This window comes from Battus philenor, unplaced genomic scaffold, assembly GCF_028537555.1.
Source record: "Battus philenor isolate CCGP_79_NKW_IND1 unplaced genomic scaffold, ilBatPhil1.0.hap1 SCAF_21, whole genome shotgun sequence".
Classification (NCBI taxonomy): domain Eukaryota; kingdom Metazoa; phylum Arthropoda; class Insecta; order Lepidoptera; family Papilionidae; genus Battus; species Battus philenor.
Window position 1 is genome coordinate 4,167,492 of NW_027181684.1, and position 283,699 is coordinate 4,451,190.

General features: G+C 33.3%; 11 protein-coding genes and 2 pseudogenes across 15 annotated transcripts; 5 read left to right on the top strand and 8 right to left on the bottom strand.

The window, feature by feature from the left end:
• Positions 1-20,959: 20,959 nt before the first annotated feature.
• On the bottom strand, positions 20,960-22,295 carry LOC137923185 (beta-ureidopropionase pseudogene; annotated as a pseudogene).
• Positions 22,296-23,162: 867 nt separating this feature from the next.
• Positions 23,163-24,371, top strand: LOC137923347 (beta-ureidopropionase pseudogene; annotated as a pseudogene).
• A 1,571-nt stretch (positions 24,372-25,942) lies between these two features.
• On the top strand, positions 25,943-28,760 carry Prosbeta3 (proteasome subunit beta type-3). The gene is made up of 5 exons (XM_068766552.1): positions 25,943-26,056; positions 26,307-26,512; positions 26,619-26,787; positions 27,261-27,389; positions 28,614-28,760. The coding sequence occupies exons 1-5, from the start codon at positions 26,054-26,056 to the stop codon at positions 28,722-28,724; spliced, it is 618 nt and encodes a 205-aa protein (XP_068622653.1). The 5' UTR covers positions 25,943-26,053; the 3' UTR covers positions 28,725-28,760.
• Positions 28,761-32,262: 3,502 nt separating this feature from the next.
• Positions 32,263-52,605, bottom strand: PIP4K (phosphatidylinositol 5-phosphate 4-kinase). 2 transcript variants are annotated; one of them, XM_068766374.1, is made up of 10 exons: positions 52,309-52,605; positions 51,871-51,968; positions 49,211-49,321; positions 41,971-42,109; positions 38,142-38,272; positions 37,830-37,998; positions 36,342-36,508; positions 35,480-35,565; positions 35,031-35,101; positions 32,263-34,389 (listed from the first exon to the last, which is right to left on the bottom strand). In XM_068766374.1, the coding sequence occupies exons 1-10, from the start codon at positions 52,435-52,437 to the stop codon at positions 34,267-34,269; spliced, it is 1,224 nt and encodes a 407-aa protein (XP_068622475.1). In that variant the 5' UTR covers positions 52,438-52,605; the 3' UTR covers positions 32,263-34,266. The 2 variants fall into 2 exon arrangements, with proteins under 2 accessions (XP_068622475.1, XP_068622474.1); XM_068766373.1 differs by having other exon boundaries at positions 35,480-35,592.
• A 971-nt stretch (positions 52,606-53,576) lies between these two features.
• Positions 53,577-60,084, top strand: Hacd2 (3-hydroxyacyl-CoA dehydratase 2). Of its 2 annotated transcripts, none has more exons than XM_068766427.1 (6): positions 53,577-53,864; positions 54,083-54,205; positions 55,800-55,923; positions 56,587-56,789; positions 57,400-57,539; positions 59,408-60,084. In XM_068766427.1, exons 1-6 carry the CDS (start codon positions 53,670-53,672, stop codon positions 59,730-59,732), a joined length of 1,110 nt encoding a protein of 369 aa, XP_068622528.1. In that variant the 5' UTR covers positions 53,577-53,669; the 3' UTR covers positions 59,733-60,084. The 2 variants fall into 2 exon arrangements, with proteins under 2 accessions (XP_068622528.1, XP_068622527.1); XM_068766426.1 differs by having other exon boundaries at positions 53,578-53,864; positions 56,584-56,789.
• Positions 60,085-62,796: 2,712 nt separating this feature from the next.
• Positions 62,797-65,421, bottom strand: ND-B16.6 (NADH dehydrogenase (ubiquinone) B16.6 subunit). The gene is made up of 3 exons (XM_068766486.1): positions 65,264-65,421; positions 64,856-65,076; positions 62,797-63,112 (listed from the first exon to the last, which is right to left on the bottom strand). The coding sequence occupies exons 1-3, from the start codon at positions 65,364-65,366 to the stop codon at positions 62,975-62,977; spliced, it is 462 nt and encodes a 153-aa protein (XP_068622587.1). The 5' UTR covers positions 65,367-65,421; the 3' UTR covers positions 62,797-62,974.
• Positions 65,422-65,499: 78 nt separating this feature from the next.
• Positions 65,500-67,033, top strand: LOC137923283 (uncharacterized). The gene is made up of 4 exons (XM_068766485.1): positions 65,500-65,905; positions 66,099-66,268; positions 66,789-66,869; positions 66,940-67,033. Exons 1-4 carry the CDS (start codon positions 65,653-65,655, stop codon positions 67,021-67,023), a joined length of 588 nt encoding a protein of 195 aa, XP_068622586.1. The 5' UTR covers positions 65,500-65,652; the 3' UTR covers positions 67,024-67,033.
• A 1,050-nt stretch (positions 67,034-68,083) lies between these two features.
• LOC137923464 (V-type proton ATPase subunit D 1-like) lies at positions 68,084-71,419 on the bottom strand. The gene is made up of 5 exons (XM_068766723.1): positions 71,153-71,419; positions 70,182-70,420; positions 68,677-68,758; positions 68,505-68,610; positions 68,084-68,232 (listed from the first exon to the last, which is right to left on the bottom strand). The coding sequence occupies exons 1-5, from the start codon at positions 71,417-71,419 to the stop codon at positions 68,084-68,086; spliced, it is 843 nt and encodes a 280-aa protein (XP_068622824.1).
• A 1,709-nt stretch (positions 71,420-73,128) lies between these two features.
• LOC137923192 (uncharacterized) lies at positions 73,129-84,015 on the bottom strand. Of its 2 annotated transcripts, XM_068766367.1 has the most exons (8): positions 83,850-84,015; positions 82,831-83,766; positions 80,985-81,086; positions 79,961-80,032; positions 78,495-78,601; positions 77,678-77,739; positions 74,955-75,042; positions 73,129-74,880 (listed from the first exon to the last, which is right to left on the bottom strand). In XM_068766367.1, the coding sequence occupies exons 1-8, from the start codon at positions 83,934-83,936 to the stop codon at positions 73,449-73,451; spliced, it is 2,886 nt and encodes a 961-aa protein (XP_068622468.1). In that variant the 5' UTR covers positions 83,937-84,015; the 3' UTR covers positions 73,129-73,448. The 2 variants fall into 2 exon arrangements, with proteins under 2 accessions (XP_068622468.1, XP_068622469.1); XM_068766368.1 differs by lacking the exon at positions 79,961-80,032.
• Positions 84,016-87,553: 3,538 nt separating this feature from the next.
• On the bottom strand, positions 87,554-130,256 carry LOC137923198 (OTU domain-containing protein 7B-like). Its single transcript, XM_068766376.1, has 9 exons — positions 130,109-130,256; positions 108,542-108,598; positions 99,285-99,404; positions 96,234-96,384; positions 94,107-94,357; positions 93,191-93,435; positions 90,307-90,512; positions 89,365-89,811; positions 87,554-88,799 (listed from the first exon to the last, which is right to left on the bottom strand). Exons 2-9 carry the CDS (start codon positions 108,582-108,584, stop codon positions 88,514-88,516), a joined length of 1,749 nt encoding a protein of 582 aa, XP_068622477.1. The 5' UTR covers positions 108,585-108,598; positions 130,109-130,256; the 3' UTR covers positions 87,554-88,513.
• A 595-nt stretch (positions 130,257-130,851) lies between these two features.
• On the top strand, positions 130,852-217,733 carry sigmar (Tumor necrosis factor alpha-induced protein 8-like protein sigmar). Its single transcript, XM_068766375.1, has 7 exons — positions 130,852-131,130; positions 168,872-168,934; positions 198,183-198,247; positions 213,973-214,106; positions 214,813-214,971; positions 216,398-216,495; positions 217,163-217,733. Exons 3-7 carry the CDS (start codon positions 198,235-198,237, stop codon positions 217,332-217,334), a joined length of 576 nt encoding a protein of 191 aa, XP_068622476.1. The 5' UTR covers positions 130,852-131,130; positions 168,872-168,934; positions 198,183-198,234; the 3' UTR covers positions 217,335-217,733.
• A 9,568-nt stretch (positions 217,734-227,301) lies between these two features.
• Positions 227,302-266,053, bottom strand: Syt4 (Synaptotagmin 4). Its single transcript, XM_068766724.1, has 10 exons — positions 266,002-266,053; positions 249,994-250,119; positions 249,110-249,285; positions 247,097-247,251; positions 232,082-232,216; positions 231,554-231,667; positions 230,434-230,545; positions 229,362-229,489; positions 228,347-228,539; positions 227,302-227,418 (listed from the first exon to the last, which is right to left on the bottom strand). Exons 1-10 carry the CDS (start codon positions 266,051-266,053, stop codon positions 227,302-227,304), a joined length of 1,308 nt encoding a protein of 435 aa, XP_068622825.1.
• Positions 266,054-267,575: 1,522 nt separating this feature from the next.
• Positions 267,576-281,307, bottom strand: Tm2 (tropomyosin 2). 2 transcript variants are annotated; one of them, XM_068766688.1, is made up of 7 exons: positions 281,199-281,306; positions 273,755-273,924; positions 272,682-272,941; positions 271,211-271,328; positions 270,411-270,512; positions 269,247-269,424; positions 267,576-267,832 (listed from the first exon to the last, which is right to left on the bottom strand). In XM_068766688.1, the coding sequence occupies exons 2-7, from the start codon at positions 273,866-273,868 to the stop codon at positions 267,750-267,752; spliced, it is 855 nt and encodes a 284-aa protein (XP_068622789.1). In that variant the 5' UTR covers positions 273,869-273,924; positions 281,199-281,306; the 3' UTR covers positions 267,576-267,749. The 2 variants fall into 2 exon arrangements, with proteins under 2 accessions (XP_068622789.1, XP_068622790.1); XM_068766689.1 differs by lacking the exon at positions 267,576-267,832 and adding an exon at positions 268,410-268,815 and having other exon boundaries at positions 281,199-281,307.
• Between the last annotated feature and the right edge of the window lie 2,392 nt (positions 281,308-283,699).

Below are 283,699 nucleotides of genomic sequence, written 5' to 3' on the forward strand. Positions count from 1 at the left end.
GTTAGCATAATGAGTTTTCTTCATGAGAAAAAGAAACAGTCGTACTCTGCATAAGTCGTCAGTAGGCTCGGCGCGAGCACCGTGAATGTCACGTAAAACAACGACGCATCACAATCTAGTCTATTATGCATTACACGTAATTCTATAAACTGTTGCCTTGTGCAGATTTAATTGTAGTGCAACTGAAGGTAAGTGTCCACGGCTAGACATTGGCTTCCCTCAAAGATTTGCAGTAAGACCAGTTGGATGCGGCCTGTATACAGCGTGTTCTGATAACCATAACAACGTCGTCTGTTCATCTTGCGGATGGACACCCTACGTTGACAATACTTGGTGTCCAATTAAGAAACTTAAAACCCCCAAGTCTTTAAAGTTGTGATTATTTTCAATTAAAACCTTTTTTTAATTAATAATAATGCAGCAAATTAAGGAAATATTTATTATTATAAAATTAAAAGACTCAAAACTGCGTTTCGCTAAAATCTTATGTTTAAGGTTAGGTACCTACTTGCCCACAAATAGCTGTAATTTTTCGACTCTCTCTCATTGACACTGTTCGATTTATCCGATATAAAAGTGGTTTCCATAATAAGATTACACCCGCTACTTTACGTATAAATGCACCCGAATATCGCTTCTCTAAATAATTAAATTGATACAATTCAAGTTTTAATTTATTAATAAATATAATGTAAAAAAAGAAAAATTAAAACGTACAAATCAATAATAAAAAATATTGCCTTCAGTTTTATCAAAGTTATATATAATTTTATCATTCAATTATTACATATAATAAAACCGTACTTATTTTCTTAGAACGTCTTAATCATTAAAAAGATAAACTTTAAAGCTTTTATGCCTATTTCCAATAACCATATATAAAGTGATCACTCCAATATATGTCACATTCATTTTTTTCTCCTGGAATGCGGCAGACGTATTATTTCTGGCAGTACAATATCTGCAGGACAGTAAATAATAATTATTTTAATATGTATATAACGTAATCTTGAAAACTGTATTTCTTATTTTTGCGCCTATTGTTTTTGGATAGTGTTTACAATATATTAGGTGACAGCAAGTGAGCTATACGTTCTCACCTTTAAAACTTTTACACGTATAAGCCATCTCCCTGTATTTACTTAAATTTTATCACTCAAAAGACATTTAATCACGTTATATGTCTATGGTATTATATATATTTTAGTCGAGTAGTCAATGATACTATGTATTATCAGAAAAACTCCAATTCACAGCACAGTAAATACTTTTATTCCACTTTTAATGCTCTTATATGCCAACTAGCATAGTTTCCATTAAACAACTTATCACTTCGATGGTTATCGAACTAGTGACCAACAATAATCAAAACGCTGTTTCAACCCTACCACTCTCAACCCTTTTACTGGAAGTTGTCACAAAAGAGTGACGAGGTCGAGTAGTGTTGCCATTTAAGAAAAATAAAACTACCTTTTATAACATTTTTACAATATAAACACATATTTATTAAAGAATACGTTATGATCAAGGCAACATCTTACAATGTTTATGCGTTAAATAACTGGTAACATTTAAGTATACGCTTAATCAAATCTACAATGACATTTTGAAAATGGATCTCGTGTAATTCGAAATTTAAAATGTCCGACGCCGGCCCCTCGCGTGATGATGTATGGCACCCGCGGGTGTGATCAACCTCATATATTATTACCAACTTCTTACACAATGATGTCGTACAATTTAAACTTTATCACGATGTAAATAAATAGCTTTTATTGTGCGTTTAATAATTTTGTATCTATACACCGTGACGAATATTGGTTGTCAAAAGAAATTATTATACTTAAACCAATATATCTATGACGGTACAGATCTAAACGTATTCCACTTGTAACAATTATTTCATTAATTTATAATTATTATTCAATCGTTATGCGTCCTAACATTTAACTATCAGATTTTTTAACGACTTGAAGTCGTAAAAACTGCCTTTAAAATTTAATTTTCTTTTAAAGTTATATATAAAACTGTTTTTAAATTATAATACACTCCAAGTTAAATGGTGTTTTTGTCCGAGCGTATCTAACGCAATTTGTTTTTTTATTTGGAAACGGTCTTTAAATTGGATAAAGTTTATTTAGAAGAATGTAGGACTCTACTAAATGTAGGTATCTCCTGATAAGAAGGGGAATCCCCAAGCTGTAAAAGAAAAAAATGTACATTGCAGACTTTGTAGTGTCAAAAGAAATGAATTAACAGATAGATAATCAATCATACGTCTAGTAAATCGTTCTTAACCAGTTTCTTTTTTTTTTAAATTTTCGGCATCTTCTGAAACAAGATGTCGCGTGTATGATGTTATTCAAGTATCCGCATTACACAAATTGCATATAGCATGTATGCTCAAACCTAATTTCGGGAAGTTTCTGCTCTGCGATCCATCATGGCGTATTATTGAGTTACGACCCCGGCGCTCCTTTCTAATCGACTCATCCAATTGCCGCCAGTTTTATTATAATTATATTCTGTGTGTAATACAGTCTAGCGATGTTGCCAGTGTTTATCCTGCAATACATTTTTAATTTTTACAAAAATAATTAACAAATATAACACTTACATATCTCGACAGTATTTTGAGAAATCGTTTAACTTATAATTCGGTTAGGTAGCAAAATAAATAAACAGGTAGATTGGTTATTGATGTAAAAGATTTAAAGGCGTGAACATATAACTCCTTTCTCGTCAGTTATTGTGAGACGTTTTCTACATTCAAATGACTAAATATTTAAATTAGTTACTGTTTACTTTGTACTACTAGAATTACTGGTCTGTCGTATTCCAACAGAAAAAAACATAATAATTTATCAGATTTCGGAGTAATCACTTTATACAGAGCAGCTGAGCAGCTTTATACAAAGCATGTGTAAAACCTTAAGGCTTTTTGCTGATAAATGAGCTACACATTAACCCTTCTGGAGTTTCTTCCTGTTTCTTCTCCACAACTGTAATACCTTGCAAAGCAGAGTAGAGTCAATTATAAAATCGATCAAAAATAGCGTTAACGATCAATAAGAGTTCTCTTAAATGTTCCAGAGTTGGATAAATGGATTTTACCTTTAAATCTTTAGCACCTGTATCCAATTAATGTGTATAGTTATATAACTTCAAGTTATAATAAATAATAACAATTAAAAATACAATAGAATTAAACGTAGTGTTATTCAATTTCTACAATAAAAATAAATAGACGTTTATTCTTTTTGTAAAAATAATCATCATTCCTTTCCAAATAAATTGTACGTGTGAAAGATAATATATTCTAATTTCGAAAACTCTATAGTTTTTAATTTAGTCGAATGTGAAATGTCATTGTATGCTAAGAACAAGTATAATGTTTCACAGTATAACTAATAATGTCTTACATAACTGGTTTGTTTAAAAATATTGCAGATATTTCAGTAACTACGTCTCATTTAATGCGGCGAAAAGCATTCGCTGCGAATTTCCAATTGCATCTGTCTTGGATTTCTAGATACGAATCATCCCTACCAGTTCATCAAAGTAGCTCCATTTTTTACATTTCAATTGAGATTTCTAGTAAATAGCTTCCTGTGGTTCAAAAATCCTCAGTAATGGGTGGTCAATGTAATTTAATTTATAGAATCTTGGACACTACAACATAATCTGTGTCATGAGTTCTATCTTTACTTTTCACGTCTTACAATCCGATGACACACAATATATGTCAATCGTACGAAATTCACTGCTAGTCATACACGTTTCTTAGATTTTCTTTAAGTTCAATTGAAAGCGGCTAGCATCCATCAAATGTGTGGAGTCTGGTTTGATGACTCATTTAGATGAAAATGTACACACATTTTTTCATGAAAAAAAATTATTGAGTTTCTAGCCGGCTCAGCTCAGACAGATCAGCATTCCGAACCGGTGATAAATTACTGCTTATAATGATGAAATAAATTATTCAAAAACGCTACTAAATGCCTAGCTGAATAAAAATATTTTGAATTTAGAATAACAAAAATACAAAAGAAGAAATTCAGTCAAAAGAAGAAAAATAAACTACGCAAAAGCAACATTAGGAAAAAAACTGTTTATTATTATAAAAATTGTATTGTATTATTTATTACACTATTTATGTATTTTAAGATTACCAAAATAACTATACAAAGCACATACAAAGAAATTTAAAAAATACAAGACTGTTTGCAATTTTATTGACTGGCAATCCTAACATGCACTAGATTATTGAAAAAAAATTTGAACCTAAGTAAACTATGAATCTAGCTACTAACATAACATATATAACTAATTTAATAAGTATCTGATTATAATTTACTTTACTCATTATTATAGTTGTGAATTATAATAATGGAAACATTTCCCTCTTGACAACTACATATAACTGTTTAGTTTGTGTAAACATCTAGTTACATCTTTGACACGATAGTACATCACGTGGCTGCATCCGGTGTGCTTCCGTCTGTCAAATTTTTAAAACGATAACCGAGTTGCGGTACTCGTGGAGGGTGTAGGTGCTCTATTGTGGTGACTTCACGTCGCACTAAAGGGGTTTTCGAGTGCGCTTTTCAATTTGCGGCAGCCGGCACGGAACTGAAACTTGCGTGGAGACGCATTCATATTTTTAATTACTTTAATATAAATTAAAATCAATTTTTTTAAAAAAAATTACGACGTGTCATATTAAAAAAACATTATTAAACTGTTTAACCTATATATATTGTTACGTACTGTGGGTTCTCACTCTAAAATCTCTAAAATGAAACACCACTAGTCCACAAGGTGTCCTTTATTCAGAAATCTTTATACTATCTACTTTCACTTTATACTATATAATCACTTTGTATCACTGATCGTAGATCTTAATCACATAACTCGAAAAACAACACTGAACTGTCGTACTTATTCTCTGTTGATGTGAGTGCTGTTAGCCTGAAGGCTTTAACAGCTTCATCTTAGCTGATTTCACGGAGCGGAAGGGTTCGTGAACTTAAAGGAACTGTCGTCATAGGGAGTACACTTATTTATACTACGGATAAGGTTCTAGAAAGTTCGAGATAGTACTCGGTTAGAATTTCCGAGACCGTACACAAAAAATTATAAATAACTTCGAGGTCACACGTGTTCTTGGTCCTAGGGTTCAGTGTTTATTGTTTAGAGGGTTCTGCAACTCGTGTTTTTTAACAATACGATATTTCTCTGAAGGCAGCTAGATGAAACCTTTGCTACAGAACAGAATTGTAAAATATATATTTAAATTATTAGTTAGGTATTGCAAAAAAGGAGATAATTTGGAATTTCAAATGTTTTTTGTTTTCATTCATCATACTTAATTTTCAGAAAAAATTATCAAAGTATTTTGTAAATTTTCTTGTTTCTTATATTTATAATAGAAATTTATATCTAGAGGTGAGTTTCCATAAAATCAGTTATATCCTACTCGTGCAAAAGTTTTTCTGTTTAAGAACAAAGCTAGAATTAAAATCGCTGGACGTAAACATATGTCATGTATATGACTGTACTCGTAGTGATATGGAGAAAAATGTTGTACAACAAACTCGAAACTAAACTGATAATATATGTACTTCTTTCCACAGCGCTTAAACTTTTCGGAGTAATAATAATGTAAACTTTAGAAGTGTTAGTTCAGTCTGATAACAAATACCGATTCTACTATCAAATAGGAACATCAAATATAATTCCAGTGAGAGCCCAAGGCGAGGTCCACTTTCAGAGAGCTTTACACCCAGGAATTTTCATTAAGCGTCCTGTTCAGCGACCTTAAAGCTTGGTGGTCGCCTAAAGATGTAGAATAAATAATGAAAAAGCTCGAGTTGTTCCTGAAACTAACTTAGTTATTATAACGAGGATTACGGTAAGCGCTTTTAGCGCTTTGCCAAACTCTGTCAAGCTATACAATGAATAAAGAACATTTATCCATAAAAATGTCTTTACACGTTATGTGGGTGGCAGAAAGAAATCGTTCGTGCGAGTGTTCGTTCTTCGACGAAGAAGAAAATAAAAACCATGTGTCCATCGATGTGGCATATTTACATATTTATAGAGAATACTTACATTTACAAAATATTACTGACCGGAACGCAAAGGCAAAGACTACCGTTTTCAAATCGGCGTTCGAATTTCAATTCAAACGGGCTGTAGTAATTTTAATCTAAAAAGTATTGTGGTCGTAATGGCCAATAATACATATTTCATATTATAATTTTCTGTGAAAATTTTCTTTGCCTAACTTAAGTAATAGACCTTTTTGTACTGTCGTAACTTAAGTAATAGTGTATTTATAACATCTATATTAATCAGATTTACCTACTCATTCTAAGTAGTTCGAAAGGCATACAGACTAAAGGTTCGCTCTCAAACTGTGCTGAACCAATGCCAGAGAGTGCGCTTGTTTGCATATAATCACGTACTTATTTGTTTTTTATTCAAATAAATTTAAAAAAGTTGTTCTACACAGGTTAAACTTTGATTAAAAAATTTAGTCTGCCTTTAAATACTTACAAAATTTCTTTGTTATTTAACAACCGCTCTGTTGTTTCTTTCTCTAAAAATATTTATTGTATAATGGTGCCAGTTGTTATTATTAAGATTTTTACTATTGTTATTAACCGATCGTTAATAAAATAAATAAAATAAACACGTATAGCGTTCTTATGATAACGTTACAAATCATTAACTCCGGCAAGTGTTGGCAATAGAGCTAAGAACATATAAAAACCGAAGCGTATCCATTACTCTATCTGTTCTCAGCCAAATCAAGTTTGTGTAATAGTGAAACATTTTTTCAATGGTCCGTCCGAAAGCCTTCCGCCGTGGACAGGGCGCGGCGGAAATGAAAGGGAGCATGTGGCGATGGAAATGTTCGCCATTCTGCCAAATATTTGTGCGAAAAATAAAATTTAAAAAAAGATACTCTACTAAATAGCTAACTCCATTTAAAAATTTCTTTTATAATAAATTTCATAATAAAATTCCATATTTATATATATTTACCATATTATTAAAAAAAAATATTTAGCTTAATTTTTTTTTCTTAAATTGTATAGTTTTACAATCATTAAATGTCACTAACAAACAACAGATTATAAATACGAAATGTCGATCGATATTATTAAGGCATAATTTTAAATAGAAGTTTAAAAGTGTATCATTAATTAAATTTTATTATAGCGCTCAATAGTTTTTATTTGAACGAAATGTATAGAACTTAGTTTGTTGATTAATTTGCCGGTTTGATATCTTAATATATACAGTTTCTAGCTGGTCATCTCAGCAGATCCGCATTGCGAGCTATTACCATACTCACCGATTTACATTGACATTGTCTTTTCATAATGTTAAAAATAAAGGGCGATTCATAAATAAGATAAATGCCCACTGTTTCAATAAATCTTCTTTCTTATATCTTCGATTTCAGTTTATAGATGCCCGAATATATGGATATAGGACGCTGCTACCCATCCTCTTGAAAATTGCTTGCAAGCAGATGTAATGCTATGTAGTTATTATGAAAGATGTGAATTATGTAAGATTGTATCCCGGGAATCGAAGCCGCACCCTGCGATCACAAGTCTTTGACCGCTACTATCTCGTATTAACAAATACATTGAAAATTGATTTTTTTTATAACAAAATTAATTACAACATTTGTCAAACAAATTTTAAAACCTAAACTAGAAATATTACACAGATAATAATAAAAATAATCAAATGAAACGGGAATAGACGTTTTTCCCCATTTCATGTTTTTTTCTTCCTTATAAAGAACGTAAATCAACGTGCTAATTGCCTAAAGCATATTTTTTGCTAATTTACATTATAAAAATATCGTCCCCGGGGGCAAAGCGTGCGGCTAAGTTTAATGAGAAATTAGAGAAAAAATTGAAATCGCTGGCCGTAAATGAAAAATTAAAAAGTCTCGCCGGAAGCGGTAGTGCGGCCATGTTTCTTTTGAGATCGTAACGGCCTTAATTACCCGCGCTAAGAAACAAACCGGCACAATGTTTATAGAATTAATCAAATTACTTTCTTTTGAATTTGTTGAAATTTATGAAGCACAAGAAATATTCCGACTTATTAGAAATAAATTGTATTTCTAATTAGTTCTATTTACTATATGTAGTCGTATGTTATCACTTGGAGTAGGTAGTAATGGTGAACAGGTAAATATAATCGAAGAACATAGTTTCCTGCGAGATACCACTTAAAACGCTTCTTTATTAATTCTACATTAAAATAATTTTAATATGTCCCTATAATTAGCGATGTTATGTTAAAAACATGCAAAAAACTTCGAAGAGTTCAAAGGAGATTAAAAAACAAAAAAAGAGCTGATATACCAACTTTAACAGACGAAGTCCTTTGTGAGTTCGCCGGTAAATATAGCAAAAACCAAAATATATATATAACGATAATAACATTCTCTCACTCAGCGTTAAAAACAGTTACTATGTTAATATACATACTTAACATTAATAACCTATACTTAAAAGCATTAAGCAAACAATTTTCTTGTGACTATTTATTGTAAAACAAATTACAATTAAACAAATTTATACGGTTAGTAATGAAACTGTCCAGTTCGAAGTTTGAATATGGAATGCAGTCTTAATTTCTATTCTTCACAATGTTGCCTTGCATTCTCGTGGCTTGTATCTTTGAAATAGAGTTGCATGAACGTTAAAATTACGAACGCTGAATTTTTACATGGCATGTATGTAATAAATATCATCCTTTCGCTTTTCCCAAGATCGCCACGTTCACCGGACTTGCGCTGCCCGCACCTGACGACTTCCTACGTCATTCCGGTGCCCACCCACGTCGAATCTATCGGTTCGTGGTCTTCACTCGAGAACTTTCGGCTGCAACGGCCATCGGTTAAACAAGCGATGTGCCCCGCCCTCTGCAACTTCTTCACTCTTCTTTTGTAATAAAAAAGAATATAAGATAATAATAGTTTATTAGTAATTACTCTGTTAGCAGACAGTTAAAATAGAAATAAAATGAAAATCTGCAATTTAACTTAAATACAGTTAATTTATCTTTGAATTTTCATGGCGGAATTTTCTAAACCCTTTAGTTGAGTAGGCCCCTGCTACGTGGAGCGACGATATAAAAATATCGTAACGAAAAGACGAGTCGACTCAGTCTTAAAGAATTTTGAATCTACAAGCTCAAACCTAAAAGGAATCGTGTTTGATACGTGTTTGCTACCTTCCAGTCTATTGTTACCAAACGTGGACTTTACCGATAAAGTTCAACGCAGGATAATGATCACGAAAAGATCAATAGATAGCATGTTTATTTTTTTAACTAAATGGGTGCCTTTAAATACTCTTTGATATCTAAACTACTATTGAATTTTGGTTTAATTTTTTTTACGTTAATTTTACTTTTATTATTTACGATGATTGGCAAGTCTACTTTAGTGGAATTTTTGTAAAGATATATAGATAACGCGTTTGTACATTTATGGTATCTTACATTTCCATGCATTGTTTCGTTATATAATATATAAATTAAACTTTTAAATTATCTTCTTATTTACCTTAACTATTATTATTAAATATATATACAAGTTTACCGAAACCTATAAATAAATTAATAAATACTTGAGGTAAAAGAACCTTAAAAATCAGATGGTTTATGATACACATAACTAACTTTCACGAGGCTGTCATACCTTTTTTTTTAGCTTCTTGTCTCGTGTATCATTCTTAATAACGAGAACCTTTATATCAATAATTTTTCACTTACCCATTTTATTTGCACTCTCCCTTCATTCTACGCTATTTCTTTCATTCCTTTCCTTCTTACTACTCTTACATATTTTCTCAAGTCAATAAAATACTTCTACATACAGGCTCTTATATAAAAGACGATGGGTTGGACACATCGCGCTGTAAAATAAAAGGTGTATAATACTGCCAACGAAAAGGAAAGATCCATAGTTGGAAGGCAATACAAAAGTAGACAGATCATGTTTCTAAAATCTCAGGAAAAGGGTGAACGAGGCAGGGATAAAGAATAATGGAGAAGGCTTACACCCAGTCTGAAAATTATTATCAATACTACCAACATTAAGAAACTACTAAATATTACTAACATTATTTGAAAAATAAAGATTAGGAAAAAAATAGCTTTTTCATTCAAGCTATAACTGTTTTTGTAGAATATTGCAACAATAGACTACGTATAGAGTCATAGTATTGAGTGTGGCGTATATTTGCATACAATTTTCAGTGATCCAGTATCAAATGCGACTGAATAATCAAGGTGCTCTGACTTCCGTCGCTGTCGACTCTGCGCTTGTCGTACGACCTAGTTGCGTCTAGGGTTGTCACAAACATGTCATTTATATATATACACTCGAAAAAAATGTTATGGCGTTATATACATGGACAGGAAAACCAAGGTCACCAAATTAGTTATAAGAATTGCTAGTCTTTACTAGAGGACTATAAGTCGCTACACGGGCGGTGAATAGAGTCCCACTAGATGGACCTACTGTTCGCGGTCACAGGAAGTAACAGAAAGCTGGTAGCGCAAAAGCGTTCATTATGGCGACTTTCATAAGAGGCCAATTTTATACAAAGGGTGTCAGTCTTCTGAGTTGATAATAATTATTGGTTATGAACATATGAATTATTATAATAATAATTAAACAAAAAATTTACAAAAAATGAGACATATAATGCTTGTCGTGACATACAGCACTGAAACGCGATGTATCACTTCTGTCTTTACTGAAATAATCACGTTCGCTCAACGAGCCGTGGAGAGTGATATTCTCAGGATTTCTCTACGCGATCGGAAAAGGAATGAAGAAATCCATAGACGAACGAATGTAACCGATAAACTATTATCGATTGGTGCTGGACGCTGTTAGCTTTTCTGTCTTTGAAAGCTTCTTCGGACTCGTTGATCCAAAATTCGCGAACTGATAAATTAAAAAAAAATCAACGTCAGATGCTTCGCCTGACGTTTATATTGACGAATTACTTTTACCAACAAAGCCAAGCGGATTGGAAATTAAAGTAGAAAAGGAGCAGGCCAAATAACACGCATAACAGATAACCGTTAATGTTTTAATGTTCTATAGCGGATACCACGGAACGGCAAGCGTCTTGGTTGTTACGTGAACAAGCGACCTTGTAAACGCTGTAGGAAGACGCTGAATTGGATACAGGTCGTTTCCAAGCAGTCCTATTAGAAATCTATGGAGGAGGCTTTTATCCAAGAGTAGTCACCTTCCGACTGAAACTATTATGATGATGATGACTTTAGAGTTCCTATTCCATGACGCTAAGAGGTTATTCAAGACTGTGGGGTTTCGGGGTAGTGTCTTAAAATTTTTTCTCTCAAAATTATCCTTTATTTAGCATAAAATTAATATTACAATTAGATTTAATTCATCTTACAATATATAACAAATCCCAATTAGAGATTGTCATATTTATTAATCAGTAACTTAACTAATTAAAAAGCTCTTGATCCGATTCAAAATGCAGAAATTGACACCTCTATTTTATACTAGCTTGAGCAGTTGTAGCCCAGCGATAGGCCCAGCGATCTTAGGTAGTAGGTTCGATTCTCGGAATACAATCTTTTATAATTCACACTTGCATATTAATTATATAGGATTACCGCTGCACACAAATGAATTTCCAGAGGATGGGCAACTGCATCCGCTGCGTACCCTAATATCACATTGCGATTGTCAAACCGCCATACTTAGCAATTACAGTATGTCCCGATAAAGATTTACCTTTGGGAGAGGATTTTGATTTACAATCAACTATGTTATATCTATGGGGTGAACGTAAAGTGAGGTAACGATGTGATACTACGTGAAATGACCAGTATGTAAATAATCTGAGCGAAGAAGGCTGAAGGACTTTTATAATTACCAACACAAACATAAATAATTTATTACAGAGCTCATAGATAACTTCTGCAATATGTTTGTTACTTTTAGCTAGTATATCTTCGATTCGCAAGCCTTATGACCGAAGAAGCTGTAACAGGATCTACTTTAAATGGAAATCAGGTGTTCGTTACTATTTCTAATAATTTAACTACATGCTCAAAGACACAAAAGCAAGCAACAACTGATTACTTTAAAACTTAAAACTAAACGAGTAAATCTAATTGCATCTAATAATTGCGAAAATATATTTTATTTTTAAAACCTTGTAACTGAAGTAATAAAAGCGCCACCTATCGAAATATTATAAAACTTTGTGAGACAATTAATTGATAGTAAAACTATAACTGTTTATACGAATGTACATGGCAACATTACTAAAATACATACATACCTTAAACTTTTAAGTTTTATGCGTCGTGTTATATGCCAATCTTTCGCGATTTTAATATAAATATTTATTGAAAAATAATTAAAAGTTCTCCTTATATCCAAAAGAGGACAGTGTTTAAAATTTTATAATAATAGGAATAAGTAATCCAGTGGCAGAGCACTTGCGATCGTAGGTCGCGGGTTCAATTTTCAGAATGAAATCTTATATAATTACCTCTGTGCGTTAATTATATAAAATTGCTACTGTTCACAATCAGGTTTCCAAAGGATGTGTCCTCTGCGTACAATAATACGAAACTACAATCGCCAACCCACTGGCTAAGCATGGCGATTATGGTATAGCCCTCCATAGATATTTTTGTTGGAGGCCTTGCAGTGAATGTCTATGGACTGAAATGAAAATATTATATTATCATTTCTATACTCACGTAAAAATGTAATCAAGTTATTATTTTAATGGACAACTGGAATCTTTAAATATCTGATTTATTATTTTAAGAGTTCTACATACGACTTTACTGTTAAAATCAATCATAACCATCTAATACCATAATATATGAAAGCTGTTCTCTAGTGCTTCCTACGTTCCAACCCAATTAAAGAGGTTTTACACATATTTAAAATTAGAAACAAGCGATAAAACGCTGAAAGAATTAAACACAGCCCTACACCGAGCACATCATTATTGTAATGGAATGTCACGGACTGCAACTGCGAGTACTCTTGAAAGCAATGGCTTACAACGCTACAAATACCGCCGATGCAAACAATTATACATCTTAATGTACTGTGTTAAGGGATATTTTTATTTTTTAAATAACTTTGTCGCGGTACAGACTAGATGTTGAGACCATAGCAAGAGAGCAACACATTAGCGACATCTCTCGCCGCAAGTGAGAAAATTGCACCGAAATTATCATTTTATGTCGCGCCGTGGCTTTCAGCTTGCTTCTTTTTAGTTGTCGCTTCGGATAGCTCTCGAGTTTTAAAAAGATTTCGCACTCGTTATTTCGAAACGAGTGTTATGTAAATGCTTTAAAGTTGTAATTATATTCTTAAGCTTCTATGTATTAATTGGAGAAATTAGATTACTTTAATTAACAATGTATAATTATCATAGTCAACACAAGATAAGTACTGTGACAACACGAATCGAACATAAAAATATTATATGTACCTAAAATACAACATAATATAGATTATTAATAATAAACAATTTGTTTTTATTTAGATTTATCCTTCGATTTAATATATGTTATCGAAGGAACGGCGTGGAACATGGTTACTACAAAAACATTTTGACTAAAAACTCTCACTGAGGGCGTAGTTTTAGTACCTCATAACTGGCTAAATTGAACAGTAATAGCCAATGTCTCGGGTTCGGTTTTTTTTTAATTTAAGGTCGGTGCTTTATTTATATAGAATTGACATAGATTACAAACAAGTTTTCAAATGATGTCCTCAGCGTACCATAATACCACACAGCGATCGACAACCCGCTTGCTAAACGTGACCACCAGAGATATCCCCGGAGGAGGCTTACGTCTTACATTAGGCTTCTCTAGGCTGAAAGGACGACGAACCGGCTAAATTGCAAACGCCAATGCTATGTATGTACCACGTTACACGTCCTACCTGGAAAGCTGATCCTTAAACAATAACTTGTAAGGTTAAGTACGCGTACTTAAAATCATCGAGTTTCAAGTACGTGTTGTCGTAAGTCTATCAACCGATCAGCGATTCCCAACTACTACGTACTTTGAGTACCTTTTGTGATATTTGAAGATAGTACTGGCCAAGGCAGAATCATATCATAACCTTAATTACTTATTAATTATTATTTTTTTAAATATAACCTTATTACTTATTTATTTAATCAACATCATCGTCATAATTTCAGCCGCAAGCAGTCCACTGTTGGACATTAGTTTCTCCCATAGATTCCCATTAAGACTGATTACAAGTGGCTTGCAATGTTTATTTATTCATCATGGTAGACCTGCGGTAGAGGACAGAGACTTACGAACGCACGTCGCGGGTTCGATGCCCAGAGTGAAATCTTATATGATCCACACTTTGTGCATTAATTATTTATGACTGCCACTACTCAGCAATGAACTTCCAGAGGATGGGCAGCAGCGTCCTCTACGTACCATAATACCATACTGCGATCGCTAACCCGCTTGCCAAGCGTGGGAATTATGAAAATGAAAACGGTTTGAAAATGGGTACACCTTAAAAAAATATTATAAATGAAAAATTGTATAAAGGTGCACGGGAACTAAACATGGTAAGGAAACGTGGACGTAAAATATACGTCATAAACCCAATCATTTAAGTAGCCTTGATGCTATTAAACCGAAGTGATAATACACACTTCTGCTTTGGCGACATATGTAGAAGCCGTAGTGGTTGATCTAGACAGCTTCTACGAATGAAAAACTTCCCCAAAACCACTCTAAACAATAAGAGGTAAAGGATACTTCACTTGTTTTATTAATTTCATAAAATCCATTGTTAGTAATTTTTTAAATGACTAAAAAATATTCTGACCAAGTTTAAAACCTATAAGATCTATTAGAAAATAAGCATTTTTTATGTAGGCTTTTTCAACTCTTTTACGTGTCGTCGTTTCAGCCCATAGATGCCCATTGCTATAGGCCTCCCTCAAATATATCTATGGGATTTATACCATCATAAATACTTGGCTTGATAGCGATCGCAGTATGGTATTATGTAATGAAGAGAACGCTGCTGCCCGTCCTCTGGAAACTTGTAAGAACTGTCAATGCTATATAATGAATGCACAGAGTGTGAATTATACACAGGATTGTAACCCGAGAATCGAATCCGCGGCCTACGATGACGCAAGTTTCAGTCCACTACCGCTGAACTACCACTGCTCATTAGACTCCTTTGTGGATTTATGTACATCACCGCTCTCGCCGAATACATCCGAAAATGAAACTTTTTAGAAGAGATGAAAAACTAAATATTGGTTATATCTCAAAAAGCTAATGAAAATATCTATAGGAACATAATTTTATTTATTCTTAACAAGCCGAATAGGAGTAAAGTTCTTTTTTTTCTTGTTTGAACTTTACCTTGTTTTTATATAGGAAAAAAGATAACTTTACCTGTCTCCGCCATTTTAGTCCGGAAATTATGAAAAAAATTTACAAGGTGTACAGAAACTCGTAGATTATAAATCTTTAAAAACTCGATAAAAATGATAAAGGCTATTTCTATTTTTCTGTAGGGACAACAATATATACATGCCGAGGTAAGGCATAGCGAGAGAGTCACGCACTGTCTTCATGGGAAAATTATTATTTATTTAATTTAACACAAAATAAAGATCGTTACTCACATTTCTATTTTACAAGTGAGACTGCTATTTCGAAATTTAACGTCCTTATTATGACGAAGCAGGCTTAAAAGGCCACCTCTCCATTCTTGTTAATATTCTTTTTTTTAATAATGTCATTGTTTACTTTGCATTTAATTTTTGATAGAAAAATAAAAAGCTGTGTAAAACCGACTTAATATTTTTAATTCATTTACATATATTTCCCTATCCGGGTTTGCAACTGAATGTAAAAATAAATCTTTAATATACTGCGCAGATACATGGTCCGCTGCAAGCAATTATAATGCCTTGCATGTTCAAGGACAACTTATTATCCTGCATATTGCTGGTGCTATTATCTATGCTCTTGCATTATAATTGACACTTCCAACACCGCGCTAAGATAAAACATTTCACACTTTTAAAGTAGATACTTAAATCCTTTGGAACTGTGCGAGGTCTCCCCATAAATATTTGTAAAATATTCTTCAGTTAAATTTCGGCGTTGATATCTTTGAGACCGAAGTTATTATTTCTTACAAGATCATTGAAGGTTGTAGTGTTAATAGAACTTTTCTTGGTAAACTAATACCAAAGTGCGGACAACTAAAACGAAAAAGTACTACGACCTAGTAAATAATTAGGAGTAAATTCATCGTAAATTTTGTATGTAAAGTTAGAATTGGATGACAACAAGAAATTTACAATTAAAAATTTCGAAAATCATTATAAAAGAAATATATATTATTTAAAATAACAAAATTATTTTAAATTACATAGATTTTTTTATTTTTATTTCTTTGCTCTTTTCTTACATTTACACTTCCTTAAAATTTAATTTTTACTCCGCTTTTGAATTTTTACAATTGAAGGATTTAAGCCTGTAAGTAAACATCAGATAATTTCTGGAACGGTTTCCAAAGCAGCATTGGTAGGATTATTTATAATGGTAAGTATTTAGATTTTGATCGGTGCGCTCTTTGAACGAAGGCTTCCTTAAACCATCTATAATCACTGGTCGATAATTCCCGAGCACCGTACTCGGCCCCCTCTCTTCCTGGCACCGTACTCCCTTCAAGGGAAGAAATTACGTGTCTACCAGAGACTGAGGAGCTGTAACGTCACTACAACGATTACTCCTTGAATGTCAAAATTATCATAGTTCAAACAGATGTTATTATGATGTTACATCAAATGTCTGTCTATCTAAAAGTGGGGAAACCTTTTATGAAAAATCATATTACAAAACTTTCTTATACTGTATCGTAATAGACGAACACATGATGTTTGCTCCATCCATCAGTATTCTTTTTTTTCTTCGTTACTTCCTCATGACTGAGGGTCGTTGTCAAGCACTTCAGTTACCGCTGCCACCTTATTCCAGGCTATCCTAACCTGTGAAAGTTTTAGGGCTCGCTTTAAGCCCTATTGCCCTACGCATTATCGACAATTATCAGTCAGTTACAACAAACAAAAATTGTTGAAAAAAACATATGAAAAGGTCATAAAACTATTCTCCGACTAATCGTATATTGACTTGTTTCAAATTGAATATTTGTTTACATTGTCACATTTAATTTTTTTTCCATTAATATATAGATAAGTTTGACAAATATTTACCAAAATGTATAATAATATCTCTATGTTTATATTAAACGTTTCGACGAACTCTTATAATGGTAATGATAATGTATCATGGATAAGCTTGTATATTACTTTTATAATTAATTTTCGTCATATTACTGCTTTGCATAAACACAAACAATCACATACAGGGTGATTGGTTATAGATGTATAAACTTAAAAGGAGTAAAATTGTAGCTCATATTCTTTGTAAAATAAAATGCTGTAATGTACATAAAATTTGCGAAACTACGCCTGAAATTATGAAGATTATGATGAAGATATTACTATAAAATAATAAAATCAAATTTAATTTTCAACAGACGGCAGATGATATGGCTTATTTAATAAGCGTAGCTGTCAGCTGCTGAGCTCCATAGATTTAAAATAAAATAACGTAACGTACTTCAGAGAGATCATTTTGTGGACAACCTCATATATGTCGTCTGAATAACTCGATGAGAAAAAAACTCAATGTGACATAATAAAACATATAAACCGCACCTACCTGTGTAGGTATATTACTGTTAACATCGGTCGAATTGGTTAAATAAGCACTCTATACAGCATTCTATACTCTGCTATAACTAATCACCTTGTATGTACCTTATAAAATATAAGCATGTCCACATGTTCAACAGATTTAATCGGAGAGCCGTGTCAGTATAACGGAGTTACCCGTTAACATTCTAGATTCACTTGCATGATTTAAGTTACAAAGGCGAGACTGCTTAAGGACTAATAACATACATAGTCATAAGAAATAGCGCCTGCACAGACTTAAGAGATTAAGGAGTTGAGATCTTCAGGAATAAAGAGGTTATCTAACCTAACTATAACACTGTTGCATGAAGTAAACCTCATGGCTGTTCCATATAGAATGCTTTTGTCCTCTGATTTTCTTTGTGTTTATTTTTATACTGCTTTATGCAATATGCGTGTAATTTCATCAAGACTTTGTTTTAAAATCAACACATAGATATAACCGGCCTTTTTGGAAAAATTAATTCCAAAATTTCCAATTTTTTTTTCGATATCTGTACTCAATTTCATCATTCCGTTTTATATATTTCCAGCCAAAAATTATTTCCAAAAAATATTAATTTTATTTTAATATAAATAGAGTTTTTGTATAAAATATTATAATTAAACTATTTTAATCAACAACTACTGAAACTTCTAGTTGTTCACAAAAGGTACTTCCGCATAAACATTGCATTACTATCAATTTCACAGAATCATAAAGGATGCACATTTTATACCGACATTATTTATAACTTATCTTGAAACAGATAAAATATGGCATCATTTAAATATTAATTATAACCTAAAATAAGTTGTATAATTTATGCAACGAATGTGATTTCAAATATTGTATTGCACAATATTTTCGATTTTTGATTTGGTTTATTTCCTTTAATTTTTTGCTGCACTTTGTTAAACAGTCTAAATATACAGGGTGATTTGCTGCTTGCTACTCATTTGCTGTAAATTAATATATGTACACCTTAATCAAAAATCAAAGGTTTTAGATATAATAAATAACGTAATTATTTAGAAAAAGCGTTTTTAAAATCTGGATTACTACATGCTGCAGACTATGGGGCAAAAGTTATTGGCGTGTTGCATTCTAAATAAAAAAAAAATTTAACATATTTCAGTGATCGAGATGAGAGTGAGGAAGGAGGGACTAAACGAATTGGCACGAGATATATGTTCTGTTTTTAAATTTGTTGATTTATTTGTAACATTTTTTACATATATATATATATATATATATATATAATTTAAATTTCGACTTAATGACGTAGACATTATCTACAAGGTTCCAAGGTTAACAAAGATAGATTGTGAAAGGTGTACTTTATGACTTGAACTCTAGATATAAAAGCCATAATCATAAAATCGTTATAATTATCGCTAATTCATTAATATCTAACATTAATGGATAATTAATCTATGACCATTGGAAGCTTAGCGGTTAAGGATTGTTACAATTATCGTCTGTAATGTCGATACCAGATAATTATAAATCTTTTTTTAATTACTAGCTATCTCGGTATACCTTGTACTGTCTGAAGTTACAGGCCTGTCGTATTTTAATAGAAAAAAAATTTAAGAGTGGTCACATAATTTTTTTAGGTGGACACACGTTGTTGAGATGGTCGGAAGATGCTAGAAGCAGACCGCTTCCTACCAGTCCTATTGGAAATCTACTACTGAGGATGTCCAACAGTTTGGACTTCGACAGTGATGAAATGGCCATACTGTATAAAATATCCTGGGCGCTGGAATCAAATCATGAAGCAAATAAAATCCTGTTGAGTTAATTACCTGAAGCTTTAAATAGAAAGATACATCGAAATTGTAAGTTGTAAGTTGACGGGAGGCATTATTTAACTAAAATTTTATTTGGGTACCAAGGGTACCAAGTACCAAGGCGTCCTGATCTATGACAAAAAAATTTGAATGATTTTTTTTTTGTTCGCGATCCTATTCGATAGGTGAGCTCAATCTCTATCGACTTGAGCTATATAAAATATATAGGGATAATTATATGAAAGAGAAAAAAACAGTACAGTGTTCTAATAACTTTTGCAATAGCTTCCAGGTTTTTGACACCGCGCATTTCTATTACCTAGTAATAAAAAGTAATAAGAGTTATGTGTAGATATAATATAGCTAGTGCAATGAATAAACAGCCTAAGTAAACGCTGACAAAGCCACCAGTTAAGTTACTATGTAGTCCACCCCATTGGGTCCAAATCGATTAATTAGGTGTTGTAATAGATAAAGACTTATGTTAGACTCGATCTTAAAATCGAACCCTTTTAATTAACAATTATTAATAAATATATATTATTATTTTAAATAAATCAACACAAATTATTTAAAACGTTCAACATATATATAGCAATGTGTTACGTATACTAATTTCTGATACTTTAGACTAATATAGATAAAAACGATTAATATATTAGTATAAATTATTATTCTTGTACTTTTAAAATACTTTTGAAAGTTGATAAGACCGAATAACTTCATTCTCAATTAAAAATATACACTGAATTGTAATAATTGTTAATTACACTCGACGTTTGTTGTTGTTAATTTTTCTATTTATGTTGTAAATTTCAATAAAAAAATATTATAATAAATTTACAATTAACCAACCGAAAAATTTAAAAATCAATTAGTATTTTGTATGACAAGGATAACAATTGAGAAAGCGTTTTAAAGCAATTTGGCTATGGTGGTCCGAGGTATCAGAATCATTCTCGAAAAGCAGTCTCTTGCCCTTGGTAAAACGTTCAACGCCCACCTCACACACGGGTTTGGAGTAAATTGTTAATGACAAATAAAACACTAAAAGATATTAGCTGTTTCTTTCATCGCATCTGAAGGTGATTAACGCAATGATCTTTACAGGTTATAGTACCCAATACAAAACCTTGTACAAATCACACTCGACCCGACCTTGTGGAGTACTAAGTACTATCAGTTTTATTATCTATTCAAAATATTTTCAATAATTGTTATGTAACTACAAATATTGTTTATGTATAAATGGGTAAGCTTTATTAGAGAAGGCAAATAAAAACGCAATATAATTATAAAATGTTTATATTAAAGCACGTTCGTTTGGTTATGAATGTAAATAAAAAAATGTATATCGCTTAAAACTCTAATTAGCCTTTCTTTCCCTCACTTGTCATTCTCGGTCACGACCTGGGGCTTGTAGTCCAAGTCTAGAACCTTCCTAAGGCTGTCCGCGTACATGTCCAACCGCTGGGTCATGTAGTAGCAGCGACGATCGCGTATCTGTCGGTTCATGTTCAAGTCCATGACGCTGATGAGGAGACCGTCCTTTGTACGAGACAGCCCTGGGCATCTAACGCCGTCGGGCCCACAGAAGTAGCTGGATCCGTAGAAAAGACCCAAGTCCTTGTGCGCCGGCTTACCATCAGCCGACGTGAACTCGTTGGGGAACTCTTCATATCCTACTCTGTTGATAGCGGCCGTGAAGTAACAGTTGGTTATGGCTGCGTTCCTTGCCTCCACGTTCCACATATACTCGCTGCCTGCTTCTCCAGCCACGGTGGCAGATGGGTTGAAGACGATCTCAGCGCCGTTAAGACCGAACATCATCCAGTTGAGAACATGGTGACGACCGAAACAAATGTTCACCGCTATCTTACCATACCGGGTTGCAAATACCGGGTGCCCTGTGTTACCTTCCATGTAATAGTTGGATTCATTAAAGTCACCTACCCTTGGGATGTGGTTCTTGCGGTGCTTGCCGATGACGTTACCGGAGTCGCTGATAACGACGGTTGTGTTCCACAGGATGTCGCTGTGGTTCTCGTCGCGTTCCAAGATTGAGGATACGATGACCATGGCGTATTTGATTGCCAGCTCGCGTAGGAAACGAGTAGTGGGCCCTTCTTCGGCGGACTCGGCGAATTCGCACCAAGGTTGCTTTTCGCGAGTGCAGAACGCAAAAGGCATGTTCCATAGCTCTTGGAAGCATAGTATGTTAACTCCTTCTTGACCTGCTACGTCGATGATCTTCTTAACTTTAGCGAAAATTGCGTTTTTCTGTTCGTTTACTGGACGGTCGGTTGGAATTGCGATGGAATGTTGAATGATGCCCACCTTAACTAACCGCGGGGGCCTTGTGTGCTCCTTCTTCGCTGGGAAACTATATGCGGCAATCTCGAAGTCCGCATCCTTGGCTGCAGCGATGGACGAATCCTTCAGCTTGAGCTCATTGTGGTCTCTCCTGCCATAGTAAATTCTATTAAACTCCTGTAGATCGCGTCCGGTTAGGTTGTTATTAATGATAGCTTCTAGACTGACAGTTTCGCCGTCCATCGCGGTGTGAGTCCGGGCCGTCCGTCTAACAAGTGAGGTCGATAGCGACTAATGCATCTCGATCTTTCGCACCATTTAAATAGGCGATCAGTTGCTTCATCAATGCACTCAGTATCGTATCTATTTAGCTGTGTGGTCCATCCATATCCGAATGAACTTAGACCTCAATGATAGTAAAACAGTAGAGGGGCAAAAAATGTCGAGTTTATCAAGAGAATATTAACTTGGGATAATAAACGAACGGTTCTTAAAATAATATATTAAGCAAACAAATCATATGAATTAAATCTAGCCTATAGTAAAGCATACTTGATACATATAGATATTACATTTTGATTAATTTTTCAACCAAGTAACCATTTATAGTTAAAATTATAGGTTATAGTATGTCACACGAAGTAGCAAGAAACATGTCTCCTTACTATTGATAGACGCGCCTAGCTGCTTCTTGATGAAATCATTCAGTAAAATTGAAAATAATTAATAGAAAATACAACTAAAATGACCTAAGTATCGATGATAAATCATGCATACATGCAACTTCGTTTCGTAATTTTTTATAACATCATTTTTTATTTGCTACAAATGTATTTTTCTCTGAAAAAATCATATACGAATATCCGACAGATAAGCCCAATAAAAATAACTAAAACTCTATTTAGCTTAAATATACAAAATAATATCCCAATACTTATATTTAATTTATTTTTTAACTGCGAAAACTATCATAAACAAATAGTGCAATCAATATAGACGGGCCCTTTAACCAGTTGCAACTAATTACTTAGTCAATACATGCAGAACCAGTCTTAAAGCTACGTTGAAGAATTTAGCATACACACATACATACAAATCGTAGAGCGATATATCTACATAAATGACCGTTATGTAACACGAACTCAACGTATCATAATCTTGTTTACTTCATATAACAAAATGGCGTCCCATACTAACCTAACTCTCGATACAATTGTCAAAGAAAATTTAAATTTGGAACAACTTAGACATTTCAATAGATTATACTATGGACGTGAAGATCATTGTGAAATAAATTTAAAATCGGATAGTTTGACCGCGAGTGAAAAGAGTAATTTCGAAATTGCAGGTTATTCATTCCCGGCGGCAGTCGAACAGAACAGAAGACCGAGATTAGTAAAATTGGGGTTAGTACAGCATTCGATAGTTTTACCTACTAATGAATCGCCTTTATTGCAAAGAACAGCAATCTTTCGTAAAATCGAGAACATAATAAAGGTCGCAGCGTCTGAAGGAGTAAATATATTATGTTTACAAGAAACCTGGTCTATGCCATTTTTTCTTTGCACGGGAGAAAAGGAAAGATGGACAGAATTCGCAGAGTCCGCTGAGAATGGTATAACTACTAAATTTATTAGCGATCTTGCTAAGAAATTTTCCATGGTCATTATTTCGCCAATTCTTGAAGCGGATGATAATGTCTGGTGGAATACAGCAGTGGTTATAGACGAAAACGGGAATTATGTTGGTAAACATCGAAAAAACCACCTACCAAGTGTAGGCAGCTTCAGCGAAACCGCATACTATGCACCTGGCAACACTGGTCATCCTGTTTTTATCACGAAGTATGGCAACATCGCTGTAAACATATGTTACGGTCGCCATCATGCATTAAATTGGTTAATGTTTGCATTAAATGGTGCGGAAATTGTCTTCAATCCAGCTGCAACTATTTCAGAATTTGGTGAATCTTTTTGGGGAATCGAAGCTCGCAATGCTGCGATCGCTAATGGGTACTACACGTGCAGCATTAACAGAGTTGGATGCGAAGAGTTTGTTAAAACAAACAACGGACAAAAGATATCACGCACTTATTATGGATCCAGCTATGTATCAGCTCCTAATGGATGCAGAACGCCTGGTCTGTCTAAAATTAATGATGGTCTACTAATAGTGGAAGTAGACCTTAACTTATGTAGACAAGTCAAGGATCATTGGGGATTTTCGATGACTTCTCGACTAAATATGTACGCAGAAGAAATAAGTAAAAATCAGTAAATTACTTACAGTAAGCTTCTGAAATTATGATTTTAAATTTATATCACATCGTAACGTTATAGTGAATATGTATGATTTTACTTTTGCTATTATTTTTTAACAGGCGCTCTATAAGCCAATTATAATTGTTACTTTTATTATACTTATCTTTTATTTTTATCCATCAATGGAAGTTCTTGCTTGGTCTTTTAGTATGCTTAACTATACGAAGATGATGCTATGGTACGCTTATTTTGTGAGACTATAAAAGACGGATTACCTTTGCAAATATGCTGTGAATATACTGAAGATTGATATCTCAATATGGGATGTCGGAACTGAAGCGAATCTCACACTAAAGTAAGATTTTCCCTATATTAATAATATAATAACAAAATTGTGATGATCATGATGGAACCTTTTTTTTTTACTCTAAAGCACGACCTAAGATGACTTAGCTTATTTGCGTCATAAATTAATCATAAGTTTACAATGATTAAGCATTAATGGAACATGAATTTTATACAGGTTAATATCCAACTTGTACTTCAAAAAACCGGATTTCAATTGTTAATATAGGCATAGCACAAATAATAAATGTCTATAAATGGCTAATGTATCTCCATCCACAATTACGTTTAAAGTTTTAACTCGCATACCTATTTGGTTTATTCATTACGGCTGTGATGGTGTTTAATGTATTGTCCTTTTATCATAAATTTAAAATGGTTATATTTTTATTTTGCCGAGCAATTTAGCTAATTTACGAGTTGCTAATATTATGGTTTGCGATTATATGTCTGATCTACCTTTTAGTTCCAAGTTACATTTGCGTAAACAGAGTTCTAATTTTAATTCTTATCTTTTTTATTAACTTGATTTAAGATTATCTTTAGCGGTGATGATTTAGGGTACAGAAACGAGGTATCTCTTTCTGAATTTCATTGGGAGTTACACCTCAAATGGCCATAGAGAAGCCAAAATGTCGAAGTTACCTTCTTAACACTTAATTCTAAATGATTTCTTTTGCTGTAGTATATTTGATTATATTGTTCTAGATGATAACCGTTAAGGTTATTGTTAACGATCGCTTCAAAGCTGTGTGTTTCTCCGTCCATTTTTAAGTCAATCCAAGTCTTGTCTCGTTCAGATTTGGATTAACACTGAGCTTGTATCAAACATATGGCCCTATCATAACATTATAACAAGATTAGATTGAAACATGTTAAAATGTCTATTCTAAAAATATTATCTATTATTAAAATAATAATGGATATGATTAAAATATATTCGTTAATTAGTAATAATGAGTTAAATAAATATTGTTTACGTGACTTTATGTTCAAAGGGATTATGTTCAAATCTATTTACGCATTATTTTTTACTTAAATTTAGTCAAACTTAGGTACTTAGCCCATATTCCTAGTTTAGAGTACAGTCTATATTTCTTATTTAGATTATATTTTTAGTTTTCAACACAATCATATTTTAGTCAAGGCGCAAGGAAAAATAAATTAGGTATATTGGTTTGTAAAAACGACATTTAATTTCAACTCAGTACTCAAATTCATTTTTCTATTACAAATTTGATAAAAAGGAACTTTTTTTGTCATAAAAAATCAAAACTTTTTTTATAAAATAACTATAGTCTGTTATTCTGTTATTATCTGTATTTATTATCTGTGTAAGAATCCATGATATGTCATATTTCGATTTCATTTTCAACAAATCAGATTGTGTCCTGTTGCTATTTTGTGTTTATAGCACCGAACATATTATTATTTTATATAAGTAAATCAACAATTTAAGCTAAAATGGTACGTTTATTTAATTTTCACCAATCTTCATTATTTTTCTTTATTTTTAATTTGATTACAGAAATTGCCGGTCATGCATTTTCTGTTTCCTTTCTAAATGGTTTTAATTTTTCTTATAAGCTTAAAATACCTAAAATGATTTATATGTTAATTCGTTAATCACTGTATAATTAAATGTATTGAAGCTATAAGGCGTAAAAACTTTCGTATTTTGTGACAAATCAATATTTAATAACCTTTGGTTTTTTAGTCTATTTTAGCCTACAATGGTGGTGCTGTGGTCGCCATGAAAGGCCAAGACTGTGTAGCAATAGCCACTGACAAGCGGTTTGGTATACAAGCACAAACCATATCTACAAACTTTCCAAAAGTCTATCAGATGGGGCCGACATTGTATGTAGGCCTTCCTGGGCTAGCCACCGACACACAGACTGTTTTCCAAAGACTTAAGTTCAGGTAATTAATGTAACTGTAAGCACCCCGGATTGTTTTAATTAACTATTGAAATTCATGTATACTCACAATTCAAAGATTTGTTATAGTAGATGTTAATGACTTTCAGGATGAACCTTTATGAACTGAAAGAGAACAGAGTAATGAGACCGAAAACTTTCTCTGCTATGCTCTCCAACTTGTTGTATGAGAAGCGTTTTGGTCCATACTTCATTGAGCCTGTCATTGCTGGTCTAGACCCTATTGATAATCAGCCTTATGTTTGCAACATGGACCTGGTAAGAACATACTTATTACGTTAACATAGTAAATAAAGATCTAAAAGGCCTAACTTAAATCCTGCTAGACTTAAATGCGTCTATAAAATTAATATCCATCTTATCTTAAAATAAATTTCAATTCTGTATGCCTCTTAGTATAAATCTTCTCTGATGTGCATTGGTTTCTATCCCTTGGTATTCTTCAGGTGTATGCTGTTTTGAGCTATTTTTTTTTGTTTTTCTTGGATCATGTGACCAGTCCATCACCAATTTGATTGATTAATTTGTCATTGAGCTAATAAAAATTAATTTTAAGCTACCTTTCTTCTACTTAATATTTTATAAAAAAACACAGATTGTGCTCAACTTAAACTTTTTTTTATAAGTATCAAAGCTAGAGTTCTCCTATGGAAGCCTTGCCTCGGACCAGACATTCTACTATATTAGAGGAATTTGTTTAATGCTATTACTAACATATTAAAATTTTTCAGATTGGTTGCCCAAATGAGCCAGAAGACTTTGTAGTCTCAGGCACATGTTCTGAACAGCTGTATGGTATGTGTGAGGCATTGTGGGAACCTAATCTCAAACCTGATGAGCTGTTTGAAACTATCTCACAGGTAACTTGTAGTTAAATTACAGCAACCTACAATCTAAATATGCATCACAGATTTTATTTATATATTTATTTGTTTTGTGATCATGTATGTATTATATATACATAAACATACATAGCAAAATACTCAGCACAGTATTTATTAGAAATAAAACAGACTAAAAATACTGGACATAATATTTATAATCTTAGATTAGTGAACTATTTAGAAAAATAAATAACTCAATTTTTTTAAGACAGAATCTCTATGATCTAAAATGTAATTTTAAGGATCTTTAGAACTAAACCATGTTGACATTGCCCAAGGATTACATTATCTTGTTATACCGAAGTAAATAAAAGCCAATTATGAATTACATATAAATTTTATTACTTGTCTTAAACTGTATGACTGCTAAGCAATTCTTGTAAGAACACATGAAAACTGCAAGAGATATTTTGACTTGATGTTTGACAAATGAAACACCTTCATTTAGACAAACATCTATCAATTTTTTTCATGATAATTTCAAAGTGATGTGATAAAAATTTTTATTAATATATGTTAGTGGGGAGGCATGCATTTAGCAACCACCAAGACACTGAAACTTGACGTTGTGATTTTCGAGACAAAATAATGCAGTGCTTTTGCATTGCCTAGCAATCAAACCATTGCACATAATACAGGTGAAATAAACAAATAAGATGTAACTTCTTAGCACTCCATGTGCCAGTTAATGGTTGAGAGTTGCAGTTCAGTGCTTAGAGGTGACAACTGCCTAGTGTATTCAGGGAGGTCTCAGGTCAATGCATTGTTGTTTACCTTCACTGACCAGATTCCTCTCCGACCTAACCTAGCTTTAAATGTTACTTCCAATGATGCTGAGGAAACCCTTTATAAATATAAGCTGATATTTACTCTTGGTGACCCTAAATCTTTTAACACAATGTAGACCTGCACTGAATACAAATTCAGTTTGAATTTATTACTGGTTATTTTGTTGGCAAGGTAGGTTCACCCCATATGGTCTTTAGGTAGAATTTTTTTTTAGAACACTAGGTTCTATTAGTACATGTTTCAATGTTCTTAAAAAAAGAAATGTCTGTTTTAAAAGATTTCACTGCCATATCCACAGGGTCTTCAAATGGTTTCTTACATGTCAATCAAAAATATTCAATCACCTGCTTCCAGTAAGGAATATATGAATAATTTTATATTATAAAATGCTATAATTTTATTACCCAACAGGCTCTTGTCAACGCCGCCGACCGTGACGCCATCTCTGGTTGGGGTGCGGTCGTTTATATCATCGAAAAGGATAAAATCACAGAGAAACATGTCAAAACAAGAATGGATTAATTTTTGTTCAATCTTAATAATAAATATTTTTAAATATGACTTCTTTTTAATTCCCTTAATGACGTCATTGTTACAGTAAAGATTTAATATTTCTTTTAAATCTTTGCTATATATAGATTTGCAAACATCTGCTGAAAAGAAAGAGTTATAACTCCTTCCTTTCATTTTTGCATTAAGATTAATTACGCCTGTTGTACGCTTTTTTGGCCGTGAGAATCCTAGATTAATTTGGCTTATGCATGGTTATTTGTTACATGGATCAATGTGGTAGCTTGTTAATATAAATGGTTACGACATTTAATGGAACTGCCAAAAAGTCTGTGCCATGATAATATTTTTCTTATAAGGATTCATAGTAAGCATGTTTGCAGCTCAGCGCTGAAAAATTCACATTCACTAACGATATTTATAAAAGGTAAACCACAGACAGACAAGCTCACAAGATATTCACTCGGGTGGACAGACGACTTTGTTAAGGCCGTCGAGAGACGCCGGAAGCAAGCTGCTTCTGTTAGTTTTATGTCGAATTGTGGGCGCTACTGAAATGGTGATAAAATAATAGGGATAAGGGGGAAATAAATAAAAACATTGTGCTTCAGAAACTTTATAAACCGAATATTACAAAATTAAATGTTTTAATTTTTTCGATACACATTGTCTTTACAAGAGCGGGAGACTAGAGAAATAACATTTTAATTTCAACCATCGCGCTTCTCGCATGCCGATTGGGTTCAAAGCGAAACTATTGTTAATAAATACACGGCGCACGAACTCCGCCACCGTTAACAAAAATATCAATAATAAAAACTTACAAGTAATATAACTACTAATTAAAAATACAACTATCGACCTAAACAATGGCAACACATATGACATATTTGAATCATTTCATGACTAACACATTGTTCAGGAATCTTATTTTGGAGCAGGCTTTCTGTGTTTGCGTGCGTTCAATACGTCGTTGGTTAAAAAGAAAAACTTATAATGTCAAAATTATCTGCCTCAGTCGTCCCGGTCCGACACTCATCATCAGAGATCGAATATTCTGATGCATATTTTCCTGAAGTTCAAGTGTTAGTTTATTGTGGAAAGAACTTCGAAGCGAAAAGATTCTTGCATGTAAGTACCTTTTCTACCTATCAGTTAGTCAATAAATTCACCTCCATCTTATGATATTGCTAAAAGGAAATATGCATTAGAATATCAAATTCTCGATTCAGAATTTCATTCAATAAATGTACATCGACATAAACCATCCATGGGATATACATAAAATAAAACTCCCTAATCTCTATAAAGTATAGATAAAACTTTTTAATAATGCATTGGAAAATTTATCATTTAAAAAGTAAATATAAAAGATAGTCTTTAAAGACATTAAAAAAATTGTCACCGAAAATATTCCATAAAGTAATAATATCAAAACAATTTTATTGATTGAATTTTTTATAAAAAATGCATAAACTTTTTTAATTAAACAGCACAGATTATCAATACAGCTATTTATGAAAGAGATAAATTTTCATGTGCAGTAATAATAAAATAATATAGAAAACGCTCCGTGATAAATAGCATATAGCAGATAGTCTGTCGAAATTTTAACTTAGATTTTCATATCATAAAAAATCACCTTTAATGTTTTATTTTATTTATAACAATGTCAGGTTATAAGTTGTCAGATGGATGCCGGATGACCGGCGCTCGTAATCGAAAGACAGATAAAAAATAAGCCGCTACGTCAGAACACAGATAAAACACAAGAAAACCCCCATAACATTTAAAGTCTTAATCAATATTAGAATAAATAACAAAATCTTATACCGTAATAACTTCAAGCGCTACCCTAGACAGAAACTAAGCGAACTATGCATTATATCGGCAGAGTGATGTCAAAATTACAAATAGCAAGACTTCATTTGATAAAGTACGAAATGTTATAGAATACAGTATATGAGTTAATCTTAAGAGTAGAACAGCCGTAAATCGTCTATAAAACATTATACCGAATTTCTTATCGTGAGGTAAACAATTTAGCCAATTTCAACACTCCAAAGTTTATATATTTAATATAATTTTTTTTTAATATTTGTCAATAACACTAAGCTACCCGATAGCAGAACGTTATAAAAGCTAATAACGAGTTATATTATTGCAACGTGCTCTTAACGACTTAATATCAGTTCGTGAGAGTTGAGGATCAAAGGCAGCGGAGCAACGGTGTGTTTTTATATTTATTAAAAAAAAACAATAGATTATTTATTAAATGTCATCGAAATTGTAATTATAATTCATTCTAAATGATTAATGGCAGTTGTCAAAAGACTTTTTGAATGTTTACATTTTAGCATGTACAGCTTCATCAAGACCTCGAGGGTTTTTCGGGAGTCTCATCTCGGGCTTGAATATTTGGGAGCCGCCTGGCTCTTAGATCGCTTAGGCGGAACATTCATAGAATAATCAGGCGTAAAGTCTTCATAATTGGAACCACAGCTATACAAATTATTGACATATGTCATTGTGACAGCTGTCAACAAAAGTTAATATAAGTGCCGTTTACCTTTACGGACTCTTTAAAATAAGGTAAGTTTTTATTGTGCAATTTTAAGAATTCTCCTCAAATATACAACAACACTCAGTATATGAATATTGATGAACGTAATATGAAAATGTGGCAGTAATAATCAGACCAAAGTCATTACTAAGCACAAACTAAAGTTGTAAACGTCCGTTAATTTTTTGAACTGTCATAAAAATTGTAAATTACGTAATAAATTTTCCAATTTGATCTTTACTGATAACAATTAACTTTTGAATGAAACAGATTGTCCCATATATCAACGTCAAGCCGAAAAAGAAAATAAATTCAAAAAAAAATTATGCAATTTATTTTTCCTGTCACTGATAACGTTTACTTTTCTATTTATTTTCACTTTCACGGTACAGTGAGTAAACCTTTCGTAAACAACAAAAACTAATACATCCAACTTTAACAGACTGTTGAAAATAAAAATAGATATTTCAATAAATTTTCTAGGGTATAATCACTAGTTGCCTCATCAACAGCCTGACCTTGATTTATGGGTTATCCTGTTTAAACACCAATAATTTAAAAAAGACACCGTCCTGCGCTGCGTAAGAACATTTGAACGTGAGTGCGACAAATCGTAATGATTGCATCTCGCATTTACGTCGCTTAGTCCAGAGGTCGGCAAATCATTTCTTTTTTTTTTCTATCACCATACGACTTTAAAGCGGGCTAAAAATAATTTAGAAATTTAAAAATGAGTATCAATTTCAAACTATCTCAACATTCCAAGCAAATTGAAACTGTCATGACGATTTCCTTGATATTTTTCAAAAGGAGTCATTTGAATATTTTTAAATCTGTGGGTAAGTGGTTTCTATTGCTATAACCAGAAAGTCACTGCAATATTTATAGAATAGAAAAATATAGAAGGCATGTTCGATTTTTACAAAAATGTTTTCATATGATTAATAACTTTCTAATAGTTTATTGTGTCTATTATATCTACATGAAAGGGGATTCCCAGAAAGTTTTTCCCATACATTTGTTGATTTTTTTTTTGGAAAATACTGTTTCAAATTATCTATATAGTAGTATGTAGTCTACATCCACATGATACAAGTTTTATTGAAAGTATCCTTAAGCAATATCAAACAGTTTTACCAAAGGCAAGCTGGAGGTAATAGAACCCCTCGTTGCTTCAAGTTAAATGATGCCATTACACGGAAACTCAATCTGATTCTAGTTTCTATCAAATTAAACTCTTATATTCTTCTCATGACGTACACAACATACATAGTATTTTAAAGAAATAATTTGTATTATTTCTATGAAAATGTCTTTTAAAAAGCTATTTCTCATTTAAAAAAATGTCTCAGAATCTTTTTCTATTATGAATTTTTTTTAGGCTCTATTGTATGTAAAGTTTGCCGACCACTAAACTAATCATCTCTTAATACGTTGTACTGTTCCAACTCGTAAACTACGAGAGGATAAAACATTTTAAAATATTCAATTCAACCAAATTGTTGAAATGAGTACAAGTTGAAACGAAAACTCAAGAGATCCTGACCACTAGACCATATGCTTGGCAGTGGGTACACCTAGCTCTTACCCAGGAATTTCAGGTTCATATCATGACTTCTGGTAACCACTCACTCTTGAGTGTTAAATCTGTACACATTTCAACATGATTATTAGCCTGTTAGACACAAGAAAAGCGAACATCACGTATGATACGCGTAATACATTTTACATTCGCTTATTCGACTTCAGACTAATAGAAAGAGGTAGATTGACCGTACTCTTAAAAATACGATTTTCTGTGAAAAATAACCGTTTATAAACAACAGAACATCTAAACCTCGTTCTTTTAGCTGAATACAGTCACAGTCGTTCCCTGGATAAGTCGACGCTTCTTTTAGTGTTGATATCAAGTAAATCATAACTACAGATGTCTACAACGGTATCCCTACAACACCCTGTTAAATCCATTATTGTATAGAAATACTTTTAATACGAAATTAAAATTAATACTAAATAATATACTTTAAAACAAAAGTTATACATTCTTGTATAAATGATAATGTAACATTTCAACAGATATAAATCTGTTGTCATTGAAAATGATTTGAGGATTGAACTCGAGACCTTCAGTCATACATTGTTTTATTTAAACATTCAAACTTCCTAAAGTTTTTCTTTATTATCTAAGTCCAATTATTTTAATTAACACATTGTGCGTCTGCCAGGAAATAAACCTGAGAGCTCCAATTATAAGTCACAATGTCTAATGACTTCTATGATACACCAACTTTCTCACAATATTTTAATTCAGTTATTTAGAAATTGTATTTATAAAGGGTGAGCTATAATATATTTCACTTTTGTTTTTAAATAACTTGTTTCAACCAAAGCTTGTCACACATGTACCGCCAGTATAGATGTAACATGACAAAGGACCATGAAAACTCATCAGAGTTGCCAACACTAAGTCCAGATATGTCGTAATATGATTTTTTATGGAGATATCTTAATCAAGTTTAAATAAGTTTTTTTGGAGAATTACAGAGGCTGTCAAGCCTTCGTTTGATATTTGAGAAGAAATTGCGACAGTTCAAATAGCTTACACTTGCAGGCGTGATTTTTATAACCTTTTTTACTTTGTAACAAAATTCTCGAAGATCTCATCACTGTGATGATATAATTTTCATAAAATGTACTCACCTCATCACACCACTTATACTTTTTTTTATTTTAAAAAGTGAACCTATATATTGAAAGTATTTATGGCCCACCCTATTTTTCACACAATGTGCTATCAGGATCGAACCTGCGACCTACGATCTTAAACCGCTGCACCTATCCACTAAGTCAGCAATGATTTTATAACATTTTAAATAATCCATACAAAATTTTCAAATCTGTATCGTGTTGATACAATTTCAAATAACATATAAACGTAATAATAAAGGGATACCACACACTAAAAGAAGCCGAGCTTTCGTCTGTCCACGTTTAGTTGCCCTCAATGGCCTTCGCTACGAACTCGATGAACCTCTTGCCGTATTGCTCGGGATCACAGGTAGATATGCCGTCCACGTTGCTGCCATACTTCACTGTTTTCGCTGCTTTTGCCGCCTGGAAAATAAAATTAACATTTTTTTTTATATTAGCTATAGCCTGACACCAGTTGAAACAATTAAAAAAACTATCAAAGTCTAAAAAGTATCAAAGTATCTAAAAAAATGTCCCTGTGACACCATACTGTCACAAAGAAATTTATTAAAAATAGAATAATGAACAAACAAAATGTATTTTCTACCTGTTTTATTAACCTACAAGAAATGTAAAAAAAAATTGTAATAAGATAAACTAGGTAAACCGACAACATAATGAATGTTACAATTCGTTGAATGCTGGTACTGCAAGACCAATCACCATAGCTAGTTTTTGGGGGGAGGCCTTTACCTTCCAGTGGACGTCTTTCGATATAATTCATTAGATTAGCCCAGCAATATTGCTCTACTAAGATATAAGCCTCTTAAAAACCGTCCGTGATGGTTACAGAAATTTAACTTTTCTAAACCCTCTCATCACACCATGCTACATGGTCTGAGCACTTTCCCCTTTTTATGTTAGAGACCAGTGAGTCAATGGAATCTTAGATAATTACTAATAATTTTTACTTAAAGGTGATTGTATCGTAAAACGAAAATATTCAAATAGAAACTCGAGAGATGTTTAAACTTAATAATAATGTGTATTCAAACATAATTCACCTGTTTTTTAACTCCGTAATGTGTAAGAACATCGATCAAGGCAACAAAGTATATTTCTTTCTTGGGTGCACCTGAAAGTAACATGAAAACATTTTAAAAGATAACCATTCATTTTATAGTTATAAAAATCTTTAAAAATTTGAAATATGTTACATTCATTTTTTCGATTAAAATGGAACTAATGACTTCTGGCAGTATAAAATCTGAGGGGACTGATAGTAAACAATAATTAATTTAAATAATCATTTTTTTTATTATTTCTGATACCATTTTCGATAAAATGTACCACACATTAATTTACTGTTATTGAGCTAAACATTCACCCCTTTAAAATTCGCCCAAAACAAATCAACTGTATTGTTTACTTTTATATGGTGATTTTTCTAAAACACGTAAACATTTAGTAAAAGAATTTAATATTCTTGAATGACATAGAAACAAGCATTTACCGTCCTGGCTCGGTATTGCGTAAATATCAAGCTCCGGTATAATTCCCTCGTAGCGGAGTGATGACTGGCGGGCGAAGCCCCGCGGGCTGTCGGGGGGTGTGTTGTAACCCCACCTGTTGGCAACACGCACCGCTCAAACATAACGCTAACCTTTCGTAGAGCCATCTACCGCATATGTCAGATTTCAACCGTTACCATGACATCGATGGTAAATATATTTACCCAAATGACTATAAAAAAAAAAACACCTGGATACAGTAATTTCGGAAAAAGAAGATGAAGAACAATGCGTTACACTGCTTAAGATTTAAGATCTTTACAAAGCAACAATGAACTATCATTCGCGCTGAATGAATGATTGTACGTTAATTTTAAGTTTAGGGAGATAAGACTTAGAGTTCGGCGACTTTGGGGGTAGTGTCATCATCGACAAAAGCAATCTGTGCATGGACAGCAGCATGAAGTGATTGTGTGTCTCTGTAGCTAAGGGTGGTCCTGTCTCCTCCCGGGAAATACAAAGTTCAGGACTATGAATGCGTCCTACAAGAGATCCCGAGACGACTTCAACTTCGAATGCCTTCAACCCTAACTAAATAAATAGGAATCCCCTAACCCCTAAGTGGAACTCCACTTACTATGGTTTGAAATATTTTGTATAACCTTGCTCTCTGGCTTAAGAACAGGTTATGTTGGATTCCTACTCTTTAAAATCCCCTTGGTGATCCTTTTCACGTATCTCCAACCTGCCCTGGCATTTTGAGACCACTTTGCGTTGATGCCCTACTCGGGATCGTCTTCTTTATTGAAAAGGTCGTACCTTGTGGACGGACGTCCAATGCAGATTGATGTATCCTAGCATTACCTGTCTCCATGGTGTCGGTTGTCGGTGTCGCTATCCGTGTCGGAGTCGGGCTCACTGTCTGCCTCAGCCTCCCGTTGTCGAGCCGCCTCTGCTTCGGCCTCCCCGCGGCCGCACTCGTGCACACCGAGCAGCAGGGAGTAATCCATTAGATGAAGTTTTGTCAGGAACTAAAATTTAATACATAAAACTTTATTCAGGAATTGGAAGAGACTCATAGACAAAAGTAACCATAGCCCAGCGGATTGGCAAGTTCAAGTGGCATCGGGCAGGACACAAAGGTGAATGTTCTAGAACGTAGATCAAGGACTGACAAGCGCAGCGCAGGACGTCTACCTATAAGTTGGGTAGACTTGGTTAAGGTCGTCAGAAAACGTTGGATGTAAGCCGCTTCTAACCGATACTATTGGACATCTATGTGAAAACCTATGTCCAGTGGTGAATGTTCTACGGTCCTAAGTAACATCATAAATATAATATTAGTGATATACATTATGCAAGTAATAATGTTATTGCTCATATAAGAAAAACCATTTTGTAAAATTTGTACAATTTACTGTTCAATTAATTGGCGTTCAGGATTTTAGTGAAACAGAGCATCAGCAATTAGAAAAACCTACCATACATTTTTGTCTCCATGTTCAGAACTATTCTTTTTCTTTTCAACCTATAGACGCTCACTGCAAGGCATAGGCCTCCCTCAAAAATCTCCATGATGACCAGTCTTACGCTACTCGCACCCAGCTATTTTCTACCTGGACTATATTGTACCTAGCAGTGTATATCTACCAACTTGTGGTCACAACTTTGGAACTTCGACCCCAACGGCCACTAGATGCACGAGCGATGTGCCCCGCCCACTGCTACATCACACGAGCAACTCTTCGGCTACATCGGTGACCTTGGTGGTTGGTTTTAAATAATTCAGTTCATAGATATATCCCATGTATACTTATCTATATGCAGTTGATAACCATAACAACAAAATCATTATAGTATTCATATTGAGTGATATTTCCTAAAACAATGCGGCTGTCTAGATAAAACCTCAAAGATATACCAAAATTGTATTTTCTGGTGATACTTTATTCATTTCATGACTTGCTATATCAGAAAGAGATGGATATTTTGTCATTGCCTCGTTAACCTGATCACCGATTCTTTCCATGCAAATAAATGTTCTTAACTTACAGCTCTAGCTCTCTGTTATACTTTGGATTGAGTTTTTTTTCTTTTATATTCACTAAGTTTTGAGCACATAGTTGTACAGGAAAGAACTGTTTTGTCTTAATTTACATATAGTTCACGGACCCTTCCGCTCCGTGAACTCAGTACCGATGAAGCTGTAAAAGCCTTAGGGCTAAGAGCATTAACATCTTCAGAAACAATGCATCTTAATTTACAAGTTTTTTTTTCGGTATAGAAGGCAGGATTGTAACAAGTTTGTGTGTATTAAAAATTAACATTTGATATGTAAGAACAAAAACCCACCTCGACATCGGCAGTGAGCGTCTCCAGCAACTTCTCCTTGGCCGCATCCCCAATGTCGATCCTGACTCCTTGCTTAATAAAATCGTTATCCTTGAGCGTGGGCAGTTCTTTCTCCAGTTCCTTCTCCGATGCCTCTCGGTCAACCGTCGATCCTTTTAGATCGTATTTCCTAAAACAAAATGCATACACAGGTTTAGATTTATTTAAAAACAATAATTATTTTGTACAAAATTTTAGTTTTTATGATATTTGATATAAATTTTATTTGAATTTTTGATTAAATTATCTGAAAAAAAAAACAAGAAGTAATACCTGTGTATGTTGAGGTGGTTGGAGAAGACGTTCCTGGTCGCCACCAAGTAGTGCTCGATGCCATCCACCGTGAGCCGGTACATGCCGAGGTACTGTGGCAGCAGGGTCTTGCCGTGTCGCTCCACTATGTACTGCGGGTAAATCATTCACTTCCATCAACACTTACAAACAGTCAATATTTAAACTGTAACAAGCTACTGTGATATGGCTCCGTTCCTTTTCTTTGCAAACGGTATATTCTTTTATATGTCTTAGAGATATACTTGGTCCTCTTCTGAAACCAAAGACTTACACGCTTACTTCCCAAAATGGTCTAGGATACCCAAGCCCTGACAAAAAAACAGGGATTCACAATTTGTTAGCGACAATATCCTCTTTTTTACCTTTTTTTATAATAATGAACTAAAATGTAGGTTTGATTTCATATCACAATGTCGGCAGAGGAATAAAAATAAACCAGAGAACCAATTCCCCCTTTTTTTTTGGAAACTGCTAATTCGTGATCAGAGTTTAACAGCTACTCAAATTTCCATAATTAATTTTCGCATTTTTGGTCGAGTTTTAGAAAAATAGTAGATAAAATCTGCGGGGGGTCCACCAGCACCATCTAAATTTTTAAAGTGGTCTATGAGGAAAATCCAGAAACTTCTCTTTTATGGTAAACTATATCTTATGACTATTGCCATCCCAGCATTGAGAAGACGGACTGAGGAGGAGGCTTCTTTGGGAGAGGCCTATATGGGGGCGTCATTAGCTTTAACGAAGTCAACGAAAAATTCTCATACATTCAATGCAGTTATATAACTTTCAAGATATACTTGAGAATATTAACTTATCGATATATATTTCAAATACTATACTACTACAATACTACAATATATATTAACATTTTTGCTTATATTTCTTAATATCTAGACAGTTCTGGTAAACCGCGAGATTAGATAAGTGTAGATAGACAAGACTTGTAAGGCCTGCATTGAATAATACTAAGAAATTCTTATTAAATTCGTCAATCCAAACAATTCGTCATACGCAATGGAACTTTAAATAAATCTAAATAAATATTAATATGATATGATGTTATGTAAATAAATGATGTTGATAAAGTTATGTTATATCTGGAACACGAGAACGGAAGAAAACTCCACCGGGTCGGAAAACAACAGTATCTGAACTGTACGTTGATCGGAAGTCGATTCCCGGAAAGGGACTCTTTGTGAATTATACAGGGAGATTGGTTTTAGATGTAAAACCTTTAAAGCGATGTATTTCATATTCTGTTCATTTGTTCTCAGTTAAAGTATAGTACAATCTTTTTTTATTTATTTATTTATTTAACGTCTAAAGGCAAAGCAACTCTGTCGCGGCTGATGTTAAGTGATAACGTGGTATACGATGCTACATGCTTGCCTAAAATAGACCTATTCACTATTGACGTGAAGATTTCCAAGTTATAGTTAGCTGGAAACAACGTGATAGGTTGATCCATACCTATCTAAAAATCAATGATTTCAAAAATAATAAATTTCGTGATGACAATATAGTAAGAAAAAGCGACTGTGTAGTTAGAAAATGCGACAATAAAGTAAGAAAGAGCGACAATAAAGTGCGAAAGAGACAATTTACAGATTAGACAATTTAGTAAAAACCGACAATACAGTAAGACAAAGCGACAATGTAGTATAAAAAGCGAGAATATAGTAAGAAAAAGCGTTTACTATCTGTCCCTGCAAACTTAGTACTGCCAAATTATTTGCCAATCGCAATTCAATAGAAAAAAATAAATTAATATTTTAGTGTTTTATTTTTGTTTTTGACTTTACACGAGTCGATTGGAAATAGATGTAAAAGCTTTAATCTTATTTTCTGACAAATGAACTATATATTCACCCCTTGAAAACTTATAAAATCAACCAGTTTAAAAAAATTACTTCCTATTTAATGTTATTATTAATATTTTTTTTTAATTTAATTCCAATATTGTACTTTACAGCATTTGTTAATTATAATAGAGAATAATAATAACACGTGATTAACGAATGACGAAGAATTAAAAAAACTAGTTCGCCGTACGTAAGCAAATGACCGAAACGTTGAATTGGATGAAGTCATTAACAAGTTTCCTAGACGATTAAAATTCATTCGCGGTGCTTTAGCATTGCACGAACTCCTCCGTGGACCTGCGGCATACGCGCTGAATACTAAAATTTCAATAAAATACATTATTTTATATGTTCAAATCTAATTTATTCAAATGGACCGGGAAATGTTGGTTTTAACACAAAATATATGAAAAAACTGTTCACTCGATTGTAACATGAAATCGAACTTTAAAATACAAAATCTAATACGTCAGTTCTCGATAACACGATATGATATGGTCTCGACTTAGTAATTTTCTTTTTAAATCAAAACCAAATTACATTTCCAAACTAATTTACAAATTTATGAAAATATCCGAAGAAACACTCTTGTAATTTAATGAGACCAACCATTACTAAAGAATATTCGAGCAAACAATATTATAGACACTTCTTATTCACTTCTGGGGTACATTGCCACCGAAACCGCTGTACCGCGCCTTAGGTACGCGTGAGAAACGAGGGGGAATTTTCCTCAGCTCGGCTGTTTTCTACGGCCCCTACTTATTACTATAGTAATGCTAGTAATCTTTAGACGTTTTCTCCATTTCCGATAATAGAGACTGTTTTATCGAAAGTTTAACCTTCCTAGACCTATTCAATAGCAATATACATAATGCGATTCGAGTGATAGCCCAAGCATTATCTTCTCTCTGATGCCCTTGGATACACATAAGCCCACATTACAAGTTTCAAATTTCAATTTATTTTATTAAAATCAATCCATATTTCTAGCTGACCTAACATGAGAGATTTTTTGTCATCCGCGGCAGTTTAGTCCAGAATACACCCGACTAGGTTGTTACACGAAGCTGCTATAATAATCTAGTGATGTATATAATACACGCAAACAATTGCCGCACACGAACAAGTAATTTAATTTGATTCGAAGGTCGGACCGTTTAAAACAGATTACGGGGCATCTTAATGTCTTCTTGTTCCTACGTAACGTATGTAGATATGTCATATACTACGTGAGAGCTAGGGCTTTATTAACACACCAACATTCTTTTATAACAACTGTCTCACGCAAGCTTCTCTCTTAAATCCATTGCGGGTATAATATTGTCGTAAAATCAGTTTTTAATCGATTTCTACTCGGTAAAAAATTATTTGATGTACGCATAAAACATAAAAGGAATGAACGCATGTCTTACTGTCAATCAATGTACGGTACAACCTATCTAAATATCAATGATTTCACAAATAACGTAATGATAATATTCCTAAATTTAAGATTACTACTGGGGACCGGAAAGTAATGTCGTTTCTCACGACATACCTTATAGAAAAACCGATTGACTTTTACCGCTCCGGCATTGAAAATTAGTATACTAGATGGCAAAAGGCTGTTAACAACGAAGGAATATATTGTTGATTAGAAGTAAAAGTTTGATAAAAAAATTTTCGTGTGAATTTAACTTAAGAAAGCGACATTATTTTCCGGTTCCCCTAATACATATTCAAATGAATTATTGTTTACTATCTGACCCTGTAGACTTTGTATGGAGAGATTTGTCGCATTCCAATAGAAAAATAAATGTATTTCAGGGATCACTTTATACATGTTGATTAGAAATAGGTGTATACATTCACTCCTTTAAAGTTTTTACACCATAATTAATCCCCTGTAGATAAAGAAATAAATTAACAATCATGACTTTTATACACACTACAAAAATACATACCGGATGATAATGCTTGAGAAACGAATGCATCCGTTCCACCTCCTCCGATGTCAAAGTCTTGAGGATGAACAGGCGATCATAACTCTGGTAGAACTTCGCGCCAGACTTGCCCGACGATTCGTCCGGAATTGGCTGAGATCTGTCGACAAATTTTTATTTTATTATCTGTGAATATTTTAAATGTCACCTTTACCGGCAACATTCGCAATACCGAAAAAAAATTCGTACAAAAACACGAATGTGCATTGTGCATTGTCAAAGCTTGAGCAGTTTTAAAAAAAAAACTTTTTTTTTCCTTAACGGCATCGCAACTGTATATATACAGACTGTAGTTTTTTTTCCTAATTGATTTTAATTGCTTTGTTATCAGTAATGAAGGCAGATTAAACCGTGATCCAAATACTTAATAAAACTACAAATTAATATTACATTAGTAATCATAATATTTTTATAATATATACTTGTAATGGTAAAAAGCTAAATATTTTCGAAACAAAATATTTCTTGAAAGGAGGGTAAAATATACAAATTAAGACTTTATATTATAACGATATAGATTAGTAAGGATACCACTCCACATCTCAAACACATTCCAGATTAAAAATGAGCGTCGATTGATATTCTGTTATGTTACCACCCATGTACACCTGATTAAAAAGATTGCAGTTTCATTTTGTATTGTACATAACGATTCCAAAATACATTAATTTAGACTGTGTAATTTTTTTGATTAGATATGCATGTATGAAACATTTATCGCCGATTTCGAAATCCATTTATGCTAACCGGTATTTTTAAAACAAGTTATACTCTACAGGACCTATCGGTAGCGCCCTGCATCCGCTGATCGAACTGGTCCTATTGGAAATGTGTGTATGAGACCTATGTCTAAAAGTAGAAATTCTACGGCTAAAAGTTGACTCATGAATATATATATATACACATGTTCATGAGTATTTCCATGTAAAATTTGTCAATCCTCTGGCAATGTCGGTTATTTTGGTTTTTTTTTTCGATTCCCCACGTTTGAAATTAAACTAAATTACACTAAGGGTAGGCGGCACCCTTAGACCACTTTTAAAGCAGCGAATCTCCAGCGCTCCCAAGGAAGCCTCGGCTCGGGCCCCTACATATACATAGCATTCCGACAAGCGCCCTTGTGCCCGAGAGAGCCGAAGCTTGACCCAGCAAGGCAATTGCAGGGATAATATCACTACTGTCGCTTCGAAAAGCGTTAGCGCTGTAAGTGACAAGAAACTTCAGCAACCCTTTCATCTATAGTATGACCGAAAGCTTGGCGTCTCTTGTGATCTACGGTCCGACATCGTTTCCCACGATAAGCAGTGTACGCGGCTTGACTTATTGTCGTCGTTTTGTCCGGAAATTCGAATACGTATCTCCGTCATGACGGTGCGGTGGTTAGGTAGATGGTAGCACCTCAATGAATTGGTGTCTTGAAGTAAACTAATGAACTGTTGTCAGTTTTACTTTAGTTCGTCTACGGACCTTTTCATCAGATCTCGTAGGACAATCCAATAAATCCAAAGATGTCAACATGGCTCGTTAAGCAACCGTGAACTTGATAATGTCGTTCCGAGTTAGATTTCGAAGTCTTGAAACAAGCTTTTCTTTATATTCCATGTTATATTTAAATATAAACACCGAAGCTCCGTCCGCAGATGATTATCGATCGTGCGCCAGAAAAAGACGCACTCTAGCTCATTACAATTTCGCAATGCGAATAATAACAACCCACAGATTAAATAAACAGCAACGAGCGGTTACAAATTGCTTCAAAAATCCGACGCATTGCGTTATTAAATTATTTTATGTTTGCTTTCTTTATATAGGAATATTTTGAAAGAGACAATTTATGTCTCTAAACATTTTCAAATTATATATTTGATGTTATTAGTTATAAATATAAAAGGTTTAATACTAGGTTGCCCAAAGAAGTCATTTTGGCAGCTTTTTAATTTCGTTTCGAATAAAATTATGTTTATAATGACTACAATCTATAAAAATTTTGTGACTCTTTACATCTGATATACAGTACCCGGCGATAAATATTGCACATAAACATACTCAATAAAAATTAAAAACAAGTAATATTCCAATCTAAATAACAAATGAACATAACATATTTCATAGTGATCACATTATACGCGGTAAGTGAAATTAGCGTAACACTTTTAAAGCTTCTTGCTGATAAATGTACTGTATTTTTACGCCTTTAAAGCTTTTACACCTATTACCTATACATATAATTTTATTAGTCGCTTAAAAATTTTAACTAATAAAAAAATCGACATTAAGATTCTTATAGTAATAAAGTCAAGTAAATAGTCAAGAAAAATTTTGAGGATGAACCTTACATATCTCCGACAAGAGACAACCAGAAGGATACAGGCCAGTTGATTCTCAGAGTTTAAAAAGGAACCAAAAACCACCATCGTTTCAACCGCAGGGTTCAACTGCTGAACATAGGCCTCCCCTATATTTTCAATAGTACCTGTTGGAAGCGTGCGACGTACTTACGCTATGCCCGCTGATTCATGGATTCACTCCAAGATCAAAAACATTAAACACTGCGGCGAATAAAGCGTAGGTAATTTTAAACCATTTCTACTCATTTATATCTGTTTAACGAATCGCGTATTAGTATTGAAGTTTCTCAATATCGATATAGACATAAAACAAAATCAAATCAATAAAAACTTGGAATTAATCTCGTCGGACCGAAATAGCCGGCACGGGCGGCGGTCGCTGAGGACGAAATCGGTTACAAGTTCAACGGCGTTTGCCCAAAATTTAATTATAAAAGCTGCTTGTACATTAGTTGTCATTATTTTATAAAACCTTACCTTATGCGAATTATACAAGGGGATTGATTATAAATGTAAAAGTTTTAAAGCTATTGAGATATACATAAATTGCTGTCATTTAAGGTACGGTATACCCTATCCAAAAATAAATAAATGTTTTCAGAAATACTAAATAATGTTCTGATAATATAATAAGAAAAAAGGTTGTTAAATTTCGAAATACCACATATAAAAATTAATTACTATTTACCGTCTTTCCCTGCAGATTTTTTACTGCCAGACATTATTGGTCTGTCGCAATTCAATAAAGTCACAGAACGATAACACGTATAAAAGCTTTAAAAATTATTGCTGACAAATAAGTTATACCTACTCAGTTTCGGTACAAAAACAGAAATACTTTTTTACTAATACTTTATGTGACAAATGGTTTCGACTATTGTCTTTTATACAGGTTGGGCTATAACAAATTTTAATTTTGTTATTATATCGCTTCTTGCAACCAAAGCTCAATCTCAATCAGTACAACTCCGTGACTTGGTTTAAGACAACGACACCTGTCACGCATCTAATGTCAGCACGGAAGTCGAATGAAAAATCTGCCCAAGAGAAGTCATATCGGAGAGTGACATTAGGCCACTCTGAAGTTCAGGTTTGTGCCCTTGTGATTTTTTTAAAGGCACATCTCAAGAGCAGTCTTGTCTTCTTTTCTTTAGGAAGATAGACGTCCACTGTAAAGAATGGGCCTCCGCCAGAGATCACGACGATGACCGATATTGCGCTGCCTACATCCAGCAACTTCCTGACCTTCGTCGTCAGTACACCAACAGCGTGGCTTACCTACGCAGCGTCTGCTGGTTCGTGGTCGCCACTAAAAAACCTTTCGACCTAAACGGCCAACGATGGGCCCCGCCTACTACCACTTAAGGTTAGTAAATGTTCAAGCTACGTCGATTCTCTTGTGAATCTCATTTCTGATTCAAACTTGCAGCGAAAATCCAACATACCTCTCTCCGATGATCTCTGAGTAACCTTGAGCCTTATGAGTAACTAGATTTTACATAACTCTTACATAAAAAATTGCTGAAATTATTTTGATATATTCCATAAAGACCTATATGAAAAAAGTTTCATATTTTCTTCGAAGCGAGTTATACGAAATGCTTGAAGTCCATACACTACCCCGCTAAACGGGTGACGCAAAGCGTTTCATAACTTCCAGTAATGAGACCCGTGCCCTACTTGCGAACAATTCAATTACATTTATGAAATGAAATTATAAAAAAATTAGAGCCGCTGTGTACACTTTTAATCATGTTAAATCAAGGAGCTGAATAAACAAGCAGTACCTGGCCACTAAGACAGCAAAAAAAAGTACCGAGAAGTTCAATTATTTAAAAGTAAAGATATTTCTGGTTCAAAATTTAAATTTACAACATATTATTTACAACATTAAGAAACCATAGGTGTCATAGAAAAATAAATTGCGCCGAGAAAATTTTTTGTACAATATTTGAAACTTCGATTCTGTCAACCCTTACGAATCGTACAAGCTATTTCAAGTTATTCAAGTCGCCTGTCTACAGGAATAATGAGTTTAAACATAGTTGCTTAAATTTGAATAATAATGAAAGACTGCTTTTTGACGATTGTTACTGAAGAAAATTGCAAACCAGATCGTTACAAGCTATAGACGCCGTAAAAAATTAACTGCATTGGACAATACCGAATTTAATGTGGAAAAGAGCGTTCGTGTGTTACTCTTAAATTACGTCTTTGAAAAAAAAAAACGTTTCGATAGCCAAAGAAATCGATTTCCTTTTTGTTAACCCTTAAATTTATATCATCGCTAATTTTCAACATTTAGTTTCGATTAATTAAAAAAAAAATAGTTCTTTTCTCTCGCAAACCACGGCTCGGGCTATATATATATATTAAATACCGTCATCCTCCATATAAAAAAACCGAACCACAACTTGATAGATTAATATTATCGGATTATACATTTTTATTAAAAAAAAAACTCAAATATTATGCCTGTAATATTTTTATAATACAAAACTAATCGAAGCCAAAACTTTAAACGGCTCTAATGTATGGCTAATTTGTCGGTAAAAGATTTTACACCAATTTTTTTATCACAGTGTAAATTGATTACTCTGAAATATGTTACATTTATTTTATTTAAATTCGACCCAACATCATTTTGCAGTACAGTCTCAATATTGCAAACTATTTTTTTCACTATATTATCATTTTAACGTAATCATTATTTCTGCAACCATTGATTTCTGAATTAGATGTGCCATAAATTAATTGACAGCAAAGGAACTTTAATATTTACCCCTTTTAAAGCCTTTACACCTATCATCCTATAAAATAACTAATTAACTAGAGACGTAACTTCTCAGTATTTCAAGGATTCACCATGCGGGTGCAGGATCCATCGAGTTATAGGTAGATGTCTGGTACAATTCTCGGGACTGACGACCCACATACCAAGGTTAGGGAGGCTTCTAATAGTGTATAGGCGTTTACCTTAACCGAGCAGACTCCTCTTCCTATCTAACCAAATTCCTATTAAACAATTCTATTAATGCTGCTTTAAAATCCCGTTTCGGATAATCCTAAATCTTTCTAATGTTAAAATTGTATTATGATTTTATTTTCGTGAAATTAAACCTATTGTATTGTATTGTAAAATATTAAGGAAACGAATTACACATCCAAAAATACATTTTGAATTATGTATCGAAATAAAATTGAACCTGGAACCCAAGTGTGCCTGCACTGGCACTGGGTTCCACTGATTTTATTACGTCTTTAAAGTAATAGTAGCCTAGTGGCTAAAGAAAAGACCGTCGAAGACTTAAGTTTGATTCCGCGCGCGTTTTTTTTTCTAAATGGCGAAATAAAGCATAGTAACTGGTTAAAGTGGCAGTAGGAGGTCAATAGCATGTATAAGAGAAAGCCGCTTGTGCCTGAAGGTCCTGTAGTAGAGACTACACACCGTCAAACACAGTCTAGAACCTCCCACTTGCAATGTGTCAAAAAAAAACGTCAAAAAACGCTCGACACAGGCCGCTTCCTACTGCTCTTAATGAAAATGTATAGAAAAGACTTATGGTCGGCAGTGAACGTCCTTCGGCTGAAATTAAAAAAAAACTCCGATGACAAACTGAGCCTGTGTAATGCCTAGCAATATTTACCCTATTTCGGACTGTCACGATGTACAACATTATAGATAACATAGACAAATAGATTGTTTTTCATAATAAACAAAAATCAGCATTACAAAGTTGTTTTTGTGTTACATTTAATTTAACGTATATATGTCACTTTTATTAACCTTTTAAATCATTGTTATTTTTCGTAAGAACTATTTTATGATCTGTGCAGGGCATGTATGGTAAGAGAAAGAGATTGCTGCTCACGTACTACACCAGTGTGCTCACGTCGGTTTACCGGAGGACCTCTACGAGATCGGCAAAGACATTCACAGTCTACTGGATATACTTTAGTCAACACGAGTTCAAAACGAGTGTAGTGTCGTAATATCGCAAAGCAGTCCGTTGAGACAAGACAAACACTATTTGAATAAATAATAATTATTCACATGAAAAACGATTATTTATTCTAATAGTTGATTCATGTATTTCAACGATTTATAAAAGATTGCCATTTGTGGTTTAAGGTGCTAGCCGAGTGATTATGAATTGCAGTGTAGTGACAGTACAGTAGTATACAACTTAAAAAAACCGAGGAAGGTAAAGGAAGAGTTCATTCACATAACGCGTATAGGGGACAATGAAGGACAACAAATGAAAGGATTCACATTGTTATTGATAAATTAAGAAAAGGACAATTTTTGACCCCGTGTCAAAAATTCATAAAATAATTAATTTCACTCTGAATGTGATTTTTTTTGTGTTAAAAACAATGGCCAACCAGCCAGTGACATCGTGGGATATGCAAATGATGCTTTTTGCTGTGTCAGTTCGAAAGGCACACTACATACGGTTATTTAAAAAAAAAGGTAAAAATTCGTACAGCTGCTAAAAACTCCGCTGACCTCAGGCGTTTAATCGTCAAGCCACGTTTGACGAATGCACTCGCATCGTGGAATAATCCCTCTTGGTGAGTTTCATTTTTCATGTTGGCAACACTTGATGGTGCGGTTTCAGACCGCCGAAGTTTATTGGTAACCCTCTTCATTGCCCGGGAGCACAAGTAGTTATCTGGCTTTCTAAACCTAAGGACCATAGGATGGGGTAGGAAAAGGGATACCAGTCCGAAATAATGATGGAAATAAAAATAGATATGATAAATACACAATATTGTAAGATCTAGAATTACGATAATAGCTTATTTAAAAACATCCCGAGTATTTTAATATTTTCTTTAACCTATCTTACCTTGTGAGCGACTCCTTGTAGTCGAGGTCATCAATTCCAAATCTCTCACGGAGGTTCCTGAATACCAACGGGCAGTATTCTTTTACTTTAAAATGAGATGGCATATTTTCCCTGTAATTTATTATATAGTGAGACACATTGACATAGCTTTCATTAAAAAGTTAAACAAACATCTAATAACAAATTAACTTGTTATTGGCATTTCACTCATTTGTGATTTATTATTTATTTATTTATTGTTTTATTGACTAGGGAACAACTGTAAACTTATTTAATTATGTAATGTAAGTAGTCAGTCAATACACACATTTACATAAATTCAACAATCTCTTAAAGACATGTCCACATTCACGGAATAGAAATAGAATGCTGTAATAGAACAATGGAACCAATAATAGAAAATTCATAAGACACAAATAATTACATTAATAACACTAAAAATAATAGAAGTAACCAAATTACAAAGACAAAAGAAAAAAACAAACCTTATTTAGTCAAAATTTAAATTATTCTTCAGATATAATTATAAAAAATCTAATTATCCAATAACATGAATGCATACAGAGTTTGAGACTTAATTATTTTACATCTATAATCGTAAATAAAGATATTTATACATAGCAATAAGTGATTGTACTAATCCTTTTTTTAATTGTTATATACCATTTTTTATTAAAATTACAAATAAACAAAATACAAAAATGTATGATTGGAGTCATTATTTCTTAATCTGTGCTTCACATGCATTCATAACACAATGCATAGGAAACTTCCTTATAAAGATAAGAAGCAAACATTTATTCTAGATTTTTCCTATATGTTATTACATTTCTGTTGATCAATTTGCTTGGGTTTTATTGTTATCATGTAACATAGCAATATTTCCAAATTAAGTTGTGCCTTTGGACATTAAAAAGTGTAAAACCATAATGAACTAATAAATTCTGACTTTGCAAACAAGTATATAATAAATTTACTATGTTAAATTATAAATGATAATTAAATTATTGGGGCATTGTAAGTCTGAGACTTGCTCTCGGCAGTGAAAAGCAACTCTGTATTTTGTAGTAAAAAATAATATACCACACCCTCATTTAAAAATTGCAAATACAAATGATAATTATATAAATAAATAACAAATGATAAATAAATAAATATGAATGAGCAGTGATGGCTCAGCAGTAGAGGACTGAGACTTTCAATTGAAAGTCGCCTGTTCAATCCTCAGGATACAATCTTATATATTGGGTTGCTACTCCTTACAAATAAATTTCCATCGATGGCAAGCAGTATCCTATGCATACCATAATACCACACTGCAATCGCCAACATACCTGACATGGCAATTATAGTATATTCCCTTATGAATATCTTAAGGAGATGCCTATACTTTGCAGTAGATATCTATAGACTGAAATGACTATAATGAATTACAAATGTTTCATTTCATTAGCTATATTTTGTCATAGTTAATTTATGATATGTACTTAGAAAACAACATTAATTAAAACATAACATTTAATTAATATTAATTGAATATTTCTTCAATACAAATATTCCAACCTAATATGAATATGTTGTTAATCATAATTTAATTGGAAAAATTAAATTGTTACAAATCCATTACAGGAATATTGTGGAGGACATTTAAATACACATTATGAATCATAAGTTTAATTAAGTCATGATAAATAACAATTTTATTTGTTGCACCTCCTATATACCAGAGATTCAATATTCAGAATCATGTTTACCTAAAGCTAAGTAATTATAAGCTATGCTTTTATGTGTTCCTCATCAATACACTTAAGCTATAAGATGTCCATGTGTGGGAGCTGCCTGCATCAAGTGTATTCCTACAACCTTTACAAGGTTACCTATCTACTGAGTGGATGGAAGTTCTATGCTACACTTGCAAGTCCATTTTCCCTACTCCAAAAGGCTCCAGCTATCAAGTTCACACAAAATGGTGGTTGCAGAAACCAGCTGGCAAAGACTACTAATAGATAATTGCCTGAGTAAAGATTGTTGTTAATCTCTAACAAGCAGATATATTTCCAGATCCTATGAATTTTGAAAAACATTTTCTTACTATATTATAATTGCTTTATTATTTTGGAAACCATTATTTTTGCATAGGATCTACCTTACATTAATTGACAGCAAACAAGCTGTACATTTGGCTCCATCAAGCTTTTACACCTATAACCGTGTATATCTCTCTCACCTAAATATGTCCAACTCTAATGTTAAAAGCAAAATATAGCATTACAAGTATATGACAATACTAAAAATGTCATGAAAAATGATTAAATGTAATTACTGTCTAGGATAACAATAACATTATTATAACAACGAGATCTCATAATCTACTTCAATATTTGCTGTGTTTAGTCTATAAATAAAATATATGTATTTTCACATGTTATCAGTTTGAAGTTGTGATAGGAAGAAATGAAGATAAGAATTGTAATTCTGCATTGTAATATAAGTTTAAAGGCCTTCAGAATTTATTCTTATAATACATGTCAGATAAATTTATGTAAAAAAATCACCAGTTTTTATGTCATCTAACAAGTTGTTAATAATAAATGACTCATCCACATATATAGTACGAAAGTTTACAAATGCATATATAAAAAATAAATAAATTCTCTTACTTGTTAAACAAATGATTGTCCACTTTGAGCTTAGAATATGCCCTGAAGTCATCTGGTAAAAGCATAACTGGTATGGTAACATGACTCAGTTCATTAATCTGAAACAAAAAAAAACTGTTTTAGACTCTGCAAAGCAAAAGTTTATTGGTAAATAAATATTTTCCCAATGTAGACAACTTTGGCAAAACAAACTAATATATCATACGCGACAATAAAGATAGACTATTAATACCACTACAGGGATCAAGAGTTAGGAATTGAATAAGTGCCAGACACAGAAAATACAATACACAATAAAATTATACAACACAATCCAGTTTTGAGTAAAAAGAAACAAAATCTTCGGACGCGGGATTTAGTAACGAGCAATTTAACTTTATTAAACAAATTGTTACTCTTTAAGCATATGTAAATTAATATAAATCATAAGGCAATTACCGTGTGATTGACACCCCACATGAAAACGGACAGTAACGGTTCATTAGCACGAAACAATTTCACTTTTTGATGTTTTACACGAATATGTTTCTTCTTTAACTTGCTCAATCCTGTGCTGGGTACGGACATTTTGAATTTGTTTACAGCAGATAATATGAAATCTCTAGATATTATTTAAGTCGCGTAACGTTTTTAAACCATCTTTATGCAGCAACACAACGAAGTAGCGCAAAATTAAGGCAATAAATATTTAATCTAACACAGAATTAAGAGACCTATCAATAGAGCGAACGGCTTTTTGACAGCAAAAATTCTAATTTGAATTGTGTTACAAGTAGAAAATATTAGCATTAGAAGCAGATTGTCAGTATTTTCAAAATCCTAAATATTTTATACAATATCATAAAATAATGCTTTGTTTTATTTTATAGTTTGGACATTGTGTTCAATTATCACACATAATTAAAATTTTGTAAAACAAATACATTTTACATATAAACACATCTTTCTTAAACATTAATCTAATTTATTGGTAGCATTTATTGGTATTATTAAAAATTGTTGGATATCTATAAACTTATTTATTTTTTGTTATCTGATTATTTGTAATTTTAATGTCAGTAATTATATTCTAAATTAAAAATAATCGTTTTAAAAATAATTTTAGATTAATATTTATACTTTGTTGTGTATAAAAACATAGTTATTGAAGATTTTAAACTTTTAGACGTTTAATATATAAAACTATGGTCTTTAAACACTGAAGTTCCTTATATAACACTAACCCAAATTGAAATTCGGCGTCTATAAGTAACTTTTATTCAATCAAATATAGATTTTTTTTTATTCATAAGTTGGATTGATGTTTAAAAATTTTATTTATTATTAATAAATTCTTGCCGAACGCACATTCGGTCTTTTTTCTTTCAGTCCAGTATTAATCGGCATAATTTCGGAGTTACAAAGATTTCATATATCAAAAGCATTTAAGAATTTCAAATTAGTAAAAATAACTTATGATGATCATTAACAATGATAATATTGAAATTATATACTGCTGCTTCTTTACAATTATTAATTTCAAAATCGTAAAAAATTTAGCTTTATAATGAAATATGTTTTCATATTAGTAGTAATATTTTATGATGAAAATATTTGTTATAAAATATAACTTTATTATAAAACTGTATAACTACGTCTGGCAAGATTTCTAATGTCGTTCATTACCAAAATATTTTTTCGTATATACTTTAAACTCTATGACAAGAATGTTATTCTATGGAATGTATCCAATATTATAGTTAGCAAATTGTGATTTTTATTCTGTTTGTACTTCAGTCGGATTATTACCATTCTTAATAATGGTTGTACCTAGTCCATTTGTATATTGGGCTCAAACTGACAAATGTATCTCATTAAAGATTGACTTGAAAAATGTGGTTAAACCGGCTGTGGATGTTATTGATAATAAAGTAAAATTTTCCGGGCAAGGTATTGGAGCTCATGGTGAAACACAATATGAATTTAGTTTAGACCTATATTCGCCTCTACAATCTGTAAGTAAGAATAAAATTATTTAACGTAAAATATTACAAACGAGTTATTTACCATTATAAATTGCTTATAATTTTAACAGAAATTAATAAATTTACCGGCCGACCAATTGCGATTAGTTATTTTAAAAAAAAAACACCTGTTTTTTTTTAATTTATGTCTTTTATAACTATGAATCTAGATACAGTACAAAGTCCGTGATAAATAAATTATGTTATAGAACAATGATGAAGCTACAACTGTACAATTATTTGAAAATCGAGTGGAGCTGATATTAAAGAAACAGAAAGTGGGATGGTGGCCGCGTCTTACAGCGCAGCCACAGAAGCCAGCATGGTTAAAGGTCAGCCATGAATTGTTTTGGACTTTCGCATTTCGCAAGGAAAACATATTTTTTAAAATCTTAGCTTGGTAAAATACTTACCTATGTTATTAAAAAGTTATGTAGTTATCAAATCTCCTATTGTATATTTTTAATCATATTTTCTTATTGTTTTTGTATATTTAATACAAAATTTATTCTTGAGAGTGTACTTTAAAATTCTGCAGAAATCATATCAATCAAAAAATTTGACTCAATAATAATAATAATATTTTATGAATTACTTGCTTATTACCAAATACTTTGCATATCTCTATATATTAAGCTTCTAGCCTGTTCTTTGATCTCTTCTTATAAAGATATATATAGTTTGCGGGACATTAAGCTTTGCTGATATGGTGTTAGGTAACAGTTCTAATGATGCTAACAAAATAAAAGCAAATTTTTTGGATCTTCTATAGCTCAGCCCTGTTATAGATAGGACTTCTTTGGGTTGTTGTTATAAACTTGCGCTTGTGTATGTATGTGCTACCTAATGTAGTGTTATCCTTGTGTCACCTAGTTTTTTTTTAAATTTTTAGAGTAAGCTCTCCCTTGTCCACTATATTTTAGTGTAAAAACTGACTCTGCACTGGTGCTCTTAACAAAGTATGGGATTTTTCCGCCATAATATTCATCTTCTGTTAGTGGTCAATAAGATCCATTTTAGATTTTGACATTTTTATATAAACCTTGGTACTTGGTACTTACTGCTGCTACTGGTTTTTAAATGTGGTTAAGATTTTTTTAATATTGGCTCTCTTCAAAATCATCATTGGATATTCTTTTATGCCATTAGCAGGAGGATATGAGTTATGAAAGGAGCACAAAAACTTGGAGTCACCAATATATATGATTAGTGGGTAAAGGAGAGTTATCAGCTATTATATATATATATAAAGAATACTTCGAATATTATGGCCCAATAAAGCGTAGCATTCAAACTCCCTATTGCTGGCCATTACAGCTACAATACTTTTTAATGTTGAATTCTTTTTGCATTATTGATCTGATCCGAATGCTGATTTGAATTCATCCCCATCATACAGGAACAGACACTTGCTCAGCTGATAACTCTCCTTTACCCACTAATCATATATATTGGTGACTCCAAGTTTTTGTGCTTTCTGTATATATCTAAACATTTGCTGATAGTTTTAGTAAGAGTCTAACTCTGCATAAGAAATAAAACTGAGAATAAAATGCATTGTTTTGATTATAACCTGATAGAGATTTGAAAAGCATGATTAAAGAACTTGTTTTATATTTATTTTTAGTATCAATGTGTGTTGGTTGCCTTATTGTAATTAATTATATCAAATGTTTAAAAAATAATCATTTTTTAAACAGCTACTATTCCCATTTTAAATGTGTACAAATAATTGTCATTGTTTGCTCACATATATTAGTGGATATCTAGGACTACTGATAATTACTAAAATATTTTCTTATCTAAAATAGTGTATGTAATATCTTTGTGAAAATATGAATGTGATTGCAAGAAAGATAAGCCATTATTTGGATTATTAACGGCTAAATAACTTAAATATGAATGTTATTTACCACACTGTTGTAGATTAATTTTGACCTTTGGAAATCTGAAGATGGATTGGACAGTGATGAAGAAGCAAGGGATGTCATGAGAGACTATCCAGGAATGTATGACAAACTTCATAAAGAGGAAATGGGGTATAGAAAAGGTGATAATTATTTTATAATCCAAATCTTCAAAATTTAATATAAAACATATAAGACACAAAAACTTACTTTGCTCAATGGACCATGGAGAGGGCTATATTTAGGATTTCTATATGATATTGAATCGGAAATGGGGAGTCCCATAGGCAAGCAAAAGTAGCCAACATAGTCCTGTAGTATAGCATGCTGAATTTGGAGTAGGCAGGCAATGTAGTATTCTGAACATATGGCTGCTAGAGATTTGAGGTTCTGGAGAGGATTCTTCAGAATGGCAAGTGCAATGTAGGACACTGCTGCATTTTGTTAAAGTAATCTAAAGAAGCTGGTTGCAACTACTTCTTTATTAAAAGTATGTAGATGTCCAGCTATGGACATGTTATGGATAAAATGATGTTGAAAATATACATTGTTTAGTTTCTAATTTAAAAAGATAACTTGTGATGACTGTAAATTTTACTTGAAAAATATAAAAGGAAAATAGCATATTATATTTTAAATAAGCTAGGTTTTATGGAGAAATAAATTGACTGATTAATAAGTAATGGAAAATTGGCTTTGTTTGGTTCTTAGTAATTTAGAAAAATAATCCTTATTATGTGAACTGATAATTTGTAATCAAATGTTACATTTATGTGTATATATATATAATTTAATCTTTTCAGAAGACTTTAAGAAAGTTTACCTTATTATCTACAATCTTTTCCAATTCATTGGATTCATGTATGTGATGTCGGTGATGGTAGTGCGTTATGCAAAATTAGAGTATGAATCAGTTACGGATACATATGAGCATGTTGGCCCGGCAATGAAGTTCCTTCAACTTATGCAGTATCTTGAAGTTATGCATCCCATGTTTGGGTATACTAAGGTATGTTAATATCTAGAATATCAAAATAACATTTAATTTTGTCTGTGATTCTATGAATCAAAATAAGAGGGAGAATTACTTATTTTATTTACATTAATTACATCCAATTCTTTTTAAATGATTTTACATTGATTAAAAACATTTTAAATTCTATGTGGCGTCCTTGGAAATTTTAATATGATCTTAATAAGTTTTGTGTAACTGGGTAAAAAAATAAATAAGCAACTTAACAACTTATATATATATATATATATAAGCTTCATTTTTGTATCAATTGTTTGAGGCTACTATGATTTATTATGAAATATTCCATTTTTCCTTACACACTGGCTTAGTGCAGATAAGATGATATCACATATTCTTCAAGGGTCTGGGTATAGGCTACTTATTTTACATTGTTACTTGTGAGTGGTGATTATGTTTTCTCCAAGTAAACTACTTATGGTATTTGAATAGGTGATCTGTGATAATAAGTTAACATTTACTATTTATCTGCCACCAATATAGCCATATCTTTAAAATTGTCTGTTCATACTAGGATACACATAGCTATTGTAATTTATTAAAAATTTTACCGCTGAAATTTGTTAACAATTTTTTTTTATTTTAGGGAGGAGTGTTGGTACCATTTTTGCAAGTAAGCGGTCGTGCATTCGTCCTGTTTGTGATGATTGAGGCAGAGCCACGAATGCAAACAAAACCGGTCGTCTTTTATCTCTTTGTTATATGGACGCTCATTGAAATTGTCAGGTAACATCAATACATATGCAATCATTTATTATTAAAAGTAAATATATATTTACACACACACATATATGTGTATATATATATATATATGTGAATATGTGGATATATATAGATATATATATATGTATATTTATTTATATATATATGATAAAATGATGCTAGAAACAGAAAGCTATGAGTCGGTTCTATTCAAAATATGTAGAGAAGGCTATATGTCCAATATTAGATGTCCTACCACTTACGAAATTATGATATATGTATTAGGAGGAAAGTAATGCGGTTTCTGCACATGTCAATATTTTTGATTGTAATTAAGTTGATAATAAAGGTGAAAATATTGTTGATTAGAAATAAAACTTGTTAAAAATGTAGTTGTGTGAATTTAACTAAAGAAAGCGACATTACGGTCCCCCTAATAATTTTTTGCATAGCTAATTTCAATTTTTTTATATTCATATATTTATATACAAACTGGTAAGCTTAGTATAAGACATCCGCCCATTAGTTGGACAGATGACATTTTACAAGTTTGTTGGAAAACGCTGGATGCAAGCTATACCCATCGTCCTATAGAGGAGGCTCATGTCCACCAATGGACTTTCAATGATGATAATCGGGAACAATGGCACTGTATTAAGAAAGGTTTTGTAAATGCTAATTTTAACTTAGTAAATTAAATGTCATCATTTAAATAGAAGTGAAATTGTAATAAGAAATGTTGACAAAAACTATATAATACATTCTTTCTTTACATAGTGACATTAAAATATCTGAATAAACATTGTTACACAAACTCGAATATTTAACGAAACAATGAACGGTAATAAATAAATCAAATTAGCCCTATTTATGACAATAGAAAAGAGTTACGAAATTGTATGTTTTGTCTTACTAATTTAATTAGTGTACTTGGTATTGCAATAGGTCGCTGGTTCGAAATACGACCATACCACGAAGACATGTCATGTTGAATAGTCACAAAATACACATGATCCACAAATAGATATCATTCTAATTATTTTGATTAAACCTTAGACCTGTATGTTGATTATTATTTGTATCCTCTCTTACATTAAGTTTGTTCCATCTATAAAAGTCCAAGGTGAAGATACCAAAAATGCCTATTTACCAAGACTGAGCGTTAATTAGTTGTACTCTGGATACTCATTAGAAATTCCTTATGTATTACTTATTTCAGTATATATATATATATATATATATATATATATATATATAAAAATATATAAAACAGTGATTGTTTCTGAAATTATGGTTTAAGTTCGTTAATACTGTACAGCATACAAATTTAGATGAGTTGAGAGAAGCGACATTCAAAGGATTTAACTCCTATTAATTAGTTTTAACATTCCTTGTCGTGGTTTGGATGCATTTAAAGTAACTGAAAATTACACAGTTCAGAAGTGTAATCTTTTTATACTGATTTCTGTTTACTCTTTGTTTTGACCCTTAATCAAATTATGTTTACAAGTGTATCGAAGAATTCGGCTAGAAATGGTTACGGCCAAACGAAAAGATAAATATTAAATACGTAAATAATTACTTGTTTTCTTTTTATTTAGGTGGACGGATAAATATAACTTTAATATAATTACATTATTATTATAATATAATTTCATACCTCAAAAACACCCACAATAACTGAATGTGTTGAATACAAAAAAGCTGTCCTATAACAAAATATGATAAAATGCTAATAGTTAATTAATTACTAGTCATATGTATACACATTTTTATAAATTGATAAAACTGTCCATTGCAATTGGTTTCTAAATACGGAGGTGTTATTGTAATTTATATCCATATTAAACCTAATTAAGAACAATGTAATAATTGACATAAATTAATTACAGATATCCATTCTACATATCGCAGATATACAAGAAAGAGGTTTACTTATTAACATGGCTTCGTTACACAATGTGGATTCCGCTGTATCCCCTTGGCATACTCTGCGAGTCTATAGTGATCCTGCGGAACATTCCTTACTTTGAAGAGACACAGAGGTTCACAGTTTCAATGCCTAACGAGTGGAACTTTGCTTTTCACTTACCCACATTCCTCCGGTTATATTTGTTGGTGCTTACTTTCCCCGGCATGTTCTTTGTAATGAGCCACATGCACAAGCTTAGGACTGTAAAACTAAAACCGAAGGTAATAATTAAGAAGTCAAAATAAATATGGCAACTAATATGTATATTGACTGCTAAAATTTTGTAAAATAATTTTGCTACCGGTAATTTGTTTTGAATTAATAGATATAAAGAGTTAATGTTAAAGGTACTTTATTTACAAACAATTTGTGGTGTTATGTGTTGATTTTATAACTAGAATCAGTGATTCCTAGTGATGGATTACCTCTATGGATTCAGGCAGGTGGAAAAAGGGAATTTTTTGTGAGTTTATAAATAATATTGAAGCAAAGCTTAATTTGATAGAAAAAAATAGTAATGCATTTCTTTATTATCTATGGAAATTGATTTAATTAGCCAGTATTGCTATTATTTTTATACAGCCAAAACCGAGGTCGCGTAGTTTTACCTTAGCTTCTACCTGCCCATCTTATACCAAGCATTTCTAAAATTTATTATTTTCAATAAGAAATACAAGGTTCCATAAATTATTTTTTAATAAAGAATATGTTGACATATGTTTCAATACTTAAATAATTCAAATAATATATGACAGCTAAATGTATAGTTTAAAGATAAGTTGTTTCATCTGATTTTTTTATTTTTTTTTAATTAATATATATAAATATACATAAACCGTCACAACCTTTGATCGTAATGTTAACATTGAGAATCAAGTCTTTTTTATTTTAATCGATTATGGAAAATTTACATCTGGTACATACACTTTACAGCCAATTAAAAAAATAAATTCGTTGAAAAATGTTTTATTTAAAAATTACCTTATTTGTCGTATGCGTTTGCTTACATTTAAATTTTGGTGGCAGTCTTTTTGTGTTTAACACGACATTGTTTTATAATTGAGCGACCGAAGGTGTACCGCCTTTTGAAAGAGCAGCGAGGTATGGGTTGAGGAAATAGGCATGAGCGTCGCCACTGCGAGCATTAACTTATTGCGATATACAGGGCTGTGTTAGGCTTGTATAGATACAGTCACTATGTCTGCGTTTCAAAAGGTAGTGTGCCCATGATATACGGATTAGAGGGACCCTCAAGAGAAAGATGAGCCTTAATTCAGTGTTTATTTGAAACAAATTTAATTTTACTGAATACATAAATAACCTAACTAAACTAATATTTGTGCAAAAACCGCCCTATTATTGCTATGAACTTACTAGTTCCACTAGATGGCGCTAATAAAATGGGCAAGTTGTCAATAGATGGCGCCTGTCGTTGAGTAAATTACATTTTCTTAAACTAGGATGGAGTAGTTATTATAGTCATATAACTGCCATTACAACACGTTCAAACGACTGCCAAATAATGTGTAAACACATAGATCCATTCTAAAAGCTCAGGGGCCCTCCATTTCGGTAAAATAATGATATGTAGCAGCCTGAGCGGAAGTTCTACCGGGTACCCACTAGAGATGGGCAAATTGTATCCCTGACAAGAAGAGTGATTTATATCTTTTTGATCTTGGGATATATATCACTCTTAATCTTTAGCCTAGTATGGCTCAGAGAGAGAATAAAGCAGCTAAGCCTAAAATATATTCATTATAATATGTTTGGCTATTTTAGCTGACTTAGGAATCAGTAAGGCGGAATAAAACGTACGAATTTAAACACTTTGTCTCTCGGCTTCGAGTGCCGGTCTGGGGTTCAAATCAGGGAGGAGACAATACCCTCCCTGATTGGTGGCGAAAACAAAACGACATTTATATCCCTATGCAGAGAAATCGCCAAAAAAGCGATTGAAAGAAACAAAACAAACAATTTATAAAAAAGATAAAACAAAATAAAAGGCTAAGAGAACAAATATGTGATAATTATAGTATAAGTTACAATGATAAGAAAATGTTAATCAAAATTACAAATTAAATGTCAAAAGAAAAAAAAGGGAAGAATGTCAGACGAACAGAGCGAACGAGAAAGAAAGTAGAAATGTAGCACGAAAGACAGACAAGACCGAAAGAGTATGTGATGAACGACAGAAGAGTATGAAAATAAAAATAACTGTGAAAAAATAAATTGAAAAATAAGTCCCTGTCCCACCTAAGATAGGGGAACGAGAGGCCCCCAATAGCGGGGGTCATTTAAACAAAAAAAAAAAACACTTTGTCTGTCATAAAGCATAAAATAGTTAAAGCCCGCGCGCGTGATGACGTTTTGAAAATCCATAATTTACATTTTTTATATAAAAATGCAGTAGATATCTGTCTCTCTCTTTTTACGTGTAAATTGCTATATAAGCCTATCTCTTTCTCTCTAATTCTGAATGAACCGTAGCTCGTCACGAAAATTGACTTTAGTATAAAAATATAGATGTATAATTGGACCACATGCGAGCTAAAGAGTGATTATATCTTTTGAAAAGATATATATCTTTCTTGTCATTAGCTCGCGAGCTACCCATCTCTAGTACCCACAAACTGCTATTTCCGTCTCTGCAATTACAGTTTATTATAATTACATTAGGTGACCGTAATGTGTCGTATCAGGATGTGTTTTGTGTGGAATCAAAAAATAACATTTACTGTATTACTTTAAAACTGGCGATATATTGAATAAACCAATTACTTTAAGTTAAATTTAACGAATAAATTTGAACATACTGAAATAACAAATACTACCTTAATTACGTTAAAAGTAATATCCGCTTGTAATGTAAAACACTCATCACAATTGCATTTATTAGCAAGACTGGCTCGTTGCCGGAGCCGTTGACTATAGTCAACGCTCGTACCGAAAAAGTTAAAAGATGTCTTAGGCTAGGCGCCATCTTTGTTCGTTACACTACGTTACCTTTGCTACCTCATACCCGCGGGAATCATTAAATGCCATTTCGGCAGCAGTGACAGTTCAGTAAAAAAATGACGCCAAGATAGAATTTATGTTGAATACAGAATATACAATATCGTCATGTTTAGATGTACATTATATTGATCAAGGTGAAAGTGAATACATTTAAATTTACTATTAAAATTAGTTTTACTTTATTTACACATTTACAATGTGTGATTATTGAATGAAATTAAATAATAATCTGATGATACTTGTTAATTTTATTGAATTTGTACTGGGTTTTCTTTGTAATAAAACAATATGTTTGTAACACTGAATTTATTTGAAGCTACATAAATTATCATTGCCTACTGCTTCTCAGCCTTGGCCCATTTCCCATTTTGTTGATAGAAAACACATATATCCATTTTCACTGTGTGCATTTTAAGTAAACTTCTGTTAATTTTAAATTGTTTATTGAAAAATAGGCCCCTGAAGCTGTTTAAGAGCGAAGTTTAATGCAAACCCTCCTGAACCAATCTGATGGATTAGAATGAGCGTAGTATTCATGGAAGATAGGCTCTACTAGAGCATCAGGAGGTACAAGCTTGTAAATGGGCTCCCCGTAATAGGTGCCAACCTAAAACAAAATAAAAAAGTTAATCAGGAAATAAAAACCTAATGCGTATTACACATAAAATAAATACAAGTGGTATTAAGACTTTTACCATTGCAGATAAATACAAACATTATAGTGTAATAAATTAATTAGCAATTTCATTATAGTTCTTTTCTCTTCAAAGAAAACCTAACCATGTAGTAACTGATGTCCCATTAGTGTTTTAATAACCATTAAAATATTGGTACACCGCAGGTATTAATGAATGTATTAAAAAAAGTATAAAACAATATCACAAAAGGTAAACTGAATAAAATTAGTAGACTAGTTTCTGAATGATCAAGCTTTAGAAAAACGAAGAACCAAAATTTATGATTTGTACAAAATGTCCTTTTTCAGTTTGTTTACCTTTACCTTGCAACAATCAAGATAAAACAGGAATTATGAAAAAACAGACTTTTCAGTGTAAAAAACATGGCCATCAAGTTGAGAATAGAACCACCTTGTCGCACCAACTATTATTCAATATAAAATTTTAACATACTTTGGCCACTTTTGTAAAAAGAAGGCAACTGATATCTAGGGTAGAATGAATGGCTCTAAATCCAAAGGTCACTTTTCTGCTAACATTCCTTAAGGTTCTTCTTATATCATTTCTAATGCCTTATTAAATAAGATTAGGGCCAATGAAGGTGAGGATGAGAGAATGCACTGCCACAAGCTATTACAGTGGACATATTGAATGGAGTAACCCAAATCCAACCCTCTTGATAGAGGGTTTGATTTGGGTGCAGTGATCTACACAAGCATGCCTAGGGCATGGTAAAAATGTTTCTGTAGCATCATAAAAGTGGTGTAAAGGTGTATGGATCTAATGTCTGCAGGTAACCAAGAAATCCTTTGGAAAATAATAACATCTAGTCAAGGAAATGTCCTATCATTCACAAATAATGATGTTATCATATTCTCGTATTAACTTTTAAAGATAATGGTCCTAAAATAGTCTCATCTTGGCCAGAACATATTAAAGATAATTAAATTCAAACTTATTCACAAAAATGGTAAGAATAAATTGATAGAGATATGCCCAGAAAATTTTAGGCAACATATTTAAGTATTTAGGATGGGGGCTAACTTTAGTTCTACAGTAGCAACTGCTCAAGCCAGGGCTAAAGCTGAAGTCTTTTTAAGTTAGCTACCTTCAATCTGCAATTGAATGTCATTAAGACAAATCTTGATTTTACACACAGAAAATATGAATGGGTACTTTTTCTTTAAGACACTTACATAATTCTTAAAAAAATCTGATTAAATAATATTAATCAATCTTCAGTTTTTGGTTGACTATTTATTAAAAAAAACTATACATTTTTGTACAACAGTGAACTTAATGGTAAAGGCATTCCCAGCCAGTTAACTGTTTGGGTAGTAAGTAAAGTAAGTATATTAATATACTAATGGCTACTATATAATGTAATTATATATAAATATACCATAATATATATATTTAAAAATCTACATAAACTGCCTATAAATATATAATAAATAATAAAATCCAGCTATCATGATGATTCACCCTAATATAGTGGGGAAGCGCATTCCAGAGAAGTATAGCTTGCATTGAAAAGGAGAAGTGAGTAAAGTCTTTACTATGGGAGGGGACATCTAAGTGGACATTAGCTCAAGGAGTGAAGTGTTATTTTTGTATGTATTGGCAGGTGAAGTGGAAGAAAAGAGCAAAGAGAAAATGAAGTAACTATTTACCTCCCATCCGGGGACATCTTTCATAAGTTCAGCCTCAGCATCACGGTTCCTTCTGAGCTGCTTCAAGTACTCCCTGTCCCTCTCAGCCAGTAGCATTGGATAAATCGCCATTTTGGCTGAACGCATCTCGATCTCATGTTTCTTAATTCTCTTTGCAGTCAGGTGATATAAATAAATTGAACCAATGGTTATACCAATGTAGCCAGCGAATAAAGTGTACCCTTAAAAGCGACAATAACGAAGTATCAAATATATTGACTAACAAAACATAGTTTTTATTAATTTTTCTATCACTAAAATTAATATTGTTTAGTTTATCTTAAATTTTATATCAAGTAACTTAACCTATAAACCAGATTACATAATATGCCTAGAAACTATAAACTTATATAAATCTTCACTACTTACCGCTAAACAATGTTTTAGCAGGTACTCTTTTATAAGGAATCGGTTTATAGCCTCCTGGAGGAGGCAAGTCTTGTTTTCGGACAAACTGACAAGCCTCAGCCATTTTCGACTGATATTGACAGCAGTTGTATCGATGACAGACCTTACTTTGCCAAAAGACAATCGCAAAGAGTATTGCATAGCTTAGTATAGTATATTACATTTTATTTTTATTACAAATATACATGAATTAGTGCTTCTACAGGTCAAAAACTGGTGTGCAATTAAAAAACATAGTAAATAATGAAGTATATAACATAGTCTACATTGTCGGATGCTATAGCAACGTAAATAATACGAGAATTAATCGTGTCATTAAATTTGCTCTAATATTTTAAAATAAATTAAAAATGGACATCACAGAAAACAGTAAGGAAATTCAAGCTGATTTACCGGATGATGAGCTGGATGAAACTCAAATGAAAATAAGACCAGCTGAAAGAATTAAACTGCATCCTAAGGTACCCATAGAACCATCAGCGTATGGAAAGGGTAAAGGGTATAGTCGGCCTTGGATTCTGCAAGATGGTCGAGTGGTTCCAAAGCAAGGAAGTGAAATGCGCGATTGTTATACCGTTCCAAAGAAAACACATTTTGGGGAAGGTAAAAAACTATTGCATCATTAGAAATAGAATTCTCTTTTATAACAATTCAATTACTCAAATTTTAGTTGGTATATTCCAGGATACATGTTGTCTTTAAATCTTAATAGCATACTTTCGACAATTTTTTGCCAGGAAACTTTTTTCAGAATATAGACTTCTTTAAAATGAATAATTATATTTTGAAATTGAAGGTATACGGAAGCGAATGCTAACAAACTTTTACTGGGAACAAATACTTGAGGAAGTTATTGAAGAAATGTCAACAGCAAATACTTCTAACGAACAGTGTACGGAATATAACACTCATTATATAAAAGATCAATTTATACCTCGTAATTTAGAAGTGACTGCTGATAAAACGGTAAGAGAGAATGTAGTTGGTAAGAATAGAATGTTCGTATTTAGTTTTCAGTTTAAAATTATGTTTAGCATGTTTTTAAGAATTTGTTTAACACTTACTGTATTTACCTATGCAATATTCTAATTTATCAATTTTTTGATGAAATTGAGGGGGGTAACCTTAACGATCGAATAATCGATTTTATTCATCGTGCAATTTGATCGTAATTTTTTTTTATTTCTGTTTTGATGTTTTCAATAATAATATTTTACCATTTTTTTTAGTTGATTCAATTTATATTTTACGATGTACCAGCGTGGTAATTGTATTTTTATTATGTACTTGTGAATTATTTTACTTTTAATTTGAAGCTTTTTCTACTTTTGGCGAATATTACCACATACCTTATGGGTATATCGGTAAAAAATGCTGCACAAAAGTATCGTTAATATTGAAAATATATTTAAAATTATAGAAAATGTAGTGCAGACTGTTTGTAATATAATCGAACTTAATTAAAAAAAAATACAAATTTTTGTAGATGCATCTAAAGTACCCGCTTTATGGAACAGGTTCTAGCGCCGTCACATTTTACAGCGAGACGATCAAAAAGACGGGTCCCGTATGTATTATAGTGAAATAAATTCATATTCGTACTCTGTGCATGTTTGTCATTTGCCATTTTGTTTTAGGGCGAAATATTAGAGAAATTTAGAAGATGTCAATTCTTTACGAAGCCCATGGAAGAACGACTGGACAATGGCTGGGTCTTATGAATCACGAAATATTAAAACAATCTGTTTAATAAAGGATTTTATTTATATTGACTTTTGTTATGAAAAAATCTCTGTTATTTATTTGTATGTATGTTCAAAACATTTTTTTAGAAGTACTTTAATACAAAAATAAACTTGTGTGTGACGACTTCGAAATTCTTTATTTTACGATATTTGCGAGCTCATAACCTTATGAATAGAAGAGAGTTTGTCTATTCTAAATAATTAGAAAAACGTACGGAATGAAAATGAATTTGGACTGTACCGCCAATGTTGCCTAAATGGAATTTGCAAATTCAGGGGGCGCAGAGGGCGCTTAGGTACGCCTAAGACCTCTTTTTAAAGTAGCGAAGTTTGAGGGTACCCGGGGGAGCCTTGGCTTGGGCTGCCACTTTCTAATACATATACTATTGCACGGGATTGGGAGGTTGCCGCCGAGCTCATGCTCATGCTGGTGGATGCTCCTTGGAATAACTAGGCTGAAGAGAATTCTGCTTTTGCTGTCACTCGTTGATAATGTCCGCTCCTGACAAAGGCGCCCTAGAGGGCCGAATCTCGACTTCAACGGTTACCAATTTTCCTGGCTAACATCACTTCTAGCACTTCGAAATGTGTTATCGCTGGAAGAAGGAGAAGAAACTCCTGCAACGCTTCTATCTAGTATGATTTAGTATTTATACGCTTGCGGAAATAATAATATAAAGTATTCCCGTAGTCGTGTGGTGTGAGTGGCTTTTTCTGGAAACGTGTGTCAACGCGGTGCACTTTAGGCGTTGTTTGAAGTGCATCTTCTGTTAACAAGACAACCAACCGTTCTCTCTTTGATTAGTGTGTCGTAGGTTAAGCCTTGCGGTTTAACGTTTAAGCGGTAACATATGTAGCTACAAGTATGGCAGCCACAACCTATATCTACGAATTTACGAATAAATAAAAAGGCAACATATTTAAAATTTTACAATTTGAAACAGACATCTATAATTACAAATAAATTTAAATATAACATTTTAACGGACGAAAATAAAGGTAGAACAATAAAAAATCATAATTATTGAAATGCTTTTTAAAACAATAAGTCATCGTCATCCCAATTATGTGGGTAACAGATAAGGTTGCCGTCTCCTGCGGAGTCGGACTGCGATAAAACAGGCCCCATGTTCTGGAAGAGAACCATGGTCAAGCAGTCCGCGCTGGTCGATCGGTTGGAGCCATCTGAAAATAAACGTCTGGGATAGGTCTTTATCGTCGATTAGGGTGTGGACACTATGACCACGCGATTCATTTATAGCAGGGTTTTCGGCATTTTTAGCAAAGTGGTTTGAGGTCCCTCTCTCGGTGGACCAACAACTTATTAATTCACTAGATGTGGCCAAAGCAAGATCGGTAATTGGGAAAATTTTAGAGGGAGACCTATGCCTTGCAGCGGGCGTCTATCGGATGATATCGATATTACATATAGTACAAATATTACAAAAAAGTTTTACCACGGGACAAATTATCTTCGTAAGGATCGTGTCTCAGGTTCGACATGATCTTTCTTCGATTCTTCTTCGCTTTCACCATTTTCAGACGATGAAACTCCTCCCTTTCCTAAAGGATAAAAAAATTATTACAAACCTGCTCATCACACAGTAAATATTAAAAATATTTACGCACCTGTTCTCCCATTTCTGTTAAAATGTAACTCTCAGTATTTCTTAGTTTTGGCATTATTACCTTCTCTATACCGTTCACTTTACTGTAATAAAATACATAAAATACTGTAAAAAAAAGAGAAGGAAAAAGAATTTTAGGAGTAGAAAACCTCAGGAGCAGACAGAGGTTTTTTGTCCCAATTAAAATAAAAGACCATCCGACATCCGACGACTGGCGTCGGTCGGAACTCGCGGATTAGCAAGCGGGCAATAAAATATGAAGGTTCAATTTGCAGCTACAGAATTAAGCGTGTAGGGGCAACATTACGTCATCTTTAGCGGCGCATCGAAAAGGGGAATTCCATAGAAATCATTGTTCATTTACATCGTTATAAATACGGGCGAAGCTGTAATGAATATACACGCTTCTACTTCGGACTTCGTGTTGTTACTACCTAAAGATGAAAACGCCCTAGGAAGAATCCCACGAGTATATAAAGTGACAGTAGTTTCATCAAAACTGATAATACAAAATAGTCGCAATGCACAGCGACCCTAGATGACCTGGCGATCGGGCGAGTGCAAGTTATGGGACTTCCCAGCGAAACGGCCGATAACGCAAACGTTATGCGAATATCAATAATTATGGAATTCAATACTTCTAGAAATTAAATATAATTATCAATATAACCTACAAAAGTTTTATTTTCATTTCAGCCATGAAAGGTCCATTGCTTGTCACAGAGCTCCCCATAGGTTTCCAAAAGGAACAGTTGGAAGAGGCTTGCATCCAACTTGACAAGGCTGTCTGTTCACTTTATGCATGAACTCTGTTGGCTGCTTTAGTCGGTCTAAATTCTAGAAAGTAGAGGTCCCGGCGACTGGCGATTTGCTTTCCGCGGTACCGCTGCCTGCCTACTGCCACTTCAACTTGCTAATCAGTGGCGTACCTAGGGGGGGGCGGTGGGTGCGGTCCGCACCGGGCGGCACTTACCTTGGGGCGGCATTTTTTATATTTACTTATAGTTGTAAAAAGCAACTTTTTCATTTCAAATTTATTTTCTTTCTTGAATAATAAATGATTATTATAAGTTTAATATTTGATTTATATAAATTATGATTAACTTTATGATTTCGAATATTATTCCTCGGTGTATATAAATGCATTTTAGTGTAAATTTTGGATTCTAATTCAAGAACAAGATAATAATTTTATTTTATTGTATTCATTAAAATTCGTTGAATTCGTAAAAGGATCTTTACGACTTTGTTCGGCAATTTTTCCTAACTAAAATTTTTTGATGTCAGTTTATAAATGTCATTTCTTTTGAAAAGTTTATATGATTACTTTGAAGTGATATATCAATATTTTTTTTAAATCAAAAACCACTATTTGATTGACATATAATAGAAAGGGCGGCAAACTGGAGATCGCCCCGGGCGGCAAAAGTTCTAGGTACGCCACTGGGTCTATGCTATTTTCAGATTTTAAAATGTATAGCAATAAATAATACAATGTAACCGTACCGAAGTGTTGATTTGATTGCCTCGTCCAGTAGCAAGCAAGTGTTTCTTAAGGAAGCGAATTTCACCAAAATACTAACAGCCTCTCTAAAGGCTTTCTTAGCTTCGCTCGTACGGTGGCCGCCGGCACCTAAACCCGCGTATTGCAATGAGTCGCAGGCGGTTAAGTCTTCAACCGCTTGAAGAGATACCGTTGGGACGCCAGAAATGTTTTCCGGAGTCCTTAATACTCTTATCTGTGCCTAAAAGTATGAAGTGAGTAACTAACAAATACAATCAATGAATTATTTTTAATTTAAAACATTCAAGCGAATGGGCCGGTCTCATGTCTAAACTCTTTAAGGAGTAGACGATGTTGATGTTATCGTAACTGAAATGCAAATGAAATCGCATGGTTTCAATTGTTGCAAAAACTCGAAATTGTTTATATTCATATACGTCAAAGTGAACCGCTGATCAAAGTGCGCCGACAGTTGTTCAAAGCTCGTAACAATCACAGCCTTCTACCTTCAGATTTCCATGTTTTGGTATCTTCAGAAGTTTGTAGGCAGTGTCAGGGTAACATTAAAACAGCACTGCCAAAACTACATGTCTTTTTTTAAATCAGAGGTACCAAAACCTCTCTAGCGACTGCCGAATGTACTACTTAAATGATGGCAAAAGTCATTGAACCAAATAAGCGAAAAGAAAAACAACGATTATTTCTTTTTTAACACTTTCGATTGATATTTACCTCAAAGTAATTTATTTTGTTCCACACGACTGACAATATAACTAAGGTCGTGGGGTCGAGGAACTGGATATGGGCAGCACAAGACAGATCGTCGTGGCGATCTTTGGGGGAAGCCTATGTCTTGCAATGGCTAGAATAATTAATTTTCATACCAATATTTTAATCTACTCTGGTTCCAAAGGATTTGGTCGAGCATATTCAAATCCTAAAGTAATGATGACAATAAGAGAAACAGTATTACCTGCCCGACATTTTCTAAAACCATCGCGTTAGACTCTCCGTTAGTGAACTTAATTGCGGCCAAAGATATGTACGCCTCTCGCAAAGTATGTCCTAGAACTGCTTGAGTCGCTGACAGCTCTACGGCAGCCTGGCGCCCCCTTATGCGAAGCGCTTCGGTTTTTCTTTTTAACAGCTGGTATCCACGGGTAACCTTTTCCTGGCGTTGCTTAATCTCTCGCAACATGAACAGTGACGCTGTTACGGGATAACGGTTTTCGGTATTCATTATATTTTTTCGCGATTTTTGACTAATAATTCGAAATGACGTCTGCTAAACTTTTTAAATGGAAATAGAGTAAAAAAGTTTTTGGCTTCTTAAAAAAATTATGTCATTTTACATACGTTTTTCTGGATTAGTATAATGTTATTTATTTATAGTGTTAATCATATAGGAGCTACAATACATCAGCGTCACTCTTTATTTACATCGAGCGAAAGAGACAGTGCTCTACAATATTTCTCGCTTTGTGATTGACTGTTAATTTTATGTTATTTTATTGGTTAAATACTGTTTGCATAATAAAAAATAAGTATAACTAAAGACTAAAATTGATCAGTATACACATCTCTACTTTGGACTTCGTGTTGTCATATCTTCCTAAACCTACCGGCCCTAGAAAGAGTGCCACAACCACATATCTTATATGTAAGAGTGACCACTCGTGTGCACCATTAAAAGAATGCCAGAAAAGCCAAATTTGATAGAAACTAGAATCAGATTAAGCTCCTCTACAACGGCGTCGTGAAAAATAAGTTACGAAGGTACCGAAAGCGCTCTGGTACGAGATAAGCGCCTAATAAAGTCAGACGGGGTATCTTTGTGGTCACTTTTCATTGTTTCCATTGCCACCTGCAAGGCATGGGCTCCCCGAAAGACATCTCCTGGCAGGCGGGTTGGCTTTTGTATTGTGGTACGCAGAGGACGCTGCTGCCCATCCTTGGGGAACTTGTGAGCAGTGACAATCCTGTATAATTAATGCACATAGTGTGAATCATATCAGATTATATCCCGGGAATCGAACCCTGAACCTACAGTTGCTGCTCACAACACTGGGATAGTACTACTAAAAGTAATAAAATATATACCCAAGCTTTACCATTGCTTTAAAAATATTTCATCTCCAGAGAATGATCGCTGCAAAAATCAAAATGTTCAGGAGAAATAAAAAACCGACTTTGTCTAATAGCTCCTTTGAGATGCTGTCCTGACGAACGATGCATCAAATGAAAAATATTTTTTTGCGTAATGATATGAATTATATTTCGTGAAAGCACTGACAAGGAATCGAAACATTAATATGCTATGCTTATAGTCGATATGGACGTTATTCAGGATGATTTTTAAAAATGTCCAGGGGCTAAGATTGGAAAAATGGAATAACAATAAAAACATGGAGATCGTTTTTATAATATTATTATTCGGAGGGGGCGATTTGTCAAACGAACTTCTTAAACGTTATGTTAAATGATAATTCAGAGACATTATCATAATCATTAAAATGTATTGAAATACCGTATACACTGAAGCCAAAAAAGAATAACTAGCTAACAAGCTTTATTTCTAGTGCTAATCTCTTTTGTAAATATATTGTCAGACTAGACCGTGTTTTTTCTTTCATTTTTTTACTTAACTTTTCCTTTCTTGAAAAAAATCTTTTCATACCTAAATTACTTTGTAAATTTTGCAGGTTTGAGTCGATTTAGTTGCACGCGAGTGTATTTTGATTTTAAGACATGAGCTAATGTCTTAAAAAATTTCAGCCACACGTCGCCAATTAACGGACATGATTCCTACCCCTCATAGATTTCCCATAAGACGGATTGGAAGCGACTTGCTAATTATGCTTCGCGATTATGTAAACAGCAGAGCAGTATTATTTACATTACATTGCGTAATATTTAAAGATGGGGTAAAATAAAAGACGGACATCCTTAAGGTATGACATTTTATAAACATTTCTTTATACATTTTGTAAATGTAATATATCTGTATTTATTAGCAGTCCCCACACGTTATCCTTACGTAACGCTAACTATACTTACGGAAATATAATAATTGCAACGATGCAGACGTCGATCGGTTGTCCCGTTTTAAAATGTAATTTATGAAGATCACACATCAAAAAACTGAACAACTATTGTCCAACTCTACATCACGTTTGAGAACCATTTTCCTCGCGCAAGTATTCCAAGCTGTAGCTTGGAAATAAATACAAATATCATTCGATGTCGGTGTCAAGGAAGCTGTCCAAATCTCAACTGTCCTGCCAGTAGTTATAATTTCCCGAAGGTGGGGGAACTGGCATTGGAAGACCATTAGGAGCCACGGCGCCTGTGTATGGCGAGCTTTGGGGCGAACCGTACCGTGGTCTGAACCAGGGCCTACTGTTGAACTGATACTGATTGTTTGCGTACGCAGCTAAATTTTGTCCGGTGGCATTGGGATAAGGATTTGAGCTTTGGTTCTGTGGAAAAGGTACGCTAGATAGATTGGGTAAGTTTGTATTCGGGTACGACTGGTTAGGCGCAGGTGTTGTTGACGGCGAGAAGTTTGTTTGTGGGGTATTCTGAGTGCTCGACCCGTTGCTTCCGTAACTTTGGTTGGATTGAGCGCTTGTTCCGTTTCCAGTGTTATAAGTTGTCGGTTGGGTTGTGGTGGCTTGGCTTACGTAACTAGCAGTCTGTGTGTTGTTCCCATTGGTGGTGTAACTTTGAGCGTTGACGGGTTGATTCCCAGGTGTATACGCGGTGGTCTGCGTGGCCGTGCCGTCGGAAAATGTTTGTTGCCCCGCATTTTGAACTGTTGCGTTTGATAAAGCGTAGCTACTGTCTTGCGATGAAGAGATGTAGCTGGTTTGATTTGATGCTCCGTTTGAATTGTCGCTGTCAACCGCAGCGCTGACTTGTCCGTTCCCATTTGTAGGCGTACTGGGGTTGGACTGGTTAGTAGAGAGGGAGTACTGCACGCTTGAGTTGTTGGGTGGGACGGAAAGAGTGCCAGAATTTGTTTGCAACATATATTGTGGTGGCATCGCCGTGTACTGTGACGTGAAAGTGGAGTTTTGCGGTAAAACTTGATGTATGGGCGGTGGTTGAGAAACTGGAATGGTTTGAGCTGGATTCATTGGTGATGAGGGCGGGGCTTGAACAATAGGAATAGTGCCGGAGACAGTTAAATTGGGATTCGCAAGTTGTTGTCCAGCGAGGGCTGCATTTAGTTGCTGAGCTGATAACTGTGTGTTTAAATTGATGCCTGCTGGCATGTACTGCGAGTTTGGTGGCATATTCATTGGCATAAGGGGAACGTTGTACTGTACGCCAGGCATTCCGAGTTGGTTGGGTTGCATAACGGTTACATTTTGTCCGGGCTGCAGCATCTGTTGGCCGATTAAACTTGGAGGCAATGTTCCTTGCACCAGATTGGGATGGTTAGCAGGGATCATGTACACCTGACTATTTGGCTGACCGATCACTGTCGACATCTGGCTAATATTCAACGGGTTTTGCAACACGGTCATGCCTTGAGGCACCGTTATCATTTGCACGTTCTGCGCCGTGCTTTGGATTTTATTCGTCGTTAAATCTTGCTTTTGTCCATCTTTTGACGTCTGAATTTGTATTGCGTTACGATCCACTTGTTTTAAATACATGCCGGTACCATCTTGAGAGATACCCGAGGCGGAGACGCTAAAAACAAAATTAAATTATCTCGTCACAGTTACATACATTTTTTTAAATTCTTAAATAATAGATAAACTCACTTGGTTTGCTGTCCAGAGGAGACGTGTATAATGGTGCCATGCGCTGGATTAATTTTCATTCCCATGCTGACAACAGTGCTGTCCCTAGCTGTGAAATTCAAAACCAATTGTAATCAACGAGAGAGCATAATATAAGAATGCATGTTTTGAGAAAGTACGCTCTAAGACTTAAAATAAAATTTAAATACCGGTCACACATAATAACTAAATAATTAATCTTTTATAATGTAATTTCTAATACAACTGCTGGAATCTGGAACAAAATGATTATATACTGATATACTAGTAAATATATTAAAATTATATAAAGGAACATATAAAAATAAATTAAAAATTATGGCAGATAATCAAAAAAGGTTTCCGCTACTATTGTGAGTTAAAAGCTGAAAAATACATAATACATTAAATATACGTCATGTTTTTGTTGATTTTATTAATTAATTAATTTGGATAAAACCGAGCGGTGCCCTTTTGTGCGACTACCCGCATTCAACAATAGCGTGATGCAATCTGCTACTAGCGCCTTCTTTCGCAGCGTCCGAAGTAACAGCTTTCCAACATGTAAATAAAACTCATCCTCCAGGATAACGCTTCTAAAACATGAGCTTAAATGAGGCAACAATCAACACTGGAACTGAAAGATTTAATAAAGATATATACATATATATTAATACATACATATATAAATATATAATTTACGCAATACGCAATTTGCACGGTATAAAAAATCTACGCATTTGTTTTTTATTTTACGCACTTTATTTACGCTCAATTCATTTTTTAACACACAAATTCGCAATTCGGCCAGACACTAAAATTACTTGCGTTTTTTCATCAAAAGTCATAAAATGTCTAAAGCATCGGTATCACGTCAATCTACAAGATGGCAAAAGTCACCGAACAAAATGGCACCTACATACTATAGTTAAATATAGGTAAACTAAAAATTTTTTTTTAGAATGTAAAATGCAAAGGAACTCTTTCCCAACCAATTATTTATGTAACATAAAATCTAGTTTACTTATGAAATAGGTGGCGCTCTATGGTATAAACCATTTGCCAATGCAGCTAGCAACATTATAATTATTGTCATTATTTAATATTATAATATTTAAAGTTACCGTTAATAATGTAGCAAGAATATTATGTTTTCATACGCGTTACATTTTACGCATTTGCTATAAGGTTAACAATATGCAATATCAACAGCAAAATTAGTCATAAGCCACATTATTATAGCTAAACCGGAAGCTCTGTGTCTATATCTGTGAAAAAAAATATTTAGGAAGCTTATTTATAATCTGTTCAGCCGGTCCCAAGGTTATTTATAAATCTCGTGGGCGTACGTCCTCTGCGCAGCGCTTGCCGATTCGTGGCCTTCACTCCAGAACCTGAGACTCCAGAGGCATGCGGCATACCATCCGATGATCTGGATTTCTGGATCGAATTAGGAATGAGGAGATCCGTAGACGAAAAAGTACTCTACGTATTGTGGCATTATAATAAAATTAAAAAAAAAATCAAAATCAATTATAAATAAAATTGAATAAAAAACAGTGCACCAATAATGCACCTTAATTACAATGTAATTACTCGTCGTGACCTTAATTATGCAGCGATTTGAAGATGTTCCTCCATCTGTTCCAATGCATCCATGTTGAAATTGGTGCGAAATTTTTAAAACTAACGCTTAGGACTAAGCCCTCTTGATTTTTTGCTACCGATGTTGCTGGTAACAACGAGGTTTTGGAGATCTTCACCAGGTTTTCAGATAACTTGGTTCTTTAAGTATACATATTGGATTTATCAGTCATGTGCACTGTACATGAGGTGCGTTGTAGTTAAATGAAGTACACCAATACCTCACTTAGCGCCATGGTTTCGTTCTAAATAAACACCAAACTGAAACGCCGCAAAGTGAATTAAGATTTTATATAGCAAACTATGTGAAGATCGAAGATAGGTTCTAGGGTCACGAAAATACTATTTTAAAAAAAATTAACAAAGTAAACATTTAAAAAACAAAAATAATGTAACTCGGCCAATAAATAAATTTAAAAGATGAGACCTTTTTTGTAACCAGAAACAACACGTAAAAATTTAAATAAATTTATTATTCTCTTTTAAAAAAAGCACAACACACTACGTAATTGAAACTAAACAAACTAAAATTATCAAAATAAAGTAAAAATAAAACTGTATTCAAATTGCGTTGTTTTTAGTTAGAAAGAGAATCCCTAAGTTTTGATGGCATGGCGTAATTAGAAACAAGTGTTGCCATCTTTTGGAAAAAAAAGAAAATGCAACCACGAAAATCTAACGACGCATAGTGAAAATTAGTATTAATTAAGCAGCGACGCAACTTCCAAAAAAACGCAAAACGAAACGACGCAATGTGAGGTATTAGTGTATTCTATTTGAAAGATCTAGAATATTCTCTAGTTAAAATGGTTTCATACCATCAAATTGGTCCTGAAGCTAATAGCACCATTCACAACAAAAAGATAACCAAAAAGATATAATGGAAAGAACTATGCACACATCAAAATAAATAAATAACGCTGTATATAATAAGCCCTAAAAGTATAACAAGCAAATGAGACAACAGTATAGCGAATCCAGCACTTTAGCCAAACTATAGCTGGGGTTTGTTTAAGTATATGTCCTCTATGGATCCTCTCCGATACAAAGTGAAACATACTAGCACTATATCATCTATATACCTGTTGAGTTGGTCCAGGAACGGGAATCTTTGGTCGAACTCTTGTCCTGGCTTATATGTGACCTGCGGCATCATATTAGTTGAATACACTACACATTGTAAACAAAATACATATTTTCTTTTATAATACTCGGAATAAATAGCCATGATTATTTTAATTATATGCTTTGAGTGCGCCAATAATGAAGTAAATTTCCTTTCAATACAGGGGTGCAAACCACAATTATAAAAATTAATAAAATCCATAAACATATTTTTTTTACAAAAACAAAAAAAGATTGAGAGGGTCCTAGACTTTTTCTCAAACCCCATACAAAAATGGCGAATTTCGGTAGACGCTTTGCAGCTATCTACCAAATTCTCAAAACTAAACAAAAAGTATGAAGATTAGTTCAATGGAAATTTGGTTTGTAAATATGATATGTGGATGTTTTTATAAGTTAACAGTTTAACAGTTACTGATTTTCTTAAAATATCATATATGATTAAAATATCAGCCTACATTGATAGGTCAAGCCAACAAAAGCAGTTGTCACTCCAATGTAGACCCTCTGAGTCTCCCAGGGAACCTTAGGGGTCCGCCTAGATCACTTTGAGCCTCTATGTAATAACTAGATGATTCCTTACTTCTAATTTGTATGCATTGTAATTAACCTTCAAAATTTTATGAAAAAAATTTAACAACAAAAACAAGTAAAACGCCAATTGCAATTTCAAAAAAAAAAAACTATTTCTTTTCCTATTACTTCTATTCAAGATAATCCACAGGAATATTAGCTGAAAATGAGATTTGCTAAGGCTAATTAAATTCTGCTTACCCAGCTGGTGCAATTGGCCTCAATTGTAATTGACTCGGAGTGCCATCAGAAAGCCTCTTTTGTCCTCGAGACTCTTGACTTACATTCTTTGTGGGTGTAGTTGAATTCTAAGGATAAACACAAGATATAAAATTAAAATGTACATATATTTCTTATACTTCAACCATAAAGCTATAATGTGGTGAAAATCTGGTAAGTTCAATTCAATTCCCATATAACCACCTTATTAATAATTAGATGACCATGGTATATGATAACAAAAATCGGTAGAATTAACTAAAGATAGTTAAAAGCAATCATAGCATAAATGACAGACATACATAAGTAGCAGAATTTTTTTTTAAAATTATTGTTTAATTGTTAATACAATGTCGACACTTATTCTCGAAACTGTAACAAAATCCTGCTGAAATTTAGTCAGTTAATTTACTCTGATTGTTTTGTGTTATTAAAATGAGAGATAGTAACTACATAATTAACAATTATTTAAATTATAATACAAAACAAAGCAAAGATTTATAAAACATTGAAAAGCAGAACATTTAAGATTCCAAGACAAAAGAGATGGCACACAGTAAACATTATTTGTACAATATTTCTATTGCATTTTAATAAAGATCAGAAAACAAAAACTAAAATGGGATAATGTAAAAATATATCATTAGAAAAATTATAACTAAGTTCGTGAATAACATGCTATATTTTAGGTGTATTACATACATTATATGTAATGAAGTAATGATTAATAATTAGGTTCTATTTTACAATGGAAAAGATTTAAAGACAATAGTGCTATGTAAATTGCAATGCAGAAACATTAAAATTTAAGTACAATAGATTATTAAAACACATTTATAAACTCAATGCATTTGATTTGATAGCTGTGAGACTTCCATTGGAACAATATAAAAAAAAGATTTTTTTTTCTATTGGGTATATAGGAAAAGTAGATTGTTAAATATGCATTTAAAATAATTATAGGGTATATTTACAGCCAAATAAAATAAAACTATACAGGAAATGTTTTTTAAATAAAAATTTAACTTATTCAAAAACTGAAACTTTATGATAGAGCATTAGCTGTAAGAACAGAAAATATGTAACCTTACAATATTTAAATATTATATTTTAATCACTAATTAATGGGTGCTAAATAATAATGTTGGATTTAAATCTAATGATATACATTAAATTAGCAAGTAAGCAAAACGAAACAGGTATTCATTTTAATGAAATAAATAACAGCATTCTAAAGACATGGAAATTATTAAAATATACCATTGAACATTCCCAGAAATGAAGCCAGTGCTATGGAACAACTTATTCAAGGTTAGTGAAAGGAAAGGACAACTGCAACAAAAGTAAGCCTGATTAAGTGAAATTAAATGAAAATATATGTAACAATTTTATCAATGATAGAAGAGCTATATGGATTAGTATGAACAATTTGTAATATAAATGCTCACAGAAATTATTTGTGGAGAAGATGCTTGTCCAGTTGAAATTATATTTATGAGGGAGGCACTGCTTACTATGGGCTGTTGGAAAAAGTCAAAGTTAAGTATTCAACTATCTATATGTGTAAGTTTGTATGTAATCATTTGAAATATTTATTAATTACATTTTATTTTTTACTTAAATACACCATAAGGATTATCTAACAATAGCAATTGATTGAGTCAATGTTTGGTTTGCTCGAGAAGTTTCAAATCAGAATGCCAATAGCATTTCTACATGTGTATGACATCCCATACCTCACCACTGCCACTTTCTACTCAGTCACTCTTTGCAGCGCTATAATACTTATGAGTTACGAAGCCAACCAATCTAGAATATTGTTCTGAAAATTGGAATGAAATTGCCAAAGTCTTTACTTCTGAGTAAGCCCAGTTACTGTAAAGAGGTCTAGGTTGATAAAATTAAGACATTTCAATCCCTGCCAAGCTGTAAATTCTAATAGGCAAATAATTACAATGTAATCATCATCTACATTTTAAAATAAGCAGCATAATTTATTGACTTGTAAAAGATACGGTTGTCTTTCTGCATGTTGCTAAATCAGATGTCACTTGGATTAAAAGAATATGAATGCAAAAAAAATCTGAGTTTATTGTGCATTGTTCCCGGATCATGGAGGGTTTGGAACCATTATAGCTTTAAGTTGATGGATGCCATTATAGGGAGCTCAATCTGATTCCATGATACAGCCCTATTTCAAGGTTCAGGTTAAGTAGGCTGATCAATGACCATTTTTGCACTGGCTGTAGTCAGCAATTTACCTGTGATCTTAATAAGCAGGTAGTAATAACAATATTCTTCTAATATCCCATAATTATGTCTTGAGTTGTGAATTAGATATTAATAAATCTGATTCCAGTTTCTTAACAAATTGGCTTTTCTGGCATTGTTCTTACAAGTGGTGACTATAAGTTCTGTGTTATAATATTATTAAATTAATAAAGTATGTTTTTAGTTTCAATTTGCTCGCACCTTTTGATTAAACTGCATTATTGTACCAGTTGTCTGCAGTTGTTGCAGCTGTGTTGCTGATAATGGAAGAGAGGCCTGTTGAAAACCACTTGCAGGTGCTATCTGTAAAGCATTATTTAAATATAAACATATATGTTGACAATATTAATAAAAAATTAAGATGTGATCAGGAATGTGAGTTGCAATACAGGAGATAGACAAACTGCATGCTATATGTTCCAAATTGAAAGTTTTTGTTTCCAGAAAATGGTGACAGACAAATAATTAATACAATAAATAAAAATAAACAATTACCGCCTAAATTTCGTCTTTCTAAATGTTGTCAAATCGTTTATGGGTTCAGACCCAACTGACACTCAGGTGTCAGCTTATATAATTTTCACAAGGTATCTTAGACCAGTTGAATTTCTGGAAACTCTTCTCAGCAGATCAGCATTGCAATTTGGTGGTAGCTTACTACTTAATTTTTTTCTTGTATATCATGCAATCTCTCTAGAATGGTTAGAGAACATTCACTATTGGGAATATCTTTTAATTGGCATTTTGTTGAAAGTATTATTGATCAAGGAATTTTTTTTTAGCAATTGGCTGTGGAATTGTCAGCAGCACTACTAGTTAGTTAGGACAACTTTTCAGTTTCGCTTCATACTACTTGCTATAATGTTAAAATAATTAATGATTCAAAAGTGTCTACTGGAATGAAGATGTTTCGAATTTGAATTTGTAAAAATTGTTTCACTTCCTTAAAAAAACTGATGACTTTCAGAGAACCATCATAGTTTACAAAAATTATTCATCATTCATACTCTCACTCTTATTATCAGGAACAAATTTGTTATATGACTATTTTTAATTAGAAATTCTTATTAAGCAAAATTAGATGATTTTGACTATCATAAAAAAGACAATAGATGCTACCATATAATTTAGCTTGTAAGTTTTTATGGTCATCACTAGAAGTTTATTCAGAAACCTCTAAGCACTTATGGCTATTATTCAAACACAAATTTACCTACAAGAATGGTTTTTTTTCAACATATTGTAAACTAATTATATCATTAATATTAACAGTATAGTACTATGTACACTGTGAAAAAACTAAATTAACACTGATAAAATAATTTGTGGTATAGTCATCATGGATGTGGTTGAATACGGCCTGAGATATATGGTCTGTCTGTTCTAAATCATTTCTGTACATCTTGTTAATAGCTCCCTTATCATTATCTATTACTACTGTAATATTTGATATGTGCAGTTTTTGAACATTTTGGTTAGATTACTGATGTAAGAAAAAATACTATGTAATTAAGTAATATGTGGTCTATAGTGGTTGCAAAAAGTTATTATTTTTGAGAACCAGAAATCTTAGAAGAAAATATTTTTATACATCATCATTTCAGCTGTAAGACATCTACTGCTGGACACAGGCTTCCCCTGAGATTCCCCATGGGACCAGTGTGAAGCAGTTTACATCCAGAATTTTAAATTTTATGTCTGCCTGAATAAGGTTGCGCTACTTAGGATGTCCACCCACAAGGTGAACAACGGTTTTACCACTTCAACTTATCAATCCACTGGCCTAAGTTGGTTACTTTAATTTGTGTATAGATTTGCTTATTTCTGTTTTTATTGAAAGACTTAAAATTACACTTTTTATACATTATAGTTGAAGATTTCTCAAGGACAACTTAAAAACTATTAAACATTCACTGATGCTTAATTTTTAAACTGATGGATACCATTGTCACATTTATTACTGCTAAACAGTACTACTGCATTTGCTCACTTTAATAGTTAATAATGTTTTGGCAAAAATTATAAAAAAATAATTATATTAACTTACTGAGACAAATTGCTGGGGTTGCAAGTTCGCTAAGCCTGTTTGATTTGATGTGAATTCTTGGAACTGTTGATATGGAATGAGCATTGTCTGGGACCCAGGCACTGTCCATTGAACTGTATCGGCTCCTTGGATATGATATTTTAGCTCTTTGTCTCCTTTATCTGTACTGTACAGAATTTTTTGTGAAGCACTAGTGTTTTGTGCAGCACAAACCACTGGAGTTGCTGTGGCAGAACTCACAGTTGTAGTATCTCCTGTAGCAAGGCTAGCTTGTGGAAAACTTAAACCATTTGGTAGTATCATAGACATAGAAGACGGCACGCCACTAAGTCTTAATTGTGTAACATTAACAGGCTGCATGTTTGATATATCAACAATTTGTGTATGACCATAATTTGGTTGTTGCAATGTACTCAACTGTGGTGCAATGGGCAGTTGTGTAAAGTTTGTATTTGACACTTGTACTCCAGGTTGTACTATCGGGATTAGCTGTCCGCTTTCTTGATTTAATACATATTGTTGTTGTGGTAGGAGCTGTAAAACAGTAGGTTGTCGAACTGTCATTAGTGGAGTACTGGCTGGAGCCATACTGACAACTGGAGGTATAATAGTGGGATGTGCTGTAGTGGCGAGCGAGGTAGGTGTAGACAAGGCTACAGTCGCGGTTGGAGGTGGCACAGGTGGAGGAGCAGCTGTAGTTGTCAAAGTTGGTGGAGGTACGTTTAACGCCGGTGGAGGACCTCCTGCCTGCGCCGCACTCCACTGAGCAAGCTCAGCCCGTATAGTTTCAATCAAATTTTGAGCAAGAGATCGCGCTGCCGCTAAAGCTTCAGATCTAGTATGATGTAGAGCTAGATGCAGAGGCTCAAATTTATCACTCTTCAAAACAGCAACAACACCCGTTTCTGACCTAATATACTCCAGGTTAGTTCCATTCTATAAAGGAAACAAATATTTAAATTCTTAATAATATTCTCACTCCATAGAAAAAAAATTCGATAAGATGCACAATAACTTACTGGTCCAAGCAAACGGCTTTTTATATCAAATGCGGCTGGCGCATTGTCCAAGCCTATGTAAACTTTTTCTATCAGTCCTCCTGACATAATTTATGAAATATTTATAATAAAAACATAAAACCTTTATATTATTTTTCTCAAATGCATCTTTTTATAAAATGCCTGTTTTGACAGTTAAAAAGAGCACAAATATTCAACACAGATAACAACAAAGAAGACCGTACTAATTCTCATATATAATATAGATAGAAGAGCTTTAAAAATATTTAAAAATTGAATTTAAACGAAATATTTGAAAATTATCGTTATTTCTAAATATAATTTTTTCTTTAATTGATTTTTGACAATATATTTCTCAGTTATCAATATACACTGGAAAACGTAATTAATTTATTGTAAAATGCCAGCAAGTAATACATATTTTGGCATTGAACTCAAGCTTTGTTTTATTTTACACATTTTCACCATCATTTTTCAATAAATGATTTACAATCTTTAATTTGTCATTTTTTATCAATACATTTGCGAATTTACAAAGTGAATAATAATTTAGTTTTAATTTGTATTCACCTGACTGAGAAAATATTAAAAGAGAATAATTTATTTTATTTTTTAAGGATACTAAGGATGCGTTTAAATTGATGGCAAAATGTCAGTCTATCTTAAACTGACGAAAAAATGAAACTAGTGTTGTGCATTGACTAAAAAGATATTTAATTTGTATTTGTAAATTTAGCCGGTTTGAGCTGATTGAAGCGAATAAAGACATTTTTTGAAGCTTGTAATACATTAAGTTTTATACTTTAATCCATATATTTGAAAAAAAAATTATTTACCGTGGCGTCATTTGAGATTTTTAGTTTTACTTTAAATGCTAACTTTATGACTTTCCACGGGTTTCTTATTATGATTAAATAGTTAAATTATTTGTATTATTTATATATAAGTGCAAATAAAAAATGAATAAGTGACATTTCACTTTTTTCATAATTGACAATTTGGGATTGACCAAACTTTAATATTTATAATCTGAATCCATGTAGTTGCTTTTTAATGAGGGAGGTTCAGGGTACACTTTTTTAATCTAAAATAAATAAAACAAAATACGAATAATTGCTTAACGATTTATATTTCTACAAAACATGATATGCCATCTCTATATTAATAAACGTTTTATGAAAAAATATAACACCGTAATCTATTTTTAATTATGACCATTAAGTTTTACGAGTATACATTAATTTATTATTGTTACAGTTATTTTGTAATGTTTTCTCAACATTATTTCACAGATCTGTAAGGCTATATAGGTATGAATAGTTCCATTAAGTAACTGAGATTTCACAATGATCAATTGAAAGGTAGAAAAGCAACACAACTATCGTTTATTATAAGGTGGGAAAACAACAAAAAACAATTTTCAAACTTTATCACATCCAATGAGGAATTACATTAAAATTTATTCTTTAAATGTAGTTTCTACAATTTTTTAGTGTCCTTTTTCATAAATATTTTTTTTTATAATGATATTTGTAAATATGGGTGATGCAATTATTATTAAAGTTAATAAAGATATTCCTCATTAGAAGTAAATATGAAAAGTAAATTCACCTATCCCTAAAAACGTAATTAACTCTAATTTAAGGATATAGGACTAGATCATTAATAATTTTGATGTCTCATACATTCCGCAAATTAAGGACGGAGACCTCACTACAAGCTCTTATTTGATTTTAGACATATCAAATAGTTAACATATATATGATTACAATAAAACATTAAGTATATCTTAACTGTTAGTGCAATGTATTTTTATACCCTGAATCTAAACAATTTCGAACAACATTTTTCGATTCTTCTTTAAACATGAATACTTACAACCGTTGCACTTTATGAGCAGAGATCGGATATTTAAATATGTATTAGTGGAGTTGGCTGTAATCAGTTATTAATTGATAAATATACATAAGGTATCAATTTCAGAGCCTCTGTATATTGACACAAAGGTGTAGTTATCTACCTCACTGAAACATTCGCAGCCTGGAAATTTTTCAATACAAATACTTTCCATATTAAGCTGTCACAACTATAGGCAAATCTCATTTTAATATCCAATCTCCGACTATGAGGTAGAGGATGAATAAATTAAAAAATATATGCATCTATGATTTGTACAAAATTATTTATAAATTTACATCTGTCTCTAAAAAATGTTCTATTGTCACTTTTCAATATAGCTTTAGTCTTTTATTTATCCATTATAGTTCAATTATTATTAAAAGCGTTACTCTACACTTATTAACACATATAATCGGTAAGCGTGGTCCAAGATATTTCTTTTAATTTTGTATTGACATTAATTTGTATTATGTGCACATTTTTCTAATACTGCTTCAAATCATGAATATTAATTCAGTATGTAACTTAGTTTATTTATCTATAACTTTTTAATCAAAGCCTCTTTTACTAATAATACAATGCGAGTAATGTTTACAAAATACTGGTGAAAGTTTGGTTATGATATAATTATAACTTGTAGACATACTTCACCACAGATTTCCAATAGGACCGGTTAGAAGCAGTCTACATCCGGCGAACTTCTGACGACCTTACTAAGAGACCGCCTTGGAGGTGGACGCACTACACTGCGATTGTCGGACTGTAATTTTTCTACTCCAGAACCCTAAGGTCCTAGCGGCCATTTGTTCTGCTCGCTATGTGGCTTACCTACTGACATTCCAATTTGCCTCGTCCGTTACTTTTGTCTAGTAAGGATCTTCTTCATTCCTGATTTGACCCAGTGGAGAAATCCAGATTAACTATAATTAATATGGGTTAAACATTCGTTTAAAAACTAACAGTTTTTTAGATATTGTTCGTAGAATTGTTTCGTTAACAGGGATTGGATATTCAGATACAGATTTTCCTAATCATATTTCTTTGTAAGAAATTATGGAGGTAGCTTAAATTATTCATTTAATTCACTCTACCATCCATTTGCTTCTTAGGACACAAGTTCTTTCCATAAAAAGCTTACACATCTTAAGGTTAATATGTATCCAAATAACTTAATCCGTAACATATATTAAACCTGTTATTAAATTTTATTAAGTACAGTTATGTAAATATTACATAGAAAACATGTAAAATCTAAATATTATGGTATACAAGGTTTTGGTTTTGTTTATGTGAGTATTTATTATAATTTACCTTTGACAATGTTATTATTTTTGATTATATCATTTATAACTTTATAGCTCATGCTCTAAATTCAGAACACATTAATTTTAATAAACAATTATATTCTAGACAGATATATATATTTTTGAAATATAAGCTTTTTTGCATATGACATTATGCAATATAACATTTTGGTCTACAGCAAACAGTGTTGAAGTAATTAAAATTGAAGTTAATTAAAGTAAATAAAATATTGTAATAAGTAATTCAACTCGCTATGTTACATATGTTAATAATTATGATTTATTTTAATTTTAAATACTATAACTAAAAAAATCATAATTTTTGACTATAAAAATAATTGTAGTGAAACTTCATTTAACAAATGTCTAACATATAAGAAAGCGAAATTAGTTTATTATATTTTAGAGTTACATGTGCATTATTTTATGATTAAAAATAGATACAGAACATTATAAATTCAAGTTATTATGAACTTCAACAATGTAAGAATGTACGCCACATATATTGGCACGTATAAACAGTCGTCTTTATATAAAACAGCATTTTGTTTAAGGAACAGTAAGATGATATTTAACAACATTTATTATTATATCACATTCGAACAGTGAAACTTAACAACAACTAACACATGAGTTAAGTATATATGTTAAGTACCTTAATTGTATAATTGTTAATACTATATTAATCTTACGCTATGAAAAGTAATATCCTTTGAAAGTATTTAAAAAGGCTGCCTTTTTGATTCAAATACTTTGTATTAGATATATTAAAAACAGTTAATAGCTATGTTATTTGAAGTTTTTATGGTTTACTGGAACAATGATACCGAGGGCGAGAATGACAACACACAAACAAGATAGAGAAAAACAGATTAACTTGAAATTTGTCTGTCTCTTATTTTCGGTTACTCATATATATCACTCAGTGTTAGGCCAGTTAGATCAATATTAAATAAATTATAATTTTGTAAGAAAAAAGTAAGATATATGTGTTTTTATCTATTTTAATGATTTTATAGTTTTATGCAGTTCAATCCTGAATATCGCGCCGCTCTTTCTGGAAAGTCTTGGCAGAGGATTCGACTTGTTGCCTCGACAGGTCTCTTTGACCTGCCTTTCTGAGCGCTTCCGTCACTACCTGAAGAGGCCGCCCATAGAGTTGGTGATCGCCCTCTTGTACACCTTGTATGTTTCCCTACTTTTCCTAACATTGATATCAATTTCTTTGACATTTAGTAAAAAGTTAGACATCATTGAATTATCATGTTTTGTTCTGTCGCTTCTCTATGTTGCAAAAAATCGCAGTAATATTATATTATTACTAAGAGTCTAAATTATAATATACTTCGCAAACCGTTATAGTTTGACTTTAAACTTTGACGAAAATCAAAACTTCAAATTAACGCTATTAATGAGATATAAAGATATTATCACACGTTATAATTAAAATTTTGGAAGCACTCACTGTAGTTTTGCACATCTGGAACAGTAATCGTTGTTTGCCGGACTACCGTAGTACATACAGAGGGGTGCTCTGCAAGGCTTCGGGGAAGGGGGACGGTCGTCGTAGAACGTTGATTTGGAAAGGTAGAGTGTACGGTCTACGGCCGGCTTGAGGGACTTCGATACGTGGTTGCGGGCGGTCTCGTGGGCAGACCGGTCAGCCTCGGCGTAAAACTGCGACCGACCCGTTCCGTAGCGCGGCTGAGATATCTCTGGCTCCTTTCGATTTCTTTCAGCTGTGTATCTATGTACGTATTAAGAATTAATAGTTATTTTATTATAAAAACAATATATTACATTTATGTATACATTCAAACTTATTGCGATTTTTCCTGCATCATACTGTATATAAAAGATATAATAATTTATGTAAATTAGAATAGTAAAAAAAATCTAATGGATTCAGGCGTTACTTTGCGGAAGTCCATCCTAAGTAAGAAAAGGACTAATATATAGCTACTTTCGCTATGTAGCAGTACTCGTGCAGTAAAGTGCACCGCCCACTACCTCGGTGATAAATGCGCATGCGGCAAACAATGCGAATTACACAACTACCACTGTTAAATCACTCAACACATATTTCACCCCTCCACGGGGCATCCTCAGGCGTTATGTTACACCGATTAGTGCCGACTCGGTGTTTGGCTAATTATTATGCTCATATTAGAAATCTAAAGGGGAGGGCTATGTCCAGCAGTGGACATCCTACGGCTTAAATTATGCTGATGAAAGAATTTTATTAAATTTTCAAATCAATGTTAATTAATGTAATAAATAGTAGTAAAATGGAAATGAAAAATTTTACATACCCTATCCAAGCCTCGTTTAAGTAATTTTTGACCATCTCCTCTTGAACGGGTGCCCTGGCCGCTAACACCCTGCAGCAGAGCACCTCGCATGTGGACTGCCTCCTCGTCAAGCCTTCTTCTGGATTACTCTGACTTCCGCTACTTTTCCCTGTCAACTTGGCCATCGACCCGAAGTTCTTTTTCAATTTACTGCTCATTGACCTTCCTATACTCCCAAACTGTTTAGCAACAGAGTTAATCTGTTTTGAGCTCTTTGTGGAGAGTGCATCAAGTGATCTTCTTAATTCTTCTGGAGGTTGACTCTGTGTGAGGCATTCCACCCTTTCTAAATCCAAGTATGCAGATAGCATGGCCTGTCGCTGGTATTCGTCGGGCAGGAGGTTGTTTATTGTCTTCTGGTCGGGTTCCTTGCACCACCGGAAATCTTCTCCCGGGTCTACATTGAAACTGAAAACAGAATTTTAAAATCAATTTATAGCTATTTTATTAGAATGTAACGAAATCTAAGCATACGATCGACACATAATTGGTTATAGGCATAGAACCTTTATTGGTGTTTATGCAAAGTTCTTTCGTTAGCACCAAAGTTTAAAGAACACTTGTATAAAATCATCCTGCATAAGTGATCATTTTGATATAGGTTAGATTAATTTATTTTTTTCTATTGGAATGCGTCAGGTCAATATATTCTGGCAGTACTAAGACTGCAGGGACAGATAGTAAATAATATTTAATTTAAATATGCTACAATCCGAAATTTTTAATATTATTTATATTACTGAAACCATTGATTTACACATTGCATAGGGTGGTTTATAGTACAGACATTAATTAATAGCAAATTTCTTCTTAATTTGATACATGCTTTTACGTTCAAAACCAATCACCATGTGTATTAATCAAAAATACTTTGACATCAAGTATGTTTTTTTGTTACATTACCGTATTGGCATAGGGTTTCCAGCTTGATCCTCTAATGGTACTCTAGCTCCATCAGTAGGCAACGGTTCGCATGGAACTAGCGCGGAAAAGTGGCCCGCGTCGTAAGCCAACAGTATAGGCGCCTTGCTGCAGACCTCTGGTTCCAACTCCAATGGCAGATAGATGCCACCGAATGGTATTGGGGCGATAGGATCACCACGAAAGTCCTTTAAACAGTAAAATTTAAAATTATTGATATTATGGTAAATTTAATTTTAGTAAGACGATGGATGCAGGCCGCTTTGACACGGTCCTGTTGGAAATCTACAGAGGAGTGTCGGGCAATGGATGTCTTAAAGCTGAAATGATAATGAACCTTCGTAATATTTGTAAGATTTCTGGTGCACAAAAATAATAACCTTTTTTTTAACCAATTTTAACTATACCACATAGTGCAGTAGAGGAGTCATGAAGGTGCTACTAATAAAATATACATGAGGTGTTTTAGAACAGATAGTTCCAAGTATTACTGATGGCTGGAATGATAATGCTGATGGTAAATTTTGGGAATCTCTTATAAGTTTTATTTTGATTTCAATAGTGGTTTTAAATAACAATGAATTAAAAGAGTTTTAAATACCTTCATTTAACTTATGCAATTTTAGCTAATTTTGTTAATCTTTAAGGTAAAGCAACTTTAAAAACAAAATAATTCAAAGATCAAGCTTCGTTCATTCTGATTTTTTGTCCAAAGCGTCCTAATTTGGAATATACTCCTCTTTGGAATTAGATAATAAGATCAAAAAGTTTTAAAAGGAAGTTCGTGAAGTATTGTCGAAAATGTCGAGGGCTTTTCTCTGATCACATTTGAAACCTTTTTAGAATTGGACTCTTTATTAACATTGCATTCTCATCATGATGTACATAAGTGGCCACTGAAGATAAACCTACCTGTATAATAATACAAATAAATTTATAAAAAATGCGATCCCTATAGCAAGTTTGAACAGAAATCTCCTATTCACTGAATAAAAGCTATGTATATATATAATAACCCATGATATTGAGCCCTCGTGCACTTGTCTAGCGCCGAATATGAACAATACTCACCAAGAAAACCTCTTCCAAAGACATACCATTAGTGAAGTAATATCAATGTATACTTAGATCATTTAGCAATTAAATTTATGTGTACATGTTGATACTGACAAAAAGTTAAACATGGCGTCATTTGACTATGTAATAAGATGCGATCGTTAGGTTAAACGGGTGAAATAAATCGTGCTTATTGTATGAACTCGAGTTTAATGGCATCATATATTACATAATGGTCGGTCGTTTCAATATGTGTATTTGTTTTCCTGAAAGAATTTCATTCAATATCTGATGGGTTACATAAAAAGAACAGCCAAAAGAAACTGGAGGAGGTATATTTATTAGGGGAACCGGAAAGTAATGTCGCTTCTTTCTTCGTTATCGACAACCTTTTGCCATCTAGTGTACAAATTTTCAATGCCGGAGCGGGAAAAATCAGTCTTTTTTTTTGTAAAATGTGACAACAGAAACGACATTACTTTCCGGTCTCCATAATATAAATATACACGCATAAATAAAGAAATATTAAAATGCGTATCCACAATGATATATTTGTCGTTCCAAAGGTGGTAACCCTTATGACTATATGGGTCTCAGATATATTTTTTAAAACTCAGCATTAAGAGCTTTCTTTTAATGATCAAGGAACCTAGATTGTATTTCAAAATCGTATATTTACATATATATATGTAATATGTTATATATTTATATATATATATATATATATATATATATATATATATATATATATATATATATATATACGTTCATAGATATATCTACTAGCTCATCTTTGAAACTGTCTTTTCAATATACAAAATTTTATATCTAATCAAATAGTACAAAAGGTAAATACTAGGTCCTTAGTCCCGTAGCCTTTTAGTTAAAATCTCAAAATGTAAACAAGCAGATCAAAATTTTTGCGTGATGAAATGGTTCGTACTGTGCTGAATATAACATGATATTAGATAAATGCCAAGACTGTGTATAAATGTCTCGACAATAAATTACAACTTTTTCTCTATTTTACTTCATTAAGCAAGTCTACAGACTATAAATGGAAGTACACAAATTTTTGCTAATTTACAAAGCTTGAACAATTAGCAACATTGAAGTATTCGATAGGTAAATTGGATGGTAAGTTAAAGTTGAATGAATAGAGTTAAACCACTAAGAGCTGATAAACGCGATGCGGATAGGCTCCCACTAATAGGACCAACAACATAGTTAAGGATGTTGCTGGACGCTGGTAGAGCAAGACCGGTCAACGTAGCGAACTTTGGGGGACGCCTATACCTTGCAGTAGCAGTCTATCGGCTGACATAATGAAGATGTTTGAGAAGTAACAGTCGATACTATAATTTCCTTAAAATTTTCTCTTTAAAACAGTTAGACTTGAATATTTCAAACAAAAATTAATTAACCTCATGTAAAAACTTTAGTACAAATTGTATTGAATTTTTTTGATAGAGATATGTTCTGTTTGCCTTTACGCTTTTACAGCTTCGTCGATCAAGAGTTCACGGAGCGGAAGAGTCCGTGAACTATACTAAAAAACTAAAGCATCGTGTTTCAGAGTGAAGTGTGAGAGTAAAGTGTTGTAGGAGGAATTGTCAAGATCAATTTGTATACAATTGTGTTTTCTTTAATGAACAATACAGGAGTTCAAATCTCATTGTACATTCTAAATTAAAATCTTTTGGTGCGTTTAACCGGTGTAATATGCGGCCTAGGTCCCAACGAGTGAGGCCTATATGTTGTAGTGATTGTCTATCGGCTGTGATGGTGATAGGTGGAGATGACGACGTACCCGCAGTGCGACATCTGCGAAGACGATGACAGCGCGGCGCATGACATGCGCGAGCGCAAACACGTGCAGCTGCTCTAGGCCCGCGTAGTGCGGCGCGGCGGTGGGCAGTGGGCGTGGGCGGGGTTCCGCCGACGCCGCGCCCACCGCATCGCGCCACTCGCGCGCCCACTCTGTTTCCGACGGCGTCAGTCCCGCCGCACGCAGCGATAGTGTCTCCGACCACCGCCACCGGCGTTTGATTGCCTCTGCATACACATTTACACTACATTACTGGACGAACACAAGATTGCTTGCCTGCGGGGTGCCATATGAAATTCTTACACACTAAAACCCTGAGACTGAGACGGTTAACCCTATATTATTATTAATCTATTTCGAAACCACTCGCTAAAAGTCGGAGAGCTAAGGGATGCGCACAAGTAACTAACTATCTTTATGGTGGTGCCACAGCACCCTCGGCGGTCCTCTTTTACTCTAGTGAGAAGCTCTGGCACTCCTTTCGGAACTCTCTCGCTTTCTCCAACGGATTTCCGGCCCGGAGTGTTAAGGTTTTCACGCTGTTTTCAAACTATCGTAATAAATGTCAATCCATCTCTCGTTTCGGAGTCGCTGAAGCTAGTGAGTGTTTAGGTTCCTCACCCAGGCCTCGTTAATGTTTGGGTACCCGGTTGTCGAGTGGTCCCTTGGTGGCTCCTTGCCTCTCCTGGTAGTTGTCCCCCCTGGTGAACACTAGCATGTCGTCATCGCAACAGATCACCATCAACAACGATACCGCCAAGTAGACCGTACCATAACTGATTCTTACAGGAGTGTCCATAAAATCGATCGTTTTGGTACTCTTAACCAGATTTATCTTAGAATACTCTTTCAAGTAAGCCAGTTCTTTATATGGTAATAGATAAAATAAATATCTTACGTGTTAAAGCCTCCCCTCCTTCGCCAGATAGCAAGGCTTGAACTTTAGTTCTCAAAGCGAGTAGTCTATCGTGGAATCCGTATGCGGCGAGCGAAGCTGCGTGTGGTAAGCAGTTGCCGTCACCAGATGTCGCTAGAGGCAACAGTCGGGGAGTGCCCGGCACACGACCGTGTCGCCACCAGTTCAGTATGCCCGCAGACTCAAGGGTCACTAGTGTTGCCGTCTCTAGCAAGTCTTTTTCAATGAATATCCTGGAAATAAAGATTAGAACCCATAAACTAGGTAGATTTCTATAAATTTTGTGTTCAATTTGTATATTCTTAAGTTGTCCAGCTCAGTTACATATTTTAACTGTGAAATAAAACATATCATCAAAGTCAAAGCTACATAAGCTATGTGAACTTTATGAGAAAATTTGTAATATGAATAGTAAATATATTGTATTATATATATGCTGCTATGTCAATAATTATAGAGTATTTGTTTAAATTCTATGCGCGACAGCAATTTTACGTTATTGTTTTGCTCGTAAAAATTAATGGTTTGATGAAGAAAATTTTACAATGTATAGTGTTATGTTTTCCTCTGCATTTATAAAAAAATAATCCTTATTCCTATAGGTTACGCCATAACTTGAGTAAAGTAAATACTTTTTTAGTAGTGAGTTCATATTGAAAATAAATTGAAAGTTGCACAGCAACTTGAAAATTTTAAAAATAAAACTTTTTTTAACATATTTAACACTTCGTTTGAAATTTTCTTATTACAAGCTCTGCAGGTTTATATTGGCATTTCAAAGCATGCATTAGTCAGATCACAAAATTTTATTTATTTATTCTACATTTATTCAATAAATAAGTGATCACTCTAAAGAATGCTACATTAATTGGTTATTAATTAACTTCTGGCAGTACAAAGTCTGGCGGGACAACAATTTACATATACGTTCTTTCGCTTTAGAGAATTCTGTCCGCACGAAGGTAATAGGTGGGTATGTTTAAAATATTTGCCTTTCAAATATAAATAAGACGAAGCGCCAACACGCGATGGTTTAGCAGACGTTGAACCATTTAGTTCAACATACTTTGACCTTACCATGTTGAAAATGTGTACAATTTTAATTAAGTGTAAATTACTCAGTTTACATTGTTGACATTGTGATATAAAAATATGCCCTACTTGCATTCGGTCAGGTTGGACGATAGTTTGCGATAAATAAATTCGAGATATACTATGTAAATTATTAAAACCTAATTTTGATATATTAATCATCCGAATAATGGTATGTTTTTTTGTATATTTTTTATGTCGACAATAATGGATTTTAGACAACAAACTTAACCGCTAACATATAGATTTATTTACATATATAAGAGATTTCAATCTTTATGCCGACTCATCACGATATGTCTGGAACCATTATGCTTAGAGACATAAAATTTGGTACGAATGATCTTTTCGCCGAGTTAAAGGTCAGCTAAAAACGCATTTTAAGAAATTTTATGCACAAGAGGCCTGAAGGGAAGTTCCTAATATTCTATTGTATAAAATATTTTTTTTTGGAAATGCTAAAAATTATTCAGTATGGATTTAATGAAATTACGCCCACATACGATACTGCGGACCACGCGAAGAGCGCGAACAATAGCTGGTATGTGGTATCGTATAAATGAAAACTTTATGATTTTTAACAAACTGGTTTTATTTAAATATCCAAAAACACCACAATTCTTTTTCCTTCCGACAGCTCGACTAACTCAATGTTGTAATGCCACCAAATACTCGCTTCTTACTACATACGAAATGCAAATGGAATGGAAATAAGCAATAATAAATGTAGAAAAAAGGTCTTAATAATTTAATAGGTATTCTCCCACATATTCATATAAGGGGGTCGGAAAGTTATGTCGTTTCTGCGCATGTCGATATTTGATTGTCATTTGGTAGCTCATTAGGTTTAGGTTTAGGGATTAGCTAAATGGCAAAAGGTTGTTGATAACGAAGGTGAATATATTGTTGATTATAAATAAAAAATGTTGCAAAAGTAGATTTTAACTTTAGAAGGCGACATAACTTCCCGGTCCCCCTAATGCATAATTCTCATATATTTATTTTAAAAGACATTACCTAAAATCAGGTGGGTATACGGAGATATCGGGAAGCAACAGTATGTGGTCGGAGCTCAGGTTGCTCGGCTCCGGTTCCGTGTTGCTCCGGAGCGCCCACACCAGTCCTTCGTTATCAGTCGCCCGGGAGATGCCGCGTGACAACTTACGGCCTATAACAAATAACACATTTTCATTTAATTTAAATATATAATTAAACCTCTATTGCTCTAAAACTACACAAATGATAACGTCAATTGGCGCCCAAAGTGGGCCCCAGTACTATTCTCTTACAATTTAATTTATTAAATAAAACACCAAAACGACAATATAAACTTAATGGTGTTTTGTCGTTTTGGATTGATACAAATTATTCTGTGATGCACAATGTTTGCAGTACGCGGGGCCGATCCGGACTGGCAATATAGTGCAGCCTGGTATGGTGCTGCGGTCTATTAGCTTAAACAATAGCATCCATACATTACTCCACATCTAAACAATAGTATGCCTGCATGGCACCAACCATATTTCATCATTAATCTTTCAATGATTTTTTTAGATTTCTGCATATTGAAGTTTATCTAAATATTATGTTTCTAATAATAGTTTATTATTCTTTAATATTGCCTTGTTTACAATGACTGTAAATTTCTTTCAACGAAATTCTTTTCGACGTATCGGCAACATTTAAAAATATGTTTAATTTTTATACTCATTATGCCTTGTATAAATTTCAATATCAAATATGTTATCAATATGTGTTAGGCAGACATGAACTACGGTACAAAAATGTGGTCTCTCAATTCAGACCTATGCTATGCACGGGATTTTTTTTTACATCGAATTAGAATTAAGGGAATTCGTAGACGAACAGAAATAATCAACATAGTCCAGCGGTCCTATAGCGCGCAAAACATATAGCCTTAAGGTTCTACGACTAGCAAGGTGGACATGATCATACTAAGGTCGTAAACGCTAGATGCAACTGATAACTAAACTGCTTCCAAACGGTCTTATTTGAAATCGGTCACTTTCTACGTCACGGTTGACATTCTACGCATCAAATGATAATGAACTCGTTGAGAAATCGTGTATTCGACTTGTCCGACGCTAAAATGTCACATCGATGGTAATATCTATCGTATATATGTCTGCCAGACAATTTTTTTTTGTTTCTCATATTACATGAGACCTCTTCCGTTATTGCTTCAATACTTACATATATACTTTTTGTGTTGTTCTATAATTAAAGGATTTTAGTCTATAGCCATGATAAATAATAGTGACCACTATTGATGATCGCATGCATTTAACCTTCCAAGTATGCAAACACAATAGGATCACACTTGTTCTGAGGTAACAATAAATATATGTTACCTGTTATGGTCTCAAGTATTTACTCATAATCGTTATGGAATTTTTATGCACATCGTTATTTAATTCTTTTACTTTTTATCTGTAAAAGCTTATGATTATAATTAGAGTTCGATTTTTGATAGTTGAAATTGAATATCGAAAGATTTTTTTATTGACGGGCGAGACGACATCAGGTGTAGTTAACCTTTCTTTGGATGGATATAGAGGTTGATTGTTTATATGTATCAAAGCTTGCAAAATTGTAAATGTGTAGCTCATTTGTCTGCAAAAATCTTTAGATCTTTTAAATATATTTTTAATCAACCTGTTTAAATTGATCACTAAGATATATGTAATATTAATTATTTTTTTCTTATCGGATTGCGTAAGGTCTTTTACTTCTGGCTATAGGGATATTGTGAATATTGCAGGGACAAATAGTAGTTTAATACACAGTAACCAGAATTTTGGTAACATGATTTCTAATTGTATTATAATAACCTCATTTATTCTTTCTAAAACCACTAACTTTTAATAGTATGTACTATACATTTATTGACATCAAATGAACTATAGTAATTGGAGTGTCTGTTTGTAATATTAAAATAACCGCTTTGTGTCTTATGTCTAGACTAATTTTGAAGGGACATACTTGCAGGTATAGAGCGTTATCTCATTCGCACGAAATACAAACAGTCACACAGGTAGTGTGGGACAGAGATAATGCTCCATGAAGCCGAAATTAGCCGGTTGTCTCTTTCCAAAGGTCGATGTGCAATATTTATCGCCGAGTACCGTACTTTCGGAGACATTTGGTCGAGGCCTATGCGCATTTTTAATATACTATGTTGCGTTTTTAAGTTCATAACACGCATAAATATTGCAGTAAATGAAATGTACGTCTGCACTTTATAAAGGTCGATGAAATATGAGAAACGCGAAGCGTTAATTACTTGCAAACAGTTCCTGCATTCCTATGCATTGTTTGCAGGCGTGCAGAAACTACTTGCGGTTTACATTAGACAATTACAATTTCGTTATAATTTATAACTTAATTTTCAACTTTATTAATTGCGTACAATAAAAAAAATTAATGTGACAACAGCAACTAAACTTTTAATTAATTCGTAAAGTAAACCGGTAGTACTTATGTTTAAAAGGTAATTATGTTGTCAATGGTGTCCTCAAACAAATTTTTAAAACCTTTGCTTTTGATACACGTTCACGATTGTCCTTTAAAATTTTTCTTTTTTTTTTGCTGAACAATCTGTCAACAGTTAGGAAGATAGCATTTGTACATATTTTTTCTGAAGGAATTTTCATTGAGTTTTTAAGAAGACAAAGTATTTGATTTATGTGCGAGTTGTACTGTTATAAACCAATTTAAATCAACCCGTCGTCCTCTCAGGAGCGGCCTAGGTGTTTTAACTGCTTAGGAACATCCGAATTTAGCGAAATAATGTAAAAAGGTAAGACAAGGTTCCTGGGGGAGCGTTTGAGTGTGTAAAATGCATATGATTATTGTAAAACACTCCAATAAACGCACGCACGCAAGTACAAAGACAGATCTGCATACATACATAGTTATTTCATTTTTTTTTTGTAATAATTTTCCTTTATTCTTGTTATTAGAATTTCTTTACACAAGTTTTGTATTGAACATATTCAATTTAAATATTATATAAGTAAAGACAATAATTATAAAAATAAAACTTACACTCTGGTGCCGGTGTGAGCACTAAATTAGAAGGCGCCGAGTAAGACATCGCAAGGTCTAAGGTACTGACAGAGCGCTCAGGCATGACGTCACCGCGCGCCCTCGCCCTCAGCACTCTCTCTGGAATGTTCGAGAATTACATTCAGAAATATATTTATATTCATTGATTCACAAGATATTTTGGATAGTGTATTTCTGGCGATGCAAATGTTTGAGTTAATTTTAGACGCCTCTCATGCGTTTAAAATATTTGCTAATGTCAATGTTTGATAATGTTCTCTTATAATCAACATCGTCATGTTAACCGATAGACGCCCATTACAAGACAAAAAGGCGTCTCCCAAAGATCGCAACGCCGACCGGCCTTGCGCTACCCGTTTCCTGTGACTTGTCGCGACCTTCACTATTCGGCGGTCCACGCAGCGGAGAACCTACCCAGCACTATTAGAAAGCAGTTCTTAATTATATAAATACAAATCTCCAAATGAGTAGCAACTCATTAAAATTTAAAAAAAGGAATCAAAATTTGAAAAAAAAAATTATCTTGATACGTTAGATTATTAAGGAGAGAAAAACTAAAAAATATCAATAAACTTATTTTCCTATGCTAAATACAGAGTAAACACATTTGGCGTCAAATAAATCCAAAAAATTCGAAGGAAGTCGATGGATAGCAAAAGATCGGTCATCAAGCCGATCTTTGGAGGAGACATTTCTTGCAGCAGACGTCGATTGCTTGACATGACAAAAATGCTTTTTTTTCGGAAATTAAAACGTTTAATATAGCGTTTTATCTGTTAAAATGCAACACTATAATTATATCGGTGACATTCTTTATTATTTAGTCAAAGCCTGGTACGCTTGTGAGGCTCTTCCTGCCAAGATAGACCATAATCAACCACTGTAACCTTGGATAGAAACCTGCAGATCTACAGGTTTCAGAGATCAATTGGCGATAATAGATTTGATGACATAAGAAAATAGTTTCGTAAATTACGAACAATGTCCTGCCAATCCCAAACCTATCATTGAATTAATGGTCAGGAAATTCTCAAATTGTATTTCCGTATTCTGGATAAAATTTGTCTTTCGATGTACAACAGTGGACGTCCATGATGATGAAGAAGTGGTCGTAATGTTATTTGCAGAAAATCTTCAGATAGCAGCAACCAATCGCAGCGCGATTCGTACTTTTCCTCCCTAGTTATCGCTTGAGGACTCTTATACTTACAACTCTTCTGAGTTTTACTGCAGTAATAATAGTACCAACAGTAACGAAGTACTCTATTGGGGATTCTAGAGTGAGAATGTTACGGTTGATTCGAATGACAGTCCAAGCAGAGGTCCACTTCCAAGGACTGCTTAAGTGACATGATAGCCTGACGATCTCCCATTTCCGGATGTAGAGTTTAATTACTAAAAACATTTCTAACGGGTTTGTGCAAGAATGTGTTCGCATTTCTTGTGCTAGTTTTGCTGTTATAATTCAGTATAGACAGCCCAAGTCTAGATATCTCATCGTAGGCTGCGACTTAAAACCTTGGAAGCCTCCCTATCAAAGGTGAATTAAAAATCTGATCTGAGATAAGTTCCTATTGAAGGTCTTGAGTTGAGTAACTGTAAAGCACCTTTAGCGCTGTCACCTAATGCAAACAACATTTGTCAATGACAAGTGTATTATTAACATAAAACAAAAGGGTCAATTAATGAATGAGTCAATCATACTTATTTGTATCAAACGAGAAGGATACGATAGTTGCGTATCATTCGTATAGTGGCTACTTCTAATAATGATAATATCAAGTCACGTAAAGCATTGAAATAGTTCGCCCCACTGTCGGTGCAAATATTTACACGAACTAAAATAGCTTTTAGGCTGTGTACATAAGAACTGGTATGCAGTGACATGCAGAGCTAACAACACTCGCTCTGCAAAAGTTAAATGATGTTAGGATTGTGTTTACGTAATTCATGCTTCATCACAACCTACGTAATTACGAATAATAATGCTTGTTATATTAACAATAAACAATAGTTTTTTTTTTCGTTACTATAAGGCCGTATGAGCTTAAATGTAATGGAAACTTATTTACGAAATGAATAAATAATATATAACATTTTAATTTTTAGTTTGAATAATAAACACATCCTTTAAAATTTAATCTGCTACCAATTTATTTGTGTATTATTTATAATAATCAATTCTTTAAATTTCTGCCGTATATTTCATAAAAACCGGTCACAAATTGAAAATTCCTTACAAAAGAAATTTAATAATTCAACGCAAATTTTATGCATTGAATTATTAAATTTTATTCCACTTTCTCTTTCTTTCAAAATTACGTAAAGGTTTTAAATTATATAATCTGTTAATCAATATTGTAATAAGGCCTACAAAAAATGATTACTGTGTTACATATATGCCGGAACGCGGAATTCTTTTAACATACGTCGTTTCTGCCGTTCTTTTTATTTAGTTTGATTTCTTTAATAAACTTTGCAATAGATAATCCTAGAGGGAAGCAGCTGAGTGTTGCAATAAATTTATTAACATCTGGTTCAGCGTGCAAGTTCAAAAGGAGTTACGCTCCGCTTGTCAGTGTTATGCGTGGAAACACAATATGGTGTATCTCTACTTGTGGCGCAATATATCAGATGAAGCGGTTAATAAATTTATTATTTAAAAGAAACTTCATGTTCCGACATACTTTGAAATGCCAGAAGCTATTGGTTAGTCGCATTCCAATAGAAAATTAAATTGATGTAAGATATTTTAGAGAGATCATTTTGTCTATTGATCTCATATGACATTTATTAATTGATAAATACTGGTCGATGCAGCTGTTAAGCGACATTATGAATTAGTAGAGCGTGAAGTACCAAAACTAACTGTAAAACGCGCGAAGCTCAAAGCGAACTGTCAAATTCGCAGTTTTATTGAATTGATTACATTTTTTGAGATTTTTTCTAATTATGCAATTGCGCAAAGTTTATTAAATTGTTTTCCATAAAAACCTTCGACAAAGTATTAAAAAAGAAACCGATAAAAATTATTGAAATCAGTAAAGACGTTCTTTATGGATGTTTTTCTTATCTGTCTTGATCTGATGCCCAAATGGCATTAGAAAATTTCGCAGGTGGGGGGAGAGGGGCAGGGCACCGACAGCGCTTAGCGTTAGGCTAATTTCTTTCATGGTATCAATGCTCGAGGGCTCGCTAGTCTTGGCTCGGTGCGCTACAGACTATAATTTATAATTTTTCCCAGATTGGGAAGCCGCCGAGCTCTTAGATCGCTTCGGTGAACGTTTTGTGGGGTGGTTAGACCTAAGGGTACCAGCGAGGGGACCTCGGCTTAGGCTGTCACTCGTCGATAACACCCGCTATGCATTCCGTCTCATGGGCGCCCAAGAGGGCCAAACCACAACTTGGTCGGTAGCTATTACCTGGCTAACTACTAGCCCGGAAAGCATTATTACTGAGAGATGAAGTGGCTGAAGAAACTCCGGCAACGCTTCTATCTAGTACGACCGGAGGTTGGCGTCCCCTGTGATATACGAGCTGACCTCCACTCCGACGAGGCCGGTTGGTTTTCGAACGGTAGCAAAGAAAAATATAAACACTTCTACTTTACTAGACCACTTATCTGTTGCATCAGCTAAACAGCTTTTTTCTAGAATTAAATTTAACAAATATTGATGAAAACGCTATTTTTAACCTATGTTCCGCAGCAGAACTACTTCCTGTAACCGATTACGATAACATAATTGAATATTCAAATTTAAAACCTCTATAGCTCTCACTTCTATATGGGGCCTCGTAGGTAAACATTCATCACGTGTTATGTAATGTACTCTATAACATTTAACGCTCTAACATAATCATATGTTATGACATACGTTTATTGATTTAACTCTGCTGACTATTTTATTTTACTCAACATACAAAACTGAGAGAAGAACAATTATTTATATATATATATACACACACACACACAAAATCTTTTAAGCTTTAGGAAGTCCATAGCTGAACATATGTCGTCCCCATAAGATTTCTAACAGGGCCATTTGGAAGAGGTCTGCATTCAGTCTTTTGATGAAGTTAACAAGGTATTCTGACCTCCCTTCAGGGTGAAAGTTGATACTAAGCTTGCCAGTCCGTGGCTTCCACGCCAGAACCTTAAATCTGTTACGCAATCTGTTACGCGATATGTGACCTGCTCAATGCCACATGCTAATCAGTTACGAACCTCCTCATTGCTTATTCGATCGTATAGCCTTAGGACTTTCACTACTGAACAACGGCCTCTCCCGTATATTTCCAATAGGACCGGGTGAAAGTGGCCAGCGTGTCGCGACGACTTTAATAAGGTCGTTTGTCTACCTTATAGGTAGACATCCATCAAATTGCCTTTTGGTCCGAACTCTCTACTACAGAAAATTAAGACCCCAGTCTGTATCTCTTCTGTGCGCTATGAGGTCTGGCCACTGCGACTATCTTGATTACTTTTGGGTGTCTAAGGAACTGTTCATATCTGATTCAATCTCACAGACAAATCCTAAGTGTAGCCTTCTTCGTGGCCCGTAGAGCGTCTAGGTGCTTATTACCTATACTTATATTTAGACGCATATATAAAAATGTAAATCAATATTTTCTGCGCTGAAGCTTCCTGAAGTAACAAAAAAAGCGGATTTAGAGAGAAGGAACTCCATATAACCTTGCCCAGATCCAGAAGAGGTCCGTCTTGAAACAAAAAATGTTACTGTACCGTCAAAACGAACCGTTAATGTTATCGCAATTCTATCCGTAGAGCATACCTTACTTAGTGGTTCTCTACCGTATTCTTTCATGACTGAAATGAGTCAATAACAAAACAAATGATAAGTTTCTTCTTATAATATATGTAAGCCTTTTATATATTACGGAAAATCATGGAAATCCATTGTTAGTTCATTATAATAAAGCTTTTGATTCATATGTTTCAAAAGTAATAGTTCACAAGCTTAATAACTAGGATTAAAATCTATTGTGGCTTATAAATTCTTCTTTATGAATTTTTTGAAGATCTGTTTGCCAATCGGCAAAGGCCTAATCCAACCGCTTATATTCCATCCTATTTTGAACCACCCTGTTTCAGGTCACTCCCGCCACTTGTTAGATGCCATCATCTCACTGTTTTTGTGGTCTACCTTTCTTCAGTTTACCTTCCCCGAGGTACCATCTTTTAACTATTTGCTTCATTTATTGTTGCCACATATCATATGCTTCGCCCATTGTAAGTTCCATACGATTAAAAAAACAAAAGATTTATCTTTTAAATTTAAAGCGATGCCTGGTTTTTATTCATTTAATTCATAAATTCATTCATTTCCTGTAATTTTTCGTTTAAAATAAATATATACACATACCAAGAAGTTTATTCTTCGATTTATATTGGTAGCTATTAACCTAATTTTATAATTAATATTACTTCAGATAGTATCACTCACATTATAGGTAATAAACATTAAGTGTTTGAATACTCCATAAACCTAAATATATTTATTTTTTTTATAAATATTTTAGATAAGCGCTGACCAACTAACTACAATCCTTGAGTTAAAGTACTATAATGTTAGTTATTACTTTCTTAATATGAATAACTACATTTAAAACAATATGTCTTAATTTTATCTAATTATTTTTGAATCGGGCTCTCACTTCTGCCTAAATTATATTTACTGATTCCGCCTAGCCTTAGACCCCAAGGTAGAAAAGCTCGAGTGCTCCCGGAAGAGCCTCGGCTCGGGCCACTACATACTACTATTTCACTGGATTTGGAGGTCTTCGAGTTCTTACATCACTTAGTTGGATGTTTAACAACTTCGTCGTATTTAGTATGTAGAAGATAGGTCGTTGAGTAACAGTTTGTCGTACGTATAAGAACCATTGTACTAAATATTGCTAGTCGATTTGGATCTTGATTCTTATACGGCTTGTTAATACGCTTCTTTGTTTTTTGCTTCTCTTGCTTCTTCTATTGTTTCGATGAAGTTAGCGCTATTAACTCTTGGGCTTTTACAGCTTCGTCATATATGAGTTCACTGAAGCGGAAGCGTCTGTGAACTATACTAAAAACTAAAGCATTCGTGTTTCAGAACCTGAATTTGGCACTCTGATGAAGTTTGAGGCAGGTAAGATGAGGCTTACCTTGTTGAGTCTGTGTTGTTGTTGGTGTAGTGCGTGTGTAGTGAGGATTAGGGGGCAGCGTGGACCACTCGGCAATCTAAGGAAGGATACTTATTCTACCTAGGATCGCCCACGCTGTTCGCGACAACGGGGTCGGGCGTGCTTGGCCTTTGAGCATCGCACGCGTTTTTTCTTGGAGTGAGCGGTCGGCAGTGAATAGGTTATTGTTGTCCTTGTGCTAGCTTTATTTTGCCGCTATATGTATACATTTTACGTAGTACAACTGATCATCCGAACAAGTTGTACATTTATGTTGATGGCAATCTATTCAAATAAACAAAATTGGAGTGTCCGTTTGTAATGTTAAAATAATTGCTTATTATTACATGCATATGAATATGCATATAGCACATATATCAAAATGATATATATATTTTTAATCTATCTGTTTGTTCCGGTTATTTTTTGAAATGGCTGGACAAATTTTTACACGACTTATACTGGCGGGTTGCTGATGTAATAAGGATTAATTTGGGCTACTTTGATTTAAGAAAAAAAAATTTTACTTTAATAATATAACGACACTAACAAAAATCAGTGCGGGCCACGGGATGCGGGCGAAGGACAGCTAGTAGGAGATATAATCCATCATTTCTAGAATGCAGCAATGGTAGCTCAGCAGTAGAGAAATAAGACTTGCGATCGTAGGTCGAGGGTTCAAATCCCAGGACACAGTCTTAAATAATTCAGACTTTGTGCATTAATGACATAGAATTTCCACAGCTCAGAGCCAAGTTTCAAGATGGGCAGCAGTGTCCTCTGCATGCCATAATACCAAACTGCGATCGGAAAACCGCTTGCCCGGTATGAAAATATTTGGAGTTGGATTCTACGACATTGATTTGATAGTAGATCAAAAGATCGCCATGATACCTATCAAATAGATGGGAAGCTTATGCCTTGTAGTGATGATACGATAGGTCGGCGTAGAACGTGTTATTCTTGGGAACTGATGTAAAACGTCTCGCTAATAATGTCGCATCTAATTATGTCCAAAGGCGCCAGTTTACCCGCTCTGCCAACAAATTTTCCGCTACCGGTCACGGCTTTTGAACAGCGACAGACAATGAGACAAAACAGATGCAAACGTGACTTCGGTGCAGTATTTATAGAGCGTCACATGGTTGGTTATATAGGGCGCCATCTTTCCGTGGGTGCAAGTAGGTTGATATATATTTAGGATTTTGAGCGTGTTCTGATTCTGTTTGACGGATTGCGGTCATTTTTCGACTAGCATGATCCGTATCTATATTAAGGGTAATGACCCATGTTGTGGTGCTCTTGCCAGACTATTTTGTAATTCACTTTGCAATCTCATGTTCTTATTTCGGATACAACGTCACAAGCTTTGCAAATTATACTAAGAAATAAATATGACATTTTGCCACTTAACAACTCACGACGACTATATCGTATACAATATTTTTTAAGCGTATTAAAAAGCAAAAACATTACACATGTTTTTTTTATTAATGCATGATGCAGTAATATTCATACCTCTTCGGTGAGGGGATAAGTAAATATGATATAAAAAAACGATATTTTTTTTAATTTTGAATAATGTTTTCTACGACTGAAATGATGGTAGAAGAGCAAAAGATTAAAAACGTATATGCATAGTGTGTATTAAATGTATGCTAATCAAAGTTATACAGGCATAATTTAAATTTAAAATATCTTTATTCAATTAGGCATTTACATGAGCTTTTAAATAGTTAAATATTTTAACATTATAAGTTGTAAGGTACCACCGACACAGCACGTTGATCTGTTGAGAAAATCCGGCTGGAAACTCAAAAGATGCTCTTTTAAATGAAATTTAACAAATTTTTAATGTGTACATTATAATTTCTACCATGTAAATATATCATCAAACCAAGTTTCACATTTCGTTTGACTAAAAACTCTTCAATGCTGTAGTAAGATTTATTTAATAACATACTTTTAATTTTAGGTATAAACATTATTATATATGCATACATTCTTAACCATGAAGGATTTGTTGAATTTTTGAAGACGAATCAAGAGACTTACGATTTTAATTTTATTTCTTGTGTTTATCATTATTTTTCATACAGAATTTTAAATTATGGCGCGTTAATAATTTGTTATTAAAATACTATTATTACCTAAACATTCGTTCTTGTAGACGTCGCGCTAAGAAAGCGTGGATATGATGTTACATAGGAGTGTTTATTGCGTAACATTATACAGTATTAGGTCAAATTTTTAACCATTAAGTGATAGCTTTTTTCGTTTCGACATTTTTATTATTAAAGAATATATAAAAACAATGCACACGACTACTTTTTATCAAACCGTTTAGTCATCAGCAAGGAACTATAAATTTCCATTTAAACATATTAGGGAGACTGGAAAGTAATGTCGCTAACTTAAGTTAAATTCACACGACTACAATTGTAACAAGTTTTTATTTCTAATCAACAATATATTCACCTTCGTTATCAAAAACCTTTTGCCATCTAGTATAAAAATGTTCAATGCCGAAGCGGTAGAAATCAATCGGATTTTCTGTGAAAAATGTCAACAGAAACGACATTACTTTCCGGTCCCCCTAATTGAGCCCATTGAATTGAAATTTACAATTTATTCATAAGTTACATTGTAATTAGTTAGAGAAACGTTAATTTAATGTTCAATCAAAATGAACGAGAGTGAAAGATAATAGACTGTCAAAGAATAGAGGGGCATAATAATTTCAGAAAGGCTAATTTGGGGACCAGCACAAAAAAATTTTGGGAAGCACTGCTATAAGACATCCTTCGGCTTAAAGCAAGGAGAGTTCCAAGCACGACCTGATCAGAATCCAGACACGAAAAACTTTTTTCTTGTAGTTACTTTTACAATATCCTTAATACAGCAGTTAGAGTAATTCATTCTTAACCTCTATTACCACCTAAAACCCTCACACTACAAAAGGACTTTTTTTTAAATGATATATATATATATATATATATATATATGTCATCTTAGTCACAGAAACGTAACCTTTAACTACAACTATAACTCACCGTCATTATGCTTCTCAGTGATTGGATCTGCTTCCATCACCATAACGATCACCTAGCCTGTAAGATTAAAGAAAATGGTCACATTATTGACATCGATGAAAAAGTTAAATATTAGATAATTTATTATTCACATCTTTAATATTTGTACTTAATAAACGCTCATTACCATTTGATGTCACTTGATTATTAGTCCCTTTAATTTAAGATTGAAGTACAACAATTACGAGAGATTATTAAAATCATTATTCGACTACCATTGGAACCGAGAAGATCCTGTAGACACGACATGGGTACGCGCCAGTCGAGGTGGACCAACGACATATTTAAGAAGCCGCTGGATGCAGGCAAGCAAGACGTTTCCAAAGCCTCAATGACCGGTATTGAGGCTTTGGAAACGGTCTACGTCTTACAGTGGACGTCTATCGGCTGATATGATGAAAATAATTAAAACTTTAATAATAACATAAATAATCATTATCATTATTTTAGCCGTAGGATTTCTTCAGCTGGACGACGCTTATCTATAAATTTATCCAGAATCCAGCGTCATCGACGTTAACAAGGTCATCTATCTACATCAATGATTCCCAAAGTGGTCTACATCGACCCCTGAGGGTCTATGACAACCTGCAAAGGATCTACGTCAGCGAAAAAAAATTTGGGAGTCCATGAAATGAAAATGGGGGTCCACGATAGTGGATCTCAACACATACACTGATAGTACCTATTTACTTACATCATACTATCTTATAATATCAAAACATTTACATTATTTATAAAAGTACCTATGAAGTATATATTTTATGTTATTTTATTTATAGTTTATTTTATGTTTATTTATTGTTACGTATATTTTACATAACGGATACAAAATTTTATTTTGAGTAGTTTTAATTTAAATTCAATTAATAAATGTATAAATTAACATGTGTTTTTACTTTAAGTTTTTAACACTAAACTTCAGTTCGAAATTTACAGGAAATCAATATTAGGTAAGTAGGGGGTCTACCAAACACGGAAAAACATGGCAAGAAGTCTACGACACAAAAAAGTTTGGGGAACTCTGATCTACATTGTAGGTAGACTTCACATGCTGTCCCTGACGGTCCGTAAAAATAATAATAAATTTTACTAATCATTACAAAGTTTCTGTTTACAATAGTGTGTTACAAGAGTCTCCTTTTAAACGCTAGCCTGTATAAAGACACCTCGTTATTCTGTAACTAAAGATAGAATTTAATTTACCTTCTTTGGTTCTTTATTTCAAATAGGCACGCCAACAGTAATAAAATTAAATATGTTTGCCTATTGTAGAGGCGTATGCAGCTCACCTGGTCATAATTATACCAGCTTATCTAAACGTCAATAAATAAATAAAACAGAAAAAGAATATAATACGGTTCTCCAAATAATAATATAACAAGACACGAACATTCTATTATATGTTAAATTAATTATAGATTTTTTTTTACTTTTGTTAGTTATTTTATCTAAAAATGTCAAAGTAAATAATTTACAAAAAGTCTTTATTTATAATTAATGCATAATTTAATATTTGTTGCAAACAATTGATTCCTTATGTTAAGCAAGCACTTAAATGAAAGTGTTTAACAGTGATAAACACTATCTATGAAGACAAGTTCATTAATCGCGGCATCAATACGTAGGTATATATTGCTAGACAGTGTTAATACTAGAAAATACATGAGTTATCTCATTAGTTAATAACGAGATAAGGATGCGTTTACACTGGGTCAAAATATCAGTCAACATCTGTCTTTTGTATGCGGACGCGTTCTCGTGCTCATATATCCGTTGTTTATGTATACGAAGTGGCATGTTTTTTTAAAGATTACTATATAATCTGCAATAGGGACATGAAGAGGTCGTAAAATCAAAAATAACGCCTAGGATACATGGAAATACTATTTGAAAAAGTTATCAATAATATAATAAACCCAAGAAATAATATTGAAGCCGATAAAATCAAAGTTTGTAACCACATTTTTTTCTTGAACATTTTTAAAAAAGTAGTCACATGTAAACGCATCTTTAGATGTATTTACTAATACATTTCCATGCCTACAAAAGTATGGTTGAATGATTCATACATAAACTCTGTACAGCGAATATAGTACATCAAAGTACTGGACATAAATCTAATCTACATCCATGTCCAATAAGAGAAATCTCATCGCGTTGTCGTCACGGACTAATACCATGTACAATGTATATAGTGTTACCTACACGCTACAAATACAGAGATCAGTGCCAACGCAATATGACGAATGTACGAAAAAAATAAACGACGAAGCCGACGACACAGCGTCACCTACGCGACCCCCGAAATAGAATTGCGTTTTAAAATAACGACCAGTTCATATAAACCCTCGGTTCGTTAATATAGCTACATTTGCAAAAGGATTTCTTTTGTGTAGTTTAAGGGGACGGAGCTCACTGTATAGCGGTTACATCAACAATTAGTCTTTGCTTTTTTTGATACACTTTGTCTGGAAGAGCGTGCGTTATAAACAAGTAAAAAGGACAACATTACACTCTTCTATCTTTTAAGGTCATTATTATATCAGCCGATGGATGTCGTAGCGAGTCATAGACCTCACTGAAAGATCGCCATAATGACTCGTCTTACGTTTTCCGTTACTGGCGACCTTGATTATGCTGTCGGTCCTCCAAACGGGGGCTTACCCATGCCGCGTCTATCGGCTAATGGTCATATCAAAACAACTATTATTAATAATCACGTAATACTCCAAAAAGTGACTTGACGAACGGGCTCCCGAGGACCTTCGCTTGGACTATAACGGATAAATACTAATCTATTTATTAAAAATGCGGTATAAGTCGAAGTTGAGGTCTACTCCCACTCAGTCACTTCACAAAAAGATCTTCTAAGTGACCTAGTTGTTTGTCTCCTTATGGGAGGCCTTGTGCCTAATTACTGTCGATGTTTATAAATTCTTTAGTAATATCTATAGGATAACAGAATTTAAAATAATTTTTGGCGTCATTGGCTCAAAGTCGCTGAACGACCTAAGGCAAGACGAGGAGAAGGCTATGCTTGGTACTTAAACCGTAGACAAACGAAAGCAACCGACATAACCCAGCAGATCTAACAATGACCTCTGGGTCTTTAAGGTTCTGGAGTAGAAACTACTAACCGGCAGCTCAGACTAAGATCAAGTAAGTAGAAGTGTAGAACAGGTCTAATTGGAAATATATAGGAGAAACTTATGAGCAGGGAATGTCCTATTGGTAAAATCATAAAAAAGGTATTCAATAAAAAATATCTATAGTACGTTTATAACGCATATCGATATTAGATATTTAAAAATAGATTAATATACACCAGAGATAACTCCTTACTTTCTTGTCATTCTTTTTTAAATTTCATATAGATTAATGAAACTAATAACAAAACAATGCTTTTTATTATCTGATGTCTGATTGATGAGTTTCCACCAATGTACTGACTCATCACGATATCTCTGGAACCATAAGGCTTAGAGACTTGAAATTTGGAAAGGATATTCGTTTCATACATATAGCCGAGCGAAGACTATGGTCGACGGTCGTAATATGAACGCGCACGACCGAGGGTCGACTTTAGTCGTTAACCAAGAAATTTTAACCCATCTCTGCAATTACAGTTTGTTATAATAACACTAGGTGAGCGTAATGCGTATCTATATCAGCTTGTAATGTAAAATACTCTCATTACAAGTCTGTTAAAGAGCAAGACGCAGTGTCGCGGCAAGTAAGAGAGCTGTGGGAGTGCACTTTGATTATAATCGACGCTCGTACCGAAGTGGTTAAAAATACATTATAAAGTATAGGTCTTATAGGTACAAAATTGTCCAGAATTTCATTTTTGGCAAGTTAAAAGTTATTATCAAGAATGGATTTTATGAAATCACTCCCATGTAGTCCGAGTCATGCGAAGCGGGCGGGGGACATCTCGTTTGATATAAATGCTATATGGAAATGCTTTTTATAGACATTAGTATTACTTTAATATTATTAAATAAAAATGTTTATTTATTTATGTTCATAGAACATTAAAGGTGTATTGTGCCCGATGGTAACCTCATATTTTTAATTTCATATAAGGAATTGAGAACTGAATAAGTATATGTATAGCTGATATAGTCAATTTAAAAAAAAAAACAAGGAGTGTAATCTTTTTTTAACGATAGGTCACTGTTGCCCTATTGGCGTTTTCAGTTTCTGCAGATGGCACTTATCGTAAACCTCGTTTGTAAGTAAATCAAGGGCACACCTTAGAAGTTTCGACTCGAGCCGGCTATTTAAGAAATTTGGAGGTCGCCCGGCTCTTTGATCGTTCCAAGGGGAGTCCAGGTGCAAGAGAGGGGGCCTCGCGCGACCGCGTTTATCATTCCGACTCAAGGACGACTCGAATCTTGACTTGATCGGTTTTTTTTAATGGCCCCCGCTATTGGGGGCCTCTCGTTCCCCTATCTTTGATGGGACAGGGACTTTACGGGCAATTTATTTTTTCACATAGTTATTTATTATTTCCATTCTCTCCTTTCATTCTTCACATATTCTTTCAATCTATTCTTTCATGCCACATTTCTGCTATCTTTCCCTTTTACTCTGTGACCTTCCATTCCTCCCTCATTACATGTTACATTTTATCTTTATTTCTTTTCGTTTACATTTTTATCACATTTTGAGCTACATTTTATCACATTTTTTCTTATATGTCTATTTAAAGACTTGATCGGTTGCTATCACCAGGCTAATATTACTATCATTTCGTGTGTGTATACACTGTGACGTCACATTTGCTGATGAACGAATAATGAGGTAAAGAAGCAGCAAGTGAAAGTTGATTAATGAAAACAAACTTATTTCACGGTTTACGAAACAAGATCAGCGTACTTACTGCACACGACGTGTTGTCGGCCTGTATTTACGTAACGACGCGTAAGGAATCCTTATAAAGAGATGAGAACCGGCCCCAGTCGCCGGCTACTTGCTGCCAGCGTTCAAACAGCGACGTGGGCGAACCAGTGAGTGATTAAGGCATTAAACACTTATATGTTTTCTGCATCAATTGTCGATTTCCACCACTATAACGCAATTATGCAATTCCTTTAATGAACTAACTTTATTGCTAATAAATTAATATACTTTTTATTGATATTATACACTGCTAACGTAAGATTTATAATCGCAGTCGAGACGGTAGTGAAGAGAGCATTTGAACTGTGACGTAAAGAATCGGAGAATTCTTAAAACGTGAAACGGAAAAAAAAAAAGACGAAAAGATGATAATAAAAAAAAACATTAATTTAAAGCAGAAATATATGTTTTTGGAGACTGCAGGCACTTCCAGGGATAAATTGCCTAAATACTTCTCGTAAAACATTTACTTTTTTAATATGTCACTTTAACGAAAGTTTAAAAACTTGGGTATAATTATTTTAATAAAAATATAACATTGTTTTTCTATTTTTCTATTTCTATATTATATGTAGTGAAAATTTCACCCATAAGTATAAAACATGTAAAAATTATGAATAAAAATCAATTGTGCACTTTTATTAAGGACTAGACCAAAAAGTCTATCATCTGATGTTTTGTAGAATTTCGTATTTTTGGTGTTGTAAAGTATGTTATTAAAGGTTGTTTGAGACTTTTCAAGTTGCTAATATAATTCTAACAATAATAATGATAATTTTTTTTGGAATCTTTGCTAGAACAAAAAAATCGTTTTATAAAAGATATGAGTATTGTTTGCTGTTGGAGTGGTTAGTTAAAATATTTAGAATAAACAAACAAAATATACACGTATAAAAAGCCAATCATTTGCAGCACATAACAAGCATGCCTTGGACTAGAGAGCGCTCGTTATTTTGAACAGCATTGACCTTTCACAGCAACTTTCTTAAGTAGCTTATCGTCTTGATAAAAATCTTTTTAATTTCTGTGCTTTAAATAACTTATATATACGTCATAGGCTAACCTCCAAGATATAGGGGGATATATCATATTCGCCACGCTTGGCTGGTGGGTTTGTGATCAAAATGGTATTATGGTACGCAGAGGATGCTGCTGCCCATCCTCTGGAAAATTATTTGTAAGCAGTGACAATTCTAAATAATCAATGCATAAAGTGTGAATTACATAACATTGTATACTGGGAATCGAATCTGCGACATACAATCACAAGTCTCAGTCCTCTACCACTGTGCTGCCAGCACCTACGTGCTTTTACATAAATAATTAAACCTATTGTACGTGGAATACGAATTTATTCAATTACATATACACATTTCTTCAATATGCTCTATAGATAAATTAATATATTATTCCGTTTTATCGGTACAAAACTGTATGGTGAATTTAGAAAAATATCAACTAATTTTAATACAATATATTTATAAATAGTACTTATACAAGCGCGGATGCAAGTAGGAACAGCCATAACAAAGATCGAATCTAATGTTTCGAAGGCCATCGAATTAATTGTTAAACCGTGATGACGTATTTTGATACTTTGACAAAGGTCACTACCGTGTCGTCGATCAGTCAGACAATAAATTAAATATTTCATCGAAGAGATTCGATGTCTTCCATCTTTATCGTCTTTTTGGTTGAAATACCTTTGATTTTAGTCTGTGCATCGACCTGTACTGTTTTTTTGTTGTGATTACATCCAAATATTAATTATTGGACTTAGGATGGATTACATATCTTATTTTCGTCAAGATAAGATCACCTGTTCGGAAGATAAATGCATGACCTGATAAGAACAGACAAAATAAAACTCAACTAGACTTTTTTAAATATATTACGAAGTTAATAAACATTGAAATAGCGTGTAGGCGCATACAAAATTCCCATAGTCCTATCTTATATTTACAGTGTATTATCTCACCAACGTTCTTTGACAATTTTTAAAATCTAATAATAAAGGCCTTGTGAAATTTGAGTGGGATTCTATTGTAAAAGCGTATTACTGTTCGTAGAGAGATTTACTAAACACGATGAAGTTATTGAGCGTCCATCGAAGCGATGCGAGAGTACGGTGGCCTCCCAATCCTTTGAAATAGTAGCAGTAGTAAGCTAGGCGCTCTCTACGCCCTGCTGCTTCGTGACCACGGAACCAGTAAATACCATTTGGGCAGAAGTGAAAGTCCGGTACAAAAAAAATATCGATGAAGTCAAGTGTTAAATATTGTCTTAACATTATATACCCAACCTTAAAAGGCTTAGGTTACATACTTACACCACATTGTGTTTATCAAATTTCATGTGAAAATCGTTTTGTTTTAAAGCATGGATGCACAGACCGCAGCCATAAATACGCGACGGCAAAAATAATACTCTCGTACATTCGAAAAATATTGAATTTTATTCCAGAATAAAACCAAAAAAAATTAATTACCTGTACTTCTGGCCTCCGGCCCGCCATCAGTTCATGATTTGCCCGAGTGGCCCCTAGTCTTAATAAGTCTGTGCAACCATGTTTTAAAGGATATTGTGTATTGAGAAGCAGTTATTTGGTAAGTCACCCACTAGGTGGACTGATGGCATTGTTAAAACCGCGAAAAGACGCTGGATGCGGGCAGAAAAGACCCGCAATCGTGGCGATCTTTGGGGGATGCGGGCAGAAAAGACCCGCAATCGTGGCGATCTTTGGGGGACGCGGGCAGAAAATACCGGCAATCATGGCGATCTTTGGGGGTGCAGGCAGAAAGATCGGAAATCGTGGCTATCTTTGGGGAATGCGGGCAGAAAAGATCGGCAATAGTCGAGTTCTTTGGGGGATTTCTATGCCATGCGGTAGGCGTCTATTGACTGACATGATGATTGAAAAGCAACAGTTGATTTATATATATTTTTAAATGTTTACTTCTAGATACTATATGAGGAAAATAATAAATATCAAAGTTAATTAACAGAATATTATAATTTTGATAGATATTCTCGAGACTGTTACACAAGTGACAATCAAAATGATCGCAGATGACGCCAGTCTGGACACAATTGTCCGTTTTTTAATGCACAATACAGGAGTTCCGGTCTGCGCGTACATTCTGAATAGCAAACCGCCCGGTGCGTTCAAACGGCGTGGTATGCGGTCTAGGCCGTTTGAATGACGCCCAGCGCGCGGCGAGGCGGAAGTCTCGCAATGAATACCAAAACTAATCGTTTTACAATCTATAAATTTTAAGACCTTTGCAAAGAGACGGAGTGATACAACATAACGTTCAAAGCTCTTTATTCGCAGGGTATATGTTCCATAAATATGCCGCGAATACATTAACCGTAGATACAGAAAGGTCATTTATTTGGAACTATAGGGAATGTGTTCCTAGATGACAAAAAAAGAAACGAACATATTAAAAATCAATTTAAATGAAATTTATGAACAATTTCATGAACTATCTCAAAGCTAAGTAATGGTTTGAAGAATTTTGTTATTTTCTCTTGCTTGCCAGGTTTTAAAAGCTCTTTCAAATCGGACTGACACACGGTAAAGATTACAATTTGCCACTTAAAAATAAGACTTCGTTCCATAGACGGTTCGTTCCATGGACGGATCAATAATAAATATAAATAGTTTTTTCCTAACTCAGTATAAAGTGATAAATAATTTATTTTTTTCTAATGGAATGCGACAGACCAATTATTTCTGGCAATACAAAGTCTACAGGAACAGATGGGCAACAACAAATAATGTAAATATGTTCTAATTCAAAATTTGATTTTTACTTTATTAATATAGAAAGAAAAATAAATATATAAAGTTAAGTTAGTAAAAAATAAATTATATAAAGTTATTTTTGAAACCGTTGATATTTTTATATAGGCCTCTATTTTAATGGCAAATAAGCTATATATTTATCCCTTTAAAGATTTTATATCTATAACCAATCATCTTGTGTAATCGGATTAAAATATTCAACATATCTTTATAATAACATCATTACGAAAACTAGAATTGGTAGCCAATGCCATTCGGCACATTCCCAACACGGTGAGTTTTTACGCCACAATTTAAAAGGAGAACGAATGACCTAGTTAACACAAGGCTCGCAGAACAATCTTAAATTAGAATCTTCGTGTACATGGTTAGGGAGTCTGCTATTTCCATTTGATTTTATTGATTCAACTATATACCAGATTTTTTAATATTAATTTTAATCGTTGTATCTTTATTCATTTCAAATTCTCACGCCAACATCTATAAATTATTTTGATATATAAAATATAAAAGTAGGTTGCACGAGTTGATAATAGTTTCGTATAACATAGTACTAATATTAAAAAAAAGTTTGCCTATTGTAGGCATTGCACAGAACTGGCCATAATTATGCAACTTTATACTAACTAAACGGTATTAATTGAAAAAAAAGATAACAAAAAGCAATATTATCCGGCGTTCTAATTAAAAATAAAAACTGATAGGTACAACCTATTGTATGTTATACTAAGATTTTATGCTTTCGTTTGGTTTGATTGTATGCTTTTTTTGAACCGGATTGTCAGTGCCGCCGAAATGATATTTGCCAATTTCGTGGAGTTTTGTGATATCAGCGCGCAGAGGGCTCCTAGCCTAAAACCTCCTTTAAAGTATAGAAGCTCTAGAGCTTCCGTTCTTCCTCGGTTCGGACCGCTACATTCTATTTTACCGGATTGGAAGGTCGCCGAAACTTTTAGTTTGCTCCAATGACTAAATATAGGCTTGGAGTGTTACTGCTCAACCGCATAGCTTACCGAAACAAGGGCATCCAAAAATGCCGAACCTCGGACAGGCTGGTTGATATTGCCTGGCTGATATTACTACTACAAATACCGAAAGCGTTAAGACTGGGAGAAGTGGCTGAAAAAATCCCAGCAACGGTTCTACCTTGTATGATCGGGGGGTCGGCGTCCCCCGTGACCGATGCCACCAACCTCGCCATATTCCACCTCGTTTTCGATCAGACTATTTGATTATTACTACTTATTAGATTATTTGTTTGCAGGTGGGGGTACCTACAACCAAAGAAGTTGTGTGTTGAACGGCAGACTCAAAGTAATGAATAGATGACCGTTTTAGGAACTAGGCGATTGTAGGCAGTTCCAGGTCGACATGCCTTTTCCCCTACTTATGAATCTGTTCCGTACTACCTGTCTCTATACTAAATGTCTATTTCCGTACTATGGTTGTCTATAAGAGAATACCTTGAGTGTTAAGGGGAGACCTTATCGGATTTTTTTATTATTAATCTATTTATATTACTTTTGTTATGTATACAATACTCCTTGTATTGATATAAAAATTATGTATTATGGCTGTTTGTGTATCTAATTGACATTGCCAACGGTGTCTATGGGAGGTCATTATAATAACCGAAGTAATTATAATTATAAGCACGTTCAGCACCAAGCTTGCAATTCGTAACGGCTGTTCAATTCGTAAATGTTTTTAAATATTTTTAAATACATTTAGTTAAAAATTACTGTAACCAAAATCTCTATTACATATTCCGATTATACTGACCAAGAAATATATTGTCTATATTTTTAAAAGAACCCGCGGAATCTTCAAATTCCACTTTAGTTGCAGAGTAAAAGTCAAAAAATGTCTTTTATATAATCTGTATAGTAAAGACTGTTTCGTTAAGCAATATTTTTTATTGTATTTGCAAAATTTATTTATTTTAGTTATAAATTAAATTCGTAAAACTTACAACGAAATTAAATATTGTAATAAGGCAACCTAAATATATGAACGCTATTTACGTCTTAAATATACAATTCTTTTATCTATATATACTTTGAAAATTCAATCGACGCTTACTTGCCAATCATCATAAACAATAAAATCAGTGATTGCCTTAGACTTTAAAGGTATTATTATGTTTGTATTATTGAGTAAATAAAAAATAAACCATGAAATCTATAAGAATGTGGTCTGTGTCAGTATATTCAATTTGCATAGTCCTTCGCGAACAGTCGACCGCGGAGAAGCATTTCAGTTTTATGGCCATTGTTTTCGAGCATGCGAACTACTTTACGATGCGTGTCTGCTAACGCAAGATTGTTTTTATTTATATGCACCGACGCTACATTGGCTAAAGCGTTTGATTAGAACGATACCTTTGTAACAGAGACAGAGAGCAAGCAACACATAGTGCTCAAAACATTTTACAGTAAAGGTTGTTTCTATCTGTGATGGGGACAGCTAATATTAATAATATTTACTCAGATTTGTATGCAATAAATTGTGAGACATTCACAACTCGTTGAACGGTGTTCGGGCGACACTAACGCCCTCTTTCATAAGCGATGTTCCCACTAATACTTTTTTCAGGATTACCATACATTATTAATGACTTGCGGAACCCTCACTTAATTTTAATGATTGCAAAAAAAATATTCCACACACGGATGATGTCTTTAAATCATAATACACGGCAGAACTTTGGCTATAATTATGGCAACAATTATCAAGCTGTCATTGAGTGCTGAAAGACATCATGTTTGTAATCGACAAAGCCCAGCAGATTTGCAAGTTGAAGTGACAGTGAGCATGCCATGTAGCGCGCACAACCCACAGCGGGGGCATGAAGGTTTTGGAGTGGAGGCTACTAAGCTGCAAACGTCCAAAATCCAAAAGGTTAACAGATGAACTTATTAAGGTTGTCGGAAGTCGCTGGATTCGGGCAACTTCCGACCAGTGCTCTTGGAAAGCTACTTGGGAAGCCTAAGCCAAGCAGAGGTCCTACAGCTAAAATGATGATGATAAAATGTTCATACTGATTACCTTTGAATTAAACATAGAAATCAAGATATAGTTTCATTTATGTGCTAGGCAGTTTTATTTTCTGTTTTATTAGGAATTAAACGACGCAGTTAATAGAGAAAGTTTACAGTGACAATTCTCCAATTGATAAAACATGTAGGCAATGGTTTGTTTTAAGAATAATGTTTTCAACTTTGGAAACAACCTCAGTTTGGGTTAGCCAATTAAATAACTAAAAACTTTAAAAAATTCGGAACCATTAGGAATTACGAGACTTCTGTATTATATTCCGCATTCATTAATCAATAAATTGCCTAGACAATTGGTTGCCTTGTGAATTGAAACCGAGAAACGATGAAAGGCGATTTTCCACTTGTAAACAACTAATTCAGGGCCGTTAAAGTGTAGTTTTTTTACTTCAAAGTATAATTGATAACAATAAATACTTTTTTACCAGCAAGAAAGTAAGCGAATAAGACATCCCCACCTGAGCCACTCGTAATAATGCGGTACCATAACCATATAGTTTTGTCATTACAATATTATGAAACTCTACGTGGATATTTTTTATATAAATTATAAGGATATTTAGAACGTCTAGCAGTCTTTTTTTATTTATAGTCGCCATACACCTCTGCCCTAAAATGGCAGAGACCTTGTACTACTACTTTCTTTTAGTTTTTTTTCTTAATTTCCTAGTTCTTTCTTCGCTTAATTTTAATGTCATTATGCATGCGTGCAAACTATTTGTCTAATAGATGACATTTAGCGTGATGATATAGCTTGTTCGTGTTTTATGTTACTTATCTACACCAATAACTCGCTTTGCGTCGTTCCGTTTTGCGTTATTTTCGAAGTTGCGTCGCTGCCTAATTAGTACTAATTTTCACTGTGCGTCGTCAGATTTTCGATGTTGCGTTGTTTTGGGCGATGGAAACACTTTAGTTTCTAATTGCGTCATGCCATCAAAACTCGGGGATTCCCTTTCAAAATAAAAATCAACGCAATTTGAATACAGTTTTAATTTCACTTTGTTTTGCTAATTTTAAGAGTTCAGTTTTAATTACGTAGTGAGTTGTGCTTTTTTTAAAAGAGAATAATAAATTTATAATAATTTTATGTATTGTTTCTGGTTATAAAAAGGTAAAAATTATTTCAATTTATTTATTGGCAGAGTTATATTATTTTTGTTTTTTAAATGTTTACCATGTTCAATTTTTTAAAAAAAAGTGGTATTTGCATGACCCGGGTACCTATCTTCCCTATCTATATAATTTTCCTTTATACAAAATTAACATTGGAAGGCCTATGGTTGAAATAACGATGTATCTCGTTATAGACGCCAGTGACCCTCATCGAGCAGCCAGAAAAGATTAAACCTTTCAGTCATCTTTACGTAGTAGTCATTAGTTTTGTTTTCAATATCCTATTTTGATAACTGCGCTCGAAAAATTATGGCAATCATATGGGCACGTGCGCTGAATATAGATTTGATATACGAGTACCATATGAGTCGCATAGGTAACAGAACCGTTGCACAAAGCTACGCTCGTCTCGATTATTTTATTTTTAAAACGTGACATACTAGCAGAACGATTCGTGCAATCTGCTCTGGAAATAAATTCGTACTATGAAATTCATGTTTTCTGCATATCTATACATTGTATTAATGTTATAATAATTCCACTATAAATACAAAATATTTATTCAAGTAGACATTTGCAAACATTTTTGAATCGTCAATTATTAATAGTCAGTCCGTTTATAAACTACCATCGACTCGGAATGCTGATCTGCTAAGATCTGGCCCGTTTAACAGTTTGGTTTGAAATACAAGTCTCTTCCCAGAGTGTACACGTTCTATAGTTTACGAGAGAGAGAGAGAGAGACATCATAGTTTCACGTTTTGATTTATGCATATTTTTATACATTAAGGGTCATTCACCACAAGTTCACATTAGTAGAAGAACGTCATAGGAGCCTAATTTGTAACTAGAATCCGATTGAGCTATCCTATAATGGTATCCTATGCTTCAACTTAATGCTACGAGGGTTCCAAACACACGTTTAAATGAGAAGTGTTCATAACAGATTCGTTCACTACTTTTATTACTTTACATAGGTGTGTATTATAAAACCGTACACAATTGCCTACAAAATAGTTATTATATTAGTGCTACTACATATTTGTTTTTGTTCTTTTAATTAAAAATATATATAAAATTGAAAAAAAGTCTAATACGGGGTCGATCTTTAGACATGAAGAAATTTAAAACTTTGTGATAGTTACGATTTTAAAAATGTACAATTAAATTACCAGATCGAGTCATACATAGATATTACGTATAAAATATGAAAATATAACCGTTATATTAAACGTATAAAACGTGGGCGTTGAAATGTTTATGACGACATTTACCTTAAATGCTTACAGCTCCATGTGATCTGTAAAATTATCTCATTATATTAAAACGTACAACTAGCGGTCTAGTGTTATATTTTTGTCATTTATTATAACTTATTAGTTAATCTTTATGTTCATGAATAGCCCGCTGCAAGGTATAGGCTTGCTCAAAAGATCGCTACGATGACTAAGCCTGGTACATGATAATTAAGAGAAATTATCGGGAAAGTATTGTAAAACTACACATTTGCTTACAAGAGTTGGGAATGTGGGATTTTTACTAGGGCCGGGGCTTACTAGGTCTTGAGGAAGTAGGTCACAACACGAAGTCCGAGGTAGAAGTGTATATATTCACTTACTCATTCTCTGTTGATGTAAGTGCAGTTAGCCCGAGGACTTTTACAGCTCCATCTGAGCCGAGTTCAAGGAGCAGAAGGGTCTTGTGAACTTAAAAACTAAAAAAAAGGAAGCATACCAATTACATGAAGACGTTCGCACGTAGCAAAACGCTCTACCCGTGTAGAGTTGTGTTATGAATGTTTTGATTATCTGTGCATGCGGCTTGGGACAGCAGCGCGGACCACAGGCGAGCCGAGAAGGGATTCCGATCCAACCACGGTTCGTCCACGCTGTTCGTGGTTAGGAAGCGGGCGGCCGCTCTCTAAAAACGGGTGTTATGGCGTGGTGAGTAATGTTTGGTTTTGTTGTATATGACCCGGTGATATGTGTGAAGTGTCGCAGGTTCAGTGAGCTTATATTCATTCGAGTTTCGCCCGTATTTTTACCGTCGTAAATGAACAATTTTTTTTTATTAAGTTTCCCTTTTCGATGCGTTGCTGACGATGACGTAATGTTGTTCCTACAAGAGTGTGGAGTCTAAAAATTTATATCGACTATGTATTATTTTTCCTTAACGAATCGTTTATCCAAAAAGTTCTAAATTGCTTAATTCACGCATCATACACTAAATAGATAAAATTGTCTCAATCCCCCACAAAAGTTAATAGTGTTCATTAAAATTACCGTCCGTAGCTAAGACCGTGTTATATATGTGTAGCAATTTCTTCATAAACTGTGTGATTATGAACAGGTAAGAATATCATTTTAGGATGGCCCTATAAGTCTGCTGTATAGCCGCCGAAAGAATCTTTTTTTACTTTAAATGTTAATTTGCCGTCACATATTATTATTTTTCGGGTCGCCAAAGACTGATGCACAGAGGCGTATTGAATTCAGCATTAAAACTCAATCTGTGACGTTATTAACAAAATTGACCAGGCATTTTGCCAGAATGTAATTGAAAATTTTGATAAAAGAATCGACATCTGTTCGCAAAGCCGTTGAGGACATCTGTTCGATATCATTTCTGTAGTTGCCAAACTGTACTTTTCAAACGATTTAGGTACGGGGTGATAGTTGTATTAGCTTTAAATGGGTGAATATATATCTTATTTTAAATCAATTATTTTATGGTGCGCCCTATGGTATCAAAGGTTTATTAAATAACGTTATAATATGTATAATATAATGTAGGTATAAAATATTAAAATATATCCGTTATATTTCCATATTGAATATATCGAACGTGGGTGTTGAAATGACTACGGATACTAAATAATGTTAAATGTTTACAACTCCATGTAGTATGTAAAATTATGTATTTGCTATACTAAAACGTATTATTAGCAGTCTAATTTTATATTTTTTAGTAATTTACTAAAACTAAGTTAATATTCATGTCCATGTGTAACTCTAAATGAAGAGTGTTACAATTGTTCAGATGTCTTTTCAGCCGTAAAACATGCGTTCACTGCTGAATATAAGCATTCCTTCAGATTTCCAATAGGACAGGTTGGAAGCGGCCTGCATCCAGCCTTCCGATGAACTTAAAAGTAATGTTATAATTCAGAATAATTATTCTTTTCAACAGAAGAACGCCCACTGCAAGGCACAGCTCTGCCTGAAAATTGCTGCCGCGACCGGTCCTGCGCTGTCTACATCCAGTAACTTCTAAGATCTTAACCATGTCGTTGGTCCACTTAGTAGTGGGTCTACCCACACTGCGTCTACCAGCTCGTGGTCGCCACTCGAGAACCAGAATCACTGCTAGTTATTATTTATAGTGCGATGTCCGATAGTAGCCGTGACATAGCTATACGTTATAAGAATAAAAAAAATACTATCGCGACAAACTTAGGCGTAAAGTCATTTAAGATCTGGTATCATTTGAACACAACAACATTTTCGCATTACAACTAAATATATCAGCGTTCCTAAAATATGAACCTGGGTTGGACAACGTACCTCTAGGTAGGTGATCGTTTGTCAAGGGGTGAAAGGTCTCAATAAAAAAAGTCTGACCAGTCAAGGTCAATAGCTTTCAGATTACGAGCTTGCCTAAGACCTAACATGTCCTTGGTTCAACCGCTCACTGCAATATGATAACGCCTAATGTTATCGACCCTCCTTTCTTACACGCTTTTACGCAAACAAAGAATAACATATTTTTACGTGCGGTTCTAATGTCTATAAACATGTATAAACCCACGTACACGTCTGTATTTAAAATTATAAATTCTATTACGTTAGAATGTGATATATTGTTAATTTTTATTTAGTGATAAATACTTCATATACAATTTTTTTTATATTTCATTCTAGCTGACTCGACACAGACGTTGTCTTATCTTAGTTATAAATAATAGATTCGAATGTTAAAGACAACTGTTTTACCTGCGTAATTATAAACAACTTCTGTAATTATTACTGAACCCTCTTCAAATTAGTAGGAAACTTGTAGGACAAAAATTAATTAAATAGTTAAAGTTGTTCTTAATCTGTGTGACCAAGGGGAAATAGGGATTCATTGATATATTAGGGGGATCGGAAAGTAATGTCGTTTCTGCGCATGTCGATATATGATTGTCATTTGGTAGCTCATAGGAGCTCTTAGTTGTATACTAGATGGCAAAAGGTTGTTCATAACGAAGGTGAAAATATTGTTGATAAAAAACAAAAACTTGTTAAAAATGTTGTCGTGTGAATTTAACTTAATAAAGCGACATTACTTTCCGGTCCCTTTAATATATTGATTGATTATAGGTGTAAAAGCTATACAGGGATAGATATATAAATCATAGGTCAACAAAGTTATCCAATCATATATAAGTCATATATAAGTATAAAATGATCAATCACAAATGAGTTATATTATTTTTTTCTATTGCAATGCGGCAGGCCAATAACTTCTGGCAATCCAGTCCGTAGGAACAGATAGTAAACAATGATCAATTTTAATTTATAGTGATCCGTATATAGCAAAAAAATTCTTAGTATATCGTAATTAATTATTATTTCTAAAACAACTGATTTTCGGATACAATACATTAATTGACCGAAAATAAGCTATACATACAGCCGTTTAAAGATTTTACACCTCCAACCAATCATCCTGTATATTCGTATATACAACTAAGAATTAAAATATTAGATTAAAACTAAAGCTTTTTATTCAAAGCCGTTTGAAAATACAAAATCGTAAATTTGCGGTCGATCATAAAAATGTCAACTGCTATAATTGTTCAGTGACAAATATGACAAATATATGTTTTGTTTAAAATTGTACACTATATTTAGTAATGTATTATTAATAACAATTAGGTGAAATGTTCCAAAAGGCAAAGAATAGAACCTTGGACTTTGAACAATTAGAAGCTAATCTAAATATGTCACTAAACATCCGTCATTATTTTCCTCTAATCCACACGTCGGGTCGTGTTGCATGACCGTGTTTATGACCACATACTACTTCACCTTGCCAGCTATTTATATAGACACACGTGGTTTGAATTATTTAAATGAGCGGACAAATACCAAAGTGGCGATCTACGGAGTTAATGACAAACAATATCAAGTAATGCTAATTGGCGTTAAGTACTTCATTAATTTATAAAGGTACAACGCAATTTTTAATTTGTTCGCTACGTGAAGTTAATGAAACTTAAATCCCCTTTGCGGGTTATATTTCGTAAAATCTATTACTTAGCTGATATCTAGTCGACTAAAAGTATATGCCTACTAAATTTCAAGTCACTGAGATTTATGGTTCCAGAGATATCGTGATGAGTCGGTACTTGATGGAAAACATTATACATATAGACAGAGGATAGAAAAAAAAAAAAAAACAAAATAATGTGCTATGAAATACAGAAGTTTGTAATAAATTAAGTAAAGTGTAATGAAATAAAGAATACAACAGAATATTAAATAAAGACAGAAAAATCGAGTTGAACAACTAACAAAAAAATTTCCATTAAAAAATTAAACATTTTATAATAGGTAATATAATTATACATAAATACAAAACATGAACTTCTTTGTATTAGCACAACATTTTGTTTTAGATGCTGAGTACATAACAAACTATTAAACTCTTTTACAACTTTGTCTATTTCATAATAAAAGGAAAAAAAAAAAGAAAATGGATTTATTTTTTCTTCTTAATATCAGGATTATTATCATTTTAGTCATTGGGTGTCCACAGCTGGAAATAAGTCTGTTATATTTTAAAGAGGTTGTCTGTTCATTTTGTGGATGGATGTACTATGCTTGGTCTTGGCTCCAGAACCTTAAGGCCCTAGCGGCCACCTGTTCTGCATGCTGTGTCCGGCACACTACAACTTCAACTTGCCAATCCGCTTATTAATATGCGAACAGTAAAACGCAACATAGCCCTCTCACATGACAATGAATGTAGAAAGCAAAACCATTATAAATGTTTCATTGAACTTTCATTTTATTTTTTGTTTAGTGAATACGTGACTGCATTCCTATTAATGAATCGGACTTTGTCAACAATAGTATTATTGTCACAGCTGTATACTTTTTCCTAAATAAATATGTTCTAGAAATACATCACCATACTTTAAAAGTATGTTCATAATTTTCCAACATTTAAAGCAAAAATTATTTTCAAAAAATTTATGTAAAACAACTAAGAACACAAATCAAAAGTAGCATATTCCCACACATACTCTCATCATCTTATTTTTAGATATTAAATTCTAGAGACAGCTTCAATAAGTTTCCAATAGGTAAATAAACTAATTGAATTGTTTTTGCAGGCAAAAAAAATCCAACTATCTTTATTCAAGTAGGCATTTACATGCACTTTTGAATCATAAATTATTTTAAAATGTTAAGTAAGCTACCATTGGATTGCTGAAGAAAGTCAACAGTTGCTCTTTTTTGATGAATTTTTTTTGTGCATTATTATAGCAACTATGTAAATGACTTAACAAACTAAATTTTTAATTGTTGTAATATTTCCAATCATCCTGTGATAGCTCTTTTATATGTAACATTATTTTTTTTTGTCTGAAGTGCAACGGGTCAATAACTTCTGCCAGTATAGTCTAGTGGTAAACATAGTGAAGAATAATTTATTATTAGTACAAAAATAATTCATTTTTGCAGTAATCTGAATTGTAAAAAGTTTTTTTTGGTAGGGTGTACATACATGATTAATGGATAGTGTGTACCATTAAGTGACGTCAAATGAGAGCTATACATTCACTTCTTTAATATAAAATATGCTGAATGATTACATTCATAAAGAGAACACAAAACAGTGGAAGCTTATTGTATTGAAAAAATTTAAACAGACATCCATCTAACTTCTTATGTATTGAAAAAGGTGTCTCACAACAACACAAAATACTGGAGAGAGGAAAACTGTGAAGAATTTGAAATTAGACTTTTGTTTAAAAATTTGGCTTAAATCTATTTTTGTTCCATTAACATTATTCACTTTACATAGGTTTGAGGTAGCAAAGCTATTAAGCAGGAGAACCAAACATAAGTGGAACATACACATGTTCCTCACTACTTGAAGGAAAGAAAATTGTTTAAATAAGAACCAATAATTGTGTAATGTTCACAAAGTATAAGCAGGCCCCCTTAATTGGTGGATAAAAGACATATTCAAGGTTGGAGGAAGTAACTGTTTGCAGTCCATTCATTATGATGGTCTTTGATGGAAGCCGATGTCTTGCAATGATCATACATCAGCTGAAAGTTGAAAATGTTATCACAATAAACAAAGATGTTTGTGAATGAAGCAAAATATTTAGAATATTTATTTCTATTTATTTAAGAAAAGGACCAATATTTAGCCACTGCTGCAGATGCAGTGGTAGTTATGCACATGCCTATTCTTACTGAGGATGGACTTCCACAAAATAACATCTGATTCCATTAAATATTTATATTTATTGTTTATAAAAAGTGAATATTTCATTATAGGAGTGGTAATTTAAAGATTGACAAGATTATCTAAAAATTGTGTAATACAATTGTTGTCTTCTTATAATTTAGTGCATTTATTTCTGTTATTAATTTTGATACTACATTATTGTATATATTGGCAAAATTTAAAGTCTTTGTCTAACAATATATATATGACTAATTCTTAGAAAAAGGTGTCATATTATTATCTATATTATCTTAGTCTTATAATATTGCACATGTTATTATGACAAAAATACTGATAATTTTTATCACCACTTCAACTATGAACATTAGCTAATGGAAAGAAATGTCCTGAATTGATAAGAAATTAAAAAAAGTAAAATTTGAAAATAAATTATTAGAACTTGACTACCTGTACCTGAAATAGTTATTCCGAGAGATCTATGGAAATAATTAGAGAATTTCATATACTTATCATTTTGGAAACTATAACCATACATTGTTTTAAATAAACATTAGTTGTTAATATTCATAACATCAATATTATGAGATGTTACGCGTATGTCGTAATATATAATGCTATTTTATATTTACATTGTTTACACAAAGTTGTGGTATGTGTTAACAATGTGGTAAAGAAAACAAAAGAAAACACAAATGTACAAATACTCTCAGAGTTCATAGGTGTAATATAAATGATAAATCCGGCATCTATGTGACATTGGCGTAAAATAATTTAGGAAAGAAGTAAACACTTTTTTTTCTAATATTTACAAACAATGTATTTTCCTGTATAAATAAAATACGTATATTAATATAAAATGTTGAAACCATTTACGTATTGTGAAATTAACATATTTATATAGTGTAAGATAGAACAGTACAATGAAGGTTTGTTACGAAATATTCTTAATTTATAATAAGGATAAATAGCTTTTATTTTAGTTTTAGTCAAGGTAAATACGAACAACGTATTGTCACATTACATCGCAGCATTGTTAACTACGAGCTGAAGTGAAGGTCAGAAATAAACCTAAAATATGTACGACAATAAACGAAATTTATCGTCACTGCAACAAAATTATACAACAGGTGTTTTAATAACAAAACGCAAGTTTGAAATACTAACCTTTTCAGTGTTCAATTATCCCAAAATGGTAGAAGAACACTTTCACATAACCAAAAATTTTTTTTAAATAAAATAAAAATAAAAAACACTCAATATTTACATCAACGTATTATTTACAAATACACACTTTCTACAGCGCGGAACACTAGTGAACGACTATAAAGTAGACTGCAAATAAAAGATAAATGTTGCCTTATATTTGACTATAATAAATACTTATTACATACGAGCAATTACTTATTTATTTTCTTATTTATTTTTGATGTATTATCGATTTTATAGAAAATAAATAAAATTTACATTCATTAATTTGATAACATAAATACATTATGATAACTAAAGATTACTTTTCAAAAATTATCTAGTCTTTTAATTGATTTAAAAAAAGTTTTTATTTCTTTAAAAATATGTCAAGCACAAATCTGTAGAGAGATAATAAAATTTATATTCTTTGTTCAATAATAACAATTGTAACAGAAGATATTGATTATTTATTTATACCTTCAGTAAAATATTAAGGGTAAATTATTACTAAATAAATGGATTTCTACATAAGTAAAAAATATTAGGTACAAAATGTCATTAATTCAATTTTATTACATAATTTTTATTAATTTCATAGTATTTATTATTATTTCATACGGTGGTAAGGTGTGGGTGAGATATGGCAATACAACGGTTTCAGATTTCCGCCGGTCAGCTAGCTGTACAGTCTATGTTCACAGTAGTAGTTGAAACCTATGTTCAATTGAGTCATCTCGAACGCACGTCCGTGGGCGGTAACAAAACATCGCGCTCAATTGCATCGGCGCGCTTATTTACAAATAGTAGAATCATAAATTATGACTTAAATAATTATTTGTGAAAACCGAAAGTGAAATTTATGAAAAACATTAAACCAATCATTTATTGACTCGAGTAAAAATATATTTTTGTGAAGATGACAGCCTCTACTATGATTGAACTGGAGTCCTGGATTATCTACCAATGTGTTCTGAATGAATGCCATGTGTCCAATAGCTGTATGTATTTATTCTCATTTATTATTATAGTATAATATTATTTACCTCATTTACGAACGCAGCTGTAGCAGCGTTTTTTCTCAGTGTAATTCATTGTTTATCAGATTAAAATAAAACATTAACCTGTTATTAGTACTGTATGTATTCATGAAGTTTAATGAATCTTTCAATTATTAAAAACGTTTAGTGGTTTTGTCACCGTGTGAGGTAGGTGGTGGTGGTAACAAGTTTCATTGACACAAGCAACTGCTCCAACGGTATGTTTTTAATTAATATTAATTGGTGACCATGTTTGTTAATATCACGCGCGGTTCTCTCCACTTGTTAGTAAAAAAAAATTCTCTTCTCAGTTTCTTAATGCTTCATTAATATGTAGTATTTTAAACTAATCTTCGAAAATGAATGTTTTAATCGGAACAATAATATTCGCACTGATAATAAAAAAAAGATTGATTTTGTTTACGTATTGTATGTTTATAAATAGGTTTGTTTATATTAACCATATACATAAATATTTAGGTCTAAATTCGTAGATTGATAAAAATTTGCGACGCACTAAATTATTGTATACTACAATAATATAATTGTACTTTTTTAAAAAATAAGATCGCCATTTTCGATCATTCGTAATTATAATGTTACCATTTTTTGTAATTTTCTATAAACTATTAAATACCATATGTATGATAAAGCGCATAATTATGAAACATGTTTTAAATTTTCTTTCCTTCAAAATTAAAATTAGTACATATGTTCATCAAGGAAAACTGCGCGGAAATATTAATTACTTCGCCATTATGGAATACATGCAAATTTGAAATTTGTTATTAATAAATTTACTCTTTTTACCTTTATTGTAAATAAACAGGACATTACATAAAAAGTAATCACAGACAAATAAGAGCGCACAGGAGGCGGTCTTTTCGCAAAAGGACGAAATTTAATTTAATATTTTGTTTGGATGATAAAATTATAAATTTTAATATGGTGCGTTTCTACGTTTATTTAAATTACAATAATTGAATATATATTATTCATGTCACAACTATTACCAGTTTTAGGATTCTTGTTTTTGAGTCGTATATATCTAATCTGACTGGACTCGGGTGATTATATTTTATAATGTGACATGAGACAGATTTTTAATTAACGGTTAATAACATTCGTAACAATGGAATTATTCCGTGATCTCTCTGGAAGAACTACGTGCGAAGTCTCTCTAAGCAGCATATGAACGATATATAAAGTTTACAGACGAAGGTTCTGAATAAAGCACGGAGAGTTTCAAATGCATTCTGATTTATAAATATCATACAAATAAGAGAAATTATATGGTAGTAGGTTTAACATAGTTAGGAGGTAACCAGAGTCTCGATAAGCTGTATGTCGTAGGAAAAATAGAGAAAAAGAGACCAAGAGGGAAATAAATAAGCCTACCTGTGAGACGAGCTGATGTTCTAAAGGAGTCCTAATAAAATAGAGGTTTTGATGCGTCTCCAGTATTCTATCACCTCGAATTCACGGATAGAGAAAATGTCAATAAGACGAAAGTGAAATGACAAACAGATGCTTTGAGAATTGGTAGATCGGTAGTTCGTCATTTTCAAAAATAATATTGCAGTCTTCTCGGACCGGTCGGAAATGACTGCATCTTCTGACAATTCTGTCGTTTTTTTACCTTCTTTAGTTCCTTCGATGTGCTAGCTGGTCCGTGGTCTCCACTCCAGAACCTTGAGGCACTAGTGGCATCTAGTAGCTAGTCTCGTAGTTATAGCACCATATAAATTGATATATTTCAATAATTTCCATTGATTGAACAAAAACAATTGTTGTATGTGCTGAAATGAAAAGAATTCTAAAAGTAATTTTTATAAATATATTTAACAATTTGATTCCTTTTTAAATTATTCTATTTAATAGAAGCAAAGTTTCGCAATGTTTCTGGAATATTCCACTCAGACGGCAGCCTTTTCGTAATTTCATTTTATGTTAATTCGTCTGCATTTTGAGATTACTTTTTTAAACAGAGTATTGCGTTGAAATGAGTATTCGTATTTCGTCTAAATTAACTAAATTGTTTCTTTTGTTTCTCAAAAATTAAATTATAATTTAACCCAGATTTCTACTCCAAATGTATGTTAAATAATATCATTTGTTATATAATACATCGAACTTTATAAATTGCTTATAAGCATGCGTCCTCGTTTTAAAAATCAGTATAGGTGAAAGTATCAAAATCACTACAGTTTTTTTTTTCGCATGGCAGTTTTGTATTCAACAAAAACTAATAACGACAAAAGCTATTATTATTATTTAAAGTTATTTCACATTTTACTTCAACATTGCAAGTTTAAGTTTAACAAGTTTAAATAAAGCTTTAAAAGTTTTTGGTATGTTTTTATTTGCCTAGTGTTGTCATATTTTCTGGTTCATACACACACATTTAAGATTAATACGTAAAATATAACTATACAAACTTGATTTTAGCAATCTTTTATATTTCAAATAAATAAAATTAAAGTGTCTGTTTGTAATTTAAAACTAACGGCTTTTTACCACACGCATGTGAAAATAATATACGGCACATACATTAAAATTTTTGTTCCGTCTAATCTTTGAAACGGCTGAACCGATTTTGTAGAGACTTATACTGGCAGGTGGCTGATGTGTTATAATAAAGAGTAACTTGGGCCATATTTATTTCAGAAAAATTCTAAAACAGAAAAAAACTAAATGAACTGAGTAATTTCTTTGCTAAATTACACGCGGACGAAGACGCGGGCACTGCTAGTAATAAATGAATATTTAATCCTTTTAATACACTATACGTTTTACATAAAGGTATGTTAAAGATTTGTCATCGCCTTGGAATTCTTATTAAAAAAGACATATACTCTTTAGTTTGAATTATTAAGGGATTGCTTTTATAGATTTACATGCGTATTATTAAAATATTAAATTAATAATCATTAAAATATTAACAAATGATACAAAATTTAAACATCGTTTGGATCTAAGGAAGAGGCCGATGTCCTGTTGTGAAATTCTATGGCTGAAATAAAGATTTAATTTAACCTAGTTATATCTGTATGAAATCAATTTACAAGACATTACACAGCAATGAAGCGAGATACATTGAGTATAGAATTACCGCAGTTCTTCAATGACCATGTTGTTGAATAGTACGGATGTTTGCCCGGCAGATATGCTTCTATACACTCGAAGCAAAAAGGTGATGTTTTACAAACGATATGCCGGTGACTCACCCGTTAACAGTCGGCCTGTTTACGGATGAATAATCCAGTCAGCGAACACGTAACATAATACTGACTGCAATCATAGGCAAAGTAAAGTACCGGAAGACGTGTTTAAGTCAAACATTGTGATTATAGTTCATCTATAGCAGTGATCTGCAACCTTTTCTCATCCTCAGTCCACTAAAACATTTCATAAAATTTCGCGGCACACCGAAAGCTAAATTCGAGAAACGACTGAACGTGACGTGCCAATGTGTTTAAAATACAAAATATGTATAATGAAAATTTGTATAATTTTAATTTATTAATTTTTACCGCGGTATACTTGTATCCGATCTACGGCAAATCAGTTGCAGAGCACTGCTCTAAATTACGAGAAAAATACACGTCAATTTTATTTGATTTTATCTTGCATGAGTCCTTCAGTTCTTCCGGCGGATTTAAAACTTTTTTTCGTACAATTCAGTTTCATAATTTTCTGATTAAATCCTCGTATTTACCAGCTGTAGTAATGATAGCATGACAACAGACATCAATTAAGGCAAAGTTCGGCTGTCTATACCAGCCTTGAGCCGAAGAAAACTAAGAACGAGATTTAGGGTAAGCACACAGCTTCCATGATCTCCTCCACCCTTATCACAAGGTCATGGCGATGGTTTCGAAGTGAACCGCACGTGTATCCTTGCCGCAACGTGCATGCTTGCAACCGCCGTAGAAACTATGATACTATGCGAAGGCGTTCACATAGTGTTTATAAAAGGCGATCTCAGGGTTTAAGAACTTCTCGACAAGACCAAAAAGGCACGCCCTGTGCTTCTTTACTTATAATCCACCGAAAATATAAATGTCAAAACAACAAACTGTGGTTTTTCGTCACAAAATAAAACCTGCAGGTAGTTGTTTATCATGAAGTTATCTAGATTTTAGCTCCTTTAATCAGTGCTCTGGTATTCATCTATTTTATTCAGCTTTGAGATAAGTCTACCATCTGGTTTTCAATCACCAAGGACTGCACTTTCCATTATTAATTGGAAAAACTAATGTGTTATATAATTTTAAACATTAAAAGATTAGAACATCTAATGTAAAATCTTTAAAAAAACTTAATTCTAAAGATTTAGAGCTGTATAAATAAATATTAATACGTCTAATAACGATATTATCACTAAAGACATTGAATAAAACCAGTAAGTAATACGATAATGACTCTCGAACATACCTAGTAGAGTTAAAAACATAAATAAGTTTCAGCGCGGGCTTTTTAATATAGCGTTATGATGTACAGCGTGGCATAATCAAGGCAACGGAGATCGATTGTCGGCTCACGATTCACCTGAAGGACGCGACCTTGCAAGTCAGCGTCTTTTGTCCAATTCGTTTAATTTAAATGTTTGCGAGAACGATCGAGAGACAGTGATGCGAAATCTCATCTATTATTGTTAAAACTGGTTTTCATTCGAGATCTTCGTATAATGTCTGGGACAATATGTAATTACAAGCTTGAAATTTACATGTTTTATATACAAACTAGCTGATCCCGCAAACGTTGTTTTGCAAAAAAATTAAAGTTTTTAATTAACAAATGTAAGATAAGGGTTGATCGTAGAGGGGTGAAAATTTAGGTTTTTATGTATTTTTGTATGCTGTATCATAATAAAATAAAAACCAAAAAATTGTCAAAAAAATTAAAAATAAAATTTAGGGGTGGACCACCCTTATCACTTAGGGGTATGGAAAATAGATAGTAGCCGATTCTCAGACATACTGAATACGCATGTAAAATTTGGTAAAAATCGGTCAAGCCGTTTCGGAGGAATTCAAATTCGAACACCGTGACATGAGAATTTTATATATTAGATTTATGTTGTACGAGGTACAAATACACGAGTGTTTGAACAAAACAGTGATCGAAGCGCTGTGTTAAAGAGAAATCACGTCCTTTGATTAAACAGTGAGGTATTGGTATCCTGCTCTGTTAACCTTTGCTTTTACTTGACGTATCTGATCATAGTCTCTTTATTGAGAGTACATAACGTTCTCATTTTGCAACATAAGTCTCATGATGCACTTGGTGGCCAACTGTCCCGCATTCGGAGGATTGAAGACAGAAAAAAAGATTAGCGAGGACATCATCGCCTCACTGATAAAAAGTGACGAAGAATGCGTTCCTCAAATGCTGCAGAGCGATAATTGTGGACGTATTTAAAAGGAATAAAGGTGAAAATAGTATAGGTCGAGTATGCAATTAAATATCTAATAGATTCAGGCGTTACAATATAAGTCAATTCTAAGTAAGAAAGGGACTAATATATAGCTATTTCCGCTATGCAGCAGTAGTCGTGCAATGAAGTGCACTGCCCGCCAGCCCGCTGATAAATGCGCGTGCGGTAAACAATGCGAAACACAGGAGATGAGGCTGCCCCGTGGAGGGTGAAACACATGTAGAGTAAATTAACGGTGTTAGTTGTGTTTCGTTATATATAAGTTTTTCGCCCTTTCTTAGTTAAGAAGTTAAAGACATAGGAAAAAAAAAACAAATATTTTGTTTATTTGTACATAAACTTATGTAAATTGTATATTTACATAAATATTTAATTGTGAAAGTAAATAAGGGTTTTAATGAAACCCTATCCTACAAATATGACAGAGGAGAGCAAAAGACCCCCTAATAGCGGGGGCCATTCAAGAAAAAAAAAATAGTCTCAACAAAGACATCTTGATCAACCAGCGTGTATTTGTTATTCAAGAATATGTCAATATTCATCGTCTTAATTTCAGTTAAAAGACGTTAATTGCAGCATTTAGGTCTCTACCATAAATTTCTAATAGGACCAGTTGGAAGCTATCTGCATACAGTGTTTTCATACGACCTTGACTAAGCCATATGGTGATTTTTCCGGTGGACGTCGTACTCTTGTGGTCTACCCACTCCTACTTCAACTTGTCAATCCGCTGGGCAATGATCTCTTATTTCTATTTCTGTCTTTTAGGAATGTATTAATATGTCGATATTGGTACGATATAATCCTTAATCGTTGAAGTGTTCGCTTGATAAAGATCGAAAGTGCTAAATAATTATATTAAGGGGACCGGAATGTAATGTCGTTTCTGTCGACATACTTTTACAGAAAAACCGATTTATTTTACCGCTCCTGCATTTGAAATGTGTATACAAATGTCAAAAGGTTGTGAATAACGGAGGTGAACTTATTGTTGATTAGAAATTAAAACTTATTAAATATGTATTCGTGTGAATTTAACTTAAAAAGGCGACATTACTTTCCGGTCACTCTAATATGTATAGATTATAGTCTTAATTAAATTATAACTTCTAAGTCACCAGAGTTCTCGCATCACTAAACAGCTATTACCATAACAATAATTTGCTTTGTTCAAAAATTAGCAACGCTAATTATCTTTGATTAGGAAATATTATCCTGGATATGCTATCATTAACTCATAGAACATTTAGATGCATAGACATATCACATAATGTGAGACTAATAGTAAAATATTAGCAAATAGCATTTACTCTGTACTCTACACTCAGTAATAAAACATGACTATAGTAAAAATACAAGGTGATTGGTTATAGGAGTAAAAGTTTTTACCGTCAATTTGTTTATGGCACATCCTATACAAAAAACAATAGATTCAGAAATTTTAAAGAAATCTAATATAGAAAGCAAATATAACAGAATATAGCAAAATAACATATACGTCAAATATATAGCAAAATAACATATACAATGTGATTGGAAATAGGTAAATAAGCTTCGAAAATTTTTTCAAATGACCTGTACATTCCTCCCTAAAACTTTGGCACCTATTACCAATTTACCTTGTGTATATACATCCAAAGTAATTTGTATAGATCAGGGATGAACAACACGTGGCCCGTCAAACATGATTATGCGGCCCGCCAAGCATTACTAAAATTGATTTTTTTTAACGATTTTTCACATCAATATATTGTTAGAAAATTAATAATAATAAATTGTGGTAAGTGCTAAACCGAAAAAATTAATTAACATTAACCACCGACCCAAACTGTGTGATGCACGATTAGAAAGCTGCGTACATATTATATGTACGCTTGTATCGACAAAACGTTGCCAAATTTCTCATTAAAATTTTCAGGTGTATTCGTTTTTCCGTAATTACCCTTTTTTATTTTGCAATAAAATCTACATACTTTATTATTCTAATGTTTATTAAGAACAAATTTTTGTAAATTATTGTTAACTGTTACAATATGCGCGGCTCGCCCAAAAAATAAAAATAAATTGAGCTGTTGATTAAAAAGGTTGCTCACCCCTGGTATAGATTAACTTTTAACACTACCTGTATATACCTGTTGGTATTTATAGCAGTTGCTTTTTGCTGATAAATTAGCTAAGCTTTAAAGCTTTTACATCTATTACTAAACACTCTGTTACACATATTACTTCGCTTTCGTCGAAACAAAGAAAAGTAGGATAATAGTTTAAATGTTGTTGCGCTCAGCTGTTGGGAAGAGATGTCCGCACACCTGCCTGCCGACAGCTGCGCCCTTAGGAAACCGTCTTATAAAAATATTCAAGTTTTTATAAAGCATGGGGGCCGAAGTTGTCGCTAAAGCAAGTTATAAAACTTATGTAACTTGAAGTTGGATGTAAAAGCGATGTTTATAACTTTTAAAATATATTCTTATTTTAAATCTGTTTATAAAAATCTACGTTCAAGACAGAGTACAAGAATTATTAAAATCATGTTGTCGTCGTTTCAGTTCATAGATGCCAATTGCAATATGTAATATGCATAGGCCTCGCCCAAAGATATCTATGGGGGATATACCATAATCGTAGTGAAGTACGGTACGCAGAGGAACTTGCTGCTCATCCTCTGGAATCGTGTTTGAAGGCAGTGGCAATCATATATATTGAATACACAAAGAGTGAATTATATGAGATTGTATCCTGGGTAATCGAACCTGTGATGGCAAGTGCCAGTCCACCACCGCTAGGCAACTGCTCTTTAACGACATAGAAATGTTTAAATTATCTTTCATATGAAACGAAAAATTATAATTAAAATTGAAAATTTTTATACTAAAATCAATTCATCTTTAAAAAATTTAAACATATATATATTTTAATATTAACCATGTATAGTACTACATATATTGTAATGTTCTTTAGGCTTCACTATTTTATAGGCAACTGTGTAATACTAATAATGTATGTATAAATTATCGCGTATTAAATTCAGTTCATTAAAACAATTCTTGTAAAAAATCTTATTATGGTGTAAAAAATTATTAAGCTTGTGATTGAATTGGTTTACTATTGTATTAAAGATATAAAAATAGCGATCGTAAAAAACTTAGATCAAGGCTCGTTTGGAACACTCGTACAATTTAAGTTAAATGATGCCATTACAAGAAGCTTAATCTGATTCTATTGCAGTTTTAATTTTTAATTGGGACATACACGACAGGTTCCTGTCAAAGAAATAAATATGAAAGTAATATTTAATGGAATCAGGCGTTACCTTGCAGAAGTCCATCCTAAGTAAGAAAAGGGCTAATATTTAGCCACTACCGCACATGCAGTCAAAAAGTACAAATCACTCAACACGTGTTTCACCCCTCCACGGGGCATCATCATGTTACACCGATTAGTGCCAAACAGCGGTGGCAGTTGTGTGATTCGCATTGTTTGCCACATACGCATTTATCAGCGGGCTGGCGGACGGTGCACTTTGTTGCACGACTACCACTGCATGTGCGGAAGTGGCTAAATATTGGTCCTTTTCTTAAATATGATATAATAATTAAGTATTTTTTTTATCATACTCTTTTGGAGCAGATTCCGCGGGGTAGAAGTGGCAGGACGTACAAGGGCGCCTAGCTTAACACCTTCTTTAGAGTAACGAAGCTTGATGTCTCGCCTAGGAGTCACGGCTCGGTCCGCTAAATACTACTATGTTAGCGTATTGAAAACCCGGCGAGCTCTTAGATCGTTTCAGTGGGCGCTCCATAGACTGACTAGTGTCAAGGGTCCCCGAAGGGACCTCGGCTTTCATTGTCACTCGTCAATAATACCCGCATCACTTTCTGACATGAGGGCGCCCGAGAAGGCCATACCTCTGTTTGGTTGATAGCTATTACTTGGCTAATATCACTACTACTACTTCGGAAAGTGGCGCTGGAAGAAGTAGCGGTAGGAACTCTAGCAACGCTTCTATCTAGTATTATAACCGTATTCTTAGTTTTCAAAAAATGACGTTAAAAGCTCTTTGTTGCTGGGCTTTTAAAATTGTCCCCTTCTTTGTTCGAGAAACACACCATATTATATATTATACAGGTGTAAAAAAACCACAGGTTAAATAGAAGTCAGCCCAAAGCATGTCAAAAAAAGGCGTCCGTATCGTACAAAAAAATATGTATGTAAACGCATTCTTAGCTCGATATTACTAATTCAATGACGTATGCTGCACATTTTCTATTAACCTTATTGGAGAATTTAGCCTTTGAATTTACTAAAGCAATGACAAGTATTAAAAATGATCGAAACGTACTAGCTATTTATTTGTTCCCGTACATTGATAAAGCAAACTAAACAAAGCAAACGAACGCCGCTACTAAACATTTCAATTGACCCATGTTTTCTAAAAGTCATTTCAATTGTAATCAATGATTGTTTCTGCATTCGAGTGAATCAATTGTGAATGTGTATAGTATAAAATAATGTCATATTAGTGATATGCGGACGGATGTATTCTAAATTTTGAATATAGAGGTCTCTGTCTTCCGAATAAACAGGGTAATCGATTATAGGTGCCAAAATTTTATAAAGGTGTATGTATATGCTCATTTGTCAGCAAAAAGCTTTATTCTTCTAGACATATTTCAAATCATTTATTTTTATTTGTACAAGATAAGGTAATCACTCTGAAATGTTACATGAATTAATTCTATTGGAATGCAATATGCTAGTTACTTCCGGCGCGTTGATGGTTATTAAAAAATAATTGATTTTGACATGTAATAATCTGAGTTTTGGAAACGCTTTTTCTTCTTATATTATAATTAAACGATTTACTATTTCTGAAAGTATTGAATTGACCAACATCGTATAATCTATATATATAATAACAATGAGATTGACCAAAATATATTGTTAATTCCACACCTCTGAATAATAATCATATAAACGCATCTTTACAATTATTGACGCTGTTTACAATCATTAGTATTTTTCACACTCTTACAAATGTGTCATTTAATAGCGCTGTTTAGTATATATATGTGTGTTTATATATATATATAGCGTTGAGACATTTTTTAATAGTAATTAAAAATCTTGTTTTGTTTAATGATCTTGTACTGAACCGTCTTAGATAAATCAAAACCTTCAAAGCGTCACTCTCAAGGCGAGAGGGCCACGTCTGGGAATGTGAGGCTGTTACATACTCCCAGAGTATGAATACTTAGGGTACTGCGACCTTGTCCTTCTTCTCATTCCGCGAATAACTGAACACAGCTAAATAATCGCATTCCAGAACATTCCTCGGAATCCTACGGACCTTGGCTGCGATATTACTATTTGTTCGCCAACCTTTTAATGAATTATGTAGGCCTTCATTGTGGATTATTCATTATTACTTATAAGAAATGAGCGATAATATTTCTAATAATAAATGATTTTATGTGTCATCAATTTTTTTTATTTTAATAACTGTAATTATACTGCTATATATCGGGTTTGGTAGTTTTGGCGCGTTTCAGAAGTGAGCCGATATTTGCTTTTGATGGGCCTTAATTTTTCAGCAGGTTACATACTCTCTGGTCTTGTTTCTACATCTATCATTGAATTACTCATCTTAGTTATATGGACTCTTGGTACAAAATTTTTTTGAAACACATCCGAACAGATTTCGAGGTTACCAAATATTTATAGTTTTCTATTAAAAATTTGCGAATGAGCAAGTCAGAGAGTTCGAAAATAGTTTTATCTATTTAAATATCTATAATTTTATATTATATTACGCTTGAAGTTCTTAACGATTAAGTTCATATTCGAGAAACACATTCGGTAAAGTCCGAAACATCTCGTCCAAAGTACCTCAATGTCTTAAAATGAAGGTGTTTGGTCAGTGTGTTTATGGTGATAATTTACGAATCCAACACGTGGTACTTACGGCCTAGAAGGCTCTTGGTCACTCAAAGAGCAGTTGGAGGGACATATGCTCGGAGTTTCGTTACGAGATTAAATCAGATATGTTTCTTAGCCGCAAGGTTTTCGAGTGGCGACCACGAGCTAGTATAAGCGTCGTAGGTAGGCTTCTTCTTTCGATCACCCCTTTTTTGGGAGACAATTTTTTCAAATAGTTTTATTTACAATTTTTTTCCTTCTTTACTTCTACATAGGTTCGCGTGCTTTGTAGCGAGCGTCTATTGCCGGAAAGAAAAGTATTTCGTATTGAAGCCGCCTATATATTTTTTTAAGAATAAACGTAACATATGTATTAATATGCATTAATTTATACGATTTCTTGTAATAATATTAACAACTTCTGCAGATACGTAACAATGTTACGCTACAGTGAGCATGTAAAGTTGTCTCTCATTCGATATGACAAGATATACCGTCACCGACATTACAATTTCATGCGGGGTACTAGAATTTTATATGGAAACTACTCCCGTCTCGCGACGAGTCACGGTAGATTTATACACATATAATTTAGTAGTCTGCCTTCTTGCCGAATACATTTTATATTTCTACTCTGCAGTATGTAACCACCGTATGAAACAAGATTATATATAAGTGAAAGCTTTACAAATTGTTATAGTAATAATAATAAAGTTAGTTTATTGTCTCGTTGCACTAAGGGGAATAGAGATTGGAATCATCATTTTAACCGTAGAACATGCGCTGTTAGACACAAGCCTTAACATAGATTTTCATTACAACAGCTTTAAAACCACTTGCATCCAACGTTATCTGTCCTTGTCCTCCACTTTGACCCAGCAGCCGTCTGTCCTGCACGCTGTGGCTTACCTACTGCCTCTTTAAGCTGCCTAATCTCTGCGCTACGTATTTTTTATTGTATGCCTTTTAATACAGTTAGTTATATTTTTGATGGGTACATAAATAAATAATGTTGTTTTAAAACGGGAACATGTGAAAACAAATAGTCGAGAATTGTCTTATAGACTTTTAAGAAAGTAAGCCGTACCAGACATGTAAGACGAAGCAATATATTTAAAGTAATCAGGCGTTTTATTGCGGAAGTCCATCCTAAGTAAGAAATGGACCAATATTTAGCCACTTCCGCACATGCAGTGGTAGTCGTGCAACAAAGCGCACCGCCCACCAGCCCGCTGATAAATGCTCATGCGGCAAACAGTGCAAATTACACAACTGCCACCGTTAAATCACTCAACACGTGTTTCACCCCTCCACGGGGCATCCTCAGGAGTTATGTTACACCGATTAGTGCCTAACACAGAGTGTCAGAGTGACAGAGTTCTTACGAAGCAGTATGTACTGCTCTATTACGCAATTAATTTTTAATGTTTAATAAATTTGTAAAATTTCATTATCATCATTTCAGCGAAGGATATCTACTGTTGGTAACATTATAATTTACAGGCATTATATGGTACTACATTGTAATATCGTACTGTTGCTTACATCGTCGTTTCTGCCCATCGAGGCCCACTGCAAATCATAGGCCTCTCCCAAAGATATGAAGAAGAAAGATATGCTCGGAGTGAAGTATTATGTTGCCCAAAGGACGCTGCTGCCTATTCTCTGGAATCATGTTTGTAAGCATGAATTATATAAGATTGTATCTTCGGCATCGAACCCGCGACTTGTAATCGCAAATCACTGTCCTCAACCGCTGTGCTACCACTGCTCGCATAAGAGTAATTAATTCTGTGAAACTTGTTCCTCTCATTTATGGCCTAAAAGAAAATAATTGACAATACGACGATACTCTTCTATTGAACATTATTCTCTATATTCAACAATGTCGACAGTTAGTTCATTCCAAGTATAAATATTCGAATATAGAATTCATTAGTTGGTATAATAAAGTGAGGTCAATTTACCGTTTGCGGTTGCAGGCGAGGCTACGCGTTTGTTTTTAATACAGCAGCAGTGCACGGGCAAACATTGAGTCACCTGACGTATATTGTATTATGATAAACCGCCGATGGTCCGCTGGGGTGTCAGTTATTAATATTAATAAATTAACCAGTGATGTACAATGTACAACAATAAATTCATTATCCAGGTCGTTTCAACCCGGTCCTATTGGAAATCAATGAGAATGCATATGTCTAGTAGTTGATGACATGTTGTAGATGATGATGAAACTTGGGAAGTAATTACAGCGTAGCGTAATTATAAATGCCTACAACCATATTTTTTTTAATATGCAATAAAGACTGATCTTTTTTGCACTGGTACACATGGCTTCTACTAAGGGCGGATTGGAGAGGGCGTGCTTCTTTCCGATGAACTTAACGAGATCGTCTACCTCCTTGGTGGGCGTCCAAGGCTACGCTTGCTGGTCCGTAGCCTCCTCTTCAGAACTTTAAGACCTCAATCACCACCTGTTCTACGCGCTGTCTAATTTGCAGACTTGCCACTCCGCCAGGCAACATAATGGTTATTGCAATGCTTTTTGATACGCAACGTTATTAACTCTAATTTCTTGCTTATAAATAAATAACGTTGATGGTTTTCTAACTCGGAAACAGGTAAATATAATTTGACATATGAAGAAAAGATTTACAAAATTCACATCACAAACACTCACCAATTCCTCCTCGATAATTAAATCGAAATTATCGATGTTGTAAATTCCAGCCTCTCTGTAAATAGTAATTGTCTTCAATGAGAACCTTCTATAAAGTATTAGAATACTTACAAAAGAAAAATGAATTAATTTAGTAGTCATCGTGAAGTTATGGGAATTAAGAGAATTAGAAATATTACATATACAGATCAATTAACCAAACGGCAGTGTCATCACTACACAATGGTGGATCCCGTGTTTTCTTTCAAAGAATAAGGTTGTGTTGTAACAATACTACATAGTTCAAGTTTTTCTATTATTTGATCGTTACAAAAAAATTGTCCAAGATATATAATACACATGTGTGTATTATCACCACAAATCAAGGTGGACAGAAGTGTCCACCTATTATATAATATGAATAAAGCCTAGTAATGTTCATATTGCCTTAATAATGTTTGCACTCTCCTGTTGGTCGGTTAAGATACGTACTGCGTTATTGAGTGGCCAAATATTTTTAAATAACTATTAATTATAATATATATCCCTGGGGCAAACCGTTTAGCTTGGTGAGAGAAAAGAAATCATTCGCCGATTCCAACTCGTATGGGCAGTGGTCGTGAATATCCGCAATGTTCTAAGACGAAGATGTTTGCCAGTGTGACCTGTGGATCTGAAACATGGTCATTTACGATGAGCGTCATAAGAAAGCTTAAGCTCACTTTGAGAATAACGGAGAGGGCTATGCTCGGAGGCTCGGAAATGACATCTGCAGAAAAACCAAGGTAAACGACGAAAAATTTCTTGTCTGATTTGGGCGAACACATCGCTCGTGCAACCGATGGCCGTTGGGGCCGAAAGGTTTTCTAGTGACGACCTGTCACTAAGTGGACTGACGACATAGTCAAAGTTGCTAAGTTGGTAATCTAAGTTGCTGTGGTAGCTTAAGATCGGTTATCGTGGCAATCGATGCAAGAGACCTATGCCTGGCAGGGGGCTTGTATCGGCTGAAAATAAGAAGAATTATTATTTAATGTTTTAACTAAAAAGGAAACAAATTGTACTGTCAGATTGTAAATCCTGATATAACTGAGAAAACGATAGAAGTTTTAAAATAGTACGATCTCGTTATAGTTTACGCTTCGCTAGTGTAAGAAAACCTGACGGTGTGTAACTGCCGGCTTGAATTACATATAGTCACAACGTTGCGGTTCACTTGCGGCGAGTCAGGTGGCTTCTGAACGTGTAATAACATTTATTAAAAATAACCTTAACGTCTTTTTATCATGATCAAGGTAGACAGCTTCTTAACAAATTAACGTCGATCGCACAAGAGGATTTAGAGATTATTATCTTTAACCCTGTTTGTGATGTTTTGATTAACTACGCAGATATTGCCTTACTTTTTTTAACTTTTGTTTATTAATTATTTCATTCATGATTTCAGTATGGCCAGATAGGTAAATGGATGTATATTAACCTACGGTTGAGGCGTTGGCTTATTATGGAAAAACCCTAAATTCATATTTTTTTTTGAAATTATACAACAAAACTACACTTGCTTGTACTCTTGACACGAATACGAATATAGCTATTTTTTTATGTATTTATTAGTAAGCCATTGTAGCCGACTCCGTAATTTCTTAGCCCTAAAATAATCTAACTTTATATATATGATAAATGATACATACAAGTTTATAGATGTAAAAACTTTAAAGAATTGAATGTATATTTCATTTCTTGCAATAATATGTGGTATACCCTTTATAATAATCAATAGTTTCTAAAATAATAAATAATGTATAAGAAAAAGCGTTACCAAAATGCCGATTACTGCGTATTATAATTAATCATTGTTTAATATCTGTTTCTACAGACTTCGTATTTTCACTTTATATGTAATCACTTTAAATAATTCTATGGTGATTAGAAATAAGTACTATACATCCACTCCTTAAAGCTTTTACATCAATAACCAAACATCCTGTAAATCTGATTTTAGGTCGTCGTGCTAAAAGATATAAAAATGGATCCCCGTTATGAATCATCAATATTAAAACAATATGAAATTTGTTTTATGTAAGCACGCATTCTTTGAGCGGTTGAAATTTATTTATAAATGAATTCGAGTGCATCACTACAGTATTTGCAAATATCACTCGGCTACTTAAATTCATTGGCACGCGTTTTACGTCGCTGTTTCGTAATCAATCGACGTTTTACTTATTTTTAGATTTACATAATATTATAATAGAGATTTGACACGAGCCAGATTTGGTAAGAGGAAACTCGATTTGAAAACAAAATTTATCTATACACATTCGATATTTCGTGAGACAATACGAGGCGGAAGAAAATTGAGATTTTGCAATGGTAGTAATTTTGACTCCTCTATCAATAACTAAAGCGTTGCTGAAGTTTCTTTGGTCACTTTTCTCAGCGCTTATGCTTTCTACGATACTTATGGAACTCGAAGTGTCCACTAAAGTTTCATTATATTTACAAAGTGGATTTCAGAGTTTTTCGGACACATAGACCGGATAAGCGGTGACAAACTTGAAGAAACTTTGGATCATTGGTAAGATAGACACGACGACCACGAGGCCGCAGGTCCATGCTCTGTTCGTATCAGGACTCAACCACCTACAATACCACAGCAGCCGAAGCAATACATACAATACAGCTGGAAAAAACTGTGGCCAGCTCTGACTGCAGAAAATGACGAAGAAACTGTGCAAGTTCAAACTTTAACTGCAAGCAACCGAAATCACCAATGGAATAAGATGAGATGGGTTCGAACTGATACAATCCAGTGAAATTCAGGAATTGCTTAAATCGCAAAACGAATATTTCACTGAAATAAACTTTGAGAAAATGTTAAAATCCCAGCCCATTGAAGACGCTTCAACAAGTACTAGAAACGTGACAGATAATTTGAAAAATCTTAGTGAAGGTTTAAGAATGGCAAATCAGCTTTGCGATTTATTTATGAATATTGATCTGACTATGAAACAAAGTCTTATTTTTAAGAGGCCAATAGCTAATGCGACTACTGTGATCTGTCTGAACTGAAGACACATTTAAAAACTGCCTAGCAAGAGAAAATTACAAAATACTAAAAAATGTAAAACTTCAGTCAAATAGATTTTTTCATATATATTAGTTTTTTTATTCTGTCACCTAGGAATGTATTCCCTGTAATCGCACATAAATTACCATTACGTATTTACGGTTTCTGTATTCGCGGCATGTTAATGGAACATGTACCCCGCGAATAAAGAGCTTTTACTGTATTCAATGTTTTCTTCTTGATATGTACGATATTTTGTCTTAATTTCTATTGTAATACCGAAACCGCTGTACCGTGCCTCTTGAATGCACGACTTGGGGTTGATTAGAAAAAGCATGACTGTCCAGACTGTTACCTCGGTCTTTGAAAGAGGGAACGGAGCGGCGGATACTCTCACTCTCCCTCATGCGAGCCGCGCGGCGCATGCTAAGGGCGCGGTACAGCGGTTTCGGTATCGCTATAATTTGAGTAGTTAGTCCAAAATAATTATAGCTATAGGATGTCTATTGTTGGACATAGGCTCCCTTGCTAGATTTCTGATAAGAATGATAAGAAGCACCATGCAGAGTTTGCCCACGGACGTCTAAGGCTGCGCTTGCCAATTAGTTTTTTACTTACACTCACTACACTCACTAATGGAATTCGTTAACGTTCACATATCAAGTGTAACGGTCCGATACCAATTATGATTAAACAGATGCAAGCTGCATGAATTGAGTGCACTTGACTAAATTTAGAGATAACGGATCCACAAATAAATGACCAACGAGTAATTGGTAGTAATGTAAAGTAAACGAACTTATGATTTTGATAACAGACGAGTAAATTGCTTCCATATTAATACCTTGTTGTTTTTGACTTATAAGTAAAAAGTTCATGCAGATTTAGAATTAATTTATTTATAAGTAACATTTATTTTATGTTTAAATTTCTTTATAAATTACTAGCTGATCTCGCAAACGTTGTTTTACCATGTATGTTATTTCTAGGAAATATTAAATAACAAATACAAAATAAGGGTTGATCGTAGAGTGATGAAGATTTAGGGTTGTATGTATTTTTATATGATGTATTCTAAACAAAAAAAAATAAAAAATGTTGTCTAAAAATAAAAAAATTAGGGGTGGACCACCCTTAACATTTAAGAGGATGAAAAATAGATGTTGCCCGATTCTCCATCCTGGCCGATATGCACGGTAAGGTTCACCAAAATCGGTCGACCCGTTTCGGAAGAGTTCAATCACGCACACCGTGACACGACAATTTTATATATTAGATAACAAAATACGTTCTTTGACCAATGTGTTGAAGTTGATGACATACGGATCCGAGACATGGTCGCTTACGAAGAGGTTTATAAGAAGACTTAAGGTCATTCAGAGAGGAACGGAGAGATCTATACTCGGAATACTTCTGCGAGATCAGAAATGAGATCTTCAGAAGAATCAAGCTCACTGACGTTGTAGCTTACTACGTTTGCCGATGAAGTCGTAAAGTAAAATTATCAAGTGATGACCACGAGTCGGGTAAGTAGACACGGCGTGGGTTAACTAACCTGTAGTTGGACCTGTCGTCAAGGTCACGGGAAGACGCTGAATGCGGACAGTGCAAGAGCGGGCATCGTCGCGATCTTTGGCGGAGGTCTATGCTTTGCAGTGAGTGTCTCTCGGCTGAAAATAAAAACAATAACACATAAATAATTATATATTAACTTTATGGATATGTCTATTGTCATATGTGTCTATTAAGACATAGACCTCTAAGAAAGAGCGCAGTACCTAATTGAATATTTTAGGCTAGTAAGGATTGTTACATGTATCGCATCTTTTTCTCTTTAAATCTTTTACACATATCCAATCAACTTGTATGTATATGTAGAGTCAGTTTGGGGCCTGCCTCCTAGCATTTAGTAGGGCTTTTATTGGATTTGAGAAGACATACCGTTAAAAGCATTCTTTCTACAGTAACTTCTACAGTAACTACTAATCTTGGATACTCCCTATGAGAAACTTTCTCGGGACTTTAAAATTATTTTTTATATCTAATGTTCTTGATATAGACCATATAGTGCGCAGTACAGATGGCCGCTGAGGCCTTAAAGGTTGTGGTGTTGATCACAAACCGGCAAGCGCGGCTTAGCACGTCCACTTGTTTAGACAGACGATCTTGTCAAGTTCGTCGGAGGACGCTGGATGCAGATAGCTTCCGTCCGGTTCTATTGGAAGTAGATCCCGTATAATTCAGCAGTGAATGGCTGAAATGATGAAGATATAGGACAGTGTAGTAGTGTAAGTTTCGAATTATCTTTTTAAAGTTTTAGAATTGAAAAATTATTTACTCGGCGCATTAACATACATTGCATAAAGTTGTCATTAAGCTGTCCTTTCATATAGATTCCGACGTGGTAAACTTTTTTTCAGTTGATAGGCGCCCACTGCAAGACAGGCCTCCCCCAACGATCGCCACCATGACCGGTCCTGCATTGCTCGCTTGACTATGTCGCTGGTCCATCTAGAGGGGAACTACCTAATAAAATTAGATGTATAAAATATAATATAGATTTAGTATATAGGTTATGTTACGTTTCTTACAATAAAATATTTATCATCAGTTGTTGGTTCGTTATTAACTTTTATACTTAATAAGTCATTCAGTGACAGCTTATATAAGCGACTAATATTTCTGCAATGTATTCATATATTAAAGACAATGCAAAATTGTTTCCAGTATAGTTTTAAATATATAATAATCCAAACAATGCGCGGTATAATCACAATTGTTGACCTATTGTAGCATACGAACAACAATCTAATTAACGACTAATGAACTGTTTACAGCTATATTTACACTACCGTTATCCTCATGATGTTAAACTTGGTAGTTTGTGTGAAATGAATTACAGATATTTTATTAAATCTGTATATGTTTACAGAATGATTATTTATCTTGTTGTAAAAGCTTCAATTGAGTGAATGTATACTTCATTTGTCGACACAATGTTTAAAGTTTTAAAACCATATCCAATCAACCTGTATAAAGTGATTATTTTAAAACTCTATTGGAATGCGACAGGTCAATAAATTCATGCAGTAAAAAATCTAGATGGAAGATAATTTTAATATATAGTGATTCGAATTTCGAAAAAGCTAATTAAAAAAATAATGCAATGTTGTGTTCTTGTTCAGACGGTGTCGCAATACTCTATAGCATGTTAGAACGCTTAAGGTCGTCTCACATTCTCTTAAGTGGAAGTCAGGCACTTGGCAGAGGGGCTGCCGACGTAAGATTTCACACTTCTGTTTTATTTTTTCACATTCGTATTCTCAATTGTGAAATTTTGTTAAGAAATTTGCATTGCATGCAACACATTGTTTCCTGTATCTATAGATATACGTATGATGTAATGATCCCATAATGTTGTGTTTGATTGGTCGATGTCACATATCTTTTGAATAGTTTTTCTCTTCAATAATTAAAAAGACAAACAAGTTACAGTTGTTTACAATTTACCACTAGGCTCCCATTGTTTAGTATAGCGGTACGAATTTTTTTAATTAATATTTTATTTTTTAAACCAATCTTATGTAAATCCTTTGACTCATTGTAAAGGAAATGAAAGTCTATTTTTTGGTCACGTGGGTACTACACGCTCTTGAGTGAGCAAGGATATGTTGCTCTCAACCATCTGCGGCAGTTCTGGTTATAGACTACGCCACTATGTTATGGTTAACACTGCCGTTGAAGATGATTATCCAACACAGCCTTTACAATTCCACCGCCGCCGCACTCACTTTGCGACGTCTCTTAGTAGAGAAAACGGCGCATGTCAATGCCAACACTCTTCTTCTGAGATGTGGAACATTCTCGCTTCTGCTTCACAGCCCTAGAAGGTGGCCTATGATGATGCATATAACAATCTAGCATACAGCTGTCGATTCTTCAACATTTTAGTCCCATTTTTTGAAAATGGTGGGTATAAATACTTTCACTTGTCACGGATATTGAGTTTTAATGTAAAGAAACCTTTGTATACCATAATTGCAACGCTTCGCAGTCGGGTTGGCGATCGCAGTGTGGTATTATGGCACGCAGAGAACACTGCTGCCCATCCTCTGAAAACTTGTTTCCGTGCAGTGGCAATCTGTTAACGCACATAGTGTGGATTAAGTAAGATTGTGTCTCAGGAATCGAAGTCCTCTATAACTGGGCTACCATTGCTCAATAAGTTATAGTTGCTAACAATTTTAAGGAAGATAGTGCTAAAGTGAACCTACAAATACCTGGGTAGATGTAAAATTTCTTCGCATGGCAACAATAAATGAGTTTATTTAGGCGCGGGCTGTGCGGCGCGCGCCGGGAGAGGATTAATCCGGAGTACGACAGCTATAAAATATGACAATGATTGAGATTTCATCGTGTAACAAGTCGGACGGACGTGACGCCATCCGCGTGTGGACGCCGGTGCCGTACACGTTATTTATCTGCCAAGTAGACTCGGTAAAAGTCTTATATGTCACTTATAAAAATCATATTTTTTATATATCTCAGTATTTTGATACTAATCCGAATTTACGTAAGTTTCTATACTTCTATTGGATATTATTATATAGTATATAAACGTATTTTTACATAGTAGAGTTTGAACAAGGTGATTGAAAACAGGTCAAAAAGCTTTAAGGATTTTCGTTCAAAAATAAGCTTTATATTCACCTCCTTTAAAGATAACACCTAAACCAAACATCTCGTAGAATTTTTTAAATAGATTAATGTCAAATTATACTTATTATCCTATTCCGGATGATGAAAAATCTAAAAACGCATATTTATTAAAATGGATCCAGAAGCTTTTGAGTTTTTTTTTTATTACGACTTTGTTATATATTTGTTTAATATCTGTATAATAATTCAAATCTTGAGTCATAGTTAAAAATTAATTTATGATTGAATTGGCATTAATCAGAGTAAAAATTTAAATATAGAATATTCAAAAATATTTCAACTAAGCATCAAAGTGCGAATATATCAAATAATGTCATCGTTAAAAGTTCCAGAGATGTAGTTTGCGACGGGTTTAGTCACGACTAACTTTAATGTCTGAAGTTCGTCGATGTAACCTGAAGGTTAACTATCGACTAGTTCCTAGTTCTTATGTGAAAAGTTTTAATGGAAACGCTCCCGCCTCTAGGACGAATGGTTTATACATGCAAATTAAAGAACAGGTCTAAGTTTTTTTTCAACTTTTTAACTAATACTGTACTTTGTTTTAAATTTGTTTAATTTCACAATGATGTTTACCAGGCGTCTTTAAGTTATAATACACGAAGTAAATGTGCTTTAAGTGTAGTATACATACGATATTTTGCTAATTGTAAGCTAAATTATACGTTTAAAAAAGCAATACGGCATTAAATTATTTTAATAAGTTCAAAAACATCAACAATCAAGAATATTTCCCTTCATGTCCCATATTTCTTGGACATCTTTTACAAATATAAATATGTGTATTTGAGCGTTGATAGCTCAGCGGTAGAGGACTGAGAATTGCGGTCGTAGGTCGCCGGTTCGTATCGCGGGATACAGTTTTAAATAATTCACATATTGTAAAAAGTATAAATAGTTAAATAGAAAGTTTCTTCGGTTCAAACATTTCAAGAAAATAAATAATTTCATAGTATTGTCGCGAATGTAGTTCACGCAGATGCATAACAGGCGAATTATTAAAAACGTTCCCCGCGACTGTAGTAACGGTCGCTGACGTCAGTTCGTTCGATGCCCCGGCTTGTAATTGATTACCCGTATAAAGAACATCGGTAAGTGCAGTTTGGTTAGGATGACCGTTAGGCAATAAGCATGTCCATACTTTTATTTATAAAGATTTAAGAGCTTCGGGACAGGTGGAATAATAGGAGGACATACCGGTTACATCGATCCACAAAGTAGTCCGTGTAAGATATGCTTACATATCGAATATATACGTAATATAGTTGTACACCTATCCCCCGATTTACACGGTAGATACGTTCCTGAGAAAAACGTGTAAATCGAAAATTAAAAATTTTCAAGTCAAAACCGTGTAAATCGAAAAACTGGCAGAAAATGCATGATTTTGCTATTTAACAGTTGTGATTTTTTTTCATTAATTTCAGGTGTACACAGAAATAAAAATAAAATGCATTGACAAGTTAAAATATTTATTATATTACGGAAAAACTGTTTTTTTTATTTAATTACATTATACATTAAACAGAAGAACAAAAAAGAAATTACTCTCATTCTTTTTTTCGTAATCGAAGGTTCGAATTCACTTTCATCACTCGAAGTTATTTGTGCCGATTCGATGTTTGAAGCAGAAATATTTACATCATGAGAGATGGTAAAAAAATCGGTTATTAAAACAAAAAAAAACTCTTTTGGAAAACTGTGTAAAAGCGAAAACGTGTAAAACAAGTACCGTGTAAATCGGGGGATAGGTGTATTATATTTTGTTTTTACGCGAATTGGAACTTGAATATGTGTCGACAATTGATGTTCTCTACTAGGGGACTGTCGATATAATAAAGATCGCGGGAAGTCACTGGCTGCGAGCATTGCAAGATCTATCATCATAGCTGGATTTTGGGGGAGATCTACGCAGTGGGCGTCTACCGACTGATAACTATACAGATATATTATTATGTAATACAATCTATAAGAGAGGCCTTCGTGTAAATTTATCTTTCAAGAAATTCAAGAAATGGCACAGGCTCTGCCAAATGGCATATTACTATATCTTAATGTTCGGGATAAACGGATAAATTATTTGTTTAATTTTATGGAAAAAAATATTAAAAACACCAAGTAGTTTCTTGATAGATTTTCTCAGTAGATAGCGCTTTGGTGTTTCTTTAATGTAAACTTAACTGACTTTACTTGACTTAAGGGGAAGCCAATACCTCGGAGGCGTCTGCCGGGTGAAAATGAATAAATGAATATCGACGATGAAGCCATGGTAATAGATTATTTATAGATCACATGTTCGGCACATCGTCTCTTTAATAATCCAAGTGTTCATGTACGTGGTTTCCACTCGAGAACCTTAAGGCTGCTGATCACTGCCACTTCAACTTGCAAGGCCGTTAGGCTATGATGGTTATTTTCATTCATCTACGTAGCTCTTCATTCGGAATATCGTAAACCGGAAGTTTTCTTCGTATCAGGCTAACGAACGTAATTAGCAAGTTTAAAGGTACCTCAGAATAAGGATAACTTATAGATATATAACACGTCAATCATAACTTCGAACACGGGTTCTGCAGATCATTCAAAACGTTGCGAATATAAAAATTAAAAAAAAAATAGTTTTATTTCATTATTGATATTGAAGTAAATCTCTGAACTCATTTAATATTTCTTTCCCTAATACGATATTCATCTTAACAAGACCTTTAATAATTAATTAAATATAATGCTAATAACTTTTCATTCGTACAAAATAGTTTATGATAAGCCGTGTGTACGCCGTGTATGTATTTATAGAAGCATCCAAGTGCCGGGCCATTAGCTGCCACGGAAACAGCTTGCGAGTCTCGGCGCGTTATTAAATAAACTATGAATCATTTCACTTCACTTTCGAGCGAAGTAAAACCGTGGGAGGCTCGCAACAATTGCAACGGTGCGCTCCGTAACTAAGAGCGCGCATTTTACAAATAAGCGCTGTTATAATTGTTATTTTGTTCTCGTACAATCCGCCACTGGCTATAAAGATTTTTTACACGTATAAATGATTTGTTATTTCTTTTATATAGTCGAAACATTGACGACGTATATTTTTTTATCGAGAATTATTATTTTATTCAAATCACTATACACTAAGGATCATAGTGAACATTTGTGTAAGTAACTAGAAGAATGTCAGAACCCAAACTTGACAGAAACAAATCTTGAGGAGTTAGGGTCTGTAATGGAAGCTACCGAATGAGGTTATCCGTGGACATGTGAAAGCAACATGGTCCAGCTGATTGGCAAGTTAAAATGGCAGCGGCCAAGCAACAGACAGGCCTTAAGATTCATGAGTGGAGACCACTGTGACTACTTGCTATGTGGCCTACATACTCCCAGTTCAAGCTGTCAATGCTTATTTCACATGACTTCGTCTTTTTTTATTGTGTTATTATGTAGAATAAAGTGTAAATAAATAAAAACAGGCTATAGAGACTAAGGTTTCACGTCTGGGGCGGATATATTATATATTCAACAGGTTTGGGAGGCTGCCAAGCATTTGGGACAATTGGGCGGATGTTCCACAGAGTGGCTGGGCGTAAAAGCTCCCGATAGTAGACATAGTCTTTCGTAATCACTCGTAACGTTAAGCAGTCAGATTGGAGGATGCTCTTGGAGCCAAACCATGGCTTGATCTATTGCAGACCGGACTATAAAAGCGTTATATATGTATCGATTTAGTTTACGTTGTTTTGAGCACAAATATTTATACTATTCAGAAGACAATAAACTAAAAACTAAGCGATTACTCTTGAATGATATTTTTATGTATTATAAATGCAATACGTTGCTGCTTCTCGGAGAAGTTTAGTAGCTCATTTTATTACCGAAAACTGTCTGTAAAAAGTAGTTTTACATTTTTTTTGACAGTGTCTATATGGTATTTACAAATGTCAATAATACATATTTAAAAAATAGTTCGGTAAAAATTTAAAATGAAAACATCTTTATATAACACGTTTCTGTAAACTATAGTATGTGCATTGTGTAATTTTTAAAATCAATATAAAAAGATTGAGCGCTATAAAAACTAACTTATACAGATATCTACGGCGTAAATCCACAATTACACAATAGGAAAAAAGAGTGAAGGTATAAAAAGATCTCTGAAATATTTATTTACTTTTATTATGCCTTTATAATTGTGTTCCCGTTGAACTTTTTACGTTGTAAATTAAAAAAAAAAAAAACAGAATGATCTTGTAATGCGAGGAGCTTAAGAAAATATCGAAAGAATCGATTTAGTAAAAAGCGGTCACACCTGTTTCGCGGGCGACGGTCGCGAAGTCACGGGTTAAAGCCGTCTGGATAACGGAATCGACCTTGTTAAGAATGCTACTCGATTAAGACTCCGGTAGTTATGTATTCACTCTAGCACTTTGCATTATCAAAACCCAATCATCTTTAAAATAATTTTAAGATTAAATTTTTATTAATAGTATATGAGATCTCGTATGGGACAACCCAGATTTTGGTTTGGGGGGGTGAGGGGATCTTCCGAATGGTCAAGATACTCTGCCTCTGAGAAACGGGGAAAATTAAATAAAATTCCTACTCACTAGAAACCCCTCGGTGGTAATTTAGTTTAGAGGTGAGATTCTTTTGCTGAACCACGTTGAAAATTGTCTTCGGCGTTTTAGCCCCGCTCCTAAAGTTATCTACGGGGAGATATATTCCCGCTTAGCAGTCTGGTTGGCCACCTTAGTGTCGCATTATGGTACGCACAGGATTATGCTGCCCATCCTCTTTAAACTTCTTGTGAGCCGTGGAAATCCTATGTAAGTAATGCTCAACGTGTATTATGTATTATGTAAAATTGTTCCCAGGAATCGAACCCGTGACCCACAATTACAAATCTATGTTCCTTTTTTTATGGCCCCCGCTATTAGAGGCCTCTCGTACCCCTAATTAGTTGGGATCAGGGTCTTTTTTTACAATAAATTATTCAGATTTTTCATCTTTATTCTTTACTCACTGTCGTACTTCTCAATTTCTTTTATTCTCACCTCATTTTCATCACATTATCTTTCATTTTGTTCTTTCATTCCTTCTATGTTCCTTACCGCTGGACTACTACTACTCACGTTGAAAATTGTAATTTGTTAAGTTAAAAATAAAGTGCGGGATGTGGTGCCTACCTAACTTGTGCTCCGAAGCGTGACTTGATCAGTTTATCGATATATAAATAAATTCCTTACAATAAATGACAATATGATCACATTATAGTTGCTACATTGACAAATTTTAAATCGAAATCTATATCCCTGTGATTAAACGTGAATAGACATTGCGATTTTACATACCCGTTATACCTACTGAAGACCCAGGATACAGGCAATTTCCGAGAGGATCTATAGGAAATCTGAAGGGGTGCCTTATGATTTCCGGCGGTCGTCCATTGCATTGTTGACGATGTTTGCTCTTCGCAGTCACCTTAATTTCTGGAGCTCGTGTCCATCTTGAAGAGCCTCTTTGACGGCCTCCATGACAAGCTCTTTGAATATTATCCTATCCTCTGCTTTCTTCAGGGTGGTAGTAATTTAAAGTATATTAGCATAAATCGGTACTGTTAAACTTTTTTAAAAGATATGTTGTTGTGGTGTTTCCTCCCGTTTGTTCTTGACAACTACAAATAACACCTGCGAAACAGAGTAGTCATAACAAAAAAAATGACTAAAATGTGACTTTCAATAAGAGTTCTGTTAATTAAAATGATTCGACTTGATCAGATTAGCGGGTAGGTGGTAGCCTACGTGGTCTTTTACGTTAACTTACCTACAACCAAGTCAAAGTTATCAGATTGTCTGAAATATGGCTTTAGTAGCATATTGTGGAAAGCCTGGTCCTAATTTTGTGCCGGTCGAGGATAGATCTATTGGTGCATCTTGCTGTTCATGGTGTAATGATTGTTTATAAGTTAAAAGTAAAATGACTGAGATATTTATCGATAATAAATTAAAAAATTCTAGGTTAGCTCGCCACTGATTCAGAAACCGGAACATTGCGGGCTGCGAGATGCTCGGTTTGGTACGAAACTAGATATTCTCACGCACGGGCCGTTTCCGAAGCGGCCGCCTTTACACCGTTGTGATTTATATATGTATATATTTTTCCTTGAAAAAAAATTATTCATTATAAGAAATCAAATCATTAGCCATTTGGAGAATTAAACTGGTAATAAGCGAATTCACTTGCTGTAGTACTTTACAAATTAAAACAACAATATATATACATTCGTTTATTAGTCTTTTTCAGCAGTAGGACTTATACAGCTGGAATTAGGCTTCTCTCTTAGATTTACAATAGGGAGGACCGGTCAGAAGCGATCTGTATCCAGGGTGTTCCCATTTAATGCGGGCAGTTAACCGCAGTTTTTTTTAAATTTAATATATGCTTGGGAAATCCGGCGGTCCATTGGCCGTGAATATTTTCCCTTTAGGCTGAAGAATAACCCAAGTCAAGCAGAGCATTCACAGTAGCGTTTCTAAAAGCTTGGCGGCCTCCCATTCCTGTGAACCTTAAAAAAGATTTTTAGGTCAGCGCCCTCTATGTACAACCTCGAACTCGCTGAATTTGTAAATGAAACTTTTGCAACAGTAAAAGTTCAGCAGTGAAATTCAGTAATACATGCTCTTTGGCTAGATAAAGACACGATAGAAATACATTTATTCAGTAATTTATTAATTTATGACAAGGTGGAAACAACCTTGTAAAAGTCGTCAGAAGTAGCTGGCCCTACTCTCTGGGCACTGTCACCTTTGGCAGCAGTGAAAGTCCGGTCATGAAACTGGGAACTATTGTATGCGCCGGTACCACTACAGCATTGTTCGCTAATTTAGAAAAGAATCATTTTGTTATTATAACTATAGTTGTGGTTTTATATTTAGCTTATGTCTTATATAAGCTAATAGAGTACAGTTGCGAAATAAATTTTACTAATATTTTACGCTTGACTGGGAGGTGCGTGTCAGGGATGTATAGCTTAAGTCGTTAAATCAAAAAATATCACCTCACATTTAGAACTTGTAGAACATATGTTTCCTTAATTTTTTTATAAGTTATAAATAAAGGCGAAATATTTTTTATTTAAAATAAAATACGTGATCTAGAGAAAACAAATGCTACAATCTTCTAAAGGGATTGTAAATTGTATTGTCAGGACGGATCCTGGCAATATAATTATAATTGTCGGTGAACATATTGTATTTAAAATAAAACAATATTTTTGTTCATAATGATTTTATATATATTTATGGTTCGGTGTGATAGACGACCAAACAGTACACATGGTGTGTCAAAGAGTAGCGTGTCGCTTTTGATCAAAGGAAGTTCAACAGCCTTTATATTTAGATTTATCCTTGTAGCGGTAAACTTAACACGTATAAAGGTTTATAATTAAAGTTACGGTAAATACTTGAAAGGCGGTTTTCTTCGGTTGCTTTACCCTGAAAATATAGCTTTGAAGTAAAATCAGTAAACTGCAATTTATTAATATATTCTTTTTTGAAAATTTATCTGAATCTAACTCGAAAAATTACTTGTGTGAAGTGGCAATGGATGAGGCATATCGCACATGCAACTGACGAATGAAAGGTTCTCCAGTGACGATCACGGCCTGGTAGACGCCGCGCAGTAGATGATACCTCACTTGATTGACCGATGACATTGTTAAGCTCGCGGAAAGTTGTGTGATGATGTGGGCCGCGCATGACCGGTCATCACAGCAATATTTGGGGGTGGGCTTTACCTTGCAGATAGCCTCTACCGGCTAATATGATGATGATGATGACAACAAACCAACAGAAATATATAAATTAAAAATATTGACCAATTTTTCAAACATGAAAGCAGCATCCAACTTCTTAATAAATATAGTTAAATATTTCCTAGATAGGCCAGTAGTAACATGTTATATCTATTACTAATTGTTATATTGTACGATGAAGATCTCACCTGTCACTGTTTGATATTCAGTAGCTTTAATTTACTAAACTGAAGACGAGGAAATACATTCTATCCAAATCTAGTATCTGTCTCCTCACGTCAACGTTAAAGTAAAAGAAAAATAACAATTTAAACCTGTTTACCTTACCTAGTACTTCTTTATCGAATGACATAGGCAAAAAATATAGTACAACGGGCAATTTTTTCTAAACAACTTTGATAATCCTTGAGAATCCCAATCAATCTTGAAGGATTGCAGCCGAAATGAAACGAGCACTTTGATATATTAATTTAATGATTATGATACATTTAAATGATTAATTAAAACACGGTAATTAATACCGTACGTTGACAAGTCAAGACGACTTCTGACAGTCCTGTCATAGTTGCCTGTATGATGCAATAGTTGCGTTCAGAGAAACGCTCCAAAACCATTCGATGGACTTTATTAATAAAAAATAGAGCAGGGGCTCACCGAGAGATAAAAGGTGTCTGAACGCAGTTTACTTTCGACATTGGATCCAGTAAAATTATCTATTACACTATAGTTAGATGCCTTTGTATTTCAAACAAATAATGCATTCATACACATATATTTTATGTAAATGTAATGCAATGTAAATGTAAATTTTCAATAGTGATAAGAATCTTTTGCTAGAAGTTCTACTGTTGTTCATATATCAGTATATATGTCGTCATAAGTAATGCATTAATATATAGTGTTCCATTTCATTAAGTATGAAATTATTGTGGTAATGAGGCGTATTGTTTACTGTTTTCTGCGTCTCGTTTTACTTTCCAGTATAAACAATATTAATTTAATGTTCGGAGAACAATGTAGGTTTTAACAACGGAATGCCTGACTGACGTCTATGCTTTTACAATTGTTTTTAGAAAACATTTAATTTCGTTCTTGTTCTGTAGTTTATTTTGCTCTTTATTTACTCGTATATCGGTTATTCCTAATTTAGGTCTTGATTGCTAGCCATTGATGTCGTGTCAGGAAGGAGTAAATCTGTAGACAAAGGAAGGTAACCAATGTAGCCACGTAAAATATATTGCCGGTGGAAACTTTAGGTTTTGGAATGAAGACTACAGGCTGCCAAGCACAAGCAAATGTAAAATGTGGGTCTTGGTTCGCGCTTCGGTAAGGACCAGCCAAGTAACGTAAAAAATAAAGAAATGAGGAAAATAGTAAAATAAAGGGGAAAATAGAAATAATATGAAAATTTTCAAAGAAAAAACGGAATAGTAAAAATAATTGTAAAATACTGGCATGTAATATAAATGTAATAATTGTTATACTAAGTAATTAATTATAATATTAATAAGTTAATTAAAAATGTTAAAAAATTTCACCTTAAAAAGTCTCTACCTTTAGGCGGTAGAGGTCAAGATGGCGACATAATAAAAAAATATCCAACTCGATGCTATAATAACAAAAAAAGTCAATTGCAGAAATTACAACGCGTCTTGTACTGAAACTCAGTAATACGTGCTTTTTGACTGTATAAAGACAATAGAATAATGTTTACTCAATCATTTGTTATTTAATGATATGAAATTAATCCGACAAGCGCAGCATAGAAAGTCTATCCTAAAGGTAGACAGACGTCCTTGTAAAGGGACGTTAAAAGACGCAGGAAGCAGACCGCTTACAACCGAACCAATTTGAAGTTAATGGAGGAGGCCTATGTCCAGAACTGGACGTTCTATGGCTAAAATGGTGACGATGATGTGAAGTTAAAAAATGCTCCGCTTATATGTATAAACATTTTTATAATGTCCATAAAGGGACTCTTACAGTATCTCCCGGTAGAGACAGTACTAGGTAGATATTAAAGTTTTCTCAATAGATAGGCTATAATAGAAACGGGAATTTTTTTGATGAAAATATGTACTTATCATTGTAGTGTTACCTATAAATAAAAGGTTGACTAGCTCTGATTTTGATGAATAAAAATAACCTTTTATTATTGATATCTGTTTAGATCATTCGCGATGCAATTCAAACAGATAACCAGTAAATAACACATTCAAATAAATTAAGCACTAAAACTCCTTTGATCATTAATATTTGATGTCGATGTTTATTTTTAACATTAAAGGGACGAGTTGTATCGATATCTGGATCGAGCCGTTTATTGAAATTTAGTAAAGTTCTGTTTCGAATTCATTATCAGTTTATTGGCTATATGTAAAGTAACAGAGCGCGGAGAGAGCTCTTTGTCCAATATGTGACAGAGAGTAAACGTAATTAGTTTTTATTGGATAGAATACAATATATAAAGGAAATTTTTAACGTAATGGAAACAAGGGAGTACTGTTTTTAAAATTGAGTTTTATTATTAAACTTTGGTATTCTCTTACTTCCGGCCTCATTGATACTGTCGCTTAATGAGCTACGGAGAGGGCTATGCTCAGGTATTCTCTACCAGGTCGAATCAGTTATGAGAGGATGAGAAGAATAGATGAATTTAAGTTACCGATATAGCCCAACGGATTGGCAAGTTGAAGTGAAAATATGCAGACCACGTAGAGCGCAGAACCCATGACCGCTGGGTCCTGGTGCTAGAGTGCAGACCACAGACGGTGGAAAGCTTGAAAAGGAATACAAGAAAATGTGAGAGGTATTAGAGGAATGAATGGAAGATATTGAGATGGATGAAAGAAGAGTATGGAAGTAGTCATGTGAAAAAATTATTATAGTAAAAAAAATGTTCGTGTCCACCCACGATAGCGGAGTATGAGGCCATAAAAAGGGCGTAGACGATCTTACAAAGTTGAGCAGATACATGACCAGCAATGAACTCCTGTGTCTGAAATGATAATGATTAAGTTTGATCGTAAAATATTTGAATTATGTAGCTTATAAAAGAAAAAAAAAACAGATAAATTATTACATAACCAATACGACAAGAATCCGTGTATTGTGCGCTTATGATTTTCTTCGCAGACGGGTCACCTTGCCCGGTGACTGAGGAGGTAATTGGGTAAATGTTTTTAAGATTCAATTCTATTCACGAACCTATCCTTAGGACCGGACGAGAATATTCATATGTTATAAACAACTCTAGACATTCACAGACTCACATCTTTTATAAAATAAAATTTACTTTCACTTATATCAACTTAGATAAAATGGTTTAAAATTTTTTGCCGTAAGGTTTACATTGTTGCACATAAGCCTCCTTTATAGATTTCTAATAGTAGTGGTCGGAAGCGGACTTCATTCAGCGCTATCCGACGACATTAACATATTCCTCTGTCCAATAGTTTCAAGTCCTAAGATAAAATGTATAGGTCAAATCACTTTCATTTTCTCTTGTTATTCTCTTCCATGTTATCCTGCTACCTTTTTAATGTCATCGTCCCACCAAAAACGCTGTTTATCTTGTCTTCATCTGTTATATCTGGAACACCATTTGCATTTTTCTAGTTCTCTACAAACATTCTTTTCTTTTAGTTCCTTTGACATTTAACACAGTGAACAAAAAAATAAACAACGTTTTTCTCTACAAACTTTTGTAGGCAGCTTGAGTGGAGTTCTGTATTCGTTTGAAAGTCCTATATAGTTGCCACTTACCTGTTTCCTGTGTTTCCTCTTTTACCAACTTTTATATGTAAACTTTCATAAGGCCTTTTGGTGAAAAAGTTATAATTATAATTTGCCCTAATTTTCTTTCGGTAGAATTTTTTAATTGACGGTACTTTGAAAAAATATATGACGGTACTTCGAAAATTTAATCAATGCGACGAATGAAAACCTCTATTTAACGTAACCCGGAGGATTAGCGGGAACATTGAATTTCCTGACAGCGGCAGCCAGTTTAAAATAAGAACCGGAATATTATTTATACGTATAGTTAAATGTAAAAGTTCCGAGCTGATTTGACCGTAATAAAGTGTACCGATTATATGTGCAACAATTATTATACGTTTACTGGCATTTATTAATAAATTTGTAACAGAACAAACAAGGTAAAACAAATGGTCACTGGGCCTATGTTCGGAAATGGAGACCATGGGCGCAGCATAAGACATTCGCTCACAAGGTGGACATACGAACTTATTAATGCAGTCCAGGAACACAAAGAATGCACACCGCTTCTAAATGGCCCTATTGGGCAGGCATGGGTGCAGCTGTAGATGTACTATGGCTGATATGATGATCATGGTTAATAAAAATGTAATATTGATATTAAATAATTATTACACACCCGATTTTACTACTTACCCGATTTGCATTATTTGTAGAGTATGGATAGAGAGAATGATAGTAAATTAGAAAGAGAGCAGCATACATACGTATGTTATTAATTAGTAGCCTTTGTAAGAGTCTATAATCTGTGGCCTCTATACATTATAGGGCGTTTGGAAATTTTACTTCTGGATCTCTAAACGCTGGCATCATACTCTTCAGAGTTCATGACACAGAATTCAAATGGATCATAATGTTAATAAAGAAGAATAGTACATCCTCCAACCCTCTCCTGCCGCATCGATTCAAAATTTATACGAATACATAAACTGATAAAAATGTTGACTATCTAATATTATATTTATTTATCTAGTTCAAGTCTATATTTAGGACATTTCACTATGAAATATTGACGATATTCACGGGTTATGTTGTCTGATAAATTCGTAAGCATATATATATACAGCCTACACGGTTTTTTACTCATTGTTAGGTCGTTGGTTCATCTAAAATGAAGGGCTTCCTACACGTTATTCCATATGCGAATTCCACATCGTAACTAGAGGTTATTTATTTTGAGCGCTATCTTGTTAATGTATTTCTATATGTTCATAAAGAGAAGTCTTTATAAATGTCATCAATTTTTGTTTATATTTTTAAATGACATTATATATTTTAATGTCAAGGTAACATGGTATTGGTGTTAGACAAAAGCCTGGCTGCATATGGGGATCGCACTTGTTAGAGATATTACTGGTAGCCCAGTGGCATAGGACTGAGACTTGCGATCGTAGGTCGCGGGTTCAATTCCCGAGATACAATGTCTTATGATTTACACTTTGTGCATTAATTATATAAGATTGTCACTTCTTACAAACAAGTTCCCAGAGGATGTACAAGAGCATCACATCACACTGCCAAGCTTGGTGACTATGCTAAATGCCCCCTTAGATATTTTTGGGGAAGGGTTATGCTTTGCAGCGGCCGCCTATGGGCTAAAACGACGTCGACGAGGAATTATGTACAAGTATAGTAAATTATTATTCAATAAGGAATGTTATGGTATATATTATATCGTATCAATATTTCGAGAATTACTTAAACGGCATTATTTATTGAGTTCCGATTTGGATTGATGTTTCCTGATAATACTCTCGTGACTCACTCTGATTTCATTAAAGTAAATTGATACGATGTTTTCCATTGGAATTTGTGTAGGTAGCTTTATCGACGTACTGGTTAATATGTAATGTTTACAATTAATCATATAGTAACAATATCTTAAACCATTTAATAAGAATTACTTATTGACTGCTCCCATTTGCCAAAACATATTTAGTCACATTGTATTTGAGATCACTATATTTATTGATTTAGCATCTTAAACTTGAACAACGAAAAAAGTATATTAATGTAACATATTTCAGAGCAATTACTTTATAATTGATATCGTGTTAAATTAATAGCTAATTTTGCAAACTGTAAAAGTAAAACATTATACCGTGCTGCTTTTAAAGGAGAATTTAAATTTGCTGTGCGTGAACTTTTAAATGCGCGAAGTTCATGGCTAACGGACAAATTTGTAAAGTTTCAATAGTCATTACGAATTTCTGAAAGTTTTCAAATTACTGCGCAATTTTTCGTAGGTTCTCATCCTTCTACAAAGTATTGAGAAATTTATCAAGAGTTGAATGAAATTGGTAAAATTGTTCTCAAGTCATGGGTTAACAAAGGTATACAGACACTCCTTAATATATAGATTTCGTACTTTGTAATACTTAAATAATGACGTGATTAATGTTTTTTGGTTACATTATAACATGCCTTTTTAATTTTGATTACCGTCAAATATAATTGTAGATTGAGATTGTGCGTAGTACTGTTTGATTTTATTGCTTCCTACCTAAATCAAATAGTCCAGAGGGTTGATGTAAATAATTCTAAATAGGTTGGTTCTCACCTAAACATCAGTGTTTCACAAGGATCTATTCTCGCTTGTCAGCTTTCCGATCCGGTGGTAGGTTACTACATACAGTCTTAAAAGAAACCAATACAAACCAATTTTATATAATGTTTCTCATAATGAACTTGTCAAATAAAATACGGAGTTTATAAATAACATGAATAAAAAGTATTCATAACATTTGTTTAAGCTCTTTGTGTCTCGACGTCTTTATTTTTTCAATCCGCCACGACTTTGCTTCTTTTTTTAAGCGTTCGTCCCATCCGGACACGTGTGGGCATCATTATGTGAGATTTAATTTGAATCTAAATTAGAATTGGAGCGAATAACAAATTGCTTGATGTATTCCAAAACGTCGTTGTAATTTAAAATTAATTAGTTTAAAATAAATGAGGTCATTTGTATTTGCGTAGAATATTTAAAAGCGGACGACCTGAAAATCAGACGAATATACTTAAGTTTATTATATATATATATATATATATATATAGGTTATTCGATTATAGGTGTAAAAGCTTAAAAAGGGTGAATATATATGTAAATGACGTAATTATAATATAGTAAGGAAAAGATCTTTCTTTTTTAAATCAATTATTGTTTATTACCTGTCCCTTCAGATTGTATTGTCAGAAGTCATCGGTCTGTCGCATTTCGATAGTTTTAGAGTGATCACTTTAGATTTTGGTGATTGGAAATAGGTGCAAAATATTTAAAGGTTTTTGCTGACGAATGAGCTGTATATTCCTCCTTTAAAATTTAAACGTATGTCCAATCAGCCTGTATATTAAAAAGAAATCATATATCAATTTTAGATAGTAAAATAATGAAGTAACGTAATTAAATGGTAACAAGCTATGCTCGGGATTTCTCTACGAGATCGAATCAGGAGTTAGGTGATCCGTAGATGAACGAAAGGAACCGCAAAAGCCTGGAGGATTGGTAAGTGGCAGTATTGAGGCCACATAGCGCCCAGAACACGCTGGTGGAGCTTTGAAGTTCTAGAGTGACAAGGTTGACTCATTTGTATCATAAGAGAATATATACGATCAATTTTCCTGGTCAATGGAAATAAGGTTTTGTAAGTTATAATAACATATTCCCTAACAGTATAAGATCATACAGACAAGTACACTGGTATTAATAATATACTGGTAATAATAATATCCATTTGAAGGATGCAACAATGATTTGCTATGTTGCTTCTCTCTGTTGTTAAATTAATTTATTCGTAACCTACTAGAATAGGTGTGAATCTATTTATCTGTGTATATTAGGTTCCTACATTTTAAATATGCCATACGGAAAAAATGACAATTTTTTTACTTTTATACGATTGTACACTTACTAAAAAAATTGGTGGTATGTGCCTCTTTTTATATTTTATTATGGGATAAGGTCAATTAAAGACTTCGGATTAAGCCGCTTACAATCGATTATATTAGAAATCAATGGGGAGGTATGTATAGTAGTGATGCGAAAAATGTTGATCATTAGCTCAAACAATTTATTATTATAACGAATAAATCGCTTTTTGTAATAAAATGTGTAAAAAATAGCGTGCACAGCTATAATTACCTTTTACTTTTTAATGCACAGCTATAAACGTGCCAGATACGGGTCGACAGTCGTTACATTGTAATTTATTAGTGATTCCATTTATTAACTTGACACAATTGCTATTTCAGTTGCTGCCTGTTATTTTTGATTTATTTATGTTATTTTTAAATTTAATTTACCTGTTTTATTTTCAGGAGACCCTGTATTATATCCCGCTATATACAAGACGTCGCTTAAACCTTTCTTCATGGTTATTTGTAAGTTTTTGTTTTATTTTGTTAATTTTTTTATTTTATTTAATATTTACGTCTAAATATTACGTTCAATTTTTTTAATGCCACCCTTATATCATATTTTAAGTATAGCAATATTGCATACAGAATTAATACATAACTAGTTAAACCTGCGTTTAAATGGGGGCAAAATGTTCTTTACATCTGTCATTCACACAGTGCGGACATATTCTCTTGGTTTAAATCGATTGTTCTTGTTCTTCCTACGACTTAGGGTTTTGTGTACTGATTTTTATTTAAAAATAAAACATGTTGCTGGGGTCAAAGAACCAAAATTAATTCTATGAAATATAACATGAAAATGTTTAGTGAAAATATTGTCATTAATAGAAGCAACTCAGATACTGAAAGTAAATCGGACAATAATGAAATTTTTAATAATATTAAAAAAAATCAATTGACTACTATAGCCGTCTGTCTTTTCCCTTGCTTTTAAAAGTGCGGTTGGACGAGCGCTATGTTAATAGTTTCGTAGTATAGTTGCAGGTAAATATGATTTTAAGAAAAATAGTTGAACTTGTAAACAACTTTCAATTTTATTTTACTTAACGTGACGTAAACTGCCTCTTATTTTTCCCTTCTATACATTGTCTCCTTATTGCTGACGGCCGTAATCGCCTGGACACGACGTCTATGCGTCGAGTTTTGTTCCTATCTTTGGAATTGTGGAACGCAGCATGAAATTTTGTGAGAAAGTATAACGTATAAGGTTAGTACGGGAGATGGCTACTCGATTTCTTCCAATGTCAAATTCTCGACAGGGATTTAGTCCCTCGCAGTTAAAAAGCCGATGTGTGAGACATGCAGTGTGTGAAATTGCCGCGATATTCCACCAATCCCTATGCAACGTTGTTGGTTATCCATCTCCAGAAAAAGCCTTTAAGGATTTATTGAATAAATAATGTAAAAACAACAATAATAGAAAACTATTTATCATTAATTATGAACAACTCCGATTCTAAATTACGTTCTTGCAGTCATTTTCCGATGTTTCATCTAACCCGCTTTAATCGATTATAACCTATATTTCTCGACCTATATTTAAACAATGGTTCACCGGAAGTATATTTTTTATTGATAGATATACCCATACTTTATATAATGTTGCAAGACTAAAAAATCATAAATATCTTATAAGTATTCTTTGATTTAAAAAAAAAACTGTAATTTATTAATTTGACGTAAAATGCTATTGTTTTTTTTCTTTTTTTTACATGCTGTATAATGCATAAGTCAGAAATTCGTATCTAATGCTAGATGATTTAACCTGGTCTAGAAATGGATACAGAATATGTAAAGTGAATCATAAAACTATTTTAAAATCATTAACTAATTGATCTCAACGAAATAGATATTAACAACTCTTGATAAATCTGACGCATTCATGAAGAACGTTGATGTTCCTTTTTTAAAAAAAAACTGCGCAGAATAAATGTTTTGTTTATTTCTTCCCTCCCAATAGGGGAAAAAAATTAATATAACATATTTTAATTAAATAATACATTTAAATGGTCTAAAAAATTAAATAAAGGATCTTTAATAAATACTACTATAAACGATAGGTACAAAATATTATTGTAGAGTAAATAATTCATTGCCATCACCGTCGTCATCATTTCCGTCGTAAAACGTACGTAAAGAATACATATACAAAATTAAATCGGTAATTACAAATACTTCTAGCACATTGCTTATGTTTTTTTTTTAAGTTTAGATATGCAGATAGTTGATGATAATTCTACTTCTTTGAGATGCGCTAAAATATTATAAAATATTTAAATCTTTGCTATGGATTTAAGATCCACGATTTTTGTCATCAGAATTTATAGACGGGTATCAAAATAAAAGTATAAAAATACGTTCATAATAAAAAAATCATAATAACGTTACACTTTTTAATAAAATATTTTAATTGTTTACTAATTTCATCGTCGTTTCAGCCCATAGCCGCCCACTGCGAGATATAGGCCTCCACCATAGATATCCATGGGGGGATATAACATAGTCACACTTTGTAGGTGGGTTAGCGATCGCAGTGTTGTATTATACGCAGATGACGATGTTGCCTATCCTCTGGACACTTGTTCTGTGAGCAATGGCAATTCTATATAATTAATGCACAAAGTTTTAATTATAAAAGATTGTATTCCGGGAATCAAATCCGCGAACAACGAATATTAGTGGCTCATCAAAAGTGATCACTTAAATACTTTATGAGAAGAATCTCGGCAAGAATCTACTTTAGTAGAAACTATAATTAAATGGTGCTTCCCCATATCTTTCAACTTAAAGCTGCGGTGGTTGTAAATGCACCCTGATCAAAAAGGAACAACAAAGTCCTTTACTTAATAAAAGACTCATTTGACCAAGTCGCAACATCTTTTATCAGTGCTCTTCGATAAAATTGAAATTTAAAAATTGTCTACTTCTACCTTGCTGTCATCAACACGTCATACATACGAAAGTAATTCTAAGTGATAACATTTCTGATTAAGTACCGTAAGTTACCCGTTTATGTAATGTCAAGACTTATATTCCAATAAGGTAAGGTCTTTGTACATGTGAATGTACAGTAATGGGAACTCGACGACCTTCTTAAAACCACTTAGCTAGCCAGTCCATACGCTGACCTATGAGTCATTGATTTGTCCTTTGAGTTCAATTTAAAATGTAAATCTACGTTTAACTAACATAAATGTTAGGTAACCGATATAATTATTTTGTAATGTATGTAACAGAAAAATTAATTTTGTTTGTTGCTTTGTTTTTATTTGTATAAAACTATTTACGAATAAAATAAAGCTTTATCGTAGCTTTATCGGAAATCTATGAGAGGTAGGTCTATGTACAGAAGAGGACGTGTTTTCGCTGAAATTAAATTAATTTTTTTTGCGTTTTAAATGTGGTTAAAGTTATTACACGTGTTGTAGGGAGTGGTTCAGGATCGGTGTTAAGCAAGAACAATCAACGTTTCAAATTACAGGAATCAGACGCTCCCTGCTTTTCATTTATATCTCTCTGAAGTATTCCGAAGTGCGGACAGTCGATATTTATTTGTCGCGGGAAATTTACACTGGAAGTACGCGAGAAAACTTTCGAGCCAATAAATCGAGAGGCAATTGAATCGAACGCTGTGAGAGGGCTGAGGGTTGGCGGATTTGTTTGAGCGGATATTTCGTCGCGTCGTACAAATAAATCCGCTGTGTTCGATATTCAAATTGCCTTCCGCTTCAAACAACGGCTAAATTAAATTTATTACACTTTAACTCGATACAAAACCCAATATCTAATATTAAACTCATTCAGAGGGTAAATTATTTTATTACAATAATTTTACGTGTATTAGCAGAAAGCGAAAGTAACCAACCTTGGCCCTCGGATTAGCAAGTTGAAGCAGTGGGTAGGTCACATAGAGTGCACAATAGATAGCTGCTGTGGCCTTACGGTTCAGGAATGGAGACCTCGGATCGGCCAGCACAGAATAGAACATCCATCAGGTACACAGACGAGGATGTTAAACGATTTTCTTAAAAAAAAATGTCTTAGTAAGAGAAAGAATATTATAGGGTGCATAAAGTTTATTCACTTTTTGATCGACAAAAAGTTTAAAAATACGTGCCATATAAAGATTCGTTTTTTTCCCGATTTCGGGTTGGTATTAATTAATAGAACATTACCTAATTTCTATGGTACGATGTCCATTGCTGAACGTATACCTTCTCCGTAGATTTCCCTTACGACCTATTGGCTTTGCATCCAGCGTCTTCCGAAGACCTGAACAAGGTCGTCTTAGCTATGTCTGTATAAAGACTTAATTATTGGTTAAATTATTAATACAAGTCTATAACTTAATTATTCATATTTGTGTAGCTAAAAATCTGTTGCAAATTTAAAACGTACTTGTTTATTGATAAAGTTTTAAAATGTCGCTGAGCTAAAATGGCCTTTAAAACATATTTTTTTTTACAAATTTATCTCTAAAGGATTCTCGGAATTAATCTATTTTTAGCGAGTGTCCGCCGAGGCTGAGCCGTCCTAAATCCAAAAAATTGCGCTCGTTAAATCTTATTTAGTTGAGGATAAATTGAAAAAGGTTCTACGCAAAGGTCATTGACACCTTTATAAAATATAAAATAACGTAGCTTACCCATCGTCCTAAGTTATTTTGGCCGCATCGCCCGCAGATAACCCGTAACTTCGATAAACTACCCCAAGTTGCCGGTAAAAGCCGGTAAAAGCAAGTTTCAATTGTGACTACGCTAGAACGATCAAAATCAAAATAAACATGTTCTCTATTCGAATAGACTATTTCAAACACTTTCGGATCGTTGATGAAGATAAAATGTCGGCATTGTTGACCCTACAGGAAGCTACCACAGGCTCGGAAGGCAGTTCTGCTGAAATATAGTTTTATAACGAGTACACACTTGACAATAATTAGTTTCCCGCGTGAGTTGACATTTAATTTGATGCATTAACAACAGTAACGTATTATTTGATAGAATAATATACATTTTAATGATATTTTTTTGGATATAAATCTCTTTAGTACCTTGTGTCATAAATTATATCTATAATTTGATGAAATGTATTGTGACCTTTACTTTCTAATATGGTGATAGTAATAGTAAAATTTATTATAACTTGTTTGTCGTTATGAAATTTATTTCTAACAAAAACAATGAAGAAATTTTAGTTACGGTAAAGTTAGCGTGAGAAATATGGTAAATCATAAGACTCAAGTTTTTTCTCCATTGTATGTTGCGAGTTCAATAAAAACCTGTTGTATTAGTGTTAGTCTCTTTTGTGAGAGTTTATATACGTGGGCATTTAACGTTGCTTCTACCTGCGTTATTTTATAACCACATTTCACCATCATCATATTAGTCGACAGACATGTATTGCAAGGTAGAACCAATCTTGCGCTGACTTCTCGCAACCTTGACTATGCCATTGGTCTACCATATTTATTCCTCTATTATCGATAGAAGTGTTGCAGTAATTTCTTTAAGTTGAAAAAATGTTAGCTGTAGTAATTCTGCCCGTAATTCAATTATAACGAGCCAGAGTTTAACCCTGCCAATAAAACCAGCTATCTAACTTATCAAGTCGAGGATATCCAGGAATCCTTTCGACAAGTCACTCCATGCAACGTTAGCCTAACGTAAAGTAAGGGCTGGACGGTTTCTTAAGCTGTGTTATATATAAGGTATCGGATTTTATGGTTCCTTCCGAATCAACCCTCCATAGAGGTTTAAATATACAAGTTTAGAGTTCTATTGTATCAATCGATTTGGAGCTGTAAATGCACATTGATTACTAAGCTTTATAAGTAAGAAAAGGACCAATATTTAGCCACTTCCGCACATGCAGTGGTAGTCGTGAGTCTAATCCACTCTGTGTTTGGCACAAATCGGTGTAACATAACTCCTGAAGATGCCCCGTGGAGGGGTGAAACACGTGTTGAGTAATTTTATGGCGGCGGTTGTGTGATTCGCAATGTCGCATACGCATTTATCAGCGGGCTGGCGGGCGGTGCATTTCATCGCACGACTACCACTGCATGTGCGGACGTGGCTAAATATTGGTCCTTTTCTTACTTAGGATGGACTGCCGCGAGGTAACGCCTGATTCCATTAAATATTAAGCATTACCTTTTCTCTTTGTACAGTTCAGTTTTAAAAATATAAAACGTTTCTATCATAGCATAATAATTCTGCTCGATGAATGGGACTCCGGTATAAAATATATCACAGTTCATTCCGAGGGTAAAAGCATGTTACGTTGTGATTTATTGCGTTTGTGTATTATGTACACATAATGCTTTTCCGTTTTGTGTGAAAACTAAGCCGCATTTTTACTCATACATATTTTTTATTAAAAATATGACAACATACATATATTTATTTCTGATTATCTGTCCTTTTATGTTGATATTTCGTTCAATACAATTTTTCTACATTTATACTCAAAAGTTTTGTTTGTAAATTAGCTTAAATTATTATATACGTGACAACAAACATTTTAGTTTACCAGACTTAAACACATTCAAAAAATACTAAATAATTCGAGAATTTAAGAATGTATATGTAATACAAATTATCATGGTATGTTGTTAAATTTTACGTGCTCTAGCTAATTAAGATAATTAGCGTTCATTTAACCCTTTCGTTACCAGCGCCTGAGTTAGCCGGCTTCCACTGGACGCCCCGTGTGTTCCCGCACTGGAGTTGACGGCATCTATCCGTGTGTATCAGTGTCGCATTTAGATGGCATCCATTTGCCGTTCCTTTATATTGCATTGTCACTGAATTGATTCCTCTAAAGGTACAATCATATTATTGAATGCACCTTTCACACAAAAACAATTCTTCGAAAGTATAGTATGTAATTGGAAACTAAAATTTATAATATAAACAAAAGTATCACCGCAATAATAATCTACTAAGGTTGACCGAAAGATATTTAACTTTTAATTTATAAATCAGTTGGTAGTAGTGTAGATCCCTTTTTTTAAGGATTATCACAGCCAAATAAATTACTAAGAATTACCCTAAAAATTACTAAGAATTAATATACCAGTGAAAAATTTAAATATGTAAAACTTGAATGAGAAAACTCGAACATTTGCCTACCGTTGTGCAATGTGCACACTTCGCGGCGTTCTGTCCGGTCCAGGAGCGTCACTTCGGCGAAACGTACTGCGGTAAGGAAAGGGTTAAATGAATGTGAATTAGCTTAATTTCGTTTGTGTTTCAGATGAGTATATTTTAGTTCAGGGGTGGCAAAATACTTTGGTAGTCAGATTCTTTTTTCAAATTTATTATTATTCGCGAGTCGCAATTAAATATCGTTTTAAATTGTTTTTTTTTTTTTTGTCGGGGCATTAGTAGGCATATCTGCGTAAACGCGGTTCTTGAGGTATCCCTATATAAACAATACAGTGAGATTTATGCCCTAGGGCGGCCATGGTATATCCTCTCGACGCGATATTAGTTTACCACTAAACATTTTGTTTGCAATTGCTAAACATTTATCGCGTCGTCGCGCCATCTTGTTAAAACCAGTTGTGGAAACGAAAAGTTACCTAAAATTTTCATTTTCACGCCTAGCCTTACTTGTATAATTTATTAGTAATTTTAATTTAGTTGCGAAAATATAAAAATAATTTTGTAATAAAAAATATATTCTTTATAATCGTTGTTAACCCACTTTTGTGTTTCGTATTTATTAGCAGTACATCGTTATGGAGCCTCGCAAATGTCAAGCGGCTAGTTATTTTTTTTTTAAAACGGAATTCAAAAGACTGACTCACGGGAAGGGCTTTGTGCTTAACGAGTAAATACCGCACGGATGAGAGCTTCGTAGTACTCGCGTGCTTAAGCCATAAAGTTATGTACTTTGCTTTAATACGGAAAATATGATATAGATAATATATTATTTATAACGCATTTTGTTCGTATTTATTGTAACGGCATTTGATTTGGCACGTTGGAAATATTAATTTTGTGTTAACAAAATTGGTTTTAACCATTTTATGCATATTTATGTCTAACTAGCTATCAACCTCTTTGCGTGTAGAATTTTGTATAGCCCTTTCTTAGCTCACCTTTATTCGACAAAAAATACATTCTTACCTAAATTTTAAATCCTTAAACCAAACGGTTCCAGAGATATTGTGATGAGGTTAAACTGTCAAACACAGTGAAAATCTATTATATAGATTATGTATACTCTTCACGCGCAATACATTAAGATGATAAAAAAATAATTGCTTTTCTGCGAAAGATATTCCTGACGTGTCAAATTAAATGCCGCGTGCTATTATAGTTGTATGACTACGGCGTAATGTGAATTTAATTCAATAAGGTAAATTAAAGTACGAATTATGTTTCTGATTGTGGAGTAACAATATTATATTTATCCTTTGTATTTCAACTCTCCCATAAAGATGAATATGTATATATATATATATATATATATATATACATACATACATATATATATATATATATACGAGTATATAGTGCCAAATGATAAACGCTTCCTGCGAGGCAATGGCCGCTATGGATCGCCATAAAGACGCGCATATCCATGGACTTCCTATGTCCTTGACTATGTCGTCGGTTTACTTAGTGGGCGGCCTACCCACGTCGCGTCTATCAGCTTATGGCTGCCACACGAGAACACTTCGGCCCCAGCAGCTGTCGATTTCAGGAGCGATCTGTTCAGTTAAGTCGTTGTCGTTTCAGCCCATAGACGCCTACTGCAAGGCATAGACCTCTCCCAAAGATATCCATTGGTAATCACCACGCTTGGAAGGCGAGATGGCGACCGCGGTGTGGTGAATGCTGTTGCCCATCCTCTGGAAACTTATATGCGAGCAATGGCAATCGTATATAATTAATGCATAAAACATAAATTGTGTAAGATTGTAAGGTAGGTTTAAATCTTAATGATTATTGTTTATATTTCTCCTTTGTGTTCATTAGTTTATTGCTGATAAAAATAAAAGGTAATAGACATTAGTATATTAATGTAAACACTCCCTGTAATCGATCATAAGTCCAGACGGCGAGGCGTCTACGTATATCTATGGAGCACGGTGCAACAGAATCTCTTAAGTGGGAGACTACTCAGCTGCACTTAACTTATGTGTGTTTAGTCATTATACACGACAGCTCTGTACTCTATAACTTGACAAAGTATACGTAATTTAAATTACGCGTACTTAATTATTTAGTTTAAAGCACTTGCGTATGAAGTTCACTTACAATGTGGACAGACGACCTAGTTAAATAACCAAGTTAAGGTTCAGTTCCGTCGGGAGCGCTTGTGTCGGAATGCTAAGCGGGTATTATCAACAGCTGCACAGCTCAAGCCGAGGTCTCGTGAGGAATTTGAGCCTTGTTTATCTGTGGAGCATCCGCCGAAGCGATATAAAAACCCGACTGTGTTCCAATCCTTTGCTCGGCAGCTCTCAATTTTCGCTTTCCGCCCTACCACCACAAAAACCGGATCCCGAATCTAGAAATGTTACTTGAGCAGCAGTGAAAAGCCGGTCTAAAAACACCTTTATATAGTCTTCGGAAGACACTGTATGCGTGAAATGAGAAAATGAAATGTTTTCGTGACAAATAAACTCTTTACACAACCACAGTATTAAAAGATATTATTATGTTGAAGTGGAACCACTTGTTGATATGAAATGTCTCAGTGGAAAAGTATTTTTTTAAATAATAAAAGTTTCACATTCTATAAATATTGAAATAGCCGGGATAATTCCCAATCAATAATGAGGAAATCCGTAGACAAACGAAAGTAACCACAAAGAAAGTTGACCGAAAGTACGTTAAAGTGGCAATGTTCCCAGGCTATATGACGCGTTGAACACAAATTTCTGAAGTGAAGGCGCACACAACACAAGGCGGTCAAACGGTCTTTTAAAGGTCATTTGAACACTAAGACTTCTTCCAACCGGTCTTATTGAATATCGATAGAAGAAAAATGACAATAAATAGAGGAAAAAGAAGAAACGATTCATATGGTACAAGAGAGGCTCGAAGCGATCTCTACCAGACAACCTTTGGATGGAGATGAAAGACATGAAGAAGAGGGCAGTTTAGGGTGTACATACACACAAGTACATCATTACTTTACAAACATACATATATACAAACATGCCTATGTAAATATATAAATTTATAAATATATGTACATGTATATAAATAAAAAGGCTTATGTTCTGCAGTGGAGGTCCCGGGCTAGAATGATGATTTTGAATAAGAATTTTAAATGTACAGATAAAAATAAAACAGAATGAGGATAAAGCGATTATATTGCTAAAGAATCACTTACAATTTGCAAGCTTTCATTATCAACAAGAGTCAAGTTTCATAAGTGCAATGACCCGCGACGAATACGCCACAGGTCGCTTGTTGCAACTTTAGGTATAATATAAAGATTAGTATCACGTCATCCTCGCTTTAGCTATGCAGATATCAATCTTGGAAATCCTAATTTATTCAAATCAAGTTCCATTTAACGATTTTTAATGTTGTATTTAGGAGTTTTAACAGTGATTATCTTATTCAAGTTTTACTAATGTCCGCTGGTATTTATTTATCTCAATGTAGACCAATCGCTTACAAATAAACTGCTCATTTTTAGTATAATCCAGTGAAATAAATAATGTGACGATTTGAGAAGAGTCCTCATGCTTCGTTTCGTGGTCGTTTAAGTAAATACCAATGTATAAAAACCATTTGTCAACATCAGAAAATTCTAATTTAATAATCTTAAACACTGATTCATATGTGATTGTATTATAAAATAATATTTCTGAAGATATACGGATTTACATCAATTAACGTCAATTCGAAATTCAGTGACAGGGAAGGCAGTGTGAAATAGCTAACCAAGAGATTCAATAATGAAAAATCTACGTCGAATATTGTTAAATTTAATTTCATGTTACACTAAATGTACTTTAATGATATACGCCTTTCAAGTAGTAGTAGGTCAGCGGTAGAGAAGTAAGATTTGCGGTCGTAGATTGGTGTTCGTTTCTCGAGATAGAATTTTATATAATTAACACTTTTTACATAAATAATATGGAATTTCCACTGACAAATAAGGTTTAAGAGAGTAGGCATTATAGTAGATATAGTGATTATGATATATTTGGTGCCACCCAAAGATATATTTGGAGGAAGTTTATGCCTTGTAATGCGCGTTTCTGGTCTGAGTTGACGATGGCGGTGACGCCTCACGATGTTTTTTCTATTACCGACTACATACCTCTAATTTTGTAAACGACAGATAGAAAATCATATTGCTATGGATAATAAACGCTTGATTATTTAAAGAAAATACCATTTGTTCTCAAACTGTGTACTCAAAGTTATTGCCGCATCCAATATTTAAATTTAATATTTGTAGATTTATTACTCGTTGACTTTCCTTAATACTTTATTGTAAATGTATTAGATTAAATCCCGAGATCTACTATGTGATAGAGATACGTTCTCTCACGTATAAAGGAGCACTGAAGTAGATTTTTCCACTCGAAGTGTTTTATATATTTGTGCGATATGAAAACGACTCGACATTTTTGCGCATGTGTGTGTGATCGGGCGGGCCTTCATTATAATATTTATTACGTTCACCGAGAAAATGTTTCGCGTAGTACGTAATAAATTATTCCATTTAGCGAATACAGGTGATAATATAAATGCCAATAATTGTTTTTTTATACATCCCCGTGCCTCTTAAATACACGATGATTTCCTCATTTTGATTGTCTCTTCAGTATTGTACTGCTCGACCTAGGCCTCTCGGTTGAAAATGGTCTGCATTCGTCTTCAAATAACTCTAACACCATCGTCTGACCATCTCTTGTGTGACAGTCATACGCTGCGCTTGCTGGTCTGTGGTCCCCAGTTCAGAAACTTAATGCCGGTTATTAAGTTTCTGAACTGGCTATCTGTTCAGCGCCCTATGCAGCCTGATCAGTGCCACTTCAACTTATCAATCCGCTTAATTATGACGTTTATTTTTTAGGTTTATCCTCATTTCTGATTGGTAATAAAAAAATATTATTATAAAAAAATACTATCCCGCTGTGGTATTCCATCCGAACAGGTGGCAGATTCAACTTACGTTAGTGTAAGTTCAATAAATAATTTAGAAATGTTAATAAGAATTTATAGGAGTGGCGATTATGGTATATCCAGTCAAGGAATAGTACGTCAAAGAAATCGGCCACTAATCCCCGAATACTCTGCTGTTCCTGTAGCGACCAGAGCAAGAATAGCAAGCCAAGTTGGGTTAAGAATCCCTGGCAGAGACCTGGATACCATAAACGTAAGTAAACGTAAATAAACGAAGTCGTTGGTTGCGGGCAGCGCAGGACCTATTTGGGCGACACCAGTGCCTTGCAGTTCCGAAATTTTGAATTTGAATTTTATGAAAAAGAATTTAGGCAGTTAGTACAGATTAAATCTATTTTCCAAATTTTGTTTGCTATATTTTTTGTTGAACAAAGTATTTTTAAATTTGAACTTAAGGTACCACTGATCATATGTTCTGCTTGCCCGCCATCTCGCCGGACTTTCCCTTAACCCTGTAGCCAGCAATTGTCGATTTACGACCGACTGTCTACATCTCTGTATAAGAACATATATTGCACTTTGTGTCATATTCCGTTTTAACATATTTCTTTTCCTTTCCGGTGAAATTCCTAATATTTCTTTACATTCGTATGACCCTTTGTATGTAACATTAAACCTGGTTGTTATTTATTCATTGTAACTAGAATTCAGTGGATCGATACGTCGTCCTTTGTCACGCGATACCCTCCTGCGGAACGTACGCTAATACGAAACATTTTCGATCCCGTGAGCTTTATGCTGCAGTAATAAAGACCAGAACACTCGACACAGTTCAAGTACAAAGCGTGACAGAAGTGCTATTCTTGAAAAGTTTCAAGCGCTCAGGAGCTTCTTAGTTTCATTTCTTTTTTTTTTCGTTGAAAGGATTTACTTTACGTTTTATAATTCTATTTTGAGTTTTTTATACATTAAATATATAGTATGCATAAAATCAAATGAGTTAATACGTTTTTCGGAGGTGGACATATGTTATTATTAAGTGACAAGGCAAAAAATTCCTTCCTATTCTGAACTATCAAATGCATTGCCCCCGGGATTCTTATAAAAATTTGTTAAACAGATATCGTATGTTATCATTGAGGGATCCACGGTCTCTAATGGACGCCACTATACTTAAAATTATTTGTGCTGACCATGTTAACTGTTCGGAACTGTTGTCCGAAGTAAATTTTCGAATTCCTGCAGCAAGAACTCGTTCTATATCTCTCTTTTTTTATCAACTGCTAAGACAAATATCGGTAAACGAGCACCCTTATACAGGACGACCTCCACAATTCATATATTAGTGATATTGATATATTCTCGTGCTCTCTCGTATCTTTTAAAAGATAATTTCATTCGAAATTATTGAATATACACAATACAATTTAAACTTCATTGGAACGTGACTGCTTGTTGTGACTCGTAATTATTACTGTCTGTTCAGCTGTACTGCTGTTATTCTTTGTTTTGTTTTCGTTTGCTTAGATTCATTAAATGATCTTAGTGATATAGTGTTATAAGGTAACAATTGTAACTAATTTTATATTACTAAATTTGTACTTTCTTACTGTCTTTTGTTACTGTTTGTCTCCAATAAAGTAAATAAATTAAACTACTAAGGGGAGGGGCACATCGCTCGTGCAACCGATTGCCGTTGGAGCCGAAAGGTTTTCGAATACCACTATCCGGTATACGCGGCGTGGTTCGGACCTCCACTAGTTGGACCGAAGACATGGTTACGTTCGCAGGAAGTCGCTGGATACGGGCAGTGCAAGATCCAGTTGGTCTTCTGTGTCTAAGTAGCGTTCTTTAGAGACTTATGCCTTACATCGTGGATGCACAGACCGCGGGCCGCCGACAGCAAAAATTATACTTTCGTACATTCGAAAAATATTGAATTCTATTAGAAAGAATCAATCAAGAATCAGAATAAAACCAAACAAAAAAATAATTACCTACACTTCTGACGGCCGGCCATCAGTTCATGATTTGCCCGAGTGGCCCCTAGTCTTTATAAGTCTGTGCAACCATGCTTTACATTGACGTCGATCAGCTGATATGACGAATACTAAACAATATTTTTAATACAATCTTTGGGACAGGGACATGTCCAGCAGTGGACGTCTCATGGCTGAAATTATGATGATAACGAGAATAAGGTATCTTCTATTATGTAATTCGTGTCATGTTATGCATTCATGTAGCTATTCTGGATGTTTAAGATAGATATACATACGTAAAACTTATTATTGTTACTTAATCTATATATTTTAATATAATAAGAAATTAAAATTAAAAGTTATTTTATTAAAAATAAAAGTAGTTTTTATTACGTAACTTTTTAGCGTACCTTCTATTTTAAAAGCAAGCTTCGAGCGCGCACGAAGCCAGTGAGTTTAATATTGAGCAATTAATGAATCATACTTTCGGTAATTGCAAGGCCTCCCGCCTCTCCCGATTTAATTAAGTTTGCCATAGCATATTTCAGTTCCCAAATTAATTAAGGACGGGTCCTTGCCAACCTTCGAGGGACGTTCGCGACGTATTTCAACCTTCTTCATAGTATTAAATTTATTTCAACAGTATTACAGAAAGTTTAGCACTATTATGCCTGAAATTGATGTTTATTTGTCTTATATATGTCTCGACATTATGTAAAAGTATTATAATGATTTTATACTTCCCTTTGTTTATTTATTTATTCACACTATACGGGATAATAAAAGAAATCAGATGAAACAGGTAAAAGAGTGCTTACGACGGGCTTATCGCAAATGGCGATTTCTTTTATGGATTTACTTAATAAGGAAAAATAAAACTGCCGGTCAAGTGATAAAGGGGAATGAAAATTTTGATATTCTTTAAAATTTCCGATTCCTTTTATCGCTTGATGGTTATAGATGTAAAAGCTTAACAAATATTATATTTTATCCTAATTTATTATATTTATTTATTAATACAGATGTTTATATGTCGCCTTCAAAGTAATCAACATTAGACATCATTTATTTATGTCAACATTTTTTCCATCTTCCTCTTTTTTATTTTCTGGAATAATAAAAATTCATAGAATCCAGTTTTTAAGAAATGCTCGTTGCGACATTATTGGTGTGATGTTTTGGATCAAAAATTCGCGGACATGTCTTTTCATGTTTTTTTTATTTCTAGAAAAAATGATAAGGCATGTAGATATGGTGACTGCGGCATTAGTACTGTCTTGTTTCTACCAATTATTCGAAAGCAACAAGTGTTATCGTGGTGCAAAAGCGAATGATTTCACTTTGACAAAACCGGGCGTTTTTAACAGACAGTTTAATAAACAAAAGATTCGTATATATTTCAAGTTGTATAGTCAGGGTGCGCTTAAAATTAAATTCATTTAGGCTAAGTAAATCCTGTGCCTTATTCCGGTTGAATGTAATGTTAGTACAAAATAACATTGTTTGTTGCTCTCGTTATAGCGTGAACGTTTGAGTTGCGAACAACTACAACAACTTGTTCCCAAAACAAACAAAGGAAGCGCTTGTTATGAATTTTGTTTTGGGATACAGAACGACAATGTCCATAATAATAAATAATGTTACATTTTCGATAACTTAGTTATGATTTATTCGCTGAATCACCGGTTTGTTCAGTACTATTATTGTAAATAATTTTTTTTATTACTTGACGAAAAAATAATTATTCTAATTGCTTCAAACTGCCTAAGAAGCTATGTATTTAATACTAAGTACTATGCCCTGCTTGTTATAATGTAAGCAGGGTTTTTGTTATTCACAATTACCTGGATTGCAGTAGCAATATTGGAAAATAAACTGTTGAATCTAATTAGTGATTTCACTGATAACTACGCTCTTAAATATGTAATGACACTGAGTGTAATACTGAAACTAGTAGTTGGCGGTGGAAAAAGATGTTGTGGTATTATTTGTAGGACTTATTATGCCAATACTTGTTTATGTATAATAGTATCTGTTGATGTTAATGCTGGTATTCCGCGGGCTTTTGCTTTGAAGTTTTCAGCGGAACTGAAGCCTCCGTGAACTTTACAAAATTAAATTAGCCTGTTTTCGCCAGTTCAACGAATATTCTCACTTCCTTGTGTCATTCTTCTCAATCCTGAATGTCTCAATCTTGAAAAGATATTACCAGTGGGCTCTCATATCATTCCGATATTTTTGAGGGAATATCATCCCAGACTTCTTTAAGAAACTTCCCATAATTTTTGACCAATGTCATTTGTATATTTGGGCCGTCAAAACTTTATTTTCCAACTGATATGGATATCAGTGACTTTTGGTTTTAATAAGATATCCCATAACCCGTATGCCACACAGCCACCGAAACAATGAGTTTATCGTAAGCGTAATTTTTTTTATAAATTCAGCTTTCAATGTCATTATATTATGTAAATGTGTTAACAAAAATATATTTTTTTTAATTGTACCCAAATGTTTCTAATTCTAATTCTAAAAAAAAACATTATACAATTTATTATATCATATTTAAAATTATAATGTTGTGGAATACATTTATATGTCACGGTTCGCGTCTGTCCAACGCTTTAAAGTGTCTTTATTCTTATTTTTTATAATTAATAATTAATGGTAAAATTTCACTAAAATTCTGCGTTTCATTGTGACTTGAAAAACAAAGTTCTTAATCTTTTGTTGTATAACTCCTCAACAATCACTGTAACGACAGTTATGTTTTAGTAGCTTAAATCGCTTTAACGCGCGGGATCGTTCAACCCGCCTAATGACTCGGCAAATTGTCCATTTGAATAACAATCGAATGGGCCGCAGGCGAGCGGGCTGTACAGCGCCATTAAGCTAGTTGACGCAATTTACCGTGGTCGTATACATGTAAGCAGATGAATACGGAAGACACAATTGAATAAAATGTAGGGTGACTATGATTATTGTGAGACATCGTAATAACGACACACGATAAATTTATATCTATTTTAGGTAGGTAAATGATGGCCACCTTACTTTCTGTAAAGAAAGTGAACACCACAAACTGACTATCTTCTAGATAAGAGGGATGAATGTACAGTTCCTTTCCTCAGCAAAAATTTTTAAGATTATTTTCTTATATCCAGTCACTCTGTAAAAAGCGATCACTGTGAAATGTTACGTTAATTTATTTTCCCTCTTAGAATGCGATACATCAATAACTTCAGCATAAAGTTTGCAGGGAAAGACAGTAAACGATAATTAATTTTGTTATGTGATTGTACGAAACTTGAAAATGCTTTTTATTACTACTATATAAACAATAACTTTTTACAGCTGTAACCAATCATTCTGTAAGCTCAGCATACATCACATACTGTACTGTGATTTGCTATTCACTAGATATAATTAATACAAGTAAATCTATAACTAGTTAGTAAAAATTAGCTAAAATGATTGAACTAGAAATGAAGAGTTTCGGAGACGGACGAAATCAACCGACGTAGCCCAGCGCAGAGTAGAGTCAAAAATATAATAGATTAAAAAATAAATAGATAATAACTTTATGATCAAAAAGAGCTTACTTAAAATGTAGCCCGTAATATATTTAGTAAAGAAATTTTTAATTAGAATTAGAAATTTTCATTGGTAACTAATTTGAATTTATTGAACAAGTTTTCGACGTTTTTAATGTGTAAGCTGTGTGTACATTACAATGACAAATTTTTTATTTAATAAAAAATTGGTTTTCTTTGTAAGCATATTTATAGATAGACTAAGTATAAGAAAGTTATTTCTAAACTTGCCCGAGATCTGGATAGCCGATATAAAGTACAAGGGTTAAATTCACCGTATACTCGCTATAATGATCCTGCGATAAAAATCCCTATTTTAAATTTCTTTTTATTAGGAATAGTTTTTAAGTTCTTTGAAGTTAGAATTATTAAAGTTGACCTCGTTGAATACTAATTGCCCCGGTTGTTTGTAATTTTTTTTTAATTGTCATGTATACTTACAACTTGAAATTATATTTGTGAAATGGAGTAACGATTTTTTAACTACCATGTACTTTAATATATGTTACATGAATAACCACGTAGTTTATTTGTATGTATTACATTATTGTATTTATTTAAAATTATGATCTTAAAAATAAACAAATAGTGAGGTTAGTTATTATTAATTGTCCCTTGTTAATATGTCTTGTTTCTTGCGAGTATTTTTATAAACTAATGGAATATTAAGAAACCATTAACACCACGAAACACTTACATATTTATTCATTTTAAAATCACTTACAGTTGAAAGAAATTACATAAAAATATTGAAACCGAAAGATGAATAAAACTGATTATTAGTTAGTACCATACTTTTCGGTTTAGTTTTGTCGTCTGTTCATTGTAATCTGTTACTGAACGATTTTTCCGTTTTTTTCTCGAGATTTATTTCATATTCGTATAGCTACATTCTTTCGCAGATGACAAAGTAATCAATATCACCACAGTTATGATAGATAGAGATAAAAAAAGAATGCAGTTATCCGTGCAATTAGTGGCTTAAAACAGATATTCACTTATTATATCAACTCGTGTTGCTGAGTACCAGTGCAATTTTTTATTAATTGTTTCACTTAACGGCTATTATCCAACAAACCGCATTTTAGCATGGTGATATACAATTTGTGGCCTCTCTCTCTCACTCTCGTTCTCTTTAAATTTCTCTCTCTTGGTTTTTCTCGCTGTGTCTCTTTATCTCGGCGTCTCTCTCTCCCTATTTTTCTAGTTTTCTAGCCTGATTTCTCTTAATCTCTTTATCTCGCTCTCCTTCTATCGCTCTCAGGGAGGAGAAGACCCGTGTGCCAACAGTGATAACGTTATAAAGCCAGTAATTTCTCGCATTATAAACCGATATCTCTTATAATACGTAATAGATGAATTATATAATTTTATCTTTAAAATAAGTAAATTTCTATTTTAGAAATACGTTGTCCGTTCGATAGCGTAGGTACTGCGTCACCCGTCCCGCGTCAGTTTCAGCGAAGGTATTCCTTTTACTTCGGCTGAGCTCGACGTGGAAGTTAATTCAATTTCACGTTATTTACTCAGCGCTGATACTGTACGCGTCCCGAGGCCGGGCCACGACAGCCGCACTATTTTGTACTGTTTATCTCTATACCCTCGTTGTGATCTGTCAACGACATTATTGTTAAGTAAGGAACAATTGTCAGGCGCCTACGATATCCGACTCAAGTTTAAAGACCCCTATACAGCTAAAGAATGTCCATTGTGTGTTATAAAATTGATGTACGTATAAGGAAAAGTGTCAATGTTTTAATTGCGATGTTTATCTTGCAGTATAAATGTCATATTCTTCCTTAGCAAATGAATACACCCAAAGATTACGCAACTAAGATCTATCTAGGAATAAGAAAAGGACCAATATTTAGCCACTTCCGCACATGCAGTAGTAGTCGTGCAACAAAGTGCACACGCCCGCCAGCCCGCTGATAAATGCGTATGCGGCAAACAATGCGAATCACACAACTGCCACCGCCAAATCACTCAACACCTGTTTCTCTCTCTATCTAGGAATATCTACGAATTCATTTATAATGAATCTAACATACGGTGGAAATAAGACAAAAGGTATAACAGTGAAATCTCTCTATAAATTGTAGAATTTAGGGATGTTGAAAGTGAATCGATTAATTTCTGGAGCAGGCATCTAAGGCAACATTAGTTTATTCAAAACTTCGTTGAGGTTTCCCTTAACCTGCTACGCGGGTCTTTAGCTCCCGAGCACCGTAACTTGCATCTGTCTCTGCAACGTGATGGACCCGGGATCCTCATTTTACATTCATAGAGTGTGCTGAAAAGCTACTTCTATTCTACCCTAAAACGGCAGATACCTTGTACTATCTCATTTATAGTTTTTTTTCTTTCTTAATTTTCTACTTACTATATCATATTATAAGGGGGACTGGAAAGTAATATCGTTACTGTCGACATATGTTACAGAAAAACAGATTGATTTTTACCGCTCCGCCATTGAAAATATATATACTAGATGGCCAAAGATTGCTGATAACGAAGGTGAATATATTGTTGATTAGAAATAAAAACTTGTTAAAAATGTAGTCGTGTGAATTTAACTTAAGAAAGCGACATTACTTTCCGGTCCCCCTAATACTTAACTCTAGCTCTTATCGTTGTTTTATGTGTATCGTAATTTTAATGTCATAATTATGTATGCGTGCCATCTGCTAGTCTAATAGATGGCACTTATTATAATGTCGCAGCTTGTTTCTATAACTCTTTGTAAGTCGCAGAGTATTTGCAGGAGTTACGTGTTTCGAGGATTTTAGATCATGCCGAAAGTTAGGTCGATGTTATGTTATGTTGAGTTCATACCATTAGTACAGTGTTACCTTGTTTAACTTAGGTGTGTTTCTGCAGCGATGTTATATGTTTGAAACAAAATAAGGCACTAAAATATCGATCCTTATACACTGTTTACTCTGTTCTCAAACTTCTATGTAAATAAAAATGATTCAGCAAATCTCGTAACATTTCGAAACATTCAGCTTGTAGGAGCTACAATATGTCATCGTCGCACAATATGTCAAAGCACTTAGTATTTACGTCGGGCGAAAGAGAGCGCTTTACAATATTTCTCGTGTTTTGATTAGCTATCGGTTTTATTGGTTGAATTTTGAATATTGCAATCTGTAATATGGGCTAAGTTTGATCAATATACACACCAGAAGTGTGGACTTTGGACTTCATGTTGTCATTACCTATAAGACACACCGGCCCTAGGAAGGAGCCCACAGGCTAATTTTTTTTATATTAAGACACCGGGAAGGTTTTTATATATAAAACAGGAAAATTATAAGGAAAATAGTAAAAATAATTCCTGTACAAACATCATATTGAAATACTTCTGTTAACAAATAACATCCGTCTTCGTGTATACACCGTTACAATGATCTGAGATATAAATGAAGGGGTTATTCTGAAATATGTTTAATTTTCACAGGCCAAAGCCTTTTACAGTACTAATTCTGTCAGACCACGTTTAGGATAAAAATGTTGAAATTATGTAATATTTACAATTTAAACATATTTGATTATCTGTTCAGATAATTTTCCAATAAGTAATAACTTTTCCGGTTCATACGGAATTTTTTTATTAGAAACCAAAAATGGAACGAGCTCGCCAATTGTATTTTATTATCATTTTTTTTAATAAAAAAATTTATTGTGTAGATGTACAGTAAAATCCTATTACATGTACACTTTTATCTATTTTCTAAAAAGTACATACCAAAAGTTAACAGTTACCAATCTGTCCGATCAGCATTGCGACTTGTCGGCAAATCTCCACAAATTAAAATTTTATTCCTAGGTCATCTAGGCTTCCCTTTTAATAAGCCATCTTCGATTGGAAAGTCTCAAATTCATTTCAAATAAAGGGAATTAGATTTTTTAATAAAATACCGCAGAACATTATCAGACTACCATTAAGAAAATTCAAAACGTCTATAAAAATAAATTGACGAAAAAAACGTATTTATTCAATAAACGAATATTTAAACGATAAGAATCTTTTTCATTTAGGCTATATCTAACAAAGTGTATTTGTATAAATCTGTGTTACACTTTATTAAAAGATGTTTTGTTGTGCAGTGTCTTCATGCTTTTTCTTCACAACTATTATACCTTACGAAGCAGAGTAGTCAAAAATAAAATAAATTAGATAATAAGTTGGCTTTCAATAAGAGTTTTGGTAAAAGTTCCTATATTTAATTAACAAATTTTCCTTTTATATTAATCTTTTATTTAGTAAATATTAGCGTGAAAAGTTTGTCTATAGACACAGCAAACGATTTTGATTTTGAAATCATAGGTAGTAACCTAAAGGGACCTTTAGGTCTTCCTACAATGTTATTAAAATCTCTAAAAATATTTGCCGTAGTCTAACTTTATTTGAAGCATCGATATGGAATATGAATTATATTTTAGAAACCAAAATATGTCTTTGTAAAATATGATAAATTATCAGCAATAATAATACGAAATACGAGTAATGTAATAAATTTATATATATTGTGTGAAATTGAAGCAATTAAGCTCGTGCTGGCGTTGCCATGACGACCGGCTTTATCACCGACGCAGATGTGCAAGACGTGCGTTTCTCAAGCCGTAATTGGAGTGCCCTTTGATTATAAATAGATTGTGAATAAATTATATTGCATATTTCTTCCAATGACGATTCAAACTAAATATTTAACCTTACTGTCACCATTTTGATTTTAAATGTAATAAGGGTGATCCCTTATACATCAGGGGGACCGGAAAGTAATGTCGCTTTTTTAAGTTAAATTCACACGACTACATCTTTTACAAGTTTTCATTTTTAATCAACAATATGTTAACCTTCGTTATCAACAACCTAGTGCCATCTAGTATACATACTTTCAATGCCGGAGCGGTAAAAATCAATCGGTTTTTCTGTAAAATATGTCGGCAGATAGGACATTACTTTTGTTGTTCCCCTAACATATAAAAGATACAAAGAAATTTTAGTTCTAGTTCAATCTAAAATTCTATTGGAATATGCCAATAGCTTCCGGTGGAACAAACTGACGGATAGTAAACAACACTTAAATTTAATATGTAGTGATCTGAATTTTGAAAACAATTTATCTGACTATTTTTTCATGATGCTACTTATTTTTTCTGAAATCATTAATTTTTGGATAGGGTATACCGTACAGTAATTAATAGCAAATGAACTAAACATTCATTCTTTTAAAGATTTTGCACCTATGACCAATATCTCTGTATATATAACCTCTATTTATTTATTCTTAATTTCTCGGAGGCGCGTGGAAAGATTATGCAACTTTGTAGTTTTTTAATATGTTTTTAAAATGAGCATTGTACCTTACTACGTGACTTCCTCGGACTTAAATAATCTTTGTAAGAAATATTCAACCGATCGCATCATAACTGTATTCTGTTGTAATACGCTATTCAATCACGTTTGATTTTTTTTTCAAACTTTTAATGATAAACATGTTCCAATACAAATTAATTAGAAATAATGTTGTATCGAGTAAAAATTTCGTTCGCATTTTATTGGAATCACATTGTTTTCAAAATGAAATTATTTAACTATAGTTTACATGGTGCCATTTTGTTTGTTATATGCCGTCTGGTAGATACAGACATGATGCCGCTGTTGAAGAAATTTTGGGTCTTCTGATCAAAAATACGCGACAGAAGTTTTGGAAGTCCTCTCTTGATGATGAGACACTTTTTAAATAGCTTTGAAGAGACTGAAACAGTGTGAAAATCTGTAGGTGCAAAGCTAGAGTTATATGGCGGATACATTATCACCTCCCAGTCAAACTTTTTTAATTTTTGTATAGTGGCTAAAGATGTGTCTGGTCTTGCATTATCACGATGCAAGACCATAACCTTTTTATTAATTAATTCCGGCAATTTTCTCCCAACTTCTTGCTTTAATTTCATTAGTGGTTGGCAGTAGAGATCTGAAACTATGGTTCTGACCGGTGGAAAAAGTTTACAATAAACATTATTATCTTATTGGAGGTTAACTCGAGTTTAGCCACAGTCTCCGAAGCCTAACCGATCTTAAACGGCGATCTTTTTCGCTACAACCTTTTTGACTTCAATAAATTTTAAATTCTATATTCAAAAATGTCTGTCTATTTACATATACTTTTTCACCCAGCCGCAATCAGATTTGAGCATTTGCTACTCTTTGTGTGTCGCAGCATTTTTTCAAGCGACGTCATTCAAACAAGAACGACTTTTTTATTAAGCGTCCAGATTCTTTGGTCTGATTAAATATTTGCCATCTTTTAGATTTAATATTTTCTTAACAAGTAGGTTCTTGGCTAGTTGGTTGATTGAAAAACTGATTTAACTTCTCCTTATGTCTCAGCTTTTAACTAAATCTTTATTCACAGTAGTAACACGTATATGTAATCAAAAAAAGGGTTCCTCACAAAAAGCTTTTTACCGACTCTACCCATTTATTTTTCCTCCACTCCTCTCAACTTACGTAAGAATATCACTTTACTCTCATTCTAAATCCTTTTGCACAAGTGTTGATCGTCGACGATTTATTTTCATCGCTGCTGGAATTTATATCCAAAGCTCCAAGCCGCCAGTTTATGGGAACCCATCGCATTTTATGAAGCACGCAACGTAACGACATATTGAGTACCAGTCCAAAGCTTTTTGGAGACTGTACCTTTTTATAAAATTTGAATATGGAGTAAGACGTAGTTTGCTCCAGGCATTTACGTCTCGTCTTTAGATATTTAATATAATTAAAATAACTTTTCTTTCCTAATAAATAAAAATAACTTTTATCTTATTGTATTTACTATACAAATCTGCGAATGTATTTATCATATATTAATTAGTCTCTTGTCAATAAAATTGTAGGACTTATACAGTTTTTTTTTGGATCGAACTCTATCTGCTGGCCAAATGGCATTAGCAGATTTCAAGTGTTCGAAGCGACTAGCCTAAGACTTATAGGTAGCGAAGCTCACGGGCTCCCGGAGGAGCCTTATCAAAGGCCGCTACATGCTACTATTTTACTGGATTAAGAGGTCGCGGAATTCTTAGATCTTATTAGGGGACCCTCCATGAAGTAACTACGCTCAAGCATGTCCACTAGGAGACCTTGGGTTGGTGTGGCCCTCGTGAATGATATTCGCTTAGCAAGTGTCTGTCACAATGGTCATCATTTAAACCAAATAATTTTTAACAAATAAAATCTGCACAATTTCTCTATTTAATTTTTATTGAAATAATATTTAATTATAGTAGCTTTTATGTGTTGAATATAAAATACAAATTTTGTCTCCAGATATTCTTTATATATGAACCGTTTATTTTAAAAGATGGCATAAGTCACTCTGTTTTTAGTTCGAGATATTTAAAAAAAATGAAAAGATACCGTTCAATTATATTTAGTGTTGCTATTAACTTGATAACAATAAATGTAAACGTAATCCTTATTGATAATTAAATGTAATAAAATTTGTTCCCTGTAATGGTAAAACAAAGATCCTTATTAACGTAACATATTGTATCTTTAAGAAATAAATGACATTGATAACATATGTTACAAAATTTTAGTTCTGTAGGTCGCGTATTATTTTTAAACATTTTTAAAAATTTTCATTTATTTTAACCTAGTCTATGTCTAGTAAAATCTTAAAGTAAAAACAGTACAGAAGCCGCTCAGGTAAAAATTTCGATAGATATACGAGATACCGATTCGTAGCACGGTTCGGGGATTACCCTCTGTTAGAAAAAGCATATCTAGAAGTTTTATTTATGTGTATGTATGTGTGAATAGTCACTAATATTTATATTTATTATACCTCGACGATATAATAATAGATGTTCATTCATTTTGTATTTGAACAAACAGAGTGTTTATTTTTATCGCAGCGATAACCTAAGACAGATAACGCTGTTAGAAGCGTCGTTCATTCATAATTGTCGATAAGTTTGAGTTAGGTTTGTGTAAAGCGTCACCCCGGAAACGCGTCGATTGCGCGGAACGTCTTGACTAGACTGCAAGGCGTTCGGCTGTTGCTTTGTACTGTTATACAATTTTCGCCTTTATTATAAACATTTTATGTTAGTTCAGTCGAAGAAGACATCATTACTAATATGAAAAGAAATCTATGTTTCGCAATATTTAGAGTAATCTTTTCATCATAATAATCACTTCAGCAGTGAGAGGTCCACAGCTGGACATAGGCTTCTCCCGTGTAATTCTAATAGAACCCTTTGAAATGACCTGTTTCCAGTGTCTTTCGAAACTTTAACAAGGTCATTTCGACATGGCTTACACTACGGTTCAAATGACATATGCAGATTTCGCTAGCTCAAGAGGGCGGGCCCAGAGGGCGCTTAGCCTAAATCTTTGTTAAGGTAGCTATATATATATATATATATACTAAAGGGCCACGGAGGCTCGGCTCTGGCAGTTACATGTAAAGGTTTCACTAAATTGGAAGATTGGTCTTTTCTCCACCATTTTGTTTACTAAACGAGTCAACAAAAATATGATTTTTTATGAATTATTAACTTTCCAAGAGATTTATATTTAATCTAAGAGAGATTGTATAATAAATTAAATTTGACGTAAAGGTTATTCGAGAAGTATTATAATAAAACTTTCCACTGCGTAATTTCGATTTTAATTTCTTTTCAATACCGTAAAAGCCAATCATAAAGTTTATTTCAATACATAGGGTATTGTTGGTAATCGATATGAAAGTTTCAATTACGAATATATATTATAAATTGTTAATGACTTGACCATTGCATATACAGGTATTTTCGTAATGTATGTAAAAACTTTAAATGGGCAAACTAAAAAGCACATTTGTCAGCAAAAAGGTTCGAAGGTTTTACACTCTTTTATGTAATCAGTTTGTAATATGTTATATTTATTTATTTTTTTAATTGGAATGCGACAGGCATATAATAACTTCTGCCAACATAAATTCTATAGGGACAGATTGTAAACAATAATTAATTTTGATATGTAGTAATTTAAATTTTAAAAACGCTTTTTCATACTATATTATCATTATGTTATTTATTATTCCTGATATTATTGATTTTTGTATAGTGTATACTACACCTTCATTTATAGCATAGAACCAATAATATATTAATCAATTATTTAGAACCTTTTTACACTTAACAATCAAGTATGTAGAGTTTGTTTAGCAATGACATTGTTTACGAATGTCTGAATTTCATATATATGTGATTTCAATACATGTCACACGGCTACAAAACAATTAAACCCGAAACAAACTGATACCAAACAAAATTTTACAAACTTGATTGTCATTCGGTTGTCATTTGGCAGCCCCAATTACTGGATGAGACACCACTATATATTTTTTGTAGGGGCATTAAAACAAATAGTGCATGCAGAGCCAGAAGAAGTCAATTGCAGCCGTTTAATAAAAAAATAAAATAACTGACACAGTCCAACCCATTGGCAATTAAAAGTAGCAGTCAGCAAGTCATACTTCGCGCAGAACAGAAAGGTAGCTGGGAATGATGAACACGGATCGTTCAGTGCAGCATAGAACGTCCACTCTGAAACACGATGGACGTTGGCCGAAGTGGCATACTAAGTGCCCAATTTTTTTATTACGCAATAAGAAGCTATCCCATATTCGCAAAAGAAAGGTCAGATTTCGAAGTGGAGTTTGAGAGAAGGATGGAGAATGACACTGTCGCCCCTTAAAGGGATACAAAGAATATTGTCATATATTTTTGAAATATTGTCAAAAAATTAAGAGGGAGGTTATAGATGAAATAAAATTTAAAACGTAAGGTTAGGTAAAGCAAAATGCAAAGAATGTAATAAAAATAAAACAGAAATAAGTTATAGGAAACAAAAATTGTAAATAGTAATCAGTGATTTCAAAGATTCTAAATATTTCATGGAATCAGGCGTTACCTCGCGGAAGTCCATCCTAAGTAAGAAAAGGACCAATATTTAGCCACTTCCGCACGGTGGCGGTTGTGTGATTCGCATTGTTTGCCGCATACGCATTTGTCGGCGGGCTGGCGGGCGGTGCATTTCATTGCACGACTACCACTGCATGTGCGGAAGTGGCTAAATATTAGTCCTTTTCTTACTTCAAAGATTCTAGTCAAGGAAGAGAGCGTGAAAGGATTGCAAAATAAACGAAAAGAGAACGTAAGGTAATGTGAAGGACGAAAGAAGATATAGAAATTGTGAAGAGAAGAGAGTGTCAATAAAATATATGTTGAATAAATTATCACGAAATTAAGGTCCCTGATACAGTTGACCGAAAGGTCTCAGAAACGTGGGCCATAAAAACGGTCTTTGGAAATCCATGGGTAAAACCTATAATCAGCAGTGAATATCTTGCGGCTGAAATCAAAATCCGTGATGAAATTGAGTCACAATTTTGCCGAAATGATTTTTATGCGTGACAATCGCCAAACCTTACTCCGACCAAAGAGAGAATAATGATTTTCATTTATCATTAGGTAATAGTGGTGATATTCTATTTTTATTCTTCTATTTCTTTCTTGTGTCCTGGGCAGAACAATCATTATGTAAGTAATAGCTTTTCTCACAATTCCCAAGCCTTTCTCACAGATCCCCTTGCATCTTTTCTTCGCATATGCGATTCAGGTCGATCTTTGGTTCATGATCCGAAGCAATACACTGCAAAATGGATAACTTGTTTCTCCATCGCGTTGTCTTTCCTTCGTATTACTTAGCCAAAACATTTTCAGATTTGTGACTCATCGTTTGCCGAGAACAATGCTTGATTGAGTTCTTATAAAATAAGAATATTAATACCATTCTCATTACAGAAGTTTAAATCTGTAGTAAGCCTTACCCTAAATAAATAATTGTATTTTGAACAGAATTGAAATTGTAGATTTAAATCTTACGTCAAATCTTGTTGACTTAATTAAACAAGGGACCGTTGGTGGATTGTACTCGGAGTTCTAAATTGTAAGCTTTATTTTTTGTTCTTTATCAATATTAGAGTTATTATTCATTGTCTAATGTTAAAAATTTTGTCTATTGAATCCTAAAATCACAATTTATTTTTTAGTTTTATAAGAACAATATTTTATATATTAACACATTGCCACGTTAGATATCGACAGATTGTTTAAAGAAATTTTCTCCCTATCATCTATTAAAAAAAATCATCATCATTAATAAATTAAAAATCCCATTCCATTAATTTAATCTCTCTTTATTTATTAATTTAATGCCTTAATAATAAAACTATTACTTTTTGATTCAGTACTTGCTTAGTAATATTATGGTCATGTTTTAAATAGTTATGTTTTTAAGCACATGAATGTTACAAAAAGTTGTTTGATTGTATTATAACAAGGCTTATTTGGGTTTTGATTGATGTGTCGAACTTTTAAAAGCTGGTAAAAAATTACTATTTGATATGTTTGGGAAGGGAAAGTGTTGTTTTTGATAATTACCATTATTTTTTCATTTTTTCTCCTCTTAGTAACCTCTCTAGCTGGATGCTAGCCGGCATCCAGCTGGCCCTATTGGAAATCTATGGTGGAGCACTATGTTCAGCACTGGACGTCTTACGGTAGCAATTATGATGATAATGCAGATGATCTCTCGTTTCTTGAATCGAAAATATGAAAATAAATCATACGGGATAAATATAAGTTTAATCTTAATAATACTTATATTTAAGTTATTGTTCGCTCAAAATAATATAATATTATATGACTAACTGGGTAACGGGAAAACCTATTGTAGTCATGTCTTTTAGTCACACGTGTGTCATAAGAGGTAAACATTGAGTAAGAAGTTTACTTGTGTGTTTGTAATTATATTTTTGTTCTATAAACTTCACATTTTTCTAGACCGCTAGATGGAGGCCGATTCCAAACACAATGCTGAAATAATGGAAATAATAAAACCTTATTTAAAAACTTGTTTATATTTTCAGTTTTTTATGTTTTTATTTTCTTTTTTTTACAGGACTCCCAGTAGTCTACTTTTGTTGCTGCAAGTTTTGTTTTAAGTTTCCTTCATGGTAGCCACCTGTAAGTTTTCTTTTGTTTTATTTCTTTTTATTATTTTATTTTAAAACACTTTAATTTGTTGCTAGTAATATTGTTTACATATTCTCAGCTAATAACATAATTACAACAGATTGTATAACACAAAACAATTTAAATTCTTTGTTTAAATGTGATATAAATCGAAAAAAACGATATGGGTTTTTTATATAGGTTGTATAAAGTGATTTAAAGTGTAGTCACCTGGTGGTATACTTGGACCGCAAGAAACAATGAAGTTTTAGTTTTAACAATTACTTTACACTCATAATTAATATACAATCTAATTTGCACTTGTAATAAGTTGCTGTACGGTTAAAACTATAGACATTGATAAATTTATTTTTAGTTTCTCAAAATGAAATACCAAATGAGCTAATTTATGAAAATGAACCTATATCTTATGCAATATGTTCACAGTTTGTTGTACATTAGCTGTCTTCAAACGATAAAGATTAAATATTAATATGTTGATTGTATTAAAATGCTTTAACTGACATATTAACTATACTATGTTACCGCGTGCACCACTTTTCTCAGGGCAGTTAGAAAATGGAGTCCCGGTATAGTTTTTATGAGGCCTGCTTCTCTTTCATACTTCCATCACAAAATTTTGTTCGTAGGTATTAAAAAGAAGAGTGAATAGGACATATTCCTGTTACATATTTAACATGCTTGTAACTTTCTGTCGTCACATCATTAACTGCTTCGATTAGTTCTATCAAGATTCTAGAGTTGAGTGATTTGAGCATAACTTTCTCTTTAGCCCATTTTCTATGTGTGTTTACAATGTTATCAATCGATTTGCGACTATGTTGTTGTAGACATATAGCTAGTAACGAGTGTGGGTGTGTGTGAAAAAGACTTCTTCTGCTTTATTCTCTTCTCTTTCACCAATAATTTGTGTTCGCTTCTGTAATTAGGTCCAGGAGTCGATAATTTACCGGAAACGAAATAACCGTGAGCCGTGGAAACGATAATTCTTAAAAACCTCTTCATATTTGTTATAAAACTTTCAGCAAGCCTTCAACAATATGTATTTATTGTAAGCATATATGTTGTGTACATTTGTATGTGGGAATGTTATACAATAAAGGCGAAGTCACATGTCTTTACTTTATCCTTAGCAGCGTAACAATCTTTTCACCCAATGTTTCTCGTGACCCTATATATGTTATCTTGACTTGACAGTTAAACGTCAAGAAAATAAAAGTGCCAAATAAGGTACTTTTACGAAGTAATAAGTGAATAAAAACAATTTATTTTATTCCGCATGTATATATACTTATGTTTATGTGTGAATGTATATATATATATATATATATATATATACGTTTTGTCTATAAATATTGAAGCAAACCTCATTGTAAGTACGATTTTCTATGTGGTTGTATATTAGGAAAGTCAGCAATGCTTAGACCCGATATTATCAATTTAATTTAGCAAATAATGTTACTTTCACAAAGTAATAACAATTCTTGGACAAAAAATAACAATAATAGTTAATTTATAAACAAAAAAAGAGTCGTAAATAAAATTTAAAAAAATGAGAGTGAGTTATGACATGAAGAGACAATATCCGCATCGAAGGATCAAAAAATATAAAATAACATCTTTGCATATTTAACTTTGTATAAATATAATTACTCCAATCTTCACCTGTGCACAAGGGAGCATACCTCTTTACGTCTCGTGCAGATCGTAAACTATTCGAATTGCTTTTTAATAATTGTCACATTTATATAAAGGTCGTTCAAATTCCCAGGTTGAAACGGTCGCTTTAATTACTGGTTACACTCTCGTATAATTATGTCCCATTTCGCTTAGCCGCAGTGAAATTCTCGAGAGAGTCGAATTCAGATATTTTTTGCGACTGACAAAATTAGGCTTAGTTTAATTTGCAATAATGTATCCTATTCATATAATGAAATTGTAGAAGGCTGCTATCAAAAGACGTTGAGACCATAAGGTTTTTTTTAAGTTACAAAGTGATTGGTTCTAGGAGTTTTAAGAGAGTCAAATAAATTAACCCTTAATAGCCGAGAGTTTCAATTTTGATACCAATCTTTTAAACCGAATGTTCACATTACTATTAGTTTTTTTTATAGGTTGGCTGTACGAATTTTACTGTTGTATAATATTCTTTCCAACGAAATTAAAAAAAAAGCTATTTTTCCTTTCATCTAGACCCTCAAACAAACACAGTAATATTAAAAAAGATCACTTTCGTAAATCAGGCTATTAAGGGTTAATTCGAAAATTAAAGATTTCATAAATAAATAATACCGTAATGTTAATACTGTAAGAAAAAGCTTTTTCAAAATTCGGATGTTTAAATATTAAAACTAATTATGATTACTATCTGTCCCTGCAGACTTTATACTGCCAGAAGTTATTGGTCTGTCGCATTCCAATAGACAAAATATATTAATGTAACATATTTCAGAGTGAACACTTATATATATACAAGGTTCAAATAACCTTGTATACTATACAAGGTTATTTGAAATGGGTGTAAAAGCTTTTAAATCTTTTTGCTGACAAATGAGGTATATATACACCCTTTGACAGCTTGTTACACTTATAACCAATCATCCTGTATAATATATTAGATGTAAAAAAAAACTCTTTTAGAAATTGCATTAATAATATTAAAATTCATCTTTCAGTTTTCCTTCAGTAATAAATTCGTTAACAAACCGTTACGCTTTCATGAAAATTTATGAAATTAAAATACTTAAAGAAATATTAAAATGTAAGTATATAGTTGAACTAATGATATTCGTTTCGACCGCAATGAAAAATTTTATAGTCTTTAATTTAAATTCAGTAAATATTTTCTTCGCGAACGTTTCACAGAATTGAGTCACAGAAAATTTTAAAATGATATTTATTTTCATAACTTTTTTACTATGTTATATTATTTAACTTTATTAATTTTTCAGTATCTTTTCAAGTATTACCTTTAAACCATTAATTTATCAGATTGTTTTAGTGACTAAACCGATTGGGAACATATGTCTAAACATCAAAGATAGAAATATAAAAATTTGTTAAAAATATTTTTTTGGAAGGCATTTTAGTTCGTATCTGTATATATCAAACGATTCATAGTAAAATAGACTATTTTGTATTTTATTTTCTATTTTATTTGTAATGGACATCAATAATTATAAAAATTTTAAAGTTTCGTTTATATACGCGATAATTTTTGTTAAATCCGCGCAAGTAATTTTTGTTTTATTATTTTGTATTTATTTATTTTATAAAGGTGTTAATGGTTGCCTAGCGTAGAAGTTATTTCTATATTGATTACCTAAAACAATACTTATCTTCAACCGGTATTATATTTTTATATAAAACAGTTTTTATGCCTGCTGAAAAATTTTTCTGTTTCGGGATCATGAATAAACTGCTAGTCTAGTGAACGTTTCGTAACTCGGATTGATTTGTTTACTTTTTTGTATGCTTCGAATGCATACGTATTCAAAAGTATAAAAATTTCTGTTTATTATTGCTAACGAATTACAGATTTATTTTAATTTATTATCGTTAATTATAAGGATGAATAAAATCTTCAATTTATAAATCATTTTAGATTATTTATTACATGGAAAATGCCTATGTCTAGTCGAGTATGTCCTATAGTAAAAATGATGACGACGAGATGCGTTTTAATTTATTTAATTTATTCATTTTACTATCAACATAAGATCACTTATAATGACAACTTGTTTACGTCATGAGAAGAATGTAGAATAGACCAATTTGATTGTAATTAGAATCAGATTGAGCTCCTTCAACTTACCATATCCGCCATATTCTTGGATCAAGTATTCTTATTATTATACGAATATGATGGTTTCTAATGATCAATGGCGTTACGTCATGGGTAGAATGCAAGAAGAACCTAATTTGATAAACCTACGAAGCTTCTAAACACATTCTGGTCTGAAAAGAACCCAAAAGGAACTCAGACGGGTTTCTTTTATAGTCACTTTCACAATATTCTTAATACACTAATAGAGGAATCTATTTCCAAGCTTTAATATTACTTAAAAAGCCTTTCATGCTGTAATGTAATTTTTACACGTTTCTGTTTAGTTAATTACTTAAAATATATCACAAGAGAGTGCTATACCGTACAATGTTGCCTACCAATGTAAAGCCTAGGAAAAGCTGTAATATGTGTATAGGTTAAATGACATATATACTATTACATACATAGTTTATACTTTAAAATATATTTACGTTTTAGACGAATAAATTTTCTATTTTATCAAAATTTTTAATTAAGATTAAATTTATACGTTTAATTAACTTTTAATATTTATCATTTGGTGATTCAGAGAAATGGGTATGTATTACAATAGAGATTCAAATATTATAACGGCGATATTTTTATTTACGAAAATCCAAAGCCAAAGAAAATCTTATAATGAAATATTTAAGGCGGCTAATTAAAATGTTTTTCGTGAAAATATAGGTATTTCATAACGACCCAATTTTCTTCAGCTCTCGTTAATTCCCATTGAAAAGCTTCACTGCCACTTGACTAAGGTATCAGATAAAAGATAAAATTCATCTTGATAAAACGCATTGATATAATTATTTAAGAGAATTAGCAAAGTATGCAGATAGTTAACAAAAAATTAACATAGGAACGAATTAACAAAGCGGATTACGGCTGTCGGCCGCTCGTCCAATAGTCAGCTGAAATCCATTTCACGGTTGAGGGTGAATCCGATTATGATTTGTTACATGGACTATTTACATACATAAGCCTATTTAAATGGGCAATTAAGCGTTAATCATGATACGTCTATTACGTCAAACGAATGTTTTAGAGCTTTTTAAACTTTTTTGAATGTGTTTAGTACCCGGCGATAAATATTGCACATCGACCTTTGGAAAGAGACAATCGGCTAATTTCGGTTTTGAGTTTAGAGCACTATATCTACATTACACTACCTATGTGACGTTTTGTCAGGCGTTGTATTTCGTGCGATAGAGATAACGCTCTACGAAGCCAAAATTAGCCGATTATCCCTTTCCAAAAGTTGATGTGCACTTTTTATCGCCAGGTACTGTACGATGACCAGAATGTTATGTAAAGTGAAAGAATGTAATAAAAAAATAAAATCATATTGACTTTATAAAAAGGAGCTTTATGCTATTGTAAGCATCCTTCAACTTAAAGCTTCTAAGGTTTCAAACGCGCCCTGACCTGAGTAGAATCCTTAAGAGACTCGGGCAGGTTATTCTGACCTAATATTTTGTAGTTTTAATGAAGACATTATTGGTATCCTTATATATTTATAGTTAATGAGCTATAAATTTACTTCTTTAAAGATTTTACACCTATTTCCAATCACCGTGTCCACGTTAGAGTTCAAAAATTTAATTGCGTCGTAAGCTCAGCGCTTTGACGTCATGCGGACTGAATCCATATAAAGACATCTATGTTATTTAACCATAGTACAAAACGAAAATGACTTTTAAATCAGGTTAAATACTTTTATAAAGCAATCATTTCAAATAAAGTTATTCCATAAATATTTATTATACAATAAATCAACAGGACGGTGTCACGTGTCTGACAGCCGGGAAATAATTAATTTGTATCGAATTGAATTCGTTCGTTTGCATAATTTTACGATATTCAGTTTTTACTTGGCAACTTATTTATTTTCCTGTAAAAAAATTTGAGTATGCAATCGGTTGTATTCCCAAAACTTTAAATCTGAACCATTATTACAGAAATAGTGGGTCTACGTCTATCTAACATATATGTAAATGAAAATATATAGACAAGTTAAAAATATTGTATTAAAGCTTTCAGTCCTATGTCATATAAATATAGAACAGGTATCCATCAAGACAATTGTCAAATCTTAGTTTCAAAGCAGACCGGTCATCGTGAATATATATATATTCACGTTGACCGGTTATACTTCATAAATATTTTATATGAATATTTTAAGAAAATTGTAATTAGATCATGTAAAACAATGTATTTTTAAGAAGAATTTTGTGTTTCATATCAAAATTACTCAAAGAATTTAAATGTAAATCACACAATGTTTTGATGTATTACAAACATCATCATCATTTGTCACATCACATCACACATCTTGTCAGCTAATAGTGCCCGCTAAAAGGCATGGGCCTTGCCCAAAAATTTCCACTACTTGCATCCAGAGATCCGCAAACTTGATTGCGTCGTCAATTTACTTAGTGGTGACCCTATGTGTATGTTTGTATACAATTGTTAAATTTAGTACATTAAAAAGGGAGTACGCTGTACTAGTTCTACGGGAAGGCAATTAATGGAAGTAAAGACAGCAACAGACCGCTAGGCGGCGGGAAACGCCCACCGATGGAAATGATGTCAAGGCGACGGAATACAACCGCCGCTACGTGCGGCGGACATCCGGAAGGACAACGCCGGAAGCGAGGAAGTTATACAAAATGCCATAATTATAATCAGTTTAAGACTCACTTTCTAAAACTAAAATGTGACTAGACGTATATATAATAAAAGAATATAATAACAAAGAAAACAAATTAAGAGACAAATCCAAAAAGAGGCTTTACAGCTTCATCGAACTTCTTGCAGATCTAGTATTCGCGAGTTGAAAGGAATATGCTCTCAAGACTCGAGCTTGATTCGATTTACGGTTTTCATTAGACTATATAATATTACATTCTTATGTTCATCATTTTTCAATTTTCCATAATTATTCTTTGTTCAAATATTTCTTATGTAGGTTAAACTTTATCACAAATTTCAATTTGTTTGTCTTCTATTATTAGGTAACATTATTATTTTAAATATTCCTATTACTCATCCATCAACACGTATACTAAGTCTAAGAACACATGCCCTATAAAATCTGTACATTTTAATTTACTTTTGAGCAAAAAAAGTTAAAAGGAAGAATAAATTTCATTTTAATATGTCAAGCGAAGGTCTCTGTATCGCTACCGAGAAAACATTCCGTACTATTAAAATTAAAGTTGAAAGCTCCAGTGAAAGCATCAGACGGTAGCTCAATTTATCGTGAAATGAGACAGTCTACGTGAAACATAATCTTGTTTGAACATAAGCTCGCATTGATATTACGCTGAAAAGCCATCCATACAAAGTCAGCGTATTATTACAAGCGTAAAAAATATTGTAGACGTTGAGCCGCTTGGATACTTTATTTTTCATACCTGCTTTCTTATCCCGTCGTTATTAAATGTGAGATACTTTTCAGTTTCATCATTATTTGAGCCGCAGGACGGTCCACTCTTGGCCATAGTTCTCTGTCATATTCAGCAACCTCCAGCTTCTTCGATCGACCTTAAAGAGGTTGTCAGTTCTAGCAATACTGAAGACTGTAGGACACGTAGTGTATTAAAACAATAGATGTGGGACTCTATTGTTTAAGGGAATGATGTGAGCGTAGAGGAAGCCAGCCTGTACCTGTTCACTCAGTTGTTAGTCAGATTCGACGCCTAGCACCGCGAGCATTACCAGCTTAATGCATTATATAGCTAAATCTGGGCGAAAGACAGACTACAAGTTCGTCTGTCCACCTTGTAGTTGAACGTTGTACGATATGCTTCTCGGTACGTTGTCACTCCAGGACATAAAGGCTCAAGAGGCTTTTGTTTTGCGTAGTATGTAGCCTGTCCCTACTACTTCAGCTTGCGAATCCGCTGGGCTAAATCTGTTACTTTCATTCGCCTTTCGTCGCCTTCTGTTTATTATATACGTTTTGTAAACATACGACTTAATGTAAAAGAGACATTAGCAGCTTAGAGCCAACTTAGACGCGCCCTTCTTATCTTTATATCAGAATCATTATCATATCAACCTAATGACTCCCACTGCAAGGCATAGGCCTCTCCCAAAGACCATCACGACTACCGATCTCCCTTAACCAGCATCGAGCGACTTTCCGTTATTTGTATTGTCAGTTCATCTAGTGAAGGATTTACTCACACCTGGTCTACCAAGTCGTGGTCGCCACTCGAGAATAGTATACGGTGCAAATATATAACCTTTCGCTTATATTTCAGTGATGTCACTAGTAAACTGTGTTCGATATCTCCACTTAAAAATAGAAGGATTCGTCATCGTAGATGGCGAAAGATGCAAATGCACTTAATTTGTTCGCGCGTTCGATGTTCAAATAAAATGCGACCATGTGTACCGAAGTCCTTAGTGTAAAGTAATATTTTATGATGAATTCTCAGAACGAAATTATTAAGATAAATTGCTGTTAATTGGCTGGTGCGGTGTGCGGTCGTTGCCCCGTCTCTCGCCTCCCTTCTCCCGACTGCCTCCTGTGAATTGACTTTACGATACATTTGAGTACAGTTAATTACTTCGGAGTACCACCGCCGATGAAATGGATTCAACGTTGAAATCCTTTAAATAAAATTTTTGTTTCACTCGGATCATTTAGACGAACTGTATTATTTAATGGAAATTTATATGTTAAATTAAATGTTTTGTCTTCCTTATATAACAGTCTGATTTCTTTAAAATATGACCGGTAGGAACCGCTAGGTGGCTGGTAGGAAGCCCGTATCAACTGTCTTTCGACGGTCTTAGCAAAGCAGTCATAGCGACCGTTATTTTCTTCTTATTTTACTCTAAAAATAATGACAGTATAATAATGAAAAGTATACCAAATTGTAGTAAAATAAATATGTTATGATATATAATATGGCATAATTATATTTTACGTGATAAATCCTAAAGATGAGTTTGAATCAGGTAATAAATTTTATTTGAGTTACAATCAAATTTGGTAGTATTATCATTTCAAACATTCAATGTCCACCGCTGCACATAGGACATCTAATAGATTTTCAACATGGTCAAAAGCATCTAGAACCTTGCGACTACATTGTTAAAATCGTTGAAAGACGCTGGATGTAGTGCACCTTGTGGGCTGACGCCCTAAGCAGCTTTTTAAAGTTTTCTTTTTCTTTATAAAATCAAGTTTATATTTACTAACTACACTTCCTAAATAACACAAACATACCTAATACCATATAACAATCATTGCAAGTAAGTAGTTTCTTGTTGAAAAACATAATTCGTAATAAGAGTTAAAGCTCAAATAGTCTGTTTGTAAAGAAAAGGTAATTCATATCGGTGAAAGAGCAATTACGCTCAAGTTTCGCTGATTGCTCCGTGAATATGCTGATGTTAGGGGCCTAATGACCACTGATGGGGTAGTTTTCTGAATAACTCGCATTATTACCATCGGCACTTGTAAAATTCGACACTCAATTGACCTCATAATATTTCGATTGTTTTTCTTACCAACCTTCGTAATGCCTGGGAGTTTTAAATGACAATTTCACTTCACTTTTTAAACACAGAAGTACGAGGGCGTTCAGGCTGTATTTGCCTATAAACATATAAATATCGTTAAGTATCACCAGCTGCGATAATTTCGTTTATACATTTGAATTCTACTTTGCTTGGGTTAGGCGAAACAAGGTCGATGTTAATCAACTTTTCATACAAAGTTAGCTAATCGATTGGCTGCCTTGTGGGCATTGTAAACAAAATAGAATACAACCTCACTTTGTCGACTAGCCTCTCTTTCCAGCATTGTTGTTCCGTATTATAAATTTAGTGCTTAACAATCGATCCTGATTATGTTACCTTTAAGGTGTGCACTATATTATTGAACCAAAACAATGTCGTAAGAAAAATGTTCCGCTCAATTCTTATGGACGTTGGAAGAATAAAATTCTATGCCTATCCGTCTTTCAGTCCTAATTTGTTGCTGTTTGAGTTCTTTTTAAATTAAAAACTAGCTTAATGGGATTCACATTTAAGTTGCAGACTAAATATTTATCTAAATATTTTCAAAAATTGTCGACCTTCCCCTGTACTTAGAATTATTGTTAATTGGCGACTGAACATTATAAACGTTATTTTATTAACTACCTTTATTCTGTAATGTTTTGGGGCAATTGCACAAATATAACTGACATATTCTTAAAAAGGTGTATCAGAATAATTGTAATTTGAAATCAAAGTAAAGTTAAAAAAAAGTAAAAGTTAAGTAAAAAGTAAGCCCATATATCAGTAATTTAAGGTTTAGTTACTCACGTCCCCATCGTTGTACAGCTATAAGCCTGCTGCTTTCACTAAGGCTGATATATACTTGCTCCAATTTCTTTCTGTCCAGCGGAACGGAATAAAGCTTATTTGCACAAAATCTAAAACCACGTTTTTTAAAAAATATATACTTGCATTGCGGGTATACAACAACAAGACGCGCGCGATGCGAGGCTGAATCAACTGTTCATTATAAGCGTAACTTGCAGTTTTGGTGGGTAAAGCGAATATTAAATAATAATTTTTAAAAATTATTTTACACCGTGTATTACGCATTATTAATATTAACATAATTAATTGTAAAAGTAAATTTAAATTTGAACAAATTACTAATATTCTTTTTTTAAACTTTTTTATATAATACCTACATGAAATTTTTACGTCACTAGGCAGAGTACATTTGGACTATTAATTATCTTTGGTTATCACTATATTTGACATATGTTTCACGAAATAAATGATTTGAATGTATGAAACAAAATGTATTAATACCAGTGCGCTTTTATAAGCACGTTCAAAAAATCATTGCTGTGATTGTCCATTTACGTATATTATTGATATATGATATAGCATTATTGATTCAGATTTTATCCGTACACTATAATTCGGTTCAGAATATTGATTGTATCAAAAAGAACCGGATAAAAACCTATATGGTTACTCTTTGACAATTTTACACGATTATTTCATGTTATTTGTGTCAGTAAAAATCAGTATGATATTAGTATCCAAGACATGTGTGTCTCCTATAAAATCTTTAATATAATTATAATCTTAATTGAACAATATTTCCTTAACATCAGTTAAGGATTTTCTCGCGGATATATGTAAAACTGCTTTTTGGGTTTTTGTTATAGAAATGTATTATATTATATAATTAGTATCATTTCATTCGTTCACTCTTGTCAGAGTAGTTCAGGTGTCCTTGCTGCTCTCACTAAGCGTCGCCTTGTATCTCGGTGTTTGGTGGAAAGAGAGCCTTTATTCACTGACTTATTAGTGTCAGTTTTGATAATGTTCCATCTCGTTGAAGAGCATCCTCGAAATCTCTTGCCTTCCACTTTTCCTTGCACCACCAACCGTTCCATTGAGTCCTTGTTACGGGTGATATATCTAAATAACTTTATGTAAACGAAAACTGGGGGAGAAGCCTTTTTTTTAGTATTTATCAATCATTAAAATTTTTGAGACCAGTGCAAATTGTGAAAAAATAAATAAATTAATTATTAATTATTATATCAATGTTAGTCATTATGAAACCTCTATTCACGATTAATATTATGCGTAAATATGGCAATGCAATAAAATCATTTCCTTATAAATAATCAAGATCAACTTAAACATGAGATGGTCATAGAATATAATATAATCGCCAGTGTAACTGTCTTCCTCCGGCGCATATAAAATCTTAAGCACAATGGATTCGCCCCCTATAACATTTGTCTGAGTCGCTAAGTGAAATAAAGATTTTCTAAACGAGCCTACGAGTTCACGGCAAGTCATGAAATGATGTTCCAAGGACGCGGTTAGAACTTGACATTGCCTCGCCTATATCATTTGGCAACCCTTTCGAGGTCGTTCCATCACGCGATACGCCAATGGCCCGGTACGTCGGTAACTTCCGTGCTATAGAAATATGTATACGTTTTCTATAAAGCTTTAGCTAATATACTGATTCATCAACTTTAATATCTCAAAGGCAAATCTTGGGCTAACGTTAAAGAAATTTTCCTTGGAAAATATACTTTAGGAAATTGCTTTTCCTTTCCCGTGGGTAAGTTAATTAATTTACGTATCGAGGGAATTGAACAAGATTATTATGAACATTTTTCATTATTTATTTTCAAGTTTTACCTTCAGAAGCGCTTTTTTTTATTAATTTTACTTTTACTGTATTTTCTCTCATTTGCTGTGAAACCGAGAATATTTCGTATGTTTCTTAGAAACTTAATTTAGTTTGAAGCTCTTTAACTGGCTCTTTGAACGTTTAAGTTTAAAAGGATATTTAAACTTGCTATGAAGCTCCTTAAAAGGTAGTGGCTTTTCTCGAACATAATTGGACATTCAGATGTGAACTGCCTTAGTATTCTTGATATGAAAAAGCCCTTTTATTAAAATGGCATGAGCGAATAAGACAGTTTACTAAACCTGCTTGTGTAAGTGAGAGGAGAAAGTACAGATTTGACGCAAGTAGAGACTGCAGACATATTTGATTTTTTAATTAATTTTTGGATAACTCCATAGCCATCTCTATATTTCTTAGCAAGGGTTAATAGACATCGGATTATCTTATATCTCACTTTGGACTTTTTTGTGAAGCTCACAGCCTTTCAATGTGCTAAGGCTTTACAAGAACAAAACAAGAATGAAGAGATTCGTATACGAACGAATGTAATTGATCTAATAGATTCAGGCATTACTTTGCGGAAGTCCATCTTAATTAAGAAAAGGACTAATATATAGCTACTTCCGCTATGTAGCAGTAGTCGTGCAATAAAGTGCACCGCCTGCCAGCCCACTGATAAATGTGCTTGCGGTAAACAATGCGAATTACACAACTACCACCGTTAATTCACTCAACACATGTTTCACCCCTCAGGAGTAATGTTACATCGATTAGTGCCAACTCAGTGATCAATCGGTGGTTGGTGGAGGAGCGTATTTATTAGCGGGCTGGCGAGCGGTGCACTTTATTGCACGACTACTGCTACATAGCGGAAGTAGCTATATATATGTCCTTTTCTTACTTAGAATGTAATTGACATAGGCCAGCGGATTGGCAAATAGAAATGGCAGTAGGCAGATTACAGAACGCGTAAAGCCAATGACAACTGGGGCATTAAGGTTCTGGAGTTGAAGACACGGACCGGCAAGTGGAGACGATTGGACAGCTGATTAAGATTGTCGGAAGACACTTTATACAGACAGCTTCCTAACGGACTTGTAAATAGTCTCTGGTTCTTTAAATATTAAGAGAACTGTGGTTTTCACTGTTACACAATAATAAGCTATCTATAGCTAGCTAGCTATAATCCTAACTTATCTCCTGGATAATACCTGCCAGTTTCTTGTGCAACATGTAATATATATATATATATATATATATATATATATATATATATATATATATATATATAACTGGCTTTTTTGTCGGAGGCGAGGATATCTTTATACCTATATCTATAAAAATTGGCATAAAAAAATAAAAAAAAACTTTTGTAAAGTTCACAAAAAAATGTTAAGATTTTTGAAATAGGTTAAAATGTAGTATATTTTGTCAAAAAACATTCGAAAGCAGTGGGGATGGGTTACAAAAAATTATGGAGTGACAATTTTCGAAAAAAAGTTACAAAAAAGCCTACCTCTATGTATATATGAAATTACACATATTTCATTTTAAAATTTAAATATAAGCTAATAATTGTTATTTGTTAAAAAGGTATGTAATGGTAAAATTATAAATAGCGTGTATTGTATTAAAGTATAATCCAGATAATATTTTCCACGGAAATGATTTATATGGAAGTCGGGTCGTTAACCCTGCTCCTGGGTTTTCCCTGGCGTGTAAATTAGAAATTACAGGATATAACAGTAAACCATATTTATTACTTTTATCGAGTAAAATCAACAATTATATTATAATGGGTTTTGGAGTAAGTAGTAATTAAATAATTTATAAGAAAATTATTCAACTAATTTACCGAAAAGATAAAATTTTGCCAACTTTTATAAATCATATCGGGTAGATGCAATTCGATACATACAGATGTAGGGTCGTGTTGAATTTTCAATCAAATTTGGGCGAAATGGCAAGATTCCATTTTGTTTTGGAAGTTACCGATTTTTAAAACTGCAAACAAGTCAAAAAAAGATTTTTCGATAAAATAGTCATTGTTAAGTGACAACTTTGTCCATCTTTTTTTTCATGTTATTTATAAATAATCAATTAAACATAATTTTTTTTTATTTTTCATAGTTTTTTTCTGTTTTATTCAGATACTAGAGTTTAGATATAAGGTAGCATAATTATTGCCAGAATTATATACGCCTACAATAGATAAACATATTTAATTATATTCCATGTTATATGAGACTAATTAAGAAAAGGACCAATATATAGCCACTTCCGCATATGCAGTTGTAGTCGTGCAATAAAGTGTATCGCCCGCCAGCCCATAGATAAATGCAACACTCTGTGTTTGGCACTAATCGGTGATGGAAATGAAGATGCCCCGTGGAGGGGTGAAACACGTGTTGAGTGATTTAGTGGTGGTAGTTTGTAATTCGCATTGTTTGCCGCATTTATCAGCGGGCTAGTGGGCGGTGCACTTTATTGCACGACTACGATTGCATATGCGGAAGTGGCTATATATTGGTCCTTTTCTTACTTAGGATGGACTTCCGCAAAATAACGCCTGATTCCTTAAATATATGTGACTAATGTAAACTATTATGTATTGCTGTCGTCGTGTCATTGTCGTCGAGGCCTATGCGTTTCAGTGAGCGTCTATGGTTTGAAACGACAGCGAAGATGATGCAATCGTTTGCAATAAAATCATTGTTTTGATAGCTCTAGAACTGTGTTTCCCAACGCGGAGCCCTTACCCCACAGAAGGCGGGAGTAATTATGTTGTTAAGGAGGGCAATTCGACAATGGCTTCGATACGAGTTTAACTTTTGCGCTTTAATGTAAAAATGATTTATGTTACATATACATACATATTTAAGGTATTTTGAGATACAAATAAGGTTGGGAAATACTCCACAACACGTGACACAATTACTTTAAAAAAAAATCTTAGTAAAAACTAGCACCTTTAATTCATGCATATTAGTTACTTTTAGTGTTTGTATAAAGTGAACTAAAATGTTATAAAAACAATGTCCTACATTATCTCCATACCTTTGTTTAAAAAAGTAATCGCATATTCACTAAAAATGAAAAGAAACTTTTCTTTGCTTTGTGTATTTGCGTACCTGGACAGAAGTGTTCAGACGCGTAAATAACATTTCACATAGAACCGGGTTTATTGCTGTGCGGCCCATTAGTTCGCTTCATCAATTTCATCGACTGCTTCGAATTTTTCCTAAACGATAAACGATAAAAGAAAATTTTCCTCTCGGTCCAATCAAATGAATATTCCAATATATATATTAGAATAATATTAGGTTTTATTTTTCACAAAAATGAATTTTAATTACAATTAGTATTTTAATACAACATCACTACCAGCACTTCGAAATGTCAAGACTTAAACCGAGTAAAAGAGGCCGAGTGCTGAAACGACTTAGGGTTGTAGGTCGCGTGTTCGATTCCCGGCAGACTACATAATTTGTCTGCTTGCTAGATTATATCTGGCGACACGGATGACTATACAACTGTCATTTACGGGCACTCTCAAATTGAAATGTACAAAGCAACAATGTGTTGAAGGAATTTTTTTCTTCAAAAAAGTATAGTTTTTGTAAATGAATATGTTTTTATAGTCGAAGCTCTTTTCTGCATGCGACATCCTAATGTTCGTTACTGTAGATAGTTTAGTGAGATATATTGTGATCGTGGTCGTTTCAGCGATGGAAGGCGGTGCGTGGTGCGCCCGCGACATCTCGCTGCGCGCCCAGAAGAAGTTCCTGTCGCGCGTGGGCGGCGCTGCGAGCGCAAGGGCTCTAGTCCTCGACGAGCACGCCGCCAAACTCTTGGATCAGGTATTCTTATATTATTATATACATATGATCACTTACGGTGACCACCGGTGTACGCCATGAAAAGGAGAACCTAATTTGATAGCAATGCTTCATTCAACTTAAAGCTGAGAAGAGCCCGCAATAGACTCAGACAAGTCCCTTATCCTCGTCCGCCTATATATGCAAAATTTTCATTTAATTTTAATACTGTATTAATGTTATTGTCATAATCATTCTTTTTTCTTCTTAATTTTATGCTTGGCGCAATTTTCGTATATGACAACCAGGGCCTAGAAGAGCCTAGGCATCTCATAACAGCAAAAACCAGGCTTCAACTCATCCGCGCTGGCGTGCCTCTCAGGGGTGGAACCCAGTGCTATTGGCCCAGTGCCGTTTAATGATTTAAGAACCCAAGATTTAAGTTAAGAGATATTTCAGACTTAGGAAACACTAACATGCTAAATCTAGCAAAAAATTAAAAAAAAAATTATTGTAAAATCAAACACGGACGGTAATGTCTGCGGAATATAGGAGAAAAAAAAACAAAAATCTTTTTATAGTCTCCTCGTCTTTTCTCATTCTCAATTTTACGAAAATCTGAGAAGATTGTCGTAAAGGGCTCAGGTAATAAGACTTATGATAAAATTTAATATTTCACTATATACTTTAAAACACGAAGCGTGCGTGCTAGTGTACTGTGAAGTAATTCGTTTGTGGTAATTTCCAGTTCCTGTGCGTTTTGCGCGAGCGCGTGGAGAAGCGTGAGGCGGAGAAGCTGGTGAAGCACGTGATCAAGGCGGCCGTGAAGCTGGGCGTGTTGCGACGGCACGGACAGCTGTCGCCCGCCGACGAACGGGCCCTTGCTGCGTTTCGCGCCAAGTTCCACGTACGCTCTTTTGTATTGTAAACTTTCCAATAAACATGAATATCATCGAGTAAGTACAACAGGATTATGCTATAACACTGCCATCGAAACAGCGTATTCATTGCTAACATGAATAAGATCGCGGGAAATCGCTGGATGTGGGCATAGTGGCGATCTTTAATAGAGGCCTTGCAGTGGACGTCTATCAGCTAATCTGATGACGGTAATTATTTATTAATATATACAAAATCTAGTTATAGCTATTAAAGTGTGAATATGTATATTATTTGTTTTCAATTAAAGTAAGGTACACCCTATTTAATTATTAATGCTTTCTGAAAAAATAAAGACAATGATAGGCATAGTAAGGAAAAAAATCAGATTTCGTTATAAGACATATTAAAATTTATTATTTTTTACTATATGCCACTGTAGACTGTACTGTTAGAAGTTATTGGCTAGTCATTTTAATAAATTAATAAATTAATGTAACATATTTCAGCGTGAACCCATTACACAGGTTGATTAGAAATTCGTAAGTTACAAGCTTTTTACTGACAAATGAGTTATATATTCATCCCCATTAAAGCTAGCTATATCTATAAACCATCACGCTCTATATCATATTATTTTTCTTGGTGTCATCGATTTATGTAAGAGATATATTCATGCTTCTCATTTCTACTACAATTTTTAATTAACTGACAAAATAGAAAAATTCTTTACGATAAAAACAAAAGAAATATTTTTTGCTTATACACACGGACGAAGTCGCAGACACAGCTAGTGAAATATACATGCCAAAGTTACTATTCCTCACAGCGGATATTGGTTTGCTAAGAACAAGCTGACCCAGCGAACTTCATTCCGCCTAACAGTAGATGAATGATTAGATTTCGGATCAATAAATTTACACAAAATTATTGATTTAAATCATAATTTTACAAGGCTGGACCGATATATTAACTTTTTTATAAATTTATGAATATTAAATTTAAATACTTATTATCGATTTCCCGATTAACATCCAAAGATACAAAAATTAAAAGAATTCGTCCAATCCGTCTTTAAATATAAATATAACTTACACGACTTTGTTTGATTGTAAATGATATAGTTTTAGCCCATAGACGCCCACTGCAAGGCGTAGTGTCCTCTCCCCAAGACATCTATCATAATCGCCACCCTTGGCAGCGCCCAGGCGGGTTGGCAATCGCAGTGTAGTATTATGGCTCGCAGAGGAAGCTGCTGCCCATCCTCTGGTAATTTATTTGTGAGTAGTCCCAATCTTATATAATTAATGCACAAAGTGTGAATTACATAAGATTGTATCCCGGAAATCGAACCTGCGACTTGGCTACTACTGCTCAAGTAAAGATATACTTGCATTTAATTATAATATTATTTTGTTATCGTCATTACTCTATAAAGTGTGATGGAATAACAGACGGTGCTGATGGCGGTGGTGTCGTTCTGCGAGGTGGATTTCTCCTACGACCGCGGCTTCCTGCAGGACGCTCTGCGAGAGTCGCACCAGTCTCTCAAGTGAGTGTGCAACTTAATATATATTAATAAACAAAGTCACCAAATTTGAACAAAGAAAACTTGAAGTTTTTTTTATTTCTGAAACCATTCATTTTTTGGGTAAAGTATACCATATATTAATTGACATCAAGTGAATCAAACGAATGAATGAATAATTACATTCACCTCTTTAAAACTTTCATACCTATTTCCAATCAACAAGCTGTATAATTCATATTGTCATAATTATAATCAAATAGCCACCCGATTCGATCTATCAAAAATTCTTTCGGCTTGTAACAGTTATATAGAAAAATAAATAAAACGTTTTTCTGGGTTACCACTTCATTTTTCTTAATAACAAACAATCAAGATACTTCTATAAATAAGGTTTCTATTCTGTAAGCTGCAAGATTTTAACAATTAATTGATTATATTTTCATTCGATATTTTTATCTGATTGATAAACACGCCGTTGGTTTTGATTAACGTCAAATTTTTGACTACTACTTTCCTCACAATTTTTCCATTTTTTTCTTTTCATTCGAACCTTCCCCGTCGTTTACCGCAAATATGAAAAAATAAATTTAGCTAAGCTAATCGAGTTTCCGATTGAAAACATCGATATCATATCGATTTTTATTTAAGTAAATTTTGGTTTGTAAGAGAATTTTTAATTTATTTTCAGGTCCGTAGTAGAAAGGCACCTGTCGGATAAATCTGTGTCCCGACTGGCAGGAGTGTTCGCGCTGGCATCACGTGGCGAACTCCTGGACTCGCTGTTCTCGGGACAAGTGGACGAGGACGTGCTCAAACTGACCAGGATGCTCCGCAAGGAACTCGACCGGGGCCTTCTTTAATTACACTCAACGCACTCACGTGAGCCGTCCTGTTACCAAAGCTGTTCTTACCATCTATTGATTTAGTAGCGTACATAGACTGTTCTATGATATACCGAGGTCCACTTTTGGACCCTGCGTCGCTATTAAGTAACATTTTATTATAAAAACGGTCAACATATTGGCTGTTATAAAAAAGTCGTGACGTCAATAGGCGATTGTATAAGCAGGCATTATGAATATAGCTATTAACAGCTAATGTATTTTACGATTTTTTTAAGTTAAAATTAAATCCACGAGGTAACAAGCTAGGGATCACAATACGGTTATCTTCATAAATGGAGATTTGTCTCTCTATTAAAAATCATCGAAATGTTGATCTCAATTCAACTAACGTAATTATTTTTACTTTAATATATGTGCAGTAAAAACTTTTTTTTAAATGATAATCAATTATGAAATTTCTCGCAAATGAACGAAATGTCATATTGAAAAAAAAATCGAAAAAGTTATTAGTAATTTGAAAAAGTTGCCAGTATCGTTGGAATATTCGTGTTGGACACGTTTTTGATGGGATAGTAAAATGTCTTGTAGTATATATCTTGTATTTGAAGGGTCGATACAATAATTTAAAAATAAAATAATATAGATAATAAATAAGTCTCGAGAACGAGAACTGAATGTTACGGAAAAAAAAAAATTTAGTTTAAATTTTTTTATTGTCGATAAAATTTTTGTATTAATTTAAAAATGCACAATTTGCCTAATTTTTGCCCAGAATTTGTATTTATATACAAGCAATGGCTTTAATATTTGCGAAGGTGATGTGTAAATCTTGCCCGATGTTGATACGATCGTGTGAAAGTTTGAGCATTTAGTAGATGTACGTGTGTGTTGCTCGCGATAAATTCTTAATTATATAAATGAAGTCGATGTTTATATATAGTTACCGTGACAACTGAATGTATTAAAATTAGGTTTATAACCGTTCAAACATATGTACTGTCCTGATGTTTACTATATTGTATATCCTCTATAGTGTTTACACTTACAATCTCTTAATATATTGAATCTTTTAAACAGTTATGGGATCACTAGATCTTATGTAAATGTATTATTATCATATTGGCTATTTATAAAAACTTTTCTTGTATATTCGGACCAAAATTTTAATCCTAGGTATAGTTCGAACATATCTGAAAAATTCTTCATATCTCTTCCCCTTTTATTAGCAATAAACTAAATAATATATTGTGTTAAAGTTATTTTGTGACAATTTTTTCTCGCCACTAGAGTCATCTTGCCGTTACACTAACACAGCAATTAGTGAGATAACAATAAGCTTTAAATAAATATGAGATTTGGAAACTTACACAGTAGCGAACAAATTAATAATTCTCCCATATTTATTATACATATATTATCACAAAAAAAATTCGAAATCCCTTGGAGTGTTAAAATATGTTTTCAATAAAGCCGAAAGCCTTATATAAGTTATTTTCTCTGAATTAAAGTTATTTTATAGGTTCTAGAACAAAACGAGAATTTTTTTGTTTTAATCTTTAAAATAATTAAGACAGTTATTGGAGTATAAAAATTCTGTAATGAGATTTCTGTATAGAAGAACTGAGATAATGAAAAAAAAAATTCATACTTGGTTGGAAATAGTTTTGTTAAAATAAATTTTCCGTACATTGTAAATTATAAATGTTATTTGTGGCTAGATTAAATCAAAGAATAAATCTACTACCGGTTTTATGTCATCAAAGTCTGTGTAAACTAACTTGACTTTTTACAATTAAAAAGATTTTAATAGTATACATACAAACGTATGCAATACATTTCAACTACTGTAATAATATTTATATTAAAGACATTGTACCAGTGATCGGATTAATTGAGGTGGGATTTTAACCTTATACCTTACCTTACCTTTGAGATAAGAAACAAACGTTTTTCTGGAAATGAAAAATTTAAAAATTATTTCCTGTTTTTAAATTTAATTAAAAACGTATTTCCTGTAAACCTTTTCTAGTATGAAATGTAACCCAAAACTTATCGATTCTTATTTCAAAATTGGAAAAAAAGCCTTTATGTTGTATGAACATGATTTCAAAAACATAATTTCATCTTAAAAATAGTCCAAGACGGAAGCCGCTGAGATATTAAATCGCTTCGGCTTACGCTTTGTGGACTAGGCTATAGGACTCCCACGATTGGACCTTGGTTTATACTGTCGCTGGTGGATAATTAAGGATTAGAGGAAATACGGTAATTAACGTCTATAAAAATTTCACGTAATTTTTCGTAAATAACTCAACCTATCCCGATTAAAGGATATTACTAATAATATTGTATTAAAAGACTCAATAGTTCTGTTTATCAATTTAAAATTTATTAATTCATATTAAATTTATTACTTGTTAATTTTAGTTACCCTGTTAAGAATTTAGTTTACAAATACTCGATGTATTTCTTGTACTATTAATTTATTACTGTATCGATTGAATGTTTTTAGATATTAACATACCATGACACGATAGAATCTCGTTTCGCTCGGAGATATAATTTACACTGTCGCACCGCGAAGCACTAAATATAAATAATTATAACACCATTCCACTACGGTAATCTTCTACGCACTTATATTCAATAACAGTATCGGATTGAGTCACGGTTGGCAAACTATAATTTGCGAAGTATATGCGGCTCTTTGACTATTTTTTACAATTATTACTTTAGGCTTTTCTTATAAAAATATTGACATGTTTATCAAAATAAATCTGTCTCACATAAAAGCTAAATATACAAAAATAAATAATACAAAAATTCTCTCACCCTCTCTCTTCACCTGATGGACGTCTGTTGCAAGGCATGGGTCTCCCCCCAAAGATTGATTCTATAACCGGTGTTGCGCTGCCCGTAATTAAAAACAGATAATAGTCATTTCAACAATATATATATATATATATATATATATATATATTTATATATATACAATTCCATGAATGTACGATTTTTTAAATACTAAACGTGAACATATATGGGCGGGCTTTATTAATACTGTTCTTGGTAAATTCACTGCTTTATGTTACAAGACAGTTGCCTTAAGAAGCGGAAGTGTGTCATCAGTTACCATGGACATCCATGGTCATCATTTTCAGACGTGGAATGTCAAATGCCGGACTCATAGATTTAAAAAAGAAGCTTTTGAAAGCGACATCTAGCGTCCACGATACATTATGTCAATGATTAATGTTCCACTCTAGTATTAAACACGTCATACAATAGTCAAACAAATTAGTCAAAGAGCCGCACGTTTTACGACCACAGGCATACATAATGCAAATGTTTATATAAATATATATCGTATAAATTAACAATTAAAAGTTAATTGAGCATATAAAATATCATTTGCTATAATTAATTCAATGTCAACGTAAAAATGTCTTAAAATTATGTATCTTTCATTTTATATTCAACAATGCGTGTCTTCGCCTTTTGTAGTATAGAAGTTCCGAAATCGCGACATGAAATAAATTATGATTTTTAAATTATCTGCTCTCTAATAAGGCTTGTAAACTAGAGACTTCTTGTTGCTTGCCATGTACAAGCATATAAGCCCTCTCCATAATTTTCAATACCATGAAGACAGTCGAACCGATGAAACATTATGAGATTTATTCGCTTTTGGTGATGATAGAACACGGCTTTTTATTGTACATTGTCATAATTGTAAAGCTGTGTTATATGTGTTAAGATTTGATATCAAATATACAATTGATAAGATAAATGTTGTTTTATTTTCCTAGAATAGAAAAAGAACTACTTAATATATGACATAACGTAATACGTAGTAATATTGTGAAAAAAAAAATAAGGTAAGTGTTTATTATAAAGATTTAATATCACATTTAAATACCATATAATGCTACCGAAGCCGCTGCACCTCGCCTAAGATATGAGGGAGGGGGGTTATCGATATGACGCTCATGCTCTTTTTTCTTCGCCCCCGCTTCGCCGTGCTTTCCTTAACTATGGTGCAACGCTTGTAGTGACACTGTAGGTCATTTAAGGTATTATAATTTAAAAAAAAACATTTCCTTTTCATCATAAATTACAAACAGAAAACACGGTTCTTACAATAAAAATGTCCTTGACAGGACCAAAGATAGCAGATTGCGTTACAAATATTAAGTTTTATTAAAGCATTTATCTAAAGATAAGAAACAACAACCACGCCGGAGGTATGAGAGGGGAGACGGGGGAAACCGTGATCAACAACACGCACACGAGATTTTTACGAACAGATAGCTTTAATTTTTTTTAATCTTTAATTAAATTAATTTAATTAATTTAATCCTCTCTTATACATACCTTAAGAGGTGACTAGCAATTGTGCGCGCACTATAACACGACTTTCCTTGGTGCGCTCCTATAACAATATTATTTAAATAATACCAGTTGTAATCAGATCACTTCATAAAATTTATTTCTTTGTCAAAGGTCTACCCAAAAGTATTGTCATATCTATGCTAAACTGATGGAACAGACGCGTATACCTAAGGCGCGGTACAGCGGTTTCCGTAGCACCTTAAAAAAGACCTGGTCTTTTTTCACAAAAAGCCGTTTATCTCTCTTTTCAGTCAGTTGACGCCCACTGTAAGGTATGTAGGTACGAGTATATGCCTGCCCCAAAGATATCGTGAGGAATTTACAATAATCGTTTCGTTTAGCAGACCAGTTATCGACTGCAGTATGGTATTATGGTACGCTGCTGCCCATCCTCAGTAAACTTGTGAGCAGTAGCAATCTTATATAACTATTCATTAATCTTATATAGCAAAAAGTTGTATAAGATTGTATCCATGGAATCAAACCCGCGACCTACGATCACAAGTCAGACCCCTACCGCTGGGCACTTTCCAAAAAGCTGTCAGGGTGCTTTATTTTGTTCAGATTTAAAGGCACCTCAGCTTATAAAGTTACAAGGCTAATGAGACATGACTGTTAATCCGGAAACCTTATGCACTATTACAGCACATATTAAAGTCCACAATAATGGTAACCTCTACGGAATGATAACCTGACATCGAATGAAAGCCTAGATTAAGGTCTCAGAGGTCTTTACGCTCGAAGTCCGCCTAAGAATTTAGTTGACTCGTATCGACCTCTCCAGCCTTAGTCATTGTTAAGAGGTCCGCTTGATGACCCTTAAACAAACATCATAAGGCTTATGCTTAAGTGAGTTTTGTGACCTCCTAATCCGTTGAAATAACTAAAACATAGACCCGATAAATACCTCGAATCTCTCGTGCCTGCTTATGTAAATTGATCAATGTCAAGTGCCACCACTTCAAAGGTATGAGTGCCAATGGAAAACGACAATTATTCATGACAAAAAATAACTTTTGTAGTATGACAAAATTAAGGTGACAAAGGATCTTATCAAATACAAATAATGATATGATCTTATGCTACTACAATAACTCATTACTATGATTAAGCTGGAGTATTACCTTGGGAACTTCGGCTTGGGCCGTCAAGTTCTAAAAAGACTAGACTTTTCTTTTGTAAATGGCGGATCTCTTATTACCAAGTCAACGCCTTAAAATATAATGATGTATACACAGGTAGCATTCATACATTACGATTCGTAAATTGTGGGCACCCTCCTACAACACGGCATCCTATAACATGGTTCCGCAATAACGAGATGAGAAAACTCCGAAGCCTTTGTACATTCACTTTGTACATTTGCTGCCGTGATATATCTAGTTATCGTAATTATTATTAACTTTATATTAGAGGGTCCGGAGAGTAAAGTCATTTCTGTCGACATATTTTACAACAAAACCAATTGATTCTCACCTCTCCGGCATTGAAAAATTGTATACAAATAGCAAAAGGTTGTGGATAATGGAGGTGAATATATTGTTGATTAGATATAAAAACTAGTTGAAAATGTAGTCGTGTGAATTTAAGTTAAAAAAGCGGCATTTTCGGTCCCCCTAATTTGCGTTATATTTCTTTAAGTTCCACCCCTCTTAAACGTTTCGTCTTGACTGATGGAAAAGGTTATGAAATAAAACGAATAGCTTGTTGTGAAAGCACCAGTCAATAATTTATTCACTAAAAGTTCTTAGTACGAGTATACAGTCCTGATGTGGGGAATGTGAAATTGAAAATATACAATCGAATTCTCCAGAACGTTCTACAAAGATATTTCATGAAGAATATCACATTACCTTTACCATTCTTTAGAATTCAAACGTAAATGTCCGTAAACAAAATTATTTCGCTTCAAACCTTATTATACGTATATAATAAAAAATAAAACGAATAAATGTATATAAACATAATTAAAATTTCTTCATAAATATCTTTTGTATCACGATAACTAGGTGCATACAGATTACCATAAATCAACGTCATGCTTATATCGAGTGATAGCTAACCATAAAAAATTAACATTAATCAATCCGGTTGATAAAGACACGCTCGGGAATACGGTGTTTAAAAAAAAAGTGCCATTATGTGTTTTAAATAAGACTAATGTAATATGGATTTTGTTAAAGAATTTATTCGCAAAATCTAATCATAAAAAATTTATTCATAAAATTATTTTACATTTTAAATAGCAATAATTTAATACGTAATATGTTTAAAAAATATTTATCAACCGCTTTTGACTTGACGTTGATTTATGGGACGTCTATGTATTTAGGTTATGATCGCACTACACGAGAAATTTTGTGTATTTAAAACCAAAAATAAAAAAACAGTGAGTACAAAGTTACAAATAGCGTCGTTACTGGTAATTTAAGTAGTTCGAATGGCTAATAACAAAAGATTGTGCATCATGTCACGATGGGTGCTCAACACGTGCGCATACTGGTCTAATTGTAAACGCGAAAAATGTTCATTTTTTTTAAAGGTAACACGTACTTACCTACGGTTAGAGATCGAAATGTTACACGTCTATATGGTAGAGCTTTTATTAAGTGCTCGTTCTTTTTATTTACATAATATATCAGGAATGTCGAAGTACATATATTGCGACAATTCCAAATTTATATATATATAGATTAATGACATTTTATAATCTTAATTCAAATGGTCGAACTGAAATTGTAAATATTGATATTTACAATTCCAATTCAAAGCGTAAAAATGTCTACAATGTTAACGATGGCACAATAAGTTGAAACATACATCTTATTGTCTCTAGTATAAAGCGATTGACGTATTGTATGCAAAATATCTGACAACAATATATAACTAAAAGAAAATATTAGTTTGTCTTTTGAAAATGGAATTCCCATACGTGTAAAACATATAGAAAAGCAATAATACAACGGTCGATCACAAAGCAGTCTTGTACTAAAGAAACGAACAGCGCCATCTATCGTGGTACATGCGTTATATGTGACCAGCTCAAAGCCTTGTCAAATGAGCTTATTCGTAAAATATTTTTTTTTGTTATTAAACCTAATCCACATATATCACTACAATAAGTATAAAATAGACTTTTTACTACCCTATTAACTATAGGTATGGATGTTTTAACCGATGAATAAAATAATGTGAGTATTTACCTGTCTAATTCCTCGATAACTTGTTATACAGATACAACTCGATTTTATATCGAGTCTGATCTATGATACTTGCGTGTTAAAACACGAGCATGCTTCGTATTAAATTAATTTTACGTGAAATATTTGATTTGTGTAAATATTTCGAGAATTAAGCAAATGTTAGCTCTTCCATTAAATGTCATTTTATATATTGCCTTGTAGTTTTCGTAAATATTTACTCAAATCACTGGATACGTTACTAATTTCACAATTATAGAATATATGTTTTAATATTACTTATATAATAAACATCTGCAAAAATTATTACACTACGATTTATTTACTACATATCGATTTATCGAGAAAAATATTGAAAACACGTCACAGTTCGTGAAAATATTTGTAAAGGCTTATTGTCATTGGTCAACTTAGTCGACATAGGGGGAATCCTCGCATTTAGAACAACTACTAAAAACAATCATCGGCTAGTGTAAAGCAATAGTGGCAAAGGTACTAGTTCTGTTTTATTATGCGCGAAAAATAAAAAAATAAATCGCATAGGCTCAAGGGACTATATCAAAAAATTGTCGCATGACATTTCTATGACATTTGTGGAAGAAAATTTCCTTCGCACGGGACGCTAGCTCTGATGACCAATGAAAATGAGCCTTCACATACAAGGTTCTATCTTAGTTATTACTGGAGTTTAACATAAACTTACATCATATACAATTAACAAAATAATTTAATCCAAATTATTTAGTATTCATGGAAATATAATAAAAGTAAATCGGGGAATTTAACGCGTGTGATTTTAATAATAAATAAATAACCAGCGGAACAGCTACGATATTAAAATATTTTTATATACATTTATATAATTTATCAACTTATGGATAATTTCGGCAAATGTGCGTTCTTTGATGAAGTTGTTTCACCAATTTTTACGAAAATCAAATAAAAATATTACAGTGCAGTAATGATTATAATCGAATTCACTTAAACATGTTGATAAAAACATGAATTACTTAAGTTTAAAATGAAAATTATCTACCTAATTTGAAATAATATTAATATACTTTCTTATTACCGCGTAACGCTAAATTAAACGATCCTTTCCCTGTCACTGGACTTTGGCTTATCTGTATATCACTCCCTCAACGAATTAAATCAGATTTACATTGAATAACGGAAATATTTTGCTTCGTGGACAACTTTGACACGCAATTTCCCCATATAGTAACTTAAGTTAATGTTACATATGTTAAATATTAACAATATACTTGTTAATTTAACTGAACAGAGAATAATGAAAAATCATAAATGAATATAATTTAAAAAATGCAATCGTTTTATTTTGTTTTAATTCGATTATTTTCATAATTTTTATATTTATTTTGAAGCTACAATTACTTATTTTAATTAATCTCATTACACCAATTATATGGGCGTCGTAAATATCATAATTATATCGATGTTTTTTGTCATAGCTGATGTGGGTTGTGTATGATTTTCTGTATAATTCATAAATATTTGCTTGTGTTTTGATAGAAAAATTTATGGGGTAATTTTTTTCGTAATACAGGTGAGACGAGGTCGTGTATTCCTTTGGTAAAGTAATTAGAAGGAGAGTTTATTGTGATAATATAAAAAATAAGTGCTTCTTCTGTTTTAGTAATTCGGACTGATTCTTTAGATGCGTAGATCCTTATACTTTAAAGAAGTCCAGGTGAACCCCAGGGGACCACTGGAGACGGGTCTACGTTGGCGTGACAAAAAAATACAACTCGTAAGCCACGAAAAGTCTTTCTATATTGCCTGCTTTCGATAGTAAAGAACTAAAATGTTGGCTCAGCGACTGTTAAACAAGAGAGTTTTCTAAATTAAATACATGAGAATTTATCGGTTCCTTGGGCTATGAGCAGGCGTCATAAAAGTAAAGTTGGATGCAATCACTTTTTTGATTGGCAAACTTTACTTTGTTGACATCGACTCTCAGTACAATCAATTAATAAAGGAATAATTTCTTACATTTTTTCAAAGACTGTCAATTCGTAGCTAGAAGTCAGCCGCAATGGTAATTTAAAATAAGATCTAATTTTAACATTTTTATCGAGTTTTAGGAATATGGTAGAAATATAAAAGGGCGTCCACCGGAACCAGCTTTTAAAAGTGATCTACGAGAAACATAGTCTGGGAACCTCTGATATATTAAAAACTACGGGGACACGAAGGTAGATTTTCGTCAATGTTGAAGCAAGGGTTTACGGTAGCGGTTTTTACGACGGTTAAAGGTTTTAGAATAATTATATAGTTTCAATGCTAGGGGATGGTGGTGGTGAGATTGGCAAAGGGGTCTTGGGTGAAGGGGTGTGTCTGCAGGGTTGAGGGGCGTGTGGTGACCGAACGGTTCACTCCTTGAGCTTGTGCCAGTCGGCGATCTGGCGACGCGGAGCGGCCTGTACTTCGCGCCAGTGGTGACGAGCGCTGCCGGTGCCATTCGCTCCCAATTCCAATCGACCGATGACCTGCGAACAACAAACCATTGTCTCCATTGTCCTATGTATTCTGACCTTAAGGAGATTCTAAACGTACCCTGATCTATGAAGAGCTCACAACAAACTCAGAAGGGTTTTATTTTTTGGTGGTCAATTTTACAATACTTATGGTACGGTAGTTAAACCAATTTATTCCCAAGCTCTATTATTAATAAAAACATGTTTCACATTGCATTAGGACTTTTATGTTTTCTAAACTTTTTATTTTATATCCGAATAGTGAAAGTCTATGAAGGCTTTTACTTTAAACTGAACGATATGTCCGACACCATAAAGGCTTCCCTGGCTGAAATGGTGAGACTGAGAATGACAGGGTCAAGGTGACAGTACGGTCATCCCGTGGATAGGACGTACATCCAACTCTTTTTATTCGGTAGATATATTCCTTAGCGTATCAAAAAAAAAACCTTTGAAATAAATGTGATGAAAAATCTAAATACTTTGTCAATTAACCGTGCAAATAAGAGTATAACGAAATCCGTTTTAAATAAGTATTCATAGAGCAAAAACAATTCAATTTTGACGTTTATATGTAATTTTATTTATTTGTAATTGTATCAATTTTGCAACTCTGTTAAAACTTGTTTTAACTCATTGCTACTTGATAACAAGGGTGTACGTTTATAACTAACTTGACCAAAATTGCTGTAGATACGTCAGATATGTCTAGCAGAACTGTCGAGTTTGGAGTATATTTTAACATCCGCTATTAGTTTTTTTTTGCTATTAGCGGCTTTTTTTTGGGTTTTTCAAGCTGCCTATATAATTCTTAATGTTCACCTGCACAAAGCCTAAGACTACGTTGAAATCATACAAAATAATCATGTAAAATAATGTATCAATTGTTATTAATGACCCATTTCATAATCGTGTAAAAAAAAGAGTTAGGTGAATATACCTCGTTCTTGGTGACGCGGTCCCAGTCGAGCACGAGCAGCTCGAGCGAGACGTGGTCGAGCGCGGCGCTGGGCGCGGCCGGCACCTCGAACACGAACGACTCGTTGAACACGGGGTTCAGCGTGCGCTTCTTCACGTGAGTCTTCTTCTTAGCGATGCGCTGCCCGTTGTACAGCAGGTACATCTTCACGTACCTGTCCACAACAACATACGCTTACTGTATGTTTACGATAAATTACCCAGACTAGCGATGCAACTGACGACATATATGCTTAGAAATGCTAAATCTCTGTCGGTTTTTTTGGCTAGTAAAGCTCTTATACTTCTATTTATCGCTACACATATGTGTACTATATTGTATTTAACTGTGTAATTATTGTAACGATGACACAAGTAAATCACATTAAAAATAGACAAGACTAGAAGGCCAGAGTGACTCAATGTCTACAATATTTTGAGGATATATGGATGGCTGCAGAGTAATAACAATGCGAGGACATTACCAAAAAACACTAGAGTGTCTTATCTCGTAAACGATTAAGCTACCTGCTGCTTTTACAGGAGTTATGGGCTTTAATTTTAATTACATGTCGTATTTTATTGGTAGTGATGCTCAGGGAATAGCTTAAAACTAGTCCTATTGTAAATCTACCTGCGAGGCCTATTTCCAGCTGTGGACATTTTCCGCCTAAAATGATCTGATGAATGAATGTAATTATATCCTTAGAAAATAAAATATTATGCCGCTGTATAAGGAGGAAACCGGTAAATGAGGCGTGGGTAAGTCCAACGCTATGTGGACTGACGACATAGTTAAGTTCGTGGAAAGATGCCGGGTGCGGGCAGTGTAAGACTAGGCATTGTGGCGATCTTTGGGGATGGCCTATTTCTAGCAGTGAGTGTCGGCTGATATAATGAAGAAGAGGGAGATCATATAAATGCCGCCAATCATGACGACACTGCCAAGGGTAAATGACTAAAAAGATTGTGTGAGGTGAAAAGGAACATGTACTGACGGGTCAGCGAGACCGGTGACATCCATCTTGGGCAGGTTGCGCGCCTTCAGCAGCACGACGGTGAGCCGCGCGGCGGCGGGCTGCCAGCACAGCGACACCAGCACCTCGCCGCGCCCCACGCTGCGCATCTAAACACACCGCATATAACTTTAAACACTCTATTTTAAGTATTTAATGGAATCAGGCGTTACTTCGCGGAAGTCCATCCTAAGTAAGAAAAGGACCAATATTTAGCCACTTCCGCACATGCGATGCACTCTCGTGTGTGATTTGGTGGTGGCGGTTGTGTGATTCGCATTGTTTGCCGCATGCGCATTTATCAGCGGGCTGGCGGGCGGTGCATTTCATTGCACGACTACCACTGCATGTGCAGAAGTGGCTAAATATTGGTCCTTTTCTTACTCTATTTTAACCTTTTGGGCTCTAATACTCGCAGCCTCTCACAGTCCTTGGGGACGGATTACTTTTATGCTGGACTAAACTGAGTATTTCAGGCTCAATAATAAATTGTAGTAATCTTTTGCATGGGGATAAATAGTTAAAAAGAGTTATTTTGGGGTTTTAAGGTTTGTTGTTAAAATTGCTAACCAAATTTATAATCAGCCCCTGTATAATTTTTCCCAAAAAGTTATTGCATCTTGATTGAAAATTCGGCGGGCGCGTTTATGCGCTACTACACCACGTCGATGACTCGACAGCAAAAATCTATCGGTGTCCATCGTCCACGGCGGTGACTTTCCATCCAAAAAGTCTCAATGCTTAAACTGTCTTTAATATACAGGCAATAGAAAATAGTTGTAAAAACTTTAAAGGGGCGAATGTTTAATTAATTTGTCAGCAAAAATCTTTAACGCCAATTTCCAACCATCCTTTATAATGTAAGATATGTTATATTAATTCATTGTTTCTATTGAACTGGGGCAGGCCAATAACATCTGTCTGAACGAAATCTGCAGGTACAAATGCAAATAATAATTTAACATGCTTTTTCTTGCGTTAGTATCATTATAAATCTATGGACGGAGCCTATGTGCAGCACCAGTGGAGGTCCTTTGGCTGAAATGATGATTACCTTAAGACTGCGCGGCTGGATCTCTCGGCAGAGAGCCATGGCCTCACCGCTGTGCAGTTGCAAGGAAGAGAGCGGGGACACCACCTCCCCTATTATCTCGTCGCGCGAGTATCTTGAAAAAAAAATGCAGAAGTACATCATTAAGCCAAATGTTCGACGACAGCCTAGATTCCCGAGTGAACTTTATAAATTTAGAGCCTCTTCAACTATTTGAAACATAAAATCAGTAAATGCTGAACGTGAACATCATTTGGCAATGACAAAAATATCATGTGAAAATTAACATAAATCCTTTTGTTAGAGAAAAACTAATTATTAATGTAACTAAATCGTAATGAAAAAATATTACATATTTAATTAAAAAATATGTTTATTATCATGCGCTTAATCTTAGATTATCTTAGCTTATAAGAAGCGTATAATAACAATCGTTCAAAAACTCGACGGTAAAAAGTAAATATTATGCGGTGGATAGCATAAAAATTCTCAGGTAGAATAAACTTAAAATGTTACATAATAACCAGGAATTGCAAAAACATAGAACGTTGTAGTAAACAGCTTGAAAATACCTCGTACTAGTTCAGAATTGGCGATTTTCAGTTATCATAATGTAAACTACTTAGTGATGAGTTTTTGCAAAAACTGTTGTTTCACTAGACGAATCTCCAAGCGTCAAGGTATGCAAAAACATACTTGCTATTTTTAAAGATTACTTCATCGATTATATTCAAATTTGATTGAAATTTACATATAACTCACAGAAAATCGCACAAAAACCGCAAAACGAAAACGGCATAAAACATGTGGGAGTATAATACTACAGTGTAGAGATTCACATAGTATTCTTTTAAAATAAATATGTGCCCTTTTGCATAGAGCGTATTTAATAATCAGATTTCTGTTTAACAAGACTGATGTATGATTCCAATTATTATTTAAATTTATCGGATTCAACTCCACGATGTTATACTTTTTATAAGTACCTGATATAATTTTGTTGAGCACTATAGGTCCTGTATGTTAATGTTTCTGAGATTATAAAATTAAATAAATACTGCCTCCATATTTACTGTGTATATAAGTGTTTAATGTACGTTATTAGATTAGAAAGCGTCTTCACCTGTCAAAGCTGAGGACCACGAAGTGAAGAGTAATGGCGGCGAGCTGATGCGGTGCGATTCCGTAGAAGGTGAAGTCCTCATCGTAAACGGGACAGCGGGTCTTACGCACAACCCTGCAAACATACGTATTACAGTTGCGTCAATAGAAAATAATTGTCAAAGTACAACACAAACCTGTGATGATAGAGGGACTGTAATTAGACTGTGTATTTTCATAAGTATATATTTATATAATATTAAGAATGTAAGTCAATGCATTAAATGCTCTGTCATAAATTTTATATTTCATTAATATTCTTTTCTGTTAGACTGCGATAGGACTATCAATAAAAAATATAAACTAAGAAAGGGACTAATATATAGCTACTTCCGCTATGCAGCAGTAGTCGTGCAATGAAGAATGAAAAATAAATGCGCTGATAAATGCGCGTGCGGCGTACTAGGTGAAGCCTGTTGAACTTCTATCTGTTGATATGAATATTATGAATACATGGAAATTCTTCTTCTAGGTTAAAGATGAATCTGACCTGGTTTTAACCTTGTGCTGCTTGTCTGGCAGCAGCTGCAACTTGACGTAGGGATCGGGCCCAGCCGGCTCGCGGCCCGGCAGTCCCTGGCACGACACCACCGACACCACCAGCGCGCTCTTTTCGTTCTCATAGCTGAAACATCACAGTACATAAGAAACAATGAAGTAAATGTTTTAAATTTTTTAATTTATTTTGTGGTAAATTAGAGGTTTTGGACTCCCTTTAGTTATACTTACCCCACATTCCCAACATAAAGTAAAATTAACGAAAAACGTAGATCTTCACATTTTAATATGGACATCTGCGTTTCGGTCTGCAATTTTCTTCCCGTTGTAGTGAATATGGAATATGCAAGTGACAGTCGCTGAGCTTCTTAAATTATTATCTGCCTACATTAGTAGGTGTCGTCAACCCGACATTTTAGTTTATATATTATTAGCGTCCATGTTTTTGTACGCCAACATAGATCCTTTCGTGTCTCCCGTCAATCGCTGTGGATCCACCGAGAACACTTTAGGTAACGATGTAAAACTTTTGTTTGTCACGTGGAAATCAGCGTGATTCTAATCTGTTTGTCTTCTATGTAATTATTAACATAGAAATGTACGTTATTGATCAATCCTTCTTTAACTAAAACTTGAATTTTATAAGAGGATGACAAAAAAAAGTAAGCAACTTTTTCTCAATTAATTCGTTAAATCATTTCGTACACGGTGGACATAAAAAAAGATTATTTGTTAAATTATCAAGCACAAATAAAGAAACGAAAACTTTAAATTTTACTTAAATAAAATCATATCCAAAAAATCACGGCGTTTAGGGCGAGAACCACTCACATTTGCAGACATTAAAAGAGCATTAAAATTTCTCTAACATTTACAAAAGAATAACGGCGCGATGTCGGTTAAAAGCCTGCAGCGTGGCCACGAGCACCGCGAATTACCTTGCATTTATATTTTAACATTTACGACTTAAAATACAAATAAAAAACGATAAATTCTGTCTGTAGAGTTCTTTATAAATACATTGGAGTGATATACAGGTACCAGGAGGCATAGAAGACAATTTAAAGTAAGCGTGAGGAAATGATCGCACAAACCGTAACAAACCGTACCGGTTAAAAAACCGAAAAAACAGGACATTGACACAGCTTTGTACCTGTTATTATAGTACTAGTTTTTTTGAAATGTCGTGAAAAATATTAAAAAAATACGTGTTAGTTTAGGAAAAGAACTAAGTAATAATTATGAAGTAAACACTGCGACACTTAGGAATGAGAACAAAAAAGGAAATAATAATTGAAATTGTAAAATAAAGCGCAAACGCTAAGGTCTGTGGAATTTAGACTCTGAAAGCAAAAATAATCAACTCAACCTTAGGTTCATTAGATTAGAGTTAAGGTATCCACTGTCTGTCGTAAAAAGGCGTCTAAAAGTGGCGTCGGATTCGCGAGCGTAGAGGGTGAGGGCTGTTCTCGTCCACTCAAAGCGAACTCAGGGAGGGCAGCAACGTGAAGTGGTCTCATGTTGCTGCGTCGAAGCAAAGATGAAAGATTCAGCTTTACTCTGGACAAGACTAGGCACAGTACTTGACTCCTGCGATTTCCACAGTACATCCAGGATCCTCATCAAAGGTACGAATACCACACAGCCTCCTTCTACTAGAGGAAAAGGTATTCCCCCCTAAATTGAATAGGAGGATTAATTGGTACACTTGGAACATAATAATGTCGAGTTATAGAGAATCTAGTAAACGTCATATTGCATTACTCCGCATCTACGCTTTGAAATTAATTTAATAATTATCTTTATTTGACACCAAAATATGCATGAAAATAGATACTATACAACTATGTCCGTTCTATTGCAAATCTACGAAGACGGTCTAAGTCCAGAGTACCATCATCAACATCATTTTAGTCACTGCTGAAATGAAGATATAGAATAAAAGATTATCATGATCCTGGGACGCACGAGAGAGCCGAACCTAATCACTGGCACCGTATGAGTATTTGTGTACTAAAACGATTGTAGAATTACTAAGCTAATCATAGGAGATGCTGTCCTGTTTGGAACCAACGAACACAAAAGTTCTAATGGAGCTAGTAGCCTCATCAAAATATTGCATGGAGTCAAAAATGATATATGTCCCCAATCGAGCTTAGGTTTGGCTCTCTTAGACATGCATTTCGAGTCACAGTCCACGCCGAAGTTCTCGGGGGCTTGTAAGTCCAGTCACTTCACGAAGCATCCTACTTAGTAACCTGAGAGCTTGGCTGCCCAAGTTGGTAAAATAGTCCGAGCCCTGTCCTGTGGGAGCATTTATGCTAACGCCTTCAGTTGTTTATCACTTCCAATCTTCAGAATAGAAATGCCAATAATCCACATAACAGACAAAAAATTAAGATCAGATTAAAAAAAATTTGGTAGGATATGAGAGAAAAAAATGTAAAATTAAAATTAAAAAAACAGGAAGAAGAAATTTGAAATTGTAAACTAAATTATGTCAAAGAACGTGGGGAAGGAAGAAGACACTCGTGTAAAGATTGTGAATTAAAGAAAAAGAACAAAAGATAATGTAATGAATAAAATAGAATATAGCAAAAGGAATTGTGAAGGATGAGAAAGTAGAACGAAAATAAAATTATTGCTAAATAAAGTCCCTGCCCAAATATGATAGGGGAACAACAAGCCCCCAAAAACGGGAGCCATTAAAAATCCACATAAGAACCGAGTGTTCAGTGTAGAGTGAAAAATAATTTACAAATATATTTAGATATAGACGCAAATAAGACAAAATACAAAAATTAATTATCAATAAAGAGAATATATGCAGTTAAATTTATAAGATACTGTAAGGACGTAGTAAGCAAGTAAAGATAAACTTATAGGTTAAATATGTTATATAAGCATGGCGAGGATAAGGAGAGTTTTAATTTTTTTAAGCATTAGATAGAACAGCTGAGTTCTGTACCAAATACAATCAAATAATGATTCGTGTTATCAGCAATGTCCAAAAAAACTTGAACAAAGAGTAACTATACTCCAAATCTTACAAAAGAATAACATTATGTCGTATATTAGCTGTAAAGTTAGATATATGTAATAACTTAGCTTAACTCAGCACTTAAGTTTAGTGGCGTCTTATGTTGTGATAGCAAATTACGTAGCTTAGCACTTAAGTATTTCAGAGGCGTAACAGCTTTATAATTGGGTCACGTGTGACTTGCCGCCCGCTGCGACCTCACTGTACAGACCCTTCACGAGGTTATATTTTATAATATTAAAATTTTCAGGACTTGAATAATTTTATATAATTCAATATATTTAACTTTTCGAAAAAAGAAGAGCCTTCATAAAAACGGTAGTGAAAATTGACATGGTTGGCCACATCTCCAGTCATGACGAAACGTTTAAGAAAAGGGGAGAAACTTAAAGAAATATAACGTATATATTAGGGGGACCGAAAAGTGATGTCGCTTTCTTAAGTTAAATTCACACGACTAAATTTTTAACAAGTTTATATTTCTAATCAACAATATATTCACATTCATTATCAACAACCTTTTGCCATCTAGTATTCAAATTTTTAATGTAGCAGCGGTAAAATAAATCGGATTTTCTGTAAAATATGTAAATACGACTTTACTTTCAGGTACCCCTAATAAATCTTAAGTAATGTTTTTAAAACAGTAGCTGACATTAACATAAAACCGGTAGTTATAACAAAGTTTCAATACAACACAGTATCGGAGAATCTTTTCTTATTAGTCTAACAAAGCAACATCTTGAAAGAACCGAACGCTCCGGTAATAACTCTCTCTTGTCACTGTTACTGCGCTATTTATAGCCACTAGCAAGACTTACAAATACTCATCTACGTCTTAACAATTAATTTTTATCAATCGATCGTTAAGATGACATATATTAACGAAATAAAAAAAAATATTTTACGATGGTCAATTGGTTTTATGTTTATAGCCTATGGTCATAAACAATAAATATTAGTAATTATTTTTACTCTCGACGAGATGAAAATATCTTTTCATCAGACGCTACCTTTTGTGCGGAGGTGTATGACCCCAGAGTAGCATTACAAATGATGTATGTATCAATGCTTTATCAATGTATATAGTACACAGATTAATAACATAGTATCCTGGCAACATTAACATAGTTTAGATCAATGATACTAGATACTACATATAATTGGCCAAGTATTTTTAGATATATATGGCCAATTGTACAGGTTTAAAGATTGACGCCAGCACAAAATCGTTAAGTGTACATGTAAAACTCTGAGTCCCAAAAGTTTAGACTCTATGACAAAAGGCGAGAATCCAGAGAAACTATAAAAGTACTAATACAATGATGGACTCTCAACTATAACTCGATTTTAAATTAATTGAATATTCAAAAAGAAAAAAGAATTGTTTCTAATACAGTTCATAATTAACTTCTACGTGGTGATTGGTTAGTTTTTATACCTGTTTCCAATCACGCTTTATGAAAAGATCAGTCTGAAATGTATTACATATTATTAGAATGCGAAAGGCATATTTATTTTGGCAATACAAACTCTGCATAATAAATTAATTATCCGAATTTTAGATAAAGTTTTTTCACCATATTATCATTTTTGAATACGGTGTACCGTACATTAATTTCCAGAAATGAGCCTTAGATTGGCATTTTTAAAGCTTTTACATTTATTTCAATCATCCTGTATATTTTTATCATTATTACTTTAGTGTGGTGGAATAACAAACGGTACAGATGCTGGTGGTGCCATCCTATGGGGTGAAGTTCTCGTACGCCCTCTATAAACCTTTTACATCTGTAAACAATTACCTTGTATATAACATACACGTAAATAATATTACACGGTACATGAAAGAAAATCAGTGTAATATTGTATAAATGAATCACGTCCCTCCCGCATTGGTACGTAATATAATTTGATATAAACAGAGCTCTCGTCGGCCCACTGCGCTGACGTCTAATATCATTTCCCTTGAATAACCCACGCTTGCATACTAAAAGCCTATTACAATATTAATGTACCGGGAAATAACACTATGTATACGAGTTATTATATTGTAACATTTTTAGGTAAATGAAAAAGAGATATTAATAAAGTGTTTTTCATGGCGTTCCTTGCTATCCAACAGGCGTAATCACTGATATTCTTCTTAAATTTCCGTAAATGTTTACATTGTTAAATTACGTTCAATTTTAAATTTACCATCTCAAACATGCTTTGTACCACCATTAAATATTTTTATAGGGCTAATTATAGGTTTAAAAGCCTTAAAATTTAAAACCCGTGAAGTGACTAACGAAATCGATCCACCATTTTGCCGAAACGAGTTTTAATAAAATGTTTTGTTCAAAGTATACCCCTACAGTATATTCATTTTACATTAATAAAACCTTAACCTTTTTAATAGAATTAAATTTAAAAAAAAATCAAAAGGAATATTTTAAATGTCAAAGTGTAAAACGGGTATAGAAACTATCGTAATATATCAACTATAATTGAAATAGCGAATAGGTTTATACACGATCAACGGGAGGAAAGATACTGCCCGAGCACGTTTCTGATCTGCATTTGGTGAAATATACGGTAGACCGTCAGAGTACGTTGGCGAGGAGACAGCCAAGAGTGATTGAAGAAGGCGTATTCACATATGTACAAAGAGTATTTACAATTTAAACGAACTTAACACAACGGCAGCGACCACATCACTAATGGCTTCCGAATTCAAATCGTTCGAATTTTAAATTAGACCTAGAATGATTTTACAGAAAAGTATTGTGGCCGTAGTGGCCAACAATACGGAGCGTGAACGCTACACGTCTTGCGATTCGCTAAAAAAATCAATATATGTAGGTTGTCAAAGGTGACATCTGGTCCATATCAATTTTATAACTATATCCGCTGATAGTTTATCTTATAATAATTGCTAAAGGTTTGTCGTTCCAATACTATATACAGAGTTTAATAGTTTTCATGAGTTCCTTTTTTTTACTTCGATTTTAATCAAATTGTTGTAGAAAAACTCCTTATATATTGTTTAATAAGCCCTTTGATTTTTTATTTTTAATCTACATTTTTTTCAATAAAAACGTAATGAAAGGAAGATAAAAAATGTCATATTTTCACGTTATTATTTATAGTAACTATAATATTTTATAGCTTAAAACTAGTAAAACAGATATAGAAATTAAACTGTATTAGATTTATATTACTCCTGTAGTGTGGTACCAAGCGCTAATACATACAACTATTTCATAATTGTTATATGAAAGGGTAAATGTGACATTTTTAATACTTTGGCAATGACTGCATTTAAAGATAAAAATTGGCCGATGAAATCTTTTGTATAAAGGCACAAAGACTTAATTTGGGTCAAACGGACGATTCATAAGTGCTAACGAATAATAAACTTTTCTTTTTATGATTTCAAACTTTTGCAATAACTGAAATAAGATTAAAATGAAGAAATTATTAAGTAATATTAATTATTTAGCGAGACAAACAAAATTTACTAGCCATCGCTTCTGTGCACGTATCTGCCTTAACTTAAATTACTCTAAATTCAGTAATTATAACCGGTACAGCTAAACGATAATCAACATCGGTCCCCAAAATATCTAAGAAATTTCACCTAAAAGTTCTAAGCTGTTGTGTTAAGAAAAAAGAAAATACGCACGCCAAGATACGCCTCGTAACCAATAAAATCTTTTCTAATTATTATTGTACTAATACATTTATTGCACAAAACACCAAAAAGAAATCTAGAACAATATAACAGTACAAATAAAACAAAACGAACTTTCGAACTATCGAAATAAAAATAACCGCTAAAGTAATATTAACAATACGATGTTAAAAAAGAATACAATAGTCATTGTTTTATTTTTAAATTTATAATTTTCTGAAAACTTACAGTTAAATACACAATAATAAGTGATAATAAACATAAGAAAGCCATTTAAAAGCTATTGATTGCAATGTTCCCGAAGGGCATTTCGATATGGGACAGCGGACAAAACGCGGCGCAGTGGTTTACATAGACCGGTTGTAATGAGAGCACATAGTCTTTTTTTATTTAACATACAGGTAAATCTTTACAAATGTAAAAGCTTTTAAAAAGATAAAGCTTCCACCATGCTGTATGTACAAAAAGACAAGCCGCTACATTCGAGATTATACATTCAAATGGTCACTGTGAACTTGAATTTCTAATTAGATGAATGTGATGATGACTCGCTGAATTATTAACAAGCATGAGTTCGTAAAATTTTAATATACCTACGTATCTTTTTTCCATTACGAAAATCTCGGTAACAAGTCATGAATTTCCTTAACTAGTGTACAAAGATACAAAGGCGGTAACATTAACATAACCTTGATTCTGTAACGAATAAACAGCCTTGTAACAAGTAGTTTACAAGATACATATCGTACTAGAGCCTTGAATCGTATCGTTTAGGTTGCTTTAATTCAATGTGAAGCGAATTAAACTAATAAAAGATTCGATTCGTAACAATGACGGAATGTGGAGCACCCTTACGAAAGCATCTATGTGCCCTTTATACGAGTATTCTTGAAGAAATAATATCTTTCCGTAGAGGGATGTCGAAAGAGTTATCAGACTTCAATGGTTTTATTTAAAGCCTTTTGTCAAAACAGCGGTGGCCTAGTGCCTCAAAAACTTAGATAGCGCTGGAAAACTTCAATATATTTATATAAGGCCCCGTGGAAGGGTGAAACTCGTGTTGAGTGGTTTAACGGTGGCAGTTGTGTAATTCGCATTGTTTGCCGCATACGCATTTATCAGCGGGCTGGCGGGCGGTGCGCTTTGTTGCACGACTACCACTGCATGTGCGGAAGTGGCTAAATATTGGTCCTTTTCTTACTTAGGATGGACTTCCGCAAGGTAACGCCTGATACCATGAAATATTCAATAAATAATGAACCTGTCTGAGGCTAAGTATATTGAAAACAAAAGTTTTTTTATAAGTTAGCCACAAATATAAGTTAAACATGTTAAATCAATTTTTCCTAAAACACAAGAGAAGGGGTTTCAAAAATTATAGATTGAAAACTTTCTAGAGCTTGCCCTCAAAAAATTTGTCGCAAAAAACTAACGGAAACTATTTTTGTAGAATAACAACGAAAAATATGATTTAACTTGTAGGTTTTTTATGATAGCTGTGTTTAAAGTTAATCCTTCGTACATCTTTTGCTAATTTTTGTTATATTTTTATCTTCCTTTATTATTTCAACTGCGTTTTATAATGACAGAAAATGACAGCCGACGACAAAATGTATTCAATAAAATTTAAAGAGTAATGTTAAAGATACTAAAAGCATTTTCACTGATCAGACAAGATGTTTCAGTAATGACATTTCGGATTATTGTACCCTAAGAGCTTTGTATTGCCGCAATATAACCCATCCACCGCCCACTAGGCTCTATTAAAATAAGATAAAAATAGAATTAGAACTTTATAAACTAAAAAACATTGTATATATTTATTCCTTTTGTATAGTAAGTTGTGGACTTTGCTCTGGCTTCTTCTTCAAAATTATAAAACTTTGGTAGAGTCAAAAATGAGAGATAGTTAAAAAAGAGCCCTGTTAAGAGTTCCAATATTGAGTAAATGAATTTAATCTTTATCTTAAACAACATTCAAACAATTTATTTGTATAATTTATTCATCATCATCATCATCGGTAAATTCCAGCTGTACCACGACCATTGCTAAACATAGATCTACAACATAGGTTTCCAATATGGTTACGCTACCGTTGGAAGCGATCTGCATTCCACTCCTTCCGATAAGGTCATCTGACCGCTCTCTTAAAGTTGTCTTCTCCACTCCAGAACCTGAAGGCCTTAATGTCCATCCGTTCTGCACGCTAAGTGACTTGCCACTTTCCTTTTTGCCAACTTAACGGTTATTATTTTAAACAAAGTAATTATTTTATTACGCTGGTTGAATTACATAAGGTTTATATATAAAATACAAAAGAGGTTTATTTGAAAGGTTTATAGACTAGCTCACAACGTTATATATTTATAGCTCCTGACACAATTTCACAGAGTAAATACACACTGGCATCGAGCGGTTACATAATTTTCAAGCTATACAAGCTATTTCGTTTCGTTAAAAATTTTATACAATACGCTATTTGAAAACTAAATATTCGTTACCCGTTATTAACGTGTTAATATTGGAAAGGAGATCATAACATATTATCGGTCTAATGTGTTTGTGTGTGCTATAAACGTGGTCGCACCGTTAGGCACAATTAGAGTTAAGTCGATTAAATAGATAAAATCTAACACAGCAGCGTAAATTGAATTATCAGACACATCAGCACAACGCGTTGAATCTTGCGTGTATGATATATGTTTGTGTGTAAATTTTAGCCTTCTGACACATGTTATACGGGTCTTAGTGTGCCATACTGACCCAATCAAGATTAGTAAATGTCATATAGCTAAAATATTTTTCAAGTTTTACAATGTGCAATGTGGATCGTTTGCAAGAAATGCAAATTCGATTTATCTTTTTTTTAAATAGGCATTAACACGCACTTTTAAATCGTTATTATTCTAGACAGCGTAATCAGTGTGTGAGTAAGGTATCAATTGTTTGGAATACTCATTGATATGAGAAGGGTTGGCCAGAAACTTAACTCTTTTTAAATGCAATATAACAATGTTTGATGAATGAATGCAGTATACATATTTTATTATATATACAGTGTATATATATATATACATTTAGATCTACTAATAAGTCCTGAATGGTATAATACCATTAATTTAATACTCTAATTTAATTTAAGATTTATAACGACGTAAAGAAAGGCATAAGATATGTCGTGACATGTAATAAACACAAAATATACGGCCTACCGAGAATCAAACTACAGAACTACAATTATTACGCATAATTCTTAGACTATCTCTGCTTTGTGTATACAGGTGTGTTATACAATTATTGAAGTATGTAAAATTGTATAATAGGATTGTTTATTATAATAAAATAAGTTTAGTTGATGTGATTAATTTAATTATATCGTCCTAATTATGTTGTAATTCGTTGATAAATTAATGTAAAAGCTAGCTAGCAAAGCTAAGCTATTTTTTATTAAATTAATTATAATACAATCGGCCGAGTTGACAGATCATAAAAATAACTTTTCTTGAAATAAACATGACGTTTTCTTAATGTTAACAAAATATCTTCTAGCTAAATCCTCTCACAAATAGAACTTCGGTAACATTATACAATTCCTAGGACCGTAGCATACAATTGTAGGTCACGATATCGATCCATGTTTCAAAGCGTACCAAAACATCGAGTTCAAATCGACTTATCCTAGGAGCGAGAGTTGGCAAATACGTTGTCCGAAAAGAGGAAAAAAAAGAAATTTAAGAATAACGAAAATGAAATTGAATCATAAAGATATTTTAAACGAAACCTCTTTTGAAAATTGAGTTGTAATAAAATAATTGGGATTATATTACTATCGCAATGTATTTCTTATTGTATCAACCTTATTATTTTAATACTCTAGTATGTCATTTTTTACTTAAAGTAAACTATTTATTCAAGTGGACATCTGTCAGTATCTTTTGCAGTAGTTTGCTTAGTAATATAGGTCTATAGTACTAAGCAAACTTTTAAAATAGAAAATCTTATGAACTTACGCTTTTTCGCTTTTAACCTTGAGATTTAAGGTATGTCTCATTAGCCTAGCAATTTAACTCGCTACGCCGCTATTCAAATTGGAATGTGGTAACTTCGTAGCGTGCTTGTGTTTGAATTGGTTTGAAATTGGAATACTATTTAGCAACATTGTTGGAAATGTTTACAGTATCTAATATTACGACGAAACTCGTGAATATTTCAGAATAACCATTATTAATTTAAATATAAATTATAAAATATTTAAACGATACAAAGTTTTTACGACACTTTTTACCGCAAATTCTTATCGTCTATTGTAAAAGGACCTTCAAAAAAACGTTCAAGGTTTATAGTCGCTGTTGCCTCGGTAATTAACCGAAAACAATCACTTGAGGTCAATTATAAACTTATTTAGAATCGAAAGCAATTCCCGTCTGGTTAAGTTATTTTATCCATTAACTAGATTTATAAATCCCAGGTGTACTTATCCTAAGCATCTATTGTACTTTATTGCCTATTTGTCCACCAGATGCGGAGTTGGTTTTGGTTTTAATTAATTAAACATTTCAATTTATCAGGCACACCATTCCAATAGGGGAATCCAATGCTACGCAGTAAACCGTTAGTGGCGGAGGGCCGCCCTAAGCCATCTGAATACGACGCCTTCAAGTCGTCATGTATGGATTATAATAAAATGGAAAGATCCGGATAAAGATATTATTTTACAACGTAATCAAATGAAAATATCGTATGCATATATATATAGCATTACAATGACAATGTATTTAATCGTAATTTCTAAGAAAAGTAATTTAGCCAAATATGTAAACGAGTACCGGATTGTGTATTTACATACAAACCTTGCCAGACGCGGTTGAACTCACTAATCTAAGCTCTCTTAACCCCTTTGACTCGAATCTACCATTCAAATTAAAAAATTCTTTATTCAAAATACGATAGACTTGACTTTAACATCCTTTGTTGAAGTCAAGTATACCAACAAGCCTTAAGATGACAGGCGAAAGAAACTCATTGTGACTATTATATGTTTATATGTTTTTAAATAATATATAATGACATATATTTAATATACATTGAAAAACCCTGACAGCGAATACATAATTCGCAAGATGCTATATTCTATGAAATCACTTACAATGTAGTAACCCTTAACGCGCGTATTTTGTTTAGCCAAACATGCATTATTTAGTCTAATATTTAACCGAGGGTCTATAACGTTTTTTTTTAAATAATAATCCATCTACGTTGTCATTATTTGAACCGTAGGGCAATCCTGGACATAGGCTTTGCCCATGTATATACATAATTCTAACAAGGTCTGATGTAAATCCAGAGTATAATTAAGTCACTGTGAGCTAGCCAATGAAACCTTAATTCATTTATATAAGCCACATCATTTAAGCGTGGAGGTATGTATCAAATTAGTCCATTAAAAGAGTATACGTGTATGTATAATTTTGAGTAACCCTTCATGTGAATGTAAACATTAGATGTAAATTAATAACCCAATTTATAACATTTAAACTCTCACATCGGACACCAAATCCCACCATACGAGAGGACAAAGTGATAAAAGCAATTTGTTCTGCTGGTGTACCGCCCAACGCAAACACGCTAACCGAGCTCACACACACACGCGCGCGGCTCACGTGTGTTAATTCGCGGCGGCGACTCTGCCTAGACAGTGCTTATTGATTTTGTGTCGGGTTGCCCTACGACACGTAACGACACGTTCCTTTACAAGCTTTATACTATATATTACGTTCTTTCGTTTAATATAGTCGTTTTATATTCCAAAAGCTGCCCTTACCGCCTGTACTATCAAAAGTTAATGGCCAGTCCAATATAAAATAAATAAATAATACGTGGTACAGGGAGAACTTTAGTTATTGATTTAACTTTAATCTCTAGTAATAACCTATCGTTTACTAAATCTCAGCATCTCAGCAGTTCGATGACATTGTAAAACACCTTCTTTTGATTAAAGACAATTAATTAAAAGCTAGGGATAGACAGGGATTTAAATTTTCTGTTGAAATTCGTTGATTTTTGAATTTCTTCTCTCCATATTAACTTATCTCATTCGTTAATTATTTCTTGAAAAGTTTTCAAATTATTCGCTTTAAACTCAATAGTTGATTCAATTTTATTAATATAGACTTTACATATGTTATATATCGTCCTTTCCGTTGATACCGAGGGCGCCAACCTTCGAGATTAAAAATTCTTGAAAGCATATGTCTTATCTTACTTGTTACTCTGCAACATTGGCAGGCGATGCTTTCTTGCATCGAGCGCTCGTTGTTTCATCCCATAAACTGTAAGGCATAGGCCTTCCCCGAGGATATTTATGGAGCCTATACCATAATCGCCACGCTTGGCAGGCGGGTTGGCGATCGTTACCCATCCACTGAAAAATTGTTCGTGAGCAGGGGCAATCCCACAAATGTAAACTATGTACGATTGTATCTCGGGAATCGAAGTCGCAATCATTGATCGCAAGTCTAAGTAATTCACCGCTGGGATAACACTGCTCTGCATCGAATTGTACCGTTCAGAAACTTATTTTGTATGATTAAATTTAATAGGACGATGGTCGGTGATTGGATCCACTATTTATATTAGTAAGACATAACCTGACTGTTAAGTGAAATTTCTCAAAATTAAAACGATAAGAAATTACCAGTGATTATTTTCTCTTTTATAATCATTGGAAATACTACAACGCTAAATCTATATTTTACTATTTTATTTTATAAAGACATCTAAACACACGTATCAACCAATAGTTAAAATGGTTTATGACGTTTTTATTTTATTTCAATTTGGTTTGTATTTTATTTTCCACTGTTTAAATAATACCTACAGCTTAACAAATAAAACAAATTGAAGAATCAATAATAGATATTGATAATAAGCAGACTAGTTATGAATTAGAGAGTATAATACTCAAAGACTATATTTTTACACAAACAGAGACTCATATCGTAGAACTTAAGAGAATAACACTACTAATAACACGTGCCATGTAAGAATGAGTTAAGGGAGATAAAATAAAAAAAGATTTTAATTTAATTTAACTTATTTAACACTCTATATTGTAAACGTAAGAAAATATACGGTTGCACAAAAGTAAAGCAAAAGTAAAAAGGGCGGTTTTATTGCATGAGGCAATTTCACCCAGACAAGCTTCAGACATGCTTTACTTTATATTCTAAAGGAGCGTACGTGAATACTTTAAGCAACTGTTGAAATGAAATACAGCCAAAGTGTAAAAAGAATGTTAGCACAGGGCATGCAGAAGTAAACCATCGTACGGAAAATATATAGGTTATATAATTTCATATAATCGTGAACTTTTTTATGGTAATTCAAAACGGAGTAATATTGTCTCAAAATAAATGTTAGCTATGTGTTTAAAATACTTATCTCATAAAAATTATTTCAAAATTCTTCGCGAGATACCTTTTTTGCCCTCTAAATATTTTCGTTATGGAGAAACATTAAAGAGTTTATAAATGACCCGTAATTTTCACTTCAATGTTTTTTAATCTATTTTGGGAGAGCATTAATTTTGTGTTAGGTCCCATGATGCCATTAACATAAAATACCATTAAATGTATAAAAAGTTTTCAATTATAACAAGTCCTCTTTTTTCATTTATTGCGTTTTAATTATTCACGTCACAAATAACATGCAATATTTTAAAATATTCTTTTGTTTCAAATTGCTCGAAAGTAAGTTGATCAAAATTAAGATCTTATATTATCTTACTCTGATCAATTTGAAACAAAACAATATATTAAAGTATTCTATGTATTGTCACCGACTTTAACAAATAAATGTAGTAATAATAAAATAATATAATATTAGTCTTGGTTCCTGGCGGTGTGAATCACAATAGTTTAAAATTTAATCTTTGACTTCAAAAGTCGAGAATAGGCTTTGTATTAGTCAAAGCCTCTGCTGTATTTTTCTACCTTTTACTTTAATATTCACCCATCGGTTTCCAATCGTCTTCTGAATCGCCGGAATACAATGGGAGAGCAATCTTTCATTTCTTGGAAAAAATAAAATCAAGAACTCATTTCAGAACAAATGAAATCCGAGTCTGCCACAGATAAATCAAGCACTTTCCATATTATAAAGAGATCCCATGTCACATAAAGAGGTAACGGTTTTTTTCTAAATTCCACCTGCAAGGAGAGTTGAGGGGACGTTCATCAAGTTCGTAAGGCGGACGTGGTACAGCTAGTATGTGCATATATAAACTGACCGTAGTTTGAAGTGCAAGTCGCCGAGACGCCCCTCGTTGGTCTCCGGCTCGGTGGGTTTGATCTTCTCGGTGGCAGTGGCGTCGGCGAGCTCCTTGCTGAGCGGAGCGGGCTCGATGGGCGCGGTGGGAGTCTGCGGAGTCACCGCACCAGGAGACTGCTACCAATGTATTCACAATTAATATCTTATTAAGTAGAAATTATTTAAAAATAACTCTAATTTTGATAAAGAAAAGTGGAGGAAGCTAAAAACGTCCAATATCGGCAAAAAAGTATATGTATAAATAAAAACTCATTCGTGTTTTGTGGGCCCTTTCCAGTCCAGAGAGCGTTTGGAAAACGCAAAAAAGATTTTTTTTTTAGCATTTTTACAATATCTGTACCATTATATTAAAGCTCTATTACTATATTAAATAGTAATAGGGCTTTGATAATAAAGATTGGGAATACTCATAAAACCCTTTACACTACAACAGGACCTTTGTCAAGTTTTTGTTCAATGAATTAAAACTTTACGGCTTTAAAGTGAAGAATGAATAACGACTTCAATCTGATTCTATTTTTAAATAAGTTGAGCCCTTATGATATTTTTTTCATGACATACACAAGTTGTCACTTCAAATGATTTCATGAATGTATAAAATAAATTAATTTATATTTCATCATCATAATTTCTGTCGTATGACGCCCACCGCTGGACATGGGTCTTCCCGAAATATTTTTCCAAAAGGACCGGTTGAAAACTTCTTGCGTCCAGCGTCTTCCAGGAACCTTAAATTAGTCATCGGTCCATGGAGTGCATTCCAGGAATTTAAGACCTCGTCGGCGGTCTGTTCTGCGCACGTGTATTATGTGATTATTCATAGCCAAGTCCAGAAAAAAACTGACGGATAGGCTAGTAGTATATAGTAATATTAAAATTATATTGGATTAATATCATATAGGAATATAAATCAGTGCTATAATAAAACTTGATATTTATGCAAATAATTCGCATTACCTTATCTCTAACATTATCACACCAATATTTTTGATTAATAAAGATAATACATATCCATGACGTACTAACAAAGATATATAAACGTAAACGAAAGCATAAGCTTTAAACAACTTCATTCTTGTCTATTCATATATCTCTTGTGTAGCGGCGTTTACGACGACATTAAAAATGGAGAAAAAAGCTTTATATGTTTGCTCGGTTTTTATTACTTTTTTGTGTCTCCGTACACATATATGCACCTTGTATGTATAAAACGTTTTATATACATGGCCTTAACGGTATCGCTCCGATACGTGTATTTATTTTCTTTGTATTTTCTCTGGGCTAGAATTAGCCAAATATTCAAAGTTTCGTTAATACGAATATATAGAAGTTTTATGTAATACTTAAAATGATAACATATACGCGTTCGAACTATGATTTTTTATGTATAAAAGTGCAACATTTTTTTATAAATTTATTTATTATATGATGTAATATTTATTTTCATTTTTAATAATCAGTTGCGGGATGCAGGCAACGCAAGACGGGTCATCGAGGCGATCTTGGGCGTAGGCCTATGCCAGTGTTTGCAACGGACGTCAGTCGATTGATATGATAATAATATTTTTTTTATTTATATTCAATAGCGACAGTTGCAAAAATTTAATAATAAATTTTAAATTAAAGAAAATATTGAAGAGCGACTACCACTATCATTATTAGTGGATACTATTATAACATAATTTTCCCTTAAAAATAATAATAGCATTTATTCATATTTTATTAATAATTTATAATAATAGCTATATAATCCTAAAAGATGCTGGATGCGAACAATACACAACCGATCATTATATTGATCATCGGAGAAGTCATAGGACTTGCAGCGGGTGTTTATCTGACATGATGAGGAACAATATTGACCTGATGAGCATTTCCAGCGATTATACTTGAAGATTAGAGTAAATTTGTTGTGAACAATGTTGAGCCGTATATGGTTATGACTTTACTAACAATCTTAAGTTAATATTACCTCTTTAGGCGGTAGTGGTTGCGGCTGCGGTTGAGGAGGAGACGTGGCAGGTGTCGGGGCCGAGGTCGGCGACGGCGACTTGCGCAAGTAGTGCGTGGCGGAGCCCGGGGATCGCACAGCGGTGGCTCGCCTCGGCGGCTGGAACACCAAAGCCTTGTCGGGGCCGCGCTTGCTTCCTGCCAAAAATATTACCTCATTAACCCCTTTCTTGATAATGTATCTGTAGAGATATATCAGAATTAAAAAAAAATAGTGGCATCAATTTTGAACGCAACGTAATCATTTGTTTGTGAATGTTTAGGTAATTTCTTAATTTTCGAACGCTTGTTCAGTTTTTTTGGGTCTAAAAAGTCAAGTGGTATGAATATTAATGTAGTATTAAGAAAAATCTGCCAAGTTAAGGGTTAACTACAGCACAGTTAACTTAAGACAAATCACATGTCTCTCCATCAACATAACTGCAACGTCTTTGACGAGCCACTGGTTGTATGATTTTTTGTCAAAGATCATCCAATTATATTCGTTTATAGATGTAAAAGCTTTAAAGAGGTAAATATATATCTTAATTGTCAGGGAAAACCTTTAAATCATTTACATCTACTTCGAATCATCCGGTTTAAACTGTTCACTCTGAAATATGTAACAATATTTATATCTTAGAATGCGACTGGTACTTTCTGGCAGACCAAAGTGTGCAAGGATGAGTAATAAATAATAATTTATTTTAACATGTCGTATTTTAAAAGAAAATTTGTGCCAAATTTCAAATCTCTAAACCTTATGGTTACAGAGAAATCATATTGAGTCAGTGCATTGATGGAAATCTCTAACATGTACATGTAGCAGTTTTAAAATAGTTCGTTATAGGAAGAAGCAATACATACCCAGTTTATGGGCAAGCGAGGCCCGACGGCGTGCTACCCAGCAAGCCAGGGCTGCTAGCACAGCAGCCACTAGTCCACACGCACCGACCACCAACGCCCAGAATGCTGGACTATGCCATTCGCCAGCTGCCAACAAACATTTAATATTTACCAACTCCCTGGGACAGTATCTACTTCGTTGGCATTAAGAATTCAATCTTAGATACGTTACTTAACCTATTACAATAAATGTTTCACACACACTCCGACGCTGGTATAGGATTCTTAAATCCACCAGATAGTGTTTTTTATGTGTTTTAATGGTTGGATTTACCGCCTCCATAAAGACAAGACTGGAAAGTAAGAGATATAAAATAAAAAGACCAAGGAACCGCTCTCGTAGAAATTTAAGTAAGATAAAATAAAAGTAAGATAATATTTTAAAAAAATGTTGAGAAACTTATAAGCCGATATTAAAGGTCTCTGCCATTAGACGATAGAAGTGTTACAGAAATAAAACAAAAAAAAAACATCCGTTACGAATACAATAACGAATAAACGAACAAACTATAAAGAATAAGATAACACAAGACATGGACGCAAGTCGTAAATAGTAACTAAGTCTGTGACAGCAGAGTAATGTGATAGTTAAAACAAATCTGTAATGTCATGAGAATGCAGGAAAAGGGTGTAAGAGTAAGTGAACGAAATGCAAAGAATGTGATTGACAGATTTTGTGAAGAAGAAAATAAAATCAAATTAAAACTTAAAAAATTCATAAAAAAATTTTAATTAACAAAGACTCATCCCGCATGTAGTGGTGAATGTCTGTCCACAAAAACAGGGGCCATAAAAAGCATACAATTACGAAGGAAACCATATTTTATGAGTGGTCAATTAAATATATTTCCATTTACTTTTATATGTCTAGAAATTCACTTGACAATAAAATTGTATGTATATTTAAGTATATATATTTGTTAATAATTATAATAATATTTAATATTAACTAAATAGGAATATAATTTAAGTTCTATTTTATATTGCAGTCATTTTGTTTTAGTTAAAATTTTTATTATGAAATTAATTAAATTAAATCACTAACACGCGTCAAGTTTTTGTTGCAGAAATACCAATAAGAGTTATACAAGTATTAGCTTTGGCTCAGCAAACCGTGATGTAACTGCGTACGAAATCACCTGATCAAGCATTGAATTGGACCACAAATAACCTCGCAAAGCTCGCCTACACAGCCTTCAATATTGGGACAGACTTACCCTCTATTTCGCAGCCAATGTCACGCGCTAGCGTGATTACCAATAAACAGGCTTCGGCTGCGAATACAATGTTTACTTTGTTCGTAACACGACCAATGTAAATATATTTGGTAAGAGAATCTTTCTCTTAGTAAATGAAGCACGAAACAAAAAATATTAATTATAGTGTTGTTACTTTAAGATTTATCTACAGTTTTCGGTTCATTTTACACATCACGTCTTTATATATATGGTGATTGGATATACATGTGAGATAGGTGTCAAAGGCTTTAAAGGGGTGAATGTATAATATATGCTGTCCAAAAATCAATAGATTAAAAAATAATAAATAACGTAACGATAATTTTGTAAGAAAAAGCGTTTTCAAATCGTTTACTATCTATCCCTACAGATTTTGCACTACCTGAATTTATTGCTCGTCGCCTTCCAATAACAAAAATTAAATTAATGTAACATATTTCAGAGCGATCACAGTATACATGATGATTGAAATTATGTGCAGAAAGATATAAGCTTTTTAGTAACTAATAACCAATTAATATAGATATAGCAGAATGTTAACATGATTTATTTTTAATTTATTTCTTAATAAGCGGACAGTGTATCAGGAGATTCGTAAACGAATGGAAATAACCAAAACAAAAGCGGATTGGAAAGTTGAAGAGGATTGCTGGGATCTTAACCTTAAGATCCCAGTAATCAGAACAGGAAGCAGATCTGGAGTCGTGACCATGGACCCGCAAGTGTAACATAGGACGTCCACCCACAACGTGGACAGATGGTGACCAACTTGTTAACACGTCAACTGCCAACCACAAGATATCTCGTAGATTGCGTTATTTTCTGAGACGCCAACTACGAGTCATGTCGTCCTGTGTCCACTTGCCATTTTTGTGCAGCCACCTTTATACTCGAAATAAAACAGTGATAACAATAAAACAAAAAATCAATTTCAATTCATTATTGTTTTAACACTTCATGTAAGTGCGCAGCTGTATACAATTAAGAATTCCATTTATCTTACAGGATCCTCGTTCGCTTCAGATTTTGGATCTTTCATTTATCACGTCACTTAGGCAGAGTGCCTCTGCCGTAATTGGACCGCAATATCAGTTAATCCCTAAAACATTCGGCAAGTACTTTCAACTAAAGGAGGTATGTAAATGATTTTTCCACGAGTGTTTCATTCAGCTTTCACACCAAAATTGTCATACATAGTCACAATGAAATCTTGAAATTTTTCGGACCGGCACGAGAAAATAACGGCGTGTGCCGTGTAAGGATATAAGAGTTGAATGATTGGATTCAAAATGAAATGATTGCCAGTTTTCTGAGAAAAGTGACCAATAGCAAGGCTGTGAAAATGAATATCAGATATAACACATCTTGAGCTAGAACGGCGATAGATAGACCGAGATGGAAGAAGATCATGAAGGAGGCGTTATTCGAAAAGAGTTGTAGCGCTTCAGGAAGAAACAGAATGAAATTTTAAAAAAATTACTCAGACGTGTGCACATTACATACATAAGCCTTTTTGTAACAAATATACCTTTTGTCTGTTTTTATACTATATATTAAGTGCGATCTAAGTCAGGTCGATGTTTTTATTTATAAATATATTTACAAAATGTATTATACCGTTTTTACTATGAGATATATGTTATATACATGTCTATATATGTTTGTATGTATATTGCCGCCCATTGTCCTTTATTCTTTATATTATGAAACTTTATACATGTTTTCTAGCGTGTACAATATTACATAAAATAAAATAAAAGTGTTTTCTACTTTTTGCAAATAAATTTCTTCTTTAGAGCGTAGGACATACACTGACAGGTCTTCGGGAGATACTCGATGAATTCTTCTTTCAACAGGGCTCATAAGAAATCTATGAGGATAGCTTATGCCTGACAGTGAACATCCTACGTTTGAAAATGATGGTGATGATGAAATTAAATTGATCGTAATCAATCATTCAATCTCCATTTTAATTTCTACCTAATTTTTTATTTTATTTAGATAACCGTGAATCTATTCATACATACATATAAATAAATTGACTTTTGTGCGTTCTCTCTTTATCAATTTCGCAAGTTGTGCGTACATCAAAGCTGATTTTTGAAATTCACTTACACAACTAAAAAATTCGATATTTTTTAAATAGAATTAACATTAAGATTCGAACAAAAACGAGTATTCCTAATTAAAAAAAAACAACAAAAACAAAACAATTATGGTGATTTATTTGCAACGAATCCATTGTAATTAAGTTAATGTTATTGCTTGGAAAAGAACTTCATTTAAGCTTAATTAGAAATTCTTAAAGCGAACGAAGCCTCGGCTATATTAACCTATTTTTAATTTCAAAAGAATCTCGAGAACAATAAAGATAAAAACAATAGTTTTTGAAATCTCCTCACATTACAATTGTAATTTTTTTATTAACTTTGAACGTAGCTATTCTGTTGTACAAAACATAAGTAAAGAATAACTTGTACGACTATAAAATACGCATAAAAATGAGACTTTACGTATTATTCTACCTTTAAAAGCTTCGCGTTATCCTGTTAAAAATGAAATAATTATTATATATAAACAAAGGCCTTCATCCTTTTATGTCCAACTTTTTTTGTAACTGTGCGATTTAAAAATAAATATTGTAACGGCCCAAGCCAGGGCTTTCGAGGGAGATCTCTAGTCGAGTTATTATAAAGAAGTTTAAGTTAAACTCTTTCATCTACCATTTCAACCTCGCGAAATTTGTAAATGCCGCCAGGCAAACACTATTTTTCAATGACAAAAGTTAGTCCTCTAGAAAAGGTCAAGTTCGTTCTTTCTTTTTCGTCACGGTCTGTCGACTATTTATAAGGATGTTATTTGATTTATTACTGAATACTAAAAGGGGCGGTAGATTATAGATAACCTAAAGGTGTGAATGTATAGCTCATTTGTTGTTAATTAATGTACATGTTAATATAAATTAAAATTTTCAACTACATAATAACATGACTTAAAATATTAAAAAAATCGAATTACTGTATATTTAAATTATTATTTACTATCTGTCCTCGTAGACTTTGTACTGCTTGAAATTATTGGCTTAGAGCATTCAAATGGAAATATATACTAACAGAGTGATTGTTAATACACACAAATGTGCTTTTCATTTTCCTCTAAGAAGCTTTTATACCTATTACCAATCATCCTATATAACGCAGAACCAAAACTGATTAGCCGACAATAATCACATAAATGCTAAATTATTTCCACTCACGTAAATGAAACTCGACAACCCTACGTACCCTTGAGCATGTCCTTATACTTTACAAGCAACTCTCCAATGTCACCCACTCATTTCCCCCGTGACACTACGATGATGTCCCGTAAATGAAGCATAAACATCGTTCACGCTGAATACACTAAGAGCTTCAATTATTCGTGTATTTTTTTAAAATTATATTTAAAGGCAAATTTAATGTACGAACAAAAAAGTACGTTGACTTGAAGGGAATAGAGTAATTTTCTTATAATTTTAATTCCTTACTAAATCTTATTAACTATTTAATGAAATCAGGCGTTATTTTGCGGAAGTCCATCCTAAGTAAGAAAAGGACCAATATGTAGCTATTATATATAATATATATATAATAATACATAGTAATATATTGCATGTGCGGAAGTAGCTATATATTGGTTCTTTTCTTACTTCTTATTAACTATTCAAAATGTCGGCAATATGACTAATTTAAATAATATGCAATATCGATGTAACTAAATCGATTAATTCATAGAATATTTTAAAATAACTATAATTCTTAATTTGCCAACGATATTAATATTAACGTCGACATGTACTACGACTTGGCTACGGCGTAGAGGGTCTACGACTAATACTACGTTTATACAAATAAATCACTTGCTCTGAGGAATGAAATTTAATATGTAAAAAATATTATTATAACTGAATTGTCTTCCGTCTAGCGGAGGGTGGCTGCCAGTTTTTTGCATTTTATTATCTCGCGCAAGGGTAAACAAATGTACGTCTCCCATATTTAACGCTCTGTTCTTGTATCTTTATGAATACACTAAGAATTTGTTTAAGAGAAAATATTTTTTAAACGATTCTTAAATTAATAATCCAGTTTTTAATAATGATACACAGGGATGACCAAACTGCTGCTCGCAAGCCACATGCGACTCTTTGAACGATTATTTTTGGCTCTGATTGTCAGATTATTTAAATATCTAAATTTATATTAGCTATGTTCTGCTCCTCCCTACCTCCTGGGAAGTTGAAACAAATTATAGGTGTGAATAATAATAATTATTATTATTCCACCATAAAATTAGCGAAATCCAAATACCGATATTAACGAGATGAGACAGTACATGACGGGAATCTCTTATATATGTACATAGGTTGAATTTATAGTTCATTTGTGAGCAAAAAGGTTTAAAACTTTTTTTAGTGACCAATTAAGTGACTCCAAAACATTTTTTCATTTTTTTCCCTAGTAAAATAAGACAGACCAATTACTTCTGTCAGTACAAAATCGTTATATTATCGTTACGTCATTGATTATTTTTAAAACTATTGATTTTTGAACAAGATGCACCATATATTAATTGACAGCAATTGAGATCTATTCACCATTTTCAGTCCTTTACACCTATAATCCATGACCCTTTATACAGAGATCAAAAGAGGTTAAATATGTATTATAAGCCAATTCTAAATTTAAAACTTTAATAACTGTTCAGAGTTTAAAAACGTTTATATTGCACCCGCAAAAGCATAGCAATTCAAAAAGTTTCAATTCTGGGTCAACGTTTTTACATTTTTCATCAGTAATTGTGTGCAGGGACCGTGCGAGTTGATAGAAGCTCCGCGTTGGACCGGTGCCCATTCGCACGCGGTAAATGAAATAAGAAGAATTTTTGCCCATATTTGCTCATGCTAGAGACATACTAATATATTATTTCTGATTATTATTAATAATTTGTGAGTGAGTGTTCTAGAGTGGCGGTGACGGACCGGTAGAAGGTTGGGTAGATCCCTCACTAGCTGGACTGGTGACATGGCTGGATGCGGGTCATCTTGGCGATTTCTGGGGGAGGCCCATGACTTGTAGTAAAAGTATCAGATGACATGTATGAATAAATAATAATAATATACAATATAATGATTTCACGTGATGATATATTGCTGTTGTTAATCAGAAAATAATTAAAGAATATCGACAAATGTTTAAGTTAAGCATTCTTCTGAATCATGTATCTAACCAATGCTAGAGCATTATTCTTGATGTATTTTATATAACGTGATAGATTCTACATACGATAAGCAATATTTTCGTGAATTATTGGAACAAAGTGTCGTTTTTATACCTTTAATTTCCAAAGAACAATATGCCTGTCGATGTAGTTTTAAGTAATTGTTCATTAAATTGTTTTAGTAGTACAAAACTCGTTTATTCTTTACGTCTTTACATTACATTTTGACATAAGAAAAAATTGACAACTTATTAGCTCAGTAATTTCATCAACTATTAATACGCACTACCTATTAAGGTCGGCGATAAAAGTAATCGCTGCAGTATATATGAGAATGCGTTATGTAAAAGAAACCTACTCAACTATTGAGAATAACACAATAATAAACATAACATACTATAAATACTACATAGTGAAAAGTAAATTATTACGCGTATAATTAAAACGTTAATTAGCTGATTAATTAGTTGAGTAGTAGCAGCCTATCGGTCTGAGACTTGCGATCGCAGTTCGCAGGTACGAATCCTGGAATACTATTTTATATAATTCAAACATGTGCATTAATTATAAGTTTCTAGATGATGGTATCTTCTGCGTACCATAATACTACACTGCGATTGCAAACCCGCCAAGCGTGGCGATTATATTATTATATTAATTTAGCCAAGAAACGTTTAAAAGACTGTTATATCATTTTAATAATTTACTTACAGCATCGATACGGCACTTAAATGAATACACTAACGTACACATTTATTAATAAAAATATATAAAGACGTGAACCCAGATTAATTGTATTGAATGAATAATAAATATATAAAAAAAATATTTATCAATTGTTCCAAAACGCTGTGTCCTTGTTCATACCTTTTGCTTAGTAAATTTTTCTTATTGTTCCATTTAAAAACGTTACAAGGAAAATTAAGTAAATAATACATTATATCACCAGCTTTGAAACTCACCGTCATCTATTCAAAGGCTCTCTTAAAACAATTTAAAATCTACAGTGGTCTACACTCGTTACTTACAGAAATGTTAAAATTTAGATTAAATAAATATAAAAGAAAAAAATAAGTAAGAATTAGACTGAAAGATTTTAGTAACCCTGAAATTGGCACGTGACAAAAATTAGAATAATATTGTAATTTGTTCATGAAAAATTTATACCCGTGGCCAATTACATCGAGGTTAAATTGTTCAATAAATTTATGACGCCATAACTCAAAGCCTTTTCACGACTGCAGACAAACGTCATACGAAGCAAACAAAGCATAAACGAGCTCATAAAACAAACAATATTACAGTCGCTCGCGAACTGTATTCGTCGAATTAAGCCGACCTGATCCGTTTGACCTTTGGCCTTTACTTCCCTTTATTCTACAATTGATCGGTTTATACACTTAAAAGGTTTTTATGTTTTATTTCATTTAGCTATCTATATATTTTAACATGTTTCTTGCAATAAGTCGTTGAACAGCATAAAACATGAGACTTGTAGAAGAAATCTTGAAAATTAGGTTGTAAAAGTTACAAAATTTATTCAGATTACTTTAAAACAATAATATTTAGTGCCTAATAACAACCAGCCAACAGTGTAAATCATTATAAACGCGGCATTTGGTCGCTTTGCACTGGCAAATTTAATGTGCCGAAAGTTCATAATTCATAATTACCATTTTGGGCGTAGGATTTTCAATAGAACTGTATGAAAACGGCTTGCATTCTTCGTCTTTTGAAGACGATGTCATATGTATACCTTGTGAGTGGACGCCCTACGCTTAGTTAACAAGTACATGGTCTTACTTTGAAAAAATTCAGGCCCCGGAGGTTATCTGTTCTGCTATATCGATTACTTTGTTCGTCTACGAATCTCCTCAGTCCAATTCGGTCTCAACGACAAATCCCGAGCGTAGCCACTCTCTACGGCGCGTTGAGCAACTGTGTGCGTACCGATGAGGCCCGGAGTTGATAATAATGTTTCTTTTTAAAGTTAGATATGTATATTAGGCTGAACTGAAGGGAAATTTGCCAGATAATTAAAAAAAACTTAGATAATCTTTATTTCGTACGTACATCAGTTCAAAAAGTAATGTAAATGATGATCTAAAAAATGATAATGTAAAAAAAGAATTAAAAAAGGAAAGAAGGTATTTTACTAGGTTATTACAAAATAAAATTGTGTTCAATCTAATGGATTTGTATTATCTATACTTTTCTCGATACTAGTTTCTATACTACTAATGTTGCAAACAAACCTATGACACACACGCCTACGGATGCCTATTTCTAGCTTAATTTCATATAAAGGCAAATATTTGAATATGTCGATGTTTGGTGTTGGGTTGCAGTCCCGTTAAATAGCAATCTGGTTGCAATGTCTAAATCCTATTAAGCCGCAACCAATTAATATTCTTAATCTGTATTTACTGTATATACAAAATAAATTCAATAGTATATAAATTTACGAAATTGCCATAGTCTCGCACAAAAGATTTAAAACATATCCATTTCTCAAAAACAGATTTTTGAACAGTTTTCAATGATTGATTTACTCATTAATTAAAAAGAAGATAATTTGTTATAAACGATCATTATATACTTGCATTTTAGGCTGGGGTTTTATACATTTTTGGATATATCCCCATTATGAACATCATTATTCAAAAATCATTATGCAGATAAGAAACCAATCTGCAAAACCGTTTAGCCGCTTCCGGCGTAGGTTCCGACAAAATAGATTGCGTGGTGCTAACATCGCACGGACTTTTGACATTTCAGTTTCCTCGACAGTAATTCTCTCTTACTTCGATTCTTGGCCCATTCCATTAACACGTGTACTATATAATGTACATTCTCATTCATATCACACAAACTACAACTAAGAGAGTTCGAATTTCGGAAAAAAATAAGAAAATTTGTTTGTTGGAATGTGCTCAAATCTCAGATATTACGTTTTGTTTGAAAAAACACTTAATCGTAATAGCGAATTCAATAGTAAATATTTCAAGATTCAAAAAACATAAATAAAGCAATGTCAGATAAATATTTCTATGTATTTCGTCTCATCAGGAGTTGCGAAGATCAATAAATGTTCATTAATATTTTATACTACTAGAAGCAACTCAACAGACTTCGTGCTAAAAAATTTATTGGTGAGTCGCAATCTAATAAAAAACGTATTTCAGTGATAAGAGTGATCAGTTTATTTATTGATACGTATCAATGATTAAAAACAATTACTAAAATAATATTCAACTAAACTAAAAACATTCATGTGGTTATTTTTTCAATGTAATGTTTTATATTACACGTTATTTTTTGTTATATTACATCCCAAGATGTCTCTTTTTTAATTTTTGTCAATCATATGTTTGAATAGGATTTACATATCACTAAGTGATTTTTATCGGAAATTAATATCTTGTTGTTCTATACATATAATACTTTTTTCGCCTTAACGAGAATATAAAAGAAATTAACCAATTTGATTGAGGCGTTCTCGGGTTTTGTGAACATCAAACATTACAACTATAAAATAAGTATAATCTTTTCTCATGTGTCGAAAAAAACGTCGAGTACAAAAAGCCATTTCCCTTCGTAAAACAATAAAGTTTCTATATCAAATTATCCCCTTCAATCGCACCGAGTTTAAAATCTTATTATAATATAATCCTTACTTTTCTTTAAGAGGATATATATTAACTGTCAGTGAATACGGCGGGCTGATTTGACATTGAATTTACAAGGACGTCTTAATGAGGCCTTTACAGGCTTTGGAAAGGCCAAGTGCGCAATTAAAAGTAACTGCTTTTAAGATAAACAGCCGGGAGAGCTCTGTTAATTAATGGAGACACAAGTGTTTACAATAAATTAAGATTAATAAAGCAATGCTCGTGTAGAAAAAAAAATTGAATTACTTGTATAGAATTCTGAATACGAATTTGTTTAAATACCAAGTGGTATTCATAATTTCAAGAATGAAGAGGATAGAAAAAATAAGGATAATCATGCGCTGTGTAAGTGAAAAACATGCTTAGACAGCTTATTAATTAGGAGAACATAAGTTGACTTAAGGAAGAAAGCAAATCATAAGAAAAATCAAAATTAATAATTTCCATTCATCCCGAGCTTCCCGGCCCTTTATCCCCCGGCACATTACAAAACTGTTAGCTTTTAAAAACGGAAGTCATTAGGGACGTCTGAAGCCTTCTAGGCTTAAACTCGGACAATAGTCTACGCTCTTCAAAAAGGTTTTACTACATCTAAACGCTAACAAAAAATCTTGATTCAAATCCACGTTTTAAAGAATTAATAATTTCTTATTTTCTAGTTTCTCTCCTTCTTTTTCTGTCTTCATTTGCTATCAATCAGCAGGAACCCGCATTTTCTCTCTACTGTTCTCTGTTTTAGGCAATGATGGTCCACTTGTTGCCTGCTGTTTTTATGTCTGCTGCCAATTAATGTATAATACATTCTATCCAAAAATCAATGGCTTCAGAGCTCTTTAAAAGCTTCTTCACCTATATCTAATCACCCAGTATTGTGTTTTCTTGCACAACTGTAAAATCTGAATTAAGATCCGTATATACAGTGCAAATTTTTGTGAAACCTTACAGTTTTGGCCATCATATCAATCTTGCGCTTGATTACGATATGATAACTGATAAGTAATGACGAAATCTAATCAAACGTTTGTACCATAAATTATTCGTTCTTTTCCAGAAGGTTTTCACATCGGACATGGAAGGAAACAATGTACACAGTAAGATTCAACACTGGCTTCTACACAAGTGATAATGTCTAATATGTAAGAATAACAAAAAGTATATCAAAAGGACTCAAAATATTTAGCCCAAAAAGTATGCGACATTCAATAGGGTTATTGATTATAGATAGTGACAACTTTGCTTTCGATAAAAAACAAAGCATGAATACCAATCTAGGATAATTAGATAAGTATAGTAAGGCCAAGGCTGTATGCAAGCATACGTATAGAGATAATAGAATTCAAACAATCAGATACAGGGAATATCTTTAAGAAACGGATAATACAAGCTCTTATAAGTCTAGGTCCAAGGTATATAGAAATTAATAATGGAATTGCTAAATATCTTTTACAACACACAATCTTTTGTATTTAAACTTGATTGTTTTGATTGGTTACGTTGCTAGTTAATGATTCTTAAGACCCTAAAACGTTATAACAATTTTCTTAAAATACCGGAGTTCCGAAAACAGGAATCCCGGACGATTTTTGTACGGTATTTATATAATAATACCGATATTTCCGTATTACATTAATTGATGGAAATTGAATTTATGCACAAAATAAATTCAATTTAAAATAATATTAATTAATTACAAGAATTTTTTTAAGACATACAAACAATTTCATTGTTTTGAAATCTATATCAGGCATATTTATTACACAAACGGAAGCCGAGTATGGCACCATCGAGAACCGGCGGTGTCGGCAACACAAAGCGATTGTTTATGTTTTACATCTACTACCCAATGAATAGGTTTCGTTTATACAAATACATAACTATGTAACACGAAAATTATTAAAGTGTTTAGATTAGATTGTTTCATTTTGCAAATCAACTGTAGTGTTTACAAGTAAAAATTGAACGATTGATTATGTATGTTTTTAGGAGCATACTTTAATAAACAAAACGCAAGTTATTAATATTATTTCATAAATACTTACAATTTAATTATATTTTTTGCTTCTTTAATTATATAATACCATACCAGCTTATTATATGAAAAATGTAACAAAGAGTTTAATGTTGAATTTCATATATTATTTGTTAACAAGTCGATATAGCAACTGAAGTAAGTAAAAATATAATTAGTATTTTTTTATTAATAATACCGGTTTTAATACCAGAATCCCGGTATTTCAAATATCAAACACCGTTATTAAGATTTTCGTTCAGTATTATAAGCCCTACTCGGTAACACAAAAAGAGCAAAAGTAATTTACAAAAGCAACGTCCTTCTGAATCGAAACAAAATTCAAGCAATTGTCTTGTTTAAAATATTTTGGTGTTTATCGACCGGAAGGAGAATATTTTTTGCACAATCCTAATAATGAAAATGATTATCGATAAATAAACCTTTATTCATCATTACATAGGGTCGGTCTCCCACGGACTTAGCTGACCTTAACAAGGTTCAGCTAACAGTCTTGTAGGCGGACGAGCCATGCTTGCTTATTCATAGTTTCCACTCCAAAGCCTCAAGATCTTCCTGCAGCCATCTGTTCCCCGGACTATGTGGTCTGGACACTGCCATTTCAACTTGCCAAACCGCTCAATTATATCGATCACTATCGTTCATCTACGGATTTCCTTATTTCTAATTCGATCTCGTAGAGAAATCCGAGATCCCGCGATCCTCATCTACTATCATGTTACCAAAGAAACTAAGAGAGAAAAACATTTGTTATATTTGAAAAATATATCGGTGACCGTAGATACATTTTTAATATCTTCCTGAAGTACTATCTTACATAAGACATCATTAATTTGTAGTATGACTCATGTTTTTGGAAGAATGTTGTCACCCACGTGAAATGTATTGTGTAGATTACATAACATTACTATTGCCCACAAAAAGAATAAAGTAACCAGCTCCAAAATTTGGAAGATATTTACAACCAATCAGTACTGGGTCCGCACGGTAGATTACGACCCATATCTGCTATCTGAGAATCAACTCGTGTCCCAATATTAGGCAATACTATAACTTTAACTCCTTCTTCTACTTGCATTGCTGTCCTCATTGCTGCGGGTCGTGAGATCGAGTGGAACACGGCGTAATCTTCTTCATTATACTGCGCAACTTTTCTAAAGCATTTTGGGTAGTAATAATAAGTAAATTTAAAATGTGAAATGGTAAATAAGTATATACTTTGTAAATAAATGAGATAACAACACCTGTGATATTAAAGAACGAGGCGAAGGAAGTGAGGCGACGAATGAAAAATGTAAGAAGAAGAAAGATAGATCATGTGACGAATGATAGTAGAGTAAGAAAATAAAAAAGAAAGTGAAAAAAATTAGTAAAAGATAATAAACGACCCTGTCTTTCCCAAAGATAGGAGTACGAAAGCCCCCGATGACGGTGATCATAAAAAAGCACCGTGGAGCGCAGCACGAAGGTTGGAATCAAGACGCATGCGGATTTGGTTCGACTAACTGATAGATGATAACTACGGAACTCACGGAAATTCAATCAGTTATAGGTTTTGGCTGTTCGTTCTGGCTATATAAAATATTTGCAGTTCCCGACGCATGTACTTTAGTACGTCTGATAATTTTTTGTTCTAATTGAACAAAAATTTATAATAAATAATCTATTAGTATGCCGATAAAACTGGAATACGATTGCATTATTTCATGTATGTAATCTTTAAATACAAGCATAACTTTATGTAGAAACGATGCGTTTTCCATTTTAAATTAAATAAAACAAAGTTCAATAAAGCATGTTTAACTAAATTATATTCGTCTCACTCAAAGGATACAACTTTGGTCTCCAATATACTGTGACTATTTTAGTATATCAGTACAATTTTCAACTGATTGCGAAAGCTTGTGACAGCGATCCAAATGTACAGAGAGAACTATTAACAAATATAGTTTGTGAACTGTTATACATGACAAATCAATTAGTCGAATTCCTCCACATGTAAAGACAGTGTTATTTGGACTCGTGTAGCTAATTTTGGTGAGAAGAAAGAAAATATTTCAAACAAAATTTGTCGTTTTTTCTATTTTGTGCTGTAGAATATTTTTATTTCATTTTGCTTTGAAAACATTGGTGCGTGTTAATATTTAATTCATTTATCTCTACCATTCGATATGCTACATTTCTTGATTTTGGTATCTCCGTCTAAACGAAGATTGCGGACTGTCTTTAATTAATATGTGTGTATATATATATATATATATATATATATATATATATATATATATATATATATATATATATATTACCGATATGCAAGGTATAAAAGCGTGGTCTATAATTCGAACTTTTACTTAACTTGGTCGATTTCACTTCAAATATTTCAATGTCTTTCAATAGAATGTACTGCTAACTTAGAGTTTTATTCATTTTATCATACGGTTTCATAATCATTCTATACATATCGAATGGTTAAAAAATTCTATAAGGGTTTAGTATACCGAGTGCAATCCGAATGGGTCAACTTATATGGTTTGTGTATTTTAATGCCTTGGTTTCAAAGAGATCCAAGTGGGATCCCAAAAGTTACACGAGAAATTCGACTGAGATCTACTTTGGCGTGGCAAAAAAATATGGCTTCATAACCTGAAAATGTATCTGCTTTCGATAATGAAAAACCAATATGTTGCCTTTACTTTACCTATAAATGAAAGTAGAACATCATTAAAGTCATCGACTGTTACTGGTAATAGCTTGCATATTAATGTTGTACGAACTTGTTTGATTCTTTATCAGAATAAAAACGAATATCAAATATGGCTGGTACTCTTTGGTTTCCCAAATTTTTCATAGTTAGATTTAACTTCTTCTCATTTTTGCCGAGTTTTAGGAATAAGACAAAAATATAACTGCTCCTCCAAAAGCAGTAAAATTTTGGTAATTAATTTCACAACAGATTTATATTTTCAGATATGCGTGTTACACTTAGGATATATAATAAAAGAAATATAAACATAGGACATATTAATAACGCGGTTGCTTATAATTCAACGACCTTACAACCTTTATATTCTATAAGAAGTATTCATGTAATGGGAAAATAAAAATTGCGATGGTATTATAAATATTGTGTAATATGAAGCCGGATAAGAGAGGCTTCCCTCATGTTCATCGCCGAGCCGCCGCCGGAATTATTTCAATTATCTCTAACAAAATGGCTTTTGCGTTGTAAATGGATAAAAGAAATTGTGTAATCTTACAATATTTTAGCACGAATACGTCTTTGTATAGACGTTAAATTTAGTCTGTGGTGTGAATTTTAAATTATCTTTTGTTTGTATGGCTAGTAGATATTTTTAAATTTACCCGTTTTGTTTAAATTTTTTCACTTACAAATCTATTCATTATAATCCAAAATTTATTACATATTTATTAAATACATAATAAATATGTTAATAGTATTTTGTAATATATATTAACGACACTGAAAAAGTTTATAAATTTACATATTTATTAATTTTTTGGAAGAATATTGCATAAAAAAATTAAGTGTGACTCAACACGCCACTGTTCATTTAACTCGTAGGACATTCAAAGCAAATAATTCAATAATAATTCAAAAAAGGATCGTCGTTAGTACGTTATTAGTAACTGCGTATTAGACTTTTTATAACTAATGCTGTTATCGAAAGAGTAAGAAAGTAAAAATTATGTAGTTTAGAGATATTTAAAATTGGAATTGTTTTTTTTTTAAGGACAGTATGAATATAATACTCACAAGATTCAACTGGAGCGATGTCCGGACCGTCATGGGGCATGAGCATCTTCATTGTGATGGCCCCGGGAAGGACGCTGCTTGAAACCGACACTTTGATGATTTTCTTCGCGACCGGTTCAAAAAAATTCTACTTTATTGTATTCCAACACGTTATAATTCAATGGAGCCACACGGGCTGTTGTCACAACGATAGCTATTGCACTATCGATTATGCTTCGGGATTAGTACGCGTCTACGCCTGCGCGAAACCCGCGCCTCACGCATGCGCATGAACAGATACACGACATTTGACATTTGACAGTCATGACAGAAATTTCAGCTAAGTTATTGACGTAGTAACTATAAATATATTCATTTGTAACATACAAGTTTAAGAGCAGAGGTAAACCAGCGGTAGAGGACTAAGACTGGATGAGCACTGAAACTGAGGAATCGAACCGATGACCTCCGTTGAGGTCGTAAGTTATGGGTTCAATTCTCAAAATACAATCTTGTATAATTCATACTTCGTGAATTAATTATATGACATTACCATTGTTCACAAATAATTTTCCAAAGGATGAGCAGCAGCGATCTCTGCGTACCATAAAATCTTACTGCGATCGCCAACCTGCCTGTCAAACTTGGTGATTATGGTAAATTCCTCTATAGATATCTTTGGAGGAGGCTTATACCTTTTAGTATTTCTAAAGCTATATATCCACGTACTGCTGATATAACGGTAATTTTTGTTTATAAAATGGAGAAAAATATAAAATACGCTTAATTTTCCAGGAAGTATAACGTAGTCCTATGATTGCGATTACGTAAAACATTTGTTGAATGAAACTTGCAAAGCAGATACGAGCAGTTTAAAGATAATCTGCAGAAGAGGAAGTGCTTAAGATATTCTAGATAAACATCTTTGGATAAGGATTGTTTCACGCCAATATGAGGAACTTTCTATATCCTAGAAAATTATTTAATGCTTACCATCTCATTTGTCTTATTTTGCTACTTTATACCCTCTTATTGAGTAAAATTAAAACTCAAATCAGAGAGAATACGGCTTCTAGCGCAAGATACTTCGAAATGTTTGGGAACGCTATTGTGTTCGCGTCTGTTGGAAAATTAGCCGTTAAAATTATTACAGATATATTAAAACTTTCCATACGAACTGGTGAAGAATTCTTATAAAAGATAAAATACAAATAATAACTTATAGGTGGTTTCTATATTTTATCGCATAACTTTCTGCTACACGAATGTAAAAATCACTTTCTATTGAAGTCGACGACTATGGCCTTGCAGACTGTTATAGCTTAGAAATTAGTTCGCGGAAACAGAGAGGTCCGCGAACTATAGATATAAATGTTTTCTATATAGCATTTGTGTCATAAATTCATAAACTTCGTCATCGTAATCATGGCATACTGAAGGCATAGGCCTCCCGTACTCAGTATCAGACGTAAAAAATCAAAAATAAATTTAATCTGTAATACTTTTATTAAGAACGTATTTTTTACAATTATATATTACTTTATATTACACATATTTATTTATTAAAGGTATTTTTTTAAATAAAATAACGTTCGAAAACTATTTATTATAAATTATCTTTATTGAAAATCGTAAATAAATTTACATACAGTATTAATAAATATTATTACATCACGTGTACAAAGTACATAGATGTTGACTGTTCAAAGTAACGCGATTGACTGCGTGTGATTTTGCTCTTGTGAATGTATTTGTTTGGAGTGCGATGTCTAGTATCCAGCCAACTCGGCGAAGGTGGAGTCCATCTCGTCGGCCAAGCTCTTGTATCTGTCCTTGTTGATACCCAGCTCATCTAAACAGAACATCGGGAAATATTAAATCACAAACCTTTAAAAATTTTAATATCTAGTTTCCCCTAAACCAAAATTCTTAATAAATATCAAATCAAGTTAATACATGATGAGGTTATTGAGAATATAATTCGATTTATTAATTATAATCTCTTTTAAGAGAAGAATAAGAAAAACTTGTTAAATGGTAGTATTAAAATTAAAAACAATATCGATACACTTCACCCAATCATCATCATAATTTTAACCATAGGATGTCCACAGCTGAGCATGAGATTTTTCCATAGATTTCCAATACGACTGATTGAAACGTCTTGGGGGCGGACGACTTATGCTGCGATTATTTCCAAATATAGTGAAACATATTCTTTAAATACAGTAACCCTTTGACGATGTAACTTTGTTTAAACCGGCATATAACATAGCCAATGTCGTATTTTAATATGTTATAAGTTTTAAATTTTAAATCGTTTATTTTTAAAGTTTGTTTAACAGCGTTAGCTAAGCTTTATTAAGTTTAAATAAAATGTTTAATATAGATATTACAGAATAAAGATTAAGTACCTTGGAAGCATTGATCCGCCGCGGTAGCAGCAAAGCATAAGATAGAAGGTTAATGACAACACAAAAAGCGAGGGCTCTTAAATTAAGCGATTTCTAAAGGATTGTCCGTTTTGACCCGGAGTAGACAATCCTCTAAATATCAGCACAAAGGTTAGGGTTTTGTTAGTGAGAGATAGAAATTTATTGCGATGAAGCCGTTGAAAGACGCTCTTGTTGAGCCACTGCGGAAGTGTAAACTATTGGAGACTAGTAGGCATTTCCCAAGAGGTTGGATGATCTAAACAGGTTCATTCCTAAATGTTAATGATAATGTCTTAAACTAAGTGCTATAAGGGTTGTTAGTATCCGGTGAGCTCGGCGAATGTGCCGTCCAAGTCATCGCATATCGCCTTGTATTTCTCCTTCTCGTTGAACAACGCGTCTGTAAAATTGTGTTATTTAATAATATGCGAAAGAGAATTAGTGTCGAAAGTCCCTAGCTAGAAGATGTATAAAGATAGAGGTAAAATGTGTAGGATGGCAAGGTCCGGTGGATGAAGTTCAGCATCTTTGAATTAGATTCATAGTTTAATTAGAGATTATTTTTTTAAGATTTTATTTAGTTCGATTAAATAAAAAATATCATTTTAAATCAGTCTCTTGAATGTTATGTATATTCTTCATAATACCAAATATAAGTTAAGACGTAATTGTCACAAACGATACATATAAATAACATTCAAGAGTGTTTAGCTTTAAATTAAAATAATTAATAGTAATATTAGATGTTATAAGATATTGGTTGAATTTAAAATAAATAAATTACTTATTTTAAAGGTATTTTAAGAGAGCTATGAAAAGATATTGCAGTACCTTCAAGCCTGTCAACCTCCTTCTGCAACTTCTTGACGGTCTTCTCGGCGTATTCTGCGCGAGCCTCGGCTTCCTTCAGCTTGGAGGTGAGGGTCTTCAGTTGCTTCTTGAACTCTTCGACGCGCTGGTTCGCCTTCTCCTCTGACACTTCCAGTGATTTCAGGGAGTTACCTACGACCTGAGTGACATTTTTGTATTAAAATAATGTTTGCAAAATGTGAGAAGGCGTGCCTTTAGATGGGCTGATGACATAATCAAGGTCAAAGAAGTCGCTGGATGCGGGCAGCATAAGAATGATTATCGGCGATCTTTTAGGGAGGCCTATGCCATGCAGTGAGCGTCCATCAGCTGACATGATGATCATCATCATGTTTGAATGTTTGTAATGGCAATTCCTGTTACCACGATAGTTATTATACAACAGTTATTCCATCTTTGATATTTCTAGAAAGTTACACGGAACGTCTTGATCACTGGTCACTAATAGATAGGATAAATAGAAGAAAATATTAAACTAAGTAATTGTCGAACTTTATACATTGATTGAACATGCAGCTTCGGTGTTACAATAATTGTATTATAATACCAAAATTTCTGAATTTCTTTCGACTGTTCGTGGTAGATTCATGAATAAATGATGTAATCCATCTAATGTTAATTTTTTTTGGTGATTTATTTTATCAGTTTTAACTCTCCAATTAAAATCATTTGTTCAAAATTATAAAAATATCTGTGATTATACTCCTCGCCTAAGTGACTTTTTGCAACGATTCAGTAAAGAGGCTTTCGCGCGCTGGTGTGAATATAATCTCTAAGCGGTCACAAGATGCGTGCCCTCGCGTACGATTCAGTCGCAATGGAAAAGCGATAACATCGCGCTTTTGTCGCGATGTAAATGCGACCGATACCTCCGTTTTCTTCCCATCGTGATGCAGTAGCGTGATGACATCGCTACTGCGACTAACATGCGTTAGTAGCAATTCGGACGCGTGTTTACTAAACGCTACAAAAAATTGTCGTGGGGGGCCTATGAACTTTTATACCTAAAATTTTTATATTAAGTGTTAAATCTAAGAATTGATACAAAAAAATTGTTGTGATGTATAAATAAATTTATCAATAAAGATATAAAAATGGTGAATTTTATTACATAAAATTGCTTACCTTCAATTCCTCCTCAAGTTCGGAGATCTTAGCGTCACCAGATTTCACACGGTCCTCAGCGACTTCGAGTTCGTCTTCAACAAAGGCCAGCTTGCGTGATACCTTTGTGATATAATTAATGGCTTCTTTAGTACTTATTGTTTTTTGTACCCTTTTTGTAATGGCGGACTTATTGACTCAAAGGCAATCTCTACCAGTTAATAATTAATTAAAAATAGAAACATTTAAAACACCGAGTTTCACATATACATATTAAATACTATACCTGTAATCTAATTACTTATAAACACAATTAAATAGGAGAATATAGTACAAACTTGAATTACACACTATATTATGTGATACACAAATAGAGTGATGATAATTAGAACGAATCTTTCGGAATAGGTCTCGAACCTTCTTTTTGAATAAATAACTATTTGCTGACTCTCTAATTCTAAAGAGGAGTTTTTTCCAAGTCGTAAGCTAACAATACGGAAAAGATACACTCCTCTCCCCGTGCCACGCGTTCCCTATTTTCACACTAAACAAATGCCCTACCTTATTCAGAGCGTTTAGCCTTTAGACGTATTCTGGAGCGCAAACTTCATGGGTCGTCCAGCTTTGCAGTGAACGGATAAAGTAAAGGCCCTCATGGAATCGTCCCTAAAAGTATCTAAGTGAAGAGTCTGGGAAGAGATATACGGCTCAGGAATGTGAGAAAAAAATGAGAAATGATTTATCTATCAAGAAAGTACGACCAAAAGGGCGTAAAACTTGTAGTTATTTATCATAATAGATTAGAAAATAATAAAGATCACCTCATCGGATTTGCCGTCAGCGTCCTCAGCGAGAAGACGTGCTTCTTTGAGCTGGTTGGTGAGTTGGTCCATACGCTCCTCATCCTGCTGTGCCCTGTTCTCCAACACTTTGCACATACTGGAAAAAGATTTTTACAATCTATTATTATTTCTAATATATTATCATAATCATTAGCCGTAAAATGTCTACAGCTGGACAATGATCTCCGCCATAGATTCCTATAGCATAGCTTGAAAGAGGCCTTCACCAGATTTTTTCGACAACAAGGTCGTCTGTCAACCTTCTATGTGGACATCCTACGCTGTGCTTTCCAATCCGTGGTCTTCACACCAGAGGTTCCAGTTTTATACGTCTTATGTAGCTTGTCCACTATCACGTTTCATTTTGACAATCCTCTGGGCTATGTTAATTATTTCCTTTTTGTTATTCCTGATTCGATCTTATAGAAAAATTCAGAAGCAACAGTGTTTTTTTTTAATTTCGTAATGTCATAAAATATATTTCAGTTGTTTGATAGAAATTACTACTACAGTTTCAAAACAGGAAAAAGCATAATTATGAATAAATAACAACTAAAGGCTTTATAATACGAACCGTTCAATCGCTGCTTTTTAAAAATTCAGCGAGTTTTAGAGCCTGTAGTGGCAACTTATGATAAAAAGGGAAGTGCGTCAACTGATGTTAACGAAGCTGTCGTACACATAACGATGCTTCAAACACATTTTGTAATTTTGAAACCCGGCGCAGAAAAAAGTTTTAGAAAAAAGCCGAGGACTATATATTTATTACAAAAATTCTTTCACCACATTAAATGATGTTAGTTTTTTGGTGTTCAAGTGTCTCAGACTCAGCCCGGCCAAATCGACCTAAATTTGATTTTATACTTAAAATAATTACCTAAAAACTAATATTAGGGGGACCGGAAAGTAATGTCGTTTCTGACGACATATTTCACAGAAAAACCGATTGACTTGTTACCGCTCCAGCATTGAAAATTTGTATACTAGATGCCAAAAGATTTTTGATAACGAAGGTCAATATATAGCTAATTAGAAATAAAAAAAAATGTTAAAAATGTAGTCGTGTGAATTTAACTTGAGAAAGCGATATTACTTTCCGGTCCCTAATAGCTTGATTCTGGGTCATGCTTACACTAAGTTTTTCGAATGAAGTATACTCATATAAATGACAACTATGGGTTATAAATAGAAGACAAGACCAAGTATGGTCTGTAAGCTGGAATATTACCCGACCTTTGATTTGGCATATCCGGCCGAAAAATAAGAGTTACGACAAAGATCGGCTAATATTGGTTTTGCAGAGCGATGTCTTCATCGAACAGTGCTCCTACAACGTGATATTTATATAGATAAGATAAACCGCTAATGTAGAAAGCATTGTTATTTCTACCGAGAACATTTCTGAGGTGCCAAATTATATGGCAGATTACATCTGTGAAATTATTCTCACCGGTTGTTCTCGTCAGCAGCTTGCTGGGCTTCGAGCAACTTCTGCTGGGCGGTGCCGGACCTCTCCTCTGACTTCTCAAGGTCCTCTTCAATCTGCTGCACCTTCCTGTTCAGAGAGGCGACCTCCGCCTCGGTAGCGGCCAGTTGTTTCTCCTTCTCCTCCAGGTCCTTGTTGGCCTGTTCGAGTTTGTTCTTGTTGAGGATCAGATCCTCTTCCACCTGCGCGAGCTTCTTCTGGAGTTCACGGACTTCCTCATTGACCTGCGGGGATTACTTCTTATTACACTCTGACCATTTATGTTAATTTATTTAAACATAATAGATATAGCTGTGTGATTAAATAATATTTTCAATAAACCTAAGTTGACACACAATAATTCAAAACAATGGTCGAGTCAGTCTACTGCAACAAGTCATATCTTAAGCGAAAGCTGACAGACTGTTTTAAAATATCAATATTATTATTGTATGTGCAGTAGTGGACGTTTTACACCTGAAATGATGATACCTACCAAACTGTTCTTTCACTGACTTTCTGATTTTGTCTCATACATTAAAATTCAAAGAAATCGAGCATTATACGGGGATATACGATTTAAAATATTCAGTTTGGTAAGGATGGTAGAGAGTATCGTATTTCTTTTTGCGCCTGTCACGTTCCTATTACGGTCATGTTATGTGATGTTGCAGTGGACATACTTCTCTACCTTTATGAGCTCTACTGAGTATTTTAAAGTAATATTATTATTGAAAGGTATTGATCAAATGGCCTCTGGTTCCCAGAATAGAGACCACTGGCTGAGAAGCACAGCGTAGAATTTCATCATTAACTTTGTTTGCAAAACACAGATCGACTCTTCAGATTCTGTCTCTTATATTTGTGACTGAAATGCTGTCTATCTTTTAGGGTTTTGGTAAGACATAAGAATACTCTTCTAGGCAGTCGGAAGAAGCTGGATGCTGCCTGCTTCCTACCGACTCTATTGGAAATATATAAAGAATACCTATGTCCAGCTGTGGACGTCTTATAGTAAGAATGATGAATTATGATGAGGAGTATTTAAAGAGCTATACCTTCTCGGCACGGAGGTTGGCATCCCTGGCCTGCTGCTCGCAGGTATCTGCCTTGTCCATGGCATTGTCCTTCTCCAGCTTCATCGCCTGCATCTTCTTCTTGATCGCGTCCATGGTGGCGGCTTTGTTTTGTTTTTACGGTCCGGGTGAAAAATACGCCAGCTACTGGCCTGAAAGAGATAAAACATTCTCTTAGCTTCATAGAATTAGTAACTTAAAAAGAGCAACTAATTAGTTTTTTGTCGACTCTTCTCAGCAGATCAGCATTCCGAGCCGGTGTTAGCTTACTTATTATAATGTTCAAATTAATGACGTTAAATTGTAAATATATTTTTATGGATAACCGTTTACGGTATTATATTACGCTCTAATCTCTCCGAATTATCATGTAATTTGTAAAATTCATTTAACAAATACTTAAAAAAATCCTTTCATAGTGTAAATGGTTTTTAAGTGGAAAAAGGGTTGGGAATAAATTACTCTACAACTGTATTAAGGCATTGTAAAAATGATCACCAAAACACCTGTCTAATAAATCTTTTTATTTTTGTCTTTTTTCTTTTAATATTATCTATTAAGCTAACCAAGGTATAAAATCTTGTCTATAATTAATTTAAAATACAATATTAATATTGTTTTCCTGTTTTATTTAGTTATTAACGTTTAAATATAAGCCAGCAGATATTACGACCCGGGCTATACATACGTGCAATAGTCAAACATGCTTAATTTTACACTATCTATATGAAACTAATGATCGGATCAGAAATAAAAAGATGGAGAAGAACCAAAGTCACTGACGTAGCTCGAAGAATTGCTCATCTGAAGTGGCAGAGGACGTGGCACATCGCTCGTGCAGCCGTCAGCCGTTAGGATAGTAATTTACTACTGTATAGACCATAGATGCACAGACTTCGGCCCACCGGTCGAATACTGGTGGCCCGCCGACAGCAAAAATAATACTCTCGTACATTCCAGAAATATTGAATTCTAATTATCATCAATTTATTTTTGTCTTTAATTACCTATACTTCTGGCGGCCGGCCCGCCATCAGTTCATGATTTGCCCGAGTGGCCCCTAGTCTTAATAAGTCTGTGCCACCATGGTATAGACCGTTAGAACTACTGGACAGACCGACAATATAATAAAGTTCGCGGAAAGTCGAAAAAAGTTATTGTCGTGATATTTAGGAGAGGTCTATGCCTTGCAGAGGGCATCTATCGTCTGACTGGAATAAATATAAAACTAATGTAAAGTTATATAATGTACTGGCGCGTATGTATTGGCGTGCATACTTAAAACAAATAAATCATAAATGTATCTCAATAAAGGTAATATTAATATAACATTTTTTTAAATCTCATAAGATATACAGGGCGTCAACGCTCGCGTACTACTCGACCAATACAACACGATGTTACAGAGAATTGTAAGAAAAAAAATTCGGGCCTTTTTCGCATTTGCGCTCATATATGTGAGATTTAATTGAATGTCTCAATAGGCTACTAATAACATTAGCTACGGCGCCTATAGGCCGGAGTACACTTATATTTACGAATCGGCATATATAGTCATATATGTTATTAGGGGGACCGGAAAGTAATGTCGTTTCTGTCGACATTTTTTACAGAAAAACTGATTGATTTTTACCGCTCCGGTATTAAAAATTTGTATATTAGACGGCAAAAGGTTTTTGATAACGAAGGTAAATATATTGTTGATAAGAAATAAAAACTTATTAAAAATTTAGTCGTGTGAATTTAACTTAAAAAAATGACTTTACTTTTCGGTCTCCCTGATATATGTACAATATAACGAACTAATGGAAATAATTATTTGTTTATAATAGACGTTCATTAAAAATAACTGTTTATGAATAGTGTTACAGTACGATTTAGATTACGCGCTTGGCTTTTAGCCAGGACAGACAACGCAAGGCTGCATTAATAACCGATGGGTTCATGCTGTTGGTATTAAACGGTTCTAACCTACATAAAACTCGATATCGTGTGGCCCGATTTACTGTTTACTATATAAAGCGACGTCTTCACGTCGCCATCGAAAGGTGAAGTTCGTTGTTTTATAACGGACACGCCTGACCTACAACACGTGTGCCTTTTGTCACACCTACGCTGAACCGAACTTATTTAATTATTACTTTTTTTTTGTGTAATTGTCTTTGTTTTGAGTTAGCTATTTATTATCTTCATGTCCGCCGATAGACGCTCACTGTAAGGCTCGGGCCTTTCCCAAGGATCACCACAAAGGTCAGTCCGCAATCTCCGCAAAATCCGGCAATGTTGCTAATTCAATTCTAATTATAATAAATAAAAAAAGTTATTTATTGAAATGGTTTTGCACAACATGCAATGCACAACATTGTTAGTTACATTTTCTAATTTTCCAACACGGAAACAAGCGGCTTACTATTAAAATTGTCCACGTGAAAACAAGAAATTTCAGATTGAAGCCACAATCACTGACTGTCTTCACGATTTATTTATCAACTTTGAAAATGTAAGCCGTAATCACACTTTTTGCCGGAACCTTCTATAGAGTATAACAAAACTAATAAAGAAAAGATGAATGAAATCGGTAAATTCGTTTAAAAGTTATGGCGTAATTAAAGAAAATTGGGAAACTTTTTATATACGGGTGATTTTATAGGTGCAAAAGAAAGAAGAAAGGATTTGAAGGGAGTTATTGACAAAAAATAGTGTTCCGGAAAAGGTCAAGTTCGTTATTTATAAGGATGTTACTCGATTTATTACAGAACACCATAGGGACTGGGACCCCGGGATGATTATGTTATAGATAATGTCAAGGGTGAATATATATATATATAATGTAATTCATTTTCTGTCAATTAATGTATGGTATACCCTAGACAAAACTCCATCCAGTTTCAGAAATTAGCAATAATGTAATGATAATGTAGTTAAAAACTGTGTTTGCAAAATTTTAACTCCTACTACATATCTTTGTAACGCCGACGAAGTTATTGGTTTATCACATTGCGATAGAGTTTCAGAGTGATTCATTTATACAGGGTTATTGGCAATAGATATAAAAGCTTTAAAGCTTTTTGCTGACTAATGAGCTATATAATCACCCTGTTCAGTCATCCTGTAGTTAATATGAACTCATTCACAAGTCACAATTAATTTAAAAAAACAATTTTATTTTCAAAATATGTACAAAAATCAACGTTTCTTACAAATAATTGGTAGTAAAATTATTATTTTCACTATATCATAAAGAAAAGTTGATTACATAAATAAAATCCAACATGTAATAAAATAAAAATATTATTCATTTTATCTATAGCTATGTTCTTATCATTGTTCGATAAAAGAACAACCTCCATATTAAAATTATTTGAAAAAAGAATAGAAACATCGATCGCAGGTTTACCGTTTAATATTACTAAACATCTGGCGAAATAAATATGTTATTATATAAAAACGCAATGGTTATGGCCAGTTTCTGTCTAATTACTAAATACGCCAAAACTTAAATTAATTTATTATGCATTTATTTTACTAAATATAATAAATAGTTCTTGTGTCATTAGAACTTCAGAGAGTTAAAAATAGAGTTGAATACGGCTATGTATAGACATCTATATATCATAGTAAAAAGTTTCATCTTTTAATAATATTTTTGTTGATTGTTAATGACTGTTAGATAAAGACATTGTCAAAGGATAAAGACATTGTCGACACAGGCTACACGGTTTGCAATAAAACATTTTCAATGAATTTAAATAGAAGAGAATAGATAAAAGAACAAGAACAGATAAAAGAAGAAAAATAAGGAGAAATAAAACTCTATCGGAGCACGATTTTCGTTCTGCTCGACACACAGCTCTATACATTTCGCGAAATCACGCACGATTCGCTAAAATTTTTTAAGCAATTTTCACGAAATATGTTTCATTTCTCTTGTTTATGTATCTTTATCACAATTACTTAACGAAGCGCCATCTATTGGCTAAATGACAAAATCTTTTTGACCTTGTGTTTGTGTGTCAGCGTGTTTATTCGTTCTATTAACTTGAGCAGTCGAAGTCTTCTGTTAGCTTTCAAAGCAATCTATAAAGGGCTATAAGAAATAAGATCTACTGTCAGCAATATAATTCTTAATCTCTCTTCTGTTTTCTGATGAGAGACGTCCACTGCAAAACATAGGCCTCCCCAAAGATATTTATGAGAAGATTTGTATTATTTGAAGATTTCTGGTATTATGGTACGTAGAAGACTGAGAAATCGAACCTGCGACTTATGATCGCAAGTGTCAATCCTCTACTTTTGAGCTACCACTGCTTAAAATGCTAATTCTTTATTAGTGATATCGATTCTTGATTATAAATCTAACATTCATACATAAATACAGTTTTGATAATTTTTTATATTATACTGTTGAAATTTCCGTAGTTTTATGTATAAGACGTGATATGTGTAAGAATGTAATACAAATGTTATTACATCAGGCATGCTAATTTTAATTTTTGGCAGTTTATAACGGCATTAACAAAATTAAATTATTTGTGGAGAATTTTTAACGGGCGGCTAACGTTCGCCAAAATAAATGCCACAAGACATGACGCGGAGGTATTTCTGGCGCGTTCTCAGGCGCTGCCTACAATGTTCACAGAAATAAACGCGTTCCTGCGCGGACTAAGCTAACAGCTGGCGGGGAAACTCTAACCGGCGCTTCCATAACTACAATATGGGACAAGATATCGCTCGGGTTTGTTTGGTCATCGTTATTTCTTACTGTCAATAAATGTATGGTATACTCCATCCAAAAATCAATAGCTTTAGAAATAATGAATGACGTAACGCGTAAAAGCAGAAAAAATACATCATATATAGGGTGATTATTTATAGACGCAAAATCTTTAAATTAATCTTAACTGTCCATTAATATGAAAAATAAAAAGATTAAGAAGCAATAAATAATGTAATTATAAAGGTATTTGTCTCTGTAGTTTTTGCCAGCAGTATATGGCATATGGTAGTCGAATAGAAAAATAAAATAATATAACATGTTTTACAATGATAATTTAGTAAATAGTTATAGTAAGTCGGTGTAAAATCTTCGAAGCTTTTGGTTGACAAATACCCACAACCATACACCTATATATCCATAATTGATATACCTAACCATAACTGTCATAATTTGTTACTTCATTTTTATCTATGGTTTTATGCTGAAATTTATTTAAAAACTTTTATATCCACTATTATTTAAATGAAAGTATAAATAAAATAAATATCATTTAACACTGTCATGTTGCAACGGGTCAAAATTAATACTTGTATAAAGGTTATCAGTTAATTATTTTCATTTCGTGAATATTTCTAAATATAATTAAATATCTTTTAGATATCGGATTCTTAGTGATTATTGACGGTAGCCCATGATTGAATGCCACGGAATTGATTCCTGAGAGATCACGAACGGTAAAGAAAGAAGTCTTAAGAAAATGGACGACATTTAAGTCCACGCGGATGATGAATATTGTTCGAGATTAACTTTTTCTGTTCATAAAGTTTAGATAAAAAAATAAATCAAAGTTGAATCGAAAGCAATACGTTTAAAAAAATAAAAATAAAAAAGTTTAATATAACAGATTTGTTATTTAATGTTAAAACATTAAGAGCTATTAAGTGATATTAAGTGTTTTTTTTCTTCACACTCAATCTAAATAGTTATTCTACGAAAGAAACTTTTGATGTCATGCCAAAATACCATCGACTAGTATTCAGTGACACGCCAACAGAGATACAAGATAGCTAACAGAAACACTAAATAATGATTAATCGAAAAATAACTGTGATTTTAGACAATTTCAACCACTCGTCATGTCACAGGCAACATAACAATTATTTCTATCGCGAAAGTACACTAATATTACGACGTTTATTTAGAATATTTGATAGTAATATTACAAAGTTAATAAGGTACATATGTGAAGGGACTATTGACAAATGCTCGATGTTCTTGTGACAATTTTGTCTAGGGAGAGAAGTCTGTTTGGCGAACGAGAACGCAAAGGGACGTCCATAAATCTGCTATGTTGATAAGTAAAAAATATAATAATAGTAAAATTGGTCAGAAGAAAACCGAAAGAGAAGTGTTATGGGCTCTTCTTAAGATGAACGACACCGTTATAGAAGACCTTAATTTCATTCTAATTTCTATCCAAAGTAGGATTGCATTTTTACCGTTCACTTACAAAATCTCTATCTGTAACTACACATATAAATATATGAGTAATATTTAAATTAACTGTCAAAACCTATTCAATTCATTGAATTTTTTAAATGGATGGTGTTATTCAAGTAATGCAAATTTAAAATAAAAAAAAATTCCATGGAATTGGTAATCATCGACATACGATTTGGTATTTCGATCTGAATAAAAATATTGGTGACTCCAAATTTGTAACAATAAGGCAATAATTAAATCTACAAACTAATTTAACCTTATTTTAAAAGTGAAGGAAGTTTAAAACGTATGCAAAATAGGTTTAATACATTTTGTAATTATTCGATATGTGGGGAAATTAAAGCTATTTAAACGAAAATTAAAATAAAATCTATGCTAATGTTGTGTGTATGTAATAATATTTATCTGTAAGAAAATAGTCTTCTTTTTACCAATGTGTTAATTGGCATAATATTTCATGGTATAATAAATAGTAATAATATTTTAATGACGTTTGTTCATTTGTTTATTATTATTTGATTATTTTAAGAGAAAACAATCTAGTTTCGTTTCGTTTTAAAATCGCTATATAACAAGCAATGAAATATTAAAATATTTATAATTGCTTTTAAAATCCCAATAATCAATGCAGAAATTTAAACATATTTTATGAAGTTCATCCACATTCCAAATATTGAAATCTGAGCATGATAATTTTTGTGATGATGTAAGATACATTTAACACCGCGGGCTATGTTTGGAGTGAGTTATTTTATCTGCCAGTGACGTCGGCAAAGATTTACATCTAGGCAACATGCACAAAAATGTCGCGAACGTTCTGGTTTATTCGCCAGATTCTAAATAACTTTTGGGTGTTTTCTCGTTGTGCTACATAGATGTTAGTATTTGAACACGCCGCAAATAGGTTACGAGCGGCGAGCCGCGCGGGCGGGCAACACTATTTTCAGCGAGGTCGCTCGCGCGCTGAAATCCGAGTCACATCGGAGAAAAACTTACAACGCGCACCTGTATCTCACTACGATATCGTCCCTTCACTTATATCAGTACCACAGTTTAAATTTAGAACTCGAAGTGCAAACGAAGCGTCCAGTTTGGATACTGCACGTCACCAGTGTCACTTGTCACTATTATTCGCTGAGGACGAGTGGAGTCCAGGATGAGGGATGCTAGTATCCAGGCTGGTGGCTTCGACGGCGAGGGACTCACCTCACGAGCTGTTCACACGGCGGAGCGACACGCACTGCGGCCACCCTCGCTGTTGCCTCACACGCCCGACTATTTTCGGTGCCAAAAATCCTGGACTTGGATCCGCCGCTACGAGCGCAAACGCCGTCTGTCACGCTCACACGCGCGGGCGGCGGTATTTTTGCAGTTTCGTATGATATCAAGTTGACGATTCCACATTGCTTTCAACACATTCGTATCTCGACCAAGTTTACTTTCTTCATCACCATCTCTCGCATTTCTAATTTAAATGCAGCTATACTCTAATCAAAACAAACTAAACCGACCTAGTTTTAGTGAAGTTCTTCACTGAATGTTTCATATAAATCTATAGCCACGTTTATACAATTATAAAATATACTTACATCGCTTCCACCCGAATAAATTCATTTAATGTTGCAAAAACTACTCAATGAGTACCTATTCTTTAGAATTTCAAGAGTTGGTACACATTAACAATACAAGTTAATATAACCTCTTATCCTAAATTTCGACGTAATTATATTTGTATTTAATTAAATTTAAAGTTCAAGTTCATTGACAGTTTTCCAAATTTCTGCAAATTAATTTTAAATCCAAAAAAACTACTTATTTTCGTACTACGAGGGTATCTTCAAAAAAACTTACGGGGCAGGTTATAAATAATATTGTTTTTAGAAATGAATCTGTATACACTGTTAAATCCTCTAGGCCTTTTTCAAGCTAATAATGCAATATAGTTAAAATAAGTCTTGAGATACAGCAGATGTTCATGATTTGGCCTTAAGTGTCTAAACAATAGAGCCAATTCTTTGTCGTTTCGCTATACTTTAATCACGTTTGTGATTTAATGAATACACTTATTACTTGTGTCGATTTATTACATAACCCCATTCATTAGCAAAGAACAACCGTGACACACGCAATTATTTTTCCTCGTTACGTTATAGCCCATACAAGGATGCATTACCTTATGTATTACTTTTTCGATTTGATTACGTTTATATATGTTCCTCGTACAAATATAAATTGTAAAAAATACACATATGCAATGTGGTATTGTTTTTATTAATAAAAAATAATTGAACATGTTGAAGGTTCTGTGATATTGCACGAGTATTCAAGAATCATACATACGTTTAGCTGCATTTACAGAGTTATAAACTAGGTTATTAAATGTACATAGATAACACAAAATAGAATATTTCTTTTTTAATTTACGTTATACCATAGAAGTATGGTCGCCTACAAGTCATCATGTATGGATCATAATAAAATAGATTCACACGGAGCACTCTTGTAGTCATAGCCAAAAGTTGGAAGCTGCCATTCATTAATAACGTGGCTTTACCTCAAATGATGGCGGCGGCGTAGAATTGTAAAATGGTAGGTTTATCTAATAATGTAATTGCGAAATTATAGTGAAAGATTTTATCCCCTGATATGTCCTATTAGGACGATGAAGAAAAGTATTTTTATTTCAATTATATACTACAATATATAGTATATATTCATATACTGCAATTTATAATTCAAAACGCAAATAAACTTTTTTTACGGATGTAAATATTTTTTCCGTAAATAGTAGCAGCAAAAAGTTTTGAACAATACGGCTTAAAAAAATAGCAGCAAGCTTAACGTAGACTGTTTTAAATAACGTTTATTTATATCAAATTTTAAAGCATAAAATGTTTATTAACTGAACCATTTTAAAAGTATTATTATTTTGGGCCTATAGTTTCTTTTTTTCTTTTATCTGTCGTTATTTATAGCTGATTTTATAACAATGATTACGTACAATTCATACTTCACGACAGTAATATATTTTATTATTATATATTCTTCGCTTTTTTAAAATATCTTACCTTGATTGCATCCTACTACTGAAACAGCAAAATTACCAGTTTTGTGTAGAGGAAATGATATCTCCTGATATCTTACTTTTAGTCCTTGATAATGAGTAGTCTTTTAATCAACTTCTGTAAACTTACGCGGCACAACCTTTACTCCTCACGTTAAAGGAAACTTAGTTTTCCTTGTCTTAAGCTACTTTTCCATCAGAAATTTGCGAGGATGCGTTGGATGAGGATCAGGCTACATTTACAGCAGTGATGATCTAGGCTAGCTAAGCGAAATGATTCACTGGATTTTTAATAAACACATCCCTTGCTACACATACTTGCAAATCACTGGTGCAAACGCAACCTTTAGTTCGGAATAGTTATTCATGACTGCTTCGAATTATTTTATTTCCTTGCCTGACGACGCAGTAGTTTAGGGTGATCAATATATTAAAGGAAAGTTAAAATTATCATAAAGATTAATTTATACAAATAAAAATGAAAACGTGTGTCCCAATGTACAAAACTTTATAACGGCTCAACCAATTCGGCAATTTTTTTTCATACTTTTCAACACGTAGAGCGCCACGAGTTTCCCTGAGCCAATTCCGCACGGTATTATAGAGCTGGTGCTCCCTATCGCGAAAGAAGGTAGTTTACGTT

Bases quoted from the DNA above. Each gene is read 5' to 3' on its own strand.
- Prosbeta3 (XM_068766552.1), top strand. The intron at 26,513-26,618 runs GTAATTAATGTA...AATGACTTTCAG, and splicing joins TTCCAAAGACTTAAGTTCAG to GATGAACCTTTATGAACTGA. The intron at 26,788-27,260 runs GTAAGAACATAC...AAAATTTTTCAG, and splicing joins ATGTTTGCAACATGGACCTG to ATTGGTTGCCCAAATGAGCC.
- PIP4K (XM_068766373.1), bottom strand. From the start codon at position 52,437: ATGTCCGTACCCAGCACAGGATTGAGCAAGTTAAAGAAGAAACATATT. The intron at 51,969-52,308 runs GTAATTGCCTTA...TTTTTGTTTCAG, and splicing joins TGTGGGGTGTCAATCACACG to ATTAATGAACTGAGTCATGT. The intron at 37,999-38,141 runs GTATTACTTCTT...ATTTTGTTTTAG, and splicing joins AACCACCTCAACATACACAG to GAAATACGATCTAAAAGGAT.
- Hacd2 (XM_068766426.1), top strand. From the start codon at position 53,670: ATGGTTGTACCTAGTCCATTTGTATATTGGGCTCAAACTGACAAATGT. The intron at 53,865-54,082 runs GTAAGTAAGAAT...ATTATGTTATAG, and splicing joins TATATTCGCCTCTACAATCT to AACAATGATGAAGCTACAAC. The intron at 57,540-59,407 runs GTAACATCAATA...AATTAATTACAG, and splicing joins ACGCTCATTGAAATTGTCAG to ATATCCATTCTACATATCGC.
- ND-B16.6 (XM_068766486.1), bottom strand. From the start codon at position 65,366: ATGGCTGAGGCTTGTCAGTTTGTCCGAAAACAAGACTTGCCTCCTCCA. The intron at 65,077-65,263 runs GTAAGTAGTGAA...GTCGCTTTTAAG, and splicing joins TGCTAAAACATTGTTTAGCG to GGTACACTTTATTCGCTGGC. The intron at 63,113-64,855 runs GTAAATAGTTAC...ATTTTGTTTTAG, and splicing joins AAGATGTCCCCGGATGGGAG to GTTGGCACCTATTACGGGGA.
- LOC137923283 (XM_068766485.1), top strand. From the start codon at position 65,653: ATGGACATCACAGAAAACAGTAAGGAAATTCAAGCTGATTTACCGGAT. The intron at 65,906-66,098 runs GTAAAAAACTAT...TTGAAATTGAAG, and splicing joins GAAAACACATTTTGGGGAAG to GTATACGGAAGCGAATGCTA. The intron at 66,269-66,788 runs GTAAGAGAGAAT...AAATTTTTGTAG, and splicing joins AAGTGACTGCTGATAAAACG to ATGCATCTAAAGTACCCGCT.
- LOC137923464 (XM_068766723.1), bottom strand. From the start codon at position 71,419: ATGAATACCGAAAACCGTTATCCCGTAACAGCGTCACTGTTCATGTTG. The intron at 70,421-71,152 runs GTAATACTGTTT...TCATACTTTTAG, and splicing joins TTTTAGAAAATGTCGGGCAG to GCACAGATAAGAGTATTAAG. The intron at 68,611-68,676 runs GTGCGTAAATAT...TTTATCCTTTAG, and splicing joins TAACAGAAATGGGAGAACAG to GAAAGGGAGGAGTTTCATCG.
- LOC137923192 (XM_068766367.1), bottom strand. From the start codon at position 83,936: ATGTCAGGAGGACTGATAGAAAAAGTTTACATAGGCTTGGACAATGCG. The intron at 77,740-78,494 runs GTAAGCAGAATT...ATGATGCCGCAG, and splicing joins AGGCCAATTGCACCAGCTGG to GTCACATATAAGCCAGGACA. The intron at 74,881-74,954 runs GTGAGTTTATCT...TTTTGTTTTTAG, and splicing joins TCCTCTGGACAGCAAACCAA to CGTCTCCGCCTCGGGTATCT.
- LOC137923198 (XM_068766376.1), bottom strand. From the start codon at position 108,584: ATGGTGATGGAAGCAGATCCAATCACTGAGAAGCATAATGACG. The intron at 99,405-108,541 runs GTGAGTTATAGT...CGAACATTCCAG, and splicing joins CACTGAGAAGCATAATGACG to AGAGAGTGCTGAGGGCGAGG. The intron at 96,385-99,284 runs GTAAGTTTTATT...TATTTGTTATAG, and splicing joins GCTCACACCGGCACCAGAGT to GCCGTAAGTTGTCACGCGGC.
- sigmar (XM_068766375.1), top strand. The intron at 214,972-216,397 runs GTACGCTCTTTT...ATGGAATAACAG, and splicing joins CGTTTCGCGCCAAGTTCCAC to ACGGTGCTGATGGCGGTGGT. The intron at 216,496-217,162 runs GTGAGTGTGCAA...ATTTATTTTCAG, and splicing joins GAGTCGCACCAGTCTCTCAA to GTCCGTAGTAGAAAGGCACC.
- Syt4 (XM_068766724.1), bottom strand. From the start codon at position 266,053: ATGAAGATGCTCATGCCCCATGACGGTCCGGACATCGCTCCAGTTGAA. The intron at 231,668-232,081 runs GTCAGATTCATC...GTATGTTTGCAG, and splicing joins CAGCACAAGGTTAAAACCAG to GGTTGTGCGTAAGACCCGCT. The intron at 228,540-229,361 runs GTCAGTACATGT...TGTTGTGGACAG, and splicing joins GTCACCGGTCTCGCTGACCC to GTACGTGAAGATGTACCTGC.
- Tm2 (XM_068766688.1), bottom strand. From the start codon at position 273,868: ATGGACGCGATCAAGAAGAAGATGCAGGCGATGAAGCTGGAGAAGGAC. The intron at 272,942-273,754 runs GTATAGCTCTTT...TAATCCCCGCAG, and splicing joins CCAACCTCCGTGCCGAGAAG to GTCAATGAGGAAGTCCGTGA. The intron at 270,513-271,210 runs GTGATCTTTATT...TATATCACAAAG, and splicing joins CTGACGGCAAATCCGATGAG to GTATCACGCAAGCTGGCCTT.